This window comes from Thunnus albacares, chromosome 7 (assembly GCF_914725855.1).
Source record: "Thunnus albacares chromosome 7, fThuAlb1.1, whole genome shotgun sequence".
NCBI lineage: Eukaryota > Metazoa > Chordata > Actinopteri > Scombriformes > Scombridae > Thunnus > Thunnus albacares.
Window position 1 is genome coordinate 2,890,056 of NC_058112.1, and position 271,710 is coordinate 3,161,765.

The 271,710-nt window shown below is 40.0% G+C and overlaps 6 protein-coding genes and 1 long non-coding RNA gene across 10 annotated transcripts; 3 read left to right on the plus strand and 4 right to left on the minus strand.

Moving 5' to 3' along the window:
- Window positions 1-55,393: 55,393 nt before the first annotated feature.
- LOC122985045 lies at window positions 55,394-59,781 on the minus strand. 2 transcript variants are annotated; one of them, XR_006404008.1, is made up of 5 exons: window positions 59,429-59,781; window positions 58,876-58,967; window positions 57,987-58,068; window positions 57,782-57,901; window positions 55,394-56,909 (listed from the first exon to the last, which is right to left on the minus strand). It is a non-coding gene; the product is annotated as an uncharacterized LOC122985045 (long non-coding RNA). The 2 variants fall into 2 exon arrangements; XR_006404007.1 differs by having other exon boundaries at window positions 55,394-57,901; window positions 59,429-59,779.
- Window positions 59,782-69,608: 9,827 nt separating this feature from the next.
- On the minus strand, window positions 69,609-179,658 carry zfpm1 (zinc finger protein, FOG family member 1). The gene is made up of 9 exons (XM_044356163.1): window positions 179,040-179,658; window positions 131,345-131,491; window positions 123,869-124,006; window positions 97,829-97,962; window positions 78,575-78,677; window positions 77,546-77,794; window positions 76,314-76,547; window positions 75,920-76,162; window positions 69,609-75,689 (listed from the first exon to the last, which is right to left on the minus strand). Exons 1-9 carry the CDS (start codon window positions 179,077-179,079, stop codon window positions 73,036-73,038), a joined length of 3,942 nt encoding a protein of 1,313 aa, XP_044212098.1. The 5' UTR covers window positions 179,080-179,658; the 3' UTR covers window positions 69,609-73,035.
- A 7,727-nt stretch (window positions 179,659-187,385) lies between these two features.
- On the plus strand, window positions 187,386-199,643 carry ces3 (carboxylesterase 3). Its single transcript, XM_044355489.1, has 13 exons — window positions 187,386-187,468; window positions 189,704-189,905; window positions 190,010-190,148; window positions 191,656-191,789; window positions 191,918-192,071; window positions 192,815-192,919; window positions 194,295-194,396; window positions 195,268-195,408; window positions 195,616-195,696; window positions 197,630-197,771; window positions 198,120-198,269; window positions 198,527-198,599; window positions 198,825-199,643. Exons 1-13 carry the CDS (start codon window positions 187,402-187,404, stop codon window positions 198,991-198,993), a joined length of 1,659 nt encoding a protein of 552 aa, XP_044211424.1. The 5' UTR covers window positions 187,386-187,401; the 3' UTR covers window positions 198,994-199,643.
- Window positions 199,644-200,015: 372 nt separating this feature from the next.
- Window positions 200,016-224,828, plus strand: kiaa0513 (KIAA0513 ortholog). Of its 2 annotated transcripts, XM_044356633.1 has the most exons (13): window positions 200,016-200,109; window positions 209,550-210,169; window positions 211,727-211,826; window positions 212,271-212,344; window positions 212,728-212,798; window positions 213,608-213,815; window positions 213,918-213,958; window positions 214,100-214,172; window positions 214,392-214,469; window positions 214,911-214,940; window positions 218,832-218,912; window positions 220,805-220,899; window positions 221,330-224,828. In XM_044356633.1, exons 2-13 carry the CDS (start codon window positions 209,757-209,759, stop codon window positions 221,377-221,379), a joined length of 1,314 nt encoding a protein of 437 aa, XP_044212568.1. In that variant the 5' UTR covers window positions 200,016-200,109; window positions 209,550-209,756; the 3' UTR covers window positions 221,380-224,828. The 2 variants fall into 2 exon arrangements, with proteins under 2 accessions (XP_044212568.1, XP_044212569.1); XM_044356634.1 differs by lacking the exon at window positions 214,911-214,940.
- A 10,425-nt stretch (window positions 224,829-235,253) lies between these two features.
- foxl1 (forkhead box L1) lies at window positions 235,254-237,301 on the minus strand. Its single transcript, XM_044357130.1, has one exon. The coding sequence runs from the start codon at window positions 236,918-236,920 to the stop codon at window positions 235,745-235,747; it is 1,176 nt and encodes a 391-aa protein (XP_044213065.1). The 5' UTR covers window positions 236,921-237,301; the 3' UTR covers window positions 235,254-235,744.
- A 5,153-nt stretch (window positions 237,302-242,454) lies between these two features.
- Window positions 242,455-249,899, minus strand: acd (ACD shelterin complex subunit and telomerase recruitment factor). Its single transcript, XM_044356381.1, has 2 exons — window positions 249,820-249,899; window positions 242,455-244,815 (listed from the first exon to the last, which is right to left on the minus strand). The coding sequence occupies exon 2, from the start codon at window positions 244,740-244,742 to the stop codon at window positions 242,922-242,924; it is 1,821 nt and encodes a 606-aa protein (XP_044212316.1). The 5' UTR covers window positions 244,743-244,815; window positions 249,820-249,899; the 3' UTR covers window positions 242,455-242,921.
- Window positions 248,850-265,968, plus strand: gan (gigaxonin). 2 transcript variants are annotated; one of them, XM_044356383.1, is made up of 13 exons: window positions 248,850-249,046; window positions 249,735-249,921; window positions 250,366-250,480; window positions 250,644-250,994; window positions 253,889-253,957; window positions 254,092-254,243; window positions 254,633-254,754; window positions 254,946-255,058; window positions 256,091-256,240; window positions 258,201-258,337; window positions 259,562-259,696; window positions 260,509-260,618; window positions 260,736-265,968. In XM_044356383.1, the coding sequence occupies exons 2-13, from the start codon at window positions 249,737-249,739 to the stop codon at window positions 260,906-260,908; spliced, it is 1,812 nt and encodes a 603-aa protein (XP_044212318.1). In that variant the 5' UTR covers window positions 248,850-249,046; window positions 249,735-249,736; the 3' UTR covers window positions 260,909-265,968. The 2 variants fall into 2 exon arrangements, with proteins under 2 accessions (XP_044212318.1, XP_044212317.1); XM_044356382.1 differs by having other exon boundaries at window positions 248,851-249,046; window positions 249,730-249,921.
- The last annotated feature ends 5,742 nt before the right edge of the window (window positions 265,969-271,710 follow it).

Genomic DNA, 271,710 nt, shown 5'->3' on the forward strand with positions numbered 1-271,710 from the left:
AGGAACTAACAAAGGACATATGGAAGGTGCCTGGGGACATTGGGGCCTTGCAAAGGGAGGATGGGACTCTTAAGACATTGTTCACCAAAGCAGTTGGGGGGCTGGATATGGCAAAGGAGGGAAAAGAATGCTTTGTCATTGACAACGATGTCCTGTATGCACTGGCTGACGGGGTCAAGCGTCTCGTGGTTCCTGGGTCATGTCGACCAATGATAATGCACCTGGCACACACCTTGCCTTGGGCTGGTCATCTTGGTCACAACAAAACCTATCTGCGCCTAGCCTCCAGATTCTATGGCCCTCCATGTATACAGATGTCCAAACTTTCTGCAGAACCTGTCCCACCTGCCAGAAAACCTGCTATGTCCGCCAATCAGACCATGCCTACCTCCAGCCTCTGCCCATTATCTCCACCCCTTTTAGACGTATAGCCATGGACATTGTTGGCCCGTTGGTGCGAAGCAGTATAGGGCATCAGTACATTCTGGTGGTCTGTGATTATGCCACAAGGTTTCCTGAAGCCTTTCCCTTGTGCACTGTCACTGCCCCTGCTGTGCTGCGGTGTCTTGTCCAGCTGTTCTCCAGGGTTGGTGTTCCGGACGAGATCATAACAGACCAGGGGACAAACTTCACCTCCAGGCTCCTGCAGCTCTTCCATCAACAGTTGGGCATTGCAGCAATAAAGACCACCTCATACCACCCACAGACTGATGGGTTGGTCGAACGATTCAACCAAACCCTGAAGAAGATGCTGCAGAAGTTCGTCGCCGACACTGGACGGGACTGGGACCAGTGGTTGCCCTTCCTGCTGTTTGCCTACAGGGAAGTCCCTCAAGCTTCCACTGGTTTCTCCCCGTTTGAGCTACTGTACGGCTGGGATGTCCAGGGGCCGCTGGACCTGCTGCTAAAGACCTGGGAGGCTCCTGCAACCAGCACCAGCGATCGTAGTGTGGTCCAGTTTATGTTGGAGATGAGAGACCGGCTGGCAAAGTACCGAGACGAGGCTGAGGTCAACCTACGTGAGGCCCGGCAGATCCAGAAGGCATGGTATGACCGACAGACCAGGCACAGAGAGTTTCAGCCTGGACAGAAGGTCCTGCTCCTCCTGCCATCCTCCAACAGCAAATTACTGGCTAAGTGGCAGGGCCCATACACAGTCCTCAGGAAGATGTTCCCTGTGACCTACGAGATCCACCACCCGGACAAGAAAAAGGCAAAGCAGATCTACCACGTCAACCTATTGAAGGAGTGGAAGGAGGCTCCAGTTCAGGTTCCCGTGGCATCCCTGTTGGTGACGGAGGTGGGCAGCGAAGGGGAGGAGGAGTCTACCCTAGCTGACCTCAACCAGTCTGCTGAACCTGCTCTCGACCATCTCTCTGTCAGCCAGGGCAGCCAGCTGAGCCAGGTGTTCCAGCGAGTCTCCAAGCTGTTCGCTGCTAACCCAGGGAAGACTTACCTGGTGGAGCACGTCATCCGCCTGAAAGACAGGGGGCCGGTTCGCCAGAGGTCCTATCGAGTGCCCCAACACCTGGTGGCAAAACTCCTGAAGGAGGTGGAGGAGATGCAGCATCTGGGGGTAATCGAGCCATCGCAATCTGAGTGGTGCAGCCCGGTAGTCATCGTGGTGAAGAAGGACGGCTCACTCCGCATCTGCATTGACTTCAGGAAGCTCAACGCAATGTCGGAGTTCGATGCCTACCCAATGCCCCGGATTGACGATCTACTGGAGAAGATTGGCCGGGCCAGGTTCATCACCACCCTGGACCTCTGCAAGGGCTACTGGCAGGTACCCCTAGAAGCATCCAGTCACCCCTACACTGCTTTCCAGACACCGGCCGGCCTCTTCCAGTTCACCGTGATGCCCTTCGGCCTCCATGGTGCACCTGCCACTTTCCAGAGACTGATGGACTGCGTCCTGCAGGGATGCGAGGACTGCAGTGCTGCTTACCTGGATGATGTGGTCATCTTCAGTGACACCTGGGAGCAGCACCTGTGTCATCTGGAGCGAGTCCTCGGCCAGATCCAGCAGGCGGGTCTGACACTGAATCCTGCCAAGTGTCAGTGGGCCAAGGAGGAGGCTAAGTACCTGGGCTACCGGCTGGGACGAGGCGAGGTCCGACCACAGGTGGACAAGGTCGAGGCCATCCACGGCTGCCCACGCACGAAGAAGGAGGTGAGGTCCTTCTTGGGCTTGGCTGCTGAGGAGTCCCGACTTCAGCCAGCGGTTCTTGGTCCAGACTGACGCTTCTGCCATGGGACTGGGGGCAGTCCTGGCCCAGGGTGATCCTGGGGAAGAACATAACAACAACAAGATCATAACAGCCGTCTCACTCGCTGGTACCTCTCCCTCCAGCCTTTCCAGTTCCAGATCAGACATCGAGCTGGCAAGACCAATGTTGTGGCAGATTATCTCTCCAGGTTGCCTCGGGGAGGAGGGGGATAATGTGATGGGGCGCCCGTGAACGCTCCGTCATGCCCTAACCGGCGTGCATTTCTCTCTCTCTTGGCCGGAGAGAGAGCGCCGGTGCCGGGAGCGCACAGCGCGCAGCGCTCCCACTGTTCCTGCGGAGCCATGCTCCGGTGAAAACTGTTCCCTGCAGGCCCGCACTTGTGTCCCGCGGTCCTGCACTCCCACAAACTTTTCCCCGCTGTCACACATATACACTTACCTGCTGCTGCTGCCTCTGGTTGCCTCCGGGCATGGGCCAAACTGAGGCACTTCCTGGACACCCTATGAATAGCGCTTGGTGGGACACGCTCCCTGCACCTCCCCAGGAAACAGAACAAACCAAAGACTCTAGAAAAGTATCACAGTACATAAAATAAGCACAGCAGAAACGTCAGATAGGTCATGCCGCCATTTTTAACTATATATCTTTTAATGTTACAGTTACGGCTGAAAATGACAACAGAAATAAACAAGTTTGCTGATTTCACATATCTCCACAATTCAAATCAACTGCCAATTGTCTACCTAGAAGTGACTGTTGTTGTTGATGCAGCATCACAGTGATTCAGTTCTAATCAATAGCAGAGTAATATTTATAATAATGAGGATTTTTTCATTTGAGCATGGCTAGGTGTGCTGTCATGCTGATATGACCAAATCAGATTGCTTGGTCTGAACTACCTGTTGTATAAATTCAGTTCAGACTTTAATAAACCCAGAATTCCAAACAAAGTGACACATTTATCTATCACCAATAGCAACTGTTTCCTTAGTTGTTCAGCCATGATGACTTTATGTATTCTTTATAAAGTGCTGTAACTACTAGGGGTGTGCCTGAATACAAATACATTATTCAGCAAAGCACAAATGGTGTTTTTTTTTTACAAATATTTGTTTCATACAAATATTTTAAAAACAATTTGTTATCAGGAAGAAAAAAAAGCCCATGTCAAATACCAGTGCACAGGTCAGTTACATCGCTATCTCAGTCTCTCTCCTGTGCTCTGCTGTTACATCCATCAGCAGGTTTCAACGAGGGGAGTCACATCCACCTCCTACATGATGCACATTTCCTAATTTTGACATCACTCTCAGAGTTGGGAGTGTTCCTTTTGATTAAAAGGACTGATTTTTGGAACTGAATCTGTGTCTGCGTTTTGAGTCCAAGGCTATGGTTCAGCACTGACATAAAGCTGAGCTACTGACACACACAAAGTGCTCCCAAGGGACTCTCCATAAGCTGATGTTCCCCTTCTCCTTTCCACAAAGTTAGGTTGTAAAAAATAGGCAATGAATGAAAAGTGCAAAGCAAGAATTGCCTTTAAAGTTGCTCGCTTCACACGGCGTGCTGTCTCTGTGTTATGGGTGTATAAATAGGTAGAGGCCTATATTCAATGAAGAGATGAGTAAAGTTTTAGCTCAGTAGTCAGCGCAGTCATCTATGATCTGGGAGACTCCACTTCGAGACCTGGTATGAGCACCTCCTTCATAAAGTAGTTTATTCATGAACACTTATTGTAACACTTTAATTTTCTAAAATTAAAAGGGTATTAAAACAAAAACATAATTTTTAAGCCTCTTTCCACTTTTATTCAAATACAAATACAAATCATTTTTCTGCCTCAACAATGCAGATACAAATACAAATACTGGGATCTCTGCATCCGTAATAGCTATTTGTCATTTGTCTTCCCCTGTGAATGCCCATGGGTGCATGTGTGTGCCATTTGAATCCAGCTGAGGAATGGTGGACTCTGCCATTGACAATTCAAACTAGTCTATAGCGACATAACTAATGAATTATACATTACTAAATATTAAATACATTCAGTGGCTATAGCAAAATAAATGCCAACCATAAATTGCATCAGAAATTAGGTTTGATGAAACTCTTTTAATTTTTAATTTAATTTAATTTTAAAAATCATTCTACATGAATGAAAGTGTAGATGGTGAGAATGGTACATTTCACTGTACATGAGAACCTTTCAAATGGCTTTAATCATTCATTACTTCATGATGGATTTTTTTTACAATGTAAGTAAATAATATATATATAAATAATATATATATACAAATATTGACCTGGAACAAGTATTTTGATATTTTGTGCACTGTGATTTTCGAGGAAATATAAACATATAATTTAAATGTCAACATGGCATTTATCCACTCTGTTATTAACTACTGCCCCCATCCACCCTTCTTCAAGAAAAAAACAGATCATACTGTTTCTAATAATGCATGAGTTATTTACAGCATAGCACCACAAAGAAAACAAACCAAAAGCATAGCATCTATTGCATACAGAATGCCTCAGCTGTGAGCTCTGTAAGTTAAGAATTTAAAACGGCAATCTAGAAAAGTGAGGATTATTAAATTGTTTAAAAGTTCACGCTGACATATTTATGGGTTTAGTTCTTTGGTGATAAGAGGTGTCAAGCAAGATGTGGCTCATATGGACATGTCTGCTACTGTACATGGCTGCTATGACCACAATATCCATGGAAACACAATTAATTATCATGCAGGCAGTTGCCTCCAGAAGTTAGCACCAGCTCTTGAACTAAAATAGAGATGGTAAAATGAAAAGATGCATTTAACAGAGAGCAATGTGCAGGAGGAGGTTGAGTTCAGCACCAACCCCAAGGAGCACAAAACTCCCACATTAGGGTGTAATACTACAATAAAAAAAACTATGTTTAAATCTCTTTGTAGGTGTTACAGGAAGATACAAAGTGATGCACGAATAACAACAGGTGGTCATGGTTCATTTTCATTTGTCACTATAATAACATCTTGTCACACAAGTGAAGTTCTCTGACAGATGCTTAAAATAAATCTGCAAGTGCATTGAACCCTTCACCTAAGATGTGAATGCAAGCAGACTACCTGTTTCCAAAGGACAAGATGGTAAAAACAGGAGTTTCTAAGTGAAGCAAACACCTGGCTGTCATAATGACAGTGTGACAGTGAATGGAGCAGTGCTGCCCCCCTCCCAGGCCTTGAGCAGATAACATGGGCCACTATGCACCCTCCTTCCATGAATTATACATGGGTGTCATTGTATCTGCAGAAAGGCAGCCTCGCCTGCGCCCCGCTGAGGCTGGATACCCGCTGCCAGAAGAAAGCAGAGGTGGAGGTGGATGGAAAGATGGATGATGCACCAAGTAGAGAGAACACAAAGGATAGAAGATGCTATCTATCAATCTGCCTGCAATGATGGCACCTAAGGTGAGCAGCTGTGAAAAGTGGAGGAGAGGAGGGCAGAATGCACACTGAGCTACAACAAACGTGCAAATAAAAGCATGACTGGGTGAAGGATGACCTTAGCTGCAGAATTCAGAGGCTCTGTCAGGATCTGGAGAAGTAAATCATGCATATCTGGAAAAAGCAAGTACGCTTAAATGCAAATACAATTCATCTACTTAATCCTTCTTTTGATTTAAGTTTATGTTCATTTAAAGTTTCTCTTGTCTTTCTGTGAAAAGTTTGTCAGTAGATTGCAGCATATTTTTTTAAAGGAGTAGTCCAGCAATTTAGTATTGTGTTTCCATAAAAATGTAGGACTTGCAAGAGACAGTTTTTAAAAAGAATAGTAAAAATTGAAGCATTAGAGGGTCCGTGAGGGTCTGCATGACATAAATGTCGTCATCCACCCATGTCTGCGACAGTGTGCATGGCCACTCTGCAGACGTCTGTGTGCAGCCCATAATTTGTGACCACGTGAACTGTATACATAGCAAGCACATCAACTGGTATAGGTTGTACATTAGCTGGAGAGAGGGGGGCATGGCTGCATGGCTTTGTGAGCAACAGAACAACAAAACTAGAGGTGTGTTCACAGTCAGTTTGAAACAATTTTGCATTTTAAGTCAATGCAAAGATGAGGTGTAAGCAAATTCCAACAGGGCGGAGCAAACTGAGGCAAATATGAGTCTATACAAGTTGAAAATGCTTGACTGCAATTTATAAATGTAAACAGGTTAAAGGAAAAAGAACAGAGTGAAGGAAGAGTACTGAGACACACAGATACACAGTGGGTGCATGTGTTGTTTAGCTGTGTGGGAAGAATAAACACAAAGAGACAGACTTTGCGGTAGGGCGGCATACACTTACTATACTCAAAACAAACAAACACCGCTTCTTCCCCTCCTTGCTTGTTACTGAGGATGTGTCAGCGCTCACAAGCTAGCGATCTGCTTTCTCTAATAACTTACATGTCTTTGTGCACTTCAATTCTGTTTGTATATGTAATCTTGGAGGCAAGCAACATACAAAAGCATGATCTCAGAAACTACAATAATGACATTGTCTTCCAAAGACATTTATTCACACCTGAAAGACTAAACTACCTGGCTAACACTGCATCACTCATCAGAATTTCATCAAATCCCTGTGGAGCCCTCATTTGCCTAAAGTAAAGTTCTTTTCCATTTCTGGTTAGTCCCATGTCCTGCTCTCCCACAATACTTTGAAAACTGCTTAGAACTTGCTTAGAAAATGAATGGGGCAAAAATTTCCTTTGCACCACACCACGTTTATTGGGTTATCACCATTTTGATCTTTTAGGACAATCTTCTATTCAGATAAACAAGGACTGGCTAGATGTTGCAACCATAGATAGGGAATAGAAAATAGCTGTGTTTTCTTTATTGAAGATATCAGGAACAGGAAGGAAAAAGTATATGAAAAGTTGGAAAAACAAAGTTAAAGTTTAGCTACAGAGGGAACATAAAGGCAAAACTGGCCCAAGTGGTGGTATGAGCACTCTTTGACACCTGAGTTGGAAATGTTTCCAGGAAAAATCAGATTTAGATTCAGAAATGTGCAGTTTTAAGAACAGCTATGCTGTAGAGATAGACATATGGATAAGAGGTACATTTCATAGAGCTCTGTGTATGTGTGCATGTGTAATATTTAAACTATATTTTAATGATAATCTAGCAAAAACAAACCCTATTGCAGGCTTTGAACACCTGCATGCATTCCTGCATCATGCACTGTATTACATGCCGCTCCACATTATCTAGCAATACTGTGATTATTATTTCTTGTGTAATATACTGTATTATGTCTGCCTACTGTTTATATTGTGCTGTTGAAACTGTGTCAGAGTGTTCTTTTCCATGCTGTACCGAAAACAATTTCTACCAACTCTGGTCGTGTGGCCATTAAAGTAAGGTGAAGTGAATTGAAATGATATAATAAAACAGCATGGAGCTGACGAGAAATCCACCAGCTACAAGGACAAATCTACCTTCAGCCTTAAAGTGATCACGAGTTGTTCTATGAGTTGTGCTTTCACTCCACAGGACTCTAATTTCACACTGCAACTGCAAATTCCATGGTGCTACTTTTCTAAATGATTATTTTTGAACGTGCTCAGAGAATTGTTATTGTGATCTTTCAGAGTGCATCAAGGGTAGATCATGTGACCCTGTTTCCCTGCTTATAGGCCTACTTTACAAGTGGAGAAGTCTCATGCTCACATCTGCATGAGTTTAAAAAAAGCCAACAGACGAGGTGCGTGGGGTGTAATGATAAGAGTGATTATTGGACATGTTGCAGGGGAGAGCAACCTATTTCTACCGCATTTAAATGCCATGCGTCATATGTCATATACCATATACCTTATATAACACATGCTCACTAGAAAACCATTCACTTTTATTAAAAGTGATTTGAGATTTAGCAATTAAATCTAACAAGAAAAAATACTGGTATTATTTAATCTGCTGCATAATGTACTGGTAACACCAGCAGTTAAACCACTGGCAAATTAAATTCATTCCAATGGAATTTGTTGCGATCAGTGGATTCGTTCGCCAAGACGAAGTTGATCCATGCAAAGTTTTTACATCAAATTCAACAATCTTTATTTTCCAACCTCAATAACTTTTTATCAAATGAAATGGTGTGCAGTGGTGAGCAAAATGTCACCACTGCACACAGAACAGTTCAGTACAGTAGAGAAAAAAAATAGAGAAGTTCTTGTACTTAATTTGACTAACTAGCTTTAGGCCCATCAGCCCAGCTAGCGAGTTAGCAATTAGTTCGCCTGCTTCAGCAGATCACCAGCTAGCCCTGCAAATAGTCACTACATCACCAGACTTCTACAACCACTGATGTGACCAGGCCTTGAGACTGTTTTTAGCAATTTATGATTTAATGATTTAATAATTGTTATACTTTTAATTTGCACTTTTGTGTAGGCTTCACAGGGGCTTGCTTACTTGTATTACTTTGTTACACAAGTAAGTCAGTAATTTGTTCACCTGTGTACTGATGACTGGTGGCAGATTTGAACTTGAACTTGAATGCATGAAATGATCAACCCTATTAGACTTTTTGTGGATCCAAACTAGATTTTCTGTTTAAATTTTGCATTTTTTCAAAATTGTTGTGGCTTGTGATATGGATATTCATGGTCCCAAGAGAATGAACCCTTTTTGTGACAACTTTACCTTTCCTCTCGTACCATCAAAACACCTAAATGTCCACTTATACAGAAGAAACATCAAGAATCTGAGATTGCCATTAACAGCACTGAGCATATTTATGATCCCAGGAGGACTATTGATTATGGTGACCTCATGTCCTATTAGAGGTGCAACGGATCACAAAACTCATGGTTTTCAGACACTAATCGGATCATTGCACTGTGCAGCAGCGCAACGTGCAAAAGGGCTGAGTGAAGGTGACTATAGATCAGCAGGTGTGGTGATTATTAAATACTCTCTTAGCCAGTCACATCACTGCTCTCATAGCTCTGAAACAGTTGTGCCGATCACAGTTAAACGTGATGATGACAGTTCAGCAAACAGAAAGCTTTTCTTCAGGAAATGTCTGGATGGTTCAGAGCATCACGACATGAACACAGATCAACAAAAATCTGCACCCAAAGACAGATGGAGTAGGGTTTTTTTCATCAGTTAGTTACTATAGTAACAACAGATTTTTTTAAAAAAAGAAATTGATTTGGTGAAGAGATTTGTATGATTATATCAGACAGATGCTATTTCAGCAATAATGACCTTGCAATATCTGACCTCGTACGCAGTCACATAGTTTAGTAATTAATGTTACAACGTTTGCACTTCAATGTGTTTCAAGAATAAAACATGAGATGTGTCTTTTGCTAGAAAGAAAAAGAGAAGAAAAGAGGCTGATGAGCTGCTAACCTGACCTCTGTTTCATAAAAAAGCAGAATATCGCGTTATAACTGACCAGTCTGATGTGTGTAGAGGTGTGTGTGGTTATACTGTAGCAGCCTGGTGTCATCTGGTGATTTAATGAAGATAAACACAGTGAACGGCCTTGCATAACGGCACTGCACTCTGGGAGAGGCTGCGGATTTATCAACATATCTGCCCTGCTGCCTTCAGATGGTGCAGGGATTTAATGAACTGAAGGAGTAGTTTTTCATACAGTATAAACATCTGTGGACAGCAGATACTGTAAGAATCACCAATATTCATTTATAGATTAATTCAGACTGATTTAGGCTACTGACATTCCTGCTTTAACAACAATAAACATTATTTTCTGTGCCTATTTTGGTTGGAGAGTATGTAATTAAAATAAGTGATTCATATTTTAAGCATTAATCTGTTGTTGCAGCACGTCTGAAGCAAGTATTTAGTTTGATCTTATTGATAATATTCAAGATTCAAGATTCAAGATTCATTTTTATCAGTTTACAACACAAGGTTGTATAACAAAATATAGTTTGTAGTCCCTCTATGCTACTCAAAAAACAGAAACTATATAAATGGATTAATAAATATAAATAGTCTTAAAAATAAAACTATTTTTTATATCGGAGTGCGAAGGATGAATTGAGGAGAGTCACAGCCTGAGGAAAGAAGCTGCTCTGTAGTCTGGTGGTACGACAGTGGATTCTTCTGTATCTCTTGTCAGACAGCAGTAGGATGAACAGGCTGTGGTTGGGGTGGGTTTTGTCTTTTAGTATCCCTTGGGCTCTATGCAGGCTCCTCACGTCACCAATATCACTAATGATGTTCTGGGCGGTTTTAATCACCCGCTATAGAGCCTTCCTGTCTTGGGCCATGCACATCCCATGCCAATTTGGTTCTGTTTTTAGCGCAATGTCTAGGACCAGATTTCAACCAAAATACATCAACTGTCCTTGCACTGTTTCATTTCAATGAACCTCCCACCTGTCTGTGCCTCTCCTCCCACCTGTGCAGCAAGCGCTCTGCACTAGTCACCAGGATACCACAGAGATGTGCAAAGCTAGTTTCAAGGTCAGGAAAATACCAAAAGTATTAATATTCCAACACACAGTACGAAGCTGAAACATCTGTACTATTTATCCACACTCAGGTTTGTTTCTTGATAACTGTCTTTCTTTTGTTGCTCTGTAAATCATTCCTCATCATCTACTGTGTAGGGAGATTCACATGCTTTTGGTTTTGGAGCAAACTTTAGTCATGAATTCTATACATATACAAAATCTTGACATCAAAAGAGGCGTAAGACAAGGTTCTCCATTTGTGTTTTTACTGATGTCGATCTTATTTGTTCACTACTCAAACATTGTGGGTAATCAAATTTGTCATGTGCCCCTTTACATGAGTCTCATGGCAATTTAACATGTTGTTGATGTGTGTGAATAAGCACCCTGACCACTTTTACGTAAAAGTCACAGCAGCAATCTTTCTCCCACCTGTAACATTTCCACACTTCATTAGAAATGCTGTAAATAATTTTTGTAGTACTAATTGTTGTAAATCATGCAAATATCTCTGACCATTGCTACTCATTTTTTAAAATTTAATTTTTAACTGAATTTATTGTAAATTTGTTTATTTTTTTTAACATGGCCGAGTGAACCACACAAGAAGTCCAATGTTTATGTACCTTGTGCCTGTGAAAATGGCAATGAAGTCTCTTGAATCTTGAGGAGAAGAGGTTAAAAAACCCTTTTACAACCACTATAATAATCAGACCAACACAGCCTGTTTATATATTCAGTTTTCATTCATGGTAACTGTTGAACAGTCTACCCAGAATGAATGAATGACCCAACAAAATGCTTTACATACATACAGCATGTGAGCAAATAGGAATTAAAGCAGAGCAGTAACTTCAGTTATTCAGTGACTCATTTGCAGAACTCGCATTAAATGGTGAAACTGACAATAGCTTTGTCAGTAGCTAGGTTTCCATCCAAATTCAGCAGCAAGAAAATTTTTCATGATATCAGCAATAAGAAAATTCAGATTAATGCACGTTTCCATCCACTGCTATTTTGCGAATACTTGGAGTTGGTTCATCAAGAAAAACAGTTTGTGACAGTATTTTTTCAGTCGGTGCCATTAAACCACTTCAGATGAAGAGGGCACAAAACGTTTGAGTCAAACCTCAAACAGTAAAACTAACATAGAAAACAATGGAATTATTGCATATCTTTACAGTCTCCTCATCACTCCACACAGATCTGATGTTTTCGTCTCGCCAGTGGAGCAAAAGCTTTAATGGACATTTAAGTCACATGATTCATGCACGTCATGATTTATTTGCTAAATCTGTTTCCATTGCACTTTGTCACATTTTGACTTTTCCACCTCAGGCTTTCGATATTTCAGTGTTTTTGTTTTCAGCATTTCCACCCCATACACTTTATGCTCAAACTGAAATGTGAATAAAAACAGGTGGATAGAAACATACCTAGTGGATTCACTGAGAGAAGTGGGGGCGAGCATCCCTTGTGCTCATGGTTGTCAGCAGGCTTCAACAGCAAGTTTTAAAATCCATCAGTGATGCAGCCTGTGAGCGAGCAAAGATCCAGAGAATGTTTAAACATAGAAAAATAAAACAAATTATAAAAACAACATAAAATAAGTTATATAAATGCCTGCCTATGAGTTTGTCCAACAGTGTTAAAAACCTCCATTTCTTCAAGATGACTGACAGCTGGCCTTGTGTATTGAATAATGTGTTTGAGGTTACTAAAATTTTTGCAGGTAGCAAAAGCAATTCCCATTTTAAGAGTTCTTTAAACTCTTAAAACAAAAGCAGAATAGTTTTCTAGATTAGATTGTATCAGTCTACTTCTGTCGACTCTAGGATAATTATGGAAATAGAAAGAGACAGAGAGTAAATAATGTGGATGATAAAAACTCGCTCTGTTGTACAATCCAAACAATCTGCTAAAAGCGATGGTTTTAGTTTTCCATTACTTTGCAGGTGCAAATGTGCAGGCAATCCTCCTTCCCTCCATTTCCAAACTACTAAACAGGCAGTTAGTAGTTATTGTTATGTTATTCATTTAATAAAAGCAGTTATGGGTCCTTTAGTTCTCTATGCAGGGAAACTAGAGGAGGGTAACAGAGTTCTTGTGCCAAAGCTAAAGAGCTCTATCGTAGAGTTCTACATAAATTTTTCCTGCATGTGCTTCACTAATGTAAATCTAATGTCTCTCTAGAAGTATCTTAAACATGGTTTTAACACTGATTTAGCAGTGGATTGTTTCTTACTCACTTGAATTAACTTACATGAATAACAAAGTTGAAAAATATAAAGGTAGGGTAAAAAAGTTTTAAAATCCCCCAAAATAGAAGCATCTACAGTGGATTTGTGCACACTTTATTGTGTTATAGATTTAATTTTAAATGGATAAAATTGCCATTTTTGCTCATCAATCTAAATTCAAAAACCCATAATGACAAAGTAAAAATATTTTGTGATATTTATTCCACCTCACAACTTCACAAACTAAAATCACTTATTATAATAAATATATTATTATAATTATAACAACTGTACATAGTCAAATCAAATTAAATCTCTGTTTACCACATAATTCTTGTGAAGTGTATATGTGGTGGTGGTGTATGTCCCGGTGGTCTTTTCTCCCTGTGTAGTTCTGAATCTATAGCATGTCTTTTCAAAAAAAATGTCAATTTTCACACAAAAAAAGTCATAATGATTGATGCAATTAAAAAAAAAAAATTATGAATCCTAACTCATAGTGTGGAATTTGCATGTTAGTCCTGTGTCTGATTGGATGTCCAATGACTTACACGTAAAGGTGAATTGGAGACTCTAAATTGCTCACAGCTGTGAATGAAAGTGTAAATTTGTTTGTCTAAATGTGTCAGCCTGTCATGGACCTGTCCACGGTGCACCTTGCCCCTCACCCAATATACGCTGGGGTAGGCTCCAGCCAATTAATGGATGGATGAACAAAGGAGATAGGAGGTGATATCAAATGATCAGATGGATTTATTGTGCTGCCAGTGTATCTTTTTACAGTAAGTATACAATGGATACAGGCAAATACTGGCACACATGTTGACCAGCGTTTTAAGAACAGCCTCAACCTCTTTTGGTTTTGGCTTTTAGATTTAAAGAATTTTCAAAAAATGGTTTCAGATCTTATATTTTTCTCTATAGGTTTAAAGATTCATGATTAATTAAGCAACACTCAAAGTTAAAGTTAGAATAAAAACATCTGGAGGTATTATTTATTAAGAGTCCTCAAATCTTAGCATTACGCTTCATTTGGATTGTGTGGGTGATCAGATCTAAGCAAACAGTGCAATGACAGTCATCACATTTTGATTCTGCTGTTGCTAAATCCTAATTGGAGCATTGAAGTATGTGATATGACCTTTCTCTGTCTGAGCTCTGTCCATTGTGACCAATGAGAAGTGCACATACAAAACAACTGTGGCAGTAAACTATGTCTCACCTCTTTGGTCATAGTCAGAAGCATTTTTAGGAAATTACTTTTCAGTGCCTTTAATGACCAAATTTCACAAATGATAAAATTCTTGCATTAAGCCAGATGCTGCATTTTACAATATGCTATTTACATACACAAACTCCCATAATAACAACCCTGTCTCCTAGAATTTACTTACTTATTTATAACTCACTTGCAAGTGCAGGAAATTTAATGTTGCTGTATGACTTTTTCTGTCACCATAATGAGGAAATGTTGTTAATTAATGTGTCCGGCAAGTAGCAAAAATGTTAACACTGAACACACGAGTAAAATGTTGACAATGTATTTCTTTTTTTTGTTTGTTTTTGATAGTGTTAGTAGTAACTATTGCATTTTAAAACAGTTTTATGGTTCTGTTTAGACAGCACTTCCCAATGACTTGAAACATGAGACACAATGTGTTTAATATTTAACTGGAATCACCATCTTTCACTAACATTAACCAACGTGCTTTTGATGGCTGTTTCAAAACAGTATTTTACCATTTTAAAAGTAAATAATGGTTCACCAGTGAGAAAATAAATACCCATCATAAGACACACCTTTTAGGGCACCACACCAAGTTCAGAATGTAGTGTGAGCAGTCTGAGTGTTGGTGTGGATTATAATGCAGATTATTTATTACTTAAAGCACAGAAGCCTGTAATAAACTGAGCACACAGATGCACAACATGATGCTGAAAGCACAAAAAATGTTGAAAGTAGTCTCATCTGATATTGCTCTTTTTCTTCATCCAGATGGGTATGTAACCAACTGGGACCCTTTATGGCTGTAGAGGCCAATTATAACATAGGATGCTATATCACAGCACCAGCATCCAAGACCCATGGCAACCCCCCCTTTAAGAAGACCTTTGAAGAGTAATGTGAGGCACTGGAAATATCTATACTTTACCCCTCAATAAACTTGCAGACAAGAAGTACAGGTGCTGCTCTGAAGGAGTAAGATTGAATACCCCTTTTTCCATTCTTCATATGTTGGTAAAGCAGGTGTCTCCATCATTGTGTCAACCTCCTGTATGTACACACACACACACACATACACACACACACACACACAACAAAATCAACTTGTCCCTTTCAACTCTTTGGATGGATAGCTTCATTTTCTCAGTTGAGTACACAAAACATTATTGCCGCCATAAAGACAATATGCACATTGTCAGGGGATATTTGGCATAGTGTTATTATGAGAGTCAATAATTCAGGGATCACAGTTGCTGCTTCACTGTGGTTCATTAAACTGAGCTGTCACAGAGAAAAATGCACCATAATACATATTTCTGCTCTTAGAAAGGGAGCCCTAAGATACTGAAACAGGTTTCTGTCATCTTCAAACATCTGTCTGCTCCCTCACACACACACACACACACACACACACACACACACACACACACACACACACACACTATCTCTGTGTTTCTTTATCTGCATCATACACACATGCCCACACACGTCCATCTCATTCCTCTGAGCTATTTTGGTCCTTCTTTTTGGGGCTTCATTAGAGTTACATGTTCATTCAGAATTCCAGCAGCATTCTTACCCATTAAGTGTGAAAGGCACTGGTCTGATGGCATGTAATTACTCATTAAGGAGACATTTAATGAGGGGGTGTGTGTCTCCTCTCAAACCCAATTCTCCATGTCTGAATCCTTGTCTGTCAGGCCGAATGCAATGTTAAATTCTAACAAGCACAAAATATATTAAGCCACTGTAAAAATCAATTTCCTGTAATAAAAATCTTTTTGTACCAGAAAGATATTTAAGTCCTGATTTGACAAAATTCCTCCCAGTGGTAGAAAATTCCACTTTCCCAGGCATCTAACATCTAAATGCTCCCTGAGTACACTGAAAGGCTCAACAGCTGCCTGTTCTACACTAAGGAAGTCTCAGAGAGGCAGCAAAATGATTCAGTGTCATTTCATAGAGAATGACAAGCCAACTCCTCCGATCCAGTGTGTCTAATAAATGTCAGACACCATCAGGAAGGACAAAGGAGAAACAAGATAAATTAGGAGGGAGAGACAAAATGAGGACGTAAATAAAGATCTAAATGAATCACACATTATGAGCTATTCTTCCAAATAGAACAAATATTGTTCTTGTATCTGAATATTTCATGGTGACAAAAACCTGCAATTCTACATGCTGTGCTGATATCTAAGACAAAGATATTTACATTCTTTCCATGGCCCGCTGCAGCTGAACAAATGTTTGTATGTGTAAAATAATGGATCACAGCAGGGTTACTGGCAGAAGCACTCTTGATTGACTGTGATCTGCCAAGCTAGAGGGTTGAGTGTAGTCATAAGATATGGATATATTAACATATTAGCCTTGAGATGGCTAAAAAAAAAAGAGATATGTTTTATTACAACACAAATTATATTTTGTAGCTAGGACCATCAGCTATGATAACAGTGTAATTGCTGAGATCTGGGAACACAGCCACACAGGGCAAGAAACATGAAGAGTCAGACAGGTTCTGAACAAACTGTTTATCCTGATTAAATTAACCACTTTACTTGGAGGTCAAATGAAAGTGAGTGCACATGAAATGTAGGCAATACTTGTTAAACACAATCTTATTCATTAATTCATGCATTAATTATTGATTGCCAAAACTACAAAAATAAAGATTTATCCTTTAAGCTTTGGGCTGGTTAGGTAATGTTTCATGTAGCAGAGGCTTCTGTCCCTGTTCATGACAGTGGGATCTGTAAGAACACATCTTTCTTTTCTGACAAGTAAGGGAGAATCTCAGCTCAACCTGACCATGCCCCCTTGACCATCCCCAGAATTCATCATCAGAGTCTGACACTGCAACCGTATGATTGTGTCACAGTTAAGGCAGTTAAGGGCTTGAATGTTACTCTCCACAATCAGGACTAACAAGAAGGCACAATGAGTTCCATGGCAGCTATAGCATAAGTATCACACACACACACACACACACACACTCACTCACACACACACACACACACACATGCTAGACTTGAAAGAATAGTTCATATAAAGTACCAATCAAGTTTGGACATACCTTCCCATTCAGTTGAATGAGAAAGTGTGTCCAAACTTTTGATTGGTACTGTACTTTCGAGCAGTCATCCAGTTCCAGGCATTTTCCATTCATTATGCTTTCTTTATGAAGCCTATAAGCCCGATATACAGATGGGTGACAAATTAAAAGAAAAACCATCAAAAGTGTAACAAAAAGTAAGATGTTGGGCCACCATGTGCCACTAGAATAGCTTCAATGCTCCTTGGCATTGATTCTTCAAGTCTCTGAACTCTACTGGAGGGATGAACACCATTCTTCAAAAAGATATTCCCTTATTTGGTGTTTTGATGATGGTGGTGGAGAACGCTGTCTCACACGCCAGTCCAAAATCTCCTATAGGTGTTCAATTGGGTTGAGATCTGGTGACTGTGAAGGCCATAGCATATGATTCACATCATTTTCATACTCATCAAACCATTCAGTGACCCCTCGTGCTGTGAATTGGGGCATTGTCATCCTGGAAGAGACCACTCCAATCAGGATAGAAATGTTTCATCATAGGATAAAGGTAATGACTCAGAACAACTTTGTATTGATTTGCAGTGACCCTTCCCTCTGTGGACCCAAACCAATCCAGCAAAACGCCCCCCACAGCATAACAGAGCCACCAGATCCCCTCACTGTAGGGGTCAAACAAGCCTCCAAAGACTAATAACAGCAATCATGTTTTCAGTCTCAGGAGAGTAGTTATGTGTAAAGCAGAAGACACTGCACATGCTTGGAAATACAGTTCCATTTACAGAGCTTTGCTAGCTTGCTGTGCTACATATCACAACCTCTTGACTTTGTAGTGAAGTTCTTTGAGAAACTAGCAATGTAGTACAAAGTCAAGCGCTTGTGATATGCAGCACAACAAGCTGGCGAAGCTCTGTAAACAGGATCCTGTGCATGTGCAGTGGGATCTGTGGCAGTGGCAACCATTGTAGTGGTTCTATACTGAAGCAATTTTCAAGATCCACTCATGCCTCTGCTTTCTACCATGATACAGTAATACATCTGTGTCAGTGAGTGTACAACTCTGCAATTAAATTTGCCATGACGCCATACATGCCAACCTGCATCAAAGGCTTGTTCACTATTATACAGTAACAGAGTACCATGTCACCTGCATCATGGCAAACAATAGACACTGGATTCTTCACATGGTTACAGTTTTCCTGATCGCTTAAAAACTATAACTGGGCCTTATAACTAAACATTCCAAACCATGACGCCATCTACCAAAAGACAGACCCCTTTCCCAAAATTATAAACACTATTCCCTGTTTTCTCTCATGTGCTCATTTAGAAAGCGCTGGCATTCAATATCATTATATCAAGTAATCACAGCTGGAACCCAATTAACACAAAATTCCCCAGCTGGAATCAAAATTGTTCACACACCAATCAGAGCCTCAGGATAGATAGATAACAGGGCCATGGCTCAGTTCACTTGTTTTGGAATTATGGATCCACAAAGACCTGAGGCAGAATAAATGTGATTTCTTTCTCTTTTTTCCATTGGTTTATGTTGGTAAATACATGGAAATTATTTTACTGTATTCTATGTTCTTTACTGTATCAGTTGCATATTTTTACAGTACATTTACTTTTTCACTCAATCTCAGTTTATTTTACTATAGTACATTGAGGAATTAAAAATTTTGAAAATTTATACATGTGTCTATATTGTGTTCATCATGTAAAGAGGTTGTTCAGGGGGAAACATCCAAATATGATCACATCACCTAAGTTGCTATACAACGTGAGTGTTTTGGCTGAGTCAGGTGTTTGAACTACTGTACATCAGGTTGCTAATGATGTGCATCAGGTTGCTAATGATGTGCGCTGGCTACATTGTTAGAAACCTAAGGGCTGACTTGATCTAAAGACTTCCTGTACAGAAAAAAGGTGTCAACTTAATGCTAATTCATAGTTGAGGAATAAGTTAACTGTTATAGTAATTAATGTGTTTTACGTCACATGTACTGCTATGGAGATCAATAGATAGATATATTCTAACTCATAGTCTAATAGGCTAACCATATGGGTTTGTTGATGTCCATTATTCATGCAGGAGCCATTTAGTGAAATCTATTGGCAGGTATTTAACATTTATGTTATGAATGCAAAAACACTATGCTGATTATGCTAATTGAAGTTGTCTGTATATGCAGCTATTTGGGGGAAGCTATAGGCTACATGTTAAATACTACATGCAAATGTAAGATATTTTCATTATGGCGTTTAGTATCTTTCAGCCCAGGCCTTATTAAAATGTTTATTTCATACATTCATTATTGTATCGGCAACTTGTTCTTCAATATCTCGAACGCCCCCTTATCCTGACTACCCTACAACGCATGTCCACTCCTGGTCACTTCCAGTCTCCACCTGCAAACCTCTCGCTCCTCTATGAGCCGCACCAGTTCCCCCTTGAGGCTAGGTGGGTTTCCTGCTACTATCCCCCCAGTCTCTGTTTACACTATCATACCTATGAGCATCCCAGTCAGAATCACATACCTGCGCTCGCGTTCCTGTCATGGTCGGAATCGCCGTGGTGTGCGAGTAATCCATCCACTTGCACGCACCCCCCAAACCCCTTGTGCTGATTACAACACGGCCTCCTCAATCAAAATGTGTTTGATTAATGCTCGCTCTGTGTCAAACAAGGCCCACGTACTCAGTGACTTGATAAAAAATTGGCTTTTTTATTTCCGACTGCAACCTAGCAACGAAATATGGACTTTCTCCTTTTAAATGAACTTTGCCCTATTGACGGCTCATATATTGGGACTCCACGCCTGTCTGGCCATGGTGGAGGTCTTGCTGTGGTCTGGAAAAAAGCTTCTCTTGCCAATTAATGAGCACAGAACATTTCACCACCTTTGAACTACAACTGACTAAAGTTGGTCGGCAAAAGCCATTTTATTGTGTTTTAATTTATCGACTTACCGGCCCAGCAGGCCAGTTTTTATCTGAATTTACAGATTTTTTAACTTCTATTATTAAGCTGGACAAGGTTTTATTGGTTGGTGATTTTAACCTTCACATCAATGATGCCACTGATTGTGTAGCCACTGAATTTATTAATACTACTGAATCTTTTAACTTCAAACAACATATTTCAGGTGCTACTCATATAGGCAGCCATACTTTGGACCTTGTTTTCACTCTTGGACTAGATATTGATCACATCCACTGTGAGGACCTACAGATCAGTGATCACAAATGTATTTCTTTTAATCTCTCTGCCAATGCTGACCCTCTGTGTCCTGAAAGAACATTTCGTTCCCGAATAATTACTCAGAGTACAGTTGATCTGTTCTCAGTGCAATTTTGCTGTGATTTTAATACAGATTTTAATGATGTAGAGTTTTTAATGAGGTCTTTTAATGAGCTCCATGTTATTGGACAAAGTGGCACCTTTTAATGTTAGGAACAGAGCTATCGGTAACACCACTCCATGGATGACCGACGCTGTTCGCTGCAAGAGACAGAAGTGTTGCAGTACAGAACGACTATGGAAAGCAACTGGGCTAGAGGTGCATCGCCTGCATCTTAAAGACCTGCGCTATTCTTTCAATGTACTAGTTAAGGAAGTCCGGACTGTTTATTTTACCAATTTAATTCTTGCTCTAGAAGAGATCCTAGGATTTTATTTGACACCATAAATAACATTGTCTAAATGCCACCCTCCACATTACCATTTTTCTTTAGCAATGATTGTAACAAGTTCCTTACATTTTTGTGGATAAGGTAATGGCTAGTAGATCCACTATTCAACCTAGGATGTGCCCGCCCTGCTCTAGACTCACCCTATCTTCCCCAGTTCTGGAGTCTTTCCAACCAATTAGCTTACAAGATCTGAATGCATTGATTAGGAAAATGAAGTTATCCGCTAGCCTCATGGATGTTATGCCATCTTCTCTGTTTCTACAAGTTTTGCCAATTATTTGCTCCACTATACTAGCAATTGTCAACTCCTCAATGTCCTCAGGATGTGTCGTTGTCATGCCATTATCCAGCCCATACTAAAGAAACCTAACTTAGATCCTGCCCTGCCCAAGATTTACAGGCCTATATCGAAACTTCCATTCTTGTCGAAAATTGTAGAGAAGGTTGTGGGAGATCAACTCACCGCTGTGCTGGAGAGGCACAGTAAGTATAATAAGTTTCACTCTGGTTTTCAGAAACAGCACTCTACTGAAACTGCTCTTCTCATGGTCTTTAATGACATTTTAATGTCCTCCGATGCGGGAAACTGTTCTGTATTAGTATTACTTGACCTCAGCTCTGCATTTGACACAGTAGACCATCGTAACCCGATAAAGAGGTTACATGATTGGGTGGATATGTATTAGGCATAGCATTGGACTGGATTTTATCTTATCTTACTGACAGAAGTTTTACTGTCTCTGTTGGTGACTCAGTGTCTGACTCCTCTCCACTCTCTTGCGGTGTCCCGCAAGGTTCGGTTCTGGGGCCCCTACTATTTTCGCTATATCCGCTGTCCTTGGGACGGATAATCAGCAGTTTTGATGTTGCCTATGATTTGTATGCTGACGATATCCAACTCCATTTCTCTTTCAAACCTAGTGAGACTTTCAGGTCATCCAGGCTCCTGGACTCTTTTAAGGCTATTAATGATTGGACAGAAGAAAACTACGTTCAGCTCAATGCTGATAAGACAGAGGTTCTGGTTTTCGCCCCAGAAAAGAATGTCCCTGGGATTATAAAAAGTATTGGGCCTCTTTCCACAGCTGCCCAATCCAGCCTGCGCAATTTAGGGGTAATATTTGATCAGTCCTCGTCATTTGACACCAATGTAAAGCAGCTTACCAGGTCTTGCTATTTCCACTTGCGAAATATTAGTAAACTGAGATCTATAGTCTCATCAGTTGAACTAGAAATGATTATACATGCTTTCATTTCTTCTCACATAGACTACTGCAACGCACTATTTACCTCACTTAGTATTTCTGCTGTCGATCGTCTGCAGACAATCCAAAATGCTGCTGCAAGACTACTGACCAGGTCAAATAGACGGTCTCACATTACACCCATATTGAAAACTCTTCATTGGCTTCTTGTTGCTTTTAGGATTCAGTTCAAAATTCTCACTCTCACTTACAAAGCTCTGCACGGTCAGACTCCTGCCTATATATCTACTACACCCATATACATCTGCTCGCTCTCTTAGGTCAAACATGCAAAATTTGCTCTCTGTTCCACGCACCTGTTTTAAGACTTGTGGTGATCGAGTTTTTGAGGTCGTGGCACCTAAGCTGTGGAATGCTCTGCCTTCACCCTTAAGGTCTGCTGACTCTGCGTATTCATTTAAAAAGCAGCTTAAAAGGCACCTTTTTAGACAGGCATTTGAGTATTTCCTGTAATTAGTTGACATTTTATATCTCCATGTTTTATTGTGTATTTCTCTGTGCACTTTTTATGTTTTTACTGTGTATTCTTTATTATTACAGGTTGTTGATTTCTCTGTATTTCTATGTGGCATCATGCTCATGTAAAGCACTTTGTGACGATTGTCTGTGAATAAATAAAAAATAAATTTTACTTACTTACTTACTTACTTTAGAACTAAAAAGCGACTATTCAGCTGTTGCTCCCCTGAGCAACATGGGCAAAATGGGACAATCGTTCAGGGCTTTTACAGAAGACAGTGACATTCAAGCTGTCATCAACTATACAGTTTTCAAACTTTCTCTCAACTAGAAGAAACAATGTAAGGCAGAGAGACTCTCACCTGCTACACTTTGCTTACACTTGCTTTATTCTGTATCTTTTGCTGCCGTGTTTCTGCTTGTTCTGCTTTATTGTATGCAAGATGCCTGTTTTCTGCTGCAACAATGCTGAACCATAAGGGATTACTGTATATATATTTAATTTCTTGTCAGCAGCACTGACTAGTTGGCTTCTGTGGGGGCACTAAAAGGTGAACCACTCAGGCGTGGAAACAGAGGACTGCTGCCCAGCTGCGTAGTAAGGGGCCATCTGCAGAAAGTACCCCTCCCCCAGTGGGGAATACAGTGGATTCAAGGAGTCAGAGGAAAAAACAGACAAACATTTTCCTTTTTAATAATCCCAAGTATAATTCTGGTGTATGTAGAGAGGTACTGATTTTTTTAATAGCCAGTTAAAAGGTTATAGTTTGTGAAAGTGTTGTATTAGATTGATTTATATTGAATATTTGTTGATTCAGCAGCCTGCCACAATCACAGATGTCACTGCATGTTGCACAGGGAAAAAATGATTGCAGAATCTAAAATAAGGGTGTTTTCTTGCATTACTCAGCCCACTTATGCTCTCGGCCATTCAGGCATCTTCACTATTTTCTGGCTTTTCTGGCATGTGTCAGTATTGCTTTTTTTTATCAACTGCAATGCCATATTTGTTGCCTTGTGGACAACTAGCTGACCCAATGTGACACACATCTCCGCCTGCTTGTTAAAACATTTTATCAGAAAGACTTTCAGCAAAACAGAATTCTCAACAGTTTTATTTACCTCGGTTTTTAAAGGGTTGGAAGGGCCAAAACGAAGATAAAGCAGAGTGGTTTCTCAATACAGAGGTGGCCAGTGCTTCTTCTATAAAAATTGAGTTCAGTCAGAGATGTCAAAGAATTGACCGTTTTTAGCAAATAGTTATATTTGTTGGAAAATGCCCTACTTTTCGAGGGGGCTCAGACACTCACACTTAATATTAATTCTTAAGCCCAAATGAACACTGAAAGATGTTTTTCTTGCTGTAATCATTCCTCCTGTTCATACTGACCATTAGAAGATCTCTTCATAATGCACTTACAATATAAGTGATGGGGGACAAAATCCACAGCTTTTGCAACTTTTAAATACAGTGCAAAACTGTATTTAAAAGTTTATCTGAAGCTAATATGAAGCTTCAGACGTCCACATGAGTCAAATCAAGTAGATATCTTTCAACGTTACAGTCTTTTTAGTGCCAAAGTCCCTCTTTTTGTTACTATACTTCCACCACAGCTCAACAGGGAAACTCTGTCTGAGGAAACACAAAGAGGGAATTTGATGCTAAAAAGACTGTAAATGTGTCAGATATCCACTTGATATGACTAACTCAGACTGCTGAAGACTCATATAAGCTTCACATCCACTTTCAAATGTATTTTTGCACAAAGTGACTGTGTGGACACACTGTGGATTTTGGCTCCCATCACTTACATTGAAAGCACATTTGAAGGGGATCTTTTAATAGCCACTATGAACAGGAGGAATGATTACAGCGAGGAAAACCTCTTTCACTGTTCATATGGACACCTGACTGTTGTTTTGAAACAGACTTAAAAAATTGTGAATCTGTCCTTTAACAAACATGCATGAACTTGAAATCTTAGCTGAATAAAGAATACCAAAGCACATAATAATACAGAAGACTGTATTAGCATGAGCATATCAGCAGAGTAATAGTGAGAAAAATGTTAGGTTGTAATGGCTATGCTGCACACTTACATGAATACAATTGGATGTCACTAGTCAGCCACTTGCCACACAGCTGATGAATGAGGCAGTGATTACTAGGGATGTGCAGAGGGCCCAGTATTTATATCTGTATCTATATTTGTTGAGGCAGCAAAATGATCTGTATCCGTATTTGTATTCGAATAAATGTGGAAATAGACTTAAAAGTACTGTTATGTTTTTAATTTTAGAATATTAAAGTGTTACAGTAAGTGTTCATGAATAAACTATCTTATGGAGGAGGTCCCCACACTGGGTCTCAAACTGGAGTCTCCCAGATCATAGACGACTGCACTGACTACTGAGCTAAAACTTAGCTCATTGCCTTGATGCAGAAAGGACCTCTACTTATTTATACACCCAATTTTTACTATCTGACTTGTGGAAAGGAAAAAGGGAACACCAGGTTATAGAGAGTCTCTCGTAAGCACTTTGCTTGTGTCAGTAGCTCAGCTTTATCTCTGGGGAACACCCCCAACTCTGGGAGTGATGTCCAAATTAGGAAATGTGCGTCATGTAGCAGGTGGATGTCACTCCCCTCGTTGAGACCTGCTGATAGACGTAACAGCAGAGCAGAAGAGAGAGACTGAGACAGCGATGTAACCGACCTGTGCGCTGGTATTAGACATCTTTTTTTTTCTTCCCAAAGACAAATTATTTTTAAAATATTTGTATGAAATAAATATTTGTAAAAAACCCACTAGTGATTACATGCATGAATTAAGCAGCTGATGCCAATCAGCCAATGCCTGAACTCTTATGCTACATTTTTGGCGATACACATTTTAAAAAGACTGAAAATGTAAAACTAAACCTTAAATCCTGTAAGTAAGTAAGTGTTAATTGTGGAGGGCTACAAGCATTTTAGAGGACTGCTGACTGTCACCACTGAAGGACGGTTTTTAATTGGAGACCTCATGTGAGGCCAACACACCCTTGACATTGCAGCAATCCCTGACTCTGTCTCTGTCATTAGAAATAACACAGTGGAGCTTTGCCGAACATAATGATCAGTATCCAAGTCTTGCCCTTCATCCCACTCCTTGCTCTTCCTCACAGGTTTTCTTCCTACTCCCATCAGGCACTCTGGCTTATTAAAATGTCTCAGCTGTGTCCTAAAACACATGCCTGCATACAAACAGTTCTAAAATACACATAAACCTGCTTTAATGAGACCGATTTCTGATTTTGTCCACATTTCATTTTGATTTAATGCATTTAATTTCAGTCAAATCCATAATCCTCTGAATGTTTCTTACTCTCCTCTTTTTACATAACTAATGATGATGATATATGGACATTTCTTTGCACATGAATGCACTCAGATCAGCTGTCTTGCTTTATTTCCCCCCTTGCACTCACACACGTAGCACAATCTACAGGGAGAAGATGCAGTATTTTATGCAACAGTCCTCAATGCCATTTTGGCAAAAGCTCTGTTGTCTGGCACTCCTGTCTGGCTTTACAATCATCTCTCAGTTTGTGTGTGTGAGTGTATGTGTGTGCGTGTGTGTGTCTCTGAGAGGAGGGTACGTGGGGAAACATGAGAGAGGAGGATCAGGATTGAACTCCAAGTTGAGTGTGTGTTATGTTCACTCTGGTGGAATGAAGTCTGTAGAGAGGCAGAACTCAGTCCCACAACAGCTCTTGTCTATTTCTGGAAAAAAAAGAGATGTAACCATGTCATTTGCTATGTTTTTCATCTGCACACTCCAAGTTTCAGTCTCTGAACAATCCATGGCCATCAGAGACGTACCATCATGCAGACATCATGTTTTCTCCAGTCCTCCATGATTTGTGCTGCAGCTGCTGTCTTGTCAGTATTGAAAGAACTCAATATATGTACTTTAGCACAAACTTCACCGAGCATTAAATGACTAAAAGGATAATAAAAGCTACATGTTTGGAAAGAAATAATATCTTTCAAGGGTAGCTGTATCCCCAAAGCACAGCTTGTTTTCTGGATGATACAGATTAAATTCATAGCTAAAAAGAGGTCTGACAAAAGAAGCACTTAAGCCTGAGAGATCAAAGAGGGAAAATGTTTTAAAAAAAAATTCATATGTCTCCCTCCTGAGTGGTACAAAGCAAATGTAAACATCGGTCCAAAATACAATCACAGTGATATTAAGCAGGTGAACCAGCGCAGATACACTGAGAACATCTAGTCTATGACACATGCAGAGTATATTGTAACAACACCCATTCAAGTGAGACGAAATAGTAGAGTAGTGAAGCTTTAATGTGCAGTTTGGTTTACAGACAACACTCATTGGTAATACATGCAGAAAAATACAGCAATGGATAAAAACACTAATCAATGTTAAATAAAAAACAATAATCAATACAAGATAGCTTAATAGTAGCCACTGTGCCTACAAGTGGCAGTTACAGTATAAAGATAAATGCTCAGACAAAATTTAGCAGTAGTACAAGTAGAGAAAAGTCATAAAAGTCAGCAAACTGATACATTTATATCAGTTACACACAGTATTTACCTAAAGTTTGATAGACAATAACTTTCTTTACAGACATGTCCTTCAGAGAGTTTCCCACCAATTACAGTACTGACTAAACACTGACTGAGGTGCAGAAGATTTAGTGTTGGGTATTATCACCACTTTGGCATTAAGGCCGACAGATTGGACGGGTGTATTTTTTGTTACTGTCTGGTGTACAATATGAACACAGCACACAAATCTGCAGCCAGAAGGAGACAGTGTGGATTTTATTTTTAAAACAGTTTAAAACAGAACGATGACAATAGAAATAAGGAATTAAAAAAATATTTACATATATTTTTTTACATGATTGCATCAATCCAACACTATTCCTATTATAATTCTACTGTATCTCATATCGTAAATGGTCACATCATATTGTACTTTACATGATACAGCTGCAGATTTATCAACATATCTGTCCTGCTGCCTTCAGATGCTGCAAGGATTTAATGAAGGAGAAGCTTTTCATACAGAATCACACAGCTGTGGAACACTGATAATGTAAGAATCACCTGTATTCATTACAAGATAAACGTGAAGTGATTTACCTTCGTTCCTACTCACATTAAACATTCATTGTTTATGTTGATTTAAAAGCTTTTTTTTTTGGTTTTTGTTTTTTTTTGGTTTATCTGAAAGTTGCAGAGAAACATGAACATGGGTAGAGAGAGGGGTATGTCATGCAACAAAGAGGGGTATGTCTGTGGCCAGTTTGTATTATTCTGCCATTGTTGTGCATTTGCTCCAAGCATTTAATCTTGTTGACAAATTCACCAGATTTGCAATGCTGGGACTTTCCTACACAAACATATGTGGTTATGGCACCATCTGTTCTCAGTGCAACGTGCCAGTTTCCACAAAAAATACCAACAACTCACTTTGCGCTGCCTCATCTTACTGAACCGGCAGCGAAATAAGGCCATTAAAAGTCTACAACCATGTTAGCAGCTCTGTGACACTGTACTGAAGCACACTGGTGCTTTATAAGCTAGATCACAATGACAGCGTTACATGCTAATGTTTATCAGATAATGTTTACCACGGTTAGCATATTAGTTTTGTGTGTTAGCATGCTGACATTTTCTAATTAGGACTGAAAACAAACTACAGCCAAATTTGATTATTTGACTGAAATCTATCCAATAGTTGTCAAGACTTTTCACTCTTGTCATCATATTCAATAACGTTGCTATTGTAGATGAAAAGTCAGGGGATCGTATGCATATATCTGAGGATTTGGCCTACAGACATTCATGGTCTAAAAGCCATGAATTCCATGAACATGTATTGTCTAAGCTGTCAGTCAAACAAACCTTTATCAGAGGTGATCTGACTGTCTGCCTTGAATACTTCATGTTGACATTTGCTTTTCATCAACACAATGTGTTGGATCTTTCCTGGGTAACCTGACAGCCAGATGGGTGTTGCATTTGTGCATAAGCTGATACTTAACAAACTGAGATCCACACTAATCCTAATCAAATAAAGTTTATTGATACAATTTAGACACACACTTGTTTTGTCATTAATAATTCAGCAGTCATTATTATCGACTGCTCTGATACCCAGTTGTGCACATTCATACATGAGTGCAACTACAACAACGCTGAACCATTCATTTACCACAAGCTGAGCTGCTAACAGATCAAACTGCCGTATCTGTTAGATAACAACAACATGTTCTCCTCTCATATATAGTAACAGTGTGTAATCAGTAGAGTTATTTGCAAAGGCACCCTTGACTTTTGGAACAACAAAGCCAATGTCACTGCAATCCACTGCTGTCTTGTCTTGCATTAGCTTCCTTGATTAGGTTCCAAACTTAAACTGTCTACCACCATATTCCTGTCAGCTTTCTGTCAGGGAGGATGTGTAGATGCTTCTAGCTGTGTGGTCAGCTGTTGATCAGCAAGTCCAGCTGGGTTGAGACACAAGCCAGATGGACTGACACTTCCCCTGGGGAAAAGTTTTTATGGTTAACATGGCACATTAAGGTGTGTACAGCTGAGGCTGGATGAGCTAAAGTTTTACAGGTTGAAATTTTCACTTGTTGGTGATAAAAAAAAAGAAAAAGTCATGCGATCACCAGAGTCATTAAGACACGTCCATTGAGTCTGTACAGTTCAAGATATTTAAAGGTGCACCATAAAATATTTTGGTATCACTTTCTGATAAGGCACCATTTATAAAGGGTTTATACATGGTAATTATTGGCTTTATTAATGGTTAATAAATAATCATTAATGCTTTATAGTCAGTTAAGCCATATAACAATAAGAACAATGACTTCTAATTAATACTAATATTGCTCTATGTCAGCTGGATGTGTAAAGAAAATAGTTTGCTAACAGGAACAACTACTTTATACTGTGTGTTAAAAGCTTGTTGCGCTGCAATAAATTTTTCAGCAACTTGGGTTTTCACAAAATTGTGGATCAAAAATGATGATTTTCATACCAAAATATTTCTATTTATTGGAAAGTAACAATAGGCTACTATTACTACAATACATTTTTGTATTGTAATTATCTTGGAAGTATATTCTGCTTTGTATGGTGTTGTAATATGGCCACTATGATGATTTAAAAATACAGGATACCCAATACATTTTTTAATACTTAGAACTATTAAAAATGTGAAATGTCAACATGCTTCACAATTCTGTTTTAATGATATTCATATTTTCACACACACTCTACTGACATCCTCCCTCTATTTACATAAATATATGTATACAGTAAGTTATATCATCAGCTGGTGCAACAGTTACATGAGTTAAATGAGTTTGTATATGAGTGACATGATCAACATAAATTTAATCTCATATAAGTTTATTCAACATGAAAGCAGTGTTTATAATAATAATAATTATACATTTTATTTATACAGCACCTTTCAAAACACAGTTACTAAGTGTTTTACACCAAAAACAAGACATTTAAAACAGAGAGATTCAAACAAACTAAAATCCATAAAAAATGAACACATTATGAAACACAAAAACACAAAATTAAAAATTAAAATTAATAAACCTGAAATTAAAAACAAATAAAATCAAGTAAAATAAGCAGGCAGCTCAGGTGAAATCAGGAAAAGCTTTCTGATAAAAGTATGCTTCAAGAAGAGACTTGAAAGAAGACCCTGACTCAGACAGACTTATTTCCTCAGGCAGGTCATTCCAGATCCTTGGGGCCCTAAAGGGCCCTGATGGCAAAGGCTCTGTCCCCTTTAGTTTTCAGCCTGAACTCTGGAAAAGAAAGAGAACCTGCCTGAGGATCTCAAACTACACGAAGGTTCATGTGGGATTAAAAGGTCTAAAATATAATCTGGAGCCAGGTCATGAAGAGCCTTAAAGGCAATCAATACAATCTTAAAATCAATCCAAAAACAAACAGGGAGCCAATTTGAAGAGGCTAAAACAGGTGTGATGTGTTCATGCCTTTTAGTTCTGGTTAAAAGCCTAGCAGTTGTGAGTTTTTTTTTTATCAAGACAAGAGAAAAGGCTGTTATAATAATCAAGAGCAAGGATATAAAAGCATGTACAAGAGTTTCTGCAAAATTTCAAATAGATCTTATTTTTGCAATATTTCTGAGATGATAAAAACATGATTGGACTAGCTTTGTGATATGTTGCTCAAAACATAAATTGCTATCAAACAGGACACCAAGATTTCTTGCAACAGGCTTGATATGTTGTGACAGGTAACCAGTAAATGGTAGTTTTGTGATATGCTGGGAACCAATAAAAGTTGTCTAAGATTTCTGTTTCATTAGAATTGAGCTGAAGAAAATTTATCAACATCTAGTTTTTTTTTATCAATCAGGCAGTCCCATAGAGAACTCAGCATACTGAGGTCAGTGGGTTTAGCAGGGAGGTACAACTATGTGTCATCCGCATAACAATGAAAAGAAATACCATGTCTACAGATGACATCACCCAAGGGGAGTATATACAGGGAGAACAAAATTGGTCCTAGAATTGACCCTTGAGGCACAACATACTTGACATGGGAAAATGATGACAATGAGTTGTTAAAAGAGACACAAAACTTTGGATTTGACAAATATGATATGAAACAGTCCAATGCAGTACCAGATATGACACCCAGTGCCTCAGTCTATCTAAAAGAATGCCATGATCAGTTGTGCTGCAGGCTGCACTTAATTCAAGCAAGAAGTGAGCAAATGCATGTGTCAGCATTCATTAAAAGGTCATTAGTGACTTGAGAAGGGCTGTCTCAGTACTGTGTACTGACGGAAACCTGAGTGAAACTTTTCAAAGATACTATTGTTTTCCACAGCAGCAAGAAGCTGCTTTGAAACATTTTTTTCAAGAATCTTAGAAATAAATGGCAGTTTAGAAATCAGACGATAGTTATCAAGGAAGGTAGGATCAAGCAGTAGACAGTGAGCTGTTCAAAATAGAAAGCAAATGGGGCCCAATACATTCCATTACTTCCAATAAAACTTCAAATTATGTCAAGAGGGCTGGAAGATACTCTCATTTGAGAAATATTTTCTAAAAGTTCAGGCAGAGTAATAGGGGAAAAATAGTTCAAAGTATCCCAGTGCGGTTGGTCAACATCTAAAAAGGTAGGACTGGGGGCAATATTGTCAAATAATACATAATAATAACAAATAGAAGCTACAAATTCACTTCACTCTTAAGTTCACAATAGAGTCCTACTGCATAAATTTATAGCTACTTAACATTGCTTATAGTGATAGCAGTACATTAAATTCAACATGTTGGTGACAGTAGTGTTGTGTAATACCTACTCACCCATGAAATTATTCCTTTTCTTTAGAACATTCAAATGTAGCACAAAAGTCTGGTATTCTCTACTGTAGAGAGTGTCAAGAAGACCGGACCAGTATAGTGGCGGCTGAGACGCATCCCACAACCTGTATCTGAGGCATCTATGTGTATATATCTATGGCCAAAAACATCTGTTATTGCTGCTTTAACTATGGACCACAACATTGTTGCTAGCTATAAAGTGAACTCAATTACCTAAACAGTACAGAGCAGCGCTCCATCCAGAGAAAGCTGAACTCCCCGATGTTTGATCTTTTCAAAGATCTCGTCCCTTTGGTGCCCTTTGCTATAAAAAAACATCATAGACCAGCTGGGTTGGTAAACACAGACGATCTGTGTGTAGTTTTGTGCTACTGCCTTAAGGGATTTCAGGGTTTTTAAGTTCAAACTGCCTTCAAACAAAAGGTTTGTGTTAAAGAGAGAGTCCGGTCCAACAATTTCAAACAATAATTACAACTGAATTGGTGACTGACTGCACTTGCAGAGTTTTTGGTTTTTGATATTCCATCAAATAAGTTTGATTTGAATTCCGGGCTTCCAGTAACTTCTCAGAAATTGCCCAAACTCATCATGTCTGCTGCCACAGTGTGCTGCTGTTCCATTGTTCAGTGTCTATGGAGGAGATGACATCACCACACGTCTGTCATTCTGCTATTCACCTTAAAGAGACTGAACCATATAATATATAGAGGATGAGCATTTTTCACACTGTACTCCTACAAGACTAATTTTCAAAAAAGTGCTATAAAGCTCCTCATGAGGCATTGTGAATTAGTAGTGTGTGTGTGTGAGAGAGAGGTTGTTCCAATCCTGGCTATTTTGTTCTCCATCTCTACTCCCTCATCAGTCCTGATGGAACACAGGATGGATGGATGAACACAGGGGAAGAGGAGGATTGAAAACGAAGGTGATCAGGAGGAAGAGAGGAAGAAGGAGAATGACCCCGATAAACTGTGATGGTGTGTGGCTGAACAAGACAAGACAAGACAGACTGTCAGACATGGACTGACAATTACTTCCCATCAGGCCCTGGGGCTTTCCAGTTTGTTTGGGTGAAGACAAAGCTTTCTGAGGGTGTATTTTAAGGACTCTGTCTCTGTTTCTGCCCCTTTGTAGCTCAATACATGAAACCGACAATAGTCTTTTTGTCCCCAATGAGATGCTACCTCATGTTGTTTTCATTTTCTAAAAAACAAAGATGATGATGGACAAAAGAGGCAGGTGAGAGGAGTTAGTGGGGGAGCGGAACCTTGACTAAAGATTATAATAAAGAGGGCCACTCATGTTTAAAGTGTTTGTAACTTTTTCAAGCATAAAAAGTGGAGAACAAAAATGATCAAGGCCAGTCTGAGATCTGAGAATTTAACTGTTTGACTTATTGCTAATTGAATGCCTGTTGAGTATTACTGGAATGCTGTTTACTGTGGCCAGAGCTGCGAAGGACAGACATTCTTGCTTTCAGTTGAAGAATAATTACTGATTTAATGTACCACCTACTACCCCTGCAAAGCAAACTCATCAGAAGCAGCTGTGAAGCTGAACAGGATGTTGAAGTGTCTGCGTATTTGATGCTGAGCTGCAGACAAACCCAGTTAACGGAAAATTCTGGTTTATTTCAACCTGATGTATTTCCCATAAATGTGGCTATTGTGGCTTTATGTGCATACCTGCCAACACTCCCAATTTTTGCAGGAGTCTCATTATTTTTAACCCTTTCTCCTGCTGTGCTTCTGATTGGTAATTAATCCCATTAATCTCCCAGTTTTATAGTTTTTCTTTTTCATTATCACAACCTGTTTCTGGCACTGTACAGTGTGTGCACAGCTGCTCTCTGTGTAGGCAGTCTTTCATCCTGTCCCCTGTCCTCTGCTGCTGATGTGATTGACTGCCTGCAGGTACTGCTGGTAGTGAGTGGAGGTACTGATTTGTCTCAGCCAGTAACTAAATTTATAAGAATTTGCCAAATATTAAGATACGTATAGGCTACATACAGACAGCTTCCACTGTAGTTCACTGTGGTTGTGTAAAACATACCGGCAGTGGATGGGACACTGCGGGCAAAACAGTTGAAAATATTGCTTTTCTACATGTTTATGCTTGTTGAACAGGTGATTTGACAAAATACTTATTGGCTTTCTACTTGTGAAGGTTTTGTTGCACTTACAGTAGCCTACTGAGCTTATCGTCAACTCGAGTAAAATGTTATAAACGTTATCTTTCACTTGCCTCCTACATCTTTCCAAATAAACATGATTTTCACATGAATCGCTTCAAAAGTTTGTTTCTGAGTCTGAACGAAGGTGAAGTAGAAAGTAGCCAAATCTCTTGTAGCATACACCTGGGCAAAGAATGTAAAATGTTCAATGATGGCTAAAACTAATTCATGACCATCTTTGCACTTCGACAAAGACAAGCTCAAATGGCTGAGTGGTGACGATGTTAATTAGTGGTGCTCTTGTTTCACGGCTTCTTGTGTTTGCTTGACTGTGTTTGCTGTTTCTTAATGCCTGAACATGTGTATGGCTTACAGTGTCTTTTGTGTGCATACAGGCCAGTGGGTCTCTTAGCATTCTTTTGAGCAGTACAGTGTTGTTTTACAAACAGAACATTTTAGTTACTTACTTTCTTTCTCTTCTTTGCAACTTGTGCAACACCGGGACCTATATATGTTGCTGGTTGCCCTGTATCCTGTGGGAGCAACCATTCATAGTTTAAAAGGCCCCTAGCTGGTTTTGTCAGTCTCTGTGCTTTACAAACCTAAAGCAATGCTGACAGTATTCCTCACCCACCTGAATACAAGCAAATCACCTAGGGCGGGAATGTGGTGCTGGATTATATCGCTGTGGTGAAAATCTTTGTTGGAACTGTGCTGTTTCCCCCACATGTCCAGGACCAAGCATTGATTGATACTCCACCACCATTGCTGGTGGTAAAAGTTCTTGCAATTTTGTTCAGCCTTGAAGGAGGGGGGCTGTGGGGGTGCAAACACTGAGACAAATTTTCTGGTTCTCAGCTTGCTGGGAGATACTGTGCAGGTGGCAGGTGTTGACTTTTGAATGGTTCCTCTGATTTGGGAAAAAATCAGCCCTCAGGTCTCAGCCCTTTCAGCATCACCATGTCGGAACACATTTCTGAGAGATCAGGAAGTCTCCAGCAGCAGCTCATCTAATGTATTTGTTTGCAGGAGGTAAAGCTGCAGGTCACTTTTAATATTGTTGTTCTGCAAGCCAGTCAGGACATTGTGCATGAAAAGACTCTGGACAAGTGCAGGGTGATACTTTAAAATAGATTCAACTTCCTGAGAAGTGAATGGGATTTTCTGTCTCAGGTCCATTGGACTTATCATTATTTGCAGTGTCTGTTTGGTACTCTGGGCTTCAGAGGTGAGTTATTTATATAACTGAGTTGTTTATGTAATATGATTTTCTTTTCCTTCAAGGGAACTCCTCAACTGCAGGCCCGGTGTGATGGCACGGATTACAGCATCAGTGATTCCTGACTCGGGGTAGCCTTTGCTGAGTCCAATGTCAATTTGTCTGGCCAGACTAGGAAGGTGAGTCTGTCTTTTTGTCTGGGCTCCCCTATTTGGCCTGATATCTTAAAGCCTTTCCACCACATAGAGCCATTTGGAGGTGCTGGAGCCATATTCTTTACTGGGGTGCTGGAACTTAGAGTATGGTTCATGCTTTCTTGTAATGACTTAGTCTTAGTGCCTATACTTCCTTCAGGAGGCTTCCCTGTTCCTCAATTTGATTTAGGATTTCACATGCACTCAGTTCTTTAGCCATTTGTATTTTGTCTATGATGTCTTGAACATTAACAATGTCTGACATACCGTCATCCTCTAGGTCGGCCGATTCTTCCTGTTCAAGGTACTTTATGACTATGTGAGACTAACTGACTGCGTGTTTTACCAGTCATTTGCTCTGTTCCTAGTCCTGAGATTTGAAGTGCATTGCATACTTAAATCGGCTGTTCTACAGTCAGTTTATACAGTGCTCCTTTCATTTCCAGCTGCAGCTTCACCAATTCAGATTCTGTTTTATCAAGGGAGTGGGTATAAGCAGAAAAATGAGGGTTTATTTGACTTAATTGGCTTTCGCTGCAGCTTAGTGGTCACTTTGCTCACTTCAGGATACAAGCCACAAATGTTTATCTGAGAACCACCTCTGATGCCTTGATGGACTTGCACTGGCGTGGGTAGTTAGGTGGGATGATTGATGAGAGGATTTCTCATTGATGGTCCTCAAGCTAAACATCCCAGCAGTGCCTCCAAATGTTGTGTCCTTAAACAGGGGAAATAGTGAGGGGAGAAATATGAAAAAAAACAGCACACAGCTCTCGCTTTTGCTCTTCTGTATTGAGTGAGAGAGAGGAGCACTTTTCCCCCTACTGGATTTCCAACAGATCAACACACAATTAACCTAAACAGACAAGGATTTGCATTACCTATTTGTACTATTTGTACTCTTCTTCTTCACACTGGTTACCTTGGCATTATCGCCAAAATAACAATGAAATTATGTGTTATGAAAATGGAATAGAACTAGCACAACTGCAAAAGGAATTAAATGATGTTTTCTGAAAAAATGTATTATTTTTAAATTCTTGTCTGCCACAAAGACTGACAGAAAACAATAAAGTTGCAGGCTGTAAAACTAAAATAATGAACCAAAAAATGCTAAAGCACTCTATAGAGTTGAGGGGAACAACAGATATGGTGATGGTACTTTGTGGGTTTGTCAAAATGAGCAAAACCTTTCACATTATATACAGTCATTTGTGCCATCATTAATCAAAGTAAGAGAATAAGAAATATTTATTAGTGCAGCTGGAGGTGTTTAAACAAACACTTTTCCTGGTGAGGACAGTCTCTTGTCAGCATGGGCACTGGGTCAGATTTGAGCCCAGAATGTTACATTTAGTATATGTTGTAAGCCTCTGAGGCACCAGGGCGCCCCATTGGGTGGTGTTTTGCATCATCTGCTATTGTGTTTTGTTTGAAGGTCCCCCATTTGTGCTACAGGTCAATCAGACAGGAAGTGAATTAAAAAGTTCCAAAGTAATGGGCCTGGAGAAGAATTGTGCACCTAATTTGTCAAAGAGTACTGCAATCAAAAATATTGATTATCTGAAAAAGAGTGAATATAAGAGCAGAGCAGGTCTAAGATTTGAGAACAAAGGGTTCTCTCCCTCTCTCTCTCCCTCCATTAACAACTGGGACATAACAACCTAAAAACACACTGTCTTGTCCCAACCTAATCCTTCCACTGTCCACACAATCCATTTTGACATGTCTTGTATATTTGCTCCTAACTTTGCCTTTTTTTTCTTTTTTTGTCCCCTACCAACACAACCACACACACTCACCAGCATGTTTGAACTAAAGGCATTGAACCTCCACACTGTAGGTTGAACTGTGCGCCTGCAGAGGATGATTATTACCACAGATATCTTTCACCTCACAACCCTTTTTTACATACCCTGAAGGCTATCATTTGACAATTTACTGCCACACAAACACAGCATTGCACACACTCATCCTGCCGACCAGTGGCATTCACTGTATCTCTTTCATGCATCATTTCCTACAAGGATGAGCATGGCAACCTTAATATTATACCCTTTGGAACTATGAAGGCAGCAGCTGTCACTGTCATCTGTATTTTGATGTACTTGGGATGATATATCTTTCAATCATATGACATAAAGAGCTCAAAGGCGGAATATTATGCACAACTCCAACAACCTTCTACAAAAATGTGCGAGGGAATAAGTAATGTGATTACAAGGCAATTAGACACCAATCTGTGCAACCTGGAGAGGAAGCCCTTGCCTGGAGTGGCAGTTAATGTGTGTGTCTCTGTGTGCGTTCCACTTGTGCATGCCAGTTGGGTTATCTGGCTGCTGCCTACCTGGCAGTCTGTGAGCCTTTTATTGGCTCTCTGAGCCTGCAGCCCTGCCACACTCAAACAGAGGAATCTTGGTACACTACTGCCCTGAGGGCTAATGTGTTGAACTTCTGAACCCAGCAAGATAATATCTGAACCTCCGTCTAGTAAAATAGGGGTGGTGTAGTGATTAAATACTGACAACTTACTGAAGACTAAAGTCCTGCTAACAATCCCTTGAAGGTGGCAATTATATCTAGGGCTGTAGTCACCCAAAGAAAATCTTGGTCGACTGAATTTCTTTGGTTGAAATAACAAAAGATGTTACAAAATATTGCACATTACTGGTTGTTCCTCCAAATAATTTAGCAGTTTTTGTGATCAATAGTTCTACTGTTCAAGCACCAAATATTTGTTGAAAAAGTTGTATGTGTCATTTCCCATGCATTTCTTTTATAATCGGCAGATCTCTTCAAATATATTGTTGTAATTTTTGTCACCGTAAGGAATCTGGGAGTTATCTTTGATCAGGATATGTCCTTTAACTCCGACATAAATCAAATTATCAAAGACTGCCTTTTTTCACTTACGTAATATCGCAAAAATCAGGCACATCCTGTCCCTAAAAGATGCAGAAACATTAGTTCACGCATTTGTTACTTCTAGGCTGGATTATTGCAATTCCTTATTATCAGGCTGCCCTAACAAGTCTCTAAAGATTCTCCAGCTGGTCCAGAACGCAGCTGCACGTGTTCTGACTAAAACTAGAAAAAGAGATCACATTTCTCCCATTTTAGCTTCGCTACATTGGCTTCCTGTAAAATCTAGAATAGAATTTAAAATCCTTCTCCTAACTTACAAAGCCCTTAATGGTCAGGCACCATCATATCTTGAAGAGCTCATAATACCATATTATCCCACTAGAACACTGCACTCCCAGTATGCAGGCTTACTGGTGGTCCCTACAGTCTCTAAAAGCAGAATGGGAGGCAGAGCCTTCAGCTATCAGGCTCCTCTTCTATGGAACCATCTACCAGATTCAGTCCGGGGTGCAGACACCCTCTCTATGTTTAAGAGTAGGCTTAAAACTTTCCTTTTTGATAAAGCTTATAGTTAGGGCCGACCAGGCTCGCCTTGGATCAGCCCTTAGTTATGCTGCTATAGGCCTAGACTGCTGGGGGACTTCCCATGATGCACTGAGCTCCTCTCTCCTCCTCCTCCTCTCCATCTGTATGCATTCATGTAACATCAATGCATGTCACTAACTTTGCTTCTTCCCCAGAGTTTTTTGTGCTTTCTCATCTCACAGGAAAACCTGGGTTCTGGGCCGAGCCTTCGCGGTCCTTCACAGTCCCAATGGCATCCTTCCCTGTCTATTGATGCTTATGCTTGTTGTTGTTGTTGTTGTGATTGTTGCTCTCCTGTCCCCCCTTTCCCTCTCTCTTTCTCTCTCTCAGCCCAACCGGTCAAAGCAGATGGCCGCCCACCAAGAGCCGGGGTCTGCTTGAGGTTTCTACCCGTTAAAGGGGAGTTTTTCCTTACCGCTGTCACCAAGTGCTTGCTCATGGGGGAATTGTTGGGTCTCTGTAAATTAAAGAGTACGGTCTTGACCTGCTCTATGTGAAAAGTGCCTTGAGATGACTTTTGTTGTGATATGGCGCTATATAAATAAAAATTGATTGCTTGATTGATTTGTATTTCTGTCAAAGAAGAGTCTAAACCCTCATTGCATTTGCCACAGTTAAAAGTTATTACATTCTTAAACATATGTCTTGTGGCTTTACACACAGTATAACACAAGATGTTTCAAATTAAAACATTGTATGTTGTATTTGAATGCACTGTCATTAACACCTATGCTGAGTTGAAAAGTAACGCAAATAGGTTTACCATACCTGCGAAGACAGAAAGACTTAAAGATATTTTTAAAACGGTTTAGAGAGCTGTTGCTGCTCTGACTAATGCAAACAAACACTTTGAATGAGACAACTAAGTTTTCCTCTCATGGTCCACATCCTGTTTCAGACGGTTTTCCACCTCATTGAGAACACCCTGCTGGAGAGCGCACTTGTAACAATTTTGTATTGTGTGGAGGAAAATAGAGGCACATATCACAAAGAGTTCTTTCAATCAAAAAATATCCATATTTGTGTATGTGCGTCACCCTGTGCTCTAAACTATGTGCATACTGAGCAACTGCATGAGGTTTAACGAGAAGACTGATTCTCTTTAAGCCATGGGGAAAACAAGCACCAAGAGAGTGATTATCGTCCTTCTCACAGACACTGGGGGGAAGGTAGCAATGAGTGTGTGCATGTATGCATTTGTGTCTTTCCACAACGGTGTGCTCACAACTAGCCATTAAAAGTGGGCCATAAAACAATGTCTGGATGCTTGTTTGTCCAGACTTTGTTAAGCCAAGACATCATTACAGCTTGCAGGCTTTACATTGTTCCTAGCTGACACTGGAACAAGAGCAGCCAGATAATGGATACTGGCTGAGCACACAAGATGGTTGCTGAGGGAAAAATACTTTGTATTAATTAATGCCACATCCCTAAGTGCAAGATCATAGTTTGTCAGTGTTAATGATATGGGTCATAACAAGTAAAATGCTAGAGTTTTAATTTTTGCACAAGTTAAACACCAATTAGAGAATTCTTGGAATCCAAACCTTGAGTAACCTGCAGCAGGTTTATAAAATGAAGGTAAAATCCACCTCACCTCATCTAACACAGTTAGAGCTCATCCGTCTGTGATGTTCAATTCATAGCCAGCATTTTAGGTGTTTGGTGTTTTAAGATTTATATGTTGTAATTTTTGTACTCACTTTCCTTTACCCTGGCTCACACTTAAGTGATGGGGCATTTAATGGCTGTACCATGTATTCAAACCATGTGCTGTGGCTGCCCTGTATTCTGGTCTGTAGCCTGCGACTGTGGTTGTAAAAACGACTTTGTCTGCCTCTTCTGTGACAGACCTACCTACAATAGTTTGTGTCCAGACTTTACAGAGGTTAATTTTTCCAGCTCTTAGCATCTGCTCTTTCTGACAGATGCTAAAGTTTAGCTGTCATGCTAAAGAGAGACACCATCTTTTCTTAGGAGCTTCAGGAGGCTTACTTCTTCCTTCGTAAAGTACCCGGCAACCGAAATGCTGCGTTCTGCACACACTGCAAGAGCACATTTTCGGTTGCTCACGGTGGAAATGCTGATATAAAAGATCATATTAAGATGGCCAAACATAAGCAGTGGCTACAAGGGGGAAGTAGCATTGATGTGACCAACTTCAGTGGGATAAACGCGGGTGACAGCCATGTGAATACTCCTGGTAGGTGTGCCAAGCACTGAAATAATTGTCCCCCAACCTGATGAAAATGCCTCAGGTGCATGCATAAGCGCATACATGTGCGCGTGCATGAACATGCGGTAACGTACACTTAAGGGTCCCTGTTTGAGGGTTTGAAAATATGGTCACCCTAGGCAAAGGCTCTGTCCCCTTAAGTTTTCAGCCTGGACTCTGGAAGAGACCTCTGCCCAATGATCTCAAACTACAAGACGGTTCATAAGGGATTAAAAGGTCTAAAATATAATCTGGACCCAGGTAATGAAGAGCCTTAAAAGGTAATCAATAAGATATTAAAATCAATCCTAAAACAAACAGGGAGCCAGTGTGAAGAATAAGTGTGATGTGATCATGCCTCTTAGTTCTGGTTAAAAGCCTGGCAGGTGAGTTGTCCAATCATGTAATCGTTTTTTGATTAAGACAAAAGGCTGTTGCAATAATCAAGCGCGTGGATATAAAAGCATGTACACGAGTTTCTTTTTCTTTTCTCAAGAGTCTTGGAAATAAAAGGCAGTTTAGAAATCAGACGATAATTATCTAGGAGGGTAGGATCAAGTTTGTTAATACAATGTGATTTTGAAATTACATACGTTGTAACGTACCGGCAGTTCAGCGTGGCTCAAGCATCATATTATTCTCCTCACAGATAGTGGCCAGTGTAATGAGTAGCTCATTGATTAACCTGCCAAAGACAACTACTACCTGTGTTAGGGGGTTGCTGGCTGCTATGCTGCTGTAGAATCACATAAAATCACAAAACATACATACCAGTAAAAAGTTTGGACTCACCTACTCATTCAAGGGTTCTTCTTTATTTTTACTATTGTATACATTGTAGAACAATACTGAAGACATTAAAACTATGAAATAGTTAAACTATTTAACTATAGTTTATAATATAATAGTTAACTATGAAAAGTGTTAAACCAAAATATGTTTCATATTTTAGATTCTTCAAAGTAGCCACTCTTTGCCTTGATGGCAGCTTTGCACACTATTGGAAATATCTGAACCAGCTTGTAGTCACCTGGGATGCTTTTCAATTAACAGGTGTGCCTTGTCAAAAGTTAATTGGTGGAATTTCTTGGCTTCATCAGTTGTGTTGTGCTGAGGTAGTGTTGGTATACAGCAAATATCCCTGTTCCGCTACTGTAGTAAACGAGTATACTGTAGTATGGCAAGAACCACGCAACTAAGTAAAGAGAAACGACAGTCCATCATTTCTTTCAGACATGAAGGTCAATTTGGAAAATTTCAAGAACTCTGAAACTTTTTTCAAATGCAGTTGCAAAACCCATCAAATGCTATGATGGGACTGGTTCTCATGATGACCACCCGAGGAAAAGACCAAGAATTACCTTCTCTGCAGAGGATAAGTTCATTAGTTACCAGCCTCAGAAATCGCCAGTAAACAGCACCTCAGATTAGAGATCACATCAGTGCTTCCCAGAGTTCAGAGAGGGTTGCTGGTGACACTGTTGGTGATTTGTGCAGAATGGAGTAAAAACAATTGCGACTATTATACTGGGGTTTGTATGTAGCCAGGTTAAAAATACCATATATTGTATTAAAGTTGATGTCAAGAGAAAGTTAAGTAAGGTTAAAAGAGACATTATAAATATCGTTAAAAAAGCTATTTCCTAAAATATTAAAAGGTTCAGTGTAATAAATAAGTTTAAAAATATGCAGATATATAGTTATAAATATTTCATTTTATTTTGAAGAGTTCATAGTGGTAAAAGGAAGTAGTATTCAAGAGTAAATTTAATACTGGTCATTCATTGGTTGAAGTCATGGATGTATAATAAGAGCTGGATAGGGCGTCGCCGCTCAGCCTTGCAGCCAATTTTTCCCAGTGGCCACTCGCGGTATTGCAGCGAAAAATCCCCCTGCAGCCCATAGACCACCATTGTAAAAGAGATGCCTGTAAAACTGTTGACAGGACCCCTCGAACTGCAAACGTCAATTATGACTCTTTCATTTATGAACTTTTGATTCATGCAGGTTTTATGTTTTTCAAACTTTCCTTGAGCCGAGAAAAGCGATTTAAAAATCTGTGACGTCATCACAATGTAAAGTTTATGGGCCGAGCGGGAGCTTGCGGGTAGGGCCAGCTGGGGAAACACTACTGCGCATATTCAGTGGGCTGCACAATGTGGAAGCAAACCCAGAAGCTAGGAACTTTTTGCTGATTGGAGTCAAGCTACATGACCATATTTTATTTTATTGCTCTTTTTAGTGAAGTGGCCAAATAGTTTTGGGACTCTCCGTTCCCAAGCGTCTAATCAGGCCTGCAAGGGGAGGGGGGGGTTATTTTATTTTATTTAAATACCTGCCAGCTTGTGTGTGTTTGTGCTTGGTGAATGTGGGCCCGCAAATTTTGATATAAATTTAAATCAGAGGAAATTAAATTTCACTTGGAGTGTATTGTTTATATTTGAAGAGGGTTATTGCCATAACTCCAGTTATTGAAAGAGACTTTTATTTCATTGTTTATATGGGAAATTTGCCAAAGTAAATAAGAGAAGTTCATTATTTCTAAAATTGATTCCAGTGTGATGCTTGGTTATTTCTTTCACTAGAGGTATTTAACAGTGGATATCAGTAACAGCTTTGTTTAAAGGAGTGACACACCTATTTCATTCCAGTAGTCTAATTCATCAAAGGTAGATTGCAGTGTATAAATTTAATACAAGGGTTAAGTAAAACAGAGTCTAATAAGTGTAGTACAGTTCATTAACAGTGAATAAAGGGACCCAAGACAAATACAAAAGTATATATAAACAAAAGAGAAACAGAGTAACATCTAAGTATACTTTATGGTACATTAAGTTAGTTGAACTCAGGGCCCTTCCCTGTTTAGACTAGGGATAGGTGGGCTACATGTATAAAATAAAATTCTTTATTTGCACACATACTGAGATGACTCATTTGGATGTAACAGAAGGAGGAAACTGCAGAGCTAAATTGTCGTTCTCATTTATTTCCTTTGAGATTTCACTTCATTGTTTATTCTGCCTTGAATCTGTCCCCCGCTCTTTCGCAGAATGATAAACAACGTGGAAACTTGCACTCGATGCAATTACAGTACATCAGCCTCTGGTGTACAGTATACACATGCCTTCAACTCATGCACATATGAGACATGCAGCGTGGGTGTAGATGGGTTTGACATTTGGAAGCATCAGTGATCTTCTGCTGGCATGGACGCGGTGACATGGAGGAGCTCGTCTCTCTGCCTCCACGGGGGGTTAAAGGACCGGGTAGCTGCGATGCTGCTGATTATACATAACGTTAGCTTAAAGAGTACAAAAAATGACATCAGAAGACAGAGCAAGGAAATCTATGTCTCAGGCTTTAATAGTAACTTGTTCATGTTTTCCATGGCAACAGGATGAAGGTGGGTTGGGTGGGTTGAGGGGGTGATAGATGTCTATTTTTGTAGTGTGGAATAAAACGAGGTCAGAGGCTAATGTGATGGGAAAATTAACTGTGAACTGTCTGTGCCTCACTTAACAACACAGCTACAGCTACAATGAAACTTAACCTTCTGAGTCTCTTAATTCCACATCATCGAAAGTTTGGAATTAAACTGTTGATGATGATGTGACCATTGCCCTACGATGTGTGTACAGAGACCTGATTGAAGATGGTTGTGTGATTGTAGGCTACTTTGCCTGTCTGTTCAAATTTGATAATTACACACATATCAAATTTTTTTTTACCAAATGACCACTATATTGGTTTCAAATATTGTCATATCAACAATGTATTTAAAAATAAATGGGAATCTCTGGTGTTTCTATTTTCTGGAGTACTCCCATTATATACATTCTTATGACCGCTACATCATGTGGTGTGTTTTTAGTACTGCTTGCTGACCAGCAGGTGATAATGCTTTGATTTCATTGCTGCCTTGTTAAGAAACATTTGCCTGAGGAAGATCTTACAGATCAAAACATTGCCTCAAAAAAGAGAATAAAATTATTTATTGGGAGCTTAACAGTGTGCAGACCTCTTGCGCCTGAATAGCTTGCTTGGATGTGCACACACTTGATCCCTCTTCTGAAGTTTGGAATCAAAGACATTCAAATTTAATTGTCATTCTTGCTTGAGAGATGTTCAAGTCACTATTATACTTTTTGCAGTTGTATATTCAGGTGGAAATACAATTCATTTGCTGATTTAAAACTTAAAAATGTACTCCACAGTAGTTAAAACATAATGTGTACAACATAAAACCTCACTGAGAATGGTTCTGTCAACAGCAGTTAGACTTTTGGATTACTTTTTGTAATATGTACGGAAAGCCAAAGAGGCTATATCTGTACTTGTTTTAATGTTTTGTTTTTCATCATTATTAAATAATTAGATTATTCTGTGTGAGAGATTTCCATGTCATCTATAATGAGCAGACATAAAGCAATCTTTTTCACAAATTGTTAATATCTAATTTAAGGTCACTGTATTTGAAACTGTGAATACTGCAGGCACACAGTCACAGTTAACATAATAAGAATATAACAGGAACTTTATTTAGTTGCAGCTGCATTTGGCTACAAAAACTAATGATGTTATGTACTGATGACGAATATAATCAAAAGATAGTTTTGTTTACCACCAATTATATTTACAAAGTGTTTTTCTGTATTGACTAATTTACAAAGCATACCATGAGATTTAAATTGGAAAATGTTTTCCAATCTTCCAGTCAGCTATTGGCTTGATTAGTTTCTGTGCAGTATGATTATTATAATTGTCAATGACAACAAAATTAAAGTCCATTTATACAAGATTACAATAAAGGACTGGGAGGACCATGGAGTTTGGAGAGTTACTTAACACCCCCTGATATCCAGTGGTTTAAAGGGGACATATTATGCACATTTCCAGGTATATGTATCTTCTGGGGCCCCACAGGAATATCTTTGCATGATTTACAGTTCATGATTTATTGACCCTTTGTGTAGCCCCTCAGTTCAGTCTCTGTCTGAAACAGGCTCCTGTCTTTAAAGCCCCTTTCCTGAGGGGCCCACAACTTCACTACTTTTTCTCATTCTTTACTCAAAATGTAAACTTCTCAAATCCATCCATACATATTCAAGCTGATATCCAATCTGAAATAAGAGAGTGGGCAACGCAAACAACACATGGAAAAACCTTAGCAACAACCGTAACAACCAAGGATATGGAACGGACAGCTGTTTATGGGCATATGTGACGAACCAACGTCAGCTTGTTGGCAATGGAAAACATTGCAAACAAAGCATTCGGAGCAGGTTGAAGCCCTGACTTTTGACTTGCAGGGAGCATTTCTACATACAGTATGTTAACTTCATGTTTTGGAACTTTGACCATGTTAAACATGGATATCTGACATTGGAACAGTATATTAGGACGAGAAAGATATGTCCATGATCAGACAAACCCACTGGACATCTATTCAGACAGTGAGCTGATTGAGAGGTTTCACTTAGGCAGGTAAGCCCTGTTTGAGCTAATTGAAGAGTTCTCCCCTCAACTACAGCATGTGTTGGACAGAAACACAGCACCCTTGCCCTGTGTGAGATATGATCAGTGTACATTGGACAATAGCATCCCAGGTTGAGTGTTCTTGGCTCTCAAACGATGCCTTAGGCATTATATCCACCTATCCAGCCAAGAATTAGCGGGAATTTGAGGCAGGGAGAGTGAATGGTCTTCTCCTCAAGTGGATACCCACTGAAGCAGTGGCTAATGACACCTGTCATGGCAAGGGCACAACTACAGCATAAAACATGCAACAACAAGGAACATTGTTGAGGGCTGCATTGGAGTGCTGAAATGTAGGTTAGTAACTAGTTTATGGGCTTAAACAGCACTAGCAAAAATAAAAAAAAGACCAATATGCTATATTCAATTGTGTATAAAAGAATGCACTGTCAGTAAAGTATTTGTAAAATGAATGTTTATAATCTAACATTGCTGTTTCAAATGGTTTAAATTCCTTCTCATGTTTTTTTTTTTGTGATCACATATTTTTATTAGGCTGTTTTATACCCTATTTTATTTAAACAACAAATATATAAACATAAGCAACAAAACAACAGTAAAAGCAATCTTATATATCAGTAACTTACAGTTCATTACAATTTGACTCTGAATTATATATATGTACATCTTTTTTCCTGCCCAGCTGGTGCACTCTGCTCCAGGAGTAAATGTACCGTATTTATACCAAATATTAAAACATTTTTGACCAGTGACCCCAGCTTGACACCGTTAGAGCAACAGATCTATGAACTTTATCTAATGTGGAAATGATAAATTACTTGCAGTCTTCTGGACTGTCAGAATACAGTTTTCAGCTGGCTGGGCATTTTTCTTGGTATATGGACTCCAACTGAACACTTGCCAAAGGCTAATAATGTTGTGCAATCATGCTTTTCCCATCTGTGTGCTATATCAAAAATTAAACTACAGCTATCTTTAGCTCACTTAGAGAGGGTCAATTGTGCATTTAAGTTTTGGTAAGACAATCATGATTGCAGCTTGTCCACAATACTACTGCCATGCTCCTCATCCAATCAAAAGCAAGATGATCTTCTCAGTTTTTACCTCCTTGCTCTGACCAGTTCAATACTACATCTAGAATCAGTTGTATGATAAAAACTACATGGTTGAGAAACTGTTATCTTCCAACAACTATTACAGTTTTCTTTAACTGTAGTAATTCTCTAACATTATTGTATCATTAAAGCAATTACACATACATGTGTATCCCAGTTAAAATATGCATAAATAAATAGTTATCTGTAATAAATAGATAAAAGAACATATAAAGTATCTATCTATCTAGTTTTCATTGTGTTGTAAAATGTCAAGTTCATGGGTATGAATGTTAAGAATCTTAAAAATGTACCTCTGTGTTTTATTTCTTGTGATAAAAAGCTGCTAATTTGACAGAGTGCTATCTTTCTAGAGAAGTGTATCTAGTCACATAGGCTTTTGCTTGTTAATTGGCTGACGTGCATACACAGGATGAGCGTGAGTGCGGAAAAGAGGAGAGACTGGAGAGCAGGGGCACACAGAAAAGAATTAACAAGCTAATGTGGTAGTTTTCATGTGGACTTCTGAAGTTGTGCAGGCAAAGTTTGAATTTACTTGTGTCTTAGATAGAGGACATGTTTTGTGAGTAACAGAGAATTTCTGCCCAAAGTTCACTGTGCTGTTGATCACCTGCATGAGGCCCACTTGTTAATCAAGTGAGTGGTTAATCAGCAATGTGAACAGACTCGGAGCAAGTAGCTCAAAAAAATAGATAGACTAATTACATAGTGTCAGACTCATTTAATCAACATTTCATATCTTATGTTGCTAGATTCTTTTTCAGGTTGTAGCTACAGGTCATTCTTCAATGTTGCAAACCTCAACTCTAGACAGTACGCATGTAAACACACACTGCTGTAGACTAAAGTGTTAGCATAAAGCATATGCTGAGGACTCTAGTTTTTGGGGTTCAGTGCTCAAGGACATATTGGCAGCTTTGTGTTGAAAGAGGAGAGTGAGTGTCTCATTGGGTACATCCCAAGTCTCTTATTTGATATTTCCTCGCTCCTCAATCCTTGCTTGAACTGGAAGTCGTTCTGGTCCGTCATTTTGAGGGCCGTCTCAAAACTCTTAATTCTGCTCCGAGGATCAAGGAGAGAGGAGCAAGGAGGGATCTCTGTGAGGATACACTGAGTGAGGATATACGAGAGCAGCCTTCATGTAAGTCTTTTACCAGCCGACATCCCCCCCTTATTGGAAAGCAGTTATGGATTGGACGCTGCAGCTGATCGGAAGACAGAAGACAGATTACAGATTCAACTCAAACGTTTGTTTTATATTTTATTCGTTTTCTGATTCACCGTCTTGTTAAAAATCTGTTAATTGTCAGTCTTTTCATGATCTGTTATTTCCCCCATTAACTGTTATTATGGATAAAATTAAAGTCAGGGCAAGTCTGTCTGTCAGCAAGAAACACAGTCTAAACACATTGACATTTTACATCATTTGTTGTCATTTCCATTCAGTCACATGTGAGGCTGAAAATTCCTGAACGTCAGAGTTACATAATTTCCAGACGTTTAGTCAAATTAATAATTTCCAGTGTCCAAAATACACCCTAACCATGTTCTAGCTTATTAAATAAGTTCACTATCAAGACATCAATACATAATGAATAATAATATAAATGTATTCTGCCAGTAGAAATGGTTGATGTGCCTCTGAGCAGGACACAGTACACAGAATACATACAGAATGCAGGTTTTTATTCATGAGCAGGCGTTTGTTAAACAGGTAACAGGCTGCAGAGAGAAAACAGCTGGTCTGCCAGTGGTAACTGTACACCTTTATTAATGTTAACACTGTACATGTGCAGACACAAACTCCATCAGAAGGTTCTCCGGCTGTTAAAGGTGACTGACAGCTGATCAAGCTGTGATCAGCTGCTGCTGTCGTCAGAAACGGACGTCACTTCACATGATACTTCAGAGGAGAGGATGTCTCATTTCTCTGAAAACATGGGTTGTGTTTCATTCGTAGTTCCACTTCCCCTCATTCACTTACCCTCAACCCTTGGTACAGGGCCATTTGGCGGCCCTAAGCATAATTGGTCATGGGGGCCCTGAGTCGAGTCCCAAGATGGGCTTCAGTGCTCCTTGGTATGACGTAACAGCATATGGAATCCACTTTCCCTTGCTGTCAGTAGTCTCAACCTAATGAGGAACTCCATATCTTCTTCTGACCCTTAAATACCATGATAACATAAACAAACACTATTGCATGGTGTGCCATTACTATAATGTGAAAATGGTGTACAAAACAGCATAACTCTGTAACATAGGTAGTTCTAAGTGCAAATGATGGGGAATTGTAACATTCTAGTCCAGAAATTGCATAAAGCAAATTCCATAGTATGACAAAAATTTGAATTTCAAAATGATTACTCTGATTATCTGGATATTGTTACTTACACTTGTAGATTGTTTGTTCAGACATTCTTTCTGTTTGTTCCAATCACAAACATCTGTTTTTTGTATTTAATTTATTATTACAAAACTGAACAATAATAAACATCAATAGACATATATGCCAAGGGAAAAGAAAAAAAAGGTTCAGCAGTACAGAGAATTATACAGTTTACACATATTAAGAGTTTTTAAGGCTTTGGGGTTTATAGAGCACTGAATAGTTTGCATGTATTGTTGCATTTCATTCATAAAAAAATTAAAGGCTTGCTGTTATAAAATGTACTTTTGTGAATATGAAATTTTGCTAATATAATAAATAGATTTATATTATAATACTATGTGTTCTGAACTGTAGACATCATTCATGGTAATGAAAATTGAACATAAATGTTACAGTATTGTGGGCAAATTCTTTCCAATAAATAACAGTATAAGGACAGTAAACATCTGTTTAATACTGTAGATCAGCAGCTCGTTGTCGTCATAGTGGAAATGTCGAGAGACCGCATTGCACAGTGGTTAATCTGCAGCGCTGAGTGACCATCGTTGATCATTCGCTCCCTCAGCCTTTGAAGGGCCCATTTCATTAAGTTCACTTGAGTTTTTCAGAGAATTGGAATGACACTTGTCATGGCGGCAGGGATTCCCCCGAGGGCAAGTGCAGAGGGGAAGTCAATGAGGGTATGTTGAACGGGACAAAGAGACGCAAGCGAGGGAAACATGGATGCAATTAAGAGACTTCAGTTGTTTCCTTTGTACCTCGTCTGTGCTATAAGCTACTATCATCCCTCCATACATGAGCAATCCAAAATCACCTTTGATAGATACGAACACCATCCCGTATGATGTTATTCTGATGACAGCTGCTGGTTCAGTCAGAGAAGCTGAGAAGGAGTCTGTGTTAGTCAGCCGCAGTGGGTGGCAGTGACTAATTGACAGAATGTGTGGGTGTTGGTGAGGAACAGTTGTTAGGGCTGTTTGATTGACTCTGGTTTTGTCTGGTTTACAGCTGGCATCCGCGTTGCTATGACACGTGATCTGATCAAACACTGTGAGGTAGGTTATGCAGGAGAATAATGATGAAAGAATATGTACTTTGACAGTTAAATAAGATGCATTTAATCAAGAGGAATTTCCACTTTCTGATCAATGTCTCACATCGAGTATAAAGACAGAAATAATAAAAAGACTTGGCGATGGTTAGCGTGGACTAGGTTTGAGATTTTGTTGGGAGTTTTATTTAAATACTTAAGAATGAGAGAGTGTGTGGTCAAGAGAAAAGCAGGGACCAAGGAGTACACTGGGTGAAGAGAAAAAGATTATGAAATTCCCAAAAATATGTTTGCAGAAGTCTTTTAACTACAAAGCTGCAAAATTATTTGATAATTCTCCAGTGATGTTTACTGTCATTTCCATTGAAAATACCAGCATTTTCTCCATGTTTTTCTTTCATTCCCTTTTTTAAATTTTTCTCTTGCTGTCTGAGACATGTACTTTCATGCATGCCTTTTGTTCACCCAGTATGATGGACACTGACATCCATTTGTTTAGCTCAGAAAGTAAAAAGCACTCCCACCAAAGAGGAGGCTCTTAGGTGGAATGAGAAGTCAAAGCATGCCTTCAGAGTGAAAATAAAAAGCCTTCATCAGAGCTGACTTGCTGCAAAACATGAAAGTGTCAGTGTGTTTCAGCTTGTCAGTTCAGGCACTATGGACAATTAGTCTTTTGTTCTTCAGTGCTTAAAGTCATGTTTAGTCTGAGCTTAAAAAACTTATTAGCTACAAAGTCAATTTTACCTCCCTGTATATATTCTTTGAGATACAGTAATGTTTGAGCCCCTATATACTAATCCAGGCAGCATTTGTGGAAGTAGTCAAGAGTTTTTGATCCTACACACCTGTCATGAACGCTCATGCAATATGTATTTTAAGGTAAGCCTGTTCTGAGGTGCAAAATATGGGAGGAAACATTGTAAATCTATACAAATAACTGCTGCACTTGATTCATCAGAGCTAACTGAAACTTAACACTTGGCATATAGGTTGGATGGATTGATACCAGCAAGTCCTCCGAATTAAACGACCAGATACATGGTTTGACCATGTGCACTCAAGACAACACATCGGCAGTAATCAGTAGGACAACATCATTTGTCTTTCCAAAACCTTTACACATCACTGTTAAAAAATAAGGTTAAGTTAGGTTTAGGGAAAGATGATGGTTTGGGTTAAAATGATCATATGAAAGAAACATATGGTGTGGGTTAAAGTTACAACTTCTTTAAAGTTAGGGGACCTTTGTCATCATAGCTACATTAATAACCACAGGGTTAAGGTTAGGGGACGATTGTACTTACATTTTTTTTTCTCTCGCAGTTGGAAATGGGAAATAAACATCTCCTGTGGCAAAGTCCACTGTTTGGTTAATACCTCCATCCACCACTTCTCCTCTGAATGAAAAAAATTGTCAACTTTATATACGTCATCTGAACTCCACCACTGCTCCGGGTCATAATTACTAGGGTCACTCAAACATAACTATATGACATTTTTGGCTAACTGACATGACGACCTGTTATGTCTCATTGACACCTTAAGTATTACTACCGATACAATTTTGATTGGAGTGTCCGTCTAGCGTCAATAGGATCAATATCAACAACAAATATGCTCTGAGCACATTAACGCTCCTCTTTATGTGCATCCACGCAGTGATCATCTCATTAGTTCAACTAGTTCACAATATAAACGCTTTTGTTATTTATCATCCAAACCTGTCTTGTGTTTTAACATACATGTGATGAAGCAATTAACACAACAAGTAAGAAGGGAATCTGTAGCTGGCAGATTTGAGTTCATGACAGGTTTTACATTTGCTGTACCTGGTCTCTTGGAAGTTTACTAGCAAAATATTAACTCAAACTTTTGAAAAAGTATTAAAGATGCTGAAGCTGTGATACACTACAACACTTCCAGAGAATTTGTTTTCTAGTATGATGATTAAAGTATGCAGGTGTTATGTTTTAGCACTAGTTGATCTCTTAATGCTGCAGTTGTGGGTTTATCTCCTTTACTAAGGCAGAGCAAAATTTATATTGACTCTAAAGTCCTCGCGTATTGAAAATGTTACCAATAAATACAGTTCTAGTGATAATGAGTGAGCACATTCTCCATTATTCATTGCTAAGCGACACTATAATACACAGGTATTTACAGGGCCACTTGCAGGGTGCTGCGGCAGGAGATTGTGGACTATACAGCAGTGTAGTAGAAGATGACTTATGATTTTATTTGATTGTTCTGCTCCTTTTCATTCCCAGCCTTCGTTGTAAATGGCTGAATGGATTCAGTTGATGTATTAGAGTGTTTGTGGAAAGTGTGTGGGTGTGCATTTTCACTGCTGAGCATCAGCAGTTGTGTGCTGGAGAGTCTGGGGTCTGCTTCACTCTCCTTCATAATGATTTGTCTCCTTTCAGCTGCACACTCTGGCTTTTTCACTCACTTCATTATTTCACATTTGTGTTGAGCACCTTGTGGTCAATCACAGCACGTCAGACTGTCTCATTGACAGCTCCTAAGCACTCAAAACATAAGGGATACGTGATTATACCACGCTTTTTATATGCTTTCAGCTCCACTACGATTAAAGCTCTAAGAACGATAATGTCATTAGTATGCTGTCTGTGCGGTCCAGTACTCACATGTTGTGAAGCAAAATGAAAGTTGCAACCCCCCGGAGTGATTGGCATGGCTTTTGTTTACATATGCTCCATGGAATTCCAGACAAAGTCAACAGGTCGTCCAAGACAATCTGCAGGATCAGAAACATTACAAAAGTATCTGTCTGTCTGGAGATACAGTAGTATGAAATCCAACAGCACCAGAATGAACAACAGCTTCTTCCTCCAAGCTGTCAGACATCACAGCCACCCAGCACTCCACGCAAAGCTTAGCTAACACAAGCACACATAGAGAAACCTCATCACCTTACATCATTGCAGTTTGGTGTATGTGTGCACTACACTTTTACTTTTTGTCTAATGCTTGATCAATTTTTACATCCTGTTCCTGAAGAAACGATATTTCATCTCAGCTTTATTTTTCGTAGCTGGAATTAAAAATGAACTTGAAACTTGAAAGAGAAAGCTGTGACACAGGCTGTTTTGCCTTCATGCAGAGCTATTCAGCTCTCAGTCATTTTGTACCCTAATTGTTTTATTCAATTTAATGTAAAACTATTTTAGGCAAAGTGAACAGGCAAAGTGTGCAGCTGTAGTAGGCTATAATTGGTGCAGAGAAAAAGAAAAAGAAAAAATATATATATGTATATACTATTGATAGATATTCAGTAAAAGTACATTTGACCATGATATGCCTTGGAGAAACATTGACTCAGTGTTAACAGCACCTAAGACTTAATATTAGTCTGTTGACAAAAATAATAATCAGTTTTATTCATGTTTCAGTCATTTGATTATTGTTGGATTCACTTACTTGCTCACTAAATCTATGGTTCACTGGCTTTAGCCTGAGATGTAGAGCTAAAGATAGACAAGACATTGCAATGCAAAACTTTTCCTTTTATATAACATCTGGAGGAAGACTTTGAAAGCTGACAGCTTACATGCTGCACTCATTCCTACCAACAGCCTGTTAACACAAAGATAGTCAACTCAAAGTAGCGTTAACAATACCGTTAGCTTTACAATGCTGCATCAACGTTAGCTTTATATATATATATATATATATATATATATATATATATATATATATATATATATGTATGTAAATGTTGGTGTGCTGGTATGCATGTTTTTGTAGTTTGTCCCAGCAGTTGTGTTGCTGCTTCTTGCCTAATTTTTAGTACAGTTTTAGATGAATTTAGACCATTAATAGGCCTACATGTAGTGTGTCAAGGGAGTGGCACCACTAAATGTGCTAAATTTAGCAAAGCTACTAGCTGAACTTCTTTTCCATGTAGCGGTTGGGTAGCGTAGCTGTATTCAAAATCATGTAATTGTAGTGTGTCTGACTCTGTGTTGTGTCATGTAGAAGGTGAGGATCACACTTCCCAGGACTGTCTTTAAGCAATTTATTTCCCAACCAGCAGCAACAGCATCTGTAGTTGTGAAGAAACAAAGCCTTCACAGGGCTTCTCTTGCATAAATACTCTCTGTGCCTGTGTAACATCATAAGTAAAGTTATAAATACCCCATGCTAGCAAACACAGTCTCAACAGTACAGTCTGGCATGGCAAACTAAACGGCAGCCCTGCCACACACATGCCTTTACAAACTTCTCCCCTAATTAGAAAAAAAAAATTACAGTTCTAAAACATAACAATGTTAATACATTGACTTCACATGTATTTTTAAGTAAGCAAAAACAGTGAAAGAAGAGAGAGCAAAGGACATGCTTCCCTGGAAAAGTCCATAACAAAAAGAGGAAGTATAGTCTGTCTAGTGTAGTTTGTAAAATAAGACTCTATATAATAAGACTATCACTACACTTATAACCCACAATATTTCCTTTTATGGAAAGGTGTCTAATCTTAACATGAAACCAAATTCACTTATTTACACAATTGCATACAAACATACTGACAACATATCAACAACACTTAAGGAATATAGGAAACATGACAGCAGAAATGCTAACCTGCATCCTTCAAAATAAAAGTCTGTGCTTCGATCTATATAGGATTTTAGCAGATGTACAGTTAATGATATAGCAACAACACTACACTACTACGTAATGTTTTCAGCAGCAAGCTCTCTTTTGCATTATCGTTCAGTTTGATGAAATTTCTATTACATTTGTTCATTTTTGTTTTCATTGACAAAATGCACTAATTAATGCACCACAGTCTGCTGTTGCTGGCAACTACAGTGCAGCTGCAGCTGGGTTGATAGCTGCTGGGGAAAAGTGTTTGTAATTTGATTTTCCCACCCACAGTTTCCCAGCTGATAAGAGCACTTAAGCCTTCGGTTACAAACCTGCCTCCTCCTCTCGCCTCGTTACACAAAACTCTTCAGGTAGTACGGTTTGTGATGCACTGTACATTTTCAGGACTTACGTTAATATGAAGCAAAACTTTTATCTCAGCCCTGAAGCTTAAAGAAAAGCATGCCCTCCTTATGAATCTGAATCAACAATGAATCCGGCCCTCTAATCAAGTATGGAAGTGTCTCCGTCTGCACAGTATTTGTCTGATAGAGACTTATTAAAATATATTTCTCATTCATAGGCCATATCTGACAATGATAGAGGTCCTCCTTCATTTTTTTCATTCCATTCTGCACACTTCCACTGAACATGAATTAATCAGGAAACAATCATGACAACTATCTACTATCTACCATTTTCTTCCTGAACATTAGGCAGGGCATATCCTAAACCTTTCCACACACTGCATCCTTAATCAGCCTTGTTGAGTGTACCGCAGGAGAGGAGAGATCCTAAGATAAAACCCCTTTTCATTTAGTTCTATATGGAGGAATAGTGGGGAGGCATTCAGTCATTTCCATTTGGAGTCATCAGGGCTTCTGATAGCTTCATACCAAGAGGGATTGCCTCCTTAATTCCATGATATCGCTGTAACTCAAGTTATTGAAAGAGAACGTGACATTTCAAAGGAGACTAAATATTATTTCATTGTTTATTTGCAAAAGTAAACAACAGAAGTTAATTATTTCTAAAACTAATTCCAATGTGATGTTTGGTTATTTCTTTCACTAGAAGTATTTAACAGTGGATGTCAGTGACAGCTTTGTTTAAAGGAGTGATATACCTATTTCGTTGCAGTAGTCTAATTCATCAAAGGTAGATTGCAGTATATAAATTTAATACAAGGGTTAAGTAAAACAGTTTAACAGGTGTGTTCGGTAGCAGTAAATAAAGGAACCCAAGACAAATACAAAAGTGTATATAACCACCCATTTGTGGGGGTATTTCCAGATTTCATTGTCTTAAAAGGTGCAATACAATTCAGCGCTCTAAAGTGTCTGTTTGTTCCATTATCTAACTTGTGCAAAGAAAATTGAAACAGGAAGTCGGGAGCCGGAAATAGAAACAGCTCGCCTTCAAAGTACAAGTAGCGCGTTTTGAAGCGTGTTGGCCGCAGCTCAATTTAAGGAGAACTACACTATATAAATAAACAAATAGCCTAACTAATGAACATAATTCCTAACTTCTTTTACACACTTTGGAGACAAAACTATGTGAAAAAAAAGAAGTGGAGGCGGCGGAACCGAACCCTTACAAAAATTTCCTGTGGTATTAGAAAATGTTCCTGTGCTGTTCATGTGGTATGACCTTACCACAGGTAAAGCAAATTCTGTTGTAATGTATCACAGAACCTGTGGTACTATACCGTAGATTTACCACACAGTACATGCCCTATGGTACTATATCATACAGTACATGCCCTGTGGTACTATACCATAGATTTACCACAAAGTACATACCCTGTGGTACCAGACAGCAGACATGAAACCCCAGCAAAAGCATTTGAGGTGAGTGACTCTCCATCCATAGCTGTTTTCCCTGGTGTCTCACAAGCTCTCTACTCTGGTCCTCTAGAAACTCTGTTATAAAAGAAAATGTTTTGTTAAGTTTAAAACAGATGTCTTAAATAAATGAAGTAAATTCAGTGTTAATCTGTTAACTTACCACCCTGAGTGCTGGTACGTCTTGCCAGCCTGTGGCAGGTGAACAAAGTAAAGGAAGCCAGTGTGGTGGTGAGTAAGTAGACCTGAAAAACATTAAGGCAAAGTTCCCTGAAAAAGTCACAACATATTGTCTCTCTACTCTAGTAGAGCCACATATGTAATGCTAAATTGTGCACCAGCAAATGTTTAATAAGGGAACTGTAATATGACTGCTAAAACTGTTCAAGAAAGACTATTTTCACCATTACACATATTTGTTAGTTCTGTTGTAATTTATCTGTACTTCAGCACATTTGCTTTGAAATGACACCATGACTATGAGGTTAATCTTTCCTCTTTACCTTGATAGTGTTTCCATCCACAGATGAACCATTTAGGAATTGTAGCTTTACTTGTAACTAAAGTCCTCCAATTCTAGCAGACCAAAGATCATTTGGCCAATTAAAACAAACGTTATCATGATATCTAACATTTGGTGTCAAACTGTTTTCAGTCATTGACTGTCTGAAGTCTGTGATCCCAGAGGACACTTATATCTCCCCTGTTGATTCTATGTCGTACCTGAACTATAAACTGGACTTTTGCCTTTGGTCTGATTTTCGGTGAGTGACACACCTGCTCAGCTGGACTGAGGTCAGGTGAATGACAATGCCAGTGGAGAACATTACATATACAGCATTTGTTGTATATTTAGGATCATCCTCCTCCTGCATTGTCCTACAGTTGGCAGACTACCTAAAAAGGGGGCTACAGTTGCTTTACTGTTAACTCAATATGGATGTAAACACAAAAAATAAACTACTTAAAACAAAGTCAGCACTTTCATTCATTCAAAACAACTTAAATGTGTCACTGTCTGAATGATGGACTTTACTCTGCTCTCTATTTACCAGCTGCTAGTTTCCCCCTGGATGTTTCCAGATTATCCTGGTGCAGTGACCGGATGAATTTATGCATTTGCATACCAATGGAGGTCCCACACCTGTTAGATAGGACACATGGCATTAATTATATTATTTAGATTTCTTCACTTTGTAGTCTGCATGCACAAACACATTGCTGGTAATGTACACATTTGTGAGCTTAATAAATCCTTAAAAAAAAACCTAAACCCTATATATATGACTGAAGAGGGTCCAGTTAATTCACTTCTCCCATGTATGTAGACATTTCACAAAGAAACTAATCCAAATGATGTGCAAAACAGCTAATAATAATAAAGGAGTAACGTTAACAAACAACAGCAGTTTGTTAGCTACAACAGGTAGCTAATTTACCTACAAATCAATTAGCATTGCTAGCGTTGGTTATCCTCTGAAGCTAACAGTTAGCTACGGTGGTGGGCAGGTAAACAAGTTAAACTATGTTTGGTTGGAGAGGTTAACTCGATAAAGTTACGCACACAACAAGACAAGCAGACCACAAACATAAAATTGGACTCACCTGTACGTAATGTCAATGTCTGCAGCCACTCAGTGCGTCTCCGTAAGAGACGCTGTGTTTACTTTGAAAATCCGCCGTCTCCGCTTAGTGTTTAATGTTGCTCTCCTTAAATTGAGATGTAGCCAACACGCTTCAAAACGTGTAACTTTTACTTTGAAGGCGAGTTCTTTCCGGCTCTCGATTTCCTGTTTCAATTTTCTTTGTGCAAGTTGGATAATGGAAGAAGCAGATACTTTAGCATGCAGAATTGTATTGCACTTCTTAAGACAATGAAATCTGGAAATACACCAAAAAATGGGGGTTTTCATTATACAACGTAAACAACTGCAAATGAATTATACTTCATGCATGGACCGATTGTCATGGGAGACATGAATATCCATACTGACAAAACCCAAACAGCTGACTTCCTGTCACTTCTGTCCTCAAACCAGTCTCCACCCCTCCCACACACAAAGCAGGCAATATTCTTGATCTGATTTTGACGTGGAACTGCTCCACAGCAAATCTGACTGTCACCCCCTCACACCTGTCTGACCACTTCTTTATTCAATTCACGATCACCTTACCAGAACATCCTCATGTTCCTCCACAAATGATCTCCCTCTGCCACAACATCCAGTCCCAAACAGGCCTAGGTGTTTGTCAGATGGTCGTGTCACTGTGCCAGTCTGAATGGAATACAACCATCCAAGCAGAGTACAGAGTAATAACATTACGTGCAGCAGACTATAAGATAATGAGGCTAATTCTGGCTACTGTTAATATCATTAAGCCCACTGTCTGGCATCACTTTCTGATGCCAAGACTGCGCTCTGGGATCAGCTGTCTGGAGGAAACTGGTCCCCACTGTACTTCAGCTGCCGCTGCCGTTTTCATTTTCATTTCAACTGTTCTATCATAGAATCACTCATGATTAAGTGCTAAATGAAAGTGCAACTTGTAACTTCAGGTCATCAGCATCACTCATCACAAAAGCTGACAAACTGCCTGCAGGTCAGTCCAATGGAGCAAATCAACTATTCATCGACCTTTTTCTCATAACATTTTAACTTTATTTACAAAATATTATGACTTTATCCTTATCCTATTTTTTTAATCCCATAGTGACCCTAATACTATATGTTCAATAATTGCAAGTCCATCCATCCATCCATCCATTTTCCACCACTTATCTGGGACTGGGTCACTGAGTAAGGTAACCCAGACATCCTTCATCCTGGCAACGTCCTTCAGCTCCTCCTAGGAGATGCCAAGGTGTCCCAGGCCAGTGCTCCAGTGCATTCCGGGTCTGCCCCTTGGTCACCTTCCAGTTGGACGTGCCAGGAACACCTCCAGAGGGAGGCACGCAGGAGGCATCCTAACTAGATGCCTAAACCACCTTATCATTTTTGATGGAAAGGAGCAGTGGCCCTATTCTGAGCTCCTCACCCTATCTCTCAGGCTGAGCCCAGACACCCTGTGGAGGAAACTTGTTTCGCCCGCTTGTATCCGCGATCTCATTCTTTCAGTCATTATCCAAAGCTTGTGACCATCATAGGTGACGGTTGGAACACAGATGGACTGGTAAATTTTCTGGCTCGGCTCTTTCTTTACTACAACGGTTTGGTACAACGCCCACATTACTGCTGATGCTGCACCGATCCGCCTGTCAACCTCACGCTCCATCGTAACCTCACTCATGAACAAGACCCTGAGATACTTGAACTCCTTTAGTGCAGGTGTGGGTACTTTGGTGTACTAAACTGAGACAAAACTCAAAAGTAAGGTGTCACAAAAAAGTGAAGTATTTTGAGCGACTGAGGCCAAAGAAATAACTAATGACAAAGTCTGCAAGTCTGAGTGACGCCTTTCAAAGAGAGAATCCTCTCAGTATGCAGACAGTCCTGTTCCAAACTCTGTTATGGCATCTGAAGAGCCATTTCGCACTCTCTCTCTCTCTCTCACACACACACACACACACACACACACACACACACACACACACACACACACAGCTGTCATCTCTCACAGTAGCAGACATCATCCCCTAGCCAGTCACATCTCACTGCTCTTGTGGACAGCTGGTATTGGCTCGCCATCCTCCCAGTCACACTTGATCACTTTTGTCATCAAGAGTCATCGGCCAAATTCTATGACAAAATGCTGTCAAGTGTTGTGTGTGTGTGCGTGAGTGATGGAGCGTTTCTTGTTTTCTCCTTTTGAACTATGGGTACAGTTTTTAAGGTAGTAATCTACCACTTCGGCTTCTCCTGACCTCATGTTCCTCCTCCTAATACCTTTTTCATTCCTCCGTGTAAGAGACGCACTGCAGTGCAAAGAACACTGTGTTCAGTGCTAAGTGCCTGCATGATAAGAATGGATTGACATGGGGTTTTTCAAAACCACTCATGTTATTTCAAAATCAAATCTGTTGATTGGTCACATTTTGTGCCAGAATTCAACAACTTTAATTCCAAAAAAAAAAAAAAATGTGTTCAGCTTCTTCCTGAGAATTTGATTCTTCTTGGAGTGGAAAAGTGGTTGCTTTTATAGTCCCACTGAGCTGTTACAGGACTCCAGCTGTCAGCAGGTAAACAGGAAACATGTGTTATCAATTCATCTTTGAAGCACAGGCATACTGACATGAGCAAAACAGGTCTCCATGCTGCTTCATTAAAGCAGGGGACTTCTGAGAGCAGAATGCATTCAGTCGGTCCCCTCAGCAGGTGCAGCTGCTGCTCACACTCTGCTGCTAAAAACATCTTGCTTCCCTCAAGTGCACTTTGATCCAGGGTTGGATTGATATATTTTGCTGATACTGGCTATTTATCTGTAGAGGCTCCTCTATAACAACAACCTGGAAAATGTGATGTGGAATAACATTTTTCAAACAGTTAGTTGAGGTCCATCAGCCAACTCACGTGGAATGGATTATTATGTGAGTATAGAATATGAGCAGGGTTGATTTGGTGCTAGGCTCGAACCTTATCACTCCACACAAGGAAGCATCAAGCTCAGCACAGCAGGGAGTGGGGAGTGACTGCTTGTAAAATGCTACATGAACAGCAGCAGGGGCGACAGCAAGTGACAGTTTGTCTTCAGGGGAAGATTTATCATGCTCTCAGCCTCATTCTAGTTAAGAATGTTGGTTTTGTTAGTAGTAGAAGACACACTCTTTTACTCATCTTTCATTAAAGTAAAATATTAATTCCACACTGGTAGGTAAAAGTATTTTTGTGGCTTTTTTTAACCTTTTTTTAAATTGTACAGTACACTGACACAACAGATACACCACTAAGACATGTTATAACACCTCACTACAACGTAATACTAAGACTAACAACATCAGCACCAGATGGAAAGGGTATGGGTAGTGACCGATATCATGGTATTAATGGATGACGTGTGTGTGTGTGTGTGTGTGTGTGTGTGTGTGTGTGTGTGTGTGCGTGAGTCATAGAACTGTGGAGAGAATAAGAGAAGATGAGCTTAGACTAGCAGAACGGGGGCAGAATTGGATAAGCTACATAAAATAGAGTTTACGGGGATTGGCATAAATTGTAAGGGTAGGAAGAGACTTTATTACTATAATATATCCTTTAATGGACAAATCTGGTAATACTACTCTCTCTTGTGGTAATGGCATGCCACTGAAACATTAAAACAATATACAGTACCAGTAAAAAAAATTGGACACACCTCCCCACTCTCTTGAATGAGAAAGTCCAAACTTCTGACTGATACTGTACGGAGGAATATGGTCTTGGTGAAACGTGGCGCCTAAATCACCCAAATAAAAGAGAATACTCCTTCTTCTCTCAAGTACATCACTCTCACTCATGAATTGACTTCTTAACTAGCAGTGCACTCTTTTCATATTTTTCGCTTTCAAATTCATCTGGTTGCTATAAATGATCATGCACCAGTCTCATTCAAGTTCAACAGATCACCTCTACATAAATCATCTGCTAGATGGCAATTCAATACATCTCTGCTTATGACTTTGATAGTTATATCAAAAGAACATGGACATCCTTTGTGGAAATGAATGACTCTCTGATTATTTATTATTTAATTTAATTTATTTATTTATAAGGACAGCACACATTAATCAACATTTCTGTAAATGTGCCAGCGTTAGCCAGCCAGTTTGTTAATAAAATATTAGATATTCCATACATACCCAAGCCATGCAAAGCTGGCCACCTGGCAATGGGAAAAGGACATGGGACAAATAAGCAGCAGGTTAGCCAGTGATGACAATGATAATAATAAAATGAGCAATGTAATATGTAGATTAGACATGTTTACATCTGACTTTTCAAAAGCCAGGCCTTGAGTCTTTGTGTGAAGGTGTGGTAGGTGGTGCAGTTTCTTACTTCATTGGTAGGTTGTTCCACAATTGAGGACCCCATGATAGGCTGAAGGATCTGGACCTGAAAGGAATTATACAGTCCCCTCTCAGAGCAGATCTTGTAGATCCTTTGTTTGAATTTTTCTGCTTAATAAAAGTACTAAGTTGTGGAGAAGCCTTGCCATTTAGGATCTTAAACATCGGTCAGGTGTATTTCATTAGACTTTCCCAGCTAAGGATGTCATTTTTGCCAAGAATATTACAGTGATGGTAAGTACTGGGTTTTCTGCCTAACACTTTTAGAGCCTTTTTGCGAGAAAGGGCTACAGTGTTGTACCTTTTGCTTGAGTCCAGCTTGTCATACAGTATGTTAAGAGGAGTTTTGCTGCTGTAGTTGTTAGGCAGTTTCTTATATACCTAAAAATAGCCAGGTTGTATTTGGTTATTTTGCTTTCTTCACTTGTTTGCAGGATGAGGTGGAGCCAAGAATAATACCAAGATATTTAACATGAGAGACTACTTGGATGATCTCTCCAGACACATAGACTTTGGGATCACAGTCAGATGCAGAGTGTGTCTTTGTAAAAACCATCAGTCTTAACATTAATCATCAAGCTATTTGTTTACATGAATGGCTGTTGCACTGAGTTTAGAAGCTGCTTGTTCTTTGTTTTTTGCATGTACATAAATAAAGATGTCTACATACATCTGAATTTTGCACCCTGTGCAGACCAGTGGTAAATAATTTATTTATAAGCTGAACAGGAGAGGTCCCAGGATGGATCCCTGGGGCACACTCATTTCATTGCTCAGGAAGGGTGATGTTTCACTATCCACCCTTACACACTGAACTCTGCAAGATAGGACTTCATCCAATTCAGTGCATTTGAGGAGAAATTAAAATTTGCTGAGTATTGATGTCCAAGTATTTGATGGTTGACAGTATCAAATGCCTTCTTTAAGTCTAAAAATATGGCCCTGACAACACCTCATTTATCCATTTTTAGTTTGTTGCTTTCCAAAGGGAAGCAATTTGCTGTCTTAGTGGAATGGTTGGCTCAAAAACCAAATTGCATTGGGTGCAGTGTGTTAGGGCTGCTGTTGAGATGAGTGGTCAGCTTTTCAGCAACCAGTAACCAGTAACTAGTAACAAGTTGTCGGATAAATGTTTCTCATTGAAATATAGGGACTGAATCACACCTAATAGAAGTGGAGTAGAAGCATAAATTTGCATAAAATGGAAATAAGTAAAGTGAGTAAAGTACAAGTACCACATAAATTAAGTGAAGCCTACGAGCCAGGTCAGGCAGCCTAACTCGAGTCGCCACCTTACTCCGAGGGTATACTCTTGTCAGTGCAACATATCCAATGAGCCACCAGTGTTCTGCTCACTGATTTGCTGCATACCTGTTGCCATATCACTTACCGAAAGCTATGTTGTCACATGCTGCTACGGTTGCCACCACTACTGCTGTTCCGTGTTCCCTGCTGGTCCCATCATCCACCTGTAGGCTCCGAGTCTACCTTCACCTCGGAGGGAAGTTAATATCGTCACTCCCCTTTCCCTGCTGTACTGAGCAAGATGTTTCCTTGTGGGGACCACCAAACATGAATGCATACATATTCTACATTTACTGTACATAATTATCTAGTCCACATGAGTTGGCTGACTGAACTGTAATTAAGCATAACACTTGAATAAATGTACTTGGTTACTTTCCACCACTTGTAATAAGGAGGCCCTTCCAGATGGAATTAAATCTGACAAATGATCAATATCATCCTTATCCTTACAGGATGAGCCTCCACTACATACAACTATCACTGCCGTGTAAATCTACACTCTACACGAGTAAACCTAATCCTACACACGACCTAGCTGTTACCACCTATGTGTATGTGTATGTGTGTATGTATGTATGTACAGTACCAGTCAAAAGTACAGACACACGCTAGTGGGTGTATATGTGTGTGTATACGTGTATGTTTATATATGTGTGTGTGTGTATATAGTAAATGTGTACATAAATTATTTATTTATTTTTATTTAATTATTATTTTATTTTAACAATCCAAAACTTAGCAGCTATTGTTTAAAGTTATGATTATTATGACTTATCACTTACTGTGATATTATTATTATTATGACTATTATGATTAAATTATTATGAAATTATGTGTTCCTTACTAAGGCCTTTCCTTTCTGTTATTTTCATTATTACTATAACCTGTTGTAGTTATTGTTATTATTGTTATTGTTATTAGAAACATAATCACAAAGATTATCGTTGTTTACTTGTTTTTTATTTATGTATAGATATATTTCTCTCTCTCTCTCTCTCTCTCCTGTTTTTTTATTTTATTTATTAATTTTCTTTTCAAATTTATTCATTTACTTATTTTTATTAGTAGTTCTGTCTTCAGCAATTGGAATTTCTGGCGTTGAATGTAGAGATTGCATTAGTTTTGAAGCCTCAAGTTTGCATTTTGACCATTGCCATCTTGGATTTTTAGAGCCAGAAGTGACCATATTTGGACAAGAGGGTGGAGCTAACCCTAACGCTAGCTGCTAGCATGGTTAGTACCGTGCATTTACAGTTTATGGTAAACTGTGATAATGCTAATGCAAATTTTTGCTAGCGAAAAATAGGCTTAAAACCATTAAAACAAAATGTACTCACTGGAAAAACTGAACATCCAACTCCTTAGAGGGTCTTTCAGTACAACCAAACGCTGAACAAGACTTTTTAGGCAACAAAAATGTTCCAATTAACTTTCATGAACTGAACACATGCTGAAATAGCGCCCACTACGGCTACGCCTATACTCTGTGAATCTGGGGTTATGCAATGGTTTTGTAGCCTAACAAACATTGTCACCAGAGTAGCGACTTGTGAATCACAACATAGCCACGCCCTGACACATACCCTGTTTTATTGTCTATTTTACTCTAAATGGGACCATAATTTACAAAATGAACATCATGCTGCATTAAAGATGAGTTGAAACTATCAAATGAGAGCATAAACTTATTGAGTAGGGTCATTTTCTCATGGACTTCCACACAATCAGACTTCTTTTTGGAGCCAGTTGAGTCGCCCCCTGCTGGCCATTAGAGAGAATGCAGGTTTAAGTCACTTCCTCATTGGTTTCCCTTCAAACCTCCCGCTTGTGCTTCACTCGCTTGTTGTGCTACTTATCACAACCTCTTGACTTTGTACTACATCATAAATTTCTAAAAGAACTTAAATACAAAGTCAAGAGGTTGTGAATTCAAACTGCAAACTTTCTGTGTCCAGTCTCATTTGTTAGACTTCTTCAGTTTTGCTGTGAATTGCCTCAGGGCTAGAACTGTTTTTGATCCAGACACTGTAGGTGTTTCACCTCAGGAAACTCCAGAGGCACCACTCAGCTCAGCGTTGAATCAAACATTCAGCAACATTCAAAGCAATTAGTTGTAACAAAAAGCTGAAGACAAGGATAAGTACACTCTCTGTGACCTTTCACATCACCCTGAAAATGATGTGATGTTTGTTAAGGTACATCAAATTGGACTAAGGTAATAAGAGCATTTGGTCCTTATGTCTTCATTTAGATTGACTGAATACCATTGATAATCTGTCTGTAGATGATCTGTTCTCTCCACTTAATGTGACAGAAAAAGTGTTTGCTGCATCAATATACTGACATAGATTTTTAGATACTTTGACTTGGATTAAATTGTAGCTCCCTTTCACCATAATCCATCCACTAAATCTCAGTTTTCTCAATACAGACTTCATTCCTCACAGTGTTGTGCTACATTTCCTGTTACCTCCTTACATCCCATTTAAAGGTCCTACATAGTGCTTTTTTGTCCCAGTCATGGTGGTGCCGAACAATGGCAGTATAGTACTGTGAGGTTTCTTTCACACCTCATACCTTGTGTCCAGACCAAGGAGAACATGTATACATTGTTTCCTTTTAGTTCTGGTCCACTTTGTTTTCACACTGACTTACAGTACAGCAAACCAAGAGGAGTAATCATAAAGTCACATGGACAGGTAACTCATTCACTAGACCTACTGTATGGTGGTGGTGGTGGTGGGGGGGGGGGGTACAGTATACTGTATATGCAATGACACATAAAATGATAAAGAATCCGCAATATAAAGTAGCCTCTAGTTTTTTTTTTGCTTTATATAAATAGCAGAAGAAGCCAGTGCAGCCTGGCTGCAGCCAGATTAATGTGCTCCCTCCTGCAGTATGACTGAAGCCTGTGAAAAGAGTTTTGAAGGCTATTTCCAGCAGGCCTGCTGGAAATGAAGGTGTGAATTGTTTATTTCAGCATCAGTACAGGTCAAGAAGGGTTGAACTTTGGTAATGTTTTTCAAATGAAACAATGTTTTTTTATTGGCTGCTGATGTGGGTTTTGTAAATTAAATCAGACTCCAAAAGCTCTTCACCTCTGATTTGATTAGAGTCAACTGATTTAGTATATCACAATTGTCCATTCATTGTAAAATCACATATTTATCATAAAATCTTCTGGTCTGCTTTGCTTTCACACCTTGGAGGAGCCATACCAGAGACTGTTTGAAACTCATTAGAGATGTAGCCTTTTCAGGTGGTCTCAGTCTGGTTGTCTTATCCACATCAGAGCTCGATTGTCAACTTTTAACACCAGCCTAATCCAAACAGGCCAATCCAAACATAATTTGTACCAAAGCAGTTCAGACAGATGTGAAATTCGACAACTGACGATTCATGTAGGCCAAAATGTCCACTAATACACACAAAATATGCAATTCTAAAGGTTCAGAGGTTTTCTGACCACATTCACTTCCTGATGATGAATGCTTTGAAAACCCATGGCCTTTCCTTTAGCACCACCCTCAGGGCAAATTTGACGTGTGTTCAACATCCTCATAGTTAGCCAAACATTTGATTTCCACGGAGTGTACTCCAGCCAATCAGTTATTGAGATTTCATTTCACATCACTGACACATTTGAGTGGGTTTTTACATATGGTTCAAATTACTGGGTCAAAGAAGCAGTTTTGCTAAACCCAACATGACTACATTAATGTTTATGATATTGATTAACATACACTGTCTCAAAACATTAACAATCCTTTTATTAGTTATATTATTTTTTAATGAGAAGGACAATCTATTTCAGCAGTCAACTATGGGCGTTTATTATACAAGTATAATAAATAAGTAATTTATTTGAAGTTTTTCGAAACTTAAATAACTTTGTAGTCTTGCCAATTAAGCCAGTGAGTCCCTTTTTGCTGGTAAGCCATCCAGGAGATATTCAGTTATGTAAAATGGAATTTGGAGGCTTTTAATCTTCTTAGGAATGGTCTTGTTTGTTTAAGGTAATTATACCCCTAGTAATTAACATGTCCATAAATGAATATGTTGAGTGTTCTCTTGTCCCAGAACACAGAATACAACAGTGAATAGTTAATTCGCACGCCATAATTCAAAGGTTAAACATAGGGTGAGAAAGTAAAATATGTAAATATGCATCATATGTGTTTTTATTGGTGCACTTTGCCATTGCCTGGAGCAGCCTTGTAGGTGTGAATGAGCACAGCTTTTCTTCTTACATGTAGTATCACTTATGCACATTTTAAAAGGAAAGCTGATAATTCACTCAGGCTTTCTTTACTTGCCGGCATCACACAGAAACAGCGCACTAGAAACTTTCTGATGAGAGGAAGTGATTTGTGAGTGACTACGCATAAGCAACGGTGAATCAAGCACATTCAAAAGTCAAGGACTCCCTTTCAGACTCATGACTCATCAGAGCTGCACGTAGGCATTCAGGTGAAAAAGACAAGAAAGAAACAGTCACACTTTTCATCAGTGTCTCTCAGAACTTTTTTATTTCCCATGCATAGTTTGGACAAGAGTGTAGTGGACCTGAACTGGAATGGAAAATAAAGAAATAAAAGTTTTGACATTCATTGTGATTTTCTCCATCATGGACATCAGAGTCAGAATCATTAACAAAACATGTTTACAACTAAAAGAAAAAAAAAATGCGAGGATCAAAATCTTTCAGAAAGTCCTTCATGTTAGAACGAGAATGATGCATTTTGGACGGGGAAAAGTGCTGTATAACATAAATACATTACAAAAAAGTCCCTAAAACTAAAACATTCAGCACATTTTTATACAACACAGTGCAATAAAAATGGGTATGTTCAAAGGATAATTTTCCAGCACTCAGTTCCTCAATTTGCGACTAGTTGACATGACCATGTCTTTCTCCTGCTTCTTCTCTCTCCTTTTAGGACCCAAGAGAGACAGACCAGCACAATTGTAAACACTTAGTAGTAAGATGTGTCCGATAAAGTGCTGCTCCAAACCACAGCAGAGGAGAAAATCAACCAGGATTTTTAAATTATGGTAAAAATCCTCCATTTTTACATTTTGTTTCCAGTTTTGGGGTCAGACGCATTGGACCAACATTAATCGTTTCATGAGTTCACACCTAAGCAGGTTTAGGGAGTTATGGAGACAGGTGATGTCAAAACTGGACAGCAGGTGACAATTTTTGCTCTTCTGAAAAATGTGTGTAACTGAGAAATTACATTTGACATAATTTGCCATGTTTTAATGTTTGATAGCGATGACGATATAAAGGATAACAATGCTACTCTGCATAATCCTAGGATTTCTAATACTAAGTTGCAGAAATGTACCTGAAAGTAACCACATGACCTCACTGAGTATTTTAATGGATCAAGCTAAAAATCTGTATTCTTTAAAGCTGCATTAATCAATATTTTTATGTTAACTATGGATGAAATTACTGTCTAATGTGAAAGAAGTCACTCATAGTGACAAACCCATAAAGAATGACCACTGACTGTGTAGTTCCCCTCAGTTCTACAGTGCATTTTAGCATCTTTCAGCTCATTATTTTGGTTTTGCAGCCTGCAACTTTACTGTTGTGGTTCAGTCTTACTGTTCCCATCAACCCCTATTTCCAGCAGCGGTGGGCAAAAAGCCAATACCTATCCAACACCAAAGAGTTGTGAATACTTGACTTCCATTTGGGGTATGTGTGGGTCCTTTAATGCTATTACTGATAATAAACGGGTCCAGATCTGTCCTGTGTTGGTTGATTTACAGTTGGACTGACATCACCAGAAAAATCCTTTCAGTATGGGAGAATTGGCTTTAAGAACATACATTGAAACTTTCACCACTGCTATCACACTCAATACTATATCATTAGTCTGGAGTTTTAGTCTTATAATGGTCCAAATGCTGTTTTAGACGCTCTTGCACATAGACAAGAGTAAAATCCTGAGGGAAATGTTTATTTTCTAGAATTTGGGAGAGGAAAAGGATGTTTTTTTAATGAATTCAACAGGATGCAAGATTGGCTATTGGCAGCTTCAATAAACAGTGAAGTTTGTGCCTCAAAAAACTTAAGATGAGCCTTACATTGCTAAGTATGCATCAATATTGGGAAAAACAAAGAGTATTTCACAGTTCTAGCTAACACTGTATTGCAACTGCAACAGCAGCATGGGAACATGTGGTGTAAACTGTGCGTGTGAGTATGTTTGCATGAGTGAAAGAGCAATAAAGTGAAAGAAGTAGAAAACAGACTCTCTCTCACACACACACACACCATGGGCCACAATAAGTGGTTATTACATATATGCTTACCCTACTGTGTGAGGTGTTATACTAAGATGGGACTATTCCCTGCTATGCCTTCATTGCCGGACAGAAACACAATCATTAAAAAGAAAAACTACATCGTTTAAGACCACCTAAGCATTGATGTGTTTTGTCTATCCCTTAGTATACATCTGAAATGACACTTTCGAACAAAGAATGTAAAGCTGTGTGTCCTTAAAGGTCACATTTTGCATGGTCTGAAGCTGGTAACTAAAGATAGATTTTTGATTGAAAATTTAGATTTTGTATACCCTAAAGTCTGGGAGGCTACATCATTCTCACCAAAGTATAAAAGCAACAGCATCAGAACGCACTCTTCAACTTTCTGATGTGAAAAGCTGTAAGTGAGGAAGCTGTTCTGATATAATTGTGCTGCTAATCTGCAAGGTACAAGAGGGAATAAAACTAAACACAGCGCTGGTTGCCAGACCTCACCATCAAATAAAGACTACATAAACAACACAAAATGCTTACGTGATAACAAAGTTCAGTGTGATCCCAGTGATTACTGTGAGAAGATATTACATATCTACACTTAGAAAATACACTTCAACATACCCAGATCCAAACAGTTCCTTCCAACAGTATGAAAAATATACAAATAAAAAATACAAATACTCTCAGACACTAGGTAGGTAGTTTTCTGTTGACATGAAATCAGTGAGGACTAAAAGATAAATATTTCACATTTTTTCTCCCTTGCATTTTAAAGAGAAAATAAAAATTTGTGTGTATGAAAGAAAAAAACTGTCCATTTTGAAATATTATCCTTCAGTAATTAGTAACATTGTGATACCACATATTTGTTTTTCAGCTAAAAATGCTTTAGCTTTTCTAGTAAGCAAAAAAGAGCCAGTGTTGAAACCAAAAGCATATAGAATTCTTTTTTTAGACATCATACACTATGCACAGATAATAAAAACATTAACAATGATCAAGTCTTTTCCACACAAGAGAAATGATTCCTCTGTTTAGGTCTGAAACATCAATAGCTATAGAAAAGACTGGAGATTCATCATAATCAGCATTATCATTGCTGTATCATCATCAGTCAGAAATGCCTCCAACAGTCCAAATCTAATTACTGCCATTATAAACAACTCAGTTCAACAGAGAGACAGAAAAAAGGTTGTTGACAGATCTTTTTAACGTCCCATAATGCAACATATTGTGAGGCCTGGGAGTGGTAGATGTTAAATGTGGGGCAGGGTATGAAGACAGAGTGATCTAGGGGACGAGAGCACACCAGTGTGTGCAGGTAGACAGGCAGAGAGCCAGGTAGCATCCGTCTCAGCTCTTAGTGTACTACAAACTTTGACCCATAGGAGGAAGAATATCAGTTACTGTATGTTAGTAACATCACCTGCAAATTCTGCTCTGAAGCAGTTTGGCCTCAGGCCCTGCCAGATGAGTAACAGTCATTCATGATCATGCCAGCTGAGCGCCACTTTGGCACCCATGTGGGAGGACTGGCAGAGGAAAAGGGACATCTGAGCTTCTTGGAACTGAATGAAGAAAAGCCTCCACTCAAGAAGAAAGGGGAAGGGAAAGAGGAAGAGGGAGAAGAGAATGACTCAGCTCACTTGACATGTTCAGCACTGTGGGAAGAGCAGTAGTATTTCTTATGAGCTATGAACGTGGAGAGGCTGCTGAACTTGATGTTGCACAGCCGACAGTAGCGGGAGTTACCGTTCTGGACAGGGGAGATCACTGGGGTTTTAGCGCCAGGAATGGGGGCAGGCTGGGATGCGGGGATGGGATGGGAGGCCATGGTTGGTGTGGCCTTATCTTGAAGGAGGGACAAACCAACTGTCTCCCTCAGAACCTCAGGCACAGGTGACAAAGTCAGAGAGGGAGCCCTTGAAGGGGACATGGGCAGAGGTGAGCTGGCTGAAGGTGATCCAGCCCCACCTGAAGGGCTGCCATTTACCACTGGGGAGGAGGGAGAAGTTGTACTACTCCTTGCCTGCCCGTTGACGCTGTCTCTGTGAACCCGAGAGACCAGCCTGGGCTGGCCCGTTGGGGTGGTGGAGGTGGTTGCTGTAGCTCCATCCCTGGGGCTAAGGCTGGGGCTGCGGCTGATCACACTGCCTGATTGGGGTAGGGCCTCCTGGGGTGGCTGAATGGTTACAACCAGGCCGTGGGTGGTCTTGAAGTGCTCCATCAGGTCAGAGGTGATGGGCCTGTTAGGACAGTATGGGCAGACCATCTGAGGGGAACCTGCGCCTTTGGCTCCAGCTCCTGGGGTGGCTGCAAGTGTGGTGGTTGTATGGGGAGAAGATGTGGCATCGGAGGCAGATAAGGCAGAGGGACTGGATGATGAGCCTTGAGCCTGGGCAACCCACTCAGCGGGGAGGGCTTTAGCCTCCATAGGATGCAGAAGATCCTGGCGCTCCTGTTGAGACCTGCTTTTGGGCGAGGTAGAGGCTGATCTCTTGAGCCTGTGCAGCTGCTCCAAGGTGTGGGGCTGGAGGGTGGTGGCGGGGCAATAGTAGGTTTTGTGAGCCAAGTAGTTCTCAATGCTGTTGAAGCTGATACTGCAGGCGGTGCACTTGTGGTAGTCAGTAAGCGGCAGGGCAGGGAGAATATTGCTGTTACTGGGGTGTGGAACCTCTCTCAGACGGGGCCTCTTGCTCAGGTCAATTGGGCCATCTCCTTCAGGGCTGGAGCTGCCTGCTCCACTGGGAGAAACCTCTTGCTTCACTGCCAAGCCAAGTACAGAGGGAGATGGGGCAGAGGCAGCAGCAGTGGCAGCAGCAGCGGCAGCAGCAGCAGCAGCAGCGTTAGCTAATGCTTCAGTTCTGGCCATGTGAATCTCGTACATCTTCTTCCTCTTGCGTGTGCGGATGGGCTGGGGAAGGAAGGCTGCTGTGGTAGTTGCCTTGGCCATGTGTACGGCTCGGTGGTTGGATGGGTCATGGCGTGATGCACAGTAGAAGCGCTTGTGAACAGTGTAGTTTTCATGACGACTGAAGCGGATGTTGCAGGCCTCACAGAAGGTTCTATTGGGATCATCTTCCAGGTCCTCTGCAGAACCACTGGCAGGGCTCTGGCTGCCTTCACTTGCTCTTCCTCCTCCACCTCCACCTCCAACACTACCACCTCCACCTTCTCCTTCAGAAGAGGATGATATTCCCTCTCTCCCCACAGGAGTTTCTGTCTTAACTTCGACCACTCTCCTGGATTCTGTTGTTCCACTCCCTGCAGCAGGGTCGGAGTCAGTAGGAGAGGCCGAGGCTGCTCTGCTTGCTGCTCCACCCTGAGGAGATGCTGATGAGCCATGTACCATGCTGGATGGCACAGTGGCTGGGCCTGCATCCCTTGTTGATCCTGGGCCTGAAGCTGAGGTTGCACCATCTGCTTGGTGCCTACTGGAGCAGTACAGCCTCTTATGTGCATAGAAGTTGTTGATGTTGTTGAAGGTGATATCACACTCAAAGCAGGTGGCTCCTTTGTGAGGCGGAGTGGCTGTGGCTGTAGGTGCAGTCGGTCCAGAAGGGAAGAAGGCGGCTGGGCTGTTCTGGGGAACTGTCTGGCCCTGTTTCAGACGGCTGTGGACCATTTCTGACATTTTGGCCAGGATCTCTGAGGCCTGGGGCAATATGGCTGCCTCAGGGTTAAACATGTACTGGGGCAAGAACATTGCTCCTCCTGGGAGAACTGGCCCTGCACCTCCCATATGAGCTGGGCTAGAACCAGGGGTAGGACTTGTTGGTTCGGCCTTAACAGTTGTGGCTGTCGGACTCTTAGGAGAATTTGATGTCTGGCAGGAGGAGGTAGCAATTGGCTCTTCCTGTGTCTTCCTCCTTGTTTCTTGATCCCCCTCCTCTCCATCAACCTCCTCCTCCTCCTCCTCCTCTCTATCCTCCTTAATTTCCATCTGTTGCTCTTCTGTCTCAGAGTCTGAATGAGGCTCCTCTTTGATCTTTAGGTTAGTGGTTGGTGCATCAGGAGGACTGCAGCCTCGTGGAGTGGCTGAGCCGCCATTTGCACCTGGGCTGGATGAGTCTGGCTTGGGTACACATGCTAGGGGCTCCCTCTCTGGGGGAGATGGCTGGAGCTGGAGGTGGTCAACTGATGATGGGGTACTTTGGCGAGGGGTGGGGCTCCTTTCGGCTGGGACTCTGACCTCTAGGTGAGTTCGTACATGCTGCTGAAGCTGGGCAGGGGAGTCAGAGTTGTGGCCGCAGACTTGACACTTCAGCACCACACCAGAGTCTCCTGGACTGAGACCTGATGAAGAGAGTCAGAATTAATGAACTGTCCTATTAGCTTACATTTAGATGGACCTGAAAGATTTAGAACAATGTGTCTGGTCCTGATTGAAGTTGTAAAAATGTGAAAAACTTGATAAACATTTCTGAACCCTGACACATTACAACATTGTCTGTACAATCACATCCAAGTGATAAAAACTCACTCTGATATTGACCATCAGTTGTCATGATGATAGTGTGACTTACCAGTGGACGGAGGCAGCTTAGGAAGGCCTGGCCCTGGAGAGTAGACCTCACTACGAGATCCAGGCTGGCAAACCATGTGGCTGGTGACCAGATGACTGTAGAGGATGTCTCTTGTGGTAGAGACAAATCCACAGCCATGACACACCCCATTCAGTGTGTCAGTGTGGACCTTAAGGTGGCGCTCACAGTTTGCTTTAGTGGTGAAGGCTGACAGACAGATGAGACACACAAATGGACGCTCACCTGTGGAAGGATAGAGAAGGAAAATAAGTCAAAGGGACAAAACTGTGGGCTCATCCATCATAGCTCCTAATGAACTGGTCAATGAAGGCACACTGGTCATGTATCTGAATATTAAGCCTCAATGTAGTCTACATAAAAATCTTGCTCTCACCGCTGTGTGTGCGCATGTGGATCTCCAATGAGCTTGCACTGGGGCAGCTCTTGTTGCACTGTGGAAAGGGGCAGATACGTTCATTGGGATAGGACTCCTTGGGTTTGTCCTGTGGCGGGGACGAGGCTGCGGCTGGCTGCTTCTGCCGGCTGGCGCAGTAGTACATGAGGTGAGCCTGCAGGTTTCTCTCACTGCGATACCAGATCCCACAGTCCTTGCATGGGAAAATGTCCTCTGATAGCCAACAGAACATACATTTAGAGTCAGTTGACTAAACACAAACACAGCCAATCAGTATTGGTTGAACAACTTGATGAAAAGCACCACTGATCAATAAGAGACCAGTTTGTCGAGGTGTGGAGTTCAAGTACTAAATTGGGTGCTAAATTTGGGTCCAATTATAAACTAATAGTCTTTAAACAAATAAAGAATATGAAAGTGTGTGTAAAATATGCGTGTAAACCACAGAAACCATTTGTCAGAAGTCAATCTACAGCTATAAGAGACTGAGCAAGCACACACACACTCCATTGCTATGAGTATCCAAGGCAACAGAACACAAAGGTTATGGGAACGAGAAGTCATCCTTATCCTTATCGCATGTCTTATCATTAGTATCATCAGTTATTTTTGACACCATCCAATTATTTGCCGCAGTGTTGCCAAATCTAGGAATGTGTAATCATCTAGGCTGATTATCAATAGTCTCAACAAAATGTGTTTGTGAGTGTGTGTGCTCAGCATCAGCCACAGACGTCAGCACAGCACAAGGCCAACAGGAAACTTTAAGAGGTAGCAGCCGGAAGCTGAGCAGTGATACTGACTGGTAAAGACCTGCAACGCCATCTCTTGGCCAAAGAGAATGTTACAACTTTAAGGCAAATTAGTTTATATTGAAGTACTCAGAATAACAAAGATAATAAAAGCTGTAAAGGCTGACAAGAGCAAGCATGACAGATTAAAAGGGGGTTCTGTATTGCATGTAATACTTTATAAACCATCTATCTCATATTTTCGTACATGAAATATATGCAATAATACCATGTAAAAAACTATGTTGGTTTAGTTTACAGTACCTTTTGATACCACTTTGTGACATTATTATTAGAAATTCCAGTCCATCCAATTCTAATCAATAACTTGAAGCAATTATATTCTACTTGAAAATACTGTATATATAACAATGCCAACAAATTAAAATCTTATTTTCATGCCTTTAAAACAACACTCACTATTTACAACGGCAGTGGCCAAGATTGCGGCCATGCCCGCTTGCTGTGGGAGAAGCTGGATGTCTGAGCGCAGCGCCGCTGGGTACAGCGGCTCCTCCTTCACCACAGGTTGTTTCTGGGTGACATGGCTGAGTGGAGGGGACAGCTGGTCCAGGGGGGAAGAAGAGTTGGCGGGAGGAGGCAACAGGGAGGCCAGGAGCTCTTCACCAGCCACAAGCTCCCTGGTCACCTTACAGAACAGCTCCTCACCTGAAAACACACAGACACAACTGTGACTGGCTTGTCATAGCAGGACAAGCACAGGTGGAACTAATAACATTAACAATGGCTCTGTTAAATTGAGGTGTTTCAGTAAGGCATTCCAGTGGACAAGTAGGAGCCCTGCGACTGATACACCTGATATTTATATGATTAATTACAGTGCTGTGAAAAATATCTATAGATGACTTAAAGGACAGGCTCACAAGTCTATTTTAAAACAACAGTCAGGAGCCCAGATAAACATTGAAACTGTTTTTTCTTGCTGTAATCATTCCTCCTGTTCATACTGACCATTAGAAGATCTCTTCATGATACACTTACAATGTAAGTGATGGGGGACAAAATCCACAGTCCTCCTTCTGTGCAAAACTGTATTTAAAAGTTTATCTGAAGCTAATATGAAGCTTCAGACATCAAATCAAGTAGATATCTTTCAACATTACAGTCTTTTTAGTGCCAAAGTTCCTCTTTTTGTTACTATACTTCCACCGCCGCTCAACAGGGAAACTCTGTCTGAGGAAACACAAAGAGGGAATTTGATGCTAAAAAGACAGTAAATGTGTCAGATATCCACTTGATATGACTAACTCAGACTGCTGAAGCCTCATATAAGCTTCACATCAACTTTTAAATGTATTTTTTCACACAATGACTGTGTGGACACACTGTGGATTTTAGCCTCCATCACTTACATTGTCGACCAGAATATACATCAGACACCAAAGAGAGGACATGCAGACCTGATGCTTGTCACACTGAAAATCTCACCTTGGCTGTAGATGGTACAATTGGCAGCAGAGGGATCAGAGGTCAGAGGGAGACGGCTAATCCAACAATCTGGATCCTCACACACCAGTGTCCACCTGCAGTTCTGCAGAAAGAAGGCGAGGAATAAACATGAGGGGTTTGGTCAGACTCATTCCACTCACTGCTGAATTATACTGTATAGTATATAATAAAGAAAAGGCTGTGAGATTAAAGGTCACTTTCTTTTCTTTTCTTTTATTTATGTGTTTTTTCCACACTCCCATAAAATCACCCTTTTGATTTTACAGAATAACATCATATGCACCTTCAATGTAGGTCTTGATTTGTGGCTATAAGTGCCGAAACGATTAGTCAATTAATCGATTAGTCCATCAAGAGAAAATGTATCAACACCAATACTGATAAGCATTTATAACATTGTTGGGTTGCCAGATTTTGAAGGTTTTACTTGTGCAGGCTACTCTGCTGGGCAATTTACCTGGATCGTTGGTACAACTGGGCATTCCTTTTAAACCCAATGATCAAAAAGACAAGAGACAAACATATTGATACATATCTTACATGTTCATATTCATCACTTTTCATAGTAACAGCAATGTGAGAGTTCTACACCCTGCTAGTGTTCAACAGGTGACGCATCCTGTCAATAAAACTGTCACTCTGTCCTTAACTGCTTCCCTGTGGGTTCATGCTTTTCTCTCATCCCTCACTTTATGTCCTCAACACTGCTTCAGATGGAAACATGTCAAAATAAGAAAGACTCTCTTAAAACAAGTTCCATTGTCATTCTCTTCTTTAACAGGGCTTCATTATGGTATGTTGACCAGGAGATAATCACAAAAATCCAAGCATTAATTGCTGTCAATTGGGAATACAAAGTAATATGGTACTGTTCAGCGTGTCTCCAGTGGTAAACACCCGCTATAAAAAAGACCGTCGGCCAGCAAAGGATGATTACAACTCAAGAAGGAAATGAGGAAATGAGGGGAGCACGGGCTGAACAAAGCCACATGCACAATAAATGAGAGGAGAGAAGAAAGGAAAAGAGGAATAAAAGAGGGAGAGAGAGAGTGAGAGAAGAAAAGAAAGAGAAAGAAGATCTGATGAGGTCGACAGGCTGCTATTCAGCCTGCCGCCATAATGAGATCCACTGTGGATACACCGGACAAAGACTGGACAGGCAACATCCACTGTGTCTGTATGTGGAGGTATGAGACAGAGAAATAATACACATATTACACACACACACACACACCTGTGTGTCCTGCGCACAATCTTGTCTTTGTTCATTTGAGGCACCAGTAGCATTCCCTCTGACAATCACTCCCAGGAGGACACAGGCTTATCCCATGTCTCCATGACACACACACAAACACACACACATTTTTTTCCACTACCGTAATCTGCTACTTCCAACTCATGGTCAGTTGTTTTTACTGCAACATGCTGTGAAAAATCAACTTTAGACATCTCTTCATGTGCAAAAACACCATAAACACTAACATAAACTTGTGGACCTGTGTCTAGGTTGCAGGGATATCTGGGAGCATCATAAAGGGGAACATACTGCATCAGCTAATTCTGAATTCACAGTGAAGACAGGAGGAGAGAGCAAACCAGATCATTATTTCCACAACTGCAGGTGTACGGTACAGATTCACCTGTTGGCCCTGCAGCTAGTTAAAAAAAAGTTGATTTTCCAAGAAGAAGACAACATTTAAGCAAAGTGATACATGCATGGGCACTGAACATTTACCTTTCTGTTCTTGCAACTTCCAATTTCTGAGATGAAAGTGAATATGCAAGAGCTTTATTCTTCTAACTAATAACTAATACAACATTTTAAAAGGGAATAAGACACTGAAAATGTATCAGTGTACATGCAATGGCTGAATGTGAGAGAGCAGCACAATGCTGTATGTGATGCAGTAGAGCTAAATGTCCATAAGGAGGCAGTATTACCTCAGTGCTGGACCTGAGTCCTCACACCATACTGACTGAACACTTGTGATCAATAAGGGTCAGAGTTGACATGATGGCATGCTCTGCCTGTTAAGTCTTTTTTTTTCTGTGACACAGATTATCCCTGATTTTTAAAAAATAGGGTTTTTTTTTAAAGGGTCGTGTCTCCACAATAAGCTGATGTCTAACACAACGAAGTTGAGCTTGTTAAATTCAAATATTAAAAAGCTATTCAGTGCTTGGTCACAAATTTTAATTTTCTCTGTTATTACTTTGTATTGTAGAAATTTAACCTTTCTATTATTATTCCTTTTTCATCCCTACTGCTGCATTTAAAGACAGGCTGATCAGTGTGAAAATAAATACAAGGATGTATCACTGACTTACTGGGACTGTGGAGTTGACAACCTGCAGGAGCATAACACAGACAGTGTATTTCATACAAACTGGCACATTTCATGCATTTGGCCAAAAAAGGAATCCTCAGACTGATGAGCATGCTCATTGTACATGTATCTGACCTCTATTCATTCCATCTGTAATAAACTGCCAAAAACCTGGTTTGACATTTTTCCCCCAATCCTCTATATTAGAGAAGCTGAAACACCCCGAGAGCTCATCGATCCTCTACATTCATTTTACTAATGGAAAATATTAAAAATGTTTCAATCTGCATCTCAATCCACCAACACTCACAGTGATAGACAGTCATTAGATACAGGTGCAGTAATGTAAGTAAGCATAGCAGCTCGTAAGAAGACAAGTACAGTTTTAGATTTTTGGATGTTTTTCATTGTATTAATCTGTCTGGGCAGCCATTGGTTTTCATGTACATTATGAACATGTGTTAGTAGACTCTTGAGAGTATGTGATGAGACCTAAACTGAAGTCTGCATACATTAAGGTTATGTGGTGACTTCTCAAATCATTCCACACTTCAACTGGATAATTGATTTTTATACTGTATAGAAATGAATGTAAACCAATGGCTGCTTGGAATGGTAGGAGTAATGATAGGCAGCATGGCCTGCATAATGGTCAGCTTTACAGTACGCTATATGTGATTTGTAGTGACTGGAATAAAACAGTGGAGCTCAGTGTGGGCATTGGGAACGTCAAGGGGGTGTAAGATGAATCATGAGATGATAAACAAGACAGGAAAGAAGAAGAGAAAAAACATCAGTGCTACACAAACATTTCTCTGGATCTGGAGAGTTTTACTTCTACAGCAATAAACACATTCAAATTATAGTGTGACAGATACAGGAATTTCGGGACTGACTCCAAAATTGATATAAGAGATAACTATATTTTTAAAATCTGACAATATTTATATTTGTATATTAATTTTCTTTACACAACCAATTACATAAAGGAACATTTTGATAGAGTCCACTAAATTTATTTTTGTTGTATAACTGTGACCAAGAAATCTTCTGTTCGTTTTACACATTAAAAATAAACTTCTACTAATACTCTCTGGTGGATAAACTAAAGAATAGTGACACTGTTTCAAAACATGTTTTTATCATTTCTATACTTAAATTTCTCGTCATTTATCGGCGGTCATATACGTCAACACCTGCAGTGAACTCATATCATCCTGATCGATTTATCGGTCAGGCTCTAATTCAAATGAAAGAAGAGAACATCATTTAATTGTTGAACTGCTCACAGCTCATGAAAGTACAGTAGATATTTTCTGGCGTTAAAGGGACACAAGCAAAAAAGCTCCTGAATAAGTTTGATATTCAAAAAGCTAAAATTTTCCACCAAATTTCATCAAAATCTGTTTTCAGATATTCTGCTAAATAGACAAACACACAAATGGGGCCACATTATTGTTGGAGATAAATTCAAAAACACTGCAGTGATCAATATAAAATGTCTCTTTACCTGGAGTGAAAACCTTTCCTCATTACGGTGTATATGATCAGACAGACACAGATACCGTCGCAGCTAGAGTTAAACCTTGAAATACCTGAGGAAGATGGACGTTCGTGTGTGGGACGGTCGGGGGAAGACAGTGAGAAGAGAGAAGGAAGCCTCTCAGTCTGTTGTACGTTGAAGATTGAGGCAGAGCGTATTGTATTTCATGGGGAACTAGCGCTGATGTGGAGATACGGCTGCTTTTGTTTTAATTTGTAACCCAATGCTGGAGCCGTCTGAGCTGTAAGTACTGCTAATTTGTTTCAGACTAATTCATCACGGCCACGGCTTTGGAATTCACCATGATAGGGCAATGGGGAGAGCTCAGTAGCGCGCCAGTGGAAAACACACACACACACACACACACACACACACACACACACACACACACACACACACACACACACACACACACACACAGATATACAAAGCAAGAGAAAATGAGGAAACACATTCACACAAGCTTTTTCCTTCAAAGATCAAAATTATTGATTTTTTTTTATATTGATTAATACTCTTCCATCTTTTCTTATATGAGAATTAATAACCTTTTTATTAAAAGTCAATATTGCCAACTTTTCCCTGATGAAGTTTCCTCTCAGATCACAGCTACATGATTTTTATTAATGGTAAAGTCACATATTTACTGTCCTCTTGGACTAAATAAACATGACACACAGTCTCTCTGGGTGGTTATTGATCCATAGTTGTTGTGTTTCATCACATGAAAATTTCCCTTCATTTTGATATCTGATGTCTGACCTGTTAAATTTTTTCCCTAGGATGACTTGGCAGTGAAATGTTTTTTAGTGACTCATCTGTTCTGAAAATAACTGTTCTGAAATTGATTGATTTTTTTTTTTTTTATTCCAGAAACTTTCCTTATCTCATATCGGCCCTGGCATAAACAAGCAGAGTCAAGTACAGTGAAACTCTCCGGCCAAGTGTAGCTCAGGATCAGATGAGACGACAGGAAGCCTCGAGGACTGAAGGATAATGTTTTTATTTAGGGGGGGGCCCGCCTCTGGACACATTGAGATTCAGGAAACACTGCAGCAGCTGCAGTCGAATGCAATTACAGTACATGCACCTACATCTACAGGCTGTGTGAAAACTCTTTGTTTTACTTTGAGAAAAGCTAAGGATTTAAGTCATATAGAGCTAACTGCAATTTAACCAAACACCACTTACAATAACTAGATAATCTACAGTGTAAACCTGCAACAAGGTAAACATGTTACTTTACACACTTTACAGTCACAAATGCACACATGGAAACCGCTTCACAACAAGATAATGAGAATCAGAGAGGCACAGGGCCAGATTACACTTGGAATGTGTGTGTGTAATTAACCAGGCCAGTGGAGACAGTAGATGCCAGAGATTTGGGGGTGAGTTAAGGAGAGCGGAGAGGCCACCGGATGGTATCAAAACCCTTTTCACTCCTCTTGGTCTGACGCCCATCTCAATGACTCAAATGGCCAGCAGTCACCCGAGAAACGTGTCCGGACACACAGTCTGACAACTTTTCAAAACAGTTTATCAGTGGATTCTATCAAAGGTAAGTAATCTATGTTGGAATGATAATTTTATAAATGTGAGAACAAAATACATAGATACACATTAAAAAAAGCTAAACTCATGCTGTAGTTGTGTGCTGGCATCTGTCCCATCAATGATGAAAAAATGGATCATTAGTCTTTTTACAGCTGTTAGGTAAGTGAGGCAAGGTATCACACTTAGTACTAAATGTATTAAAAACATTAAAGTCCCCTTCCACTCAAAAATATGTTTTTATTCTTGTTCCTTCAGTTGGATGTTGTGCTCACCTTAAATCTGAATTTAAGGTGTGTACCTACAATAAGAATTTGTGACATCACAATAACTGCAGAGGAAATCGTGATCCGATATGCAACTTACAGAAGTGTGATGTGGAAAGTTGAAGCCTCCAGTGCACAAACACTGAGAATGAACTTTACAGTGAAGAAGGAGACATCTTCTGTCCAGCAGTTAAGTTTCTATTTGCATATTCATAGATTCTACATTTTTCAATGAGGGAGAAGGTGGAGATGCCATTTTTAGGATTTTCAAGGAGGTAATTGAACTTTGTTGTGGAAAAGCCATATTAGACACAAATGATTAGTCAAACCAGAGTATGTTTTAATGTCTTCACACATGTGTATGAGGACACACAGTAACTGCCAATGGTTTGATATTATTATACTGATCTACAGGTGGCTGTAAACAGTAATGGAACAATGTAGGATTTAAAAAAATACTTTAAAAACCCCACATATTTGGTGTTAGCAAAGTAATGAGGGTTCTTCTTGGAATTAAATGCCAAGAAAGAAAATAAAATCAAACGTCTACTTCCTTTGCAACTGTCTGTCTCCAGGTAAACTTTTCTTTAGGTTTAGAAACATATATTATACAGCTGTCATGTATATACTGCAGTGAAATCAGAGCACTAATATCTTTTTGTTGGCACATATCATCAAATGTTAAATGTGAAATTATTTTGTATCCTTGCTAGAAAATTAAATGATTACTCACAAATAAAAGAACAATCAAGACAGAAAAAAGATGTGACTAATGAAACGGTCTGGTGGGCTGACGGTTTGAGACCTCTGAGTCAGACACACAGCAGCTGCTTCATGTCAGGCCATAAATCAACCCAGCAGATTTCCTTACTAATCTGAATTTTGCTGATTCTTTTCTACTTCACTAATCTTCTGTTAATGTGATTTACTTACGTTAAATATCTTGTAACTTATCGTTAAACAAACTACTGAGCCACACAGCAGACCAAACACACCGCTCTCCCCCGAAATTCATAAAAAAACATTTCCATGTATCAGATGTGTTTTCTCTACACAAGCAGCCTAAGGAGAAGACTGTAGCTGATGGGAGACTACAAGTGTCAGGACAGGATGAAGTGGACACTGACAGTTTGGAAAGGAAGAATGAAAAAGGGAGGAGAAAAGGAAATGGATGGTAAATGTTGGAGCAGCATATTATAAAAACTACAAGATCAAATAAAGATCCATTGATCCACGTAGGCGCAGGTGTTTTCAGTGCCACACCTTTCTCTTCCTCTTCGTTTGCCCTAACTATCCACCCAGCCCTCCATCTATCAGTGGGATGTCAGGCCTCCCCGGCAGAGCTCCATCTTGGTTGAGAGCGCTGCCTTAAGCCCCATCAGCCGGAGGAGAGTCTTTGAGCCGCAGTCTAAGCCCCTCGCCCGGACCCCGGTCCCCTCATGAATATTAACCAGCCCCGAGCCTGGCTTTAATCTGCCTGATCCCCGCACTGCTGCCGCCGAGACGATAGTGAATCTAATTATTTGGTCTGATATTAACCCCCCGCTCCCGCTCCCACATACCCACCCCACACACACACACACACACACACACACACACACACACACACACACCATTCCCACCCCCAACGCCCTGTCCTCACTATAGCTGCTGTAACATTCACATGTGTGTGTGTGTCAATGCAAACACACCAACTGAACTCCAGAGCCACCTTCTTTTGCCAAAGTGAGTTCACATATAACATTCACACACACACACAGAAACACACACACACACACACACCTCTCCCTCCACCAACCACCCCCCCCCCCCCACCTCCAGCGCAGCCTGCGACGCCCTCTCCTTATCAGGCCTAAAAACGCCCTCCTCCTACGCCGATAAAACTTGAATGCAAATGATGCCAGGCTGATTTCATTTCTTCATTTTCTTCCTCCATTCCCTCGTTCAGTATCAGAATGGCTCCTCACTCTCCCTCCCTCTCCCTCTCCCTCTACCTCTCTGGGGAGCCAAACACTGGTGATGATGACGACGATGATGATGATGATGATGATGGCGACGGGCAGCAGAGAACTTTCCCTAACCTCAGTGTCTAACTCTCATCTCACGTCGCCTTGTGCTATATACACACACACACACACACTTCAATTAAAGAGGAGGAAATAGAAGAAAAAAAAATATCCCTCTGCCACCCTCCTCCCCCTCACCACCACCCTACCCTGCAGATGAGCAGATTAAGATTTCTCTGTACAGCTGTCAACGGCCACAGTTTTACTGCTACCACAGGGGAATAAGTATGTTTGTATATGCAAATCACTACTGGTACATCTATGTCTCAATGGTGTATACTGTTTCACATTGTTTAATATGGTTTACACTGACCTGTAATACTCTGAACAGGACGCTCCCACAGTCATTAAATGTAAAACATGTAGATCTGTTCCAAGGGAGTAAACAAGACTACACTGTGTATAGGAAGCTTTGAAAATGAAAGAGACTAGTTCCCACACAAGTAGTCATTGTTATTAGGTTCTGTGACACATCCAGTGTCTTAAAAGCTTTTTAAAAAGGCTTTTACAAGATTGTCTTTTTCTATGGAGCTAAGATCTGGTGCTCCTTGTTAGTGGTGAAACAATTAGTGGATTGGGCTGGGTATTATGACACGGATACCACATCTATAGTTTTTTGATACCTTACTTTATCAAAAAAGAAATGTTTTCTTCTCTAAATTAATTTCTTTTTAAACAAGCTTATTTATAACACCTGATGACCTTCTGAAATGTCTCAACACTAATTTAGACTCTCTAACACTTGACTAAAATTGGCAACATTTTGACTTAGATCAGGAACAATATGATCACAAAAATAAGATCACAAAGCCGGCCATATATTTGATGCACTACGTTTAGTAGCCTTTGATACTTCACATTCAATATTCAGCTTTATTAGTAGATTGCAGATCTACCAACCAACCAGACTGACTGATACTGTTTTGTAAGGCTAATTATCGATACCAATGTCAATATTTGAGAGATTTAACAAATGTGATAAAGATATATTGGCCTGTATTAATGTTTTTTTACATAAACACAAAGTCTTGAGTTGGCTTTTTTAAAGAATTATGGTCAAGACATGATATCTTGGCTGATGTACGTCAACAGCAGTACATCTTTAGATTCAATGTGTATGTGAGTGTGTGAATTAGTTCTTGTATGAACAAGCGGTAGATATGCTCTGCTCTCTGTTTTATCATTATTATTGTATTAATCATTTTATATATTTATTTATATATTTATAACATAAATAATTTGTTGAAAAAATAATCTGGAGATTGATCAATAAAAAAAAAAAAAGTCCAATTTTCATTGATGGAAAAAAGCAGCAGTCAAGTGAAGCACAACACCTAAATGTTGCACTAAGTAATATTTGTACAATAAGGGAAGAACATAAACAGAAGTCAGGAGATTTTGCAGTTCATGGCACCTGTCAGAAAGGCTTTCTTTCACTATCAAACCTCTCCGGCATAAAGCATTTCAAATGTTTTGAGCTTCTCTAGCTGGGAATTCAATAAGCCATCCTGCTCCTCTCCTGACCTTTTCAACCATCGTTCATTCATTCACCCCTCTCACAAAATCATTCATTCAATCATCCATTTCACCCTCTTCCTCCCTTCTCCTCTTTCACTGTCTCTCCTGCGCCGCCTCCTTCCTTTTATACACCTCTTTTCTTTCTTTCTTAATCTCTGATTCTCTTCCTCTCCCCAACTCTCATTCCTACCCTTCTGTCCGCCCACCCCTCCTTCTCCATCCTATCTCTCTCTCTTTTCTCTCTCCGTCTCTCCTTCTATCTCTCCACTACAGGAAATGGTTTCTTTCCCCATCCAGGGGGTTGGAGGGGTGTACTCACTGTCCCAAACAAAGAGGTCACTGTGTGAATCCTCCAAAAATACAAAGAAGAAAAGGAAGGCAGATAAAAATCAGAAACCTACTCTCATCCGCCTCTCTCATACAAACACACACACACACACACACACACACACACACACTTTACCTCTGTTGCACTCATGCTTTGAGTTTTTCTTTCATTTCTCTAACATTCAACAGAGACACAAGATACTTTTAACACTTTACATTCTGCTCACGAGGTACAAATATTGTAAATACAGTACATGGAAGAGTGAGAGCTTATTCCCTTGTGCAGGCATGCAGGCACAGCCGCACATATCGGCACACACCTCCGAGAAGAAGAAGAAGAAGAAGAAGAAGAAGATGAAAAAAGAAAAAAAAATAGAGGGAGCCAGGTTTGATGAGCTGCATGCAAATGACATGTAAAAATATAAAACTGCGATACTTAAAACGGGGGCCGAGATAAGAGATTTGAAAATGAGGCACTCTTGGAAAGCGGGCTCCTGAACTGCCGGAGATGAGGCTCAGAGATAGAGAGGATAGAGGTTTTCCCTCTCCTCTTCTCCTCTCTTACACCTCCTCCTCCTCCTCCTCTTTCCTTCCTCCTCCACCCTGCAGAAGCCGGTGCAGATGACAGGGAGATGCAGATACCAGCCAGTCATTCCTACTGAGTGATGAACACCTCCCCCCCCTCTCTCTCCTGTCTAACCCTCCTCTTTCACGTTTGTCTCACCTCTCTTCCAGCTCTCTTTCTTTCTCATATTTCTTTTTGTCTCACATGTTTTGTTTCAGTTGATGGACCTTTCCCTCTTTTCTCTTCGGGTCTCTTTTGTTCCTCTTTCTCTCTGGCCTGGCTGGCCGGATTTCTGTCGATCAGTATTTTATCTTTCTTGGCCGTTTTCTCTCTCCTCTTTCCAATCATTCCTCCTCTCTCTCTCTCTCTTCCTCTGTCTCTCTCTCTCTCTCTCTCTGGGTGATAGGCTCCTCTGTCAGGGCCAGATTGACTGAGAGACAGACAGCTACTGTCATGATGTGGGCAAGTTATACGACAGGTGAAGGTAGAGGTATAGCCTATATAGAGCGCACAGATTAAATCACCGCAGATAAAGGCTAGCTCTCCTTAGGGGCAACATTATGAGGCAATACGTCCATCAGCAGAGGGATGATGAGGCTTTTGCTGCTAGAAAAGAATTTGAGTCCATGTTTAAAGTCAAATGGCATCTTGAGATTCTGTATTGGTGAGCATGGTATAATTTTGAGTAGGATTTGATCAAATCGTTCAGGGATTGATTTGATTGCTACAAAGTGGGCATGACTAAAGGCTGGAAAACAAATTAGTTATTACAAAATGTCTTACGACCATCGCTGAAGGTAAAAATGTTTATGCGTTTTTATGTGGTAACTGATGGAAGTAGTTTTAATGTAAGAATGAAAAAGAGATCTTAAAAGACCAGTGTGTAGGATTTAGTGGCATCTAGCAGTGAGGTTGCAGATTTCAACAAACTGAATACCCTTCTCCTCCCCTTCCAAGCCTGTAGGAGAACATACTGTGGCCGTGAAACACACAAAAAATGTGAAAGGCCCTCTTTAGAGCCAGAGTTTGGTTTGTCTGTTCTGGGCTACTGTAGAAAAATGGCGGTGCAACATGGCGGCCTCAGTGGAAGAGGACCTGCTTCCTATAGATATAAAGAACTCATTCTAAGGTAAGGAAAACACAATGATTCTTATTGTCAGGTGATTTTACACTAATTCAAACATACTTATGAATATTACATTCCATTTCTGCTGAGTCTGTTCTGCTAGATGCCACTAAACTCTACACACTGGTCCTTTAAAGGAGGGGTTCAAACATAGCATATTTTCTCACCTTCATACACCTGGCCAATCACTGTGTGAAGTGTTTATCAGATTGTCAGTTTCAGAAACAAAAATTTTTGGAAAAATTATTGAGCATTAAGCCTAGCAAGTGCACCATAGGAATCAAACACTGTATAATGGGCTTTTCTTTTTAATATAATGCTCATAGGTAAAACAATCTCTGCAAGGTTTCTGCATATGCACATGTATCATCTTAGTAACCTTAACTTTAACTCATCCAACACCTAAACCATCTCCATGACAACTGAGAAACATCTGCTCAGGCAGACAACAAAGATTCAGACAGTAAGTAAGTTGGACCTGTTGTGTCCAGAAGCCAAAACTTGGGTAAATTTGGGTGAAGTCTAAAATATTTAGAGTTATGGTTAGAGGTGGAGGGGGCCGGGAGTGGGGTTATTTGTTTCTCTTTTTAAACTTGTCAAAAGTTAAGGAATGTAGAGCTGCAACAATTAGTAGAATAACTGATTAGATGATTCTTGATTAATCATTTGAGCTATTTTTAAGAAAATTGCCAAAAATCTCTAGTTCCAGCTTCTTAAATGTGATTATTTTCTGGTTTCTTTCATCCTCTATAGCAGTAAACTGAATATCTTTAGGTTGTGTGGACTGTTGGTTGTGTATCTTGGGCTTCTGGTAACAGTGATAGACATTTTTTTTACCATTTTATAGACCAAGCTAATTGAGAAAACAATCAACAGCACTCTGTCAGTCATTTTGAAGGGGAAAGACACAGATGTAGCAGACACAGATTTCCTCATGTGCTCTGTCAATGACTCTAAATACTGCTGTTCCCAGGGGTTAACCCTAACCCTAGCCCGAAAATAATATTTTTTTCTCCAGATGACATTAATTACATATTAATGTTTTGAGAAGAATTAATTTAACATTTTGCTATGATGGTTGTTTCTTACCGTAGTTTATTCTTGGGGTCTTGGGAGTTAATGTGATGGAAGGGTCCAAATCCAATTTCATTGTATACATTTATACATGCGTGTCCAAATGCAAGGAGTAAACAAATTTATTAAAAAAAAAAAGAAAGGAGATTAAAAGGAGATTTTATATAAAAATACTCAAAAAGGCTTTTTTTTGGACATTTATATGATGGCAGAACAATTCATGCAGGTACAGAAGACACAACTTGGTAAATGTGTTTTCTGTCACCGTCTTTAAAAGGGGAAACTTTTTCCTCAGTTCTTTTAGACAACACTGATGTATCGCGTTCTTCTGGGGGGCATTACAGACGGTGTCTCAACACTCACCGTAATCATCGATTTGTTCTGAAGGAGCATCATTTTAATTAACATTCTAATTTGATGGGCGGAGGAAACAGAGAAACAGAGAGGCAGAGAAACACTGTTGATGAGTCCAGATAAAATATAAAGATCGGAATCAGGATGTAAACAAACTGGCTCAGTCAACACACACACAAAAAAAAAAAGAAAACAGCTCGAGAGAGAATAAGGAGGAGACGGTGATCACCTTCACTCGTCCTTCCAGGGGGAGTGAGGGAACGAGGAAGTGGAGAGGAGAGTAGAGGAGGTAGAGGGGAGGAGAGATAGGGAGTGAGAAGAGACTACCCAAAAAGTGTTTGAAAAGCCGTGGGTGGCGCGCCTTATCGCCCCAGTTCTCCTGGAGAGATTATTGGGGGATTAGTGCGAATGCTTGTTTCTAAAACATGATGAAAAGACGTTCGGCGCGTGATAACGCTTTGAACTCCCCTACTCTGCTCCTTCTAGGATCGTGCCTTCAGGCTGCCTTTCCAGGAAAGACAGGATTGGGGTGGGGTGAACTGCTGGGTGCTACTGAAGGAGGGAGAACAATAGCAACGATGTTGTAAGTGGGAGTTTCTCCTGTGGTAGTGTTAAGACTTCGCTTTGGACATCTGTCCTTTGGTAAGATGCAACAGATGCAACAAACTCAATGTTTGCCAACATTTCAGCATCATCCCTATTTCACCTACACCGCATCCTTCATCTCAGCTGAAATTTCACAACAATCCTGCAACTTCGGTCCAATCACATGCACTCGCCCTATCAGTTAATTAAAGCAGGATCCAATCAGAAGGAGAGGAGATATAATATCAGATTTGTTATATGCGATCCAATCAGAGGAGCAGCGGTGGCGTGCTCACTCCTGGGTTGCCATGGGAGGCTCACCGAGGAGGACCTGGTTGCTCACTCAACCAAAAACTGTGAGGAATCAGCAGCCAGCTGATCAGTTGATCAGTAAACATTATTATACCCTGTTCTAAAGTCCAACAGCCATATCAGCCAGAATATATTTAAATAGATAAATGGTTTTACGCCTCTTTCTCAAGAGATGCAAATGGCAGGATTTCCATATGACACAGGCCAGTTAACACGCTGCTAATCTAATGAAGGAGATCTGTTGAAGGGAGAGTGAGGACTGGATCTCATGTGCCTCTCTCTCTCTCTCTCTCTCTCTCTCTCTCTCTCTCTCTCTGCCCCACCCTGATTTCTCAGAACTGACAAACTTCCCCCCACCCACACCACAACACACACACACACACACACACACACGCTATGACAACATCAAAGACATATAAGTGTATAATATTTCAGATGAAAAAATAAAAGCCATTGAGCTTCATATATCTCTGTGGGCATGTGTATGTGTTGCATGAGCGGGTGTACACTTGTGCATATCCAAAATGCTTCCCGATCTAGTTGTGTTGCTGAGTAGGCCTCATATTAAACTGATAGCTTATCTGTCCGGGCCAAATAAGAAGCAAATTTGTCGAGAGAGAAGTTGAGAGAGAGAGAGGGCGATGCTGGAAGGGGCAGCGCTGCCAAGTGGGCCATACCAATCTCTCCCATAGATTTGGGGGGGGGGGGGGGTCGGGGGGGGGCAAGCCTGAGGACTGAGGAAGACAGGTGGTATGAATAAGATTGAAGTGAGGAAGGAGAGACAGCTGGGAAAGATCTAGGGGCAAAAAATACAAAAAATACATTTCCACATATTGAAGTGAGGGAATGTTGAAAGCGTGCTCAAAGCAGAAGATGGACCTTAGAAGGAAATCAACATAGGATGACCGATGTCCAGGCACAAAGAAAATCTTTAGCTGGAGATAATAAAAATGGATATTCATGGATAGTTTCTTTCAAAAGGTACTTTTGTATGGGCTTGAGGTATGCACTGTAAACCCATGACATCAGACTTTTTCCACTTTCTATTAGATATTCTGTTTGGATCATTTCACACAAACTTAAAGCTCCCTTCCACTTAAAAATGTGTTTTTCTTTTTGTTCCATCAGTTGGATGTTTTTTTTCTTCTCTGTGCAGAAAGATGATGGTGATGGTGATGGTGATGTGGAAATTTGAAGCCTCCAGTGTACAAACATAGAGAATGGACTTCTGAACAATATTTGCATATTCGCATATTTGCATATTCATAGATTCTGTGTTTTTCAATGAGGGAGCATGTGTCATTTTAAGATTTTGAAAACCATGTCAGAGTATTGTCTCATAACATGTCCGGAGGGGATATTTAAAATAATTTTGAATTTTCCCCCCATTTGTTTTTTCATCAGTCCCTGTTGATCTAGCTGATGGTTTATGTTGTTATGATGTTATTAACATCTACTGTATGATCAATAGGAGTCATCACAGAATGGAGGGGTTATGGGTGAAGGAGTTAAGTCCTTCACTGTCTTTTGAGAATGTGTGTAATAATTCTAAAATGAAGTATAAAATGAGGTGATTCAATATATGATATCAATATGTTAAAAGGAAGAGATCTAAATGACTCTGATTATGGTCTCACTCAGTGGTTTGATGAGTGTGAAAGTGATGTCAGCTGTATGACAGGAAAGCCATTTTAACACATGTAATAGATGCTCAGTGTTTGTCCAGATAGCATCATAGATGTGTTCCTGCATTCAACTCAATGATCATTTCTGAGGCCGATTCAATTCGACTTTTATGTGCTTATGTGTTAATTCTCAATGTATGTGCACTGGAGGCTTCAAGTTTCCACATCACACTTGTGTAAATAGCATAGTGGACCATGATTGGCTCTAAGCTACTTGGGATGTCACAAATGCTCCTCATAGGCCCGCCCCTTAAAACCAGATTTTCAGTGAACACTAAGAAACTTTCTACTTTCAGCAGATGAAGGTGAAAACAGGTTTCTAGTGTCAAACTCTGCACAGACATCATTCAGCACAGTGAAGCTCAAACATCTAACTGTAGGAACAGGAAGAAAAAACATATTTTTGAGTGGAGGGGGACTTTAATGTTTGTATGTATTGTATAATTTCCTGTTAGTATAAAAGTATGTAATCATGTGCAGATATTGTACAAAGCACTATCCTTAAAAATGCTGTCATTGAAGGTATTCTGGGACTTAGGCTTGAAAGATTAGTATAGTGTGTACTGTATACAGTCAGTATTTAGTATAGAAGTGACACAGCATCTACCTGGGATAAACCCTAACCCCCTACTGCTCCAGTAGGACATGACACTGGCCAGCAGATCCTGAAACTGCATGTGCAAATAAATTTGTGTTTGGCTAAAGTACCTCTTTTTGTATTTAAACAATATATTTTTTTTATTTTGAAGTAACAGTGCCTACTAGTGTATTCAAATAAAAATCTTGGTAAAGTGAGCTCATCCTTAACATCCGCTGTGTTTTTGGAACCCTTCAAATAACCAATCAAGGAGCAATCATGCAGCGTGAGGCTCTGGCTTTAGCAGCGTGCCAGGAGATGAGTAGATTTCTCCTCTCCAACACATTGAGGAGGATAGCCCTGACCCCTGCTGACCCACGAGGGAGGGAGGGAGGGAGGGAGGGAGGGATGGAGGGATGGATAGAGGAGAGGGAGGATGTGGAGTGACAGGGGGAGAAACACAGAAGGAGGAATGTGAGATTACAGCCACTATCTCCAGCAGATACTGAAGGTCCGTCTCCTCAATCCTTCAGCCCACAGATGGGGGAGGGTGGGGGGGGGGGGGGGGGGGAGAAAATGAGGAAGAAGAGAGAAAATGGGTATTAAGAATCAGAATGAGATGCTTTCCATATGAATGCAAAGCCTTTAAAAGAACAGATGGACTTTACAGTTTAGAGGAGGAACAGGACGGTATAGGCAGCGGAAGGGAGGGGAAGAACAAAAGGTGATGGGTGAGTGTGTGTGTGTGTGTGTGCGCGCGAGCGGGTGCTCGTGCATTGACTCACACTCACACACAAATACACATGCAGACATCTATCTGTACACTCAGAACCTCACTGATAATAAACGAAATCTTAGAAATGAGAGCCTATCAAGCAGGAATCAATCACTGGGGTTTGTTGTCCAGGAGGATGGCGCCATGCGGAGATAAAAGACAGGCGGACGTCTGGGTAGGGCTGGGAGGAGAGGAGGAGAAGAAGAGGGGAGAGGATGGAACGGAAAAGGAGAGGAGAGGAGAAGGGAGGGGAGGGGAGGAGAGGAAGGGAGAAGAGAGGAGAGGAGAGGAGGGGAGAGGAAAAGAAAGGAAAGGAAAAGAAAGGAAAGGAAAGGAAAAGTTGGAAGAGGAGAGGGAGAGGAGAGGAGAGGAGAGGAGAGGAGAGGAGAGGAGAGGAGAGGAGAGGAGAGGAGAGGAGAGGAGAGGAGGTATGTGAGGCATGAATTCTGCATGAAACTGGGCTTTGCTGGACTGGTTGTGAACTCAATGTGAACTGGTCTAGATCCAGACATGAACTGATTGAACTGTGCTGAGCCGGACTAAAATTTACTGAACTACATTTGGCGTCTGGAGTCAAAAATAACTGAGGATAAGACAAAGAAAGCCAGGTATAGCAAGGTAGAATTACAGAAATTCGGTAGGAATGCGTGTGACTGACCCTGTGCGTGTGTGCGTGTGTGTGTGTGTTTGTGCATTTGTCCGAGTTTGTGCTCCGTGCCAGGAAGCCTCTCCCAGCATCAGTATCATATGATTAGATGGACTTGCACATGATGCACAAACCCAGCCTCTGATAGGACTCCATCCGGTCCCACACACTGTTCCCAAGGAACACACACACACACACACACATAAAGATACACACAGCTGTTTTCATTTCCAACCACTGTCACACACGTACGTGATAAGGTGTTTACTCATTGTCTCTCTTTGTTATCCGACCATCCGACCTCTGACCTTTCCAACTGAAATCATGTCAGTCAGTTGAGGTCTCACTTCAGCATGGAGCTCAACATCAGCACGGTCTACTCTCCTCTCAGTGTTAGCATATACTGCTATAAGTCTAATAATATATTGTAATATAATCATATTATTATTAATATAAAGCTTCCCACTCTAAGTACATTTATTGGTTTGTCTTTCTTTACTGCTGCAGGTTACAATTATTCTCACTATCAATTCATCTGCTGAATTTTTTTTCACCATTTAAAATAAATGATTCATCCACTTAACCAACCTAAAAAGCTAGTATACATTTTATAATAATACAAATCAAAAATAACTAAAACTATACAACTATTTTCATGCTTTATTAATCTGTCAACTAGTTTTTTGAACAATGAATACATCGTTTAGTCCAAATGCTATTTCACAGAGCCCAAGGTGACGTCTTCAGATGCTTGATACATGACATGAATTATCAAAAAGCATCCTAAACTTATCTTATAAATGATCTTATTGTCAGTTCAATTGTCAGCCTACAAGTGTTCTAAAATACCCAGTAATGTAAACTTGTGACCGCTCTTATTGAAAGCATTTACAGTCCAAACAAGCTTTGTACATGGACTGCTTACAATGAGCAGTGTGCTCTGACTGTCAGCCTCACCTGTCACTGCACTGACTTTGAGATAATAACAATAATACTAATACTAATAATAATAATAATAATAACAATAGGTAGATAATCCTGGACCAAACGCTCAGCTCATCCACAGAGTCACAAGGTAGCTTCCTTTAATGACGGCTCTGTATCTAACAGGAATCTCACTACAAAGGCGCAGCAGATTCATAATGGAGAATAATATATTACTATGCTTTAAAGATGTGTCATTTTCTGATTGGGTCATCTGTACAACTTAACGAGGATTGTTATGGTGATGCTTCCTTCTGATCTATCTCATGTTCAGTTCAGCAACAACTAGCCACACAAGTGTTATTATCAGAAGGAGAGCACACATTATACATGTTTTAAAATCTTGACACTGGTTGTCTGTCAGTTTTTGTGCTGATTTGAAAATTCTTGTTTTGAAAATTTATAAAACACTTTGTGCTCTTGCACTTTATCTGTCATGCTTGCAATATAAACTAGAAAGGCACCTCTGGTCCTCTGGCACGAGCCTTTTAATTGAACTTTTGGTGAGGTAGGTTTTTACGATTCTTGCTCCGAGCTGTTGAAACAGGCTGCCTGAGGATCTGAGAGCTGCTCAAAGCATTGAAACCTACCTTTTCAGCTTGGCTTTTGGATAAAAAAAAATGTTATTTTATATTTTTATTTCTTTTCTTGTTTAAGATGTTTTAATTTTCTTTTATCCATTTAAATTTTTAACTGTCTTATCAATTTTATTCTCATGAAATTAAGATTGTGGCTTAATTTGATTAATCCTACTAGACAAACATCTCTATTTTTTTTTTTTTATTGTTGCTTAGATGTTGCTTTGGAATGCTTCAACTCCATTTAATTGCTAATTTATTGTATTAAAAACATACATTTGGTTAAGGTTTACTTAAAGGTATAATAAGTGAACAGTTACAAATTAGTCTTGGTAACAATGGTGATAGAACCTCCGTGTTAGAGCCCTTACCTCTGTCTCCTGATCATCTGTGCTGCCCTCTGATTGGAGCATTCCTGGGTAGGGGCCCCATGTTGTGTCTGGATGTAGGTCCCTGCGAGCCACCACCCTGCTCTCACTGCCTTCTTCATTCAACTCCAGGTCATCTGGTGGAGGGAAGAGAGGAAGTGAGAGTTAAATATATCAGCACTTTGAAGCGTGTAGCCGATCCGTATCATTAAACATCAGATATCAGTCAGGCAGCGTCATTGATGACAAATGTGATGAAGAAACTGTTTCACACTTTATATGTTCAAATATATCATTTCTGCTTCACCTTCAACTTTCCTGTAGAAGTATAATTTTACTGGTAAGGTTTTTATGGAGAGTTCAGAAATCTTGTCTTTTTGGGAGCTTTCTTGGCATCAACATTTAAAAATACTGAGTACATACATAGAGTACATATTCAAAACATCAGTACTGGCCTTCAAAAATCCCTTCTGGTTCAAACACACCGATAGTACTGAGCAGAGACCATATGACAGGCAAAGAAAAAAAAAAACAACAATCAAAAGCAGCATATGGCTTGAACTTGACCCGAACCCTTGTAGCAGCAGCAGCGACTCGGACACAAAGCGGCAGCGGCTCAACAGCAGGGGGAGTTTGATACAAGCTGAGCACTTTCTGTCCTGGCCCGGTTCAAACAGGGGAAACTTCTTGTGCACTTCCTCAAAGTGATAACTGTAGAAGGATGGCAGTGACGGCTGTGGTCTGAGCCTGCTGCAGCCCAGATAGAGCCAGATAGCCGGCAGGCATGGGGGACTGAGCCATCTATTTAAAAACTTTAGACAGCTTGGTCTGCAGGAGAAGAGGCCGTTTGTAGTTTAGAGAACTCTCACTGCACATCTGAGGATTAATGAACAAGTTTGAGCAATACTGGTGAGTGTTGCAGCAGAAACTCCAGTGACTGACTGGATGGGATTAATGCCAACTGCTCTGCCTCAGGCTCTGCTTCTGGAGAAGCTTTCTCATTATGACCATCTACCTCTCTCTCTGATCAAAACACATACAGAATCTGCCTCCCCCTCTTCTCCTTACACTGCCTCCCCCTCCTCTCACCCACACCCCCCCCCCCCCCCCACCCGTCCTCATCTCGTCCATGGTTCAGCCAACTGTTTCGGGGGGTCGGTCTAAAGTGGCGGGCCTGATAAGAGTGTTTGTCTAACACTCTCCATGTCAAAACACTCATCTATCTTCTCTGTATCTATCCCCACCAGAGAACAACGGACAGACGCTGATAAAATGGCTTTCCCACAGCCAGTGGGGGGGTGGAGGTGGAGGTGTTGGGGAGGGGAGTGGGTTGGGGTTATGGAGGGGAGGAGGGAGCAGGAAGAAGCGTGGTTTGAGGGACGAAAGCGCACAGAGAAGACGTTAATTTAATAAAAAGGCATCCTTAAGAGCGAAACAGCAGTTATAAAGATTGTTTCGCTGTCAGGACCGCTGTGGCAAAGTCACACAGGAAGTGGTACGTTTCTCTTAACTCACAGCTCAAAGCTGCATCGACACTCTGCACAATATAATGAACACCCAGGTCAAATGTTCAGACAACGATCACGTTTTAGGGAAAGAAGTGACCTGATAGTACGTATTATTCGGATCAAGCGCTCAGGAACAGGTCATGGTATATCTCCCACTGTAGCCAGCCCTACTTTTTCATTCTCTTGCCCCGATGCACATGAGAGCGTGACACTGATGCCAGATGCAACAGGAGCTGACCTGAACTGCTGTGCTTGGGTCAGGTTGGGCTGAATTTTTTATTGAATGACTCAGGTTTTGGGTGGAGCTCAATTTCACAAATATTGTTGAGGGTAACCTACAGTATTAGCGCTTCTTTGTTAGAATACATCAAATTAAAAAGCAGATATCCAGGAAATCTCTTTGACACATGAGAGCTGTTGGGTTCTGTTGGGGTTTGGACACAAATGTTCCAGATTTGAGTGTCAGATTTCAGTCCCAGTTCAAGCGCCAACCCAAACATGACACCTCAGACAGTCTAACCTGCTGCCTGCAGAGTCTGAAGTCCAGCGTCTGTCCAGCCAGTATCCTATCTCCTATCTCAGTTTGGCCACTCTGACCCTCCTTATCTCAGCACTCCATCAATGTCCAGTCTGCCTCTGTGCTATTGGCTGATCCTCGCCACATGGGAGTCTTATCAGCCTGACCAGCTCCGTTGACCCTCATTGTGAAACTGCAAGGATTTGACCTCAGTGAGCCAACACAGATATTAACTTATAAACAAGCACGACACAAGCATTAGTTTGTCAATTATTAAGGCTGGACACATGTTATCCTATTCCTTTCATGACCTATGGAGCTATATCCCTTCATGTCAGCATACCTTTAGGTACATCACACAGGTCATTAGTTGTTTTGGCCGAGGCAAGGCTGACCTGAATATCCACACTGAGTTTCAAAGGAGTCTTTTAGTGTGATCTTGATGTGCAGACAACTAATCTGGAGAATACACAAAGAATGCTATTGCAATAGTCCAGTCTGGATGTGGTATCAATCAGTGAGTGTATTTCCATCCACCTGTTTTTATGCACATTTTCAATTTGCGTCTAAAAAAAACCTGGGTGGAAATACTGGTAATTTTCAAAAAAGCTGAAATATCTTTAAAGCTTGGCTAAGGTGGAAAAGTTTGTGTACTGAGGAGACTGTAACCTTCCTCAAAGTTTTACGTGAAACAAACATAAATGCCATATTTCCATCATGTTTTCCACATAGTTTTCATTTGTTTGAGGTTTGACTTATAAAGACATCGTCTCGTTGTGTTCTCTTCTTCTGCGATGGTTTAATGGCACCGGACTGTAGAATTAGCGCCACCAACTGTTTATCTTGATGCGTCCGGCTTTTAATATTCACATATCAGATGTGAAGAAAAACACATATTAATTTGTATTTTCTAAATCTGTTTCTGTCAGCACTATCACGTTTTCTTCATCTGTTCTTCTTTTTCTTTTGATTTGCCAACTTTTTCATCATAGCCAAGTTCAATATTTTGTGTTTTTTCAGATTCTGGCCTTGAAAGAAATCTGAGAAATCAAACAGGTGGATGGAAATATACTTAATAATAAGCGAAAGGAAGGAAGAACAATGTGACCACCAAACATAGACTGTATAATGATATGAGCAGTATTCCATTAACAGTTTCCAGACTATTTGGATCAGCGCCAGTCAAGCTGTACATTACTAGTACTTTAATTAGCAAATAAAGCTGCACTGACACCAATACTATAACAACATACCCCTTGGATAGGATAAACTGTTTTAGGGTTAGTTACTGTCAATATCTGACGTACTTTCTATTTTATAACTAACACTCATCAAGAAAATGTACATATACAGTATGTGAATGCAAATGATGGAGTGTAACCAGTTAATTAAAGGCGGCATCAGTGACTGTAGATTAAGTCGTTGTCAGGGAGTCTGCTTAATAAAACGCCACCATCCAATGGTTGTGAAAAAGTGCTATCGGTGCACCTCCACTAATGAGTGCTGCTTGCTAATCCCAGCAGGTTAGCTGTGTTCACAGGGGTAACATGAGGCCTCCAACAATCCTAATCCCTGTTAATTACCCCTCCTGCTCACCGCAGACCTGCTGAAGAACCCAGTGCTCCTTATCAATATGGCTGCTACTACCCTCACTGCTCTGTATGATACTACCCCCATCAGCGCTATACACTGTATGTGTAGCACGCGCACACACACACACAAACACACGACTCTTTCTGTTATTACTAGAAGACCCATTCCCAAAAATACAGGGCTAGATGGGCTTGTTATCAATATCAACCAGCTCCACAGTATCCACACTGCTTTACTCATTTAGCTCTGACACACACACACACACACACTCTCTCTCTCTCTCTCTCTCAAGCACACAAAACACACACATCCACAAGATGACACGTTGACACACTCCCTGTCACCACACACACACACACACACACACACACACACACACACACACACACACACACACACACACACACAAAGCCTTATCAATACGGACGCTTCAGCAGCCACTGGGGCGTCCAGGCCTCTTTGATGAACCAACACAATAAAACAATCAGTCCGTCATTAATGAAATGACTAACGCAATTAACCGATGAGTGGGGGTGTGTGTGTGTGAGAGAGAGAGAGGGACAGAGAGAGAGAGGAGACCAGAATAATGTTGATGATGATGTTACAGGATTTTCAGATCTGCACCTTTTCTTTGTGTCATTTGTTTTGCCAGTTTAAGGATTATTCCGTCCTTAAATGACTGATTCCTGTCAATAGAAATTACACAGAGCAGATTTACTGATTCGATCCATTACTGAAGGATTATTGGGTTCATGACTCTGACACTGACATAAAATATAAACATACATATTTAAATGACAGCTCGTGGAAAAATATGACACTATTGCTGATGTCATGGCTGGAGATTATCTATGAGGTTCACACATATCACACAAATCACACAATTGGGACTATTCAGTAGAAGGACAGTAAAGATTCACCCCCCCCCCCCCCCCCCCCTCATCAAAAAGTCACATGGGTCAGGGGAACTGGCATGTGGTCTGTGAAATGGGTTGATTCTCAACTATTTTGTAAGACTTTAAAACTTTAAACAACTCCGAAAAGGCACTTCCTTTATCTCTGCAGTCACTCTGTGTGATTGAATAGAGCTAAAACTGTTAGTTTGTCCTCAGCGTCCCAGAACTTTGACAGATTCTTTATGGGTATATACTTAAATTTTTACCACTGTGGTACTTTCAAGGTACCAAATTAACTTTATTTGTATAGCACCTTTCATACAAAAAAATACAGCTCAAAGTGTTTTACAACAAAAGAAATTATATCCACCAAGTGCTTCACACCAAAGATGACATAAAAGACATAAAATGAGCATAAAAACATGTAAACGTGCATAAGATGGAAAAAAAAACCCTTTTGATAATGCTAATAAACAAGATAAAGTGAAAATACAATACATAGAACGTGTACTTCAGTGGTTGTAATTTGATACTTAATAAGCAAAAACTCAGACAGTATTTCACCATGTGTACACAATCTGTAAATCAGCACCTAGGTCTCTGAAGCCATAAGCATAACAGAAACTCCCTTTTCCCAACAGACACAGACCACTGACCTCAGCACCCATGTAACATGAGATGGAAAATAAAACCCATTTGATAATAAAATATCAACTAAAATAAAAGTGAAACTAAAATACATAGAATGTGTAACATAAGATGGAAGATACTTAAATAGAATACATACTGAAGAATAATAATAATAAAGTAAAATAAAAAAGTTAAAACATAGAATACATAAGATGTATAAAATCAAGTAAAATTCAACATTTTAATAGAAGTGCAGTAGTGCATACATGTGAAGCTGACTGAGAGAAAAAAAATAAGAATCATTGTGTTATCATTACCTTAGAATGAGCCCTTTATATCTACATAGGGAGCGGGTCCCCTACCACAGAGCCCGCCATATTGCACCACCATGTTTCTACAGTAGCCCAGAACAGACAAACCAAACACTGGCTCTAGAGAGGGCCTTTTGCGATATTTGCGAGTATCGCGGCCGCCGTAGGTTCTCCTACATACTTGGAAGGGGAGGGGGAGGGCAGGGGTATTCAGTTGGTTGCGATCTACAACCCCACTGCTGGATGCCACTAAATCCTACACACTGTCAGGAGCTTTTTAAACCCAAAAGGCAAATATCCCTAAAACATAACATGGGATTGTATATCAACACATTGTATACGATTAACCACTGATTCATTTGTGAATAATGCCAAGTTTGCAAAGTTGATGGATATCTTGATAAAGTTACTGGATGGACATGCTCAATTCTGTAAAAGGTCAGTGAATGTAACACTGCATCATAGCTTACTGATGAGTTGATCTTTCATGTTTCAGAGAGATAAAGCTTGAAAAGTAGCACATGAATGAAACACACGCCCAGAAAGATACGTCCGCTAAAAGTTAAGGAATTGGGTTGTAACCGTTTAAATTATAGTGAAAGGTCACTTTCATAATTAAGTCATAATTGCTAAATATTTATATTATCAACTAAAAGAATGATTGAAGATGTCCACTTAACATGCAGCCCTTTTGGAAATAACATGAGGGACAAAAATGTTATTCCATCCTTAATCATGCAGATTAATTGTTGCGTTCTAAGATGATACATCTCCAGGTAACTTGGAAGGAAAATTAATTAAACTTGCAGGTGGGCTGTTATCTCAACTGATATGTCATATTATTAATGAATGCTAGTAGGAACTGTCCAAAACTTTGGAAAGAATCCAAAACTAGACCCTCACCGAAAGACAGAAAAGATGATTTTCTGGCTCTAACTGTAGGCCTTTTAAGAATCTCTCACTTTTTGTTATTGGGTATCAGAAGTTTGTTTTCAGTCCAATCTTATTTATTGTAGTGAGAATGGTTTCCAAGGACTCATTTTTATCTTTACAAATAGACATTTTTCTGGGAGAGCCCAGTTTTTGTTTTAGCTATATCTTTTGTGTGAGTACTTCTTTGACAGCAAATTTAAGTTATGTGGAGTCCCACATGGAAGTAACTTGGGCCCAGTTTTATTTTATTTTCTTAAAATCATTTTTCAGTATTTTGTCCAAAATGCTGTTATACTGTATGTATGTGAACGACTTAACTTTTTTCTATACTGTACATTACACAACATAGATATGAGATAAAATACTGTAGGTACTGACTAATTCTTGAAATTAGCATAAATTCAATGCTTTGTTTTTGGTAGTGTTCTTGCATTGCCTCTCAGTTGCTCTGTCAAGTCACTGTAGGTAACATTTTGTCTTTGTCAGATCACATTAATCCTACTGATGGTAGACATCATTGTAAAATGAATATTTTTAGGTGTTGGACTTTTGGTTGTACAAACCAAGCAAAATGAAGACAAAATATGACAGCTGACAGTTTTCTGACATTTTATAGACCAAAAGCTTGATTGAAACATATAACAGACTGATTAATCGATAATGAAAATTATCGTTGGTTGAAGCAGTAGTTCATTTGTCAAATAAAACAGAAAGAAAGACCATTTTGGCTTACCAGGCCTACGTTTATGTTTGAGGTAAGTAAAACTTTCTGTTTAGGTTTAATACACACAAGTTGTACAGCTGTCTGCAGAAATACCTGTTTTTAAGGCCTTTTTATTGAACACCTTTTCATTCCTGAAGTCAGACTTCAAGTTACATTACTAACCACTATGCATTATGTTCTTTATTCATTTTGAGAAGAATAAAACAAAGAATTCAGTCTAACACTGTGTAGCCTCAGTGTGCAGGGAGTTACATATGCAAAAACCAAGCATCGAGGCATTATATGTTGTCATCAAATGAGAACAAGCATCCTTAACAACAACCTGCCTGATTGGATATCAATGAGGAATGAGGGGGGAAAAAAAGAGAAAGGTGTAACCCAACACTGATGTTCTCCTCTATCCGGCCTAATTGATTTTTAAAAAAAAGACTATTGTTGATATCAAATGAGCACATCGCGGCGGAGCTATTGATTTTTTGACACCGTACAACAGGAAATCTTTATCTGCGTGCTACTCCGACCCCACACTAATAGGTGGGGTTTAACCTCTGCTGAATGACAAATCCCAACGCCTCTCTCTCCTGTTCTCCCTCTAGTTCTCATGGGAAACACAGGACAAATAATGCAGTTCTGGCATTATTAGGAAAGATGAGGGCCTGTATTGTATGTTTACATGATGTCAAATCCAATTCTATCTGTCTGTATACAAGGGCTTTCTCCTGAAAACACTCAACACATTACAAATCCCCACACTTACATATTCAATTATGCACTTTATTTAATGATCACAGAAGGGATATGGGACCATGTAGCACCAAAGTGAAAGAAGATATTACAAAGTAATGTGTTTCATATAAACACATGCAGTAATGTGTAAAAACTATTGACATTGCTACTATATATTATGAACTACTACATACTATAGACGTATAGACATTTGTAATTTCTTTCCTCAAATTAACAGTGGTACCCTTAAATTACTTCATTTGTTCTCTTTATGAAAAAGATTGATTCCATTTGTCCTTGTCCCAGTTTTGATGTTACACTGGAGACCAATCAACACTCCTGCCGGTCAACATTGGTTGCCAGTTGCACAAATTGAATTCTGTAATGCTATGCAACAAAAACTGCTAAAAAAAAAAAAAGCCAAGCCATGGATGACCTAAATGAGCCACTTTAGTTCAGAACCGTTTGGACTGAGATACAAGGATGGACTACAGATTTTGGCTTTGATGACACAAGATTGTGTTTTATTTAACATCTTTTAAACATATATTCTGTTCTGGTAATTAATGTGCACAAATTATCAATAAGAATGCGCAATAATTATCAAATAACTTTACCTGGTACTTAAAATGATGTAGATATCATAATAATAAATAGAGAATTAAATAATGAATAGTATAGTTGAAAGAGCAATCCACTGTGTTTGTAAAGCTGCATGAATTGATTTTTGGACACTGTTGGCAGAAGAACTCCAAATCCAGCTGGCTGACACACAGCCCTGATATAATATCATCTCATAAATTTGTTATGGTTGTGTTAGTTGCATCCTTTACACATCCAGCAGATACAGGAGAGCAGTGAGACTAGACCATACAGTTAATGTAAGACCATAAAAGTTGTGGGGTAATTCTCAGTTGGTTTGTCACTATGAGCGACCCCTATCACGTGACGCAATTCCATGTAAAAATATATATATATATAAATAAAAATTAAACTGAAATGAAATTAAGGGTTTCAGGGATATAAGTTTGGAAAGTCGTAAAATGTGTTCATCCCAATTACGGTTCCCATTTGTCTCCTGAACACATCTGAACCTTTACTAAGCATTAAATCACTAAACAATTAATTTTGTGTTGTCCTTGTTATCATGGTTACCATTGTTAAAGCAGAAATTGCTCGATTTACCACCTTTGTTGCTATTTTTTGCTTTTACATGTCAAGCTCTTGAAAAGTCTAAAATTTTGATTTATGAATTCTGCAGATACCTGTCTTTTTACATTAATGACCACTCACATCATTTATAATGTTGGCTGATAAAAGCCCTCAATCTAACAACAAGCAAGACCTGATTACGTTTCCTTTTCTCTGTCTTGTCTTTCTCTCCATGATCCTCCATGCAGCACCCCTGGGTCCCTGGAGTCCGGCAGGCTCGGCTCAGCGGCAGATAGACATTTCTGGGATAGGCATCTACTGCTCAGGACCACGCAATCATTTCCATTTTACCCTCTGTTGCACAGGCAAGATAAGACACCTGCGTAGCCCTGCTAATCAGATGAGCTTCAACAGAACTTTATCATTGACATTTACCACTGTTTACCCAACTAATTTCTCTTAACTGCACTGCTGAACTTTTATCTACAAAATACATACACCACCAGAAAAGAGCAAGAAGCAAACATGCAAATTCACAAATATGCGAAGAAAGATAAAATGAGGGAAAAAAAACTAAAAGCATTTTTTTCCGTTCAGAGGACGAAGGGGGTGAAAACAGAACAAGTGACAAGGCTACTGTTGATGAGATGAGCCCTCTCTCCCCCTCCCCCCTTCCGCCTCCTCCTCCTCCTCCTCCTCCCCCTCCTCCTCACTGAAGACAAACAAATGCAAAGAATACTGACATTCACATGCGAAAACTTCATTTTGGAGTTCAATCACCTGACTGGTCGTGGGCAGTTTCATTTATTGCTGATAAAAAAAAAGCACCTCTGTATGCTGGTGTGTGAGAAAGAGAGAGTCCGGCATAACCCAACCAGTCACAAGACAACATGCGTAGAAAACAGCACGCATCTAACACACTGGTATACAATCTTAAACCAGTTTGGTCAGTGTTAGTACTTTTTGTTACTGGGTTTGTAAAGAAGGTGGGTGATGCTATGACCTATTTGGGGTCCCACTAATGGCACAGCCCAAGAACAATGGTGTCAGTCTATCCAGTACCTTTGTCCAGAGAAAGATATCTCCACAGCTACTACAAGAGAATGAATCCTGTTGCTTTCACCCACACATTTCCTCTAGCACCAGGATTAAGTCTACATTATGTATAACTTAAATATCAAACTCTACTGTGCAGATTGCCATGACGTTTATTGAGCACATTCAGACTGGGGAGCAAATGGATGAACCCTTAAGATTTTGAACTCTTGATGAACTTCATTCTAGTGTCACCCCCCGGTCACAATGTTAGCTTCATACACAAGATATGATGTAACACAGTAGGCAGAGGGTCATGAAATTTGTTGAGTATGGTCCCAAGCTAATTAACACTTGATCATAATGGGCAATTGGCAAATGGCTCCCAGGCAAAAACAGCTGCCTCTATTAACCTCCGTTGATCCCACTCTACGTGCAAGGTGTACAGTTTGTGCCCAGATTTGCTATGTGGCAAATTTGATTAAACACGTTTATTTAGAAATAAGAAAAATACGATCATATATCTAACATAATGAAGGTCTTGAAGGCTGAACAGCCATTCACTCAGCCTGACATTGTGTCAACTGATATTTGACAAATCAGTAGAGGAGTCTCCATCCAACCAACGTCATTTCCAGTCAGAGCTGAGGTACAGTAATGGTTGCTAGCTTGCTAGCCATGTAGGAAGATGACATCCCCATTTTTAACACCACATAAAAATCTCTGATTGATCGACTTATTCTCCAGCCATTAGTAAAACCATCAATTGGCACAACACTAGACGTATTTGAACTGCTGAGAAAATGTGAGTGTTGATTCAGAAGTCTGGGACCAGTCTTGTTACCTGCTTGGTGATCCCACTTTGATCCAGTGATCTTTCTTTTTGTGTCATCCTCAGGGCAAATTTTGCCTTTTCAGACCTGCTACTGGAAAGAGTGGCCAAATAATAAGTATGTCGTTCCTTCCATCTAGCTCTTTGATACTGTGGAATGTAATGAACAATACAACCTCTGGCAAGGCTTCAAACTGTTAGCTTTGTTCCTTGGAAATTTTTTGGGTTAGGACTGAGTTTCTATTTGCAGAACATTTTCTTTGTCTGTTCAGCCATATGCAAATGATCACTGCTCATGCTAAAGTCATATTATGCAAATGAAGTTGGTATCTTCCAAAGTTAGTCTTTTTTGTACAAAATTAAAAATATGTTATTGTGTTTCTAGTGTGAAGCCTCATATTAGCTTCAGCATAACACTAGAATGGTTTTTTCTGGATTTTTGGCCTTCGCCATGGCCTAAATAGAGAAGGAATGACTACAGCAACTAATAACTCTCATGAAAGTATCATATTAAACTACAGTAGACTTTCTAAAACTATCCTGACAGTGTTATGAATTCCACAAATCTTACAACCAAGACAATGTCAAACACACCTATAGAAAGTATACTCTGTCTTTATATTTAAAAGAAAACAGTCGAAAAATGTGATTTGTGCATTATTCATGTGTAGGTTCAAAGCAAAACATCACCGATTGGAGTCACAACGAAGAAAAAGGAATTCTTGGGTGAAATTCTATTGTGAAACTGTGTGTTTAAGAGAGAACAAGAAAATGAAAGTCCATACAAACCTCACTGAGAGTGTGTGTGTGTGTGTGTGTGTGTGTGTGAGGGCACGTACTTTACGAGCACAGCCGCTCTCTTATTCACACTCCTACCTCCATCTCTCCCAGCCTTCCCTCTCTCCTCTGCTGTAGCCTGTCACAAATTGAAAGTGGAGACCTTCCAGAAACTAACCCTGATAATCACACATAAATTAATTAGAAAATGTTTCTTGACATTCTCTACGCACAGACGGGGAGAGGAAAAAAGACTGAGGCAAAGCCACAAAATTAATTGTACGGTATGTGACTCCGATAATTAATTCAATCATTAATTCATGTCTGCTTTAACAACTCCTTCTGGCTCCCGCGAAAAAGGACGTTTCAATCAGGCCGGTATCGGCAGCGCCGGCCGGGGAGGGAGACGTAGGAAAAGTTAAAGAGTGATAGACTTGCTCGACACACTCAGGGTCATTTAGAGGTTCACCAATTAAACAGACAAGACCAAGAAGAGAGCAGTGAGTGAAGCGAACAAACAGAGGGAACATGAGGGCGGCTGTTAAACATAAGATTCTTTTTTTCTGACTTTGTAGTCAGCCTTCATATCTAGAAAGAGTACACAAATACTGTACATTAAACATCTGGCTGTTTAATAGTAACCACTGAAGGGTAAAGGAAGCTTTGGCTTGGAAACTGAGAAGATTTGAGGATTTTTTTTTAAATATCTGTTCAGACCTCCAACATATATCTGGGTTTATATTGCTGCTGGATTCAATAAAGTGAACCAAAGAGGGCCTACTGTTCTGAATATGTGAAAGAATTAATTTCCAAACACTATCAGCTTCATCTAAAAACAATACAATTAAACAATACATATGAAGTATAAGACTGGTTATACCTTTATGGTTATTTTTCCTCCATAAAACTACTGTAACCCAAACGTCTCTCTTTTAATTGTGAGTTACAGGTCAGATTGTTATGTTGAAAAACCAAAATTAGATTCAAAGTTCTAAGGAGAGAAGTGTGGGGGGAAAAATACAAGTGAAATATTATAGTGCAGGCTGTTAGCAGTTGATCTCATAGCCAAAAGGGCAATAACACATTTGACAAAATAATTCAAGTTTTCTACCACTGCTTTACAGTAGATGCACCATGTCCCCTCAGACTTGGCCAACAAGTGATTCTTGTCTAATAAGGGAAGGAAACTGGTGAGGCAAAGATACTGTAGAGGGCAGAAAGAGAGAGAGAGACAGAACATGATAAGACAGATACTGTGAGGATGGGGGAAAATGAGCAGAAAGCAGAGAAATGTGTGCATGTGCTCCCCCCCCCCCCCCCATGCATCTATTCTTACAGGGTGCAAGCATCATCTCAAGGGCAAAGAAAATGAGCAAAACTTGAGTTTTTGTTGGTTGTCACTGCTAAAAAGGGGTCAGTGTAGGGTTAGGATTTGACTTCATGATTACGATTGGAATTAGGATTATAGCTTTAACATTTTTGAAATGTAAAACTATAAATAGTCTGATGACAGTAAAATGCACAGAACATGCTGTATGTTTTATGGTAAAGGAGGCCAAACAGATAAGAAGGGAGAGAGTTAGACCTTCGGTTTCATGACACATATGGCGGTGTCATATGTGCATGTGCAAAGGTGAGGCTAAATAAAAATGAAGACCTGGGTAGAGATCACTAACCTCACTACAACGGAACTTTATATGTAAAAGTCAGCCCACAACTGAGCTCCATCGGCCTCCAGACAAACTAATATTTACCTCCAGCTTCTGACAGGAGAGACGCTCAATCAGCTTCAAATAAGGAAACATGCCCAGCACTGCCTTAGTATCTCATTTTATAAAGCAGTTCATTTAACCAATTCTACACTGTATGGAGAAGAATAACAAGGCTATGATATACAATGTCATGAAGGTAGCAAAATATGTTTTATATTATTCAGCACGACTGCTTAAAAACAAAAATAGTGTTGGGGAGAAATGAGAAATGAAACAACCACTTTATAATTTCAGACCGGGTGTACATTCCTATAATATCTCTAAAGGGGATGTAGAACATTTCTGATGTGATATGTGTTTAGTACTTAAAGTTAAGAGTACACAAATACTGCTCACTAAACCATCTTGCTGTAATATGTTTGTTGAATGGTAACACTTGAAGGGTAAAGGAAGCTTTAACAAGGAAACTGAGAATAAATGATTCAGCCTCTTTTATTTCTGATCCCACTAACAACACTTATCTGGGTGTATATTCTCTGCTGTTGCATTAAATTAAGTGAACATAAGGGTGCTTGCCCTTTTTTTTTAACTCAACATATCAACATCTTTGTAAAAATGTCTACCATCAAGAGCTGCAACGATTAGTCGATTAGCTGCCAACTATTAAAATAATTACCAACTTTTTTGATAATCGATTGATCGCTTTGAGTCATTATTTAAGAAAAAATATCCAAATTCTCTGGTTCTTGTTTCTGAAATGTGAATATTTTCTGGTTTCTATGCCAATAAACTAATTATCTTTGTGGACTGTTGGTCAGGAAAAAAATCAAACCAAACAACTAATCGATTAATTAAGAAAATCATCAACAGATTAATCGATAATGAAAATAATCAATAGTTGCAGCGCTACTACCATCACTATGATGTTCAAAAATATTCCTGATACTTTTCAGCCATCAGTATTGCATTTATACCTCATGACTTTACTTTATCCACATTTATCTTAGTTTTAATTTATCATATCAGACTGTACAGTAACATACATTCTGTTGTAGCTACTGAACAGAGAGTCATATCAGGGTAAAGGGTTGGATGTAGGTAAAGGAGCACCCTGGCAAGTTCAATAAAAACACGTGCACAAGTGTGTTTTTCTGTGAGAGGAAGGTTATGTATGCACACATACATATATACACCACATCACTTGGTACAATCATCCACTCTTCCGTTCCCATCAAAAGACCTTACAATCTCAACACGGATCTCGTCCTGCCTCACCAATACCCTGGCATGGATGAAGGAACGCCACCTTCAGCTTAACCTCTTTAAGACTTAACTCCTTGTCATCCCAGCCAGTCCCTCTGTACAACAGATCAGTATCCAGCTCGAATCAGCCCAACTCATGCCCACAGAGTCTGCCCAAAACTTGGGTGTTACAACGATTAATGACTGACTAACCCTGGCCTCGATTGCCTGATCATGTTGATTTTCCCTGTTCAGAAGGTTTAGACCCTACCTGTCTGAGCATGCAGCACACTGGTACATGCTCTCATAATATCATGCATTGACTACTGCAACTCCTTACTGACAGGCTTCCCTGCATGTACGTTCAGACCTCTGCAGATGATCCAGAATGCGGCGGCGTGTCTGGTCTTCAACCAGCCCAAAACAGCACATCTCACTACACTGTTGATATCCCTCCACTGGATCCCAGATGCTGCCTGCATCAAATTCAAAACCCTGACACTCGCTTACAAAACAGCAACTAAAACAGCTCCCACCTACCTGAACTCCCTCATTCGGGTCTACACTCCCTCCTGCTCACTATGCTCTGCCAATGAAAGGTGCCTGGTACCATCACCACAAGGGCCCTAAGTCACTAGCTAGACTCTTCTCTTCTGTAGTTCCTCAGTGGTGGAACAAGTTACTAAACTCTGTTCGATCTGCAGAGTCCCTCTCAACCTTTAGGAAAAAGCTAAAGACCCAGCTCTTTTGCGTACTCCTCTATACCCGATGAACTTGTAAAAAAAAAATATTATTAGTGTCTATGCTCTCTATGCACTGCCTGTTGGCACCTATGTCCTATAGGACCTGAACTTAGCTTTATGGCACTTACTTGCGTTGTTCTCTCCTGACTAGATCCTTGCTTGTGTTGTATTAACTCTCATGTGTATGTTAGTTTAGATAAAAGCATCTGCCAAATGAAACTGTAACATTGTAAGATATACAGGATGTGGTGTGGTGGCTGCAGGAGAAGCCAGGAATCTGATGGGCTGGTAATCAGATGCCAGTGTCCTGTTCTGCCACCAGTGCTAGGTCTGCCATGGGGTGTATGGGAGCTGCTGGGCTGATAGCAGCTGGACAGCATGGAGAAATGTCCCTTTAGATTAGAGCCCTGCGCCTATCAATCATCAGGGATGGAGTAGGGCAGTGACACATCACAGACAGGCTGGAGAGAGGAGATGTGTGACAGTGTGTGTGTCAGTCAGAATATGTGGTGTAGATCAGGAGTGGGAGATGGAGGCAGAGGGCGATACTGGCTTTGAGTGCTCCTCATGAGTTCCTGCCACTAAGTTTATAAGTAAACTTTTCACTGCATACATGTTCTCCTGTTCGTTAGTACTGAAAAAATTGAGTTGTTTTAGGTTGCTGTAATTATATATTTGTTACTATGTGCTGCAGTGGAGGTGACCAAAGGCACAAAAGTGGATGAATTTATTCATGAGACTAAAATATGCCAAATAATAAACAAAACATAGAAGCATTTACTGTTTAACAGTTTTATTTTAGCACTGCATCATGTAAACCATTATACACAAACACCATAAAGTCTTATTTTTTCAAATAGAAGTTTTGTAATAACACAGGGTAATTGGTTATGTGCGTGTCCATTGCTTTGTTATTGTCATGATGCCACTAAGAAGAGCTCATCACAACAACCTCATGCCAGATATATTACTTCTTTAAATGTTACACCCTCATTAAAGACAGATTACTAAAGTGTAAGTAGTTAGAATAACAGCTGCAGTTAAGATCCCAGTGGGCAGCCCTAAAAATATGATATGATAGAATGCTACTGTATCATGACGCATTGTATAATAAAAAGTGATATACTATATTTACATGTTATTATATTCCTCCGCATACTTACTGAGCCAACAGCTCTACACCTGCTGTGGAGAAAACTGCTAGGGGCTAATAGTTGTATGTTATCTTTCACATCAGCTACTGCACTTTGCTAAATTAGCCTTCTGGCTAGTTAACTAGCTAACAAAGCCATAAACTACTGCTGAACTGAAGCAGGAATGAGGACCAAAGGAACAAGTGCTAAAAAAAAAGAAGAAATATTTTATTTCTGTATCAAAGTTTTACTTTTTACAACAATGTTCTCCAGAACTTTTTTTCTAATTGGGCTTCCACTGCTACCAGATCAACTACAATTAAAGGAACAGTTTGACATTTTGGGAATTTGCTTTCTTGCCAAGAGTGAGAAGAGAAGACTCCACTCTCAAGTATGTGGAGTCTCTGCTGGTCACTTGGCAACCTCACGGTGATGACAAAGTCACTGCATCCGGACACAAAATACTCCAGTATGTAAACCCCTGTTAAACCCCAACTTCTTGTTCTTACACTTGAGTTTTTGTTTGGATTACTCAAATGACATTTCACATGTTAACTAGTGAGCTTTAGAGATGCTGGTTAGTGGAACTGGTTTTAGTTTCACAGAGCCAGGCTAGCCATTTCCTCCTGATTCTAGTCTTAATGCTAAGCTAAGCTAACTGTGTGCTGGCTGTAGCTTCATATGGCTGTGTATGACCCACATACAACACTGTTCCTGTACTGTGTGTTGATGGGACAAAAACAGGCCTCCACAAAGTCCCTTCAAACTGCAGTCTACTCTGAGGTGTCTGAACCCCGCTGACAAGACAAGCCCTCTGGACACACGACAACCAATCATCATCCCACAGCGTTTTGATTGATGGGTGGAATTGACAGGGAGCTTGCAGGGACACATTCTCCTGAGAGACATGGGAGTCTGCTGGCTGGAGATATGGAGGAAGGTTACAGAAGAGACAGAAGTGAGAGTACAGTATGCCCATGTGTGTGAGAGATGGATGGATGTGGGTCAGCTCTGTATATTTGGCAATGAGAGGTTAGATGTGGCCAATATTACCTATTTCGTATTGTTATCCAATATTAGCTACTGGGCAGTCCAATTCCTTACCTTCCCACCTTCAATTGGTCTCATTCCTTAGTCCTCCATCTCATCCTCCTTCACTCTCAAAGCCTGTATCTGATTGTATCGCTGATCCAGTCTGGGTTAATTTTACTGTTTGCATCAGGTATTTTTACTGACATTTCAAGTGCAATTTTGATTTACCTCCAAATAACGTGGTTTAGATAATCTGGATAAACAGCTGTCTGATCACCTGACATTGTTGTAGTGATGTTACCATGATCCCAGATTTCAGTTATTACTTATTACTGGTGAGTACAATATTTTTATTACAGATTTAAATGATGGCCAGAATTCTGAAAATAAAACCTGTTTTTATATTGAAATGATCCTTCAAGGAGAGCATTGAAAAGTGTTTAAACTACACTGAACTCAAAGCTGTGATGCTTTGAGTACCTTAGTCCACAGAGCCAACATGATGGCCTCACTGTCATTTCTTCATATTATATCTTCCTCATCCTTCTATATCTTAACCTTACCCACTTCCCATCCCTCACCTCTAATTTCACTATCTGAATTGCACCTCTTAAAATCTCTCACCCCTCATCTCTCTCTCTCATTGATCCTTAAACCTTCACCCCTCTTTCACCCTTCATTAGTTATCTCTGTACCGCAAACTCAATATTCTTTATTCCATGCCGCTTCTCTCAGTCTCACATTCTTCTTACCTGTCTCTCATGCCGTCTTCTGCCTCTCCTCCTTACAACCTCTCTTCACTTCACTACACTTCATCGCTCTATCCAAAGTTCACCCCCTTTAACCTCGGCCAGTCTGAGAGATAACATCTCTTCTCAACGCTAGGAGTTAACTGTCTATGCTCCTGGTCTACCAGATAACAGATAACACACATAAAACGTAACACACACACACAGAGATATTTAACCTTAAACACTGCAAACGTGTCAGGAAAACACAAACTTTATCAAAAAGTGAGTAGATAAATATTCCAGGTTTCACTGAAAGTGCAAAAATCTGATACCTATGATGTTAAAAGTGTATGTTTGTTAGCCAAGAGAAGAAGAAATGCTGTTGTCCTGTTTCCCTGGGAAGAACAACAGAGCATATTAGGTTTAGGAGTTTCTGGATGAATATTGCCACAAAGAAATGAGCGAACCAGCAGCAGTGCAGAAAACTGGAATCCTTTACACAAACATCTTATCCTTCAAACGCTGCACTCAGCCATCCAAGACTAGATGGAGAGAAACAAAAGGTCTTATCACATGTGGACAAAGTGATGAGGGTGCACCTTGTGCTGTTCATGGTGATTTCAAACGGGGGGGGTGGGGAAAGTTGCTGTGCACAGTATGCAAATGTGACACCGCCAACATCTTCCTTCCCTCACCCCAAATAAATTAGACTCTCTGCAGTGATAATTACGCATATAGTGTGCCTTCATGCTCCATTATAATTAACTACTGTATGATAACCCAACACCCACCCACTACATACACACACACACACACACACACACACACACACACACACACACACAGTGCCTGGTAAATAATAATAACCATTATTACGCCTGCCATTATAATGCTTTATTGGAGGTAATTTAAATTACTCTGTTGGGGAGGATAAGGAGTACGGAGTGCTGGGCAAGCAGGAAAACACTCTCCTCGCTTGGCTGCCTTCTCGGGGCCACTGGAGTAGACAAGTTGTCAGAGGGTGTGAGTGGACAGCCGGAAGAGGGCCTTCATTGTCATCCATGTCACACACACACACACACACCAGCTATTCTTCATTGAGGAGGAATTCAGCCAGGTGCTCCACTACTACCCATCTACCTCTTGTAGATGTATTTCCCAAAAGAACTGCAGAAACAACAGAGTAGCTCCCTGAACTCAAAACAAATCAGTTACAAAAACTGAAAATGATTGATTCATTGATTGATAGATTAACAGAAAATTAATCGATAACTATTTTGATAAACCATTAGTTGTTTAAATCATTTTTAAAACAAAATTACCCAGCATCCCCTAATTCCAGCTTATTGTCTGCTTTTCTTCGTCTTATGTGACAGTAAGAGTTGTATATCTTTAGGTTTTGGTGTGTTGATCCAACATTTGAACACCTGGACCTTTAGGAAACTCTGATGGTAATTTATCACTATTTCCTGATATTTCATAGATCAAACGGCTGATCAATGAACAGAGGAATAATCAGCAGATTACTGAATGATACTAAATAATTGTCCACTGCAGCTCTCTGAGATAGGTTGTTTAATCGTTTGACAAAGTGGTAATAAATGAAACCTGACAACAGGGATACAACACTTCAGAAAAAGCTTCAGTGAGCTTATGTTTATGGAAATCATAAAGTGCACAAAGATTCATAACCTGGTGTTAAGTGTAGGGCTGCTGATTATTTACAGTATTTGTCTATCTATATAATGTCAAAAAAAAAAAAGTGAAAAAATGTTCTAGATCATTTCTTGATGTCCAGGTTGGTTGAAATTGCTTGTTTTTTTCTGTCTGACTGTGTAAAATCTAAAAATGATACATTTATTCTCACATTAGACAAAGGAGCAAATCCTCACACCTGAAAAGAAGCTGGAACTGAGGAATTCTGGGTATTTTTTTGTTGAAAAATGACTTTATAAGCTATAACATCAAATGGTTTTTTATTTGATTATAAAACTAGTTGTTTATTATGAGCACAAGACTCTCAAAGCCCAATCACTTTTACACTGAACTCAGCATGATGATGACGTTTGTTTAACAAAGGGAGGAAACTAGCCAACAAATATGACTCCCTTTTACAGGACGATGCATGGTCACCCTAGGGTGTATGTGCTGTCCTGTCATGATGCTACCAAGATGATAACGCCCTCACACACTCTTCTCTATCATTAAGCATCCCGATCAGGAGCTCCAAACACCCATTGGACCTGATGGGATGTAATGTAGACTTGTCTTTTATCTCATTAGATAAAATCCATACTCATGAACTGCTGGATGTTTCAGTTATTTTGTCCATCACTTTTAAAATTGAAATGGATATAAAACACTTTCTCTGTTTAGTTATAGATTCTCTTTGGCCACTGACAATGGATTTATAAGGAGAGAATGTGTGGGGACCGCCAGCCAGCCAGCTAGCAAATGACAAGGGATTACTGTGACACCCATTTGCATATCAAGAATTTTAAGCAGCGAGGGAGAAAATATCGAACCCTCCAGCCTGCAAGGTCATTCAAAAGATAGTTTCTTTTTTCTTCTCTTCATAATTTATTTTGCATATCATGCAGTATGGACACACTGTAGATTAAAAAAGACGGCTTTAGCATATCATGCCATCCCTGATAGGGACCGGCTCCCACCTAGACTTCTCCTAGACTCCATGCCACCACCACACCCTCATCAAACTGACTGGACACACACACACACACACACACACACACACACAGAGACAGAGAGAGAGAGAGAGAGAGAGAGAGACTTGATTGTTTTAAAACCAAGTACACATCGGAGAAAAGAAACTGAAAATTGCTGAAGCCTCTAATCCATTCCAAGTTTATCATCTCTTTAATTTTAATGTTTTTTTCATATCAATGGAAGCCACAAAGCCAACATTTTGATAGCTGCTGTTGGCAGAAAATGGTAAAAAAAAAAAAAAAAAAAAAAAAAAAAACAGGAGAAAAACACCAAAAGGACTGCCTTGACTATCATCTATGACTAAGGAATTTATTCAGATTGACATATAAACAACTCATTACACACTGAGGAGACAATGTCAAATATGTCGATTGAAAAATGTTGTCCAGTAATGAATTGTATTATCTTTAAGCAAGAAGAAAAACACTGAGCGAGAGGATGAATTAAAAATGTTCTGTTGTTGTTTTCTCTGTTGTATGTTAATATCAGTCTGTCTGAACAGTAATAATGACTGCCACAAAGAATTATTTGAATAAATTATTTGAATAAATTAAGAGATTATCATCATAAGCTTAGAACAGAAAGGGACATTTTCCTATCTAGGAATTATTGTATTTCAACTAAATGAAATCAGGGGTTTTTTTTTTTTACCTTTGAAATTTTTAATTTATGCATTTATAATACAGTCTGTCAGGTCAGCCTTAGGACCTCAGCGCCTTAAGACATGACAGAGACTGTCACATATTTACACAAACAACTAGAGAAGGGTTCCAGATAGATGGCTGGAAAGAGGTGAACACTAGAAAAAGGCATTGTGACTGTCTGTGCTAGTGAAGCACACAAAAAAAAAAGACATGGAAAGGAAGGAAATGGAGACAAGGTATAGAAGTAAGCTGAAAAAGAGAAGAGGAGATTGTAAATGTGGACAACGTGGAGAGGTGAGTAACACTATGAGCTTCTCTCTGTTCTCTCTTGGAGGCACACAAGAGTTTCTACAGTCTTACAGGAACACTGATTATGTCACCGAAACTTCTGTAAAAGGGTAAAAGGAAGGAAAAGACACACCCATCATAAATCTAATTTATCATTGTGTTGCATTGTGTGTCAAGTCAGTGAACCCGAGGCTATAGCAAAGTCTATATATCTACTAAAAGGATGCTCAATTAGTTTCACATGCAGTGGAACATTAAGCTGGGCAGACACTGTGTTTTTATTCATCTCGAACAATGTGTTCACTCACTCTAGACATTTTCATCTTTCTACACGGCATTTCTGTGCTCACACTATATGGAACTATTGACTGGTCGTGACGTGGGAGCTCACACCGGATGTGAACGTGGAACCTCCTATAGATTTTGTCCAGAGACAATTCCAATAAAGTTTATTTAAACAAATTCAACTTTACACAATCTCAAAAAATGTAAGAATGGCAGTGTTACTATTAATGGAAAGCAAGGAGAAAAATAAAAAAATATATGAGGCTGCAGATGTCTGGAAGATGCAGACAATATGGTCTTTCTGTCTACAGACTACAGTAGCCACGACATGTAAATACTCTACTGCTCCAATAGTGTTAAACAAACTCACTACAGTTTAACACAGATCTTTTGACAGCAGCCATGTGACCCTCTCCCCAAGAAAATCATCAACAACCAAAGTCCAAAAATTAGTCTGAGGAGACAAATTCAGTGTTGAATCACACTTAATCAACACAGTGTCTTCCTGACTTTAAGGTGCTCTTGAAGATCAAAAACCTGTTCACACAAGAAAAGAAAAGATTCTTCAGGCACTCTTTGACATTTCAAACTGTTTTGTTCGACTAAATAAAGGCTTTTCATAACCCGTTTCACCTTGATCTGCCCAAGAGTGCCTGAAAACATGTTCTTCTTGTTACCATCTACTATCATCATCTATCAAAAATCCCCAAAGCTGCTGTTATTTAACGCTTATTTTTATGATTGATTAATCTGACGATTATCTTTATCGATTTAATGATCATTCTAGAAAGATTGGAAAATAGTTAAAAATGGAGATCACAAGTTGTCAGAACCCAAAGTGACTGAAGTTGCTCATTTTATCTGAGTAACAGTCCAAATTCCAAAGATCTGTGATGATATAAAACAGAAAAATAGCAAATCCTCACACCTGAACAGCTGGTTGGTTAAAATGTTTGTAGGTCAAGTAATAGGTTAACCAGCTAGCTAATAAGCACTACTGTTGCTGACATACCAGGGATGATTGTACTAAATGTGAAGATGTGTTTCAGTGAGGTAAGGATGTAAGTTGCAGATTTGATTCCATCATAAACACATAATACACAAAAACAAACTATAAACAGCATGTGAAACAAACAAGGTGTTGTATGTTATATGTTGTAGTGACACTACTGGACCACTGACATCACTGGCCTCAAAACGACCAAACTGAAAAACCCCCCCATAAGATTAAAAGCTAAGAAATTCTGGTCCCGGAAGCGAGTGTCTAAAATCAACAACAGTGAGAAACGAGTAGAATGCCAACTCTCCCAGAGGAGATAAAAGCCTGTTTATTTCCATACTTTCTCTCTCATCTGTTTATGGGAAATGTCTGATACATGTTGAACATTTTGTGTGAACAAGAGCACATTAACCAGTGACTCCAGTCTCCACTATGACACGCCGGACGGGGAGGAAATGAAAAGAAGAAACAATGAAAAAGATGGGGGTGAAAAAGAGGGAGATGTATGTTGTTGAGGAGGGGGGGAGAAGGAAAGGAGGGGAGGCGGGAGTGGGGCTGTTAGTGGGGTTGTTAGCGGTGATGGAGAGACCAGAGGAGGAGAAGGTGGATGGATGGAGGAAGGGAGGGAGGGAGGGAGGGAAGGAGGGAGGGAGAGAGGGGAGGTGGAAGAGGGAGGGAGGGGGGGGCTTGACGATAAGAGAAAAATTCAGACCGGTCAAAGTTTCCTTTTTGCCAATCGTGCTCCTGATAAAGACAGCGCCTGCTCCGGAGCTGATAGAGGGGCTATCTCTCTCCCTTACTCTCTCTCCCCCCCCCCTCCCTCCCTCACTCCCCCCTTCCATCCCTCCCCCTCGCTCACCCGCCAGTTAGTTTGTGAGGAGGAGAGGAAGAGAGAGAAAAAAAAAAAAAAAAGCGAAGGGCCCTATCAGTGCAGCATCATGGTGCTACCATCAACCAGCCACCGCGCAGCAATTAATATCGCTCCAATTACTGTTAAAGGGACAAGGCTGGGACAGGACGATAATGAACACATCCTCTCTTCCCCACCAGAGGAATTAAAATACACGTGCACACACGTAAACACTCGCCGACACACACACACGCTCCGCGCCGTGTAGACGCACGTGCACAGACGTACATAAAACGTGCGCAGCTTGAAAAGGAAATAATGCCAGATAGTGCGGTAATCTTCTTGCATTGTTTAACTCATTGAAGACAACAGACAGAGAGAAATAAATAACCAAACAAACCTTGATAAGAGAGGAAATAAATAATAAAATTATGGCGATTTACTTGTTATCTCCTCTTAGCCGCGTGGTGTGTGTGTGTGTGTGTGTTTTTTTTTCTTACGAGTTGAATAAATTTCCCCTGGCCCTGTCACATTCACATCTCCTACGGGGGGGGACAACACCACGGACCCAGAAAGACACTTGGAAGAGGCAACATGTACGCTAACAAGACGGAGGAACATCTCACACACACACACACACACACACAGCATATAGAGCTGCTAGGGTCCTCTTGAGTGCATGTTACAGTGAGAGCTGAAATGATGGTATGCTGGTTGGAGTATAGACGGCACACAGTTTGCATGGAACACCAACATTTAGTGCTCTTTGTCTAGTGATGTTATATATAACGGTGTGGAGGTTGGGGTGGGGGGGTGCAGCAGCAGACTTCTTCCTCACACATCATCACCTGACTGAACCGTTTCCGATTAGTTACGGAGGAGAGAAGGTTATTGATCAATCTCTGTCATCCTAACACATTTGTCTCTTGTTCGGTTTTACTGTAGCTAGTAAGTGACTACATTTCTCACTGATTATGCTCTTCGCTGTGTGATGTAGCACCTCTGTTCTTGCTGGTGGTTAATGTTATACTTTACAAAAAAGTGTAATGGCATTTATTTCAGGTGAGAGAAACTTTGAAAGACAAAGTATGGGAGATTTGACTTAAGCTTAAGTTCATTCTTTAATAAGAGGATGAGACTGGCTATATTCTGTTTTTTTTTTTTCTTTTCCCTAAACTAACACTGTCTCTCAATACTTTCTCCCACCCTGTATGTGAGCTCCAAGCCCATTGATTCCTACTGGTAAGGTGTATATTTTCATACATTCATTTCCTAAAACAGCTGGTCGCTGTAGTTTTTAACAAACATGACTAAATGAGGAGGAAATTTGTTCTATAAATTTGACTATTTTCCACAGTGGAAGAATACATATTTGGTGTTCCAGTGAGTGTGTCTGGCAGCAGGGCAGTGTGTGTGGGATTGAATCAAAATAAACTACAGTGTGTGTGTGTCCATGGTAATGAAGAACATGTCACCCGGTGCAACAGTGTGACTCACTGATGTGCTTTTATGCATTTTTTGGACAATAATGGAGCTCTATGACACAGAGGAATAAGATATCAGACAGCACTTAGTAGATCATTTCATTGTTGGTTTTGGTCTTAATATGGTAGTTGTTGACAATAAAAAAATATAAAATATTATCAGATTTAACCTTTAAGATGAAACGAGTTTAATAAAGCAAGAAGTAAATGTGAAGAAAATCTTTAAAAGCTTTAACAAAATAAAGTAAAATGTTAATATCCCGACCAAAGAAGGCCTGTTATGTGAGTACTGTGTTACATCTTCAGTCCCCTCAAGTATGTAAACAACACCGGAATCAACTTTGAGTGAAAGAGAAAATTTGTGCAGTAGTTCAAAAATAATCAGACAAATAACACTTTCAATATGAATATTAGTCATGCCGTTTCAAATACTGTGAAAGTTTGGTTTCTGTTTGTTTGACATTGAACTTGAATATCTGGTCATCAGTGTTATGAAAACTACACTGATGACATGTTTACTGGCTGCATATGTACTAACCTGGACCCCTCCACTGTAACACGTCCTCCTCTTCCTCCCCGTCTTCCTCCTCCTCCCCACCGCTGTGAGTCGGCCCTTGCTCCTCCCCGTCCTCGTCTTCGTCATCGGGGCCTCCTCGAAAGTCTTGCGTACTGGGCTCTGGACACACAAAACAAAACACACACACACACACACAGTCACGTTTAAATCGTCGTAGTCGAACGACTGTCGAGTCAACCTGAAACTTTAATATCGGCCTTCGAAGCTTCGCATCGGTGTTTGTCTGCGTGCCTGTGTCTGGGGCAGTGGCTGTTCCTGTCTGTTGATCAAAGGCAGCGGTGAAATGACTCCCCCGAGCTGCGTAACACAACACCTCGCCACGCAGAGACGGACCCTTTGATTCTCTCTGCAACTCTGGAGAATCAAAGACTCATCAGAGACGACGTCTTTACTCTCTCTGCCTTCACTTCTTTTTTTTTTTTTTTAAAGTTTTGTTTTTGCTCTCTCCACCTGTCTTCCACTGCTTTTTCATTCTCTCTTCATCAACGCCCACCATCCTCCCCACCCCCCCTTCTCTCCTCCCCTCCACTGAATGTAGGGAGGTCTCATCACTCTATCTGTGCATCTCCTCCTCCCCTCGGCCTGTCACCTTCAGCAGAGACTGAGGCTGCCTGTGTTCCCTCTAATCAGCATTGATATCCCCGCCATTGATCAAGCTGATTACACAGCCTCCTGCTCGCTGATCAAAGACATCCCTGTGTGTGTGTGTGTCTGCACGTGGCCGGACCTGTGTGTGTGTGTGTGTGTGTGTGTGTGCTTCGATCCTGTGTATACGTTCATCCATGCATGCATACGATATGTGAACCCTGAACTTTGCCTGTGCAGCTGTTATCAGCGGGTTCATCACAGTGCAGTGTCCCTCTCTATTAGCGGGACTCATGATTAGTTAGATTAGATTAATAGTTACATCACGGCACCTCAGGCTATCTGAGCTGAAGATCTCTCTCTTCTTGTTCTCTGAGTCTTGCATCATCAACGGGCCAAGGGTTAGGGTGACTCAAAAGCTGACTGCATGGAGCTGGATCACAAACATCTCACTATTAATCTTAATAATATTTAGTGAATTCATCTTACTAATAATTCTCACTGCAGTTGTGGCAAAATTTAACAACTAAGACAGGCGTTTCAGTTGATGGGTAAGGGAACTTTTTAAGGATCTCAAAGGCTGCTCCTGATAACAATGACTTTCCCTTCTTGTTGCAAATAAATGATTGGTTGGTCTTGTGTTGGAGGATACAAAAGGAAAGCACAAACGCTGTAAAGTGCATCCACCAAATGTCACACCGTATAGCCTATCAGGTGATTAATCACTTCACTTTAATGGCCATATGATGAGAGTCTGTGGAATTTGTTTTTGTTACAGCGGGGTAACTTAGTTCATAGTTCTAAGCAGCATTACAAAGACAGACATCATACATGGACAAATATGACACAAGATATCAGACATGCAGGAAGCACATGTCCAGACAGATAAGTTCTTAAACTTAAGTTTGTACTAAAGATTCAAGAGAATTTCTAGCATTCATCAAAGTCCTCGCTTTTAGTTTTCTGAGATATGAACAAAATATGCAATTTTCAGCATCTCACTTCCTTTCCAAGCATTTCCGCTTATTCTTTATATTTTATACATCTCCTCTGATGTGACTGCTGACACTGATACATTTGTCATGTTTTTGTTTGCTGACAGCTGGGCTTGAAAGTCCGTAGTGTGAAATTCACGTTTTTGGGAACATTTTTGGGAATAAAAGTTGACACAAACGGAGAAGAACAGGTTGGATGTTTTAGGAGGATGAATCATGCTAATGATCGAATGTCATGAATCTCATCATAAACAGGTGACATTCATCACACTTGTGCAGTTAAGAGAGTTTGTTGTATCAGACTTGGAACAAAAGCCAGAGACTTTTAGGATAAGAATATGTCCATATTGGATAGATGTAAAAATGAGTAATACATAGTGAGGATGATTCATACGTGTCTTGAAATCCTAATCTACTGCTCACTATTAAGTAAACTATTGAGTTGTAATTTTGCAGAGAATGGTGAATGAATGAATGAACATCATTCTACTTTGAAAATAGTGTTGAACACATATTACCAGAGAATTTTGCATTAAATATGCAAAATGTGTCATCGCCTTAAATTGATAGATCCATATAATATTGTCTTTAACCAACACAAAGCAACTTACCTGTAGCTGCACAGTGCAGATGTTAACTAAACTACCTCCAGACATGTTTTAAAACATAGACAAATACACTGTCTGATATGGTCTTTCCACAAAAAAGTTCATTTAACTAGTTAAAAATTCTTAAATTGATTCTTAAAATGGCATCAAAATCAAAAGTTTTCCTGCTGGACACTTCACTGTAAAGTCTATTCTCAGTGTTTGTGCACTGGAGGCTTCAAGTTTACACATCACACTTGTGTTAAATTGAATACTGGACCAGGATTGGCCCCAAACTAGTTGTGATGTCACAAATCATGCTTGTAGGTACACTGATTTAAGGTGAGCGCTTCAGCTGATGAACGTGGAAACAAACTCTGCAAATACGTCACTGTGCACAGAGAACATCGTCCGACTGGAGGAAGAAGAAGAAAAGGAGGTTTGAGTGGAGGACTTTTAAGTATTTAACATCAGAGCTTGTTATAATTTAATAAAAATACTGTTTGTATCAAAAGGTTTGATAGAAAACTTTTTTGACACTGATGTAAAATGTAGTGATAAGAACACATACATGTCAGTCAAACCTGACTTTAGAAATTGTAATTTCTGCTTATATTAATTTAGTGATCAAGTCAAGTATGAGATCAAGTCGCTGGAGGAAATATGAGTATCATATCTGCTGTGAGAATGCACAGGGTTATAAAAGTCATTATCTTTATAACACCCTAAATTCAAAATGCAATTACTTCACTTTCTCTTCCCGTCTTTTCTGTCCTTTATCCAAAACCCCTCCCCTCCACCTCCTAACTTCTGCCCTTCTCTCCACACTTCCTCCTCCCTCGCTCTGTCCTTCCTCCCTCGCTCCGTCCTCTCTTGTCCTGTTTTGTTCACTCCCCCCCCCCCCCCCCCCCCCCCCCCCCCCCACTCTTCCCCGAATCCCGCCCCGTCTTCAGCCTCCACCCCGATAACACCTCAGCTGTCTGCACAAAGGCCGTGTTTACCCTTGCATTCCCGCTCCGATAAACAGCGATAGAGCCCGATCGATACCGGCCATAAACGCCCCACGACCACGTGACGCCCTCACACTCCGCCGTTATTAATGTAACAGCTGAGAGATTGGATCTGCATCGTCAAATAAATCAAAACACACACACACACACACAAAAAGAGAGAGAGAAGCAGATGCACACATACACACACACCATCCATCTTCACATCACGTCCACCTTTCAACCTCCTCCGCACGCAAACACTCATACATGGCGACATACTGTACACACAGTAAAGCAAGCAAACCCCCACTCCCCCCACACACACACATATACACACACATACACACACCTCCCCCCTGCCTAAACAGTGCCATTATTTTCAGCTATAAATCACATTGAATGGCACATTGATTTTATCCTGCAGGGGCTGAAGCGAGGGAGGGGAGCTGGAGACACAGTTATTGCGTTTAATATTATCAATATTATCTCCCATATCATCTCAGACAGGGAGGCAGGTATCAGGAGGAGTCGACAGACACTTTTCTGCCAAACTCCCCTCCCCTCCTTCTCGCCCTCTCTCTCTCCCCCCCCGCCCCCCCTCTCTCTCTTCCCTCCCCCCCTTCACCACCTCCTCCCGTATAGTGAGACAGTCTCCATCAATCTGATAAGCTGAACTTCCCCTGTCACACCTGCAGGGCAAAGTCACCCAACAATCTCTCCTCCAAACTTCTACACATTTCTCTTTTGCTTCTTTTCTGACTTTAATTCGGCGTCTTGTCTTTTGTATCTTTCCTTTACATATGTGCTCATGCAGTCTCCATGTTGATCCGACGGTGATCTGTCTACACCGGCAGCGGTGTAGAGAGAATGCACGCAGCAGCCGCAGTCATGAGTTCTACGCTGGATCCGTTCAGCCACAGTAGTCAAACCTTGCAGCCTGATACACTGTTAATGTGCTGCAGCATATAAACCTGAAGTAAGAGCATTAGAAAGGGCCATGGCATGCAACAGGGGTCCCCAAGGTGGATTGGAGCCAGGGATGTTGTGGTTATGTGGCATGTGTTGTAATCATTCTGTAATCATCCTTTAGTGATAATGGTAGATGTAATAAACGTGGTATATTGAGTTAGAAGTGGAAAGCACAGTCATTAGCTTCTGTGCAGGTGTCAAAAAAAAAAAAAAAAAAAAAAAAAAACATGATCTGCCACGACTACTAGGCCTGAACTTCTCTAATAGTTCTGAACATTTATTTTCACTCCCATTTTATGTGGATGCTCAATGAGACACACACAACTTTTGATATCATATATGCATTTTTTACTATTTCAAGCCAAATTTCCAGAGGCTTTAACCCAAAAAAAAAAAAAAAAAAAAAAAAAAAAATTGGCCCAAATGAGGGCACGACAATTAGAGGTCAAAATGAGGTAACATACTGACTAATCAGGCAAGAAGTGGATTTTATCAGGTTTCCTGTGATGTAGAAGTATGATTGCCTTGTTATGAAAAAAGGAACTTCACTTCTTTCGACGGATTGCTGCAACTGTAGAGCGATTCTGAGAAGAGAGAAGAAGAAAAAAAAAGAAAAAAACTCACCACAACAGAGACAGACGTACTGAACGCATGCTGAAGTCTTCCTCAATAAAGTTCAGTGTGTGTGTGTGTGTGTGTGTGTATGTGTGTGTGTCGCTCCCATTGTATCAGCATTAATAAAGTGGCTCTCTGTGTCAGGTTGAGGAGGGGGGTGTTATAGAGAGAACACAGTGCTTGGTCCTGTTACTGGTAGAATGTGTTTTTCTTGCTAAAGTTATCGAGGGCAGTTATCGCCAGCGTGTGTGTGTGTGTGTGTGTGTGTGTGTGTGTGTCTCTCTCTCTCTCTCTCTCTCTCTCTCTCTTCCAGATGGTGGATAAGAGGCCTTGCCTTTATTAGCCAGCGCTGGCCAGATAAAGACCTGGTATTGATCCCAGGTTGAAAGAGCAGGTTCGTCAAACATGGCTGATTTACAGAGAACTGATAATGGCAGCGCCGGGCAACCGAGGAACCCCAGAGAAGAGAGAGAGAGAGGAGTAAATCAACAGTGTGATGGGGAGGGGTGTGTGTGTTTGTGTGTTGGGAGAAGGAGGGGGGAGGGAGGGAGGGAGGGAGGGTGCAAAAGGCTAAAACACATACACACGAAAAAAAAAAAAGAAACAAAGACTCCAGGTGAGTTTGCTATCGACAGACAAACTTGCGCAGTATGCCTGAGCTCTCTCATCATCTTCTTCTTCTTCTTATACAGTCTAATACACACATAACCGACCCCTCACCTCACACACACACACACACACACACACACACACACACACCTCTAGCTAATCTCTAATCTCGTCTCGATTAGCACCTGACAGAATTTCCATGGGTTTATCAAACCAAGCCAACCAACAGACGCTTATCACTTCCAGCCCCAAAAATTTCACAAGAGCAGGAATTTTTGAGATTAAAAAAACACAGCTAGTGAAATCTTGAATAAGTGAAAAGAATATGACTGAAAACTCTGTTATCACGCGGTACAAGGGGGGGGGGGGGGAGGCTCGGGATAAGAGGTGCACGAGGGGGCAGATTCACCGGAGCCAAGATTGAAGCCACAGAAATTTTTTTTTTTTTTATTCGTTTAGACACAATAGAGATAAAAGAGTGGTACATGTGGAAAGCTGCAACCTCATAATGGCTGTACAGTCTTTTTTTTTTTTTGTTGTTGTGTCTGGGTGATGTTAACTGTCTGCTGACAGATAACAGGTAGACGTTAGTAGATGAGAGAATTACTTCAAGTCTTGATATTGTATCTTGCTGTAACCACAATTAACTGCCGGTAAACTAGACATCTGGATCATTTGAGTAGAAGAGCTGTTCACTGCTGATGCACGCTGTAGGAAGTATTTCTTTGCTGGAAAGTAGTTCCAGTGAAAACTGTTAGGTCTGAGTATTATCTGGTATACATGCACAGTAACATTTAAACAGTGGCACAGTGGGACTGATGGGTGGTGAATGATGCGTTTGTTTGTTTGCACTCAGTTCATTCAAGGTTAAGTATTTCTACCATCCACTCTGTGCCACACTTTGTACTCTAGAGTCTAAGGTCTAAGTTTAACTTGAATAAGTTGGGGAGCAAAGAAGAGCCCTTGTCAGGTAGTTGATTGTCATGTGAATTGGATAGACAAGTATGTTATGATAATCTATGTCCAGTATTATATATGTATGTAGATAACAAACAAAAAAAACAAACCAAAAAAAGGAAATCATTGGAATGATAAATGATCAGGAGTTTAACTCATTTTTAAGCAAAAATGCTAAAAAAAAAAAAAACCTCTGCTGGTTTGATGAGAAGTCTATGACAGTAAACTGAATACTAGGGATGCAACTAATGATCACTTTCATTATCCAATAATATTCTTCATTAATCAATTTATTGTTTGGTCGACCAAATGTTAAAAATAAGTTGTTTCAATGAGCTTGTTTTGTAACACCAACAAAAAAGATATCTGAATGACTGTTATATGTGTAGAAAAACAGCTGATTCTCACATTTAAGAAGCTGGAACATATTTCTTCTTGAAAAACGACAGAATTGATTATTGATTATCAAAATACTTGCCGGTTAATAGTCTGTTAATTGGCTGATTGATCAGTTAACTAATGGTTTCAGCTCTACTGAGTATTTTTATAGACTGTTGACGTGATCTTTCTGACATTTTATAGAGCAAATGATTAATCAATGAATGGAGAATAAAACGATTGTTCATTGAAGCTCTGGCAGGTTAAATAACCATTATAAAAGCTCAGATCTGTCAGGATGTGTTGTGATTGGTTAACAGTGCAGTTATTTTACATTTCAAATGCCAAAGTAGAACATTGTGTAACTTCATCTTCACTACAGTGATTCCATTGAAGTGAATTGATTTCTGAAACGTTATTATAAATGCTGGTGTGAGGGAACCTTTAATGTGAAGTATGAGGCCGGTGTCACAAACAAGCCACATTCTAGCAGACTTTCAGGTGTTCTGTATGGATTTTGATCATGAACAGTAGACATGATGTAAATGAATATATTTTAAAGCTTAAAAACATTGCTTCAGAGGCACAGGGACAGTCTTCATGAGGAGCGCAAGGACAAAATATTTAAATTCAGTAGATGATACTTTTATGATCAAGTAATCAGACAGGAACGAGGCCTACATCTGCGGCTCGTTCCCTTCTTTTTTTTTTCCCAGCTGATTCCTCACAAAATCATCTTCCGTCTCTCACCTTCGTTGTACAGCGGCGTGTACGGCGGCGGGCTGGAGCTGTCGCCTTCCGCGGAATCGTCCGGGTCCGACGCTCCTCCCTCCTCACCTGATAGGCTGAGGTTGTCCGGTGTGTTCTCCTCGCTGCCGTCGAGATCCCCGAGGGAACCTGCGGGAGGACGAGGGAGGACGGTGAACCACTGAAACCGTACTGACACTGCTTACATTTACTGGAGTCTGGAGATACATGTGAGGGACAGACGGGTGGATGGAGACACATTTGCAGCAGAAACAGTATTTAAATAGTTTATTTAAAGCTTAATTGCACTTTTTATATACTTATATATATATTATATTTGGTAACACTTTAAGTCCTCCTATTTAGCATTTATAAGCAGTATACATAACACACTAGAAGCTACTATAAGGATACATACATACAGCATTTGTCAGGAACTTCTCCTATGAAGATATATTCTCATATTTATATAATAATATAAATATTCTATACTATTGCAACTGTACAGTACAAGTGACCCATATTCAAAACAGATCAGGTGGTTGCTACACAAAATGCACATGAATAATAAGAGCATCATCCAAAAAGTGTGATAAAGTAAAGCACTCTAGAGATCTCTCTCTCTCTCTCTCTCTCTCTCTCTGTGTGTGTGTGTACTGAGAGAATAATATTACACTGCAGCTCTGTAGAAGCAGAAGGATTTGAGTTTAATTGGCTTCCCATGAGCCTTGAGCCTAAACAGAGTAGTGCAGGAGAGGTGAAAAATAAAGGAAGTGAGATTGTTAAACAAGCTACTTATGATTGTATGTAGGAGGGAGGAAAAAATACCCTAAACACACTGATTTATATATATATATAAATATATAAATATATAACTGGACTCCTTCAAAAAACGGTTTCAATAATTGGACACACTGAACGGTCTAATCCAGAAGATTAATAGCAGAAGCCAAGGGGGACCTTAAAGCCAAATTACAGTATACCTAAAATTGTAGCTAAAAGAGTGATTAGTGCAGGGCTGATCTGTATCAATTACAGTTTCATAATCCCTGCTGACCATAGTAATTATACAGTACTTTTGATCTATTTTAGCCTGTTTGAAGATTATATCCTTAAAAAAATGGGAGTCAGTTAATATGGATTTAATGTGACTTTTTTTTTTTTTTTTTTTTTAAACTGCTTCATTAATAACACTCCCTCTATAAGATGAACCTATCAGTCTGCTTTAAACGCTACATTAAGAGCTCTAAACCTTTGCTGTTTGTCTGTATCTAAAGAGCGCTGAGTTATAGTTATTAGTGTATCCAGGCTCGCTGATTCGCTTTCTATTACGTTCGATGACATGCTGCATTCTCAGCTCCCGAGAGGATACTATGATAGAATGATTAATTCGGGAGGGGGGGGGGGGGGTTACCGTTGCTTTTAAGAGGATTAGGGAGTGCTGGAGTGAGACAGAAATGGTTAATACAGCGCAGACTGTCAGGGGAGAAAACAACACACATGCATAATGATGATATATTGGAAAGTCAAGGAGGGTGGGCACATTGTTTTTGAATAAGTGAAATTAATACTGAGAGAAAAGATTTTTTTTTTTTTTTTTTCCCGCCTTTCTCCCTAAATCCAGACAGGTTGTAAATTAATTTTCATTAGGTTGTGTCGAAACCAATAGAGGGATTGTTTCGGAGCTAAAGCCGTGACTAGGGGCGTATATATTTACAATGCTGGAACAAAGGAGTCTATAATCTATACAAAGCACACAACAATACCCGTGAATAAAGAAGCTTGTAGAAAAAGGGAGAGGCAATTTTTCTAATTCTGTTAATTTCACTTCCAAAGCAATTAAAAGCAGGCAGAGATAATGCTTGGAAACAATCACCGGCTGACAAAGTGTTTCTGTCTTTGTAAATGAAACATCTTTAGGCTAATTTCAACTTCCACGCCTGCATGGTTCACTCTAATTTCAGATAAAATTAACACAGCTAGATTTGGACCTTCATAAGAAAAAAAAAAAAAAAAAAAGATCGATCCTGTACACAATATTTTTAGAATTCGGTCCATGCTGCCCGAGCTTTGCTAGATCTAATTTTCAGTATCTGTGAGGACATTTTCATACAATTAATTTTCCTTTAATCATAATTGTACAAAGGGACTTCTCTGTATAAAATTCCAATTATATTTCGTGTTTAAAATGTAAGTTTGAATTATGATTTCTTTCCTCATTACTGGCTCTGGTTTAATGAATCAATCGCTGCATCACTGCTTTCAGACATCAAATGGCGCGGAAAAAGTTTCAGCTCCCCTCTTTTATCCAAGGAGAAATATTCTCTCTTTCTCCTTCTCTTCCTGTCTCGGATAGTTGGCAGAAAGGATAGCGGGGGCCTCTGTGATAAAGCGCTGCACATTCTACTTCATTTGCCAGTTTAAAAGTTAAAGCCTTATTAATTGTTACGCCGTGATATATCCGACAGGAAAATTGGACTGAGCTCATTCAAGAGATGGAGAAATAATAATAAAAAAAAAAAAAATTAAAAAAAAGACATAGCCCACATGTGTATCTCTGTAGGAGGGACATCAATTAAGTTGAGACTTATCCAACAGCACCGCTCAACTTTCTAGGTTGTGAACTGAAGAGGGAGAATCTAAACTGTTCATGAAAAAGAGCCTAAAGCTTCCACTTAAAAACTTCACATTCTCCAGCGGATAAAACTTTCTGTGAGATGTTGAAGAATGAAAGTCCAGAAATATTTCACAGCAGTTCATGTTTTTTTTGAAGAATGTAATGTATGTCTGACGGTGTAGTCAGGACTTCAAAATCATGCTGAGAGAGAAGTTGTTTTGCTCATTGATGAGTCTATCAGTTACTGTTTTTATTTGTCTTTTAGTAAATAATTTGGAGGGGGAAAAAAGACAAAAAAGATGACTTGACTTGATTATTTTGTCTGAACAGCAGCTAAAAATCCCAAATACATCCGATGTAATAGCAAACTAAAGCAATGTCATTTGAAATTTTGCATTATCGATACAAAACCGGAGTTTTGATAATTTTTCAGAAGCTTAAGAATATAACAATAAAGACCAAAATATGACAAACCTGTTTAAAAATCTACCTGAACAAAATCAAATGTAGCAGAGATTGAAATGAGGCCCGTCTGATCAAATCACAACAGCTGTCAACGCCTGATGATCAGCTGATAACTTGAAAAGCATTAAGCAGTTATTTTTTGATATTCTTACTTGATGCATGTCTTGAGGCAATGATAAATTAATAATGGAAACTAACTGATTGATTTCATGTCAATCAACTAGAAATGAAAAGGAATAAATAACGGATAACGACAGCTGTTTGGATGTTTGATAAATTGTTCGAATCGTTTTTATGCTAAAATGTTAAAAATTCTCAGGTTTTCAGAGGATTTTCTGCTTTTTTTTTTGTCTTATGTGATAACAAACTGAATCTCTCTCATCTTAAACTGGTGACCAGACAAAACAAGCAGACTGATCTCAGGCGTTAGCAAATTCACTTTTTCCGTACATTCCATTCAATACCCAGACCTATGTGAGATCAAACTCAAGACCTGGATGTAAGGAGTCCGATTTAAGGGCCCGACTGTACACAAGCTCACACTCATTTCCTCTGCTAACATTTTACAGCAACAGAAGACATTATTAAGGTATTTCTGGTCAACAGAATTTAAATTAAGGACAGAATGATAGAGGTCTAGTCTTGAAATAAAGTTACGAGTCCCTGTTTCTTGAGGAAAAAACACAGTGGGCACTAAGATGAGACTAAGACAGATGTTGTAGAAGAGGAGTACTTGAGCTGCAGCGCAGAGACTGCAGCTGTCTGTCTTGGAGGCGCGAGGAGAGGCAGAACAAAGTGCTGCAGCTGATGAAGGCACCAAAGATACTGCTTTATTAACTCTCCGTCCACATCAAACCTGCAGCGAGCAGCTCGCTGATTAAACACAGAGACAACACACATCAAACCTGCATGCTCAACAAGCCTGATTAAACAGACGCAAGCCTCGCCGCTCTCACGCTAATAACCCGCCACACAAAAAAATACATTAGACCTGAAAGCAAGAGAAGCACAGGGAGAGAGAGAGGGAGAGGCGTGCTTGTATCAGAAAATCACTTGAGACTTGAGAAGAAAGAGAATTTAGAGAAAGAAAGGAGGAGAGGATGGGAAGGAGAGGAGGATGTGTGAGCTCTCTCTCTAGAGAGGAACTGAGGTACCTGACACCGAGTCACGCACTGGAGAGCAGCCACTTATTGATCAGAGTGAGGAGAATTACCCACCACTGAGGAAATACTTTTAATCAACTTTGCACTTTAAACATTTCCCTCAACGCTGCATGGGCTCTTATCACAGCTCCATGGCTAGCGTTCTCTACCACCAACCCTCACACAAGAGGGGCCCCTCCACAAACCCCATGATATCGATCCGTTATATTCAGCTTCAATAAAAATCAGCTTTTTCTCCTCAGCCTTTAGGATCTGAGCTGCTAACGACTTCACATTGATTATTCTGGGGATGACAAACTCAAGCAAAGCAATAGATTTTTTCGACAGATCTGAAATCCCCGGGACTTATTGACCATCCCGCACATCTTCACATCTAATGTGATGATAAAATACCCAGAGTGCAGTGGGGGTGGGCGGGACAGGTGATGGCTGGCTGTTATGGCCTGCAGGCTGAATCAAAACAGAACAAGAGGTTCAACATTTAAATGATACAGGATATAAGAGTTCTCAACTGTCTGAAATGTCACATTGTATTAATAATGTCACTGAGCCCAAAAAAAAAACAGATTATACTTCCACTGCATTTATCATTTCCACATGTTACAGAAGAGTTGGAACAAAAGGGTTAGGGTCAGGGTCAGGGCTAGGGTTACGATTGGGGTTAGGTTTAGGATTAGGGTTAGGGTTAGGGTTGAGCTTGGGGTCAGGGTTAGGATTAGGGTTGGGGTTAGGTTTAGGATTAGGGTTAGGGTTAGGGTTGAGCTTGGGGTTAGGTTTAGGATTAGGGTTAGGGTTAGGGTTAGGGTTGGGGTTGGGGTCAGGGTTAGGGTTAAGGTCAGGGTTATGGTTGGGGTTAGGTTTAGGGCTTGGGTTAGGGTTAGGGTTAGGGTTAGTCAATTTGTCTTTTTTCATTAATCATTTAGTCTAATAAATGTCAGAGATGTCTTGCTCAGCATCACCATTTATTGATCATACTAACATTTTGGTCCCTGTGGACCTTCATCAAGAGTATTTTAAACAATTCTGACAACAATGATCTTAAATAGTTAATACTCCTCCCATTCTGTGTGCATAGGTGTGGGACAATTATTATCCTGTGGGAGTGTCTTTCAATAATTGACAGTGACATGTGTACAATTTGTCACATTATAGTCCAAACATATTGTTACTGTTTTTTTTTCTTTTTCTTATGTGTGTGCAAAATACTCTCGACAAAGGTTGAGAGGGATCAAGATATTAGTATGATCAATAAATAAAAAGCTCCTTGGATGAGAGGAGAAACATCTTGAAGTATCTACAAGCATGAAGTCCTCAGCCCTCCTTGGACATGTCCTATTTGAGTTTATGTGGTGGCTTTTGAACAAGTTTTATATGATTTTTGAGTTTTGGTTATCAAGTTTTCAACCCACAGACAACCATGTCATCCTCAGAAGGTTTCCTGTAAAGTTGTTGTCCTACAGTAGTAGTACGGAGCGGGTTTGTTTGTCTGCGTGAGGATACACATGCGCACCATGTGACACACATTCCTGCCAATGATTTCATTCCAATGAACAACAGGTGGCTGTAACGTGCCAAGACATGCAGCAATGTGGTAGCAAAGGCAGAGACTGCAAGCTAGTAAACAATGCAGGATCCAAACATTTTTTTAAAAAAATTGCTTTGTAAATGTTTATATGTGGAAGGAATGAGTTTTAGTGAAATATTGTTTGTTTATAAAAAAAAAAACTCCACAGGGCACCTTTAACCTGCAGCAATAAACAAACACTTATGGCCTTTTACTAAAAATTGCATATGTTCAGAGGGGTCGACCTCAGATATGATGGAGGCTGATTTATTATTTATCATTTAGTGCTGCAACTATAGATTATTTTCACTATTGATTAATCTGCATATACAGTATATTCTCTCAAATAAAATGTCAGAAAATGATTAAAAAAAAATGTCCATCACAGTTTCCTCTAGACATAGTTGATCATCAACCAACAGTCCAGAAACACAAGGAAAAGCAGCACATGCTCACATCTGAGAAACATAAACATTTAGGCAATTTTGCTAGAAAATTGACTTAATCGAATAAGAAAATTATTAAAATTAATCATTGCAGTTGTAATTAGATTATGTATGATGATCAAATGATCAGTTTTAAACTGTAACATGTAAGAGTATCTGCTGAATGCCATATGAAGACTATGAACAGCAGCCTTCTTCTTACTACTATAACTGCATTATAATTTGACTATATGGCAGCATCAGTTAAGGAACAGCTGGATTTTGCGTTCACGCGGGCCTGCCAGCTGATAAGGGAGGCTCCGAATTTTATGTTAAAGTGTTTTTTATGTGATGACAGCGACGGCAGCTCATTCTTCACGTCACAGAGGAACATTTTAATTCTACGCCACAGCAGGTTTTGCCGCCACACCTGCAAGAATTAAAAAGCTCCCGCCAGCAGTGTGGAGAAACAGCCTGTCTGAAAAGAGAAATAAATACGCAAGAAATGAGAGGCGGAAGCAAAACATACTGTAAGACTAATGATAATGACTTGACACCGCAGTGATAAAAACGGGCGAGCTGATGCACTTGAACGCAGCAGGACACCAAACATCAAAAGGTCTGAAAATAAATGAACATGTTAAAAAAAAAAAAAACACCGTTTTTGCGAGATTGATTGACTATTTGAAACCTCGTTCTTTAAACTGACTAGTATGTAAGACCTTTCAAGGCCTGGAGTTCAGAAGAATTCAAGGCATTCTCTCAGCTCTGTATGCCTCTACATGAAAAACATAGAATTCTCTCAGTCTCCGTCTCTTCTCTCATCCCTCATCTCTCTTCTTCCCAACCTGCCGTCTCTCCTTTATATTCTCACTTCCTCCTCTCTTTCCGTCATTATCTCTCTGTTCCTCATCTCCTCTTACCCCACCCCACCCCACCCCACCCCACCCACCACTGCCGCCACCTCTCTTTCTTCCTCTCCATCCCCTTTCAATATCACTCTTGCTCTCTCTCTCCATCCCTTATACTCCATCACCTTCCTTCCTTTCCTCTCTCTCTTTTACTCTCCCTCCCCTCCATCCCTTCCTCCTCCTCCTCCTTTTTTTTTTTTTTTTTTTTTTCAGTGAAAAAGCGTAGTGACTGGGAGCGTCACTCTGTGTGGATAGCTGGGAGCCGTTGGCGGTTATCGGCTCCTGCAGACTCTCTCTGCCGGTCTGATCTGTCTCCTCTTCATTAAGCAAATACGCCGACGTGGAAATGAAAACATAATAGCTATTTGATTTCCAGCGAGATATTTTGCATATTGGTTCGGAGCTGATAGCGGAATTTCATCAAGTCGTTTTTTTCCCTCTCTCTCTCTCTCTCTCTCTCTCTCTTCCCTCCCTCTCCCGCCACCGCCGCCAATGCCCTCCCCCCCGCTCCACCACCACCACCCCCCCTCCCTCCCCCCCTTCCCTCCATCCTCATGCTTTAAAAACTGAATTACTGAGCTGGGCCGGCTTTGAGAGAGATTTCTTTACATTGCTGGGAAGAGAAAAAAAAAAAAAAGAAAGAGGGAGAGAGAAATCTGGTTCCCCAGGAAGACTACTTAAACGATTAAATATCCCCCCTATTCCCATCTTTTTTTCTCCCTCTTCCTTTTTTTTTTTTTTTTTGATAACAAGGAAGAAAATTTAAAGAATTCACAGTGCTTTAGGTTGACTATACTAATCAGAGATAGCAGTGAGAAAATTAACTCCTTAATGAGCAGAGCCATCTCCCTGATAAAGGTCCTGGGGAGACGGTGGGGTGGGATGCGGGCTGAACCTTGGGAGAGCGACACAGAGACAGAGAGGGAGAGATAGAAAGTGATAGAGCTGGCCAGAGGATGGAGGGATGGAGTGTAATCGAAACAAAACCAGAGAGAGAGAGAGAGAGAGGCTTGACACCACGTGGGGGCAACAATTATTTTCCTTCTCCTTCCTCTCCTCTGAGGAGATATTTGCTTCTTGGGCATGAGGAGGGCAGGTAGTGAGATAGCGGCGATACAGCCCCTATATCGCCATGGATACCCACAGTGCCTTGCATCAGCGTCGGGCCGTGATGGATGGTCCAGTGGCGGGGTATCCTTCATGCCCCCCGGAGAGAAAAACTAGCCCTGGAGGAGAGGATCAGCAGCCTCTTCACAGCGGGCCTATCTGATAGTCCGGCGCCTCTCAGGAGGACTATTCACCGGCCCCGAACCCACTGAAAAAAATCTCCCTGCTGCTGCTTTCCATGTTGGAACACCGTGTTGCTTCAGGCCTGATAGCGGTCCCGCCGTGTTACAGCTGCAGCCAGACTAATACTGTACACACACTCACACAAATACAGAGGACTGAACACACACACACACACACCTTTGATTCTGAGGTGAGGGTAGTGGGGCTCCATATTTGTCTTATCATCAACCAAGAAACAAAGTGTTAGTCCATCACTTCCCTATCCTGTCTGTGGTATTCAGCCCCAATCACTGAGGCCTTTTTTTAAGTTTGAAGCCTTTTTTTTAAAAGTTTCATTTAAAAAAAAAGGCTCATTAATTTCCTTGAACAGCTGGTCACTGTAGTTTTTAACAAATGTTGCTCAAACAGGAGGAAATAGTGCATTTGTTGGGGACTATTTTCAGCTGGGGATTAATACACATTTGTTGCTACTGTGATTATTTATGACATCCTCAAATTCTTCCAATGTGAGGTTTGATACCTTTCTATTGTTTGTTTCATTTGTAAATATATGAATATTTGGGTTTGTTTTAATTCTTGGACATAACTTGAACTCTGGTAACTTGTGATTAGACCTGAAACGATTAGTTGATTAATCGATTAGTCGATTAATCTACAGAGCTCAAGTCATTGTGAAGTAAAAACATCCAAACAGTCTGTTGTTTAAGTTTCTCCAATGTGAAGATTTACTGATTTTCCTTGTTTTAATTATTTAGTAAATGTAAGACATCTGACATCACCTCGGGCTCCAGGAAATATAAAATGAATAAAAAATATTAGTTGCAGCTCTACTTGAGATGACCGCTGGTTATAACATTTACTTTTCAACAACTAATCAAACTATCAAACAAATTTAAGTGAAATTGACAAATGATTACTGGCTGCATTTTAAATATATAAACTGTTTCATGCTGCTGGAGAATGTTCTTGGAAGAGCTACTAAACCAGCTGTAATGCAAAAAAAAAACAGCATTATGTCAAAAAATCTATTATCTGTGTCTTTTGAGATACAATTTTCATAATTGATTCATCATTTAAAGCAATTTTTTAAACAAAAATGCAAAAGAAAAAATCACTGGTTTTAGCTTCATGACTGTAAATATTGGCTGGTTTTCTTAGTCTTGTGTGCTGATAGAATAAATTAAGATGTTGGACTTTTTATTGGACATAAGCAATTTTAAGACGTTTCTTGTGTCTCTGGGAAACTGTAATGGTCTTTATTTCCTCCTATAATTTTCTGACTTTTTACTAACCAAAATGATAAATCAAATGAAAAAAAAAAGGCTGAATATTTAAATAACCTTTAGTTGTGACCCTATCTATGTTCATCTGTACATACAGTATGTTTAAATAATGTGCATGTACAGAAGGGAGGTATCTTAACATTAACATGGGCCCATCATGATTATGTTCCCCTTTTCAAAAATATCTCCAAGGCACCGTGTGCACACAAAGACCACGCCAAATTAACAGAAAACGATCACGTTACCATCGAGGAACACCACACACAACGTTTCAACAACAATGTGACAAAAACGGAACCACATTACTGAGATGCTGTCGATAACGTTTTGGAAATGTTGCATTTCAGCTGATTTCATCACCTTTGACAGAGAGATTCTATCAGACTCTTCTGACTAATACAAAGTCACCTCTCTCCATCTCTGAACGCTACATCTGTTCTGCCTCTCTTCTTTTGTTTTCATACAGCTCACTGCAATTTTGGCTGCACTTAATACACAGCTGTCATGTAACAGAGGACCGTTTTCCAGACTTTGGAGCGAAGGATGAAGAAACGAGATATAACTGTACACCAATCAATGGAGGAATAACGGCTGAATAAGTTTGTTGTTAGTACTGTAAGTTAGATCTGGCTGATAAGTTGGTGAGGATGGAGTTTCAAACCAAGTATTCCGCTTTTTATTTTCTCTCTGAAGCCTCTCCTACATTTACTTTGCATAGCGCGCAGCGTGGAGACACCTGGTGATGTGTTGGATCAAGTCTTTCCTCTGGTATTCTGTTTCACAACCGTTTCTTCTCTGGCAGCACTTCAGACGCACTCACCCTGACAGACTGTTTCATTTTCTTCAAGGACGCCTCACTCCCACATACATCACAGAGGAGCAGCAGTCTGCAGTTTAAATACATCGAAAATGAGCCAGTGAAAAGTTAATGAAAAGCCAACATGTGTGCGTAATGATAACGGTTTGTGTATGTCTCTCTCTGATGCGCATTTATGAAAATACCAGCTTTCATGTCGCGGATGTTAATTCACTCTGATCAAACCCTTCATTTGCCGTGAATACTTTTTTCCAGTGTTGTGTTGTTGCCGCCGAGGCTTCACAGCTTTCACATTAACCTGCGTGTTCGACATGACGACCGGCCGTTTACAGCACGCAGCACTGTGTTAAACAAACGGGCTGCTCGGGAGAAACGCTCTTGTTTCAATCATTTTATCCTCAGTTTTAACAAATGTGAGGTCGACGGCAGATTGAATCCATTCGCGTTACTAAGTGAACTACCACACACAGCGTGGTGCGCAATGAGTTGTTGGATGAGGCTGCAGTGTGTTGTGGAAAAAGTTGAGACAAGTTCAACCTTTTTGCCAAAAGATCCTTTGATTTATTGCCGGAACCGTCTGCAATCAGACCCTTTCTGTTCCAGTGCAGTGGTCCCAATAAAATGCTAATATCGGTCTGAACAAAGCAACAGATTGCTACAGTATCTATTATCTGGCCAGTTCCTGGATGGACTGTTGAGTACAGGGCTTATGATTCAGTATGACCGCTGAATCAAACACATACAGTCCAATGAACCTGAATTGAAAAGTACAACGTTCAGATTGGAGAGCTTGGGCTTAGAGCTGCAACGATTAGTCAATTCAACGATTAGTTGTGTATTAAAAGCAAATTAATCCAACAATTTGATAATTGATTCATTGTTTTTAGTCTTTTTTTAAAGAAGAAAATTTCTAAATTCTCTGATCTCAGCTTGTAAAACGTGAATATTTTCTGTTTTTTAGTCCTCTATGACAGTAAACTTGATATCTTTGGGTTATGGACTGTTGGTTGGGACAAAACAAGACATTTGAGGACATCATCTTGGGTTTTGGGAAACCATTTTCTGACATTTTTAATTCTCATGACCCCCGACATTTAGAGAATCTGATCTAAAATTGACTGTGTTTTATTTCTGCTTATCCTTAGACATATTCAGTTGTTTTAAATGTATTACATCTAGGACTCCATCTGCTTCTCTTAGCAGGTTATATGACAAACAATCTTGAAAACATGAGCTTGCCAATACCAAATATTCTCTTTGCCATGTGTGGTTATGGTTTGGAGGAAAGGGGGTAACAACAGGTGGTGTTTCAATACAAAAAAAAAAAAATTAAAAAGAGAGGAGGGGTGGAGTTTGTTGGAAGGGAGGGAGATAGAGAGCAGTTACCATGCAGCCTGAGCTGAGACCCTGGACTATTGAAGCCAGGCATGCAGACGAGAAAGCCAGCCGATAAGCCCGGCTGATAAAAGATAGAAAATAGCAGCAGATTTGAACTTTCCCACCGTCCTAAGATCCACAGAGGGAGGAGGGGTTGATTCAACTACTTATTGAATCCCTTCATATCTACAACCATCCCCCAACCCCCCTTTTTTACCCCTCCCTTCCCCACAAAAAACAGCCGAGCAAGGCCACTGAGTGGAGCAGGGATACAAGGTTGATACATACAAATACACACACACACACACACACACAGAGGGTTCCAACTGCTGAACAATTCCACGACTCATCTAGAAACTGTAGGATATTCTTGTGATACTCTAGAAATAACATAACTGGTGGGAACCGACACACACAGAGAACAATGGTGCACACACACACACACACACACACAGAGAATTATCAGCATAATGTAATCACACGTTGCAGAATTTAAGAGTTAAAATAACAAAAAAGGTTTCATGGAGGGGTCAAGGAAAGGTCAAGAAGAGCTCACTGGTTTCTCTAGACACACACACACACACACACACACACACACACACACACACACACACACACACACACACACACAAGGTCATCCAGTATGTGAAGTCTAACCATCATCACTCCATCCTCAAATCATATCAGAGACAGTGTTTCTTTCCATATCTCTGCTCTCTCTCTCTCTCTCTCTCTCTCTCTCTCTCTCTCTGTCTTGATAAAAAGAGACTCGGCCTTGAGTAAAACGGTGAGAATTTTCACACACTGCTACACACAGACAAACACGCACTGTTTGGTGAAATAAGGTCATTCCCGTATCCGACATGGTTTTGGCTATGAAATTTATTGATGGGATTCATTCACAAGGTCTACTGTGCTGTAGACACACTTCATCACTGCTCTGATTCTTACTATAACATGTACAGGTTGTGACTATGCAAAACACACATGCACAGGCTGGCTGAAAAAGTTGAATTTTTCATATATTCAGGGATACTTTCAGATGAGGGAATTATGAAAGCTTTTCATAAGCAGGCAGGTTAAGTCATGCTAAGACAAGGCTGCTTGTGTAAGTGCCTGAAAAGTGAACATGCTGGAGACACGAGGTTTCTAGCCATCAGTTTAGTAGAGTAATTCAGAGCAGTTGAGTAAAAAAAAAATAATAAGGGCTCATTTATACTGTAAATATTTCATTTATCATTCATTAAGTGGCTTAATTACCATAAACTTTGAAAGAAATGGTGAGTTAGTTTTCAAATAATCTGCTCCACTTTTTCTTTTGTGTAATAATTTAACCAATAACTGTCATAATGGCCAGAAACATGGTTGCAAAAAAACTAAATTTGCTACTTTCCTTGTGTTAACACAAACAAACAGTGTATAATGCTCCTTCAATTATATGAATCAATTGTAATAGTGTTAAAATTGGCTTTTTATTTTCATTTTGGTTTGATTTACAGACTGCCAGCGATGGAGGCTTAGTGACAGATATCATAGCTGTCAGAAATGTGTGTTTGTGAAATTCTCTTCTTCTTCGGCTGCTCATTATTGCAGGAAAAGAAGAGGCTGTCTGCACACTGAGATTTTGACCTGAAGCTCTTCATCAGGCAACATTTGAACAAAAAAAAAAAAAACAAGAAAAATGACAACTCCACCCACAATTAGGTGATCACATGACAGCTATCAATTAGCTATGTGAGGAGAAAATGCACAACGTGGCCTTTCACAGTAAAACCTTGATACTTTGCCTTTGATTTGTAATTTAACAGGCTGTATTTCTAACAAGGCTGTGTGTGAAATGCTGCATCACATTAACAGAACACAGACAGACAGGAAAGCTAAAAAACTGCAGGAGACATCAGATCAAGGTAGATCAGAGACTTTAATGTACAGAGGGATGTGCAACATGAGAGACATTTCTCTACATGTGCATGTTGGACAATCTGTTTGTGTGTATTTGACTGTTCCTTTACTCTGTGTGTGTGTGTGTGATAAAATAAGCCTGATTGCAATCCCTACTCCTTGATCTCAACCCTGAATAAAAGGGGGGGGGAGGCAGATGAGATTATAATGGTATGCAGAGAGACTCCCTCCTCTGTGGTCCTCCCTGTCTGAGCAACCCCTGCACACCACCTCTTTGACATGAAGCAGGACTCCTGTCCTCCACGCTGCCCTGCTGCAGACGCTCAGCACAGCAACGCTGTTAACACAGAAAACACTGACACCGATGAGAAGTTGAGTTTGCCTGCTTGTTCATGTCCTCTTTCTCCCTCTCCGCTTTCACTCACTACATTTCTTCCTCCTCTGCCTGCTTCCAGTTACTCATCTTCCTCCACTTTTTCGATAAATGATCCTCCTTCTCCTCGCCCCCTCTCAAGCACAGCGGCCTTCGCTTTTGCTCTTTATCCGAGTGTCAACCCTGAAACCTCGAGTCAACTGCAAAGCTACACAGGGGGATCACACACACACACACACACACACACACACACACACACACACACACACACACACACATATGTACATATGTTTCTGCTGGTCCCAGAGACTAAACACTGTGAGGGAGGGAGGAGAAACAGCTCCAGCAAACAGAGACAAAAACATGACTGAGAGTGCAACAAGAACTGCCCTGGGGATTGTTGTTGTTGTGTGTGTGTGTGTGTGTGTGTGTGTGTGTGTGTGTGTGTGTGTGTGTGTGTTGTGCACAGAGCAGACTGAACTAGGGTTAATGGCATCTGCTCCAGCCTGTGCGATCCATCTGTATTATAAGTGATATGATGCCATTTGAATTGATATATTGACAGCGCTGACTGGAACTGTTGCTGTCGTCAGTTGCATGACCTTCTAACTGTTATGTCATCCTTCAAGTTAAAGTGTTCTATGGTTTCTGCATGTGAGTAAAACTGCTATTTTCTAGTATTTGGGTTGGCATGAAAATTGTCAAATGTATATGTATTGAAGAAAATATCATATATAGGTGAGTTCAATCCAAAACTTGATCTACTGTCAGAAATATATCATGGCTTATATGCAACTATTTTGGTTAAGACTAGATTAATTTCACACTGACTGACTGTTACAAGAGTGCATGATTCCCTTTAAAACTGAACATTTACCTGATTGTTGACCTGACAAATTACATTTCAATACAGTGCAAAACAGTTCTATTTGAATCAATTATCTTTGATTATATTTATGGAGATAAATCTTAATGACTGTATTAAGCTTACACTTTAAGTGTAATCAATAAAATCAACAGGGCACACTTCTAGTAACACTTACTATTATCAGCTTTCTTAGCTAATACAAAAGTGATTTAGGCTTGTGTTTCTTGTCTTAGTTGTAATCTGCAGCAGGGTCTGAGACATCATCCTGTCTTCAAAGTCTTCATCACACCAGAAACAGAACTCAACAGGAACACTCTTTTGACTCAGCTTTTCCTGCTTCAGTGTTTCTTCCATTAATTATAGGACATGAATCATCTAAAAAAATCTGATCAAAACATTTCCTGTGCTGGGTTACAGTTTATGTATCTGCTGTCAGCTGGCATGTTTAAAAATATATCATCAATCCCTCTCATCCTTCTGATCATTCATGTCAGCTAGCATGAGAATGACATTCACAATAATACAAACATAATGTCTTTTTTTCTTTTAAGAGATGTACTACACATCAGAGAAGAATAACTGCTGCGCATTCAAATAACTAAAACAAAATCATATATATAAAAATATCCCAAAACCTGCAAATATGATAGGGTTTTCTATAATTTAAAGAAACTAGTTCAGTCTCTGATTGCTCTGATTTGTTTCAATGCATAGAGGAAATAGTGCTGTTGATGTGAGGTGTGAATGAGTACATACAACATGAAAGATACTAACATTCTATTATAGACAGATGTTATAAATACTCTTAAAGAAAATAAATGTTATTTTCTCATTTTTAGAGAAATAAGGGCTGCATTGAAAAATAAAATAATGGGCATCCTAAAATAAAGTTGATCGATCATATTGGGCTCTTAGATTCCTATTTTCTATGATTTCAGTTTGGATTTGAGTGGGTGTATTTGCTCCAAAGATTTGTGCTTTGTCTGTGGTGGTGCTTCACAATCGCCATGGTCTCAGAACATATGAGACAAACTGGTTTTGAACTGCCCGTGGGAGTATTTCCTTCATTTTATGCATAACTACAGTCACTGTGTATTGGGCTCTAAGCTCTTCCAAAACGAGGTTAACCTATGCTAAACAATGTACCTGAACGCCTCCTGTACAGTCACTCGCTGCTCTCTTTAGAGCACTTTTCTCTGACTCGTGTCACGCCTCGCCTCCGGTCTCTCCCTGACATGCTCAAGTCGGTCGGCAGAGCCCTGAACGTCAGCCCTGTCCCTGCACAGAGCATAGCAGCTCATTCAGCGCTGGTTTATTCAAAGTTTATTAATATTAAACATATCGCTTGTCCAAATTGCACCAAATTCAACACTGCACTCCCTTGGGTCCACAGTCATATACCCGCCAAGTGTGAAGTCAGTTGGATGAACAGTTCAAGAGATACCTGAAGGACATACATACATACAAAAATACATAGAGACAGATAGAGATTCCTTCTTTTAGTGGAGTGTTAGTTCAACATTTTGGGAAATACACTCATGTGCTGTCTTTCTCAGAGTGAGATGAGAGGACTGATATCAATCTCATGACAGGAAGCAGGGGGAACCCTGTCCAAAAGTGAAAAATACCCCTGCCCACACCTCTAAAGCAGACTCATTAATATTTTGTATCTTGTTTGTTTAATCCATACACTAATAGAAATGTAAAAACAACAATTTGTGGTTTATGAAATGATTGATGTTGATAACTGTTTATCTGTCCACCCTCTGTGCAGTGTCTCCAGCTAGAATTGCAAGATATGGTGGATAAGCACAGATTTTAGTTTTGGTCTACCAACCCTGGCTCACAGTGACATGAAATTTCAAATTTGTGGGTTTTTTTTTTTTGTTTTTTGCTTTAATTAATCCATTATTGACCTTTAGCTTTTGCCAGGATAATGCAACCCAGTCTTTCTCATCTCTTTCCTTCATCACACTGGTCAGTGTGTATCTACTCGTAACACATGACACACATGGGACATTTCTTTATAAATTTCATTTGAAAATCAAGGCTTTACGCAACAAAGCCCAATACTTTGTGGGGACCGTCTGCATTTGGGTCAGGTAGCAGATGCCGATCTTCTCATCTCACACTTCGAAAGAAAGCAATTCAGCAAATATCCAAAAATGTTGCACTAGTCCTTTAAGAGTCGGTACATAATTACTTGCAATAATTACATTGTGCGGACATTGGGAGTTGAACTAGTTTGAACACTCAAACTGCACTTCAACTCAAGTGTTCCATGAGGCGGCTGTATAAATAAGCACGAATCAAGCCACCAAAAAAATTCAATATGCCATCGTTCCACATGACAGAATCCCAGCCTCGTACATCTGTGTGATCTATGACTGCCTATACTGTACATCTGCCTCTCCCACTGCCAAGAAGAGGAAGCTTCTACCAGGAAACCCTCTCTGAGAAGTAAAGAGAAATACCACGAGAGAAAGAGAGAGAGAGAGAGAGAGAGAGAGAGAGAGAGAGAGAGAGAGAGAGAGAGAGAAGAGGGGGTGGGGGGGGTGGGGGGGGGGAGATAAAAGTGCAGAGAAGTGATACAGATAAAGAGACAGACAAGCAAAGCAAAAGAAAAAACAAGGGGAAAGAGAGATGGAAAGATGGAGGGGAGCAGTCTTTTTGTTGGAGAGAGAGCAGAAAGAGAGAAGATGGGTGGTGGTGGTGGAGGGTGGGGGGGGGGGGGTGCCACTCACAACTTGGCTTTGCATCTGTTATCTCCACCTCCTGTCACAAGGCTTAAAATAAAAATAAAAATAAAGTGAGATGGTGGCAGCAGTGTTGGTGCGATAGCCCTGTGGAGCATGGAGAGGGGATGTAAAGGAGATAGCTGGTTAAATATAACCCGCTGCATGGCTGGCAGCAGCAAAGAAAGGGGGTATTTTCAAGAGGCAGGGCATCACTGGAGCCCTTGCTGCCCTGATAACATCCATGTTAAGAGAGAGTGTGCGCGTGTCTGTGTGTGTGTGTGTGTGTGTGTTTGTGCAAAAGCCAAATCCATAATTACTCCTGATTGAACACAAGCACACAAATATGCAAGCTCAGACGTACACATTTACTTTTATACACGCACACGCACACACACACACACACACACACACACACACACACGCACGCACACGCACAGAGGGAGCAGAGCCAAGAAAAGATGCGCTCGCTCACATCTATGTATCTCTCCGCCTCGCCAAAGGAAGTATCAGCGACCCCCCTCGCACCCACCCCCCCTCCAACGCAAAAAGTCACAACGGGATTTCTGATGGGAAAAATGTGCTTTCCTCAGATGATGGTCAGATAGAGGGGGAGTACAGCCAAATGTCAAAGATGATAAATGGAAGGGTGCAGAGACAAGATCACACACACACACACACACACACACACACCCACACACACACACATACACACAACACAGGCAGGCACACAGAAAAACACTCTCTTTCTCACTTGTGCACATAAAAAAAAAACACACATGCAAATACACACACACACACACATACACTTGAGCTGCAACTGTCACTTCCATGTTTGAAGAATCTATCAAAGATGACATCCAGTATCCAAATAATCTATAATCAATAGAGGAGCACCTCTGCTGACACGTTGAGATGTTGCTTTTTGGTTCATGTTTTTTGGTTAACATTTATAGAGTTTTGAAGCTCGCTGTATATGTAACACAGCTTGGGCCTTGTTTACTTATTCATAATCTTGTTTTGTTCATCGGTACAGCACCTAAAGATATGTTTATAGTGATAAAAAAAATAGAGTAAAGCAGAACATCCTCTCACTGGAGAAGCTGGTTCCAGATTACTCAACTGTTGAAATGACTCAAATGAGTCAATTTGCTATTCAACCAGTTATTTCAGCACTAATTGCAGCTTGAACAAAAACACATGCAGAGAGAAGCCTGCTCCAATTCACTCTTGTTTTTTTTTAGTTAGACTGAAACCAGAGTTTGCGAAGCCCGGCTTATCCAGCACGACGAAGTGTAGTTTATTCACAAACGTCCTGGAAGAGTTTCAATCATATGTTGCTAAATGCTAAATTCAGCCCTGTGTTTCAAAGAGTGAGTGCTGAAACAACTGGATGATTAATATATTACTTCATCGAAAGAAACATTAATATTTGATTAGTCATTTTAGTAACTTATCAAGCAAAAATACCAAACTGTTGCCGCTTCCGGTGTCTTAAATGTGATGATACACTAGAAGTGTACGTGCTCCCTGTTTTTATAAAGCGTCCACTGCTGCATGCTCCACTGCTGCCTTTACCACCTGCCATGTAAATAATCTTTGGACTGGAGCAATTACTCGTGGGAGAGGTTTATTTGCTATACTTATAATGACAGTCTCCTCTGTGACTGAGAGCAGATGTTTATTACCCCAGCAGGCATATTTAAGAGGAGCTTGTACACCCCGATGCATGCAAAGCCAGCGGTTTTCTCTCTTTTTAAACATGTTAAATACAAACATCACTGCATTAACCTGACAGGAAGATGTTGGTGTGTGTTGATTTCTTAACGCTTTGAAAATCTACTTGTAGAGATCTGAACTTTGATAACCACTGAGGTTGCAACTAGATGTTGTTTCCATTATTGATTCATCTTTTGATTTTTTTTTTCCATTCATTTGATCTATTAAACTAGAAAATAGTGACTTCCTGTGTGTCCTTCACAATTTCCCAGAGCCCGATGTGATGTCTCCAAACCGTTTGTTTTGTCCCACCAACAGTCCAAAACCAAAAATATTCAACCTACAGTAATAAGAAACATAGAACAATTGAGAAACTAGGACTGAAAAGATTAGAATGAATGAATGTGCGGTCAGTTAACTAATCAGTTTGTTGTTAACTGTTTCAGCTCTAATCATCAGTAAGAAAACTCTTTCTTCGGGTTCATTCGAGTACATGCACAGCAGCCTTATTCATGCAGAAAAATGACATCATTCCCCTCATAAACATCCATGTTCTCCTCCTGTTTGTTTTCTACTTCTATGTTCTTTTCTAGGCTTTTTTTTTACAACTGACTGAAATCTTAATGCCTCAGCATCTTTGAATCCACCACCAGGGAGGACTTCCACAATGACCCATGCCTACAGCAGCTTACACAGAGGTCAGGGTCAGCTACACAACAACAGATTTAGTGTGTTGCACAAAGGCACTTCTGCCACTACAGGGTTTGAACCTGCACCATCCAGCTGCAGACTCTCTGTCGACTAGATTAACTCATGGTAGACTCAGTATCTGGTCATTAGTTGAAACCCTTGATAGCATCATGTCAAGCCTGGCCCTATCTGGTCTTATGTCTTTTGAGGCTTCAGAGTAGTGCCTTGCCTAGCCGAAGCGTGTACGTGTGTGTGTGTGTGTGTGTGTGTGTGTGTGTGTGGATGACTTAGGAGATAATTTTAATATCAGGCCGGTGTGGATTGCTGATAGTGTTTTAAGGCAGGGCCCGGTGGACCGAGCGCTGGTAGTACCTATCTGTAATTAGTAACCATTCCCTATCACTGATAAGATAAACTACGCCTGACCTTTTCCATTTGGTCACCATGGCAACCGGACACCCCCACCCCGGCACCGCCGCCCTCCCCTTCGTATTATTTTAGTGATTAAACAGCAAATAGCGCCGAAGATGTGAGGAACTGATAGGAGCATGATTAATAATAGTCCTCCACATGGTCCTCTGAGGTGTGTGTGTGTGTGTATGTGTGTGTGTGTGTGTGTGTGTGTGTTGAGGAGGAGGGGCCACCATCAGTGTCAAACAGTCATTGTGAAAAGGCTTGGCTTGGCTTTTTGTGGTGAATAATGGAAATTTAAGATGAGCTGAAAGTGAAATAAAAGCAGCAGGATGAGAGCGATAGATGTCTCCCTTTTCTCCGAGAGCCGCTCTCTGAGGAAAGGGAATATTAACGTTACCCCTCTCCCACACCCACTCGGCTTTTGCCCGACGTGGCCCTCCGTTCTGAGGGCCCTTGCTGTGGGAGTGCTATCTGTCGATGAATAATGAATGCTGGATTCCAGGGTTACCTCCTCCTCACTTTAAAACGCCACACTGTGGTTTTAGAGTGGTGGGCAGGAGGACTAACCTCTTAATCAGAGAAACTTGAAATGAGAAACTGAATGACGTTCTTGAAGGATGTCTGACAAATTTCCCCTTACTGGAAAATCAAACAGTCATTGCAAAGATAGTGCGAGATACATTCAGGTGTGAATATGATGAAACACTTCTAACAAAATAACATCATATAAGTAGTGAAATTTACTGATAGCAGCTATAAAGTGATGTTTTGGAAAATACTCTTCAGAGATATAAAGTTACAGAACCATCTGAAGCATTAAACTAAGATTGCTAGTGCAGCGTGTGGCCCCTTTTTTTAAAAGTGTTGCAGGAGGATTGTGTCTCCTGTAACGACTGACGCAGGAACAGATGTGCATTTGGTGTTACCCTACAGTAAGATCTGAATGGGCAGCATGGGAAGAGTTAATTAATCATTTAAACGTGCTATTCTATAACAGTGTAAATTTTTGTTTCTCCCACTGATTTACACCATCCATCCTCTCACTAAATTAAAATCAGTCTAAAGCAGCATGAAAAAGAAACACAATATAGACTAAATTCATGAATATTGGCTTCTTTTTTTGAATTATGAAAGCATTTGTAGAGTTGACATTAGTAAAGTTCAGAATGTCCTGTTGGTACTATACAAGTACTAATACTACACAGACATCATACAGATATTTGCTGTGTTAAAACGTGCAAAAAGCTAGAAGCTTATTCTGAAAATATACAATATGATAATGATATGCTTAGATGAAGACATGTAGTGACTATGCATGAACAAAGGAGTGAAATCTCATGTTCTAACGGTGTAGGCTAAGTATTCACTGATCGATATTTTCAATTTGACAAAAAATATCCTCCTGAGGTCCGTTTGTGTGCTTTTTCCAGTTTTAAACCACTTTTTACATACAAACACAGTGTACAACCTGAAAAAGCTAGTGAGTGAACCTTGAGTCAAGATTATTTCTCTTTCACCAAATGACTTTCTTTCACTGCTCAATATTTCTAATATTAACTATGGATGAAATGACCATGTGTAATGTGAAAGCAGCTGCTTGTAGTGACCCCAGAGAATTGTCACCACTGCAGCTTCTCTCAGCTCTATGGAGTCACATTTAGCTCATTGTTTTAGTTATATGGACCAGGGTTGCACAATTTATCATTTTAGCATCGACATTGCAATGTGCGTATGTGAAATAGTCACATTACAGGATGCATGAGGTAACTTTTTTTGCTGCTTGATACAAAAGGAAATCATGCAAGATTCTCATATTCCATGACGAATCTACAAGAAAAATCCATCTGATATTAAATGATTTAGTCTGATTGAAGGGTTCTTGGATACACAGAGTTTGATCAGTTCCCAGTGTGTTCTGGTGAAGAGGTCTACTTCATCTATTTATCAAACAACCAATCAGGCAGTGCTCATTTTCAGGTTGTGGTGTTTGATAAACTGATCAAGTGCACCCTTTCACCAGAGCACATAGTGAACTGATCACTGTGCATGCAGAGTCTGTGTATCACCTGCTTGTAGACATGTACATGACGCAGCTACTGTCACACGTAATATCACCTGCTAGAGGCAGGCGTTCAGTTACGCCAGGCGGCTTTTGAGCGTGTGTATTCCCGTTATCAGCCGCACCTCGTCCCGGTGCTGGTTAAAAGTTAAACAGTTACTGGCCTAATATACACTTAACACACACACTCTAACAAAACTTGCAGTATCCAGATCCATCTGTACTTACATCTTGCCGACATATAGATAAATCTGTCTGTTGCTTGAGTTTGAGAGTTTTACCATCCTCGCCCACGCCAAGAGGCCTGTTTGTCTTCCACCCCGCAGGTTAAGCATACATCTGAACATCGTTAGATTACATGTAAATAACACAACTGCCACACAAAGTCTATTTGTTAAGTTTATTAAGAAACATGTTGTCTTTCCCTAATACCTCTCCACATGTTCTCTCTCTACATGCCAGTGTCAAGAGTCACATACATGAAACTGAAAGTTGATTGGATGAAGCTCAGCATCTGTAGACTGCTTACTTTGATCCTTAACATTATAGATCTTCCCCTTCTTCTACTTAAGAGTTTGTGATGGCGGGTTTCACGCTGCTGACTGCCGCTTAGAACCGGAACCAGAGCAACCCGCCTGCCATCTTGAGAGAGACTCACAGAGAGCAGGCTGAGCAAGGCAGAGAGCGGGAGAGTTTCTGCCAAAAACCAGCACCGAGCCCGGGGGAGACATGAGAGCAGCTGCTCATTAACAGCTACGTGTGTCTACAGCAGAGAGCGGGAGGGAGGACGGATGTCTCCCTCTGCTACTCTGAGATGGGTGCTGATACACAAAAATGAATTACATGGGTTCTATTTCTATAAAAAAAAAGCAAAATGATGGTATGGGGCGGTGTATGCATGAACACCATGTAACACCAGTAACACCAACTACATCGGCAAGTCAGTTTTTTGCAATATTGTACAGCCCTTATATGGACCACAATTTATACTCTCAACAACCTGGTTTCCAGCAGCAGGCAGCAGCTGTTTTCAGCAAAAAAAAAAAAAAAAAAAGATCTGAAACCCACTGTACACTATCTGTCCAGCACCAAACAGCACACACACATAGTCAGAAACCAGCTGCCAAGCATACCACAAGGCAAGACCTAGTAAGGAGCTGCTGGACCAAACCAACACTAAAACCAGAGTGGATATTGCATTTTAATTTGTTAAGTGCTAACATGTTAGCATGAGTTTTTCTGCTTTCATTTTAAAGCTTGATAATGGCTTCATAATTCCCCCTGCTGTTAAACCAGTGCGCTGGCTCACCTGATTAGTAGATGGTGGTCAAAATTCATTTTCAGATATTCTAGCTGACAAGATAGCATGATTGTTCCTATTTATTGGATGTGGGAAACTGAAGATACAGTCTGCTCCTTGCACAGCTGATAAATTCAGTGACAGTAACAGCCTGCAAAACCACCACATCTGTTAACCCTTCATGTCCCGCCCCATAACCAAGTTAATTATCACCTATTCCAACAGTATACACTTTCTTCTGGTGATGTTTTTCCTTCTTCTCTGCATTGAGTCTCAGAGCGAGGCCTTCCCCACTCCTAGGAAGCCTGCTCTGTATCTCCCTCCATTTGCATGCCAGGGAAACGGCGAGTAGGTATGCAAAGCGGGACCAGTTGACTGAAAGGTCAGTGTGGGTTTGTTGAGGCTGGGCAGCCAAAAAGCAAAGCAGAGCCTGACCGACTGTTATCGTTCAGATCGCTCAACTGATAACAGCAGGGGGGGACACTCCTTCCCTATACTAAAAAGGGAAATCTCCCTTTTACCTCCACTGGTGGATTACAGCAGGCTAACAAGGCGCTACAGGATGTCTTTATGTACAGTAGGTCCACACCAAACTAATTATAGACATTACCAGTGTTATCTGTACATACAGAAGCAGGCGAAACGTGTCCATTCTACCAGTAAGACTTGCCTTGGTTTTTATGCTTTACAGTTTGCAACCTGTTTCCAACATGTACATTAGCTCACAGTTTGAAAGACATAGCACTGAAACTAATTAACACATTCATGGTCTTTTCAACATTTTAAGGAATTTGGAGACTACAAATTTATAACACAAATCTTAAGTTACAAACTGTGGGTGTGGAGAAAAAATATGGGCTTTTACCTGGCTAATAAAGAAATACTACTGAGCTGCATTATGGGAAATGTAGGAGCCACTGTTTTTAGAGCTTGACCCATACTTGCAACTAATACTTGGGACATCTCCACCTCCGGTTCTTCAATTTTTAACCACTGTGTTATTTTTGTTTTGTTTTTTGATATGTGCCTTTCGCAAGTTCCCCAACTTCATTGAAACACATTTGCATTTCAATGAATCACTACAGTATTGTGTCACTTCACAGTGAACACTTTTAACAGGAACTACATCCTAATGAAAAAATAGGCCATATATTAACTGTTTACAACCCATTCTATGGACTATACAGAGTAGCCAGGATGCCCTTTCTAGAAAGAAATGTTGCTGTTTCATTTTTTAATGTAAATTATCACAAAAAAAAAATTGAATTCCATTCACTTCCACTGTATTGTGTGGAGATAAGATTCCTACATACAGATATGTCTTCACATAGACAAGTTAAACCATATCAGTATGGCTAGATACCACTACAGGTAAGTGAGAAAATAATGTCTTAATTCGGGTGAACTGACCCTTTAATTTAACATCAATTGTTTTATTTTATGTTTAGCATACTGTCTCAAATATCTTTTCCGCGTTTTGTTTCTCTGGGGATGACCAGATTCTATTATTTCTCACACGGGCCTAAGCTCCAGAATAAGGACGGGTCTCCCGACATTGCAGTCATTGGGGTTGGGGTTGTTGGGGGGTGGGGGGGGGTCAGAGGAGGAATGTGCCTGCCGAGGCGGATTTAGCCAATCAGATGAGTGTCAGCCATCCAGAGATATTTTAGAGATAATACGCATTCTGGGATATCTCTGGAAAATTCCTGCCCCTTACAGTGGAGCAGATAATGGATGCCATACACTGCTGAGTGATGTGGACGGAGGCAGGATCAGATTCACACAAGCAACATACACCACACACATACACGCACACACACACACACATAAGTTTATACATATTGCTGCTGGTATAAGCAGTTCCCAGCAGCACTTTGAAGGCAATGTGGCTGCGGTACACACACACACACGTACACACACACACACACATACGGGGACACAGTATGTCCGCATGATTGCTTGAGTAAGCGAATTAGCCTCAGCGATGGCTGAGGAGGCAATAAGTTGGCAGAAAAGAGGGATAATCTTTTATCTTTCACCCTCCCAAATGATTTCTTAAAGTCTGTATCACTTCCCTGACAGTTGATGTTCTACTTTTTCCCCTTTCATTATTTATTTATCTATTTTTGCTTTGTGTGAATTCAGCTAAAATACTTCTAAAGCGCTTAATGGCTCTATCGCTGCCTCAGATCTGCTGCCACATGCTGCCTTTTCCCCGCTTCCCCCATTTTTTGAGATATTTTCCGGCCCGGCCCCCGAAGAGCCGCCGCTTTATCAAACCGTCTTGACAAGAATGACACGGCCAATTATTGACAAATTATTCCTTCATAGAATGACAGTAAGACAAGGAGAGGAGTAAGGGAGAGAGGGGGAGAGTGACTATTGGCTTGATGAGTGGAGGCCCCCCCCCCACACACACACACACACCCCACCCCAACAGGCCTGAGGAGACAGGCGTCTATCTATCAGATTCTATTAAGAGCTCGGCACTTTGGCGAACAAAGCTGCCCGCACCCCGCCACGCATTAACTGCTATTATACGCTCATGAACTTTGTCACAATCACAATGGTTCCCCCCCCATTCTCTCTTTTGCACATTTTTATTCTCCTTTTGTGCACTTAAGAACTGAGAAGCACATCACTTTCCCTTTGTGTGTGAATGTGTGTATGCGTGGGAGTCAAATATTGGATTGAGACGATGATGTATACAAGAAAGACACAGCTGTCAAAAACACTATTTTTGGGGGGAAACTGCCTGAGCTTATGTGTTTCTCAACAGCTTCACGTTCATTGATAAAGGGTACAACCACAGCCTTCTACTGCGTCGAACACATCTGGTGTTGCATCCCTACATCCAGCAATAAATCACTTCTTCTTCTTCTTCTAACGTTAGCTTGAATTATATCTTTCACTAGAGCGCCAAATGTGTATTCATTTGCCGCTGAAAATAGTACCTAACAAATGCACTATTTCCTGTGGTTTGAGTAACATTTGCTAAAAACTACAATGCCCAGCTTTTTTTTTTTTTAGGAAATTACTGAGGATTTTTTTTTTTTTTAAATGAAACTTTATCTTTGTGACCCATTTTAAAAGTTTCACATCCTCAGTAGGAACCAAGGCGCTAGTAGGGTGCTGAGTGCCCCGGGGCAGCACATCTACTAACATGATTCATGTTCACTGAACGTTCAACGTTGCCTCTTGTTTTGACCAGGTGTTGGCAGATGTGGTGGATTAAATGTTTGACGTGACTCTCAGTTAGAGAAAGGTCTGACTTGTTTGAGTATGTGTCCTTAAAAATATTTGAAAGAAGCAGAAAGTTTGTAGGAAATGTCAGTGCCAGTTATATATCCCTGACCTTCTACAAACTATTTCAGATAACTCACTAGTATTCCTGATTCTCTTACAACCTTCCAGTTTGGATCCAACAAGTCAATAACACTTTGTTTCTCCAAATGCACATCACCTTAAAAATAAAAAAAACACCTCCCATGTTTTTAAATGGTATTAGAGTTAAAGATATGGCCCCACTAATCATCAGTCAACTAACTAGCTAATGCTTTATCAGTCATTTGTACCACTGCTTTTGTGAACCACCTCTCTTATCACCTGCATCGTAATCGGGGGGGACTTTGAGGCCTGATGGTCCGATGGTTTCGAGATAGAAGCTGTCGATGTGTTCATGGGGACGGATGGACTGCAGAGTTGGCGGCTGATGAGAACTTTGACACTGACACGACACAGTTCGGGGGGGGGGGGGGTAAGGCAGGTAACTACATCTTCACCCATAGGTGAGGAATTTTTCAGAGAAAAAAAGTTCCAATACAACAAAACTCCAAAACTCTACGTCTTTATTTCAAATTCTAGTGGGATCCCCAAATTTTCCCCCCAAAAAATGATGGAGAATGTGTAAAATGATACAGAGGATATTTTCATTTGATTGAATGGCTCAACCTTAAAAAGATGCCATCTGATAATTTCACTAAATGAAAGCATCATGTAGCTGGTGTTGGAACACGCAGATACATGTTTGATATTTTCAAAAAGAGTGAAAACTAAAGGTTAATACATCATAACATTCACACAAACTATTCAAGGAGGTAAAAAGAGGAAAGTGAGCCCTGTTCCAGGAACAGAGAAACCCAGAGAAGAATAGACGTGGTGTGTGTGTGTGTTTGAAAAAAAAGAAACACCCACCAGGGCCTGACCCCCCGACCCACGACTGATGCCAAGAAGACCTCTTTTTCCTCTCTGTCTCCCCATCACCGTCGCCGCCCTCCTCCTTTTTCCCTTTTTCTCCATTTTCCACCTCAACGCGCCCCTCCCTATTGCTCTGCTTTGCCAAGTCCACATCGTCGGTAACGAGGGTGTAGTTTCTTAACATTCATCATCGCTGAACTCTGAAACTTTATCAGCTCCGGAGAGCGGCGCCACAGCCCCGGCCCCGGCTTTCTCAGCTCTCAGATAGGGCCGATAACACGCTGATAGATTACAGCAGATTGTTTTACTTCAGGGGACACTGCTGCTGCTGCTAATACTAATACACAGACAAGAAGACTCGCTGGTGATAGAAGGGGAGGTGGAGGGATGGGGGCAAAGAGGCACAAAGAGGTAAGGGCAAGGAAACCGCGATGAGCTGGAGGAAATTACAGCTGATGTCCGATATGTCCTTATCCTGCCTCCGCAATCATTTGTGGAAACATAGGCTCGCAAATTTGGAATGTTGTTAATACTATTTGGTTGCATAGCACAAGTTCAAACTAATTAAGAGCAAATAATTTACCGTTTTAATATTATTTAAATGGAGAAAATGTTATTTAGTTCTAAAAGCTAAACTGTGCATGTGTATACATGAGGGGGTGGTTAAACGCCACACAGGTATACACACACACTAGAGGTAACCTGAGCTAGTATGAGGGGTTGGGAGGGGGGCAGAAGGTAGCGCGCCAGGTGACCTGCGGTTAAAAACAGGGTCAAGTGTGAAACACAAGGACCACTTTCTCTCCCTCTCTGTGTCTGTTTCAGACTCACTGGCTCTCCAACACTCTGTCTCTCTCTCTCTGCCCGGACAGACAGTTTACCTCTTAATAAAACCCCTTTTTCTAAAAGAGATCCTAATCTCAGTGGAAATAACCTCATAAAATCTAACCTTAGAAAATAAGAAATATACCCTAATAAAATATCATTCCAAAGACATTCAATTAATGGTTTATCATTCTTTATTTCATATCATTAATCTTCCTACAGTATTCTCTCATTTCATTTATGGATTTTTCCAGCCTATTTCTACAGGTGTACTCCATCATGATAAAAAAGGGTGAGCTATTATTGTATAAAATTACTATAAAATATCAAGCACTGCTCATGCAAATGAGCAATGACTTTTGGTGTAAAGTTTCAGCAGGCAGGTCCAAAAGGCAGCGAGAGGTAACTGCTGCAACTGTGAAAATTCACAATGTGTTAAGCCTAGCTTAGCACAAACAGAGGAAGCAGTGGGGAACTGTTAGTTGATAGCCTTGCTCGGTTAAAAGTGAAAAACAAAATGCCTTCCAACAACTCAAAAGCTGTTACTGTATATGCACAGTTCTTTTTCTTTCATACATAAAGAGATAGAAATTTTAAAAATAAGATATTATAGTTGTGGAAGTAGTTTTGCATTGGAACTGTTATTGCTAATTCTCTCATTATGCTAACTGAGCATCTCTGGTAACACCCATAGTAGCAGGAGGTGCTCTGTACACAGCTTTAGAAGAGTTGGAAGCTGTATTTTGGTCCGTTTTGTCAGAGCTAGGCTAGCAGTTTCATCCTGCTTCCGGTCTTTGTGTTAAGCTAGGCTAAACAGGCCCTGTATCTATGTTTATATTGGTCACACAGAGCTGAAGTTGATCGCGGACACTGCACTCGTATCGCATCGTACAGACAATAACTACGAGCAGAAGTTGTAAATCAGAGTGAAAAAAATGTCTGTAATTCACATTATGGAAGCTAGCTGCTTTCTGATGAAACATGTCAGTGAGGACTCTATCCAGTGTGTAATGGACATGACTGATCTGCGATGACTTTATAGAGTTTAGTCTTGAAGTGCAGTATGAGGTCACTACTGAAGATGCATCTCACCTTTAAAGGAAGTAAACAATGGATGTCCGATGCTAATTTCATAGGGGCTTGAAGTTATTCATCAAGCAAACATGTCCTTATTGTCTCTGTTGTGTATCACAGTCAACTGAATATTTGAACATTTGTTCAGACATTGCACTGTGGGAAACAGTGATTTCAGTTTTCACTACTTTCTGACATTTTACGGACTAAACGATTAATTGAAAAAATAATGGATAGATCAATCAATAAAGAAAATAATCTAAAATTGCAGCTCTGCTGTGGTTCATACCCAACACCAGGATTTAATTTGGCTAAATAATTAAAGGAGTAGTTTGGGAAATAGGCTACGCTTATCACCAACAAATAGTTTCAGCAGGTAACTCCCCCTAAAACCACAAACTGTCGTTTCCAAAAAATGTCTGTTTGCGTACAGTTTGAACAAAAGGACTTTGGACAGAGCCAGACTAGCCATTTCTCCTTGCTTCCAGTCTTTATGCTAAGCTAAGCTACTTGCCTCATGGCTCCATATTTAATGCAGAGATATGAGAGTGGTATTGATCATCTCATTTCACTCTCAAAAATAAAGCAGATAAGTGTATTTCCCTAAAATGTTGAACTATTCCTTTAACTCCTCAACACCTCAGTTAGTACAAATTGGACAGTTTTTTTTAGTGTAGCTACACTCGGTGATTCAGTCTGATAGGTGGGGTGGATTACTAACATAAAATTTGTCTTGGGTCAACATTAAATAAATAAAATGGAACACTTTGATTTACTGTGCTAAATTATACTGAACACTACACCCATGGGAGGATGTGTGAACTGCCATTGTACAACTGGGTGAGTACACACACACACACACACACACACACACACACAGAGAGAGAGAGAGAGAGAGAGTCAGTTGGGAATTCAGAGCTATTGTGTTAAGCACAGGAGCAATTAGGGATTCAGATGTAAAGTCGGGTCAAGCTGTTGACCTGCCTGTCTTCATGTCTTCTGTTGGGACGCCACCGGACGGCTCCGTGCCACAAAGTGGCCAATCACAGAGGCCCATTCTGGTGGCGACGTTTCGGCCCATCATTGTGGAAACTCAAACCTGTCTGCCGCTGGTTTGTGCCTCTCTATTAGCGAAAGATTGAGGACTGAGCTTATCTGAACCCACCAGAATGTGTGTGTGTGTGTGTGTTTGTGTGTGTGTGTGTGTGTGTGTTTGTGGGGACAGAGGGTGTGCATGTAATGAATTGGTGTCAGGGAGGGCACAAAGAGTTAAATTAGGTCTAATCTGCTAATAGCAAGCAACAGCAAGACATTATAAACGCACAGCTTGCACACAATGCAAAAACCTTTCGACACAAATTAGCCTACAGAAAAACATAAATATCATAATGAAAATACTCTTGCAGAATCAAAAAAAAAAAAAACACCCATGTATTGGTCTTAATTTCAGCATCAACATTTTATCAGGCAACCCCCATGAATAATCCACACGGTAATTTCTTTCTTTCTCCCCTTTTTGTTCCTGGCATTTTGGTGCAGCAAGATAAGGGCTAAAAAACAACAGAAGGGCTCGCAGAGTGAAAAAAAGACAGATAGATAACATTGATATCAACTCCTACACAACACAGTCATTCTCTTATCTGGGCTTTTTATCACAGTTTCGTTTTTTTCTTCTATTTTCTTTCTTTCTTTCTCAGCCTTCCACTCCCTGTTCTTTGTGGACTCACAAGACAAAAAAGGAGCGCTGCCCTTAAAAAGTAAAGTCAGGATTTTGGTATCTAATTAACCTTTTTGCTGATTTTTTCTGCATCCTCATTCTGCTTAATGTGTATAAAGCAGCAGCGGGAGTGTGTGTGTGTGTGTGCGCTGTTGAGAAAAGATGGCTACATATAAGCAGAGCAGACTGTGGGCTAGAAAAGAAAATATATTTAGATAGCTGATCTAGTGAGGTAGGAGGGGAGTTGCTTATTAGCAGACACAGACAGGAAGATTGGTTGGTAGAGTCAGACTGACACATACACACACACACACATACACACACACACACACACACACACGATCTTGTCCTAGCCTACACCGCAGCCATATTTATGACTAGAGGAAAAAACTATTTCACACAGACTTATCATTGCTGTGTGTCAGACAGAAAAGCCTCTCTGGGTCTAATCTATCAAGGTCAGCTAGTGTGGCCCGGACAAACCGCATGTTGTTCCATCCCGCTGCTCCCTGCTGGAGAACACAACATCTGACTGGCTCACTGGAGGGATGACTGACTGACACCACTGCTGGTAGACTGGATGACAAGCTGACCAGACTGTTAACGTACTGATAATACATGTGGAAAAAACACCGCTGTGTCAGGATGAATTGATCTGAAGTTGGGAAAACAAGTTGAGGTGAGTAAAAATGGCAAAGTGGCAGGTGTACGTCCCTCATGTTCCAGCACCATATATGAATAAATGTCCTTAATGTGAGATTTATATGTGTTTTATTATGATAGACGCAGCTGTTGTGCTTTTTTTGGAAGCATCAAAAATGACAAAATCAACTACAATCAAAGTGAATTATGGGTAAAAAAATGTGAGAGATGATAATGCACTAAACTTTGGCTCAAAGATTGTGAATTTTGAGGAAGTTGCTGGTATGTGCTGATCTCCCCGCACAGACGTGTCTGACCTTAACTGGGATTTAAATAAAGGTTCATTTCTTTAAATTTACATCCATTTACACCCCCAATACCGACTGACATCCTGTAGCTCAGGTGTAGTATTCAACAATCAAAGCACAATACACTTGTTTTGAAAAATCATTTATCAAGCAAATATGCCAAAAAAATGAATTGCTTCCAGCTCATCAAATGTGATTGGCTGCTTTTATATCATTATAAACCTCACCTTAGACTCCCTGGAGATTTTGATGGCCGTATTCATTTGCCAGTTTATGAGGTCAACTATTGCAGGCATTTCATTTTTGAACCTTTCTGTCTCCCTGTATTTCCTGTCAACCTCTACTGAAAACTATATGATAAAAAGGCAAAAAAAAGAGATCTTTTAAAAAGCTGTGTTAGAGACATGTTCATTCACCTCTCTGCTGTATTTTGAGGCCTGTGCTTGTGAGGATGTTATTCTAGGATTTTATTATTCTGCAAAGGGTTCGTGTTATTAGTCGAGTGTTGCAGTAGTACGCTTTACTTTCATTATGAGTCACCGTATAGATGATTTTAGCTACAAAGCATCCGCAGGACACAAGAGCACGTAGCTATAATGAGCAGCATAGAGAGCAGATGGCAGTTTGACTAGCTGACTGCCGCTACAGTTAATAGGACTTTTCACATTTAGAGGTTAGTCAAACTTTAAACCTTGTACACTTGTTTTATTTAACCCCTTGGTTACCATTTTAAGGATTCCACACTATAAGCACTCCTTACCCTTAAAGCCAAGCTTAAAAGCCTGAGTGGATCATTGTGTAGCTTAAATATAAAGTTGAGGAGAGTTATGAGTACCTGGGTCCCCATAACACCAGTAAGACTAGAAACACCATCCACCTCTGGCATACTGGTGCCATTGGCCAGTGAGAGGAAGACTGTCGAGTTAAGGGTTTATGATTAACTACTGCTATTTGTTGTCTGTTTGTAACATTTCCATTGAAATTATTAACAGAAAAAAAGTAGCTGCAATGCATCTAAACTCACATCCAACAACTTTGAACGGACAGACGCCGTCATCACCGTCACCGTGTATGAAGAAGAGGAGTGACGTCGCAGAGGGGGAATTTCTCCTGATGGAAAGGAGGGAGGAAGAGGTGAGAGGAGGAGGAGGAAGGAAGGAAGGAGGACAGAAGTTCAGTTGGACAGACAGAGAGCTGGAGAGCTAAAGATAAGAGAGGGGAGGGAGATAGAGGTTGCTGGTGTTGTGTGTGTGTGTGGGGGGGGTGGGTGGGTGGGTGGGGGGGGTGAGTTGGGGGATAAAAGCAAATGGGTTAGAGGATTTGGATGCAGGGAGCATATCCATCAGGGATCTTTCCTGGTATCAAACTGGAGCGATCAGTGATAAAAAGTCAACCTGGAAACGGCTGTAGCTGCAGTGGGAGTTCACTGGGCTGCAAATAGGCCTGTCTGCCCCTACTCTCTCTCTATCGCTCCATCTCTATGTCTCTCTGCCCCCCCCCCCACCCCACCCCACCCCTCCTCCAGCCACTCGTGTTGCCTTTATAATGACTCGAAAAGCCAGTAATACAAGTTTTCTTTATAGTCAGGCTGGTACTGATGGCTGTTCTGCTATGATCTTTGTGCCGCACTGGTTTCACACGTCTATACGCTGCCCATAGGATCTGCAAATATAACACATCTCCATACACTCCCTCCAATCGTATGACCACTACAGAATCTCTCAATCCCCCCCCACCCTCCCTCTCCCCTTCCTCTCCGCACTTCATCTCCCTCCTCCTCCAAAAAAAAAAAAAAAACTCCACAAAAGAAAAGAGAAATGAAAAGAGGAGAGGGTTTTTCTTCTTTCTGTTGCGCCCCACCCTTTTCTTGATAGAGAGAGAGAGGGAGAGAAGAAGAAGAAGAAGAAGAAGAAAAAAAACATAATTTATCTGTGTATTATCAAGAAAGGCAGACACTTTAATCAGTCAGCTATGAAGTCAGTATTTCCATTCTTATCTGTCGCAGGAGTGGAAATGGAGAGGAGATAGCGTTCTGGGAGCCCATCGGTGGGCAGGAATGATAATGGGGGGTGGGGGGGTGGAGGGGTGAGGGGGTGAGGGAAGGGGGGGGCAGGGCTAGGCTATTGGACCGCTGTGTCAGCGCTATCTGCACCCATTATCAACGGCCTTATCGGCCCTACCATCAGCCTCGCTGTAATGGGGCCAGTTCAACTTTCCACATTATCATACCGCCAAGACCTGGTTCGCCAAGGCTAGGGGTCTGGCTGGAGACAGAGAGAGAGAGAGAGAGAGAGAGAGAGAGAGAGAGAGAGAGAGAGAGAGAGAGAGAGAGAGGGAGGTGGGGAGGGGGGGGAGTAGATAGATAGAATGAAAGAAAGGGTGATAGAGAAGTGGAGGTGGAAGGGTAGAGATAGAGAGAGTGCAGTTAAAAAAAAAAACTGAAGGTTTGAGAGGAAAGGGAGAGGTGATTATTTAAAAAGGGAGAGAAAAAAAAGAAGAAAGGATGAATCGGTGGAATAGCTGGAGGTGGAGGGTGGCAGGGTGATGCTTTAGAGAGCAGAAATCATAATAACAATAGGAGCTTTAGTTATTTAACATAATATATGGCAGTGAGAACGTGTTGCAGCCTGTTGTCACGTCTACACGCTGGGGGGGAGTGTTTACGGTCTGACTTCCTGTCTCTCCGGGCTGTTAAGTTATATTAGATCAACACGCCCATAATAAATGATGTTACAGCAGGCCTTCATTAATCTGGAAGATTGCATTAAGTTAGTTGGACGGATCGCTCAAGCTTTATCTGTCTTTATCGAGAGAGAAGATGAAACAATGTGTCAAGATGTTGCACAAAGGTGTTTTTCCCCAACGGTGTTAACCAAAACATATAAAGATCGGATGGAATGATTTCTATTGAAAAGAGTTTGATATAGAGCTTTTCATTGCTGATACCCACAATCTTGTACTGTGATATTGACTATTTTGAAATTTGACTATACTACTTCAAATGTTTCCAGCTAGATTTAATCTTGTGAGGTTGGACAAGCCTCTGAAACTAAATGTATATAATATCAAATATTTAAAAGGGTACTCCAGTAATATTGCACTCATTCATAAAGTTTGGGACCTCACAAGAGACAGATTTTTAAAAAAGGAGTGGTCAGAACTGAAACTTTACTCCCTAGCATGGCTGACGCTCCAAAAACACTGGATCCTACATTTGCAACCAATCACATATCAGACATTCCAGCGCCTGGTAAATACACGCGTCATTCAGTCTCCACCACCCACACTTTATTATGCAGTGTTAAACTGAGGGTTATAAATTTGTAGTCTCCATAACAAAGCCAAAATAACACCGCTGACATCACCATGACTTCATACAGGGTTAATTTGTCAGACTTCACTAAGCTCCTCTAGAGCCATAGAAAAATCTGTGAAATTACCTTCAATTTTTATTTTTTTTATTTTATAACTTTTTGACAGGGACAGTGCATATTAATAACATTTCTGAAAATACACCAGAGTTAGCCAGAAAAGCTCATTTTCATCTGTAGTCTCTGGGCAGGCGATAGCTGAAAGCACAAATGTTCAAAAATAAAAGCTGAAAGCACAAATGTTAAAAAATAAAAGCTGAAAGCACAAATGTTAAAAAATAAAAGCACCGAAAATACAACAATAAAAGCAGTGAAAACACGCAGATACAAACAGAGCCTGCACCACATACAGACAAGACAGATAGCTCTTAGACAATCTATAGGACAAAAACAAGCATATAAAGCAGATCAACTAATTGTTAAGTGCAGCCCTACTTGTGACCCTTTAAAGCAGAATGTTTCATGTGAAGAGGTGAAGAAGCCTGAAGAGGAAAAACTATTTTTTAATAAATAAAAAAAAACATCTACAAGAAAAAACAAAAACAACACAATCCTGGTTATCATCTTATGACCCCTCAGATTTATCTTGCAACCACAAGATTGATCTGATTAACCAACAATAACAAGTCTGCACTCTCTGCTTCTAATAGGTCTTCACAAGCTACATTTGAATGTCACGCTCACAACACTGAGTTTCACATTGCTGCAACACTGTGACTTATAATGACGGTAGTGATATCATATAATCATGAGCTCTCCAATAAAACATACACATACTGTATATTTACAGTGAACCCTGAAGGACAGAGTGAATTCTTCTTTCCTCTCCACCTGTGGCATATCCTGTACAGTCTATGAGCATACTGTAAGGCCAGCACGCACACTCACACACACACACACACACACTCATATAAACACACATACAGCAGGGCTGATTGGCAGCTCACTTATCAGTCAGGGAGCCAGAGCACCACGGTTTACACAAGCACAAAGCAATCCAAAGGCCTGGATCACTGCAACACTACTGGCTCACATGACTCATAATGTACACACTGAGACGTGAGAGAGAGAGAGAGATACTGAAAGACGGGGAGAGAGAGAGAGAGAGAGAAAAAGTGCCATCGTACGTTAGTCATCGCTTAACGACACGGCCTTCGTCAGCTATACGTTCCTAAATGTACTCGAATAGATCAACACTCCGATTTCTAAAAGGATAACAAGTTCTGTATGACTTTTATCCTCCTCTGTTGGCAGCCAGACGGAACTGCAACAACTGGCTGAGCTTCCGGTGGTCTGTGACTGATAAAAAAAAAAAATAGTTGCATTTTCACAACACAGAGGAGGAAGCGAGCTAATTAGCAGACTGGAGTATATGTTTTGAAAGAACAGAAGATACAGTAAATGATGGTTATTTTACTGTGTGTAACTGAGGATCCTAAATCCATAAAGATGTTGATCTAAGAGGAACTGCTATTTTTATGAAAGCAGATTGTGTGTTTGTGTGTGTGTGTGTGTGTGTGTGTGTGTGTGCGTGTGTGTGTGTAGACAGACAGCGAGAGAGGAGCCGCCGGTCTAGACCTCCTCTGTTAAGGTGGCTCCCAGGAGGCTCCTCCAGCATCTCCTCTTTCTGCTCACATTGTCTCGGACGCCGAGTCATCCTTATCACCTCCTCTCCTTCTATCCTTCCTAGCTCGGATGTTTGTGTAGCACAACCATCTAACGGTGTTTTCTGAGACTGTTCTTATCCTTGCCAAAAAAAAAACAAATCCTGAGGAAAGGTGACAATTATTTTGCCTTTTAAATGTTAAAAAAAAAAATGTCAAAACACAATGTATTTGTAGATTTGTATGAAATGAATTACTATCAGCCGTCATAAAAACACCATCTGCCAGTCGCTTTGTGTATTATGTGCTTTGTGAGGGTCAGACACTTGCACATCCCCCACATCCCCCACATCCCCCCCAGAGTGTGATTATCATCCCTTTACTTTTGGCTAAAACATCTGCAATATGTGGTCTGAAAAATAATAGGCCTTTTCTTTATTTAAGAAGTAACTTACACAATACACTGTTTATCCCAGCACTCTAGCACTGTACCTTGCACATGTAGTACCAATCTGTGCCTGTATATAGTAAGTTGTCCGGCTCTTATCTTTATATAGTGGCTATATGTTGAAGTTTGCTTTGTTTAGCTTGTTATCTTTGTTAGCTGTGCGTCTGTATCTGTAGGCCTCTGTATGTTTGTTATCTGCACTTTGGATGTATATTGAGAGCTACTGAGAACTGCAGTCAAATTCAATAAGAGTCATTCTGATTTTTAAAATTTCACCGGTGATTAAATATAATCTGCTCGTGTACGTACACTAAACATGTTTCCATAACTATTTCTACCAAGTTTAAGATGGAAAATTCTCTTGCTTGCTAAACAGCTGACCAAATTAATTTTGCCAGCAACACAGAGATGTTCAGATAAATTTCAAATCACAGAGAAGTTTATAGTTAATACTGAACATTCATCACAGTGTTTCCACTGTAACTATACAAAAAAAAAACAAAAAACAAATATCCAAATATCATCGGAAATCAACAGCGTTCTGAAACATTAGTCGACCTTTGTGTCGTTGCTTGGGAAACTGTTGGTGGGTATGTGGGTGCATATATGCAACACAACTAACTAACTTTGTTCATATTATCTTCAATATGTTAAACAGTATATGACTTCTCACAGCTGAGTTGATCAAATTCCTTCATGCATACTGCCACCAGATCATCTATGAACATTTCAGGTATTTTCATTTCAGTTGAAGGATTTCGATGCAAATCTGTGGTTTACCAAGAACTCCCTTGTTGCTTAAAATACTCAAGAAGCAGAAAACGCTAAAGGTTAACAGATACAAGGTTTTCACCCAACAGAGGCATGAGGACATGATGGGGCTTTTTGTTCATTCGCTGGCTGACTGAACGGGGAGCAGGTGCACAGAGGGTCAAAGGTCACTGTGTATGAATGTGTGTATTAAGCACTTCATGATCTGTCTGGGGACAGTGGGGTGTTTTTCAATCTTGTCAGGCTGTTGTGACCTTTGACCTTTGACCTCTTAACTGTTAGCTTTCGTATTGGTGATGTGGGAATTCAAGCTTGGCAGCGTCGAGCTATGTGTGTGTGTGTGTGTGTGTGTGTGTGTGTGTGTGTGTGTGTGTGTGTGTGTGTGTGTGTGTGGCTGTAAAAGCAGGTCAGGTGGTGTTGTTTGCCCAGGTTGCCTTAACACCCCTGAACAGAACACTCAGCACAGTAGGCGCAAATGGTCTGTCTTATCACAGCCGCTGGGGGGGCCTTGTCATAACACTGGCTGTCTCTTTCTCTCTCTCTCTCTCTCTCTATCATACATATACACACACACACACACACACACACACACACACACACACACACACACACACACACACACACACACACACACACACACAGATATATCCACATGATGACTCTGTCCTTCAAGTGTCCAGAGTCATTCTGACCAGAGATCAGAGCCACATGGTCCACAGCTATCCTGAGCTAGCCTCTACCCTTTGAGCTGCCTCCAAACCTATGTTTTCATGCATGGATTGGACAGCAGCCGGAGAACAACGCCTGGATTCCTTGGTTTCTCAGGCTGAACATCGTCCATCTCTCACAGAGAGCGCGTCAGCTGTGAGTTAAGCCCTCGCAAACTCCCAGGGAAGAGCTGGCGGAGCGGTAATTACCACTGGAGCAAACACTTTGGACGTAGATTATGCTACTGTTGGTCGGAGCAATGTTTTCTCTCCTCCCTCATCTACGCAGTCGTCAGCGCCAAGGTCAAGGGTGAAACCGTTTACAACGGCGCTGAGTTGTGGAACCATAATTCACCATGAGGCCGTCCCCTGGGTAAATAGCAGGAAAGGGTAATAACTCATCCACACACCGAGCACAAACGGTGTTTCCTCTGTAACCCTGCCAACTTCCCCCTTTGGTGTATCTGACCATGCACACACACACACACACACACACACACTCTCCATCAACGCTGTTCAGATAGACACAATGCAAACACATACACATTCATGCATAGAGACCAATACCTTTACAAGAATACTTGAATACACTTTAACAAGAGCTGAAAGAAAACAGGAAAACACCCATTGTATCTTGATCAGAAACTGTGAAAAAGGGACTGAAAATTGCTGCTTTTATGCGCAACTTCTGAAAGAATTCCAAAAAATTGAGAAGAGGAGAGTTCAATAAAGACCAGGTCACATGAGGCAGACATTATTGAACCAGTATGGGAAGTCCATATGCGGCTTTTTGCGTCCTACAAAGCATTGGAGGCTTTCTTTCAGAAACCCAATAAGGCCTGATTTGAAGCTGCGACGACTTACTTCTCGTTTCTATGTGTTCAAAGTATTTTGTCTACCTCCCCTTTACAAACGACATGTGCATGCATATGTGGGTACAAGTGGTTGCAGTCATACGTAGCGCTCCTCCCAAGCTATCTGATTGCGTGCATGAGAATCGTTGACAACCGATACCCAATCAGTCACCATCTAGCGACTTTAATATCTGTCAGTAGAATCAAGCCAGTGCGAGTCATCCTGCTGATGCTGCTACTTTCTTCTTCTTCTTCTTCTTCTTCTTCTTCCTCTCTCCCTCCCGCTTACTGTACGCTCTTCAAGTTTTACGCCTTTAAAAACAGAAGAAGAATATTTAAAAAGAAAAATCACCCTGGAGATAATCATCGATGAACAGCAAAATTTCCCAACATGTCTGCGCTATCTTACACGGAATCTGGAATGAGTAATATGTGGTATTAATTTTAATTAAATTAATCAATGACAATGCTTGTTAGGGAGGAGAGAGAGAGAGAGAGAGAGAGAGAGGGGAGAGACGAGGGAGGGAAGGAGAAGGAGGGAGGAAGGAGGGGGGGAGGGGGGGTTTGAATGAGTGAGAAAAGATTGAGGGAGAAAAGAAATGCATTCACACCTATCATCTAATTATACAACAACATTAATCCCATTAGGGCTGGAACTGATTGCCAGGGTCCGGACCCCGGCTGCTCTTGCCTGGGCCTGTTGTTATTGCGGTGGAGCCTCGGCTCCTGCCTGCTCCAGCCTGATAACAACTCTAATCACACTTGGCGATCTCTATCTGCACCGGAGATCAGGCCCCGCGGCTTATCGAAAGTTCACATCAAGCTAAAAGCAGAACAAAGAAGAAAAAAAAAACACAAGGGAAAGCCACCAAGGCGCTGCATGAGTCTTCTGGGTGTGTGTGTGTGTGTGTGTGTGTGTGTGTGTGTGTGTGTGTGTGTGTGTGCTTGGAATTTAGATTTGCTTGTGTGTTTTTATTTCACTTTGGCTCACAAAGAATGAATTAATCTCTCAATTGTGCGTCCATAAAACAATCACGTGACCCGGGCCTTGTCAGACTACTGATAAAAAAAAAAAAAAAAAAACAACACAGTAACACATTCCTTTCACACAGCTGCAACACACTCAACTGGAACATATCTCCAGTCATTTTTAAAAAAATCTAAAAAACACCTCTTCTATAAGCTTTAAAGAAGTTATAGAAAGAAAAAAAAAGAGAAGAAGTAGAAGAAAAGGAGGAGGAGGAGGAGGAGGAGGAGGAGGAGGAGGAGGTCAGCGTGGTGTTTTCCTTGTCTGGCCTCTGCAGGCGTCCTGGTTTGCTTTAAGCTGTGGGAGGCAGCATATTATTCATGCTGACCTCTGAGCTCTAGCATTCATGTCATAGGAATCGAGCTTTTTTTCTCTCTCTCACACACACATACACATGCAGAGGTCCAATCAGCAGTGTGGATCTGCCGGCTGTTATCTATCTACCATCAGCAGGCCTCCTTATCAGCCACAAACATCTTTCACAGAGGGGCGGGGAGGGGGGGGGGAGGGGGGGGGGAGCGGCAGAGCTGGCTGGGGCTGCCATTAAAAACACACCACAACACATTCATCTACCAGCTATGTATTCTGCACACTTTTTCACTCTTTCTCTATCTCTCCCCACCTCCCCCCCCGCCCCCTCCCTCCATTCTATCTACCTCCACTTCTCCTCTCTCTTATCACCACACTTCTTTTTTTTTTTCCCCAGCTCTCCCTCTGCTTTTCTCTTCTTTTAATTATCTGGAGATCCACCCCCAGCCAATCACAAACAAAACCGACGACAACAACGCGACAACACTGGGGGAAAATGGCATGCAACAGCCAGATGTAATTACAATGTGCCCTCCAATCTCCATCTCTCCTTCCATCTGCCCTACCTCCCATCTCTCTCTCTCTCTCTCTCTCTCTCTCTCTCTCTCTCTCTTTTTTGCTTTCTGCGATATCAGCCGCAGCAATCGCCGCCAAGTTTTATCGCGTCTCCCATCTCAACCGCCAAAATATAAGCCCAGGGATCCAGCCTCAGTGGGCTGCCTGCCTGCCTGCCTCCTATCTCCCCATCAAGGAGAGGAGCCTTATCAGGCTGAAAGATCACCAACCGTTGGGGAGGATGACGCACAAAGAGACACAGACAAATATCTATCTGCTACACAAACACCCCCTTCTCCTCCTCTACTATGGGCCTCCAGAAAGCCTTGGACTTAATCCATTGTTGTTGGGGGAAAAAACGAAAAAAGATATCCGTGCTATGTTGTCTTAATGTTCTGCTCTGTTGTGGTGGGGGGGAGGGGGGGGGGGGGGTAGATGTTGTTGTCAATTGTTGCTTTTCTGGTGGTTTTAACAAAAGTTATGTCAGGACAGAGAGTCGGGGGGGGGGGGGGGAGCTACACTCCTCTAGAGCTGCACACTTAAAGACACATCACTCGGGCTGGGTACTGTTTGAAAATGTTCAATAATAATAAAAGTGGTGACATGAGTTTTGATAGAGATACCAAAAACTAATATACCTTTACTTTGTAAAATATAAATATGCAGTTGTATAAGAACTTTGCCAAACTTTGTGAAAAATAGAAAGACCTTCAATGCTAGCCTTCAGTACCAATACTTGTTGTTATGGAGACATTGTGGTCATTACCCAGCCCTGATTACATTATTTTCCTTGATAATGTACTGGAGGTTCCTGGGAATACAGCGATCACCTGTAGCCTGCACGTCTTCATAAGGCTGTCACTTTCACAAAGAGGTTCAAACAGCTGGAACAAATGAGAATTCTATGAGTGAATTCAAACGGAACCCAAGCGGTGTAAATTTAAAAATACATCACAGAAGTGACGTTGTTCCGCTCATTCATGTTGCCTCGATGAATAACAAGCTAATAAGTGACTTCAGATTTGTTGTCGTGGTAACACAGATGCACGACTTGGATTACTCGACTCTGGGTACCTGCTGATATGATTCCTGAACTAATACCAGTGTTCTCTTTTTTCCCCAAATTTAAAATCCCTCCATGAGTGGATCTCATTGGAATTATTAGGAAACATGAGGCCAAAAAAAAAAAAAAAACACTGAATTTTCTAATGATATTGACAAAGAAATTGGATTTAATGTGGATCGGTCACATCTGGCAATAGTGGATCAGTGCATGCCTGGTAACATTACAGTTGCATTACTTTATCTAGGATTTTTTCAAATCCAAAATGCTTCCACACATTACTTTGCAGATGTTTGGTGTCCTGATTATCCGTTCATCCGCCTGCTAGTTTCCCGCATTTTGCATTCATGAAGAGAACAATAACAGTCTAGTTTACTGATATGGCCACAGGGCTGCAATAGATCAGAGTGACAATGCATTTTACAAATGCCACCCACTGGGGTACAAGGCAAGGTCTGTTTGCAATGACACACGGAATTTTGATTTTGATCAGATATTGACAACCAGTCAGTTTCCTCTTTGGCCAACAGCCAAATATAATTCAAAACAGCCTGCCTTCAACCTTGGCATGGTTGTACATACTCACTACCAGTCACAATAATGCTTCAAACGATTTCAGGTGACACATATTCAAATGCAATGATGTGTCAATCATCAAAGCGTCCGCATTCTTTTACTAACGTATGTCTCAGGCTTTGGTAGCTGCTTCACAGTAAATTCCTATAGAGAGATTTTACTGTGAAACACCTGCAGGAACATTAGATTAAACCCACAACAGACTTTATGAAAGTTCAGATAACATAGCAAAAAATGAGTGTATCTGGAAACAACTACTGAACAACCATCATCAAGCTTAAGCTTTAATAGTGTAATGTTACACTATCAAACTTCATCAATGTGTGGTATGAATAGTTTTCAGAAAGGAAGTTAGAGGTATATTAGTGTGATTATGAAACTCGACCCAACAACACTGTGACCCAGCTGGAATTTGTCATATCAGTAACAGTGAACAGCATGCTCAAAACAACATGATGGACACACTGCTTCAGTAGTAATAGTAGTAGTGGTGGTGGTAGTGGTAGCACCAGCAGCCCCCACCACTGCTGAACCCCCACACACACACCCCAGCCGAACAAAGTCCTTATCACTCCTCACTCTTTCCTATCAAAATGTCTGCCAAATCACAAGAGAGTCACGGGGCTGAGAGCCTGGCTGGCCTCGGCCGCAGCCGGGGCCTGGTGCACAGGGAAGCATGGTGGACCAGAAGCACTGATAAAGACGGCCATGACACCCCTGAGACGCACACATGTACACACTCTCTCTCTCTCTCTCTAATACACGCCAAGTCTAGCCTGGGTTTATCAGCCTCGGGGTCTGGAATACATCTCCAGGCCTCGCTGCTGGCTTTACTGTAGGTGCCTGCTGGGAGTTCACAGCTGATAGGCCTCTCTATGGAAACAGATATGAAAAAAACAGGAAGTGACTAACTATAAAGACAACTTGCAGTAACACACAAGAGAACCTCATCAAGTGAAATTTTTTAATTGCGGACATGCTTGGTTGCAGGCTGTAGACCTTTTCTTTGCTATGTGGCGGGTTAGATACATGGTGTCAGTGAATTCAGGGCTATACTGTAAGTGGCATCCTGTGGTAGCAAGTGAGCAGCTTACATTAACTTTCACTACATCCTCCAGAACAAATACCTCATCATCATCTGCAAAGAGCAGCCACAAGTATTACGTTTGTTAACAGGTTATTTAGCTAGCGCTACTGATCAAACTGTTTGCAGCAGGGCTGAACGGCTCGGGGAAAATATCACATTGTGTTTGGGTTTATCTGGCCAATATTGCTATTTTGATTCAAAATGTGGTTATTTATTAAAGTAATGGAATACTTAATATTGCTCAATTCTATTCAAATTTGATCAAGACATTCAAAAGTGGCCTTATACTTATTAAGAACGGCTATATAGTTGGCAAGGTATGATAATGACTCTTTTATGCTTGTTTAAACAAGTGTTTTATATGTTGTTTTATGACTAAATTAAATTAAATTCTCTTCTGCCAATGTTTGATATCTGCTGACAACCCCTAATTATACTGTTGACAGCACTTTGGCTGCTAAAGCTAATGTTAATGTTAGCTTCAAGGGGTGGCAGGACAGACTGGTTCACGGTGAAAGGCTGAAACAATATCTTGTACTTGGAAGTTTGAAAGGAGACTTAGACAACTCAGTCGTTTACACTCAACAGCTATCAAGCTTTCTGAAATTGGCATAAAGGGATCACCTAGATCTTTTCTCTAGAGCAAAACCCACTGTTGCTGTTTTTGATCAGCAAAAAGACAAGGATCACTTTCTATTTTTCAAACAACAGAGTTCACAGAGTGATGTATCTTTGGTATCTTAGGTCAAGTATAAATAGTAAAAACACCTGCATACAGAGAACATATGGGCTATTTTTACAGAGGACACTTTGACACATCACAATAGTGAAAGCACAGGTATAGATAATGAAATGAATGATAGCTGAATTTCATGTCGCTGTTCCAGTTTCAGTGTCCAAATGACAGTTGCCATTACAGTTGGCAATATCAACTTCCAACTTCCTACAGCTTGATACGCTGTTTATTAGATATGTTAATAAAATGATGGCTCTTTGGAAATCACCCTTTATCAAACTGCGATGTTGATAGGGAAATGATGAACTGTTCAGCTCTAATTTACAGGCTGCATAGAAACCAGTGAGCAACTTTCAACATGATGTAATCCACCTTGCACCCTTTGACCTCTTCCTCTTCACAACACAAACAACGCTTGGGGTTTGCTTTAGAGTAAAAAGTTCATCATGAGTTGCACTTCCATGCAGCTTATTTGTAGTGTATATTTACCTTATTCTTTTAAATATTTAACTCAAACATCTTCAGATAAGATGCACATAAAGCCGCCAGAAGATGATTATTTCAGCAGGTTTGTCTGGTCAGTAATGTGGAGTCATATATATATAAACTCTTTTTATGATATCATACAGTCTAAACTTCCAAATGGTGCCTTCAGACAGCAGGTCTGTGGGAACACAGTGAACTGTCACTGATGACAAGATATTATTATTTGCTCAGTGTGATAACTCACCAAATAAACTGACCTGCTGATGTCATTGTTTCCATTTCAGCTTCCAAACAGATACATGCACACTTTTCCCTTAATCTTAACTCTCAAATATAATGACATTAAGTTCAGACTGAGACTCTTCCTCAGCTCAGAGTGCAAACGGGCTTCACAAAGCACAGGGGGGAGGTTAATCACAACATCATTAATATGCTTTTATATCAACTTTGAACATCAGTCACCAGCGATAAACCTTCACAGGTTTTATAAACAGGAAGAACTCGTCAAGCACGGAGACCAGCCAAGCACCAGACCAAGAACAAGGCCTTTCAAGCGGCCCTAAGATGCATTATTGAGTTAAAAGGATAGATGAAAAAAAGATCCAATTGTAAGCAGCTATCAGGAGGAGAGATCAGCCAGGCAGGCCTATCTGACGCCCCATCTCTGGAAAAGAGAAGTGAAAAGCCAGGGGGGGAAATGCAACGGCGGCCTCGGCGCTGCCTCAGACAGAAAACAAATAAAAAAGATCCAATTTTAATCTTTATCTGGGCTCACATCGGATCGCTGCCTTATCTCTGTTCACATCGGCCTTTCAGAGAACACTGACGTTTCCACAACAGAATTAAACAGGAAGCCACGGCTACAGTTTTAGCTGCCAATGGACAAAGCATTCTTCACAAGGTAATAAATGGAAACTTTTTTTTATATTATCTCACAGTCTAGATAGGGGGGCTGCCAAATTGGCGCGTTGATGACCTAATTTAAAAAAAAAAAAAAAACAGTCTTAGAAAAAGTGTACATCACCCGGTTATTCTGAGAAACTGCTGAGTTCAGATACATCGCTGTGACTGAACTCAGTTTAACTTCACTTTGCTGATATTATCGAATTTGCAACTCATTCAGTCTTCTGTGCGGGTCTGGATTGTGTTTTGAGGCGATGTATACCAATAGCACGGCAATAAAACTACTGTCGAGAAAGCCAGACGTTACAGTTGGCTTTCACACTACTTATTAACTTTATGGTGAACGCACAGTTGAGCAGAAGCGCCGCACAAAACACGCAGCCTCTTCCCAGAGCACGCATGTTACTCACAACAACAAAACAACAAAACAACAGTCAGATAAGTCATGAACTCGTAAATTCCTTACGCTTTATCTGCCGGGGTTTGCTCTGCTTTCTCCGGGACATGGTGGCTCTTCCCTGTGACCTGGAGCCCGCTTGGACGGACTGACAGAGCGGCGCAGAAGCGGTGTGGTTCTTCTGTTTTCTGCTTCTTTTCTCTTTGCCCTCCGTTTTACTGCTGCGACGCGGCGCTCCGATCAGCGACCGGAGAAATCCGCATGACCCGCCTGCACTTTGATATCTTCTGCCACGACAGCTAACGTAGGGCTCCCGTGGTCGAGTCCTACCTGTGGCTGAGTCCGCTTACTTTTCACTGCCCTCCTCCTCTTCTTCCCAAACGTGCCTTCACCTCACCTTTCTCTCCGTTTTCCTGCTAACGTTATTCCTTCGCCGGGCGCGCCTCCGCCGCAACCGCTTGCGCTTCTGTCAAGGAGCACAGTTGCCTGCCTTTAGAAATATGAACGCTAATAATTAATAATTGTTATGTGGGTGTCAGCGGAGTGACTGCTATTGTTTTCTGTCAAGTTTCCTCTCGCCGGTCCGCCCCCTTGTCCGCCCGCACTGTCTCTGAACCAGGGAGCCACTTCCAGCGGAGACCGAGCGCTACAGTCAACTTCGCTTACTACTGAGGAGCCGACGCGTCTCAGGAACGCCCCTTACGTCTGACGTATGGCACCGCACTCATTTCCTATTGGTCCACACTTATCCTAGGTAAAGTAATTTAGCCTTTTTCTTTAATTGCTGTTAAAATTAAATTAAATTTAAATTTAAAAAATCAAGAAGGAACTCCACAATATTTATATAAATTATAATCATTATTTCAGTTGTATGATTATCTAAATAATTACATAAAGAAAAAGACATAAATACATAAAAAATCAATAATATTTTTAAGAAAGTCGATCATATGTATTTCACAGGCACAAAGGGCTGTTTTAGCCCTTTATGATATATTGTACCTATCCAATCAATTATCATTTTGTCATGTTAAATAATATATATGAATCAGAGTATAATGCAAACAGGAAACATTTAATGTAATATGTTTGTTTATTGCCTCTCTGTAAAGAATGATATCACTGTTGTTTGTGGGAAAAATCTTGTGCCTCCAAGTTTTTTGTTCGTCTGTATGTTTATACAATCATTTTCATGTTTTACTTCCAATGAAGTATTAATTTGATGCTGATAAAATTATAAATATCTCGGTTATCATAACACCCCAGATGACAGTGTGGCTGTTTTCACTACAGGATATGTTTGTACTTTTAGAAGACATTTCTTTCACAGATTTGAGGTCTATCCAAATGATGAAAATTATTTGCTCGTAATTTTCCGAAAAAGTGTTACATCCCAATGAACCTTATACCATATATTATTCAGAATTATCATTGTGTAAATATACATGGTGCCAATGAGCACTTCCATTGTATTGTACTTGCATTGTATTTGGTTCTTGCTTAAATGTGATACAGACATTAGATTAGCCAGGATTTCCTTTCGGGCTGCTTTGGTTTCCTGCATGGATGACTCAGATTGAAGTTATTGCAAAAAAAATGTGCTTACAAAAGCACAGTAACAGTATTAGACTATGGTGTAAATTGAGGGTTTAAGGACACATGTTAATGGATTTCTGGGTTTAGCTGAAATTTCATTAGACTTGTTTCTAGTCACTAACATTAACATTAAACTGAATGGAATGGCAGTTGAAGGGGAAATTAAGTGTTTCATCTGATATTTTGTCACAATACTAATATTTTAATCTCTCTATACATAAAGATTTGTTTACCTCCATCACTTTTTAAAATAACAGATATAACAGTGCACTAGATATTAAATAAACCTCAAAATTGCATTCAAACAAACACTGAAGCCATTGACATCTCATCGATGCATCCCATACTGTTCTATTCTGTCAGAGGATTTGAACCAGCAACCTCAGGGTCTCACATTTGCTTTTCCAATCACAATACTGTCTACGACATGAAGATTTAAAGGAGTCAATGATAGTTTCTCACCAGCTAAAAGCACTGGTGCCATCTAGTGGCCAACTATTAAACTCTGAGGAAGCTGAAGAAAACACATCACATGCTCTGTGCTCTGAGCAGAGTGGGGATCTGTCATACTGGCAGGTTCAGGATTGACTTTAAGGGCTGGAAAGCCATTCATCTTGACAAGCTCGATCCCGTGGAGGCTATTTCTTGCAACAAAACATAAAGTGTCGCATTGAAGTGTTGCTCCACTACGAGCCTACAGAACAAATTCAGCTCTCCTTGTCATACCGTAGATTCTCCAAGTGTGTGGAAATGTACTGGAGGGGTAAACGACCTTCTAGTGAAAGATTTTTCCTCATTTAGTGTTTAGATGATGGTGGTGGAGGGTGCTGTCTAACACATTGATCCAAAATCAAAAGGTGTTCAGTTAGGCTGAGATCTAGTGACTGTGGGCTGTAGCATAGAGTGTGAGTCACAGCATTTTCATACTCATCAAACCATTCAGTGAGCCCTAATTGCCTCATATGAAAGCAATGTTACACACTCAAATTTATTTTGGCATTTTTGTTTTTATCAGTTTTTTATTGACATTTAGGTATAATTGTGTAGGGCTGGGGTTACAAGTTTGAGATGAAAATACAACATGAAAATAAGACTCCCCTCTTCCCAGCGAACAAGAACCACCAACAACAAGGAATTTTGCAGCCCTTTAAATGTTTATTCCATACTTTAACCTTCAGGGTGGGTTAACAGCGAAACAACAAACAAAAAGGAACTAAAGCTAATCAACCTAAAAATACCTACTCAAACGGAAGGAAACAAAAATATAAATCATTGACCTAACTTCCAACTGCTAAAAGAGATTAAACCAAAATGCTATCCACCCCTACAGAACCTTGGCTATTATATATATATCTGCAGACCTAGTTACAATACTCTACACACAACAACATGTTGGCTGGCTGGTCGAAAGTGGAGAGAGGAAAGCCTGCAGCAGCTGTTGGAAGCCGGCCTTTAAGCCACTAGCTTTTAGGCTGGAGCCAATCAGCTCCCTGGAACAACCTACACAATCATTCACTCAGCCAATCAGAGGAGCTCACCTGCAGCCCATTACACAGAGCTACCACAGCAGGTTCACCAGAGAGAGAGAGGACACAGAGAACCAGCACACAAGGGGTTAAAGAACAATGTAATCACAAACATCTAGGCATTAACCAGCATAAGATCAACAAACATACAAAAATCAAGAAATAAGAGCATCTCTTTTGCAACCCCATCACCCCCCAGTCCCACCAACCCCTCCCTCCCGCCCTGGACTTTATGGATGAACAGATCAACTACATTAAAGACTTAAAAGTAATAATAGCTTGTTCCCAGTATGAAATATTTTCTGTTTTTGCATTGTGCATGTTAGCAGCCCATGCTTGCTATGTCTATGAAGTCAAGAAGCCGTCTTTGTATATTGACAGAATGGGGAGCTTTCCATCTACAGGATATGAGTAGCTTGGCAGCTGTAAGGTAAGCTAGCCGAGACACTTCTGCTTAACACAGAGCTCTAAGTTTCATTGAGTAACAGGACTTAAAGTGATTAAGGAACTGGTTTGGACAATATGCCCGACAGCATCTCTGAAACATTCTTCCAGAAATCAGCACTCCCAGACTTCATGAAAAAATGTGCCCATTTTCTTGTTTTGTTGTGTGTGCTCCTGTGAAATGTGACACAGTTACCACTCTTTTGGAGATTTGTGTGGCTTACTGGAAAGTTTGGTCATTAATCCAGATTCCAGACTGTGAGTTTGGTCTTCCATGACGTCATTCCCTGATTTCAAACTGGGTCAATTGGAAATCTTGCCTGGTTTTGTCAAATCACTGGTCATTTATTTGGTCTTAGTCAATTCCTGGGTGTCAGCTCCTGATGACGATGACTGTGGCTGACACCCACCTTGCATGGCAGCTTCTTCTATCAGCGTATGAATGCGTGGATGTTGACATGTATTTTAAATTGCTTTGAATGTCCAGAAAACTAAAGTCTTTATATAAATGCAGTCCGTTTGCCATGTACTTTGGGTTTTAGTCACAATGTGCAACATGTACAGAGTAAAATACATTTTTTAATACAAATGAAATAGTCGTCTACTGCCAAAAATGACAGATATGAAAAACAAAATTCTTTTTTTTCTGTTTGTTTTTGACAAGAGAAACAGCAGCTTTGATATTGAGAGCAGACGAGGTTGAATTGCACGTGAGGCAATGCAGACTATGACATGAACACAATTTGGAAATTTTGAGCAACTCAAGCACATTAAATGTACTACTTTATATTTGGAATTCCTATAGACAGTGTTGGTCTACTGTAACTCTTGCAGAGAGTTGATGGATTTTTTTAAGTAGAACTATAATTGAACCTGTAACTGCTATTTAATTACTAACAGTCCTCTACTCCACTGACAGTATATTTGCCAGCACAAGAAATGATGATAAAATCAGTTTGACTCATTAAGCGAGAAGAAGTAGATTTACTGTAATTTGAAGAATTTTTAATCAGGTAATTGAACTTCTTTGTGGATAAAACGAATCAAACACAAATTAATATTCAAGCATGTCTGGAGGGGGATTTCAAGTGCAGTTCTTAGATGTTTGGTAAAACCTGCTCTCCAGAACTTACTGTATCACCCAAGAGTCAAATTTAACCAGGTGTCCTATCAGTGCCCTAACAGGACATTTGAAAGCCTTATTTTGACCCCTGCCCTGCAGAGAGTCTACACACCACTGCTGACATGTAATATCAAGATGCTTATGCTGTGTGCTAGGTTGCAATGTAGCATTTTATGATCCAGGTGACTTGGTTGTGCTAGATTAATGAGCATTAATCGAATCATTTGTATCATCCTTCAGGGTAGCAGTGGCACTATAGCTTTAATGTCTCACTCCAGTCAAATTGGAATTATCACTTATGCTGGTTCACTACAAAAGCTCACTGGGAAACTTAATGGAACAAAGCCATTAATGTTAATAATTACACCTCTGCTTTTCCTGCTATGACAAGCCAAATGTCTGCTGTGAAAAAGACCTAATGATAACTTCTGTACAATATTCTTGGAAGCCCCTCCCAAATCCACTGTTGTGCAACATGACATGTCATGACGTGCTAGGCCTCCTATGTAGCAGCATGCCTATGGAGTAAATCCACTGCATAGCCCTGCTGCTCCCAGCTCAAGTTCATGATGCTCACCATGTTTACTCAGCCTCATGGAACACCTTGTTTCTGTATTGATCATAGAAAGGCAAACACTGTTACCAAACCTGACCTCTGGGGTGTAGAAATGATAGGGGTAGGATGTGTCTGTTGTGTCATCAAATCAGATATGCCTGAAGATTGTCAGCAAGTGTCTTTAACACCCTTAGCTTCTACCATCTCTGTTTGTAACCTCAGTCAGTCTGCAGTGCACTGATGTGCAACCATCAGGTCAGGTGCTGTTAATAGTGGATGATCGTGAAATGCACTTGGATGATATCAATCTATTGTTCTGTTTCTTGCAGGGTTGCATTCCCAATCTGAATTTTGCAAAATGTGAATTGACGAAAGCTGGTGAGCAGATTATTCATAACAGCGATTTTCACTCTTACAATGTATCATGATCTGAGTCATTTGCCTGTCTATTTCTTTGGAGGTTATTGCTGTAGGTTTCACCTTTGTCATTGTTGTGTCACCTCTGAATTATTTATTTAACAAAGATATGTTAAGCTACATTTACACTGTGATGAATGTGATGCAATTTAGATTTCTTACATCTGACATAGATGTGACATCTAAACATAGGGTGTAAAGAACACAAACATTTTTATTTTCAGATATGTATGGGCCAAATTCATATGTGAAAAATGCACTAGTAATCCTTGGTTAATTTAAACACAGATCAGAGTTTTCACATCATCATAATTCTCTTGGAGTTTTGCAACCAGTGTTAAGCAAATTACCTGAAAAATGTAATGATTTAACAAAGCAATGACATTACTTTACTAATTACTCAACAGAAAAAGTAATTGATTACTTTATTTGTAAAATTAACTCTCTCAGCCAAGCTCTGTCAAAAGTGCCTTTTAAACAACTTCAGAGCTACTTGTTCCATCTTCTTTAACGTGTGTAGGAAATGTAAAAAGAGACATTGTGGTTTAACAAGCAGCCAGCCTTGTTTGGAGGTATTTACTGACCATCAACAGCAAGCTTAACGTTAGCCCCAGTGACTGCATGAAGTCTCATCCTCTCAGTGAAGCTGATTTGTTCTCACAGCCTCCAAATCTGAACTAAACCAGCTGATTCCTGTATGTAGCCTTGCTAGTGGCTAACATTAGCAAGCCAGTCACAACATGTATCGGTTGTCAAAGTAACAGAGCGTTACTGAGATTAGTAACCTAATTACTGAATTTGATAATGCAATCCCTTACACTGTTACTGCAAAAAGCTTTTACTGGCTTTTACTAAGTTACAAAGTAATGTGTTACTGCCTAACACTGACCAAAGCCCAGCTGACCATCCAGCTTCAACTATCATTATTTATGTGTGTGTGCATTGCTTCAGTAGAGCTCAAAGATGAACTATTAGCATGTAGTATGTGAGTTGTTTTCAGTGTAAAAACAAGGATTGAATCGCTAACTGGGTATCAAGACCTGTAGTAAAAACAAACCTTAGTGAGCTACTCCACCTTAGCCTTGTAAGATGTAAGTGGATGCCAGTGGCAGAGGACGTGCATGCTGTTGAACACTTAAAGGGTGACTTCTCAAACAAATGTTCAACCTCCAGCACCATGAAGCAGGAAACCATGGCACTGCTGTGGCCCATCAACTGTGAGGCTTATGTAGGATGCTCACCACAGCCTGTCTTTATTTAATGACGATGGCATCTGATGTGTTGGGTCCTTATTGACGAAGGCTTTAAACTATACAATAGACACAAAAATGGCCTGTATTACTGCTACCTTACCTGTCAAATACAATAACCCAGCAGAAGTAGCTCATGTACTGGAGGAGTATGTACCATCATAATCACCATGTTTCAGTCTACTGTAAGGCCATCATGCCCATGCTTGAACTACAGTATATTGTGTGTAACATTTGACACGCTTTCATTTTATTGTGATATCATTTATTCCTCAATCACATCTCCCAAAGAGGAGCTGGAGCATAGAACCATTTCTCACGAGGATTGAGGCAGTAGAGCACCCTGTATTCATGACTCCATGAACTCACAGAGAATTATCACCTGACCCTGGAGTCTCCAGGTCTCAGCCCGGCTCTGCAACCCAATTGCTTCTCTTCTCTTCTTCTTTTTTTATTTTATCCTATTTGGGGAGTTGGAGATGTCTTGTGAAGTGTAGAGACACACAAATCACCTATTCTCAGTTTTTGAAAACAATAACAACATTTGTCTATTTATTTATTTTTCTCTTATCTTGTTGGGGTTTTTTTTGGGGGGGGTGGAGGGGTATGTTTAACTTTGTGTTTGTTTATTGTGAATGAAAAATTGGACCAATAAACGGTTGGTTAAAGGTCTCTTCTCTTCTGTGTGATGAACAGGGAGCTAGAAGAATATCAGCCAGCTGCCAAAATATTCTGGACCACCACTCAGCTTAGCTTTTCATGATGACACATCACCATGAGTCAGCATTACGATTTAGAAATCTCTACAACAACTACAAAAATCTTATCTACACTATTTTTGCTTGAAAACACCAAACCATACAATATATTTGTCACATGATGCAATGTAATAACATACAGAAATGCACTAGCGTACTGTGTGCTGTTAATTTCCTCTTGTTTATCTCCATTTCACAGTAAATAATTTCATTTTGGACTTTTCATTCCCTTAAAACCAATTTTATTTAGTGTCTCTCCACCTAAAAGTGAGAGGACATTGTGTGTTAAGTGTAGTATAGAAAGTATAGACAGTATTGTAGAGAGGATGTTTTGCAGCTTTGAGCTTTGGCGGTCAAAGAGCAGGATTTTGTCATTTTTGACTTAACGGTCAGAGTTCTGTTTGTGGTGCACTGGAGGTTAAATCAATGGTGATTATAGTATTTAACGCTGACCTGTTATTGTGACATAATGAGCTTGTTTGTGCTATTTGTATGTGTGTGTGTGTGGGGGGGGGGGGGTTAGAAGTTGAAAGTGCATGTATGCTTTATATTTACATATATATATTAACAAAGTGTGCGTGTGTGTTTGTGTGTGTGTATGTGTGTGTGTGTGTGTGTGTGTGTGCATGTGTGTGTGTGCGTGTGTGTGTGTGTGTGTGTGTTAGAGAGGGGAGGTACTGGAGGGCCAGGGCGGGGGCAGAGGGCTATTTCTCTGAAAGAACACTGTAATTCATTCTGTCTTTTCTTCGAGCCTGGTCAAGATGAGAACAGCGCTGCTCATTGTTAATTTGCTTCCTGTGCTGACAGCGATAGCACAGGCAGCACCAGGTAAGAAAATACTTAATTTTACCTCATATTAGGGCAGGGTATTCTGATGCACCATTGTACAATTCATTGTACAGTTTTCAAATGTCTTAGCAGCCCATGAAGTGTTGAGAATAGTGAAGATATACCTGATATAATACTGCGTAAATTCAGTCATAGCCTTTGATAACACTAGGTAAGACAAAGCATGATCATTTGGCTAAAACAAAATGTGCTCAGTTTTCAGGAACTACAAGTAACAGCCTTTTTTTCAGCTCCACCACCATGATTTTTAGATTTTCTTTTTGTCTGGACCTTTTAAAGTGTTTCATAAAACAATTATTAGTTGATTAAAGAATTTTCCAAATCTGCCCAGTAATCCCTGGATTTGTCATTTTTTTCAACTGGTTACATGCAATACCGAATTCACTCTCAAACTCTTTAAACTGTTATCTTTACCAACATTATTATTATTATAAACAATATTGATTGCACTGATGCAACCAGAGCCATTCAGTGTTCTACAACAGCTGTGGCAAAATGTGTCTCCCAACAGTAATACTCTGTCACTCATGACACAATGACCTAATGACACGTAGTATTACAATAGTATTTGTGTAGTAGTAGTAGTATTTGTGTGCATCAACTTTCGATTATAAAACAAGAATAGAACTTCTTTACTGCATGAAAAAAATGCGACAATCTGCTTTAATGTATTTTTCCCATTTTTCGTACAAGGTCATTTAAAAATGTAAGACAAAAAATGTGTGTATATTCTTCTACATGGCAACAAAGGATAGTTACCAATTACTGCCACTCTAGTCAACCCTGTCCTCTTCAGCCAAAAGCTGTTGTTTTTCTATTTTTTTCTATTATATATATAATATAATTTTTTTTCATTTAAACTCGAAATAAGTTATTAAAATAGTATGTAAACATGTGCAAAATCGGCTAAATACATAGAGTTTAGCTGGTGGTTGTGTTTAAATGATAAAACAATTCATGAATTGTGTCATAGGGCTTCTTCACAGCAGACATGTTGACTTGTCATAGTAAGAAAAGTACAGGTGTTACAAATAACATTATTGATGGTTCTGTTCCATTTAAGTGTCCCAGTAAGACATGACAGTGTGACAGTGAGTCAGCATGAATAATACCAGGACCTTGAAACTGAAGCAGCTAAATGGAATTCAGCCATTATTCATTTGATTTTTTATACTTGTGCTTTTCCTACTGTCACATGTCAAAATGTCCTCGGTGAGAAAGTTATAAAATGTTAACATTAACCACGGTTTAGTCCACATAGACTGCTATTGAGCTGACTATGTGAAGAGTTTTTAAAAAGTGAACTCAGCATAAACTAATGAGTGTAAATCTTAAAAAGTTATTATGTTTTTCCACATGCTAACCTACTTTACATTACTGTTGACTGTTCTCTGGTATTTCTAAATGTGTTTTCTACATTTTTGGAAGATCATTGCACTAATAACTCAATGCTAAGGTGCAAGAGGGAATAAAGTTAATAAATATGGTGAAAAGGAGGCAGCATTATAAAGTTCAATGCATACATTTTATGATAAAACTTAATCAAAGTAGATATTTGACATAAGGGAATCCCATAGTTATGTCCCGATTACACTACATACTGGATTCAGTATCCATCGTATCCAATGTATACCATTTTTATACATTTTCTATATTTTTTTCATTTAGTACATAAGAAATAATTCTCATGAAAATCAGTTTGCTTAAAATTACAGTAATTTGTAGTATGGAAGTGGGACACAGCTCCAGAGTTTATAATGACATCATGTAAATACACAGGGCAAATGCAGTTCACAACACCTGTAGTTTCCATGAGACATGGAAAACTCCAAAAACACAACTTATCACAATAAATATAAGAAAGAATAAAAGGAAATTAAATTTTACACACATTGGGAAATAAGTGATAAAGTGAAGTGGCTGCAGTCCTCAAACAAATCCGTAAACTCCATCTGCAGCACAGTGCTCACATCAAAACCACACAGGCCTTCCAAGCTCTTAGCAAGCCATTTGCTTACATTCATTTCAGCACAGCAACTGTACAAAAACTAAGCTGCAGAGATTTGAAACTTGACTGAGTCAGACAATCAGTCACAGTCAACATATCTGCACTCATCTTTCATCTCTTAAAGTATGTTCTTGTTGAATGGCAACACAGTGCCAACTTTCAAATCAATCTTCACTGACAACCACGTTATTATGCAACATCTCCAGCAGGGAGTGTTGGCCCTGTGGTCTCACTGAAAAATGGCAAAATCAGAGGAGATTATGTGACGGTGAAAGGCACAGAGAGGGGAGTGAAGCAATACCTGGGAATCCCCTTTGCCCGTCCCCCTGTGGGGCCCCTCCGCCTGGCAGCTCCTCAGGATGCAGAGCCCTGGGAAGGGGAGCGAGATGGCACACAACAACCCCCCATGTAAGACTTGGTGACCACTGAATCACAAAAGGGCACAGAACATGATAAGATCTGGGTAATGTTGTCTCTCTGGATGAGTCTCATTTCTTCTTCCTCTCTCTCAGGTGTATCCAGGATCCAGAAATAGTTGTGAATGTTTCTAAGACCATGTCAATGCAATACACCCCACCAGAGATTTCAGAAGACTGTCTGTATCTGAACGTATACACTCCAGCGGAAGCAGCAAAAGGAGACAAGCTGCCGGTGGGTTAAGGAAACAGCATATACATACATAGATGGACAAAATAACAGAGTCACGTTACAGTCTAAATGCAAACTAATGGAACCTGCAACAAACACTAACTTTTTGAAGGGAGGAAGTAGCATATAATGTTATACTGATGCTGAATACACTGCTGTTCATTGTGTGATGTCACATGTGTTGGCTGCTTATTAACCTTGTTCAAACAGAGCTTCAGCATGTTTGATTTGACCATTCAGGTGTCTTTATTGCAACAGGTTGGTAGATGGTATTGGTTTAGCTTGGTTAACTTGTTGGCAAGAAACTTCTTACAAAGTTGAGTAAACAGCAGAAACCTAAATGAAATCAATATTTGCAGCAGTTCTCCTCGGTTCACTTTAACACAGTTTTTCATGGTAACTTGCAGGTAGGTTGTAACCATCCTGGAGAAAGAATGTTCTGTGGATTTATTATTTAGTCTATCACAGGTGCTTCTTCATGTAATCCCAGATTGACTCCATGATGTTGAGATCAGGGCTCTGTGGGGGCCAAACCATACCATCTGTTGTAGGCCTCATCATTCTTCTTGTTGCTGAAAATAGTTCTTTATGACTGAAAAATAATAACAGAAATTATTACAGAAATCACATCTAATACTGCCACATGATTCAATCCACCCAAAGAAACTATTTTGCATCAACTGACACTTCAGTTGCTTTCAGTTTTTACACTTTAAATAAAATTTCAACTTCTTTCAGCGCTTACCAGCCTACTGATGACCATAAACTTTCAGCACTTTCACATCAACTTTCACACCAACTGACAGTTCAAAAACTTTCAATTATTACACTTCTACTGATTGAAACTCCCTTCAGTGCTTTTAAGTGATATTTCCATTGCCTCCAACATTACACATTTACATTTAAAGCATTTTCATCCCTTTGTCTTTATCTGATGCTTCAACTGCTTTCTGCTCCTACACCAACTGAAATTTGAATTCTTTCAATGCTTACATACCAACTGATGCTTCAACTACTTTATTTATTTGGATCCCCATTAGTCACTACCAAGGTAACAACTACTCTAAACTTTCAGTGCTTCCTGTCATTTTTAACTGCTTTAATCTCCTATTATTTAACATATTCTTCAAAATCTTACAGCTATTACACTTAAGATGACTGACATTTAAATAGCTAGTGGGCCTTACATTTCAACTGCTTACAGTGATTACACTTCAACTATTATCAGTGCTTATGTCATACTCTAGATATATAGTGTATTTAATGAACACCAAGTGACTGAAGAGTACAGTTGAGTCAACAGAAATATTTTCATCTCAGTTTATATTGGTCCTGTATAATCTTTTAATGCATCACAGTATACAGTACTACAAACAGTTGTAACTTGTGTTGTATTGTGTTGTGTTGTGTTGTGTTGTGTTGTGTTGTGTTGTGTTGTGTTGTGTTGTGTTGTGTTGTGTTGTGTTGTGTTGTGTTGTGTTGTGTTGTGTTGTGTTGTGTTGTTGGTCAGGTGATGGTGTGGATCCATGGAGGAGGTCTGACAATGGGTGCAGCCTCTCAGTATGACGGTGCTCCATTGGCTGCTTATGAAAACATAGTGATGGTTAATATTCAGTATCGCCTCGGCATTCTGGGATTCCTGAGGTAGGAAATTGTGTTGCCCATCATATTTGTTTGAAATGTTTCAAATACAGAAATAAACAGAGAAGATCCACAGTATGGTGGTCCCCCAAGAATTTAAAGCAAATGTCTCGACTTTTCCTGTCCCAAAGCACTGGAGACGAACATGCTCAGGGCAATTGGGGTTTCTTGGATCAGCTGGCAGCTCTGAGATGGGTGCAGGAAAATATTGAGGTGTTCGGTGGAGACCCGCAAACTGTCACCATTGCTGGAGAATCAGCAGGAGGCATCAGTGCATCCATACTGGTAGGTTTACAAATCACTGCAAGCAAAAAAACATGTAAAGCACCATGTGTTGGTTGTGAAATGACAGGAACACCTGTATACAAGTGTTTAAGTGACCCAAAAGGAAAGAGCCTCTGTGCTAACACCTGCGATATATGTTTGAGTGCATCTCTGTATACCACTCAGCCCTCGGAATTATTACAGGTGACAGTTATAATACTTATCGTTGTATCCTATATAACAAGGTCAGCTGGTCTTCTCTGTCTGAAAGACGCAACAAGCATTGGTTTCTGTTATCTATAAGGCTCTTCTTGGGAAAACCACCCTATGTTACATTGTTACTGACCTGGAACCTTAGTCCTTATACACGTTCTCATGATTGGCTTATGCTCCAGGTTCCACGTGTCCATCCTAAAATGGGAAAGTTAGCCTTTAGTTCTTGTGCCTCAAACACCTGGAATAAATTTCAGCACACCCTGAGGCTTCATACACTTGTACCTACTGAACAATTTAGCACCGTGATCCGGAATCACTGTATTTCAACTTAATAGCCTGTTTTTTTTTTACCAACTATTTATGTATTGTGTGTGTATGTTTTACTATCTTATTGTTATTTATTGTGCTATTGTTAACTTGATGTCATTGTAAATGAGAGCAACCTCAATGACTCTCGAGATTAAGTAGAGGTCTAAAGGAATCTTGAATTTATTATGTATCGTGTCCATTTGTCAAGTGATTGCATACGTATCTTCCCTGATGAACAGACTCTGTCTCCACAAGCCAAAGGATTGTTTCAGAGGGCAATTTTTCAAAGTGGAGTAGCAACACTTGGGACCTACACTACAAGCCATCCTCTGGGCCACACCAAGGTACTGTAATATGTAAACTGAGTAGGTTAACACGGATTCAGAGAGGCAGCAGTAGTTAAAGCCCCCCTCCAGGCAAAAATATGTTTTTCTCCTTGTTCCTTCAGTTGGATGTTTGAAATTCACTGTCTGACACTAGAGGAATGTTTTCACATTCGTCTACTGAGAGTGGAAAGTTTCTCATTGCTCATTAAAAATTTGATTGTAAGAGGTGGGCCTACAAGCATGATTTGTGACATCACAACTAGTTTGGGGCCAATGCTACTCCAATATTCAACTTACTCGAGTATGATGAAGAAACTTGAAACCTCCAGTGCACAAACACTGAGAATGGACTTTCCAGTGAAGTAGGAGACCTCTTGTGTCCAGCAGTTCAACTTTTGAAATGAAACATATTCTGGATTTTTAATAAGGTAATGCCATTTTAAGCATTTTTATAACTGAACATTTTTTGGGAATGTCAGACACAGTTTATTTTTATATGTCCTACAACATGTCTGGAGGGGATCTTTAAAGCTGCATTTTTTATTTATTTATTTTTTTGCCACTTGGGGCCAGTGAAATAGACGAAAATACAACATTGACATATGACCTTAGAAAGGTTGTTGCAAACACACAGTTCCCTTTGGTGTGGTGTTTGTGTCCACCTAATATTACCTCTTATTTTATCTCTCTTCCTGTCTCCTCCAACTCCTGAGAATAATATCTGGCTCTTCAGCTAGTTGCTAACATTGACTGTCTGCTGTTTGGTACACAGCGAGTAGTGTATAGTAGGTTTATCAGAACTTTTCTTCTGAAAACAGCTGGTTGGTGAGGGTGGAGTTTCATGTCAGAAATCCAAAATAATGATCCAAAATAGATTGAAAAGCTGAAGAGCTGAAGCAAACTGCAGAGTTGGATAATGATTATCTGTGGGTTTGTCAATAGCAAACAAGCCTTATTGATCTACTGTTAATATGAACATTATGATTAGTGTAGCTTTAAACTATTTTAGTTGATTAATTGAATCAGGAATGTTCTGGGGGTTAATAAAAGGGGTTATGCCTTTATCAACACATATTGGCGATTGCTTGGAACAAGATCCACAGGTCAACAGGTTTAGCTTACTGTGGCCTGGTGTTTGGTCTTTTCAGTTTCTTTCTTATAACACTGTTCTTAACACTGAACAGAATGAAAATGAGGAGCAAAGTAGAGTTTTGAAAGCTTGAAATTTTAGCAAATTCAGCATTATTGCTGATCAACAATGCAACTATAGATACTGAATATTACACATTATGGCCCATTTGTGCACATTTTTATAGCAACTTACTGTACTTGTTGTACTTTTAACTATTGTGTCATGGTACATTTACTTGTATGTATTCTTTCTCACACCCAGATTGTGGCCAACCTGACTGGATGTGACCGCAGCACCACAGAGGAACTGGTCCAGTGTATGAGAGGGAAAAGTAAAGATGAGTTAGTGGATGCAACCAAAAAGGTAAATTGTCTTGTGAAGATATACAGAAGCGCACATAAAGCAGGTATTACATGCATTCAGCTTTAACTTGATTGTGTTTATTACATTTTTTATTCAGTCTTGCTTTTCCTGGATCCTTCTGTCTTTACACTGGACTGAAGCTGCCACTTTAGTCATTCAAGTTAAACTGGGAGGCCAAAACTAGTCAGAAAATGTCTTTCAATTCTGTAAATGGTAAATGGATTGTATTTATATAGCACCTTTCTAGTTTTCTGACCACTCAAAGTGATTTACACTACATGGCACATTCACCCATTCACACACACACCAATGGCACAGCCTTCGGGATCAATTTGGGGTTAAGTATCTTGCCCAAGGGCACTTTGACATTCGGACCGGAGAAGCCGGGGATCGAATGCTGATCTTCTGATTAGTGGACGATCCACTCTACCTCCTGAGCCACAGCCACAACACCTCTGTGCATGTTTACAGATGAAAGAACAATGGATTACACTAGACCCAAAATATAAATTGCATGTTCTACAGCACTATAACTCACACAACAAATCTTTAGTAACAAATAAACATTAAATGAAATAATTGAAATGAAGTAGTTATTCAACCGAATTTTGGGAAGAAACCTTCTGTAAATCTTTTACAGTGGTGATGTTTATTCATGCATATAATATAGCCACAGATGGTGAACAAATTATTATTAACTGATAATTAATTATTTAAATCACAGGAAGGAAGGAATTGAAATGTTTAACCACTGTATAAAATTTCCAGACTCTGGCCACAAGATGGCAGCACGTGAGCATTCCTGGCTGCTGAACAAAGACTAGAAAGTTTTTTTAATGATCATTAACAGTAATTTTTGTGTTGTGTTTAGATGAAAATTTACCTGGGAGCCGTGGTGGACGGTGTGTTCCTGACTGATACTGCTGAGGAGCTTTTCAAGAAGAAAGAAGTGCTGAAGGTTCCAGTGATGATGGGAATAACCAACCATGAGTTTGGATGGATCCTGCCTCAGGTCACACATTTCTCACTGACTTCCTTCGTTCATATTATACTCTTATCAGTCTTACTGATACTCTTATCTGTGGCAATAACACTACTCCTACTATAGCTGTCTCACGTTAGTCACACTTCAGATCACTCTTTTCTTAAAGGGATCGAGGTAGTGTTCTGTATTTGTACTTGAACTAATACTGAAACGTTTTCTCATGTCATGTGACAGAGCTTTGCCCCTCCTGGCTGGGAGAATGGGATGAACAGAGAGTCTGTGCTGGCAGTGGTGAACATGTTCAATCCTACAGGGGTGAGCTCCTTGATAGTTGTTGTTGTTGTTTGTTGATGATGAGAATCTTTAAGACAAAGAGGATGAAGGTGTGGAGTATTATCAAAGACATGTATGTTAGGGTTAACACTCCTGTCAGTGCCCCTGAACACTGGCATTGGCAAATAGAACTGGAGTTGGTCCCCGAGTGCTGCACTATGGCTGCCCACTGCTCCTAGTATGGGATGGGTCAAATGCAGAGGACAAATTTCATTTCAATGTGTATGAGTGCTGGGAAATGACAATGAAGAGGGTCTTGATTCTTAATTCTTATGATGAGAACAATGATTCTTCCAAGGAATACTACACAGGTCTGACTAATATATTTTTTTTTCTACTTTCAAAAGCCCATATTAAAGCAGCATTATATTATTATATTATTATAATAACAAGTATAATTGAAGCTAGAGAATCTATTTATATTCATATTTGTTTCATACTGTAATCAGTTTAGACTTAATTTGAATGTATGTGAATGTATTTTTATGATCCATATGATTTATGATATGACACAGATAACTCCTAGTATCAATAACAACATTTCAGTTCATTTCAAAATACTTCATCATTCATCACTGTTCTTCCCTCAAGGGGCAATTTGTGGCAATTCGGTGTTTGAACATAAAAAAACAAACAAACTGTTCATTCACACACATAAAACAATTAAGAAATACAAAATAGGTTTTTGTAAAGATGTTAATCCATTACTGACAGGCATTGTCCTGAAGGTACATTATGCCAAAAAGTGCAAAAACAGCAAGTGCATCCATCAGTCTCTACATAGAGTAAACTGACTGTTCACAGTAAAAACTTCAATTTGTTTTACATATATGTGATTTAAAAAGCATGCCTGATAACGCCAGCTAAAAGAAGACACAGTTTGTGGGGTCATTGATAATCACATATGCCTTTTTGAGGACTTTTTTATTACTAAGCTGAGCAAGACATTTCTGTGTTTTGCCAGTAATTTTGTACTTGGTTGCAATGGATTCTTGCAATTGACTCTTGTCATTTAAGCAGCAAATCAATAAGAAAGTTATAACACTCTCAATAAAAATGGTATAAAACTTTGTCGATGTAGTTTATGTAGACATTGCAGACATTCCTTTTTCACAATGCATTTTTCACCAAATCTTTATTTTCACCAAATCTCGCAATGGACATTTGAGCACCTATACCATGAATACTGTTGGAAGACTGTCAGTGTTTTTGTAAAATGATCATTTCTTTAGTTTCACATACATCTAAATTTAAAACTGTAAATGTGTTCTTACAGTATGGTCATAGACTGACTGAGAAAAAACAAAGTAACACTTTCATAAGCATATTTTATAATGTTATGATTTTATACATATTTGCGATAACAATCATCTGTGCATAAGACAGACAAAGATGATCATGCTAGCAGAACTGTGAGGCTGTAGTCGTGCACAGCGGTGGTTTGAGCTAAATGCTAACACATCTTAGTTTTGAGTGTTAGCATGCTATGTTGATTTGCGCAAAACTTAAAGTACAGCTGAGGCTGATGGACAAACCAAAATTGACCCGATGATGCCACTAAATGATAAGTCAGGGGATCACCAAATTTTTATGAATTTTGGTTGGTTCTGACAGCCAGCATATTTACTATGGACAAATTCTATAATAAATATTAAAATGACTTATCTTCATATTTAGGGAAAATATCAAAATCTATTTTAACATTTGCAATATTGTGACATAATAGTAGTGTAGTATTTTTGAATGGATACTAATTAAGTCAAATTCTTTTTCCAGCTTCACAGCTGTGTACACACAGCTGATGATCAATGGCTTAAGAGGTCATGAAATCATCCTCCTTGTCAATGAATCTCTGTAGAAAAACAATACAAGATCAGAGAGAGATCTGACGGTCCAACTTCACTTCCTGTTCCAGGCCTCCTCTGCCAACAGCCTCATCACAGATGAATACCTGAAAGATGCCAAAACTCCAGAGGAGATCAGAGACAGATTCACTGAAATCATAGGAGACCTCCTGATGACGCTGCCTGTCGTCAAGGTGGCGGGTTACCACTCAGGTCAGAAGGGGAGAGGCACAGAGACATATTGACAGCTCTGCGAATAAATGGGAAGCAATGTGACTGTGTCGAGTATAGAGCACTAATAGATCAAAGCCCTGTGTAGAGCATTCTGTCAATATCACTGCCATTTGCCTGTAAAGATTATAGATTACAGGATGCTCCTTTAATCTCATTTCAACCTGGTACGAGGAGGGTACCCCCCGCCCAATAGAGTTCATGCATCACTCTGACGTGCACAGTGGTCATTGCCTGCAAGGACAAGCTGATGTCTTTGTGACCTTTGACCTTTGGCTCAGCCTGTGCACCTCTTGTCTTGACTTTTCTTTCTCTCTCTTGTGTGTTTAGATGTGGGTGTCCCAGTCTACATGTATGAGTTTATATATCGTGCTGAGATACACAAACACACCAGACCCAGCTTTGTGAAGGCAGATCATGCAGATGATGTCGGCTTCATGTTTGGTGGATGTTTCTGGGATGGACAAATAAAAATTATTGGTAGGTTGTATGTAACATGATATCTATTATATATAATGTACTCTACTGTATAGCACTAAAACAGGATTAGATGGACACTCCCGGTCCTCTCTATTCTCATTCGTGAATTAAGTACTTGTCATGGCAAAGTAATATGAACTGAATACATTTTGGGTATTTAGGTGGAATGAATGAACAGGTAGGAGTCTATATGACTACAAAACAATGCTGAAGTCATTTCAGATCATAGAATGAAACTCTTCCTGTCTCATCTTCAGGCACCATTACTGAGGATGATGAAAGGCTTTGTAGGACCATGATGGCATACTGGGCCAACTTTGTCCGTAGTGGGTGAGTAGGAATGAACTATAGTATCATTAAAGCTTAATGTAAGGGACAAACATACAAAAAATTAGCAATTAAATTAGATTTTCCACAAAAAGGCTATAGCTGTACAAACCTTCACCTTAATGATTGAACACATTAAAGCAATGACAAACACACCATGTAGATGACTTTATTTGTAATATATAGACCCCACTAATGTCTGTCACTGCCATGTCTGTATATCCTCAGCTCTCCTGACGGTCCGGGGCTGGTCAGTTGGCCTCAGTACGACAAGCAGAAGCAGGAGTACATGGAGCTGGGCCTGACGCAGACTGTGAGACAGAAACTGAGGGAGGACAGAGTCCATTTCATTACCGTCACCCTTCCTCAGAGGCTGGAACTGTTAGCAGCAAACTGATCACCACTACATTCACATTATTTTTGTTAAGGTCTCAAGATAAAGATTTTTTTTTTTTTTTTTTTTACACATTCTCAATATAACTAACTAGTATGATTACTTGTGCCAACTGAGCATTATACTGTAGGTCCAGTTGTCAACCTGGACCTCTTTACCTCTGTTTTAGAAAGGACTTACTGGGCTTCTCTTTCAAGTGTTTTAATTCCATTCAAGTGTCTTTTGTTGACATACATTTTGTAACATAGCTGTAATAAAAGGAAATCCTTTCATTGCAAGTAAAAAAAAAAGTCTCATTTGTCTCCCTGCTGGCAGTTTGTATTTTTTGAAATTAAACAGGAATCATTTAGTCTGTGAGTGACTGACTTTTAGTATAAATCTGTGAATTCAATTTGTGAATTCAATCGATTAATTTGATTTGGTATTGATTCATTTTCCTATTAATTTTATACACCATGTAATATTATTAAATCTGGCTTGTTAAAATTAAGAATGTAGAAATATGACAATACATCATCATGTGCCAAGGAATACCGTTATTCTGAACATTTTGTACATCTGGGCTTGCCCCACATTTAGTCCATATGACGTAGACGAGTGATAAGCACATTTCCGACATTAAAAAAAATAAAACATTTATTGTGCAGCACTGAGCAACATTGAGTTTCACACTGATTTATTATCTTATTCAACATGTTTGAATGGAAAATGAACAAGCATCGTCTTATCTTAATAAACCACCGTTTCGTTTATGGATGTCATATTCCAGCCTTTTAAAATGAAATCATCTCATGATAAATGTTGAGGGAATGCGTTAAGTTGTGTGTATGAAGGGCATTAATAAAAATCACTACTGAATCTTTCCCTCAAAATATCATTCTCCTTCAATTTTTGTTATTCGGGGTCCATGTTTAGCCATCATGCTTGTATTGTGGCATTATACTGCGCTGCTGTTTCTCGGCCGCGCTCATTGGCTGTGCTGTTCGCTGACGTCATTGGGTTCCCCCCTCACGGTGCTCGCCTCTGTTTGCGCATGCGCGTCTGTGTATCAGGGATAGAGACTCGACCAAAAACGTACGACGCACGACCAGCGGTGAACAGCAGCACAGGACCTCTCATGTACGTACAGCTGTTACTTCTGTTGTCCTCTTATAAATAACTGTTAATACATCTGAGGCTTCTTCCTTTATTACTTCTAAACGCCATTGCTGTGTAGCATTTCTGTGTGTGTTGTTTGAATGGTTCCAGGGTTAAAGCGGAGGGTTAACTCGCCTCTTGTCGTGATGTTTTGGCTTTTGGAAACAGTATTACCAGCTTAATTAGAGCTGTTTTAATGTTTATGGGCTTCACTTTGCAGGTAAACCTTTCTGACTGACGTGAAGTATCTCTGTTTGCCTGGTAATGGCTCCATAGTCCCGTTCTGATCATAGCCATGCCGACAGGACAGGAAACGTCAGCCTTTTGCTGTGTTTATTCAGTGCTGCTTCCTATCTGAGCTGTCAAGTGCGCCCAGTCCAGCAACTTGAACTCACTGGTCAGCATTTGTATAAAATAATAAGCTACGGTCTACTATAGGATTCCAGCATCTGTCTCTTTCATATGTTCTTAACTTTACATATTTTAATTCATTCGCGACAGATTTTGGTTGCCCTCTATGGAGGTGGCGTAAACCAAACTTCAAACAATAACTTGGCAATTTAAGCTGACTTTGTTGATTGACAGATATTTAACAAGTAAAATGGAATTCAAGTCTTTTTCTTAATTGTCTGGAGACACATTTATATTCGGCACGTGTGTCATCCACTAAGCACATTGTATTTGTAGGGAATTTCAACTTTTGTAATTGGTTTACATTGAAGTTCAACAAGCTTCTTCTACCGAAATCTTCCTTGCACTGTGGTCGGTTGTAGCGAGTTGTGTCGAACATTTATAATAACGTGCCGTTTTATAGTGCTGCCAGATATGGCGCATTGGAGACTAGCTCCTCTGGTTTTGCAACAGCTATCACGTTGTGGTTTATCGGTTATGCTTGTTAATAATCAGTGCAACATCAAATTAGGTAATTTTTTGAAGGGAGTCTGGCGTGACGTTCTCTCCTCACTTGATAGAAAAGGAGGTTTACAGGCAGATGGTACATAATACATAGACCTAGATGAATGCACTATTATAAATAGTGGATGTCATATTCCAGCCTTTTAAAATGAAATCATCTCATGATAAATGTTGATGGAATGCATTGAAGGGCATTAAAAATCACTAGTGAACCCTTCCCTCAAAATATCAATCTCCTTCAATTTGAACCCTGCACAGAACTGTATCAAATATGTTCTTAAACTCATTACAATTTTGAATCACTCACCTCAATCCATTACATTAGGCTACTGATCTTTAATACCTATTTGCCAGTTAAGGAAAGGCAGACTTGACAAAGTATTACTGGGGCTCCAGTTCACTGGGTTGACATGGAGACTGTGTTTGGTGTTATCTTGGAGTGCACATGGAGGAGAACTTCCTCCCTATTTTTATAGCATCCATCACTCATTTCACCCCTCGCCTTGTGTTAGTTTAATTGCTTTGTTGCATAAGTTTGTGACTATCTTTTTTCATGTTCTCATTCTGGGTACTGTCTTTCACACGAGCCTAGGAAGAAGGGCTTGAAATGGTAGTATATATATATGAGTGTGAAGTGTTGATGCATGTTCTATTATCTTACATTTTAGGTTGCTAGAGGAAAGAGGGACTTTTCTGGTAAAAATCAAAGCGACTTCACATGCTAGGTGAAGAGAAGATAATGGTATCAGTATTAGTAACAGATATCTTCTTTGACCTCTCTGTGACCTCTCTGTGCTGTTATTTAATGAGTGGCTTCAGTAGGAAGTGCAGTAAAACCGTACCCCTGCTGCTCCCACTCTACTTGCTTAATATATTAAAAATATTATTTAAAAAACGTGTTTTCACTGTCTGATGATAGATGTAATGGATCAAGTGCACCTTACTGCATGGGATTACTCATTTCCTTACATGCTGATGAGGTAAAGTGCTGCTGTATTTCTTTCTAGAAGTCCAGCTCGTCCTCTGAAAACAGATGTAATCTTGTTCTGTCGGGAATGTATCTGTAAGTGCGGTCCTAACAGCTGTTACACCGGCCAAACTCAGCTACACCCAATTTATCTGCCATCAGCCACTTCTGCTTGTCACATGTCTATTGTAGCCTGTGATATGAGATTGTGCAGTTCAGTGATCACTCTCTGCCACTCTGTGCCCGAACCTAGCTCTACATTTGCAATTATGAAGATGTTTATTGTTCCCCATGACACAATTACAATATTATGAGTGCAGGGATTTGATAGCGGTGACAGTAAATCAGTGATTACTCGTCCATGTGCTGGGGTTTGAGAATTTATTGTGAAAATATGACTTTAATAATGCTGTTGCAATACAAAGCTATGCCAGACAGCAGCAGTGCCTGCTTGTCAGTGAGAAGAGCTTTGATAAAAGTCCCTGCTATGGCTGTAATCAGGTGACACGCAACATTTCTTTCTGATACAGTGTGGTTCTGTTTGGCTCCTCTAGAAGAGACTTGATCCAACAAAGTTCATCTAAAACTCCACATTCCTGCACCTAGAACACTTCACTCACTCCCAGCTGTCTGTAATAGTCTGATCCACCTCAGCTGGAGGACTGTTTATCATTGTGTCACTCTTTCTCCTTCTATGATCTCCTCTGTGTGATGACCTGTTATCAGTTTGGAGACTGAAAGGACTCACTTTCAGCTTTATTTCCTGTCTGTAATAATACAAGTTATTATTAACTGCTATCAACTGCTGAGTTCTGAAAACATGGAACACAGAAGAGGTTCAACAGGGTAAGAAACACAAGCAGTCAGATGATCTGACAAGTTGGAAACAAGCCCCCAGGTTAGACAAACATACAATATTTGGAAGAGCAAACAAGGGTTAACAGTAAAATAATTACCTGAACTGTCTGTTATAAACATTCATCACTGTTTGCAGACTAACTTCTGCTGTACTCACTGCTGTTGTGGTGGTATACTGATCCATAAAACATCAGCAAAATGCTGATCCCAGTATCCTAGAACACAAGATGACATCTTCAAACGTCTTGTTTAGTCCGACCAACAGTCCAAAAGCCAAAAATATTCAGTTCACCATAATGTAAGACCAAGAAAAGCTACATTACCTCAATTATTACCTCAATAATCCACCAGTGGACTGGGCATTACAAACTCATGCTGCACAGCATCCCAAAGTTTCCAGAGATACCAAACATGTCAGGCTGAAGTTTTTGGAAATGTGTATAAAAGGATGCAATAGTTTGAATGAAGCATTAGAACAAGTTGATACAGAATATATGTGATACTGTCAGACTGTTTGGGATTAGATGATTTTAAGCTATTTAAGGGGAAATAAAGGTGAAAACTGTATAAGGGTTATGAAAGAACGTGAATACCTCTTCCTCCACTGGTTTAGGAGGCCAAGAGGAATGGGGAAGAAGTGTTGTTGCCAGCTCTTTGAATACATTAATCTAGAGGTATCAAAAGTGGCGGGACAAAGAATGTACTCACAGTTTTTGTTTTGGTCACTGAGAAATCCCGGTAGACACAATAATGAGGATGCTGAACAACTAACCCTCTCAAATTACATAAGGGAGCCAAAGGATTGTGGGTCAGGGAACTCCCAAGTTGGGTATCGGTTCCCTTTCTCCATCAGGCTGAGCTGTGTTCAGGAATGCTGGAGGGAGCACTTTGGGTAATGGACTAGTGGCCTGAGAAGGGGACTTTGAAAGCACCTTGCCCACATGCTGAATTGATATTCTATAATAGCATATTTGACATAGAAGAAAAGCTGATTTATTGCTTTGCATTTGCTGCATAATGCTTATAAAGCCCGATTGACAGAGATAGATGAACTGTACAACACCGCAAGTGTTGGGAGTAGCGGTGCCTCACTCATATCTTGCTCAACTGATGTTTTTGTGGACGAGTGTGCTGAATAATATTTCCTGGCGGTGGGAGAGGCTCGGGGGCACATTGCATAACGGTACTGGCTTCCTTGTCTGAATCATACCAAGTGTAGCACACACTGAAGATGAGGAAAGAGTGCAGGATGAGTCTTGTGATGCCGTTGTGCTGCACGGCTGATAGCAACAAGCAGAGATCACTCAAGCTTTTCAGTATCTTCTCATTACGATAGAAGCACCTCCCTCTGCGTATGTTACCGTGAGGGATAGTATGTGTGTGTGTGTGTGCGGGGGCAGCTTTTCACTGTGTGTATGGTGGGGGGCTCCCTTCCTGCTCATGGAAGCAGAAATACTGCAGCCTTTGCGTTCTGAGGGAAGGAACGCTGATATACTGCATCTCCTAGTGTTTTTCTGCTTGTGTGTGTATGTGTGTCTTTAAGTGCATTTTCTGTGGCAGTGGCAGGACAGGAGGACAGGACACATTAATCAGGCCAAATGGCGTCACTGGCAGGCAGGTGATTGTACCGCTGCCATCCATCCTCAACAGGGAATAAGGACCGACTGAGGGGCTCTGCTGCTCGCTCAGCTCAGACCTCCAGATAAGAACTGTGAGGAAAAGACATTTCACACGTCCAGCATCGCCAGTGAGACTGTAGAACTCTGTGCCACATACTCCGTCTTTCTGGCAAGATCTTACTTTACCTCTTGAACATGAAAAAACTTTGTCAGTATTTATTTATTCAGGAAGTCTTGATTGAGAGATCAAAATCTCTTTTACAAGAGAGACCAGAGATCAAATTACATAGAGCATAACATCATAACATCACACACACACATACCCTAATTAAATATGATTAAACAAATCAGCAAGTATAACAACATGGTATACTGTATTAGGTAGGTTTCCATTGAGATCATGGTTGGAGGAGGAAAATTAGATCTTCATGCTCTTGTGAAATGCGCACACTTTGACTTATCTGAGGTTAGAACAAGCTTTAAATGAATAAAAGAGGCTTGGAGGTTGTGAAAGGCAGACGGTAATCTGGAGAAGGCCTGCTCTGCAGTAGAGCCAGTGGCACACAAGATGGTATCATCAGCATAAAAACGGATTTTGCAATTGTCAGTTGTAAAATAAATCGGGGGGCTAATGTTGATCCTTGTGGAACACCTTTATCAACCATCCTTTGCTAAGGATTTCAAATCCTTAGCAACAACAGTCTGAATTCTACCAGAAAGATGTGATCTGACCCAGCTGTAACCATCAAAACCAACGGAAAGCAGCTTATTTAAGAAAATATTGTTTAGATAGTAGCCTAATATGATCAACAGTAAAGCTTTGGACAGATCTACTAAGAGAGCAGCACAATGTTGTTTTTTTTATCAAGGAAGTTGACCGTGTCATCCGCAACAGCAGTTGCAGCAGTTATTGTTCTATTATTATTACTCCTATTTTCCTACAGAACGGCCCGTAGTTGTTGTGAGTTGACCAGTAATAGAGAGCCAGAGTCGTGATGTCACATCCGGACTAGCCTCTGTTCCACCAGGTTCTGTGACTCAGTGCATTCTCTCATTCAGCATGTCTTTCATCCTCTTCCTGAAAAAATAAACCTGTTCCTGGAGTTTACTTTCCATACTCCAGGACAAATCAGCATCCACTACTGCACTTGCTATAACCTTTGTGATTTTAACAATGTTAAACAATGAGTATTTTATGACCATACGAAAAAAAAAAAATCCCATGAATATTTACTGGCACGGCAGCGTGGTTACTCTCGTCATCATCTTGGTTTTGTCCTTTTGTATAAAATTTTTCCAACTTTTCATCTGTCACCTCTGCTGTCTAAAAACATCTACAGAGTTCAGTCCTCTCTGTCCTGCTGTCATTACAGATGTGTCAGCCAACTGCAACCCCTCAGCTTGTTCATGGTTTTGGCACATCTGTCGAGCCGTGATGTGTAACTCGTGATGGTCCAGAGCTTATGGGGGAAAAAAAAGAATATTTAATAAACAACTATATTAGATGGGGGGTTTTTTTCCATTACAGTCCTTGTTGAAACATATGAAGTGAACAACATGACATACTGTTCAGAGAGATTATGTTCCAAGGCAGAATTTTTAGTTATTTACATAACTACAAATGAAAGATTTGGGAGGAAGTTTTCTTACATCTAGAACAGGACTTGGAAGTTCTGGTTTGACTGGTTTGATGATTGTGAGTGTTTGTGTGCCTATGTGATAATGTTTTTGTTTATCTCTGCCCTCATGCTGTGTGTGTGTCTGCATTTGAATGTGTCACTCTGGGTGTTACTCACTAAATACTGCATTATATAACCAACAGATCTTCAGAGCTCCAGCCCAAACATAAGCCCAAGGGCCCCTGGTCTGGCCTGTGTGTGTGTGTACTTTGGCAAACAATGTTAGTAAAAATGTGTGTTCAATCAGATGACCCAATGGTGCCCTGTGATAGAAGACCTGAGGCAGATTAGCTGAAGGACAGAGTGAAGGACGGGCAGCTGTTGCTGTTTTCCTCCTCAGAGAGTAAGGGGGTGAGGTGAAGAGTCCTGGGAAGCCCTGTGTGGGAGTCAGCTGTATGATACTGTGCTGTGACTGGGTCATTTATTTAAAATCAGACCAGTGTTTGAGTTACACAATAGATATACAGAAGTGCAACAGACAGTTTCTGATTGTGGGAAACTTTTCTGCACAGATCAGATAGGAAGTTTGAGTTTACTGTCCTTGTGGTTTTCAATCAATGATTTCAACTTCCTTTTTATTTGCAGATTATCAATGCACACCCATGAATAAAAAGGAACTAGTTAGAATGTCTGTCATTATGTTTGGCAGTCTTTTGAGATGTCATAAACATAAGCAAAACAAATCACAATGTGGGACTACAGCATCCTATTCTCACTAATTGAGAAACTGCAGATTCTCCTTATTTGCTTAAATGAAATTCTCTGATGTGTTCTGTTCATCTTAAAATGCTTTTTCTTTTTCTCTCCTTATCTGATTTTTTTTCCTTTGTGAACTGGAACCTGATATAATCTCAGTACTGTCAGAGATGAATAAAGCTGCTTGAAATCTCTTTCCCACGACCTCTAATCAAAGAAACAAAAGAGTGTCCCATTAGGAAGTACTTTTTTAATGTCAGGTCTATTACTGTGTGTGTAAAGCACAAAACCTGCTCTGCTCAAGTAGAATTCTTTGAACAGGGAGTGACTTTCATGAATTTCCACAGTCAACATAAAGGTGTTCCACAAGCATCAGTATTGAGACCACTGATATTTAGATTAAATTGTCATCTCAACACTTTTTCCACACACTTTTTCACTTAAACTTTGTATTTTTGGTCTTTTTTTTGTCTTTAATACAGACAGAGTTCACAGGAAATGAGGGTGAGAGAGATGCAACACAAAGGCGGACACAAAGTAGGGACATTGCAGCCCATTGCAAGCATCTCAATCCCTAAGCTACGTGGGCGCCGCAGCTCAAACTTTTGTTATTGGTTGTTGGCTTGTGGGTTGTTACAGAGCCAGTTGATCTATAGTTTATCATAACAGGAAGAGTAGCATCTCAATTTCCACCTACATTTCCAGTTTTATCAAAGGTCTTCTGTTGTGCTCACTGACGTTGATGGAAAAACAACCAACCAATCAGAGGTTTGTAGGAAGGATTACAAATGAGTAAATTATTTTCTTTGTTCAAGAGACAGAAAAATTGCTACAAAATGTCAACAAGCGTGGATGAGACTGATGCTGCCGTATGATTTATTGTGAATCAACATACAGTAAAAACAACTCTTAAATGAACAGATTTCTTTGTTCAGTGTGAAAAACATTAACTGGACCCAGCAATTGCTACTACAGCTGCCTTGTTATGTAGAAATTATGTCAGCAGGTGATTACTGGTTAGGAAAAAACAAAACAAAATAAACCCGCTCTTTCCCAAACTGAATTCAGCGTGCCAGCAAATGGCAGTAGAGCTTTCTAACAGCAGGCATTTTGACTTTTAATTGCAGGTAAAGCACATGTGTAACTAATAACATTAAAGGACAGGTTCACAGTTTTTCAAGTCAGTCTTAAAACAACAGTCAGGTGCCCATATGAACGTTGAAACAGGTTTTTCTTGCCATAATCATTCCTCTTGTTCATACTGACAATTAGAAGATCTCTTCATAATGCACTGACAATGTAAGTGATGAGGGACAAAATCCACAGTCCTCCTTCTGTGCAAAAATGTATTTAAAAGTTTATCTGAAGCTAAGATGAAGCTTCACTGTGGATTTTGGCCTCCATCACTTACATTGAAATCACATTTGAAGGGGATCTTTTAATAGCCAATATGAACAGAAGGAATGATTACAGCGAGGAAAACCTCTTTCAGTGTTAATTTGGATACTTGACTGTTGTTTTAAGACATACTTGAAAAATGATAAACTTGTCCTGTAATGATGGCTCAGTTCCAGTAGGATTCCCAGTAGCCCTGTCAGTTAAACAGGTTAGCACAGTACCATGACCCTAGAACTGGCTTATCCAAATGGAATGCAGCCATGAATAATGTTATTAGTAACACCTGTGTTTTTCCTACTGTGACATGTCCAAATGTGTACTGTGAAAAGGGTCTATTCAGTCTGATTATCAGGCTATGGGAATAGCACGGGTCTAACTAATGACATTAATGATGGCTCTGTTCCACTGCAGTACACCAGGGAACTAGCATGTACAATAGCAGGACCCTGGAGCTGATACACCAAAGAGGCGCAGCCTTTGTCAGTGTTATTACCTACACTTTATGTTGTCTTGTGACATTAAAATGTCTGACGTGAAAAGGGTCTATAGACTTGAATTTTATGGTGATATAAGCAAACATATCCTTCCTCTAAATTACTTCCTGATTGGCAACAGATTGCAGTGAGGAGGGGAGGTGAAACAATCAGTTGGAAGGACAAATGGAACACATGTCCGTATGGTGTCGGGTCTGAACACTTTATCTACTGCTAAGTAACAAATTGAAACCTAAGAGTGAAATCCAAACTGTGTGCTAAACAGCAGTGAGCAGCACTCTGTCTAGAGAAAACAGGACTCACCAATGTTAGATTCTCCTCTTTGGTAAAGGCTTGCTGTGGGCCTTTTTCACCAGTTTAGCGTAGGGATTGTGATCAGTCCATCGCTATGGACCAGACTCAAATATCTGGACAAATATTGGATCAACTGCCATGTATTTGTGTACAGACATTCATATTGTCTTCAGGATGACTTGTAATAGCTTTGATGATCCTCTGACATTTCATCTAGCGCCACCATCAGGTCAAAATATTTTGGTTTATGACCAAATATCTGCAAAATTAATGACATTCCCATCAGGATCAGCTGTACTTTATGTGAATTGCTAATCAGCAAATATATTAACACTGACATTAGCATTTAGTTCAAAGCACAGAACAGCCTCACAGAGTTGCTAGTGTGACTGTAGACTCTTGTTTACCTCTCACTTCCATTTGGCTCCATTAGGTTGCTTAGAACAGTTTTAATGTGAATGTAAAGGATGATCGTAATGCTGATTTTCTCCTTTCTTCACAGATGCATTGGGTTTGTGAGTTCACTTGATGTCAGCACCCCCAGAGGGTGGGAGGGTCTGCAAAATCAGAACCCACTAACAACAGCAACCTCTGTTGAAAGCTTCAACTATCACCCGTCTCTGTGACCACCCTCATGTTCCCACAGAGCACCAAATAGTTCATTCTAAAACCACTGTTGGAGAGCTAAAAGGAAGGATTTATTTCCAACATGGAGGGTGTAGCAGTGGACAACCTCATAGACTTTGACCTGCCCTCAGACGCCACAGCTCATAGTGTGGATGGAGGCCAACACCAGGACCATACAGACATTTTCTCCCCAGAGCCCGTGTCCTCCATGGGAGTTCAACAGCAGCCCCTACTGCCGGAGCCCATGGCACCCACCAAGTCCAGCTCACACCACCACCACCACCACCACCACAACCATCACCAAGATGAGGGCGAAAACGAGAGTGACGCTACAGAGTCGGCAGACAGCGAGAACGACATGGACCCGCCCTCTCATACGTGGGAGCTGAGACGGTCATCATCCTCGTCCGCTCACAGCGGAGAGGAAGCTGATGCTGAGACAGTGGAGAGGAGGCAGTTCATGAAGGCTTATGTGGAGAAAGTGTTTCATGGAAAGTAAGTTCTCATTTTTGTGTTTCGTTTAGTTTTTTCATTTTGTGTGTGTGTGTAAACATATAGGGTGTTTGATAAACCATAGGCATGTAAGCAGTCATCACGTAAAGGGATACTTTGACCTTTTTTATTTAAGATAATTATTGTTTTTCACCTAACTGCTTGTTTTGTTTGTGCAGATGGAATTTGTAGTTTTGGTCCAAAACATGCAGGTCATTTGCATAAATATATGCAATAGTTTGCATTGTGCTAAGCAGAGTGTTACAGAGCAGCATAGAAACAGTCCAGAGCAGTTCATAGAGACATTGCACTCACTCAGCTGTTAGCTCCATCCTCTGACTGATGTTGGAGCAGGACACACTGTGTGGCTGGATGGCAGCCACCACATTATGGGTGCAGGAGACCTACCCCAGCTGCAAGTATTGTTTAAGATGGACGTGATGGTTCCCTCGGCCCTCGTCCTGCAGGGAGTCCAGGCTCAGCTCTGTGACTGTCAGACTATTTGTTCAACCTTCTGGCATCAATAACCTTGATGGTGGCTCCTTAGAACACAACAGTGCTGCAGTTTTGTTTTGTTTTCTTACATTCTTAACATTTAACTTTCCCATTACTTGATAACTAGACAACTTTCTCCCGTCATGCTCCCCATCTGACATGTTTTATTTTTTGTGGTTGGCAGTGTTTTCCCTTTCTATTTCTATTATGTCTCAGCATATTGTCTAGCTACATGGTGCAAAGAATTTCCTCTTCTTCAGGCAGTGTATTCTGTCATATTTAGATCGACACTGTTCCATTTTGTCACCCAGAGAGGCTAGAAACATCCACCCTGTCTGGGACTCTCCCATGACTCACCAGCAGAGGCCCATAGGGGACAGTAGTTCGACTGATGCATTGAGTATTTGACAAGAAATCCAATGTGAGCAAGATGAAATGCTAAAAGGGCACTCCTAAATGTCAGGGTATCTTGTTAGTGCCCTTATTTTTTATTTCACAGACACTTCTCAAACTTTTAAGGGCATTTTTGCCTGAAGGCAATTCATGTATTGCTGTCAAGTAATCTGCTAGCTGTAGGCCACTGAGCTTCTTGGTCAGTGGCCTACTGAAAGCAGATTAACACTGTGACCTCAGCTGTAATGTCATAACTACTTACAAGTCTGGTTCTTCAGCACCTGCTGCCCTTTATGCATCACTCTGTAGAGGAACGATTCAACATTTGTCCTTAAAAGTTCTCTGGGTTGCCTGTTAACGTTGTTAGCTCAGCTGTCCAAACCAATATGTACCACTACCGAGCTGTTATGCAACTCCACACTTGACATTGCCAAAAAATAGAATTTATTTGACAGTTCACTGATTTTTATGCATTTTTTTTATCCATTAAATTCTTCAAACAGGTCTCTGTTGTTGCAGTGTTCACAAAAACTCTATTCTCTGTCAGATGTTGAAGTTATATCATCAATCCAATACATTTGTAGGTACACAAAACCAGCTGTGAAGAGGCTTGTCTTTTCACAGGGTCTGTAAATTAGCGCCATAATGAATTTTTGCACCATGTTTTCACAGGGAGGACTTTGACCAGGAAGAGAAGGCTCGTTTTGGAGAGCTGTGCAGTGGAGAGAATGGCAAAGGCAGGGAGTGGTTTGCCAAATATGTCAGCGCACAGGTGTGGGGAAATGATGAATGAATGAAATGAATGATTGTAGTATATAATAACAGCAGGAGTTTCCAGTAAGTCAAATGAGTAGTAGTTATCAGATGTTCAGTATTATGGGATTACCTCATTTTCTTGACTTAGGAGACATTTCACAGATATAGAATTTCAAACCATTTTAAACTGTTGATATTGATCAGTTTATCATTTTATGTTGAATATTCCCTTTCATTGATAAGGAACATGAAATTAGACCACCCATTCTACTATAAAAAATAATATTGACATGAATGCAGGAAATCAAACCTAAAGTTCTAGTGGATTCCTAGATCATTTCTCAAATATATCAAGTTGTTTATTTGTGATAGTAGTAAAATGCTCTGATTTTGTGTCTATATTCTTATACTTGCACTCTTTACTGAACAAGCTGATAACTCTGTTGTACTGCGTTCACAGCGCTGCCACTCTAAATGTGTGAGTGAAGCTACCTTCTACAGACTGGTGCAGTCTTTTGCAGTCGTGCTGTTTGAGTAAGTCAATCTGTGCCTGATTTATTTATTATTATTGTTGTTGATATACATATTAGATTTTATATAGTCTATATTAGACTTACTGTATTCAGAGTAAATCCTGTCATATACAAGCAGCTGAGTGTCAGTACATTTTAAAATACTTTCGTAAGTAATCAACCTATGTACTGTATATGATGGACAAGATGAATTTTTGGCAAAGGTTTTGTGTTGTTTGAATTCATTGGAGACCATTGTTATAATGGTTTAACTATATCTGACTTTGACTGAGGGCAAAAAGCTACAGCATTTTTCATGAATTCCACCAGGATTTTTTGACAGGTTGATCTCTAAAGCAATGGTGTGTGTTGGGTTTGGTTTTTTTTTTTTGTTTTTTTTTGCAGATGTTACCAGATGGATGACTACAGCCCAGCTAAAAATCTCATGACTATGTGTTTCACATACTATTATGTTGGTAAGGTCAAATTTAATCTCTTAACACATCTTCACACTCTGTATCTGTCATCTTTGTCACTTTAGAGTGACATCTATTTTCAGAGTTTCAGAGTTGCTGTTGTCATGAAGTTAACACTTCCGTCTTCTATGCCACAAAAAACACTGATTTGAAAAACTTTGATAAATTTTGAATAAATACAGAATGAATTGCAAATAAAACATGCAAAATTTAAAAAAAAAAACCCAAAAAAACATCAAAAAACCAAAAACAACTGTAGGTGAATAACACTTGGTGCTGATTCAGACTAAGTTACCACCGCAGGTTGTCCATGTGGTTTCTCTTGCAGCAACACCACACAGATAGAGACTTTGTGGTGTTGCATGAAGGTACTGTTTGTACTTTGGCAAACAGGAAGCTTTGAATGATTAGTATACCACCATGGTGCAGTACATTGCATCCACATCCGTCTGTAGAAAGGTCTGCGATGATTTTTTTAAAATGTCAATAAAAGCTGCACTGTAAGCAACTTTGCGCAGTCATGAGAATGGCCACAAAAAGATACCTGGTTGTTATTTCTTTATGAGTATAACATTTGCTTTTGATGGAAAATGGAAAAAAACTGCAAAGTGAGTACCTGCTTCAAAGGAAGAGCCACTGTACATGTTTATAGTCTGTGAATTGGTCCATCCTAAACTGATCGATTAATTAGTGTTTACAGTTCCAGCTGACAAAGTTCAAACTAGCTAGGATGAAGCTAATTTGTTTATTAAGTTTTATGCCTGTTTTTCATGTTTCTTAATGCCTCTTCTCTTCTTCTTCATGCTCAGGAAAGTCGCAGCCGTCTCCCTCGGAGCTGCTGGATCGTGGTGGTCCTCCAGCTGCTCTGGACTCATACCTGAACAAGGCCAACTCCTGGCTGTCTGGGAAGAAGGATGCTGCTGAGCGCCTCCTTAAAAACACATCCAAGACTGATGTCAAGGGCTTCTTTGGAGGCCTAGAGAGCAAGCTGAGGAGCTCAATGGCGACAAAGACAGAGTGCGCAAATGCATCTTCTTCCAGTCATTTTCATGAACATATTAATATGTTAGTTTCTAACTCTTTCTTTCTTCTCCTACCATTCTACATCCTCCTCTGCAGGGATGGAGAAAGCCCAGTTGAGACAAAGTCCAAATCACCAGGTAAAGTGCACCAAAACGTACATAAACTCCACATATTAAAGGGGACTGGGTATTTAAAAAAAAAAAAATCTTTCTCCTGCTCAACTGCTCTGTCCTTTTTAATAAAATGTGGTTTAGAAATGAATTAAATTTCCCCCCCAGTGTCTGAGGCTGCAGAGGAAAAGAAAGGGGAAAAGGTGTACCTGTACACCCACCTGAAGCAACAACCCATCTGGTAAGTTAAGGAAGCTGCTGGTCACATACAACAGATCCACTATTCACCTACATGATGTTTTCCATCGAATACACAATATATGGCAGGATTGATCAGACTGATTCATACACAACATCACTCTTTGCTATCACTTCTTCAGATTTGCAGTCTTATTTCTAGTGGTTTAGTGAAGCAGGTCAGGCAGTAGACCTCTAACATGTCATCTTTTCTCTCTGTCAGGCATACACTACGATTTTGGAACGCTGCATTCTTTGATGCCGTCCATTGTGAGAGGAAGAAAAGGTCACCAACCACAAGGTGAGTCTGGGTGCATGGATGAATTGATATGAATCTAGGTGGATAAATTATTTAATGGATAATGGTATTTATTTGCATATTATAATTGAATTGAATGCTGTATGCATTGTGAAAAAATGTGGTTTCATTTAATACATCAGTGGAGTGGCTGCGTGTGTGTATCTGTGTCACTGTGTCTGTCAAATGAAATGTAAATAAAACTCAGAGATACTGTAATGATGCTCTGCTGGCTTCAGCAAAGAACTGTTTCATAAAGATAAGTCTCACAGTGTTCAGTATGCTTCAGCCTAAACCACCACTGCTGATAATCTCCTGATGCCCCACACCTTCTCTCTTCTTCTCTCCTCTTCTCATCCTGTCATAAAATAAGCTGTTGTTGTTCTTCCTCTTTCTGCACGTTGACTTTAACCCTTTGTCTCCTTGTGCCTTGCTGCCGAGCAGGGGAACGCAGGATGAAGAGAAAGACGAGAGGTCTGTCCTTCTATTTGTCCGCTGCCCTAAAAAAAAGATTAGTTAAACTAAGAGAAAAAGGCAGGGAGGTGATGAAGGGCAGAGGCTTTGCTATTGTATGACAAATCTTCTAGAAAACAACAAATGATGCCATCATGGAGGTTCAGCACAGCAGCTGTTTTGGAATAATGTCTGAACCTGAATCTGACAGACAGCTAGCTAAAAAGATAGTTTTTGCATGGTTCTGTTTGCTGAAAAGAAAAGGTAGATATTTGGTTATGTGGCACATATACATTTTGTGTATTTAGCACTTCCCTTTTTTGGGTCATAGCCTGAACTTAAAGCTACTACCAAAAGTAGCTCTTTGACTTTGAGGGCTAGCTAACTAGCTACCAGGCTAGCAAGACAGTGATGGTTTGTAGTCTGTGTTTAAAACATTCAAAATTAATTTTGACTGTATATACTGTTAGTCATACACATAGTTCATATTAATTATGTAGGCTTATTTTTTGATATGACTCAATCCCCAGTAGCATTTACACCATCAAAATGAAACCTGACTATCAACTACAAACAGTTAACCGCTAAACCATTTGCATATTTAAGAGGTAGACAGAGCAGGGAAAACATCCCACTTCAAAAACAAAAATAAAATAGTTCATAGCCTTGTTAGCCTGAAGTGTGTCACCAGAATAATTACAGTACACTAAATAAAATTTTTTTTTAAATTTATAGAAAAGGTTAAAACAACTGATTTGCCAGCCATTATTTGTTAGCAGGAGTCTTGTGCGGGGTCTGGCCAATCAGAACTTCTGCTGCTCCTGTGTTTTGTTGAGTAACACTGAATGTAAACATAACTGTGTTTCTTTAAGAAAACTTCACGGGGGACCTTTAAATTTATGACCGGTGTCTTTAAAGGAAATTGATCATAGAGTAGAAACTGTAAATATTAAAGCAGGAATCAAAGGAATTGTGAGATGGAATAGCAAAGTAAAATTTTAAATTAATTTAGCAATTCCATTTTAAAATTCAATCATTCATTCATCATTTTAAAAGAATAAGGAAATAGCAGTATTAATCAGCAAATGTCATTACATTTTTTATTTGTCAGTACTATCTGTACTTTGAATTTATTAATGTAACATTTAAAGGCAAATTTAATTAATCAATTTGTGGCTTTAGAAAATATATAAATGTTTTAATTGATCATAAGTCTGTAGTTATTCCAGTGACACATTCCAGACTCAACAGCTGACAGGATGACAACCAGTATGACCCATAGCCACATCACGTCACATCACATCATCTTCATCAGTTCTTAGCTCTGATGAGTTTGAGACTGAGAATCAAAGTAAAACAGAATCACGTTGAAAGGTAGTGAAAAGCATAAAAAGCTGAGTGAGATATTAGAGATCCTTGTGGATGACTGAAATTCACTGAGTATGGGGAGGGTTCGTGTGAGAGCAGCTCGGTGTTTAGCCCTGTGGTAAAAAGGTCGAGGCTCAAGGTCTGGGAGTCACCCTGGGTCTTAGTTGCAGTTTGTCAGATGCGCTCCAGTGAACAGTGATAGCAGAGTCTCTAATGGTAAATCCCCAAACTGGCTGACGATGGTCTAGTGTGAGACTGTGTTGCGTATAAATTGAAAGATATAATCTACTTAATCACAGCAGGGCAGTAATGTCCCCATCACTACAATTATAGATTGAAAGTGGTTTTACTTGTAATTACAATTGGATCACTGTTGTTTGTTTGAATAATGTTGTTTTTCATACTCTTCCCTTGTTTTAACCTTATATGAGTTCCTGACTGTTTTTTATACTGTATGACTATATTTCTTTGCAATATTCAGGATTCTTTGGCTTCTGTTGGCATGTTGTTGTGGTTGTATAATGAGTGGTGTGATTCACCAAAGTATGCTGCCGTGCTGATGTTGAAATCATTTTTGTGCTTACCCTTGACGAGTACAACCATCACACCCACAGTTAATATCCTGAATGTGCTGAGAGACCTTGCATAATGTCTGGGATGACATTTATATCTAGAGGCAGCAGATCCACTGCAGTCTGAAGGTGTTTCTCTGCCTCTTCACAGCTCACTACATGTTCACACCATTAATCTCCTTGCATGTGATATATTTTTTTCCCCCTCCGTCTGCATGTTCCCTTTGCTATCTCTTTTTACTACCTTTGCACACTTCTATGTTTCCACTGCGGGCTGATTGCAGGGATATGCTGCACTGTACATGTCAGAAATAGAAAAATCCGTGTAAAAACATGGTTTTCATGTTTGGTCGGGTTTTTCATTCCAGACCTTACAAGATATAGGTCATGTGATGTCATATTGAGATACTTTCAGAGGATTCACAACAGCGTAAATGTTTCAGCAATACTGTAGTGCCTAAACTATTAGTTATATTAATTTTTAATACAGTCAACATGGCTTTCTAAAATCAAGGTTTATCCATTTTAAATGCACAAATAAAGTGGGAGTTTATTAGGATGAAATAGTCAAAAAGTCGCCCCGTTCTTTCATTCATGTTCCAGTTTAAAGCTGCATTAATACATTTTTGGCCACCTGGTGGCAGAGTTTAACAAGCTGTAAACACAACACTGACATATTATCATCTTAATATTTTACTATGTTGAACATGTTGGCAAACAGTTGCCTATTTACACATCCAGCAAACACAGAGCAAACATTCCTTTGGAGTCATGTTTGTGTCCACTTGACCAATGTAAATTTAATATTCACTCTCCTTTTAGCTCTGTTTTGGTCTTCACCAACTCCTGAGAAAACATTTAGCTCTTTAGCTGCTAAATGCTCCACTGTGTTCCCCAGCTAGTCGCTAACTACGGGCAACCCCTTGCACATTACACATAGCCATTGGACCCATAGTTAATATAAAATTATTGATTGCTGCTTTAATTTCAAAGAAGTATCAAGGCCACATGAACACTTTTTATGCTCACAATGCCTCTGGGAGCTGTTGAAAGCCATTCTGAGAAGCACTCTTGCAGAGTAAAAGAAAGTGGGGAAAAAAACAAAAAAAGTACTGCAAGATTTCATCACAGAACGATCAGTGAGAGGATTTCTGTCTGCTGACTGGGACAGTTAGACACGTGATAGACTTTCAAAGAAGATTCACTGTAGTGATACAGGCTCTTACTGTCTTCTTACTTTGTGATTTCATGAAAATGTGTTTGGTTACTGTGTTGTCATAGCACATGTTGTCATTGGCCTGCAGAAGCAAACATACAGTAGCATTTAGTGGCACAAGTAGCAACAACCAGCGTTGTCCATTAAATCTCACTTTTATGTAAATCTATATGTGCCTGTATGTTTTATACACTTTTAAGATTCCAGCATCAATACCCGCCTCATGATTTCAGTGAAGTTGGTGAATTCAGGCATGGAAACATTTTTTCCAGGTTACTTAATGTGGCTGTTTTTTTGTTTTTTTTTGACAGTAACACACAGTGTAATGCTTTTCATCTGCTTGTTAGCAATGATGATTCTTTGTGAATGAATCATTTGTTGTTTTATTCATTTGCTGATGGCTGGTCAATGTGTCTCTTGCACTATAGTGTCATTGTTTTATGTGTCTTCAAGCTGTAGTAAAGAAATCTCTCTCTGTGAATCCTGTTACAAAGTGAGCAGTTACAAGGATGGATGTCATGGATCTTTTTCAAAGTACATGATGTTTTGCTAAAGCTACACAGAGTTGGGGTTTAACCTCAAAAAAGCCCACAAATTACTGACAAGTTAAACATACAATATTTTGAAGCAGTTTGTGATTGGCATTGACAGGTGCTATTTTTTGACACCCACCCCTGGCCTGTTTCTGTAGAGAAGCCCAAGGTCAAATGGAAACTTTGGAATTAAAGCCTGACTCTGACTCTCTCTTTGCTGCAGGGAGAAGTGGTGTCATATGACCCAGGAGGAGAGGGACGACAGCTCCAAAATCGATGAGAACATCGCCTTCGGCCAACTGGGGTGAGGAAGCCGCCACAGTGTTCTCTATGTACTAAAATATAGTGTAAAGTAGCGGCACGCACAGCTCCAAGTCTTGAACAATTCGGGTGCACAGTTGTGGCAAAGATCAAACTCACAGATGTATCGTCTTATTATTTATTGTGGACAATAAATAATAAGACGATACTTCTGTGAGTGCTGGTGTTTTGTTTGTTTCTCTATGTACTAAAACAAGAGGAACATGGAGCCTTTGGTTTGAAGCTGTGAAACAGTAAGAGCAGGTTGCTTTGGGAGGCCCCCTGGTGGTAAAACAGGTTATTGCTTGAAGGAGAGTAAGCATACGCACGTCACATAGGTGCAGGGTGATTAGGAAGCAGTGTCAATGAAAAAAGGAAACACCTGCACACTTACTCCTAGCTACAAAGTTTAATCTGGACTGAGAATGTTTGTTGTTCAGAATGTTCAACTTTTATTTGTATTCACCTGCATTCATGTTTTGTACATGTGTGCTGCCAAATGGATTCAGAATTATTTTGGGATACATTTTGTGGTCTGTTATTCATATCATATTTTCAGTTTATTGAGGTTTTCCTAAGATTCCATAAAAATGTACTGTACACTTTTATACACAAATTTAATAGGGATGGTAGTTTTTGTATTCTCCCATTTTATCTTTTGCTGTAGTATTTCAAAGAGGAAATGTATATTGTAGTGGGATTCATATTTTTGTAAACCAGATTCCTCTGTATTGCTAACTTCCCTTAGACAAAAAAAGAACACTTTGAATTGATTTCAGACCACAAATCTTCCACTTCCACTTTGAACTGATTTATTACAAAATATTGTGGGGAAAAAACAAGAAGTCAGTAAGTGATAATACCACACTAACAAGTCCTGCATTCATGATTTTACTTTAAAGCTATAATATTTAACTATTCCGCATTAAATTATCTAAAAACGACTAGACCTATGTTATATATTTTGTTGAGTTATGTACTTATATTATCCCAAATGTTTCCAACAATTTTAAAACCCAGAGAAATCCGTAATTTTAATCAAGGTAACAGTCTGTTTCATTTGGTCACCTGTCAATGGCGTCATACCCCCTCTACCAAAGAGCATACACACACAAGATGATAATCATCTTGTGCTGATATACTCTTTGGCATGTTTCAGCGTTGTTGTTCTACGCCACAATGGCGTCTGCCAAAGAGTTTATGCATACAAGATAATGCGTTGGCGTTGTGGTTGTTGGACAGAAACTGTCATAAATTGACTTTCACTCAATTTTAAGCCACATTTTTACTTTTTAGATCTTGGTCGTTTTTAACTGTATCTTTTAACCAGACGATGAACGTTAGCAGCAGCTCAGCTAGCAGCCCCTCCTTATGTGTTCACCAAACAAAGTCGGAGAAACACTGATCTTTTACCTGTTTGTACCTGTTTTAATCACCGGGTCTGTTTGTTCTGGAGAGGAGGAGACCTCTGTGGTTAATTTGGCTCCAGGTAAAAACATGCTGAGTGATGAACACTGAAAGAATCCTAACCAGGAGAAACTGGTTGTTTAACAATGAAAACAACAACTCCCATGAAGTCCGTCCCTTACAACAGCTGTATGTCTGTGTCTGCAGATGACTATCAGCTTTCATATAAATATTGTATTTTTCGTGGTAAAGATAAATATTAACCAAATATAGACCATGAAACAGAACATAAACATAAAATACAAATGCACTGTATATTAAATACAAAATTAATACTAGAGAGATTCATTTATTATTGGTCTACACTGTGTTTACTTTGACACATACTGAGATATCAAGTTTTTTGGAAAATTTTTAACCAGAGAATTTATATTTTGTGTTTGCAATCATTTCCATTTGAGATGAATTTGGTTGTTTGTGTTATTTCAGGACATTCACTCATAATATGCTGGCATTTGGGCTCAGTAAGAAGCTCTGCAATGATTTCCTGAAGAAGCAGGCTGTCATTGGGAACCTGAATGAAGGTAAAGCATGAAAGAATGAGGAAGAGTGTCTCAGATCTGTCATGGATCTTGCATTCTTCAGCAAATGTAGTTCTTTGGTAGATGCAAAGCACTGCCAGCAGCTGTAGAGTCTCCTCAAGGTGGAGCTGTTCTGTCATTGTCAGATCAGGTCAGAGATTACTTACTAATATATTTAACTACAATACCCAAGAATCCTATAAGGTCCCATAGGGAATTCTCATTTTAACTATCCCGGCTGGTTTCAATTTCAAACAAAGTGACCAGAGAGGGAAAAATGTAATGTTTGTGAGTGCAGCTTTCTCTGGACAGAGTACTGTCACCGTTCACATAAACAGGACATTGTCCGTTTAGGCTATTCAGACATCATTTTTTAAACATTTCACAAAGTGCAGCTTTAAAAGAAATATTTGTGTGTTTTACCTCTTTACAGAGCAGTACAAGTTGCTGAGTGACCACATAGAGAAAATGGCGACAGAGTGAGTTTGAGGACGTCAGGCTGCATTTCAAAGTCTCCACATGACAGACTGACAGCCCACACATCAGCAGTTTCTTTTCAACTCAACATCACAGTGACCAAGTCTGCATTTGACTGTTGTCGCATTCGTGTGGTGCACTGCTGAAAAACACCATGACTTACTGTAGTGAACTGTGCCGTAGTTGTAGCAAACCCTGTTTATCCAACTTGGTAGTGCTCCTCTGCGCCCTATCTTGTATCCTATAACGCCTCTGTCCGTGACATGCTTCACAAAAACCAGAAGCATTCAGTGAAGCCATCCAGTATAAAACCTAACTAGCCTCAGTATGGTGTTAGACACTCTGGATTTACACGTTTTATTCAGTGTTTCCTTGGTAACCATATTTATTACATGTTAATGTAACACATCTGACAGCATCTGTTCAAACACTTTACTAAGTATCATCTGGCTTTGTTACAGTTTGTATAAATGTCTATATATACAGTTCACAGCAGACTTGGGTATAATGATATATGGCAATAACTCATAGTATTTGAATATGCTGTTCAGGTGACATTGGATTAGTTTTTAATCAGAAAGCGATCACTGAATACTCTCTTATGCTCATCTGTGCTTTCGGTAACACTGTAGTATCTTAGTTGGCAATACAAACCAAGAATACAGCTTTAACAGCATGTAACAAATAACTTTCTCTTTTTCTTTCTTTCTTTTTTTCTTTCTTTCTTTCTTCCATTTAAAATGGCAGAACCAATGTCTTTCCATGCCTTCTCTCAAAGAAACAGTTGGACATTTTACCAAATATGCTAATTTGCTTTCTTGCCCGGAGTTAGACAAGAAGATTGATGCTCTGGTTGAATGGTTGAATCCCAGGGAAAACCACAATTTGTCATTTTTACACTTTGATTTCTGTATAAATAAACAAACAAGCTGTAACGTGTTAATCAGTGAGCTTTAGAAGTGTTTGTAGATGGACATTTTACCTTTGGAAAGAGCCTTGTGTCCAGTCTTCTTCATGCTAAGCTAACCATCTCCTGATTCATATTTATCAGACAGACAGAAGACTGGTATCAATCTTCTCGTCTAACTCTCAGCAAGATAGCGATGAAGTGTATCTCCCAAAATGTACAACTATTCCTTAAAGTCTTCCTTACTGTTACTACTTATTTCAGTTCTGTTTTTGCCACTTTTATTCTGGCGCACATTTACAATCTAAAAGTATTAATTTTATATATTTTTTATTAGAAACTTTATTATACCCACGGGAACTCTCTATCTATCCAAAGTGCCTTCCATGGAGGTGAACTTCCCTGTCTTTATCCTCTAATGCTACTCCTGATTGCCCTACCAAACACTAACGCAGAGCCAGCAAAGATCACTCCTACTGATTCCCTGCTGATAAACAACTTCTGCATGCATATCAAATTCTGTATGTTGCTATCTGTGTTTTCAGTAATGGATTTAGTATAGGAGTTTATTTTCATCTAATGGGTCTGTGGAGCCAGCAGCATGGCTAAGCATGTCGCCTTGGTGGAAGATTGGTCCACCTTACACATACTGCTGCATGTATATCTATCGAGCATGTGCAAACAACATCAAGAAAATGTAAAATGAGTGACTGAACTGTGTGGTGACGTTCCCTAATTGTATTACTTTACCCTACCACAGCGGGGTAGCATTGTGTTTTCATTGGAAGCACTTCTCAATGAGAGGCTCCTGATTACAAAACATACTCAGTTGTGCCAAGAATATATCAATGTGTGTTTTAAATGAAGAAGTATGGTTATCTACATTTGAATGCCAGAATGATTGCCTTTCTGGCAGGTTGGAATCCATTTCAGATTGATAATCTGTTTTAATCTATTGTGTTGATGAAGTCATTTTGGAAATACTGTACATATTTACCTCTATATGTTGTAATACTTGATCATGTGCTGCTGTTTGTGGGTCTTTACCTGTAAATGTATCAACAATAAATGTAATAGTTGTGATCCATAAGGAATATAAATGTTTAACTATGATTATGATCCTGAAGTGCCCTCATACATCCCATCTTTGATTGATGTGGTCATTTGAAGTGTTTGCATATAGTGTGCATAGGTAAATGTGAATCATTCCTTTAGAGTGACATGTCTTGGGCTACATCTTAGAAATCATATAGAATACCTAGCAGCCCTTTGTCCACTTTACACTATGTTAATTGACCCTGTTCATTCTCCTAAGTGTCCCTTGCATGTGCTCAAACTTGTAAACATATTCTGAGGTTATGTGCCGAACGGCTAAACAGCTTTGATTCATAATGTAACCTTTGACTGGACCATGTTGAAACTTTAATGCTCTGTACACCCCTCTTGCTTTCTCCGAAAAATCACATCCATCTGTTGTTCAAATGATTGAAGTATTTCCCTGTATATTGTACCTGTTAGCTCAGCATGAGCCTTTGCACTACATTTAGTCTCAACATTTTGGATCCCCACCTTTCCTTGAATAATATTACAATGATGCCTTTTATAGTTGTTCTGCATGGCTGGTGCACGCATCTGTCTCTACATCAAACATGTGAAATGTTGACAGTAATTTGTCTTTAGTTATAGGGATAGCAAAACTATTTTCATGTTGACTTTGTGTAAACGACCAAATGACATTATTTTTGCGGGATTGTCTTGTGAGTTAAGTTAACTGTATGTGGTGATGAGAATAGTCTCCAAATCCATGTGTTCCCAGTAGGTGATAGGTTTTGGGGCTCCATGCAAACCTTTTAGCATATTTGGCATTGGGTGACTGCAGCCTACCAGAATTATTCACAGTAAGGTTAGCATAATAAAAACTACTGACTATTGTACTAGTACATATCCTATAAAAAGCTGCAATACTTATATGTATAAAAACCTGCTAACATGTTAGCTTATCATCCTAGAATTGGTAGCCAACAGCCCCATGACAAAATGTAATGCTATAAATTAATGTGCTTTGTTGTAAAATTGACATGTTGCAACTGAAAACATGCTAACTGTCTTTGGTCCGTGATGGGCCTGGTTTAGCTGCTGCGACTGTTACTGTTGGAATTTCCAAACATTTTATGTGATGGTTGTGACACCACAAACCGCAGCTAAATGTTGCCTGACTAGCAACTGAGAACAAAGGATGGATTAGGAAATCAACGGTCATACAGAATTTAGCCTGTGTACTAAAACGTTAACTAACATGCATACTGGGAACACAAGGTTAATATCAATGTGTATATTCTCATTACGAAAGAGCTGACTAACAAAAACAGAGGGACTTTAAACAAGACAGCTTCCTTGTTATCTGTTGTATACAGACACCTCTGAACATGTGTCTTACAGAGATTTTTGCTGTTTTATTGTGCTATGCTAACGTTTGCATGAATATGTTATAATGTCATAATGTTGAATCAAGTTGCTGAAACTGTAATAAATTTATTTTTTCTGTGAACTCTTTTTGAATCTGTGTGACATGCTTGTCATTAACATCAATAAGTGTGTAGAGATATACTTAAGGTCAATAATATTTTTTAGCTGAAGCTGCTAACACCACATTTTTTTATGATTCAATGCACATTTGACACATTTGTTATTTCTTTGTATAATTTTTTCTATCTATCTAAAGGCTATAAAACTCAAACCAGACATAATATAAAATGGAATGAAGTAATGAAACATTATTGATTTTTTGTAAATTGTGGTTGGTTTTTTTTAGATTTGATTATTTTATTTTGAACATGTTAAAATGACAAAATAAAATATAAAGGCAGCGAAACAAAACAAAAAACAAAATTAACAGCAAACTTTCAGTAAGCAACACAAATAAGGTTTCAATGTTCAAAAAGGGCATAGGATGAAGTAAAGAACTTTTCTAGTCCTTCTAGTCCCTTTTTTTTAAAATATACTTTACTGATCAAATCAAAGCCAAAAAACATTCAAATAATACAAGAGAATAATATAACTTGCATAGAAACAATAACAACACAAGTCAAAAAGATTTTTTTTAGAGATTTGTTTAAACTTACAGAATATTCTACATGTTATTATTCACTACAGTTGTTCCATAATGATTCATAAAATGAAGTTTTGTATTTGTCCTCACTTTTTTTTTTTGAACAAACATATTCCTCTGAAATCATATTTACTTTCCCTCATTTGAAACAACCTTTAGATACTGTTTGGTAACTACTGATTTTTTACTCTGTACAAGATTTGAATAGTTTTGAAGTCAACCAGGTTGGAATATGGTTGCAGCAGTAAAAGCAATACCAATTCAGGCCAAACAAAGAAAATATCCTTTAAAAATATTGCACACCAATGCCTTTTTCTGTGTATATGTGTGTATGTGAGAGCTTGTATATGTCACTGTCAATACGAGCGGGGTGTTGATTGGGACCCTCTGTAGCTGTACAATGTGCTGGAGTGTTCCAGTGTTTGAGGTTCGGACCGAGCTGCCCGCACTCTGCCATTTCCAGTTCTGTGTATAAATAAACAACAGTCACGCTGGCTGCACTCTGATTGGACACCATGTAATGAGCTGTGAAAGGCCAGTCAGCAGTGTCACACCATGAACAGCCTCCTCTATATAATTAATACCAGACCTCAACACGCATGACATACTCATGGAACCTGTGTACACTTTTTGTCACTTTTTCTCTATGTGTGTGTCTTCTCTATCAGAGGTTTTGATGCGTATAATGCATGTATTGAAATCTGCACATCATGTGTGCAATTATGTACATGAGAAATTATATGTGTCATCAAGTTTCTTTAATGCATGTTTGGACATCTAGATATTTTCTCTATAAGTGTATTATCTTCTGTATTTAATGTACAAATGTTGCACATTTTGTGTCACTATGACTTTTTAAGTGTCACTTTCCTCCATGTTTTTCTGTTTTAAATTTATCTTGAATTTTGAACAATTAATCGTTTTCATTCTGCTTGTATCCATTTTTTTTTTTTTAACATTTTCATCACATTAGCATCATAACTGGCAGTTGGCAGAAGTAAAAAGAAACTTTTGATAAACTTTACCTGAACTTTACCTGTGTAATCTGCTATCTTGTACCACAATAGAGGACCACAATGGAAATAAGCCTGAGGTTATTTTGTGTATTTTAATCCTCGACAATTTTAAAAAATCTTATATAGGCTCTGTCTTTGTGATCAGCCTGTCATGTAGGTTTTAAAATGTTATCAAATAAATCTATCTATCAACCAAAGTCTTTTAGATCTGCTGTTGCAAGTTTTAAAAAATAGCAGTTGTGTAAAACACTGTGGAAAATGCTGCTAGTATAAAACAAAAGTTCAGTGCTGCATATTTCTCTCCCATAATTCCTCGGTCAGCAGGGACTTTTCAGGGGGCAGGAATTGCAATCTAAAACAGGAACTAGGTTCCTGTGGTCAAAATGCAGGAAAAGTTCCTGAGGTCCCTAAAAAGGTTCCTGAAAAGTGCCTAGGGTGAAAGCGCAGGAAAAGTTATGTATAAGGGCCCTGTGATTGAAATGCAGGAAAAGTTCTTGAGTCTCTAAAAAGGTTCCTTTGGTGGAAATGTAATGTTTATATGAGTTTGTAAAAAAAAAGTTTCCGAGGTCAAAATGCAAGAAAAGTTCATGTGTTTCTCTTGTAACAAAATAATCTGAGCTCAAAGGTCTGCTCAGTTTTCAGAGCTTCAGCAGTACATCTCACAGTCTGCATTCAAATCTTCTATGAAGACCTTTAATGAGGCTAGTACAGTTTAATGTAGCTCTGACTGTAGATTTCTTTTATTACATTGTTCCTAAAAGTCAAGAATGAACTTCCATGCTAACAGTTTCCTCTTGAGTTTTACCAAAATGCATTTTATGTGACAAATGTTCCAGCCAAAATCACTTCAGTCAGCTGAGTTACAGGGTGGTGCTGGTCGGGTGGAAGGTCAAAGGTTTAGGCCTACTCCTGTTCTATTTAGGCCCACACCTGTTTCTTCATAACCTGTATACATGTTGTTCTATATTTTATATAATTCTTTCATACATCTTCCCTGATACATTTTAGTGTTGCTAAGTTTAATTCCTCCTCTGTCCTCCTGTTTTATTTGTTGCATATTCTATTCATTGTGTAACTATTCCATGTTGCGGACACCCATCCACACATAGAGTCAGTGATGCTTGAGCTGACACAGCTGAGAATGCACACTTAAGGTTTACTGATGTATTTTACAGTAGACACACACATTGACACTCTCCCAACACTGTACATGCAAACATAACTATGATGCATTCACTGTCCCTCTGACAATAACATTTTGGATTTGTACGAGACCAGCTGTGCGGTATGAATCTTAACTGGTTTGTTTTAGCTTAAGTGCTCAAGTTAAGTGTGTGTATGTGTGTGTGTACATAAGGACACAAACTCCATTGCAACACAGTTCCTACATTACATAGACATCTTTCTTGTGTATTCATGTGTGTGCCTGTGTGTGTGTGTGTGTGTGTGTGTGTGTGTGTGTGTGTGTGTGTGTGTGTGTGTGTGTACAGAGGAGGCGGTGGCCCTAAATGAGCCTGTGATGCAGCTCCACTTCCTCCTGGATTAAGTGTTAAAGTCAGGGTGGTCCCAGTCTGGGGGTGGTAATCCTGCTGCTCTGTACAAGTCCTCCTGCCAGTGTTCGTATACACACACACACACACACACACACACAAAGCCTCATGAGACTGTGCATATTTATTTACAGTTCGTGAAAGCAAAGCTGCAGAGATGTTGAAAAGTTTCGATGAGAGCAGCGTTTCACCAGCCAGCCTCTCGTTAGTAAAGCTGAGAATGATGCCATCAACGTCGCTTTTAGAGAACACTGCCTCAACTGCAACATATGTCATGTGAAACATAAAATAAATATTTGTTTCTGTGTATTAAGCTACTAGTATGTGTTTGTGTATTAAATACGCAGAAATAATCTCATTGTTTGGGTTCAACCTCCAACAGGCGGAGAGGAAGAACCACTGTTTCAGAGTGCAAGTAAACTAACCTGAGTATAAATGGCAAACAAGGCTGAACACACTGTAAATATAAATACTTGAAATAGGAATATCAGTTATTTATTTTTATATTTGTTCACTGTCATGGTATTACTGGCTTACTACCTTTAAGGGCAGGAAGTCATAAAAATGTACAAAAGTTACAAAAGTGATTGAATGTAACTTTATCAGGTGATCTGATGAAAACATATGTGAATTGAAAGTTGGCAGGATCATTTTTTTAAGTGATTTGATAAATGCAACATTGATTGAATAAAAAAATAAAAGTTTTTGTCATAAAGCACTATGTTTATCTTTCGTTTTTTGTCTTATAACAACTCTGTCTCAGAAATTGTGTCTATATACAAATTCCATTGATAATTGAAGGTATTCCTGTGGCTCTCTCCCTTTTAAAACAAGTTGTGCATGACTGTGAGCTGTAAACAATTCAACTAAACAGCTCTTTCCCCTTCTCAGATTGTATCATTTGTATAATTTTTATGAGCCCAAAGAGCATGCAAAAATTTGGAGAAAAGTCAGAGAAAATAAACCTAATTTTGTGCAGCGGAGGTGTTTTTTCTTCTTCTTCTCTGTCTTTTTAATCACTTATATTGCTACCCTTCTGATTAATCTTGGGACCTCATGTGGGGAAATAATGCATATTGTAAACTATGATAACTTGCATTTGAACATAAAGGAATGGACATCCAAAAAGAAAAAAACACATTTCTGACCGGAGGGGGACTTTAAATTCCAGTTGACTTGCATTACCTCAACTGTTGTCACTGAATGCATATCCTTTCTATATATGTTGTTTTCTTTACCCATCTGTGGGTCTCACCTCGAATAACATGACATTTATTGATTGATTATGTTTGGATTTTTCTGACCTTGACTCATAGAGTATACTTAGCTATTTATGAATTTGTTTGGCCAGTTTGAACTTGAAGGGTCAACAAGGCCAAGTACTGTAGCTAAAGTACACAACTTATGTTATTATGCTATCTTCTTGTTTTTTCTGAGCTTAGATGAGGTTTAACTAAATCCATGCTACCACCAGAACACTCTTGAAATCCATATAGCTCTAAAACTCACTGTATATATACACATAGGTGACTAATTAAGAGAAACCACCAACATAAAGTGTCTTAGTGAGATGTTGTTCCACCATCAGCTTCAATGCTCCTTTTCATAGATGAATGTGTGGAACCCTTCCAAATGCTCCGAAATCTCCCGTAGGTGATCAGTTGGGTTGAGACCAGGTGACTGTGAAGGCCATAACATACATTTTTTATTTTACACAATGCAAATACAGTTAAATACATAAACTGCAGCATCAGAAACAACTAGAGTTTTCTTTTAGGCCTGTTGTATTTGAGTTCATGAGCTGGCCCAGGTGTGTTGTATATTCATATGCACACGTGAACTGTAATCTCTGTGTGTGTGTGTGTGTGTGTGTGTGTGTGTGTGTGTGTGTGTGTGTGTGTGTGTGTGTGTGTGTGTGTGTGTGTGTGTGTGTGTGTGTGCGTGTGTCCAGGGTGTAAACAGCATCAGTCCAGGTCTGGAGGACATTTGAGGCACATAATGATGTATAGAGCTTTGTGCCAGGAAACCTAACTTGATTAGCAGCTAATGTTGCCTGAGCCGGGGCCATCGATCTTCATCATGGCCCCGCCCTCCCCCCAGTGCTGAGTGTGTATTTGGACAAGTGTAGCCGGTTTATGTAGAGAGTGAAAAAATATAATAAACACTTGGATTAGGAGCCCTTTTGAACCAGCAAGCTTTAAACCGTGTGATTTAGCTCTGAGCCGGGACTTGATTGCACATGAAACAGAGGCGATGACACTTTCCAGGGTCACAGTGATATTTCTCTCTCTCTGACTATAGAAGCTTGTCAGTTCTGTCTAAAATGAGTCATGATGAAGATATTTAAAGTCAGCTCAGAATGCTCTCTACTAATCCACACTTATCCCCCCAGAACACCCCACACACGGACTATACAGGAGTATTCCCTCCTAACATAGATTTTGATGTCCAATAATAAATCCCTTTTATTCCCATCAAATGAATAATTCAACAGCTTTCAACTGTATCACACAGTCTTCATCAGTGGGGGAGTTTGCTCATTTTTCATGAAGACGGATCAGTTGACATGCAAGTTCAAAACACTAAACAGTGATAATGAAATGTGATAAAAAAAAGAATTGAAACCATCTCCATGACAACTGAGCACACTCCATCTACCAAGGAAGGTCACAGATTGTGTCTGAAAGCCTCAGACAAGTAAATGGCCCTTGTAATAAGAATTTTTTTGTTTAAATGAAAGCTCTTTCACAACCTTGGAAATAGTGGTCTATGTAACCAACATAAGGTCAACCTACTATTCTCTCAGAAGCTTTCAACCATAACACGTAGTCTTCATCAGTGGATGGAGTTTGCTCAGTCGTCACAGAGATGTATCTGTTGATATGCAAGTTCACTAACTGGCTGTTTTGATTTCATTTATAGCACTTTAAAAATAGAAATTGTGATAAGACAACAGAGCACACTTCATCAGCTGAGGAAGGTCAGGACATGTGCCTGAAAGCTTCAGAAAAAAACATGTAAGCAGTTTGTGATAAGGCAAGGCAAGACAAGGCAAGTTTATTTGTATAGCACATTTCAACAACAAGGCAATTCAAAGTGCTTTACATAGAGCATAAAAGGCATTAAAAGAGAATATAAAAGCAACACAAGTAAAAAGACATATAAAAGCAATTCATAAATGTTAAATGTGGAAATAAAAAGAAACTAAAAAGGGAATAAGACAGATAAAACAAGAGAATAAAAGTAACAGTGCAGTGTAAGAGTTGGGTTTTTAAAAATCAAAATAAAAGTTCATTTCTGAACTTGGAAAAAGTCATTTGACAAAGCAATCCCACCTCAAGGTAAATTTACTAGCTTATTTTATTTCCTAGCTTTCAACCATATCATAAGGTCTTCATCAGCAGATGGAGTTCAGTTGCCATGGAGATGGACCAGTTCACTCAGTTCATTCACTGGCTGCTTTGATTTCATCTATAGCACTTTTAAGATAACAACTATAATAAAACCTAAACTGTCTCCATGACAACTGAGCACACTCAATTTGCCGAGGAAGGTCACAAGATGTATCTGAAAGCTTCAGTAAGTGCCCCTTGTGATAAGACTTTTTTTTGTCCACATGAAAGTTCAGTCGACTTTGGAAAAAGTCGTTTGACAAAAAAATCCCTCAAAATTCTTGGTACACTTACTAGTTTTTTCCATAGCCTGCAGCCACATCACAAGGTCTTCCTCAACAGAAGGCGTTTAATCAGTTGTAATATAATTATAATAAATTAAAGACTTGATCTAAAATGACATTTCAAAGTAGAGTCTAGCTGTGTAATAACATTACTTGATACAGTACTTCTTGTTTTAATCAAACTGTGGAGAGTAGTTCTTAAAGGTGCTGGACATTTCTGTCTTCTGCATCAGTTTTCTCTGGACTTCTTCCCCCTCCAGCCTGGAAACTAAGTTGAGCTCAAAGTAGTAATCCACAGCATTTCATATAAATACTTGTCCATTCTGCTGCTCTCTCTGACTGATTACCACAACAGAACAATGATTCAACCTGATGAAAGCTTTTACATGTTCTAAACACACACACTGCGTCTGGTGGGTCTTTTCCTGGGGAAGAATTCTCCTTCGACAGGAAGTGATGCGTTTTCTGTTGCTGGTTTGTTTGGATTGAGCAGAAGAAGAACTGGGTTGTAGTGAGCAATGATGACTGGAGACAGAAAGGAAGAAGACTGTCACATTCATTACTGACTTTGAAAATATTAGTTTGACAAAAAAAAACATCGGTGCTGCTTTAAAGGAATTAGGAATTATAAATTGCAACTAATAGCTTAATAGTGGTTTATACATGATTTACTAAATAATTTAAATTCAAACTCTTATTTTTAGACAAATTTCTCTGGAACTTTCTGTAGCTCAGACCAACAGTACAAAATCTTGAATTTTTCACCACCTGACAACCCAAAAGTTGTTCTTATAAATGTCTCATAATTATTCTATGAAGCATAAGTAAATTAAAACCATTAATAAAGTCATTAGTCACAACTTATAAATGCTTTGGGTGGATGCCTTATCAGAAAGTGCTCCCAAAAAAATCTTAACTCACGGTCACCTTACTAGTTTTTTCATACCCCTTACTAGCTTTCAAACTACAACTAAAACTAAAACATGTGGGACTGTCAAGCCAAAAGAAAGCATCTTTCACGATGAACACATAAAGTCATCCTTAAGTCGAGGAAGAAAATTGATCAAAGAGAATAAAGATATTCAAATGTGATGGGGATTTGAAGTGAAAAGCACATCTTTAGTTAGGGAGATTAAGAACGAAGAAGTGTTTATACATGAGGATGATGATCTAAACAGAACTAAATAGGAAGGATAGTTAAAGTAAGCACATTTAGGATAAATAGCAGCTGATGAAAATGTCCCTTGAATTTAAGGATGCCTTAAAACAAACAAAAACTACAAGAAAAAGAGACAGCTGAGTTGGTCTGATTCATAAACTCAGCATAATCCAGCATCTTAGGGTTTAACCTGTGTTATCCAGCAGTCTGTGTGTGCAGAGGAAAGGCACCAAAACCATCTCTGTCTGCCTGGTAAGGAGTTCAGACTGGTGCTAATGCTCGCTGCATGTTAAAGCTGTCCAACCGCAACCCACCAGCACAGTTTGTTTTCTCAGATAACAAATGCGACTGAGAGGATTTCCCTTTTGTCTGAGCTGCTTTCTCATGAGGATCTTTTACTGTTCAAACACTCACACAGACCATCAGATAACCAACATTTATTAATCCGCTTTGCTTTTGGAAGACTTCAGAGATCACTGGAGGATGAAGAGCCAGCGGAGCCAATTACAGAGGTTCATGTGTTAGTTACAAATACACCCAAACCACAAAGAGACGAAGCACCAAGCCTTCGCTTAAACCGATACTTCTCACTTATTTTCTTTCCACTCCTCTCTCACCCTCTCCTCCGTTCTTTCTCTTCTGTAGTTTTCATCATGTTTTATTTACACGTCTGACCAAAAGAATCCTATACACAGGAAATGCTTGTGATTGAGTTCCTCTCCTCAAATGTGGGGAAGTTTATTTATTTCAACAAACATTCCTGATTTGCACAGCGGCGGCCTCGCAGAGTCGAGCTCTTTTCAGGCAAGTGCGTGTCCAAGCTATAGGCCTATATTTAGACATGGCTGCTCTCTGTTTGTAATGATGCTGTCAGCATAGCGCTCTGATTTCATGCAGGTGTCACTCTATGGTAAGTCTAAAAAAGGCTCATTTAGGACATCAGATCTTTAGATGTACAGCAGGATTAAATGAGAAGGCCACACAGCTGGAGAGTCATTAAAAACTGAAGTTCGACATGTTAACCAGAGCGCTATAGCTTCATCAAACTTTGCTGACTTTGAGCGAGAAAATTCGTTCTTGACCGTGGAAACAGTAGTTTGACAAAAAAAAAAGTCAAGGTCCTCTTACTAGCTTTTTGTCAGAGCTGTCTACTTCAGCAGTTGACTCAGTGATGAAATAGTTCAAAAAATCTCACTCAGTGACTGAGCAGTGACTAAACTGTACTGTTTTGAGGTTGACTGGTATTAAAACTATTGTATTTATTTATGTAGTTAACGTCTGATGTAACACATATGTTACAGTTTGATGAATACATGGGAACTGACTGATTCATAGTAAACTGGTTGTTTATGGGAAGACCTGAACCTGATAATGAATATATTCAAACAAATGTGTGAAGTACTATTAGTAGCAGTAATAGTACAATTAGAGTTAAAATACAGTGAAGCCTCAATTTTTCAGATGCTTTCCAACCCAATAAGGAACATATTTGGGGGGAAATCTGATAACTGGAATGCTATGATAAAAGCAAAAAACCTCAATAAAAAAATATACAGTATATCAGCACTGGACTTTACTTCCATGTGTTCCAATGGAAAAAGTGAACAATTCAGCTCAAGAATGATGTTCCTTCGTCAGATGAAGTCATCTGAGTAATTACTGGAGGAAGCTGAGATGCTGAAAACTGCGAACATTAAAAACAAAAAAACATGAGGAAAAAATGTAGACTTGCAAGAAGAAATTTGTTTTTTTTCTATCTCATCTCTCATGATGATTCAAATCATGATTCATCAATGTGACCTCAGAAGTGGTGGACGCAGCTGAGCTGAACATCAAAGAATGGGCTCTGGATCACAGTCTTTAGTCAGTGACATTTTAGGCCAGAATGCAGCTCAGTGTCAGAACAGCTTAAGGTTCATATGTCTTTGGAATCATGTTAATGAAATGTTAGCTGATATTGATATTTTCTGTAAAGCCTTGTCTGTGTGTCATTCAGGGTGATTCTCATAACAATCTGAAGTTGATATAATTGAAAATGTTACTTTTTTAATTCAATAATCTTAACGTCCGGATACTGATATCAGTATGCGGTCACTTTTTTAAATTAATTGCACAACAGCAAAACTGAACAACGCTCAGTCCTGTGTGTCGAGGACAATAATGCACTTTTGATCTAGGTTTTTGTCTTGTGCGTATTAAAGGCCTCTTTATGTCTGTAATATCTCATGCCCCTTTGTTTTTAATGATTTATCTCTTTTTGCTAATAAAACAACACTTTGATCACAAAAACAGAATACATAGATGACATTTTGTTCAAACAGCAACAGCCCCAACAGGATTTATGCTTTTGACTCACAATTTTAAATAAATCATAACTTCCTTTATTACCAAACTAAACTTTATTTCACACATGAAATTCAGAGCAGAGTGGAATGTAAAATAGCTTTTGATTACATTATTGACTACTAAATTATTCTCACTTTATACTGTATTTCCAGAGTTCCAACACGTTGTTTAGGCTACACAAGCCCAGTCAAGACATTCAAGATTCTTCAATGAATTATGCCCACATTTTTACTGTAATTTTTTTTTCTATCATGAGTGAGGAGAGAAATATATCTCAGGTTTCCATAAACATTTACCTGAACAATAACAACATATCTATGCAGTTAAGAATACGTTAAAGCCGTAGACTTTAAGAGCAATGTCTTTGGAAAAAAAATGGTAAAAATAACCACAAACCTGACAATTACGCATGCGTAAAATTGGATCTAAAAGCCTTGCTGCGATCTCTGTCATTGTCTGAACATAGCTGTGTAGAGATTGCAGAGATCCTGAAAAGAGCAGAGCAGCAAGCTGCCCCACAGTAACTCACTGTGTGAAGCTAATTATAGACTTTACATATCTGCGCATTTGTGCGTAAAATACAATAAAGTCTGATTTCATCATTGCACTCATTTAAAATGCATTACTTTGTCGGGATAGGTGAGTGACAGGTAAGAACACAGAGGAAATCCCATCTGGTACAACTGATGCTGTCGACTACCCAGGAACACAGACGGGCTGAAAGCGGGACTTTGGCGCTCTGCGCATGCCTCCGCCGCCAAACCGAGGATGCTGTTGCGCATTTCGTCTTCACTTTTAGATAAGATGCTCTCAATGCTAAAACATTTCGATTTATCCCTGCTCGGAACATTTCCTTTCGGTCTGTCCTGCGCAAGTGCAGCCAAGTTCGTGTTTCCTGCGCAGCTGACGGCGCAGAGCGGACCTCTCTCTCTTTCTCTTCCGCTGAACGCTGACCTTCTCTCTTCCTGCTCCCGGCAGAGGGACGCGCCTGGGAGATGCTCAGCCTCCATCCACGGTTGAGCATGTCTCGGAGCGGGACACGACTCCGGCTGAGGGGAGTCACGCCTCTTCTCGGCGGGCGCAGGGGCGTCTTGGTTGGGGGACACTTTATGTCTCTGTGTGGGTGGATTTTGCGGCTGTTCAGCGTGATTGAATTCGGCAAGAACGGGTTTTGAGGTTGGTTGTGTCTCCATCCTCTCCGCATCCTGCCTTACTGGTACCTCTGCCACTCCAGAGCCAGTCTGTTTCAGAGATGCGTGAGGGTCCTTGGATGGCCCTGGGCCCTTGGTGCGCTTGTGTCCAGCAGTTTTGGATTCCAGAGCCTCCTGGTGACTCTTCGCCTTCCTCTTCCTCCGGCGGTAGTTGCCGTTCTCAAACATATCCAAGCACTTGGTGTCCAGAGTCCAGTAGCTGCCTTTGCCGGGCCGGCCTTTCTCTCTGGGTACCTTGATGAAGCAGTCGTTGAGGGAGAGATTGTGGCGGATGGAGTTCTGCCAGCCCTGCTTGTTGTCATGATAAAAAGGGAACCGGTCCATGATGAACTGGTAGATGCCGCTGAGCGTTGCGCGCTGCTCCGGTGCGCTCTTGATGGCCATGGCGATGAGTGCGATGTAGCTGTATGGCGGCTTCTGCGGAGGCTCCTGGCGGGTCGGCACGAAACTCAAGGCAGCGGGGACAACCCCTCCGCTGTCCCCTCCGTACAAGTAGATCAGCGGGGGACCAGAGAGGCTCAGAGCCGAAGATGGCACTCCGAACGCCGGCAGACGACCGTGATAGAGAGTCATGACGCCGGAGAAGCTGGAGTGTGTCCCGGGGAAAGTTGAGCCTGCTCCCGGAGCTCCTCTCCTCCACTGACTGACTCCCCAACCTCATGAGGCCCCCAGAAGAAATGTTAATAATTGTTGTACGTTTGCTGTGTTATGTTGACTTTGCACTGGGAAATAAATTGTCCATCATAAACAGTCGGTGGTGTTCTCAGCCCACCCACATTAATTAAAATTTCATTGCGCTGAAACTCCCTCATGTTCCCCCCTCTGTCCAACAACCAATGAGGTGCCGGGTTATTCCCTCATCTGTTTATAGAATTAGTCGCTTGATAAGTCTGCCCACCCAGGTTGAATCAAGCTGTGTTTATTTGGAAAAATTTCCGGGCACCCAATACATAAACGCACTGATGTGCTGTTTGAAATATCACGTCCACCCCTGACGCTGAGAGTTGCTCACACAGAGAGAACAAGCAAACATTGCCGAGTCCTTTCTGGGAGTTGCTGTGGGTTCGCTCAAATGAAAACAAAGTGTATAAAAGGGAAAATAACTTAAACAATTTCTTTTAACTCGTGTCAGAATCTTTTCTTTCCTCCAGTCCAACAAAAATGGACGCAGGGGGGACTACTTTTCTGTAGACACTGATTCTAGTAAACACCACAGAACATATAAAGCGGGCTCCTATCCAAAGAACATGAGGACAGCGAATGACTGATAAGATATTATAATCATCAACATAACTTCTATTAATACTAGTAGGCCTACAACTGCGTTATATAACATACTAATCACTATCAAAGTGTTATTATACTTATAACTCCGCATTCCTAAAATATTTTTGACAATCTATCAAAAAAGTCTGTGCATTTTTTTGATTTTTTTTTTTTATGTGCTTTATCTCCACCTTTAATGTGATATCCTTCTCCCGCAGCAGAAAGAGCTCTGGTGATAGTAGGTATAATAAAATGAATTAGTTGCCATTGCAAACGTAAAAGATTTACCACAAAATAAGGTAATTAATTTGATTGATACTTGAGTTATGACCAAAAGACGCTTTACCCTCCACCACACCTTAAGGGCAACTTTTTGTTTTTTATTTAACCCTTACATACTGTTCAGATTCTGACACTTGACAGTAAGTATCCCCTCATAATTAGTCTCCACACCAAACTTTGAACCACAAATCTATTTTGCCCTCATAAATAGCATTACAGTCATTCATAAATGGGTGCTTATTCCTTCATTAAGGTTTCAGATAGCAGAGTGTGTATATTCTTGACAGTGTCACCACATTCACAATCACACTATATCATCTCTTATGTTACCTAAAACAGGAGAACATAACACTCAATGAATTAAGCATTAAATGTGTGGCCATTGCATATATATTTTTCCACAACTGCAGCTAGTTGTGCTTGTTTTGCGATATTTTTTATTGTGCAGAAGTCAGACTGTGGGACTGCAGAGAGATCAGGGCCACATTCAGACAGCTGTGGCTGGTGTGAAGAGAAGGTGTTGTCACCTTTGCATGAGAGCTCCAAGCTCCTCCGGTAAGAAATTCATGATTCCCATAACCACCCGTCACCTTGCTTTGACCCCCTCTTTGAATAAATAAAGTCAAAATTGACCCTGAACTGTCCAACTGTTGTTTTTTATGCTTTACGCATATAGAAGCCCATAATGTGAATATAGTAGTCTAGTTTTAAGATGCATCTGTTCTTGTTCTTCTGTTTGCTGCTATGACACTTCAGTTTCTGTGTGTGAGGTCAATAAAGTTGAGTTTATCTGTATTATTTTATCTTTACAAAATGAGAAAAGGACTTCACTTTGTAACTGGCTTTTGAAGGGGTCCCTGATGACTTCAAGGGCCTGAGCAATGACTGGTTCATCAGCAAGCAAAAATGCTAAACATTACCTAGTCCCTGCCTCTAAAATGTGAGGATTTGCCACATATCACTGTCTTTGATCATTGTAAATCATCAAAATCCTCCTCTTGGGCCCTTATTGATCCTTCCTCACACACACCACCCGCCCTTTGTGCTCTGCTTCATCATCTGTCCAGAGACATAGAAACCAACCAGCCCTCCTGTGTTGGAGCACTGGTTTACTGTATTTCAGTTTAGTTTGAAACATTATTTAGCAATATGTACCATGTGAACACAATATAAATAAATATAATTATGACCATTGATACAAGTCAGTTGATTTTTTTTTTACTTCAGCTGTGAAAATATGAAAACAAATCATCAGTTAATCCAATTACAAAAAGTTAGGGATACACCAACTGGACTTTTTCAGTCCTGACACCGATACCTAGGCTTTGGATATCAGCTGATACTGAGTACTGATCTGATACCAGTGATTAATTAATGAGCTGTATGTCTCACTGTGTGAATGAGACTGGGATCCTTCTTTTATGTTTAAGGCAAAATCAGGCTTCAACATTGCTTTCCTGACTTTGTAAAACAACATGTAACAAATAAATACATAGATATAAAGTTACTGAATTATTATTTATTAAAATAATGGTATCCAGCTATATCCAGCTTCTTGAGTCAATATCGGACTGATATCCAGTATCAGTATTGGCACATCTCTACAAAGAGTCAGCAAACACACAGGGAACCTGGGACTTTTAGGGCCACTGACGGTGTAGGGGACCAGGTGCAGTTGCCTAGTTTGCCCGGTTGGTATTCTAGTCTTGTATACTGAATATCTTTGGGTATTAGAACATTGACAAAGCAAGCACTTTGAAGACAGACTAAAAATTTAAATTGAAAAAAATCGACAAAAAACCCCCAAAAGATTGTTAGTTGTAGACCATTTATCTACCTGCTGGGTCCACCAGGCTAGAGGGAATCGGGGGTCTGGATTGTCACCTAAATTGAGCTCTATGTAACAGATGACTGCTCTGCTCATGGGATGGATTTGCCTGTTCTGTATATTGACTCACTGTTTGCAACAAAGCTGGGCAAAATGAAAACGTGGTGTTTTAATTGTCCTTTGAGAAGCTGCAGGCAGGCGCTCAGCACTGTATTGCCTTACAAGGACAACATGGACAGTGTATTATTTGTAGATGTGAGCATGATGCTTTATATTATGTATTTTCCTGTTTATAGGTCAAAGGAGGATTATAACAACTTTACAAGTGCGCACAGCTGTCTCCTGCTTACATTAGAGGTTTGGAGCTTTCAGTGGATAAACTCAGAAGTTGGTCTTTTCTCTGTTTCTCTCTCAGCAGACGGTGATTCATTAGCAAATAAAACTAAACTAACATGCAAGTAGGAGACGTGTACAGCCCACAGCATGCAGGATTAGACATTTTCAGAGGATGACTGCTTGGAAAAATCTGTGTCTCCATACTGATATATTTTAGAATTTACATTAATGACAGTATTTATCCATCAGCTGGTGCACATCAGCCTGTGATGTAAGCATGAGGGCTATTAAACACTTATCACAGTGTTAATAGAAACATCCCTGCATCTGAGTGATAACACAATACAATTAACAGAACTCATGTGAACCACCATTAATATACATTATCAGTGTAAGAGACGATTGAATATAATTCACACAGGGAGTGCTGATTATCAGAGGATGCCCAAGTTCAAGTGGTAAAATGTCCATCCTCAAATTTGACTGAAGTGCAGTTTATCACATTGTAAAATACAGTTTAAAGGGGCAACAAGCTATAATTTACACCACAGTGGACGGAACTGTTCTAAACAGGTACCACAGTTACTGAACACGGAGCAAACAGACATCAGAGAAGAAAAACGGGCGCCCACAGTACATTGTTTGTGATGTGCTTGGTCAGAGAGAGAGGTGGACACAGAAGAAGGACAGAGATATGGACGGAGATATGGAGATACACCATGCCAAAATATTTTTAGCGTACTGCAGGACCAATACTGCAGCTGTGACCACATAGACAACAGTGTATGGATAGTGATGAGGTGTTGGAAGGGATTCACATTTTGTGTTTTCTTTCTAATGTACATGAATTTGTGGTATTGAGATATTTGTGTTTGTTTAATTTTTGTATTTTCTGTTTTACATCATATACTCACTGTGAATAGGGGACATAGACGGTTGAAACTGATGTAAATTTGACATTGTTATTGGGTCACTGTATATAAGTGTCACTGAGAAATTACATAGGGAAACAACTTTAGTATCTTCTGTCACTCTGACACAGTTCCTTAGACATTTGACTGTCTTGGCTTAAGCCGTGATTGGGAGTGTGTCATTTTAGTTGAAGTGATTAACTTGAAGCGCAAATTGTGTCAGAGTCAGAGAGCTTATTGATATCCTAAGGACTAACAGATATGTTGAAGATCTTTCTGATGTGTTGAGCCTAAAATTGATGAGATCAGGCCTATCAAAAGGGAGAGAGGTGATGTATCCACGCAGTATGTGGTTACTTTTAAGCGAACTTGTGTAACTTTTGATGAACTGTGGCCCTAGTGGCCACAAGTGATGATTATGAGATAATGATAAATGTTAAATTATAGTGTAACAGTAGCACAAGTATAGAAGAGTCATAAAGTCAGCAAACTAACTCAATAATGTCAGTTACACAGCAATAAAAAAAAAAGGTTGCTAACATTAGCCACTATAAGCAACTGGTCATACCAGTCCAAGTAAGGTTGTAGCAGCAAAACCACTGAGTGTATTAAATCCAGCAAGGGTGTGTTTTATTATTTAAATGACAACTATGAGATAAGCTAAATGCTAAAACATAGTGCAATAGTAGCACGAGTAGAAGAGTCATAAAGTCAGTCAACTAATTAAGCAATGTTGGCTCCACAGCAATATCTATAATAGTTTAGCTAACATTAGCTACAATAAGCTACTGGTCATAACAGACCAAGTCAGTCTGTATCTGAAAATCTCTGAGTGTTGAAATGAACAAGAGTGTGGTTTATTGTTTAGGAATTCAACTTTTAATTCATAGGAGGAAGGATGTGTTCTTTCTGTTTACAAGAGTTACTTCATCTTACTTTAAGAATCACTACACCTAGTCAAATAGTCCACAGTTCCTCATTTGTATTGTTCCATCGACCCTCCTTTGACCCAGCACATACACTTCACTACACTCTGACTAATTTAATGAAAACTTCTCCACTCACTACTATTCTCTGATGATGTCATGAGAGGTAACCTGCAATTATGGGATTCAGAAATCCTGACTTGTTGCATCATTTACAACAGTCACTCTGTATAACAGTACCAGCTAAAGCCTAGCTATAGCTACAAATATTCATCATTTCAAATGGTCTGGTTATACTTTAATAGCTTCTGTCACATCTGTATTTTTGACCCTATCCACTTACTGTTAACTACTCCCAGCGTGAACACGTCTTGTATTTGGTGACATCTTCTGGACAAATAGAAAACTACTACTGTTACTCAAGTAATAATCTGGTACAGTGGTTCACAACCCCCCCCCCCCCCCCTTTGGAAGCCAGAAGCCCTCCCATCACCCCTCTCTCCCCAGTGCACAAATCAGTTACATTTTTAATCAGCTGGTACAAATATGACACCGAAATGAGCAAAATTGAGTTTTATTCAAATAACATTATCAAGAATGTAAACTCAGTGAACAGTGCTTTCAGTATAAATGTTGCTCAATAACATCAGAGCACTCTAATGCTAATGATTCCACCCTGAACAAGTCTGATAAACTCACTGTGCACTACCTGGCCAGCTGACAGACAAAGTTAGCAACAAGCTGATGAACATAGTGGAGCATTTAGCACAGTGGCATATATATATATATGCTTTTTTTGTACCAATTTATTTTTTACAAACTGTAGATTTTTTTATTCAGTGCTTAACGCTTACTGTACAAAATAGATTTAACTATACAGTATATTACACAGTTAGATGTGTCTGTATTTCACTTTGCAAATCAATAAGACTTTCTAACAAAATTCTGAGCAGGTTTAAGGATGAGAACATTGTGATATCCATAAATCTGAAAACAACTGAAATAGCATCTTGAGCATTTTGAAGCTAAAGTGAAGTGACGTTGGTCCTGCTAGATGACGTGTGATCGGACGTTACTGACGTGTCGTGTGGATTATCTGTCTGCTTTGGAACGACAAGATACGTCACCGCCCAGTGCAGCAACGATTCTGAAACTTTAACTCGGCTCAAGTCCGTCAGATTCTGACCTGACACTTGGTAAGAGTAAGAGAAGGGCCTGCCATCGCTGTGAGTAGTGGGAACCTTTCTCGAGGCCGTCCCTACAGGTCCACCCTGCAGCAGACTGCTGCTGCTGCTTTTTTTGGCCATGGGGCCCGTCTGAGTGTCAAAGAGCCATGATGGAGGGCTCCCACTTATCTGAGCTTCTTCCTCTTCCACTAATATGTTTACTGCTTCTGGTGTGGGCTCACTTCTCTTTCTCTTTGCCTTCCTATGTTTTCTCTGAGCAGTCTCCTCCTGCATGTCCAAAATCTGGTTTTCTTGTTTCAAAGCGGGAAAATCTGGCTGTGCTGTGTGGGTGCGGCGTTCGTCTGCAGCAGGTGATATGTTTGATGGTCTGGTGAACGGTTCTGGTGGACTCACAGAAACTGAGGTTGAACAGCAGGCGGTGGCGGTGGGGAGCCTGGTGGAGAGTGGCAGTTTCTGGTATGGCGGGAGGAAGCTGTTCTCTCCTTTGCTGTGCGCGGAGTCCTTCGAGCTGTGGACAGATAGTTGCGTGCTGGTTAAGATCACGGGTTGCTCGGACGTGAACTTAGTGGCGGTGGGACTGTGCAGAGACTGGTTCGGTGTTGCTTCTGGGGACGCATCAGAGGATGAGGAGGTTTCACACGGTGGAGGAAAAATGTCCCAAGGGTTGGATAAGGGTTTGATGTCGCAGTCAATGATCCCTTTGAAGGTGTCCTCATGCAGCACAATGTCCTCCTCAGGGAGAGGGGGGTTCTCATCGGTGTGGTGTTCTCTCTTTACAACTGCTGGCTCAGCTATTCGCCAGTCGACATCGTCAACAGAAGGCATGGTGTTCTCTGAATGTTTGGAAATGCTTGGTAAATCTGTCTTTCTGACCTCAGAGGCAGTGAGAAGCCCACTTGCATCTTCTTCTGGGATGAGAAGACACTTCATGGGGACATTGAAACATTTCACACCCTTATATTTGATTCTGTCTACGTCCCAGCTCGTGGCGGTGAGTGTGTCTGGGTGGGTCTTTAGCGGGTTGCATGTTGAGGTGGAAGGCTGCGGGCTCACAGGTCGACTCCTCGACATCATCAGTCTTTCTCGCACGTCCTCCAGCACGGCCTGCAGACACTCATGCTGCCACTCCCCCAGCAGCTCTGACAGTTCGAACCCACACTGGCTCTTCTGAGAATCCTGCTCCTCCTGACCCAGCAGCGCCCTCCATGTCTTACAGATCTTCAGCTTGACGGAGGACAGTGTGGTGCAGCAAGGGGTGGTGTCCTTAACTGGGCCGGCTGCAGTGGTGACCAGCTCTCCTACTGATAAAAAGAATCTGCACCTGGTCTGTTCTGGGGCCATGTGAAACTGTAGCCGGTAGTCTTGGATGCAAACCGTGGTGTTGAGCAGGCTGGTGAAACACTCTCGGTCCTCCTGCTCCTGAAGATGCTCCCAGGCTGAGGCAGTGAGAATGGCAGGGATCTGGACCATCCCGTCGGACAGGAAGAGCAGCCCTGTGGGACCCTCAGAGCTCTGGGCCTGGGACTGAGACATCTGACCCACCCCGATCACATGAGCCTTCAGCCGCCCACCACTGCTGCTGCTGCCCTCCTCACTACCAAAGCTCTGGATCAGACTCTCTATCCACGGAGACAGTCTGCTCCGAGCAGGTCGAGGCATGTTTGTAGTTTCAAACGGTGTGTCTCCAGTGACAATGCTCAGTGGTTTCTCCGTCACAACATCACCATGGGAACTAGAAACATCATAAAAAAAAGACACACCAGCTATTAGCCATTATCGAATTCTTATTTCTGTGTTTAATGTTGACACATTCTGGCTATGTAGTTGGCAGAAATGATCACTTAAGCATGAAAAACTTTTGCAAGGACTGCCACTTTACTGGACGTTTCCAGTTTTACAGAAACGTTGCACTTCCTTCTTAGCTAAGATAGCGCCACATGAACTTAGGCCACGCTAGTTGTCTTTTACATTAACTCTGTGTATTCCTGCCAAAAACATATGAACATATTTGTTCAAAGTTGTGGTGGCATCAGCTGTGTCAAGTTGCTGAGAGATAAAAGTAGATAGAATGAGGAGGAGTTTGCCATCAAAATAAAAGCGCATATGTTACGTGCTCTTGAACAGATCAATATGGTCAATATATACACGATACAATGGAGATTTACTAATTCCACATAGAATTATTTTTAAATTGTCTTAGCTGCTATACTACTTCTTTAAGTTTTAATGGTGGTTGGAAAACCAGCTTATAGGTGCATTACCTCCACCTACTGGACTAGAGTGTGGCTCAGTAGCTTTTTTTACACCAAAAAAACACAGCAATAACCATTTCTTTATTGGTTTGAGCGTTCCTGGCTTCTGATTCCAGACATAAAATAGAGTCATTGTCCCTCTCCCTTTACAAAATCCACTTTGAAAGTAGAAAATAGATCTTTACTCTCTAGACAGTGTGTTAATCTCTCTGTTACCATCCGTTCAGTCTTCCCTATATGTGATGTTAATGTGATGGGTCTGTAGCTTGATCGATTCGATGAACCTTTACCTGGTTTTAGTATTGTTACTATAACTGCTTCTATATTGATGGGATTATGCCTGTATCCCACATCATGTTAAACAATATTAATACTGCTTCAAGTGTGCTGTCTTTCATATGAGTTATGCTGTGACAGATACCATCTTTCCCTTGTGAGGTTTGCAGTGCATTTGAAATGGCTCTCCTTAATTCAAATAGACTGAATGGTAAATTTAGGTCTTCTCCTGATGTAGCCCTACTTTCTGCAACTCCTGGGTTTGTGCAAGTGTTCTCACTCCCTCATCTTGATGTCCTTTGATTAAAAGTATTTCTCAGCTGATTTCACTGTGATCTTGATCTTTTCATTCTTCCTGTCCGTCTCTGCCGAACAATTTATCACATCTACCATAAACAAGACAAATTCACTCTTGCCCACTATTGGCAGATCTTCCTTTACAGCAAATTTGTCACATTCCCCACAGGGTCAGTTGTTGCTCTCTGCTCCCACTGATTTAGAGACATCTGCCAGCCTGGACACTTCTTCACTGCCTCTGCATGCGTAATCCCTTAGAGACTTGAACTCTCTGCACCTCTGCTGCTTTTTTTGCTGACTCTGCACCACTCTTGATAGGCTATCATACTTTTGGCACTTGAAGCATCACAGTGGTGGAGGAATATACGGCCTAACCTAACAGCTCATGTATCTTGTATAGCCTATACTATGCATGATAGTCAAGGATCAGCGAATTTGATCATGACGGACAGGTTGTCGCATTTCTCTTCATTTCTAGTTATTTTCATACGTTTCGCCTCCAACAATATTGCACCTACCACATTTGGTCAGCTGACACAACTGTAGGTATTCCCTTGGGCCAACTTTCTATCATCAAGCGGTGAACACGCCCCCCCCCCCCCCCCCCCCCCCCAACAGACAACTATCCCGCCTCGAAGTGCAATACACAACCGCTGCTAATGCAAGTGCAATAATCTATCTATCTATCGATCTATTTCAGCCGTATGGCCTTCCCTTGTTGTGCCTCATCCCATCAATGATCCATTTCGTAATATTCTCGTATTCTTAACCTCACCCAGCAGCTTGTTAGTTGATTTTGTTTGCTGAATTGGCTTCCACTCACCACACGATGCAGTCTTGAGAAAGTTTGACGATGACTTTATATTCCTCTTTGCCTTGCTGGTGCTGTCACACTTTGCTCACAATCAGTCTGCTCTGAGCTGAAGGTTTCATTTAGCTGTTTTTCCCGTTCTAGTCTATTATTATTTGACCGTTGGTCTACAATATCACAAACATCGTGTTTCTTCTTCGTCGTCGTCTTCTTCTTTGAGTTTTCATGCTTTAAAATGAATAGGTGCATTACCGCCACCAACTGGTATGGAGTGTGGATCAGAATGTCTAGTATTTACAATATTCATAAATAACTCATATATTTTTAAATGAGTTAGTCTAAGATATTGAACTAGGATTCAATAACACTCATTTCTTGAGTTGTCCTGTAGCATATCTATAGATCAAACTATACTTTTGTCTTTCTGTGGTTTTGAATCAGATGTCTTCTTTCTGCCTCATATTTCTGACAGTGTGACATAACATGCTTTACTGTTTCTTCTTGCCCACAGTATTCACATCTGACTGTATTATGTTCACCTGTTTTGAATAGTGCACTGTTTAGTCCAGTGTGTCCAAGTCTAAGTCTTTATATTATTGTCTGATCTCTCCTGTTCCTTTCTGCATACATCATTTCAACACTGCAAAACCACTGATTTTTTTTGTGGCCAACCTTATCTGATTTTTGCAACCTTATCTGACATTTTATTTTCTTTGATATCAATATGTGCCGGTTCCCTTACAAATATTACTGTAAAACCCATCATTTGAATTCTGTATGTTTGTTGTACTTCTATCAAAGAGTCTGTCCTGCTGTCTGAATGACTGTACTGTAAACTTGCTGGTGATGAGTTTGAATGTGAACAAATGATTGTCCTCAATGGTCTTGTATCTTCTGTCCACTGCACTGTTGACAATATTGCAAACATTTCTCCTGTGTAAACTGATAATTCCTCACTGATTCACTGATCCCTCTCCCTACTTTGAGATGAAACTCTGGAACAATAAATGCTACTCCTCCTTAATTAACTCAAATCTTTGATGCATTTGTGTAGATCTGAACGTAACTGTGCTAACTATCAATAGATGCTTGTACGGTATGTGAATCACAAATAAACTCTTTTTCTTGTTCTTCCAAAGTCCAGTCCATCCAAAGCTTTTTGTTTCCCTCCTCTGCTTCTCCCAACAAGGTTTTAAAGTGTCTTGTACTGGGTGATCTTGACTATGGCCCAGTCATAGCTTTATCCTTCCATTTCACAACAACATCAACCTTCTCGCCCATGTTCTCGCCGTTTTATTTTTTCCCCTTGCATTCCGCGAAACCCGCCCTATTCTGCTTCTGATTGGCTCTGACCCTGGTATTCTTACCCTATCGCTAACCACCTCACTCCTCATGCCCAAACCTAACCCACAACCGTATACGGCTCTGACCCAACCAATTTAACTAACGAAGGAATCGAGTGTTAGCCAATCAGAGGCAGAATAGGGCGGGTCTTCGCGGAATGCGAGTGGGGAAAAAAATTAGACTTTACCTATTTCCAATTCCTCCCATCTCACTTCCTGATCCGTCACGTTACTCTGCCTTCTCCTGTCCATTCAAGTTGTCAGCAAACGCCCACCACCCAGAAGAAGGTTTTACTGATACCGGAAATACTCCGGTATTCTCGCATGGATGTATAATAAGAGCTTTCATAATACATCCATATATTCTCGAGTCCTTTAAGCTGACCGTTTGACAGTATGGCCCCGTTCCACTTCTTTTTAATTAAACCTTTGCAGTACCACTCCGAAATCTAGACAAAAAACACACAAAGTTGTTTTTGTAAATCATAGCTCGTGAAGACAAAATACACAAAGTCGTTAATACAACGTTACTAGTGGCAGTTGCGGAAGTAATTTACTCACAATATTGTTAGTGTACAGGTTGCTCATTAAATATTCGAACGTTGTTTATCACACGTGTTTCCGCCTAGCCGATGCTGCATTCAAGAGCCAGATAATTATACAATCAGATGGGCCGTAATGATAAAAGACCTAACTTTTTTAAAACCATTCAGCAAATCTGCTGCCGTGGGTGTTATGAAAGCTCACAAAATGGTTTCTTCTATGAATACATTTGGCTATCGTTGGATACGTAGCCCACACAATGATATATTCACACGGGCTTTTCCATTTTCCATCTTTCCTATGGCTTTGAACACAGCATAATACATGTCTTCACGTCCACTTGAAACATTTTCGTCTCGAGTGATTCATGTTTTCCCGCATGCAGTTAGGCAACAACAGTCTGTGCCCATAAGAAAGAAAGGCGCATTTCCTAGTCTTAAGGTAAGATACTGGAAAAAGTCAACTGGAAAATGAAAAACATGACATGACAAGTTTTAACCATAGTTAACATACACTGTAGGGCTGAGGCTTGACTTAGTTATCGTGTTTATAGCTTTCCCCATTTACCAGTTTCAGTTGTCTAACCTAACAAGACTAACTTTAGCTACTTCCAACGCTGAATTGCAAATAATCTTGCTAGCGACATTATATCGTCTTTGCCATAGGAACAGTTGTTGAACGACATTTGGATTGTTTTGCTACTAGCCTAGCCTTGTTACATCTGCAGCGTCGCCAAACTCCGGTTAGAAACCTGCCAGTTTAAAGATGCCATTCAGAGTCAGTACAATTGCATATCTATTGAGTGACGAATGATTCAATTACGAATCGTTATAATTTTCCACAACATTCGGCATACAAGTGATGCACTTAGCAGCATTTTATTTCAGATAAATCTGAACGTTTGGATGTTTATTAACGAACTCATTACTGCCCACTGTGGCGTGTTGTAGTAGAGGAGGATTAGATGAGTAGCCAGTTGTTACCTAAATAAATGTTGTGTTATCTTTTGTTTTAGACGAATTAAATTATGTTGTATTGTTATCTCACGTTTGATAGGTAGCTGCGAAATATAACTGGGAGATATTTTTAATGAAGTTCTGCTTAACGTTTTCTTCTTGCACAAGCTTAGACATGCCCGATACTGGATCGAGTGAAGCTGGTTCTAAGGTTTTGGACCCACAACATTCACAGAAACTCCTCAGGGTGCTTCGTACCTTCTGGCAAGAGAAAAGTTTCCACGATGCGCTGCTGGTGGTGGATGGAGAGGAGCTCCCTGTCCAGAAAAACATCCTGGCCGCAGCCAGCCCTTATATCAGGTCAGACAATTTGGCAGTGACCTTCTGCTGCTTTCAGACACACCAGTCAAGATATGATCATGAATTTGTTATCTTTAGCTGGTGTAACCAATGTTACAGCAACATGGGTGTGTCAACGTTCACAATAGCATTACTACTGACCACTAGGCTAAAAGTTGTATTGTATTTATTGAGACAATGTACAGTAAAAACATAAATGTTAACATTTGATGCACTGCACCAGAGTTAGCTTAAAGCTAATATTCATCTGCAGTTTACAATTAAAACATATAACAGCAAAGTAACAAACAGTATAAACCAAAACAACACAAGTAGCACTTCACATACACCCACAATGTCAACTAGAAATTAATAATGAAAGCATAAATTAATAATGTGCTGCAGGTTTCTATTTTTTATTTTCATGTTCTGTCATATTCAGCTGTGTTGATGATTTAATGTTAGGACCAAGCTGAACTACAATCCTCCAAAGGAAGATGGGTCAATATACAGGATTGAGCTGCAGGGGGTCTCCATGTCCATCATGAAACAGATCCTGGACTACATCTTCAGTGGTGAAGTAAGTGTGGATGCTCTCAAAAGCAAAGTGTGGTAAACTTAAATGACACACTGTTTCCTGCCCATCCAGATATATTGTTGTGGATATTTGGCCTGTGTTGCCCCACCCTTCTCTTTGTCTCAGTATCTGTGTGTGTGTGTGTGTGTCTATCCTTCACACACAGATCACTTTGAGTGAAGAGACCATCCAGGACATGGTGCAGGCATCTGACCTGCTCCTCATGATTGACCTCAAGTCCCTGTGCTGCCAGTTCCTGGAAAGCTGCATCACAGCAGAGAACTGTATCGGCATCCGACTCTTCTCTCTGCACTACTGCCTTAACCACGTTCACTACGCTGCCACCGAGTTCCTGCAGACGCATTTCCGCGATGTGGCGCTCACAGAGGAGTTCAGGGAGATGCCTCCGGACCGGCTCTGCGAGGTGCTGGCCATGGAGAAGCTGAACGTGGGCAACGAAAAGCACGTGCTGGAGGCTGTGGTGCGATGGTTTGCACATGACCCGGAGGATCGCAGGGTGGGTACCACTCACCTCAGGTTCAGTGTGGGGATGAGATAAGAGAGGTGGGGAAAATGCAGACAGGGAACATTTTTTCTCACCTTATCAATGGCTAATTAGAAAAATAAATCAATTTTACTGACTGAAATAAAGTTATAATGGGAATATGGGCCTTTTCAAAAATGTCAGCACAGTTTTGTGAACCACACTGTTTTGCATAATTATGTGACATTTTGTCAATTCTAACAATACATCACTTTTTTGGAGAAATGTTTATTTTTAATCACAAGTTGATCAGGATGTTGGTTTGTGCTCTCTTAGTCACTTAGTTAGGGCTGCAGCTAATGATTATCTTCTTTATCGATTAATTCGTTGATTATTTTCTCGATTAATCGAATAGTTGTTTGGTCTATAAAATGTCAGATAATGGTGAAAAATATCGATCACTGTTTCTCAGAGCTCAGGGTTTTAGTTTTGTCCAACAGTCCACAACCCAAAGATATTCAGAAAATATTCACATTTGAGAAGCTGGAATCAGAGAATTTGGAAATGTTTTAATATTTATTTGTATATCATTTAGTAGTTGGCAACTAATCAGTCAGTGGTTTCAGCTCTACACCTAGTCAACTAATTTGTCTATAATTGTGTGTACTAAAGGGTTTATTTGATTGATATGTGATTTCTAGAAAATTAGAGATCAAGCTTCTGACATCAGTGCAGTGAAAGCTACATATATATACGTGGCAGCTAGAGCTATGTATAAAACAGGTATTTCAGGATAGTGTCTTATAGGAGCACACCAGTAGTTTTTCATGTTGTAACACATTCACAAGTATTTAACCTCTTTCGTTCCCACCCATCCCCCCTACCACAGACCCATTTTTGGGAGGGATAAGGTATGTTTAGAGGGAGACAGCAGGTCAGCAGTATATGCCACATACAAGTGGTATACATCATCTGAAAGCTGGAAACCTGAAGATTAATTTAAGATGTAGCTCAGCACTGTGTGTCAAGGTTTTCTAGTAATAAATCTGTAATGAACGTTGTGTGTTGGTTAGGCACCTCATCAAATTTTGAAAGTATATAAGGGCTGAGAATATTATGATAGAAGTATATGATGGCCATTCCCATGCTCAATTATGTCTCATAAGTTGTTGCAGCAATTTTTGGGTTGATACCATTTGTTACACAGATTTGGTGCAAAATGTAACCAGTTTTGACTGAATTGAATGCCCTCGATCTCTAGTTTGTGGTTGTAAAGTTTCGCATGAAGTCACAATAGGTCATTTTATACAGTGAGGTCAAGTTTCAAAAATGGTCTTACTACAATGAAATGGCTACTATGGGGACTAACATCATCACACATGAATACAGTTGTGCTAATTGAATCCACAAGAGTGTCAGCTTTCCAGTCAGACCCAATCCATGCAAATCCAAGACTGTTTAGGGACCCCAGTATGCAGAAATATTCAAATACACCATTTTAAGAATAGGTGAAAATAAGACATTTATATTGCATGCAAAAAACTGCATGAGATGAGTATAAAGTGGGCATGTCTTGAGTACCCATAGAACCCATTTTCATTCAGATATCTTGAGGTGAGAGGTCAAGGGACCCTTTTGAAATGGCCATGCTAGTTTTTCCCTCACCAAAATTTAGCATAATTGTGGAGCGTTATTTAGCTAGCATGACATGGTGATACCGACATGGTATGATACCGTCTTCACTGTAGCTTTAAAACTGAGCCTGCTACTGCCTCTGAAAGACAGTGATGTCACCCATGGACACCAGCGTCCTCGGGGAGTGGAGGAGGTTAACAAACATGCTGTTGTGTTTTTGAAATGTGAATGTATTTTTTCTAGACATCCATTTGTTTCCGTTAGTATCAGTATAGTAAAAAAAAAAATCATCAAGTCTGCATTTGTTTTTATTAAAGTAATGAAACATTTATAATAATTAATGTAGAGCTGACATTCACTGTGACACATTACACAACTCAAACAAGTTGCAAGAGTCAAATTTTTTTATATTGAAATGAAAATAAATGGAAATCAATGGCTGCCTGGAATGATAGCAAAATACTGGAGAAACAATTTGAAGTTTTTCAGATGCTTAGAACAATGAGTATCAGCCCTTTACTTAAATAACCCACCATGAAAGTGTTTTTTGAAGGTTGTATGTCCTTGTAGGCCTTTCAGGGGACTGTGAAATTCATGTTTTGTTTTCTCTTCAAGAATATTACTAAAGACCCTGGAACATTTTAACATTTAGAAATAACACCATTCTTTACAGGAGAGAACGGTACAGAATCATTTGAATGTATTTTTTTTTCACATGGCATTGTTAAAGGGGCACTCCAGCAGTTATTTTTATTACACTTTGATAAAATTAGCAAATTCGCAAGAGACAGAGTATAAAAACAAAAGATCAAAACTGAAGCAGCAGCAGCCGAGATATACTGATGTTTAGTCTCTACTATGAGTCAAGGTCTAGAAAGGCTGGATCCTACAGTTCCCATAATGCAACTCTATAGCATCCTTTTGTTGGAGCCTCTGCTAGGTAAAGGCCTGTGTCTTTCAAACTCCATTCCTTGTAATTCGTAATACTGGCTTTTTGATATAGATTTTGTGGTCTGTTTCCAAGCAAAGATGACATCATTGGGGTTTGCTTTCCAAGCAAAGATAACCTTGATGACATCATTGGGGTTTGCTTTCCAAGCAAAGATAACCCTGATGACATCATTGGGGTTATTTTCTCAAACCTGTAAAACCTCCCCCAGCCTGCGTAGTGCTCTTCATGACTATTAACCTTATCTCCATGTATAAAATCGGTGGAATGCCCCTTTAACTGATAAGCTTGCCTTTATTACATAAAGTCTCAAAATTAGTCTCGTTCTGTATTTAATTTGCAGGTGCACATGAAGGAGGTGATGTCTGCAGTGTGGCTGCAGGGTCTGGACGTGAGCTACCTGAGAGAACAGGTACAGAAAGTCTCCCAAATTTAAAATCTATGCTTTGCAGTGTTATTAACGATGTGAAGGTCTGGTCACATTTTCTGGTTTTTGGTTAACTCAGTAGCTAATCTCAGTGTGTGTATTGCCTCCTATCCCATCAGGCCATGGGGGAGCCCCTGATGAGGGAGGTGATCAGGGAGCACTGTCAGCAGGTGCTGGGGGATAGTCAGCCGCAGGGCGAGGCCATGCTCGCCGCTTTCAAACCTCGAGGTTACTCTGAGTGTATTGTTATTGCCGGAGGAGAGGATCGCAAGTGAGTCACTGTCTGCTGTCTTAATTGTATCATCAATATTCTATTTGGTTTCCATATAATTATTCATCACCAGCTTATCATTATCTTTTATGTTATAATAATAATCCATGAGAATAATACATGAGTAGCTGTAAATTTACAGAACTTAATAAGCATGAAAAATATGTTTTTTAAACACATAAAGCGTCTGGTGTTTCTGAACTGGCCTTTTTTTGTTTTCATTCATGTTTGAATAAGGTCCAAGACAGTTTTTGCCCTCAATGACAGAGAAACTGATGATGGTGTATAAGAGTGCTACGTGATCACAACTAGAAGAAGAGGTTTAATTAGTGCTGAGTTCACTCAGATCACAGTGGGCTCACTTCCTGATGGTTTTTGTCCTGTTACAGAAGCAGGAAGCCGACCGCTGTGACGCGCTGCATGTGTCCGCTGTACGACACCAACAGACAGGCCTGGATCGAGCTCCAGCCAATGAGCATCGCCCGCCTGGGCCACGGGGTGGTCGCTGCCGGTCAGTGCTGGGCGTAGTGCTGGAAAATACATCCACCATGCCTGACATGATGCATAAAACACATCTTTTCACTGAATGATTGATCTCTCACCTACAGTGGGGCTTAAGAGAATTCTCATGTGGTAGAACAGTGCATACTGCAGATTCAGCAAATGCACAAACCGGTAATAACTTTGTTTCCTTTCTGTTAGAGGGTTTTCTGTTTGTGATGGGCGGAACAGATGAACACAATACAGTCCTGGACAGTGGAGAGAAATATGACCCTGACTCCAACAGCTGGAGCCCCATACCCCCACTGCTACAGGTATACTGACCCGCCTCCTAAGGTCACAGCAGCTACAGTCATCCTTCTATTACAAGTATTTTACCATGCAGATTAATGTAGGAATGAAAACAAGTTTTGCTATTGGAATTTGCTGCAGTTTGTGATTTCTAAGGTAGATTTATTATCAGTCCATCATAGAAAGTTCACTTCTGCAGCCATGTTACAGTACACTCTGTTTTTTTTTAATTATTTGACTTCATGACCACTAGGTGTCAGCAGTGCTGCAGTAGAGATTCAGTTTCAGTCCCAGTTGGCAGCACGGACATATTTGACACCAACACTACCAACTTACTGTCACCTACTCACATTTCATAGACAAAAGTGGTGTCACTCACATATGTCGACTATATATTAGTGAACACTGTAAATACTGCTTGCATATCAAAACCACCCTTCAGTGTATTCATAATATTTGATAGATCATAATATCTGATTAAAATAATGTAATGTAAACAACTACCAAAAATGTAAAAAAACAGCGGGATGTTAAAAAAAACTAGACGATAAAGCAGTCTTGTGATTTCAAAAGATGGCACACAGCCAGAGCACCTCCTGTAGATTGGTGTAATGATTCATCAACCACATTTTGGAACTGTTAGTAAAGTCATGTCTTACAACAACAGATGGTATGTGGTTAAAGGGTCAGAGATGAAGCTTGATGTCATACTCCATACAGCATTTGGACTTTGAGACAGATTACTCAAATATGTGGTCATCAACGCAACACAGGATGAAATATCCTGACTTGTGGTATCTATTGTAGGTCAAGAGTGAATCCTGCATTTCTGATAATGCAACTCAATATAGTCATTTCTTTTTTTTGGAGACCCTCCCTGGCTTGTAAATGTGCCTCCTGTTTATAATGCAGGCCTTTTTCAAATTTTTAGTCTCCAAGTTCAAGATGAGATGACCCCGATGACGTCATAAGGGGTTTTTCTCTCAGACTCTTGTGTAGTCAGACGTACAGATTCCAGCACAGTGGTTTGATATTCATGTCACTGATGTACACAGGCGCGTCAGAACTTTGGCGTGGTGGAGCTCGATGGGCTCATCTACGTTCTCGGAGGAGAGAATGAAGAAACAGAGCTCATCACTGTTGAAGTTTTTGACCCTCATCTCAATACCTGGAAGTTGCAGACCAGCATGACCATGATCCGCAAGGTAGCACACATACCACATTCACAAAATAGGAGAGGGATGGGTGCCAGGGCCAAACTCGGGGGAGACTCAGCAGCCAGACATTTCCCCACTCTCTGTTTACAGTAGGAACGGCTGAGATTGACACTAAAATGAGAATAGCTGGTCCACCTTAAAGGTCAGTCCACCTTAAGTGAGCCTGGTCAGGTTAGGCTAACGCATTGTCGCTAACTTCGGGGCTAACCCCCTTCACTTTTCTAGCAGTTGGGGAAACAAAAGACTTTTCTTGGTCTTGAGAAGTTGCAGAGTTTATTAAATGACACACACACGTAGTCTGTACTGTACATTGACTGCCAGACTTACCTCTCACTGCTAACCTTTATCTCTGCTCCGCTCACATTCATGTCACTTTTCTGCTGCTCGCTCTACACACTCAACCACACAAATTATGCACTGCCCTAAAGGAACAACGTTACTCTCATAACAGTACCTTTCACGTAGGTGCCCTTTGAAGAATGAGGAGAGGGAGGATTCTTGGATTTGATGCACTAGTCGATGACTCAAAACAATTCCACGATAATGTAGTTATCATGCTCACACAGCGTGCAAATGGAAATCATTAGTAGCCCATTGATTAATGATCCTTTGAAATTTTAGCAGCGGTGCTAGAATGAATATGGGGGAAACACTGATGTAACACAGTTGAACACTTGGGCAAAATTATCTCATAGAATAGTAAAAATATGTCACTTCTTAAATGTTGTTTTGAGCTCCCCCCAGACCCTCCAGGAGGGGGCATATTAAACGCAGGTTGAAACGCCTGTATTACATCTAGATTTGTTTAACCATCCCTTGGTCCCGTTTACATTTCCCTGAGGAGAAATCCTTTTAAATTTAAATATGGCTTTAAGAAAAAGCAAGTTAAACATTTGTATTGTGAGGTGTAATGACAATTGCAGCCTCTAGAGGCCAGTAGCAGAGTTTTAGCCAGAGACTATATAAAAAATAATGGACATAGCCACTGTGACATCACCCAATGGTTAGTGGACTCCTGTTTTGAAGCCTTGAGTTTGGCATTTTGACCGTCGCCATCTTGATTTTTGAGAAGTGACCATATTTGGACGAGAGTGTGGAGCTGGGGAGGAGATGGGGCGGGCTGAATGAAGCCTGGTTACCGAAACAAGCCACCTAGCGGCTAGCAACCTGTCACTCAAAGCGGCCACGCCCTTAATCATGCATAACTTTAAGCCTTAATAACATTTAAACAAGTGAGTTATAAAAAATTCAACCCCCCGTACAGTTGTCATGAAAGGGGAAATTAGCTTTAGAGACCAAAACCGTTTTTGCACCAGGCTGTAAACATGTTTATTCCTGCTGTAAAGTTGGACATTGTAACATGGAGGTCTATGGGGAATGACTCACTTTTGGAGACAGCCTCAAGTGGCCGTTTGAGGAACTGCAGTTTTTTTGCATTTCCTCATTGGCTTCATTTTTCAGCCCTGGAGGTTGCTGCTTGGTTTTAGCATTGTTTTCTCAATATTCTTAAAAATTCATAAAGAACTGATGACATCCTGAAATAGCTTGTTTCTTCTGACCAACAGTTCAAACTCGAAAGATTCAGTTTGTTACAGTTTCTGTGACTTATAACACAGAAAGAGATGGAAACGGCAGACGCTCAAGAAAACACAAATTTTGAAAATTCAGTGGATCACAAATATAGAAATGGACTTTATCTTCCTACTTATTCACTCATTCTGTCTGTTCTTTAGTTTCTGCACTGACTGTTCCAGACAGTGTAACACACACACACACACTTAACAACGGAACTGACATGACCATGCAGAGCGGTGCCCGGGGGCCAACACCACCCTTGTCCAGACTTGTCCAGAAATTAGACAGACTGTAGACTAAGTGATTCATTTTCCACAGTTAACCTCTCTCCACGCGCTGTGACTTGTACACTCATCTCTTTCTCCTCTTTCAGGTCGGCTGCTATGCCTCCATGAATAAGAAGATCTATGCCATGGGTGGGGGCTCCTACGGGAAGCTCTTTGACTCTGTTGAATGCTTTGACCCCAAAACCCAGCAGTGGACAGGCCTCTGTCCTCTGAAAGAGAGAAGGTAACCACGGCCTCTGATTGCATCAGCTTTTGTGGAGCCGGACAAAAGAAAATAGGATCTTTTTGATTTAATCAGCTGTGGTACAAACAGTTTGACGTCAATATTTGTTGTCCTTCTCTTGTTTTATGGACTTCTTATCTCCTTCTTTCTTTCCATTGTAGATGTTCTTCGCCCCATGTTATACACTCATTTAACTTCAGCCTTCCTTACTGAACTTTGCACTTGTATGTATTACACAACAGGAAGTGAAACACAGCTTCTTGGTCATTGCACTCCCGGAGGTGTAAGTTTTAGTTTCAGTTTGACGAATATCTCCGCAATGAGACTTGACATGTAAAAATGGTGCTCCGGAAGATGAAGTAGCTCTGACTGAGGCTATTGCGTGATAATGTACTTAGTTAGTCACAGCAGGAACCGTGGAGATGGGAAGAAATATTCAACTTTCACAATCTTTCAGTCTGTGTATCTCCGGACGTGTAATACCAGTTATGTTTTACTGATCCTAATCGCCAATAATAACACTGAACCGTCTAGATGTTGTGACATCATTCCCTGAAGAGTGATTTTCAACTGGTATATCAGCTTGTAGCATCACTTCAAGAAGCTACTCTAGCTTTGCTTCCTTTGGTTAAAGACCACAAAAAGTCTCTCACCATTTCCTTATTAAAAAGCCACTGTATGAACATGCAAATATTGTTCATGTTAAAAGTTCATTCTCAGTGTTTTGTGCACTGGAGGATTCAAGTTTCCACATCACACTTGTGTAAGTTGCGCACTCAACCACGACTGGCACTCAAGCATGTGACGTCACAAACCACGCTCATACAGACACACAGTCAAATTGAGATTTAAGGTGAGCACAGAGAAACTTTCCTCTTTCAGCAGATGAATGTGAAAACAAACTCTACGCAGTGAAATTCAAAAATCACAGTGAAGTGATAATAGCAAAACACAGTTTTGAGTGGAGGGGGACTTCAAGACCTATTGTGAGTTAGTCAGATCAGTAAGTTTTGTTTGTTTGTTTTTTTGATGTGGAAATAGTCATTTCTGTAAGTAGGCGCATCACATCAGTACTGACATCCCTTCTTTGTCAGTCACAGCCTCAGTCACAATTCTTTGATACATTTTATGTGGTGCTGGCTCTGAGGATGATCGGACTCCCTTCAAATATGAAATAAATGAACTCTATATTTGACATGTCTAAAATGAAATTGTCATGGTCAGATTCGGGTCGGTGGCGTGCGGCGTCGGCCAGGAGCTCTACGTGTTCGGCGGGGTGAGAAGCCAAGAGAACGACAACCCGGAGCAACGACACATGATGACCTGCAAGTCTGAGTTCTACCATGACGAGATGAGGAGGTCTGTATGGTTGTTTTTTTTTCTTAAAGGAATTTTTTCAGCGATTCAATTTTTTTTAACTTTTTATGAGCAGGAATGTCTCCTCAAGACAAAAAAAAAAAAGTATTCACACAGTCGCCACCAGACTCGAACCAAACTATGCAATTACGTGGTTAGAATCTATTTTAATTTTTATTTGGAACAGAAGTACATGATATACAGCATAAGCAGACTTCCCATCACATTCCAGTTTTTAACATTTAGAGCCAAAAGAACAAAGAAAAAAAACATACACACTTACACTCACATATATATGTGGACATTCACACCTATTTACATCAATCCACACATGTACATGCTTAAAAAAATACTTAAAATGAAGTTAAAAGAGGGGCATCAACATGCATTGTGCTTCCAATGCTTCTTTTTACCTTCGTTTATGGAAGAAAAAAGCAGAACAGATCATAACTCAAGAGCAGCTAAGGGACATAAATATAATCCTGCTGGTTTACTGTAGATCTGATCTTAACATTCGTTTCTACGTTACAAAAACATATGATGAATCACATTAAACTAATCCTCAAACTGTGGGAACATCTGTTTACATCCATTTTCTTGTAAATCCAATGAGTAATCCCAGAACACATGGTAATGACTTACCTTTTCTGTTGTATTTACAGGACATGAAGTGTCCTCTCATAGGAGAGTCTTATGTGCCGGTGTTTTTAAAGAACTTCATTATATTCTTCCACCCAAAGTCTCTCCAGGCTAGAGCACTAGCTTACTGTTTCTGATACTGATGTAAAGAGATCGTTGTTGTGTGTCGGGTGCAGGTGGATGTTCCTGGACGACCAAAGCTTGTGTATCCAGACCAGCTCATCATTCGTTTATGGCGCCGTGGCGATTGGAGCTAGCATCTATGTGGTGGGAGACCTGGACACAGGTCAGTAAAAAAAAAAAAAAAAAGATATTAAAACACCGTGCAAAACTTCAACAGATCAGCATCACAGCGATGTCAATATGTCAGAGTGTAACGTTGATGTCTCCCGTGCGCGCACAGGTACGAGCTTCGACTACATCCGCGAGTTTCGCCGCAGCACGGGGACATGGCATCGCACCAAGCCCATGTTACCCACTGACCTCTCCAAAACAACCTGCACCGCCCTGCGCATCGCCAACTGTCGACTCTTCCGCCTTCAGCTGAGCCAGGGCATGTTCCGAATCAGAGTCTGACCCGCTGAACCTGCGTCGGCTCCGTACTCCTTCACTTTTCCACACTGGTACTTTCTACGCACCGTAGGTCTGGGATCTGGGAATTTCTGAACACTAAAATATTATAGTCACTAGATGTTGAGGATTGTGATTCTATATTTAACGGTTTAACACTGAAGACTGTTCTGCTGAATCTATGCTGTACGACTTGATGGGACAGGAAGTTCATCTTTAACACTTTTTAATATTATAGGTTTTATGGCAAATTTTCTATTAACTGGTTTTCTTTTTAATGTGGGATTTGATCTTTTTTTGCCCTTTTATTTCAGCAGACATTCCTCATTTTTAATGTTTACTGGTGATCTGCTGCCTGGTGAGGGAATTCAACAAAACTTGACCATATTGTAACATGAGAAATTATGACGCACATTTTAGAGGAAACATTTTTAAAGTATTGTTGAGGTGCAATATGCATTTTAGGATGTATTATGTTATTTGGTGGTTGTATTGTTGGTCTTTCAGGCCAAACATAGAAAATATAGCCAGATATTTACAGCAGCTGCAGTAGAGTTTGACGATAGTTTATCTTTCTGTGACCTAAAACTTCAGATTTTGATGTCAGTCCCTGCAGGATCGGAGAGTAAAGGGACGTTTTACAGCAGTCGCACCGAGAGAAATCCACTGTTCATGGCTGATGCCTGCACCACTTTACTCTAGCCTCACTATAGACCAGAATGCAATGCATTTTGAGTCCAGGCACACGACGCATGTGTGAGCTTTAATAAAATCTCGGACACAGTCTGTGCAATGAATTCACGGTGAATGGTAACAGTACCATGTCAATAGAAAACGTACAGTATACGCAATCAAGAGACATCCACCCATATTATGTGTTTGCACTGACCTGGAGTTTTGACAATGCAGCAAAACAAAAAACATACTTATTTTACCTTTTCAGAAATGGTGCCTACAACATCGCATCGCCCGGTTTCATGTAGTAAGATCCCATCAGTCCCATTGTGACAATATGATCCTAAATGTACAACAGAATTTTGAAGCGGGCCATCTTGAGGCTGTCGTTTCTGTGAATTCCCCCAAAATTACGCATGTTTATGTTCAATTGACAAATACTCAAGCAGCTGTGGGAATTGTTATAGAGCCAGAAAGTCTGCATAGGAAGAAGTTTGGAATGGATGCGTCAATAAAACGTCAGACTTTAATCCAGCACTTTTCATGTGCCGTTTCTCATTAAGTAGACATCGGCGTCATGCTCCATGATCATGATCTTTCCCTAACCTTAACCAAGATGAGGAATGAGAAGACGTCAGATCACAAAACGCTTTTATGTATCGTTCCAGAAAGCAGTTACGAAAAACTTAATTTGGGGGACTTGTTGACAGGCTTTGGTGGCCGAAGACTTCACTATGTTTCTCTCATTGTTGTTTCATCTACGACAGCTCAAAATAACTGGTGTACTGGGGCCTTTAGTGTCATGATTGTCACTGGAAAACTGCTGTTACCGTTTTACTCTCAGATAAAAACAGCTGTGCAACAAATACTGGACAGAGCAGAATATTGTTAACTGAAGTAGTAGTTGAGCAACGCTGAGGGAAAAAATGTGTTCATGTAAACAATAATTTATCAACTTTATTTATTAAATTAATCCCAGAATACATTGCACAGACTGGTGTATGAATGGAAGAGGACTTAAAAATCATGAATCACAGAAAAGCATTCAAGGAGTAAAAATCTGAACTTAATTACAGTATCTGCTGCATCTCCTTCACTGCTAACAGTTCTAGACAGATGACTGCCACATTTTCACTGAAGTGTCTAACTGAGCACACGGACTGAATGTACACACGTCGGAGCACAAGCGCTTTACTTGATTATCAGTTTTCAACGGTTGACCAAGTTCTCTGGGCCCAGCTGGTTCACAAATAGACGTTGCTGCAAGTGACTCTTGAGTCGCTGGATGTGTTTTGCTGCCTTCATGACCTCTGACCTGGCTTTCCAGTCAGTACAGTTTTGGAATCCCTTGACCCCGTTTGTTCTGTGTGAGTTACAGCTGCTGCTGTCTGTCGTCAGCTCAGGGGCAGCACATACGAAGTAGAGACACACACACACACTCAGTGAGAGTTCATGCAGCACTGATACAGACACACCTCTCATGATATCCACACACACATCAAAGACACATACGGGGTTAAAACTGTGGTTTTAAACGAATACTGTATGATGACGTGTCGCAGTGAGAATTAGTAGGAGTCAGAGTAGCACGTCACCTCTAGAATAAAAATATAAGCAAACAGTTTTGTAAATATTTATGTGAACATGCAATTTGGATCCAAATGTAAACAAAAGGGTCACGCCACTAAAATTCAAACCACAGGAGAGAAGCCTTTTATAACTGACTGGCAGCAGCCTGTTGCACCAGCTGAATGTTCATTTCACTGTAAGTTTGAGTGCAAAGTCAACATTAACTGGTATGAAAATGTACTAATTTACACATCACATATTATTCATTAATAAAGCAGTTACATTACTAATTACTCAACAGCAAAAGTAATTAGCTACATTGCTCATTACTTTACTCAAAGGTGCTTTTAAACAACTTCAAAGTCTCCACAGCTGCTTCTTCAACACATGTAGGAAAAGGAAAAAGAAGACATTGTGGTTTAACAAGCAGCCAGCCTTGTTTGGAGGTATTTACAGGCCATCAACAGTTAGCTTAACGTTAGCTTCATTGACTGCATGAAGTCTCATCCTCTCGGTGAAGCTGCTTTGTTCTCACGGGCTCCAAATCTGAACTAAACCAGCTGATTCCTGAATGTAGCCTTACCAGTGGCTAACATTAGCAAGCCAGCTAAGAAGACACAACACGTATCTGTTTTGGTGTCCTCACACCTCCAGCCCCCACACCGAGCTAATGTTACAGAGACCACAGAGACCAAACTGAAATCAACCCTCCATCAAACTATCAGGAAGACAGCAAACAAGTCAACCCCCAAGCTTTCGAAGTAACAGAGCGTTACTGGGATTAGTAACCTAGTCACTGAATTTCAAATTGTAATCCTTTATACTACCCATTTCTGAACAAAGTAATCACATTACTGTGACGCATTACAAAATGAACATGTTACTGCCCAACACTGGTTGTAACTAGTTAGTTTCACACTAAACTTGCCACTTTATGTAGTTGCACTGTCACTACAACTAAAGTAATCAAAACCAGAGTTTATGCAAGACTTTCTGACAGCCAATATCTCTGATAATATTTCAGAATTCCATACATATTGTTTAAATAGCCATATAATAGCCTACATTTAAACAGCAATAAAACACTAAAACACAAACATGATCCAACAAATGTATTTTAGTCAGCAGAATGAACTCTTCACAAACTTTGTGAAGTGATCATATAGGCCAAAACAATACAATAAAACAAATAGCCTTGCTATTGTTAAGTAAATGCAGCCTGCAGCTGCAGCTCCGCCACCGCCTCCACCTGCTGCGGTCTCCCTGAGCCCACCTCTCATAATGAAACTGGCTGCATCATGTGTCCACACTCAGCATCTGCAGATTCATCCACACAGGAACCAAACATACAAGGTGGTGAAAAAGTTTTAGTTTTGAACCCTGTAAGTTAAGTTAACTCTCATGCACCCTGCTATAAGTTAAACGCCTAAATTTCCTCAGTCACCATCATCTCTTTAAAATTTCTTACACGTTTTTCCCATCCTCACTGGGAAAAGTTAAACCTCCTACTGATCAATTACATATTATTAAACTGTGGAGCTGCAGGCTGATTAGTTTGTTTCATTGTGCCAGTGCTGGATGTAACGTTACCGGAGAGAAAACGGTAAGACTTTTCAGTGTCATGTTAACTGCTGCAATCTCATGCCACACTTAGTCACATCTGACCAAACACTCAGTGAATCTCTCAATGTCTTAACAGCAGAGGCAAAACCAAACTTTTGCATAATAATATATATAAGTTTATATTTAAGTTGTCTTGGCAACACATCTTATAGGTCACACGATATTAGGCTATTTAATACGCTATTAATGAATTTATTTATTTATTTATTTGGCAATCGGCATATTTCCCATCAGACATTTTGGCCATTGATATTTTCATCTGCCAGACAACTACACGTGATACCAGCAATAAGCCGACATGTGCTGGCTAACTTTTTTTTTTTCGAACTCCACACCCCCCAGATTGTTCTTATATTTTTTGTCACTCAAGGCATCACTTGAATGATAAATTACTGCTCCCTCTGGAGACACAAAAGGCTTTACACAATTGTTTTCACATACGCAGAAGTGCTGAGGTGTTACATCAGTGGAGTTCCCCTTCAATAGTTAAAGGCTATCCTGTGGAGGTTATGACCACTATCAGCACTATGGAGCAATGTTTTTACAAGTGAGTCCCAACTGGCAAACAAGAGCAGCAATGTTTGAACACAGCTGGTGCAACAGCATGCAGGTTTTTTGATAGATGCAACAACTACATTTAAGTTGTTTTCAGTTTTTAAGTTTTGGCCATTGTGTTAAACCCCAGTTGTAATCGACATGTCACAAAAATTACTCATACATTTATGTGCAAAGTGATATGACACAAGCTGAAATAAAGAATTTCCTGGAGCTATCTGTCACACTCACAACACTAGAAAGCAGCAGGACCAGTCTGGTGAGACCTGACTGTGAATATTGTTGCTTTACATGCGCGTAGAGCTTCCTGTTTTTGCATAGACACTTAACATTCCATAATGTCTTATCATTTACAGTAAATAAAGTACGTTTCCGAGCTGCTCTGTATCCTAAACAGCACTTGTTCTCACACCTTATTACTGTCTGTGTTGTGATACACTGGAACTCACCATAAGGGAAAATAATAGCAGGCTAAACTAAAAGTAGCTTAGCTTTAACCAAAGTTATGTTGTGAAAGATGAGGAGTGAAACTGTTGTTTCAGTTTGTACTTTTGTAACTGATGCATGAGGAAGTTTTGTAAGATGTTGTCGATGAGTGTCATCCATTTACGTCAAAGGAATTAAAGCACCAAAGTGGTCAATCATATGGTTTCTCACAATTATTTTTGCTTTCTGTTTGTACGCAACCAAACAATAGTTGAAACGCTTGTACCATTATCTGAGAGCTGCGCCCATAGACTTAAATGTAATCTGTCCGAGTCATTCACTTACTGCCTATTCTGTTCTTATTCTGTTCTTAATCATTTATAAAGAAATATACAAAGTTGAGCAATTTTTTGACTTTCAACCGAAGTTCATTGGGATTGAAAGGGAAAATTGACAATTAGATGGAATGGTGAATGATTTTATTACTTGGGATAATCAGACCATAGTTAAATGTTCAAAAGAAACTGAAATGGGACTTTGGATATTGAAATGACAAATTGATATTGTGAATAAATTTGAAAATGAAATCTAGAAAATAGAAACACTTTAGTATAACATTTTATATTGTATTGTCTTACTTTACTGTCAAGCGGTTGCATTTTAACTTCAGTTTTCTAGTGTTTGTACAATAATAATAATAACAATAATAACATTGACAATTTAGCTCAATTTGATCATGTATATTAAAATTAAAAACACAGACAAGACATAAAACAGAAAAAAACATCAAAAAGTACAATACACATGCACTTAATAGAACATATTTCTCTTTTCTATTAAACAAATGTGTTTTTGGTTTTTATAATGAGACAATTCCTCTTTTTTCTAAATGCACATTCCCTCTTTTCCCACTCCCTTGTTTCCAGGCTTAAATACATGGACACAATATCTGTTAACTATGATTTAATGCAGGTTACAAAGTGGAGACCATTATACCTTTCAGGAAATATGCGTCATTTAGAAACTGAGTTTCTGTTACAAATTCTGTATAAAAAATGAGGCTCTCTAATGATTTGTTTCTAAAATCTCTGTTTATTTTATTGCTAAATATCTTAAAAAATGGGCAGAACCAAAAAATCTCTTCTCTGCATTTTCTACTTTATTTTGAAGGAACTGATAATTGAATCAGTGTGATGAAATAGCACTTTACATATATATGATAGGCAAGTTTAATGGCTATCTGACTGACTTAACCTGAGGCTGGCACTGCAGGAAATATTATGTCTAGAGTGGAAAAGGTTCATCCTCTGAGGAGCATGAACCTGCCCATTCCATTCTGCTCTGTGATGGATAGATGGACGGATGGTCCCGCTTACAGACTGTCCTTTTGCTCCGCCGCTAGCAAGGCAAAAATTAGCAAGGCAAAAATTCCTCCGTGTTCAGTTCAGGAGTTCAGACCTTCATTAAATATCAGCGCTCTTTCCATTAGTACAAGTTTAAAATACTGCTTTCCACATGAAGTTGTGTTAAGTGCGAAATTGCTTATGAATACTTCAAATGTATGCTGAAAATGAACAGACAAGGCTTCGTGTGTAGGTCTTACATGTGAGCGTGGTCAAAATGTATTTAGTGTTAATTGGGTGTCTATGTATATGAGCAGTATGCATTGTGTTTTGGTCAGGATAAGTCTAGACGAGGGATTAACAGAACAGGATTACTTAACATAACCGGGATGGAGGTAATTCAGTTAAAGTGAGCAGCTCTTGTGACGATCCAGCTAACCTGGGTCCTGTGACTGATGTGGGGTGGGGGGACGGGTTGTTGACCTGACACTTTGGAATGTGGTACAAAACCACAGTGTAGGTTTACACTAAGATACTGTATGTGGCTAATAAAGGCCAATACACTGCTTATCCATAAGAACAACATCTAATCTGTCTAACTAAGGGTGAGACTGATGAGATGCTTCTCTTTTAATCATAAATCATATGATCGAGTTTCCTCTATAGGCACTTTCTACATGTGTCATAATTTCAGTTGAAGACTATGTAGTTTCCGGTAATGCGCTAAATCTGGGTGAAGGGTTTTTCCACTTTGAGAACGAAAGCAGGAATATTTTGCTTTTAAAAGGAGAAATAGTATATTCATTCTCTTATGAATGAAATGTTGAAATCATAACAAAAGAAACCCAATCTTGATCTTCTTCAATTTAAAAATACTTTTGGGTTTTGGTGTTACAGCCTTAAATGGTCTGGTATGATGAGAAGCTTATCGTGGCTAATGTTAGCAAACTTAAGATTTTTTGACTGATTTTGTTGACTTTGTGGCTCTTCTCTGATTGTGCTACTGTTACACTACATTATAGCATTTCACAATACCCCGTGATTGCCTCTTGTAGCCTGAGTAGCCACTGTTCGAAAGAAGTTACTTTACACTTGCTGTAAATTATAAATCATTGAAAGTGTTTTATATTAAAATTACCTATTTTTATCGTTGTTCAGAATGTTTCTCAGAAAAAAATGCAGAATCATTCTCAATTCTCATCAGTCAAAACCTTGTGTACACACACTTCCTGGGTCCTGTGTCAATGGGCTGGCTGTTGCTTGGACATGTGAGCTTACTGTCCTTCCTGTTTGTTTAGTGGACCTATAGATACTGATGCAAATAACAAGACAGTAAATCATATTCATGTAACACCTAAAAAGGTTTCATGCATCCATATTTTGTCGTATGGAATCTGATTAAAATTTGAGCAGTCTGATATTGATATTTAAGAGTTGAGTAAATCCAATGATAGATTGGCAGGTATTCATTTTTATCATATTACGTTAACATTTTTGATAAGCACCACTTAAATTTGGTTATTAACAGTAACTCAACAACTTTTCAACTCTCTGGTTGGAGGCTTAAAGCCTGTTTTACCTTCGACCACAGCCAGCATCATGTAGTCAGAAATATGCTTCCTTTCTGCCGCGACCACACCCACCAGTGATGTCACAGTGTCTTGAAGTGCATCGTTGCAGCAAGGTGAGAAGTTTAAACCACTGAATTTTACAGTTACTCTTTAAGACTGTTATCGATAATAAAAGTGAAAGAATCTGATGTGTATATGGGCTTTTTTTTTTTTTAACATAAACACATTACATTAAACATTTTTGACAAGGATCCTTTACATTTTTATTATTAAAGAATTATTGTAGGATCTATTGTTGTGTATTTGCAAGAAATTATAAAGTGCTACTTTTTGCTTAAAAACAAAACAAAAACCTAATCAGTCATACTACGCCAAGAGCTAAATTTGATCAGCACATGTTGTTAGGTGTGCTAACATTAGTTTCAACCACTGCTTACACACACATTTGCCTGGTGCTCTAGTTATCTAGTGAAGCCACTGACCTGCAAACAACATCAACCAAGTTGGTGGAGTTAATTAACAAGGCTGTTTCATTAGTTAGGAACTTTATTGTCCACATGTGGGGAAATGATCTTTGGTTTCACTACATAGTGTTAAAAACAATACAATACTGGATAAATGACAAAAGAATAAAAAGCTGTAACCATTCTGATAAATATATGTAATGAGATTGATCTGATCAACACAACACACGATGCAACACACTGTTTCTAAATGACATCAAACATGTAATATTATTGGCATTTCTCTACTGAAGTTTCTTGCCAGCAATATGTGCCAATACCATCATATCCATTATAAGCTAATATTGGTGAACAGTATGGGCTGGATGATATATTGGTCAGGCTCCATTAAAAATGTCTAGTATCATTTCAGTTTATGAGACTCCTTCCCACAGACAACCACTGTTGTACTGATCAGTTCCATAACAAATAATGAATGCTTTGGTGCACACTAACTCTGTGTGAAATTAGGAATTTGAAGTTTTGAAATGTCTTCCACACACATTGAAAATTAAATTTTACAGTTTAATAAAGTTCTATTTGATAACGTATGTTCTGGATTTTCAGTGTGGCAGTGACCTAGCTTATTGAATATAATTATTTCCATTACTGCCAAATCAATATATCAGTCTGTCTGTATGACACATTGCTTATTTCTTTCCACTTTGGTTTTCATTGGCTGTTGACACAACACGAGATAGTTTGGTCGGCATGTTGTAACTTGTCTTCAGAACAATACTGGCTGGAGTGTCAGCAGGAAGGACTCCGCTGATGGGGGACTGTGGGCGGAACGGAAAAAAAAAAAAAAAAAAAAGTTTTAAAGAGAACTTCCCGTTGGGAACATGTGGAAACCTCAGTGGTGATACTTCAGTAGCTGTTGTTGTGAGCTGGGACCCTTGAGATGGGAAGCTACTGAGGCCTCTGCTCCCCATCTGTTATACTCAGTACAGACTGTGGCACCTGGCTGCGCTGCCCTGACACTCACCTGTGTTTCTACAGCCACGCTCTCATCCTTCCCTCCCACCGGGACTTCAAAACAGTGATATCATCATACTGAATTTAACTTTTTCCACCTGCATTTGACAGATGATATGGTCCACTGTGCGTATGAGATGTAAACCATGTTTGCCCTGAAATGCATGCAAAGCAGTATTTCTCACATGTCCAGGTTTGATACATTGTCTCTAATGTTTCTGCATCCTCCTCCAACATAATAGTGAACTGAGTTTTGTTCGTGGTGCTAACAGCACTGAAAATTACCTTTTAACTTTATTTTCAGTTCAGTCTTATTTACACTACCATGCAAATGTATGTTTTTATGTTTTATTAAGATGGAGATTTATTGTTTGTTTGTTTTGCTTTTTGAGCCGTGATCCAGATGACAGAATTTCCTCTCAGTTGTAACTGAAAACCTTAATCCCCTGTGCTTCCTTTGTCACAGCTCCTACCTGACAAAAATGTGATGGAGATTTATATCAGTCCTAAATAGTATTGGCCAATAAACTACTGGATTGGAGTTTTCAATACTTAGCATTGCTGATTGGTGAAAAGACAGTTTTGTGTTAACCTTACACAACCCTCTTTACATTACATTAAATGAGATACTCATGTCATTACTTTTTTTTTGCATATACATCCCAGCATGCATGTGGACACTTACTTATGAGTCAGCCGTAGCTTAACTGATTTAACATTGCAGTCCTGTAATGTCAGACTCACGATGGATCAAATCAATGGAGAACCAGAGATATTGTATTTTTAAGTCCCTGCATTCTTCTTCCTTGTCAAAACCCGGTGCCTACATTACCCACAACGCAACCTGAATGCTGACAGTTCGGTCAGAGATTCTGGTGTGTTATGCTAGTAGCAGTTAATGTAGTGCAGAGCTGCTAGCCTTAAACAGAGATGAGGAGCAGCTACAGAGGTCTGCTAATCTCACTTCTTTCTAACTCCACACCCCGGAAATTACCCAGATAAAAATATACTGTGCACGCTCTATAGCCCCCATGCACCCATGAAGCATGCTCACTAGAGAGTTCCACTGGCCAGGCCAGTTAACTTCCAGTTTAGTCCTGTGGCAAACTTGAATGGGGATAAAATAATTAAATCTTACGGCTCTTCTAGACTTTCAAAACGTTATCAGACCAAATGGATCAACTTCTGACAGTACAATGAGACATTTCTCAGGGATTGTGACACTCAAAAAAATATATGTAATGTATGTACGTATCTTTCACAATGTAAGTTTATGGTTTGACCACTATGTCAAATTGGTTTCAAAGCCTGTCGCTGTTCCTGGGGGCTTGACCCACGCTGACTTAAGTGACATCACTTGAGGCAATTTATCAGATTTCACACAGCTCACTCTGGAGACAGAAAGGACTTTATACTACTTTTTTCACTTAAGCAGTAGTACTCCTCAACACCTCCCGGAAACACACTTTGATGTGTAAGATTGGTGATGTTTAAACTCCTGATGGTGATCTTTAAACTGACAAAGCTGATCTTTTCTCTAGGTATGTAATTATAACACTGGTATAATT

Bases quoted from the DNA above. Each gene is read 5' to 3' on its own strand.
- gan (XM_044356383.1), top strand. From the start codon at position 249,737: ATGCCCGATACTGGATCGAGTGAAGCTGGTTCTAAGGTTTTGGACCCA. The intron at 254,755-254,945 runs GTCAGTGCTGGG...CCTTTCTGTTAG, and splicing joins CCACGGGGTGGTCGCTGCCG to AGGGTTTTCTGTTTGTGATG. The intron at 260,619-260,735 runs GTCAGTAAAAAA...GTGCGCGCACAG, and splicing joins GGTGGGAGACCTGGACACAG to GTACGAGCTTCGACTACATC.
- foxl1 (XM_044357130.1), bottom strand. From the start codon at position 236,920: ATGACTCTCTATCACGGTCGTCTGCCGGCGTTCGGAGTGCCATCTTCG.
- kiaa0513 (XM_044356633.1), top strand. From the start codon at position 209,757: ATGGAGGGTGTAGCAGTGGACAACCTCATAGACTTTGACCTGCCCTCA. The intron at 212,345-212,727 runs GTAAGTCAATCT...TTTTTTTTGCAG, and splicing joins TTTGCAGTCGTGCTGTTTGA to ATGTTACCAGATGGATGACT. The intron at 214,173-214,391 runs GTAAGTTAAGGA...TCTCTCTGTCAG, and splicing joins CTGAAGCAACAACCCATCTG to GCATACACTACGATTTTGGA.
- zfpm1 (XM_044356163.1), bottom strand. From the start codon at position 179,079: ATGTCCCGGAGAAAGCAGAGCAAACCCCGGCAGATAAAGC. The intron at 124,007-131,344 runs GTGAGAGACGGA...TTGTGTGTCCAG, and splicing joins CACGCCGCTGTACAACGAAG to AGCCCAGTACGCAAGACTTT. The intron at 75,690-75,919 runs GTAAGTCACACT...TCTCTTCATCAG, and splicing joins TAAGCTGCCTCCGTCCACTG to GTCTCAGTCCAGGAGACTCT.
- ces3 (XM_044355489.1), top strand. From the start codon at position 187,402: ATGAGAACAGCGCTGCTCATTGTTAATTTGCTTCCTGTGCTGACAGCG. The intron at 190,149-191,655 runs GTGGGTTAAGGA...GTTGTTGGTCAG, and splicing joins CAAAAGGAGACAAGCTGCCG to GTGATGGTGTGGATCCATGG. The intron at 191,790-191,917 runs GTAGGAAATTGT...CCTGTCCCAAAG, and splicing joins GGCATTCTGGGATTCCTGAG to CACTGGAGACGAACATGCTC.
- acd (XM_044356381.1), bottom strand. From the start codon at position 244,742: ATGCCTCGACCTGCTCGGAGCAGACTGTCTCCGTGGATAGAGAGTCTG.